This window comes from Schistocerca gregaria, chromosome X, assembly GCF_023897955.1.
Source record: "Schistocerca gregaria isolate iqSchGreg1 chromosome X, iqSchGreg1.2, whole genome shotgun sequence".
Lineage (NCBI taxonomy): Eukaryota > Metazoa > Arthropoda > Insecta > Orthoptera > Acrididae > Schistocerca > Schistocerca gregaria.
Window position 1 is genome coordinate 755,497,189 of NC_064931.1, and position 288,358 is coordinate 755,785,546.

The following is a 288,358-nucleotide window of genomic DNA, read 5'->3' on the forward strand; positions in this document are numbered from 1 at the left end:
ATGTGCTGTAGAGGAATAATACATATACTTTAGTAGCTAACTTTTAGTGGGATTTAGTGTGGTACTTACTAATCTGTAAATAGCCAGAATGCAGTGTGATAGAGGTGGTGTTGCGGATACCATTTACTAGGAAGGATGGTGGTCTCTTAACCTAAGATGGCTTGTGTAGGACGATGGGTCGCATAACACCAGCAACTCAGCGGTCTTAGAATTACAAGAGCTCTAATAACAAATACCTTTTATTCGGTGAGACGCTGGTACAGTGGTTGGCGGTGGGAATCTCTATGGCGCCAACGGATACCTGAGTGTAGCACAAGGCGGCATGATTGGCCGAGGCAGCACGTGGACTCCAAGAAGGCGAAGTGGCGGCATGAGTGAGCCGTCTTGCACACTCGAGACTGGTACCAGGTGCTCGACAGGCAGTGGTGGTATTCATGTTAAACACCGGCTGCTCCGGTTGTCAGTCAGATGCGTCGCACGCTGACGTGTAGACCGCGAACTCAAGAGGATATGGAGATGACCAGAGGCCGCATGAAGGCCCCCTGGAGGTGACCCCTCATGGTGGTTCCAGCTCGAGACCCTCAATATCAAGTCTATCAGCAGCTCCAAGACTGGCAACTGTCGGATGAAACAGCTAGACGTAGATTCAACTGATTGTCCCCCATGGCGTGGAGTACGTCTCGGCGTCAGTAGTAGTCGAAGACAAGATACTCTTATATCTGAGCGCCAGGTGTTTATTGGTGGCTCTGTGAAGCTTTGTTTCGATCGGGCTCTGGTTTTGGTCATATAAAGGACCAAAGCAGCGCAGTTTTGGGCCAGAGCATGAGGAAGTTCATCTTGCTACAGTGGTGGATGGGGCCTTGCAGCATGCTGCTTCAACAATATTCCAGCTCTGGAGCATGATTTGGTAGGTTGTGTAGTCTGCTGCAGCAGTGTTGCCGCAGCAGTGGTCTGGAGTTTTGTAGAAATGGCGAGACAAAGTCAAGATGTCTGTTCCCCTAAAGCTCACTGAACTTAAGTTGAAATGGTTCAAATGGCTCTAAGCACTATGGAACTTAACATCTGAGGTTATCAGTCCCCTAGAATTAGAACTACTTAAACCTAACTAACCTAAGGACATCATACACATCCATGCCCCAGGCAGGATTCGAACCTGCGACCGTAGCTGCAGCGCGGTTCCAGACTGAAGCGCCTAGAACCGCTCGGCCACAGCGGCCGGCCGAAATTAAGCCATTATTTATTGCAAGTGTGAACAGAAATGACGTTTGACAAAAACTGATTACACTTACCATTTTAAGAAGATGTCAGTGGATATCTAGAAGTATGTTTTCCGTATTATTCACTATTAGTTCTTGACAACGAATGAAACATTGCTGCCTGACGAGTTATACACGTTGAGGAAAGGATTAGAGTAAATATTACTGTTTAAGCAGTCTAAGACAGTCAGCAAATGTGTTTTAGTATTTCAGAAAAAACAGTAACACTTATTTTTGAAGAAGAGGTAGAACAAAGCATGTACGGTTTGCAACATGAAACGCATCCCATCCACGATATTTACCTGATCTGCAGACAACGCATCTGACCAATGGTTAATGCAGAGACTGCAACGTTGGCTTAAGTTTTGCTTTCATCCTGCGAGAACCGAAGTATATTAAATGCGATGTTTAATCGTTTAAATATGAGTGTTCCGACTATTTAGTGACACAACGTTCCTGGTGCAAAATTCTTTCAAATGATTAAAAAAGTGTTTCTGTCACGATAATAATAATAATAAAAACAGTTTTTAGTGATAATTATCTGTTTTTTATTTTTTTGTGGTACAATGAATTATTTGCATTATTCCATATCTTCGTTCTCCATAGCTTACTTGGTTTTTAACAAATTTTCTGGATAACTTTTTAGGAAAGAAAGTTTCAAATACTGACACAAATTTGCTATTGAATAAATTGAATTTCATTTTAGTATCTCTTTCTATATATACCTCATCACATACCACTTCTTTTAACTTACTTTTAAAACAATGTATGCTCTTCTCATTAATAATCCTCCCTGCTTAGTGTGAACCTGTCTCCGGGCTATAAAGGTGCTATATTGTTTATTTCCATTAATTCTGGGTCATTATCAGATAGTTTCTACTTCCTCTGAAGTTTTGTTTACTGATGGATGGCATGATCAGTGTGTTCAGATTACTTATTGTAAATCAGATGCAAAATTGCATACTATATGATCAATGAACCTGGAAAGAAGCATAAGATTTTTTTTCTTTTTAGTTACCGACCTTCTGACTAGTTTGATGCGGCGCACCACACATTCAGCCAAACAGTATAGTAACTCTATATACAAACATCAAAAAAAGTTTTGCATCACCTCGGTTACGAGAGTTCGGGAACCTGTACAGAAATGGAATAGAGGTCAACACAAACATAATTTCCGCCTATTTTATTGCTCATGAAGACCACGCATTGCATGTTGTACCACCATACACCGAGACCTTCAGAAGTGGTAGTCTACATTGTTGTACTCACCAATACCTCTAATACCCAGTATCACGTCCTCTTGCATTGACTCATGCCTGTATTCATCGTGGCGTAATATCCACAAGTTCATCAAGGCATTGTTGGTCCAGATTGTGCCACTCCTCAGAGAGGCCGGTGGATCACGTCGTCCACAAACAGCCCTTTTCTGTCTATCCCAGGCATGTTCAGTAGGGGAGAACATGCTGGTCACTCTAGCCGAGCGATGTCGTTATCCAGAAGCAAATCATTCACAAGATGTGCACGATAGGGGCGCGATTTGTCGTCCATGAAGGCGAATGCCTCACCAATATGCTGCCGATATGGTTGTACTATCAGTCGGAGAATGGCATTCATGTATCGTGCAGCCGTTACTGCGTCTTCCATGACCACCAGCGGCGTACGTCGGCCCCACATAATGCCACCCCAAAACAGCAGTGAATCTTCATCTTGCTGCACTCGCTGGACGGCGTGTCCAAGGCGTTCAGCGAGACCGCGTTACCTCGAAACACTTCTCCGCCGATTGTGTTACTGAAGGCATATGCGACACTCATCGGTGAAGAGAACGTGATGCCAAGAGCGGTCCATTCGGCATGTTGTTGGGTCCACCTGTAACGCGCTGCATGGTGTCGTGATTGCGAAGATGGACCTCGCCATGGACGTCGGGAGTGAAGTTGCATATCATGCACCCTATTGCACACAGTTTGAGACGTAAAATGACGCCCTGTGTCTGCACGAAAATCATTATTCAACATGGTGGCGTTGCTGCCAGTGTTCCTCCGAGCCATAATCCGTAGGTAGCGGTCATCCACTGCAGTAGTAGCGCTTGGGTGGCCTGAGCGAGGCATGTCATCGACAGTTCCTGTCTCTCTGTATCTCCTCCATGTCCGAACAACATTTCTTTGGTCACTCCAAGACGCCTGTATACTTCTCTAGTTGAGAGCCCTTCCTGGCACAAAGTAACAACTCGGGCGCGATCGAACCGCGGTATTGACTGACCAGGCACGGGTGAACTACCGACAACACGAACCGGGTACCTCCTTCCTGGCTGTCGGTACTTGACGGAAAGGGAAAGTGTTAGTCCGTGACCACATTAACCGGACGCTACCAAACTGATACTCCAGTATTTCCATGCCTGCAGGATACGCTGACTAAAATTTCATCCTTACGTGAGCTTAAGCTGGTACAGAAAAATATTTCCTTGAGATGTAGAATGGTGAAGCTAGCTGTTGGCTGAGTTTAAAATTAATGCAAATTTTCAGGTGAAGACTGCAATGCAGCATGCCAAGAGGAATTACACTTGCACCTTATCACCACCTTCCGGACTTCGTAATGATCTGTTAACTGAAATGACGGACATGAGAGTATCATACTCAGAAATCGCACAAACAGTTGGTTGCAGTACAATGACTCCAAAATCAGTGGTAACTAGATGGCCTGAAGATAATTCTGGCAGGAACAGTAGGCATTGGTCTCTCCAGAAGGTCTACAGCACGAGAAAATCGTAGAATTGTTCGACTTGCTGTGACGAACTGACAGGTGACAACTGCTTGAATTCGGGCAGACTGCTGGCACAGTTGCACCACGAACAGCCTGGGAAGAGATTACTGGAAGCTGGATTGAGTTCTACACTTAGGATTGCCATTTACTGCTGACAGCATACCATAGAGAACAGAGAATAACATAGTGTAGAGCCAGAGAAAGCAGGGAAACTGAGTGAATTACGTGGTGTTTAGTGATGGGTCTCACTTCTGTTTGTGGTGAGTAGATTGACGCCAATGGATAAGAAGACAACTTGCTGAAAGGTCACAGGAAGCACACCTCTCGAACTAACGGAATTATGGTGTGGGGAGCTACTCGATGTGACAGCAGGAGTCATTTGGTAATTGTGAAAGGATGTTGAATTGTCGTCAGTTTATGGCAAGAACGATAAACCTTGTAGTCGTACTCTTCACATGACCTGGGTGCCAAATGGCCTATTCCAGAATTAAAATGTACGATCCCCCCCAACTGCAGTTCACTCCATAAACTGCTTGAGGAATATGCAGATGGTTCACTGGCCTGTCCAATTCCCCAATTTGTCATCCATGGAGCGTGTGTGGAGTGCAACAGAAAGACGTCTACTTGCATATCAGCCTTCACCCAGCAATCTACATGAACCGACACACCGTCTGTTTCAGGTATGGTAAGATATTCCCGAAGCTAACAGTCAGAGGCTGTTTGCTTCTTTGCCACAATGAACAGAAGAGTGTAGTTATGTCCATAAGAGTCACATCTCATGTCGTTGGCGGTGATAGTCATCATTTCTGAACGGAATGAAAGTTTAATCATTAAGTGCCCGTTATATCGTCTGCCTTCACTCCTGAGCGGTCAGCGTGGCTGACTGCCATGTGGCGGACTCATGTTCGAATTCTGGCTCTGCCAGGAAAATTAGAAACCGAGAGCGGCATGTAGGCCACATTCCCTTCCATAGTAAATCCGATGACGCCATTGGCAAGGATGACACGGTGGTCGCTCAGCCCAAATAGACCTTTCTAAGGCTAGAACGCAGTACTTTACCTTTACCTTTACCTGATATATCATTAACATCTCTACGAAGTTTGACGTATATCGGACTGGTGCTTCGAGGTGTAACAGTCTCGATTTCTGTCGTGGAGAGAGCACATGGTCATAGTATTCCTTCAACGCCACACTCAACGCTCTCTTACGTCACACTACATATCGAAGTTTATGTAAGTGCAAGCAGGTAGTAGGGCAATGCTGGTATGAGCCCAAGAAATGTTGACATCAGCATCAGCGCTTTGTTACCTTTAGCAGCATATTACAGCTTAGACAACTGCACATGTTATATTTTGCTTAGAGCAGCATCAACATTTCCTTATTTCCAAGGACATTTGAGGAATCATGACAACCTGCCACTTGCCAAGGCAGAGGGTACTGTATATGACATCACTGTATGCGACATCACTGTATATGACAACTTCTGGTATGTTCCAGCTTTGAGGCAAGTGACCTGAAGTACACCTGTAACTAACCTGATAATGTACTTTTGATTACCACTCACAGACAAACACATTTGGGACACTGGAATATCTCAACTGGGTCCCACTGTGTCACCTCTGCAACTTACAGGATTTCATCACAGGAAAGAATCTGTTCTGACGAGCTGTCGTTTTTTAGTCCATCTCACTGATGAGTGTTGGCATTTGGTGACATATGAATAAAATATGGATCCGCTGCCTACGGCGTCCACGCATTGAGCCAGTGGTGATGAATATATGACAGGAATTCCTAGCTTTGGTCAGTGACCTCTTGTTTGGTACAATTGGAGCTAAATTTCCTGTACTGTTCTCCAGAGTTTCTTTTCTTTGCAACTTCCCATAATCAGTATCATCGAACAAGTTGTAACAAAAAGCTGTTGTTTTGCACTGGGTTTTAACACAGTCAATCTGTCACTGAATGTTTATTGATAACACACCAATGCATAAAAACTAAAGTAATATTTCTCTTTAGGTCGGTTAAGATATATTTGTTTATTACATATTTTGGCGTAGCTATCTTACTATAGAGAAGTAAAGATAGAATTAAGTGCAATAAATAAGTAAATTACTTTTATTAAAAACATAAGAAGTGTGTCCTCACCTACCAGAACACAGAAATTTCACAGTTCCAGAGTTTTTTTCTAGGTGCTGACAAAATCGATGACTATGTCACATAAAGTTGGTAGGATGTGTAGTTTTATGGAATCATTTCATGACATTGGATATGGTGGCAATTAAAAGTTGCTAGGGGACAGATGGTGGCATGTAAACAAATCAGCAGGAGAAGATTCTCAATGATGTGGAATACAGTAAAATCCTGGACTCACTTTTACAGGAGATAGAGAACAATTGAAAGTGTTCTGTGTGTTTTACAAGATGATACAGGATATGAGTTGAAGCAGATATTCATATGAGGAAGGCTAGGGAGAGTGCATGTCTTTCGAGTATTTCAAGGATGTCGTAAAAATTGGGAGGTGTAGAGGTCCATACAAAATCTGCAAAGGTTGGAATGGGACATATAAGGGTCTTGTATGCATAGATGCATGTCACAAAATACAGTTCCCGTGTTCAGCCAGTTAGTACTTCTAGTTAATTGTGGACTTTGTTTTGGATGGTTATTCAGGAGGTATTACGTGTTACACATTCCAGTCATATTAACATGACCACCGTCTACATTCGATGTCAACGTGCAACTACCACTCACAGAGGGCATTGGAGGGCATATAAATAGTGTCAGGAGGATTCCGCAAACAGAGAAGTCATTGACATAATGTGGAAACAGACCGATTAATCTGACGTCCAAAATGGCATGATCATTGGATTTCAGGCCAATTGTGGAAGCATTTCTGAAACAGCTAAGTTTTAAAACTGTTCAAATGCAACCAGGATTAAAAGTATACCATTTATGGTAAAATAGAGCTATCCAAAAACAGCACTGAGGCAACTGTGGTGCACTACGGGATATAGATGATAGCTATGAACAATGGCTGCAGAGATGTGTACGGGAAAATGCAACTGTTGAGCGACTAACATCCCAGAACGTTGTTGGGTATGGACCTCTGCAGGCACCCTTGGTGAGTGCTTTTCATTGGCGACCCAGTCAGATGACTATTGGCATGTACAGTGAGAAGTATCTGAATGAAAACACCATACAACAATCTTCAGAAGGGACATTGCTGGAGGCCATTCCTGGTTGATCTTGTCATTCTGGAAAACACAATGGATCAGCACTAGTATGCCTCTATCCTTGTAGACCATGTCCACCCCTACATGCAGTTCCTTTCTCGTCAACACAATGGCATCTACCAGCAGGGCAATGCAACTTGTCACACAGCTCATAGTATACGTGCATGGTTCAAAGAGCACTAGGATGCGTTTACCATACTCCCCTGACCATCAGACCCCCGGATTTAAATCTGTGGGACCACCTCAAGTGGGCTGTTGGCCCCATGGATCTTCAACCAAGAAACCTATCGCAGCTGGCCATGACACATGGCTCCACATCCCTACTGGTACCTTCCAGAACCTCACTTTCTTCCTGCACGTCTCGCAGTGGTCTGCTGTGGAAAAGGTGGTTGTTCAGGCTTTTGACAGGTAGTCACATTCATGTGACTGGACAGTGTATAATGATGTATAGCGCTGCCAGTGTGTAACTAAATCCAATGATCCAATGTGTATGTGCAGTTTCAGGACCCAATATGATGGAAACAACGTATTTTAGTATTGTGTTGATTGGGTGGTTGTTGATAGTTTTTTCTACAGTTATTTCCTATGTTTTTGTACAATAATAGAGAGTTACGACTGATTACACCAGTAGGTAAAATTAATGGCGTGTTGCAAGGGGGATCTTTTGGATGAATGGATAGGAAAGAATGTCTCGTCATCAGCATGTACTGGGAGGCATATTCTGAGAAGGCAGATATGTAGAAGATTCAAAAGATCATCGATGGGACTGATCCTGCGTAGCGCCTGTAGTTCGATGGGAAAATGGGATATAAGTGTTCGGACCTAACAATCTGTAACTACATATCATTGGAGTTTTTAATATGAAGCTGGAATGCCATTTGTGGTCTTCGAAATTGTCGATATCTGACAACAGGAAGAAGGAAGGATATACTCACGTTTACATTTATTCTATCAAAGGAACCCATCACTTTTTCTGGGGCACTTCTGAAGTTACTTGTAGATCTGTCGATGGTACTCCATTACGTCTCAGTTCAGAATATGTTCTAAGATTCAACAATAAATGCATCTCAAGGATACTGGACGGCAATTTTGTGGCTCAGTTGTCATACCCTTCTTGTTGACAGGTATGATCTGTGGTTTCTTAGAAATACTGGGCACATTTCTTTGGCCAATGGATTTACGATAAATAGTAGTTAAGAGGGGCTAACACAGCCGAAAATTCCTTACCTTACAGATACGCTGTAAGACAAAAAAAAACGTACCAAGAAGGAATTATCCAAATGAGACGGACGTCAGTGTCTGGAGACGTCCCGGACTATGGTGGAATACCACTCTGACTGTCACCAGCCATGCGGACCGACAGCAAGGAGCAGTGATGTGGAGTGCCATTTTATTTTATAGCAGGTCCCGTTTGGTTCTCATCTGCGGCACCCTTACAGTGCAGTATTACGTCGACGATATTATATGCCCAGTTTTATTGCCCTTCATGCCAAGCGTCACATTTTGGCACACGGCGAGGGTTTTTAACGCTTGTCTTCATGCTTGCCAAATCCAGCTTGGCCAGTAAGGTCACCGGATCTCTCCCCAGTTGAGAACCTTCGAAGCATTATGGGCAGCTCCCTCAAACCAACTCGGGTTTTGACGATCTAATGTACCAATTGGACACCATTTGGCCTGATATCCCTCAGGACATCCACAAACTCTATGAATCAATACCAAGCATAATAACTGTCTGAATAAAGGCCATATGTGGAACAACACATTATTAACTTGCTCAATTTGTGAAGCTATTTCTGTTCAAATAATCATCCAATTTTTCTGAAGTTGTAATAATTTGTTTGTCTGTACATGTAAATCACATCACATCCATCGCATATGGATAATTTTTTCACTTTAAAATTCTTTTAGATTGTATTCCACAGGATCCTGCAGCTTTGTTTAATTTCAAAGATTTCTGCTGCACATGAACGTTTATGATATGGGTCTGTAATTTAGTGGATTACTCCCGCTACCCTTCTTGAATACTGGTGTGACCAGTCGTAAGCTATGGATCTCTCGTCCACCGAACGTTTGTATATGGTAGTTAAGTATGGCACTGTTGTATCAGTATACTCTGAAAGGGACCTAACTGGTATATAGTCTAGACCAGAAGACTTGCTTTTGTTAAGTGATTGGTGTTGCTTCACTACTCCGAGGATATCTATTTCTACGTTACTCCTGTTTGCAGCTGTCCTTGATTCGAATTCTGGGATATTTACTTCGTCTTCTTTGGCGAAGGAATTTCGGAACGATGTTTTAGTAACACTGCTTTGGTAGCACAGACCTGTGAGGTAAGTGATTTGTGAAACGTATAGGTTAATTTAGTCAGGGCCATTCTCTTGTAGGGATTATTGAAAGTCAGATTGCATTGCGCTAAAAAATATTGTGTGTCAGTTTAACCACAGTCATGTATAATTTTTCTAAGGGGACGTTTCAACGTACGACCAAGAATCTCTTTGGATTTTCGGCAAGGTTTCAAGATAAAGTTTCGTTGTGAAGACTATTATAAGCATCTCGCATTGAAGCCTGTGCTACATTTTGAGCTTCTGTTAAAGATCACCAATCTTGGGGATTTTGCGTCCGTTTAAATTTGTCATACTTTTTCCGTTGTTTCTGCAAAGTGGTCTGACCCGTTTTGTGTATCAAGCTCCGTCGTTTGTTAATTTATTGCCGAACGGGATTAGCCGAGCGGTCTAAGGCTGTGCAGTCATGGACTGTGCAGCTGATCCCGGCTGAGGTTCGAGTTCTCCCTTGGGCATGTGTGTGCGTGTGTGTGTGTGTGTGTGTGTGTCCTTAGAATAGTTTAGGTTAAGTAGTGTGTAGCACTGAAAGACCTGAATCGAAAGAAGGCCCCGGGAGTGGACAACATTCCATTGGAACTACTGACGGCCTTGGGAGAGCCATTCCTACCATCTGGTGAGCAAGATGTATGAAACAAGCGAAATACCCTCAGACTTCAAGAAGAAAATAATAATTCCAATCCCAAAGAAAGCAGGTGTTGACAGATGTGAAAATTACCGAACAATCAGTTTAATAAGCCACAGCTGCAAAATACTAACACGAATTCTTTACAGACGAATGGAAAAACTAGTACAAGCCGATCTCGAGGAAGATCAGTTTGGATTCCGTAGAAACACTGGAACACGTGAGACAATACTGACCTTACGACTTATCTTAGAAGAAAGATTAAGGAAAGGCAAACCTACGTTTCTAGCATTTGTAGACTTAGAGAAAGCTTTTGACAATGTTGACTGGAATACTGTCTTTCAAATTCTAAAGGTGGCAGGGGTAAAATACACGGAGCGAAAGGCTATTTACAATTTGTACAGAAACCAGATGGCAGTTATAAGAGTCGAGGGACATGAAAGGGAGGCAGTGGTTGGGAAGGGAGTGAGACAGGGTTGTAACCTCTCCCCGATGTTATTCAATCTGTATATTGAGCAAGCAGTAAAGGAAACAAAAGAAAATTTCGGAGTAGGTATCAAAGTCCATGGAGAAGAAATAAAAACTTTGAGGTTCGCCGATGACATGGTAATTCTGTCAGAGACAGCAAAGGACTTGGAAGAGCAGTTGAATGGAATGGACAGTGTCTTGAAAGGAGGATATAAGATGAACATTAACAAAAGCAAAACGAGGATAATGGAATGTAGTCGTATTAAGTTGGGTGATGCTGAGGGAATTAGATTAGGAAATGAGACACTTAAAGTAGTAAAGGTGTTTTGCTATTTGGGGAGCAAAATAACTGATCATGGTCGAAGTAGAGAGGATATAAAATGTAGACTGGCAATCGCAAGGAAAGCTTTTCTAAAGAAGAGAAATTTGTTAACATCGAGTTTAGATTTAAGTGTCAGGAAGTCTTTTCTGAAAGTATTTGTATGGAGTGTAGCCATGTATGGAAGTGAAACATGGACGATAAATAGCTTAGACAAGAAGAGAATAGAAACTTTCGAAATGTGGTGCTACAGAAGAATGCTGAAGATTAGATGGGTAGATCACATAACTAATGAGGAGGTATTGAATAGGATTGGGAAGAAGAGGAGCTTGTGGCACAACTTGACCAGAAGAAGGGATCGGTTGGTAGGACATGTTCTGAGGCATCAAGGGATCACCAATTTAGCATTGGAGGGCAGTGTGGAGGGTAAAAATCGTAGAGGGAGACCAAGAGATGAATACACTAAGCGGATTCAGAAGGATGTAGGTTGCAGTAGGTACTGGGAGATGAAGAAGCTTGCACAGGATAGAGTAGCATGGTGATCTGCATCAAACCGGTCTCAGGACTGAAGACCACAACAACAACAACAACAAGTAGTGTGTAAGCTTAGGGACTGATGACCTTAGCAGTTAAGTGCCATAAGATTTCACACACATTTGAACATTATTTTGTTAATTTATTTGGTATATATCTCTCAACTGCTGCCGATACAATTTTTTGGAATCAAACCATATCTGGTCTAAACTTACATTTTTAATTTTGAAGTAGTGGAGAGTCTCTCTGGAAGCTGTCAAGTGAATTTTATCCGCTTTTTTGAATAGGTATACTTTTCGTTTATTTTTGGAGGACAACCCTGTGTTCACTAATCCCTGTATCAGTTTTGACGCTTGTTAACAGCTCAGGATTATTTGTTGCTAAGAGGCCAAGTGTGTTTTCACAACCGTTTACTATTCGCGCGAGCTCGTGTACTAACAGCTCGAAATAATTTTTAGAGAATGTATTTAGCACAATTTCGGACGATTCTTTATCCGTACCTCCGGATTTAAACATGTACTTTTGCCAACATGTCGATTGTAAATTAAAGTCACCACCAACTATAATTGTTTGAGTAGGAGTGCATCTTGGAAATTGAACTTAAGTTTTCTTTGATCCTTTCAGCAACTGTATCATCTGAATTGGGAGGTCGGCAAAAGGATCCAATTATTATTTTATTCCGGTTGACAAGAATAACGTCTGCCCATACTAAGTCACAGGAACTATCTACTTTCATTTCACTACGAGATAAACATCATGTCTAGCTTGAAACCTGTATTCTCTCAGCTGTTAGATCTTGCAATATGCTGATATGTATGTGTGCATGTATACGTTGTCCTCAAGTAGGAATGAACGTGGCACTGGAGACATTTTCAGACTATGTCCACAATAGTGGCCTCAATGTATCACTTAGCAAATCGGCCATCGTTACATTGTAATATTGTTATTCACAATCATACAAGCTACACACCAATGTCAATATAACTTGTGTCATCCGTTATATCTGTTCAGTCATCAACGATATTTCTAGGCCTTTATTTGGGTTTTCGACTGCCATTTGCACTACATGAAAGATCGTTGGCATGCTCTGAGCTAAGACCCATGACAGATGGCGAGTTGATCCGTCAGTATTACTAACTTTGTACAGAGATCTGATTTGCTCAGTCCAGTATTATGTCTGTATGGTATTCGGTAATACATCTTACATCTCAATTTGTTTTGACAGAGTTTGGCATTATACAATTCCGAGCAGTGTTTGAATTTAGGATCCATGCTCTTCACCCGAACCAGATATATTATAATACATCAAAAGTGATTTGCTAAGAAACCATCCCCTGATGTAATGAGCCACATGTTTCATAGAACAAATTATAAATAAAATTTCATGTCCTCGACTTTAACGTAACAAGTGGCATGTAGGGGCATAACAGTATTAGTGAAATTACATATTAACATATTCACTTATAGCGCACTATCCATCACCTTGAGACGAATTATGACACCGATCTATACCAGACAGTGCGAAATGACTGGAACATTCAGCAATTTACACTGACTGCACTTGAAGTGTCATTCGGGAAAATCTGTCCCACAACTATGAGCTACGTAAAAATCTCTGCCTCCATGGAAATCAATAATTGTTGTTGCGTGTTCAGTGAGAAGGCTGGTTTGATGCAGCTCTCCATGCTAATCTTCCATGTACAAGGCTCTTCATCTTCGTTTAAATATTACAGCTTACATCCTTCTCAATCTAATTACTGTGCCTTAATCTACATCTACTTCTTTTACCCCCACCCCCACCCTCGCTTCCCTCCATTACTAAAATGGTGATACCTTGATACCTCAGAACGTGTTCTATCAACCGATCCCTTCTTTTGGTCAAGTTGTAACACAAATTTCTTTTCTCCCCAATTCTGTCCATTACCTCTTCAATAGTTACTCGATCTACTCATCCAGTCTTCAACATTCTTCTGCTGCACCACGTTTTAAACGCTTCTAATCTCTTTTTGTCTAAACTATTTATCGTCCATGTTTCATACAGCGAGACCTTTAGAGGTGGTGGTCCAGAATGCTGTACACACCGGTACCTGTAATACCCAGTAGCACGCCCTCTTGCATTGATGCATGCCTGTATTCGTCGTGGCATACTATCCACAAGTTCATCAAGGCACTGTTGGTCCACATTGTCCCACTCCTCCAAGGCGATACGGCGTAGATCCCTCAGAGTGGTTGGTGGGTCACGTCGTCCATAAACAGCCCTTTTCAGTCTATCCCAGGCATGCCTGATAGGGTTCACGTCTGAAAAACATGCCGACCACTCTAGTCGAGCGATGACGTTATGCTGAAGGAAGTCATTCACAAGATGTGCGCGATGGGGGCGCGAATTGTTGCCCATGAAGACGAATGCCTCGCCAATATGCTACCGATATAGTTGCACTATCGGTCGGAGGATGGCATTCACGTATCGTACAGCCGTTGCGGTGCCTTCCATGACCACCAGCGGCGTACGTCTGCCTCTCATGATGCCACAGCAGGGAACCTCCACCTTGCTGCACTTACTGGACAGTGTGTCAAAGGCGTTCAGTCTGACCTGGTTGCCTCCAAACACGTCTCCGACGATTTTCTGGTTGAAGGCATATGCGACACTCATCGGTTAGGATAATGTCCTGAGCGGTCCATTCGGCATGTTGTTGGCCCCATCTGTACCGCGGTGCATGGTGTCGTGGTTGGAAAGATGGACCTCGCCATGGACGTCGGGAGTGAAGGTGCGCATCATGTAGCCTATTGGGCACATTTTGAGTCGTAACACAATGTCCTGTGGCAGCACGAAAGATATTATTCAACATGGTGGCGTCGCTGTCAGGATTCCTCCGATCCATAATCCGTAGGTAACGGTCATTCACTGCAGTAGTAGCGCTTGGGCGGCCTGAACGAGGCATGTCATCGACAGCTCATGTCTCTCTGTATCTCCTCAATGTCCGAACAACATCTCTTTGGTTCACTCCACACTTCCCTTGTTGCGAGCCCTTCCTGGCACAAAGTAACAATGCGCACGCAATCGAACAGCGGTACTGACCGTAAGGCATGGTTGAACTACAGACAACACGAGCCGTGTACCTCCTTCCTGGTGGAATGGCTGGAACTGATCGGCTGTCGGACCCCTCCGTCTAATAGGCGCTGCTCAGGCATGGTAGTTTACATCTTTGGGCGGGTTTAGTGACATCTGTGAACAGCCAAAGGGACTGTGTCTGAGATACAATATCCACAGCCAACGTCTGTCTTAGGAGTTCTGGGAACCGGAGGGGTGCAAAACTTTTTTTGATGTGAGTATATCCTCTCTTCTTTGGTCATCTTCAGTTATTTTGCTGCCCAAATAGTAAAACTCATCTACTACTTTAAGTGTCTCGTTTCCTAATCTAATTCCCTCAGCATCACGTGATTTAACTATACTCTATTCCATTATCCTATTTTGTGTGTTTTGATATTCATCTTATATCGTTCTTTCAAGTGCTCTTCCAAGTCCCTTGCTACCTCTGAGAGAACTACAACGTCAATTGCAAACCACAATGTTCTCCCTGAACTTTAATTCCTACTCCAAATTTTTCTTTGTTTCCTTTGCTGCTTGCTCAGTGTACTACAGATTGATTGGGATAGGCTACAACCCTGCATCACTCCCTTTTCAACCACTGCTTCCTTTTCATGTCCCTCGACCCTTATAACTACCGTCTGGTTTCTGTACAAATTGTAAATTGCCTCTCGCTAACTATATTTTACCCCTGCTCCCTTCAATAACAGTGCATCACAAAATTTTAGTGTAAAAAAATCTATGGATTATGACAAACCACACCCTGCCCAAATTGTTTTTTGACGAATTTGAGAAGTTCTTTGCGAAAGTGATAACTCGAGGCGTGTAGTCCACAAACGATCAGGTATACGAGAATTTATGTAGCTAATCGGTGGAGCAAAAGCAAGTGACAAAATGTGTGACCTAGTTAATGATTTTAGAGAGCATATGTGGAAAAACAGCGATATAAATTCGACAGTAATAAAATAATCAGTCTTCATCGCGAAAAGAGATGATGTTTTATTAAGTCGCGTCGTGTTACAGGCCCTGTCACCAGCTTTGGACAAAGATATGGCCTGCATGGTACTATCAGGACATGATAAAAATGTGGGCCGAGGTCCGTTAAGTTATCTAGAACGGAGTGAGCGCGAGAAAGTCTCCCTGCACGTTTAGCAGAGCTGATCTCGAAAGGGACAGGAGGAGTTAACGATTTCGTAGGAAGTGAGTAAGTGCGTAAACACTCAAGGATTCAATGTAAGAACAATTTATTTCCTAACAGTTCAACTTTTGCAGAGAGATGCCTTACATTCACTTTATATCTGTGAAATTCAATTAACACACCCTACCACACTATATGTTAGTTCTTTCCAACAACCCCCAGCTCCTGAGTTCTAATTTTTGCTAGCGAAGACGAGCGCTCTGTTTGCAACTCACTCCGACAATACATAATAAAATACTTCAACCACAATGGGAGACTAGTGCGAGACAGCACTTGTTCCTTTTAGATTCTGATACATACAAAATATCAACTATTAGTCATTGTTACTACTAGAGATAGATTCTACAGAGCTTGTTATTTTCTAATACGCAGAGGAATTAAGATAATATCTGTTCCTGGTTGCTTATTGGCAACTCAGTTGTTCTCCCTCTAACGTGTACATACTTCTCGTAGTTTTCATTGCATCTTCACAAAATGTCACTCTATAGTCACTGCTCCAGACGACTCTCCTGTTGTACTGCTTTTGGGTGCTCCCTGGTAATTACTCCATCTATGTCATGGTACTGAGCTCTGAGCACAAGCCGTATATAAACTGGTTTTTCAGGGTATTTTGTGCGAGTTTTCCCCGACGAGATGTTTTCCCCTGATTCTTCCGAAGATCTTCTTATAGATTCTTCGAAAACCTTCTAGGAGGTTCTCGAACGTTCTGGCAGTATGCCAGCTTCTGCTAGTCACCTTGGTACCTGAGGGCGTTGTCCTTGTCTAGCCATCCCAGCAGTGTTGTCTCCTCAGCAAGTCTGATTTCATACTGAGCGCTGGCCCCTTTTTGACGTCGGCCTGACATCACACCCTGTGTCCCTCTTAACAAAGATTATCTCCTTTCCTCGTGGTCATGCCAGTTCTTAGATTACTATAATTTTGAAAGAAATGACACTAAAATAGATTAACGCTCACATAGTCATACAACAAATTGAAATAGATGGAATAGGAGAACAGTGGACAAACCTAAGCATTCAGGCCGAAAAATCGAGAATTATTGGCTTCCTTACAAGCAATTTATACATCGTGTAAATTAAAGAGTTTATTCTGTCACTCAATGCTTAATCATTAGCTTTACACCATAGACAAAAAAGGATAGGCAATATATCACTATCCTGCAATCCATACTACATGCACTTAGGTTAAGGGAAAAGACCAAATCCATAAATAGAACATGAATGAGGTATAGTTGGTACGCCATACGTTTGCTATGATTTCTTCCATACTGTGATGAACACTAGCAAGAAGTTCTTGATCTGTACCCTACACTTCTCTAGTACTAATCTCCAAGATTGGCGATCTTTTACAGAAGCTCGAAACTTAGAGCGGACATCAATGCGAGATGCATGTAATAGTTTCCACAACGAAACTTTATTTTGAAACCTGGCAGAAAATCCAAAGAGATTCTGGTCGTATGTGAAGTATGTTAGCGGCAAGACACAATGAATCCCTCCACGACACGATAGTAATGGAGGTACTATCGAAGACAGTGCTGCCAAAGAGAAGTTACTAAACAGAGCGTTCCGAAACGCCTTCACCAAAGAAGACGAAGTGAATATTCCAGAATTCGAATCAAGAATAGCTGACAACATGAGTAACTTATAAGTAGAGATCCTCGGAGTAGTCAAGCAACTTCATTCACTTAAGAAAAGCAAATCATCCAGTCCAGACTGTATACCAGTTAGGTTCCTTTCGCAGTATACAATAGCTCCCTAATTAAGAATCATATACAACCGCTCTCTCCACGAGAGATCCTTACCCAAAGGCTGGAAAGTTGCACAAGTAGCACCAATATTCAAGAAAGATGATAGCAGTGGTCCACTAAATTACAGCACCATATCAGTAACGTCGATATGCAACAGCATTTTGTAACATATATTGTGTTCGAATATTACGAATTACCCCGAAGGGAACGGTCTATTGCCACACAATCAACACGGATTTAGAAAACACCGATCTTGTGAAACACAGCTACCTCTTTACACACACGAAGTGTTGCGTGCTGTTGACAAGGGATTTCAAATTGATTTTGTATTTCTAGATTTCCAAAAGGCATTTGACACCGCACCACACAAGCGGCTGGTAGTAAAATTACGTGCTTATGGAATATCGTCTCAGTTACGTTACTGGATTCGTGATTTCCTGTCAGAGAGTTCATAGTTCGTAGTAACTGACGGAAAGTCAGCGATTAAAACAGAAGTGATTTCTGGCGTTCCCCAAGGTAATGTTATAGGCTCTTTGCTGTTCCTTATCTATATCAACGATTTAGGAGACAATCTGAGCAACCGTCTTAGGTTGTTTGCAGATGACGCTGTCGTTTATCGACTTGTATAATCATCAGAAGATCAAAACAAATTGTAAAACTATTTTGAAAAGATACCTGCATGGTGCAAAAATTGGCGATTGACCCTAAATAACGAAAAGTGTTAAGCCGTACACATGAGTGGTAAAAGGAATCCGTTAAACTTCGATTACACGATAAATCAGTCAAATCTAAAGGCCTTAAATTCAACTAAATACCTAGGAATTAAAAATACGAACAACTAAAATTGGAAGGAACACGTAGAAAATGATGTTGTGAAGGCTAACCAAAGACTGCGATTTATTGGTAGGATACTTAGAAAATGTAACAGATCTACTAAAGAGATTGCCTGCATTGCGCTTGTCCGTCCTTTTTTAGAATAATGCTGCGTGGTGTGGGTTCCTTACCAGACAGAACTGACAGAGTAAATCGAGAAAGTTCAAAGAAGAGCAGCACGTTTTGTATCATCGCGAAATAGGGGAGAGATGTCACTGAACTGATACAGAATTTTGGGTGAGCATCATTAAAAGAAAAGGCATTTTTCGTTGCAGCGGAATCTTCTGACAATATTTCAGTCACCAACTTTCTCCTCCCAATGCGAAAATATCTTGCTACGCAGGGAGAAATACATTAAAATAAGGGAAATCGGAGCTCCCACGGAAAGATGTAGGTGTTCGTTTTCTCCACGCGGTGTTCGAGTGTGGAATAATATAGCATAATTGTGAAGGGGGTTCGATGAACCCTCTGCTAGGTAGTTAAGTGTGATTTTCAGAGAAATCATGTAGATGTAGATCTACTCTAAGTTCTCAGATCAACTAAAGAGCCATTCGATTTTTGATAGATGTCTGCCTATTACATATTACGACCCTCCTCAGGTGTCGGCAGTTTCTGTCAGTCAACAGACGAGGTCAGCCTGTACGCTTTTGTGCTGTACGTGTCCCTTCACGTTTCCACTTCACTGTCACATCGGAAACAGTGGACCTACGGATGTGAAGGACTGTGGAAATCTCGAGTACAGACGTATGTCATTAAGTGACACCAAATCACCTGACCACGTTCGAAGTCGGTGAGTTCCGCGGAGCGCCTCATTCTACTCTCGCACGATTTATAATGGCTACTGAGTTCGCTGATATGGAGTATCTGCCAGTAGGTGGCAGCACAATGCACAAAATATGAAAAACGCATGTTTTTGGGGGTGTCCGGATTCTTTCGATAAGATAGTGTAGCTCATTTTCTAACATACTCTTCAAAATACAGTAGGTCTCAAACACAGAGAAAAAAATTAAAAAACGCTAGATTAGCGGTTATAGTTCTGTCGACGGCGAAGTCATTGGAGACAGAGCACGTGCTTGGATTGGGGAACTACAGGAAGGGAAGCGAGCAGTGTCCTCCCGAAGCAATCGTCCTGTAATTTGCCTTGGGTAATTTATAGAAATGACAGGAAGCTTAATTCTCGATGGTCGGAAAGGCATTTGAATCGCCATCCTGCTGAATACACCACTTTGACATCTCTCCGGGTATACAATAAAATATTTATGAAAGAGGCAATGTTCAGTTCATTTCGAAAGCACATACATGGTGCCTCTCTAAGATTCATCATGCGCATTTTCTCTGGTGTTTCAGTACATATTTTCAATTTCGTTTTTGCACTGTGTACCTGGAGTCAGCCCACTGCGGTGTCAGATGATGTGAGAAGGGGACTTTTTTTGTTGTTCGTCTTTCAGTATCGACATCTCGTGGGTGTACGCGACTCGTTCCGTTCAGCTGCCCATCACATCTTTCGAGCGAAGCCTAGTGTCGAAGGAAAGCGCCGGTATATTTCCGGTTACAAACAAAATTATTTTTTAAGCGGAATTTTACGTGCCCACTCGATAGAGCGATCCCAGATTAGTCTAGTATAATATTCACTTTGTCGATATGTATTAACAGGGACTGCAAAACGCTAATGATAAGGACTACTCCAGCATCGACAGCACTGCCCAGGCCCGTAGTGAGCGCTACCACCAAGCATGCATCGTTACTGAGTCGCTGTTCAAGTATTGGTTATCCTTCGTGTTTTATTGTTCATCGAAATATGTACATATAAAATACATATTGCACTAGACTAACCTGGGACCGCTCTATCGAACGGGCACGAAAAATTACGCTTTGAAAATCATTTTGTTTCTAACGGTAGACGAACCGACGCTTTCCGTGTAGAGTGCGCATTGCTTGAAAGACGTGATAAGTCCTATTTGTTTGGGCTAACTCCAGCTACACAATGCAAAAACAAAATTCTCAACACCTGCTGAAACACCAGGGGAAATGCGGAAGACGACTATTGGGACAGACACTTTGTATAGTACTGTGTGTGCAGAAGTATTACGTAAAGACCATCTCCATGTTAAAATTTATTTGTTTGGATATATCATTATAGAATACGAAGACTTAGTCTTTAATTGCGTTCCATTATATACTAACGTCATGAATTTGTAGTAGTCAAGCTGCTAATTGCGATTTACAATGTACATTCAAGAGCAGTTGCACTAGAGACACTTAACTTCAAAAATGGTTCAAATGGCTCTAAGCACTATGGGACTTAGCATCTGAGGTCATCAGTCCCCTAGACTTAGAACTACTTAAACCTGACTAACCTAAGGACATCACACACATCCATGCCTGAGGCAGGATTCGAACCTGCGACCGTAGGAGCTGCGCGGTTCCGGACTGAAGCGTCTAGAACCACTCGGCCACAGCAGCCGGCGACACTTAACCCATAGCGTTTAGCCCCACCTCGATGACGGTAGCGACAGCTTTGGGGAGCCACAAATCACTTCGTATGGATGACTGTGGTGAGTGCTTCTTCAGGGTAATGTTGAGCTTGCTTTGTTATGAATGAAGGGAAACGAGAGGTTGAAACCCAGTGCCGACACACAACCTACTCGTTTCGAATAGCACCCAGGGAGCTGACGAGGTTAAGGACCTCATCCTACAGACGGATTACCATCAACAGTGTCTCAGGAGACACTGCAGAGAGGTTTGGAATTTAACGCTGGGCATTGGCGCAAAGACTGGTGGTCAATAAACTTACTTCACCACCGCTCCTCCATTTGCCGGCCAAATACTGGCAGTGAACATTTACCTCCACCATTCGAAACGGCTTACTTCCGAGTCAAGTAATACCCCACAGGCATACGTTAGCGACTTCCGCCACGGTGCTGGTTTTATATCTGTACTGCACTGCAAAAGACTGCCAAATTGTGTGCTGTGTGACTTGTTTTCAAATAAACATGTACGTTGATGAATCTGTTTATTGATGAAGAATTGGCCGACGTGCACCTCCTATACGAATTCACTGACTTTGATGAAATTGCACATTACAATTTTTTCAATATTATGAAGTGCTTTTACAGCAACAATCGTATTTGGGGTAACAAACTGAACAAATCGTAATTACGTCATTACCCTGTAACGACCCACTGGAGAGTAAAATACTTAGGGAATATTGCTGAACAATCTGCAAAATTCTGAGTTCACTTTCAGCTTGCACTCTCTTAGATATCTATGCCCAACAGTAGACGCTTTGAAGGGATCGGAAGCCTGGTCGTGGCGTTGATACTCGAGGTAAGGAGCTGCTGCGGGTGCTATAACACCCTTATATCCACGGTCCGTTACAATTATAGTGACATTTCCGTAGCTAGGTAACTAAAGCAACATTAGAAGCTATCACTGAGAGGAACTAACTATGTTAAATCAAACTTAAGTGACTAAACCTGAGGCTTATATGTTCAATTCCGGATACATGTTGTTCACAGTCAGCTTTACTTGAACTACATTGATAAAGTATTTTGTTTAAGATTGCTCGTAGCAGTGTGTTAATTTATTTCTACCTGACGAGGTCATTCCTTAACGGTGACTGTGTGGTTGGTTGGGTTCAAATGGTTAAAATGGCTCTGAGCACTATGGGACTTAACATCTATGGTCATCAGTCCCCTGTAACTTAGAACTACTTAAACCTAACTAACCTAAGGGCACAACACCCAGCCATCACGAGGCAGAGAAAATCCCTGACCCCGCCGGGAATCGAACCCAGGAACCCGGGCGTGGGAAGCGAGAACGCTACCGCACGACCACGAGATGCGGGCTGGTTGGGTGGGTGGGTGGGTGGGGGGATGTATGAAGGCTTATCAACGTATTTACGTACGCTGTTGTGTAACAGCACATGCATAAATGTAATTTTTTTCAAAACAAGAGCCTGTGAGCTATATCCAACGTTTACCAGTTCAGACCAAATGCCCTTTACGTCCTTTTAGTCCACTCATTCATCCATGGTACGACAAAGAAGTCAAGGAGCTCTCTGCGAAGAAGCTCCCACTTCTTTTAATTCATTCGTTACACTTCCATTTACTTCATTCATAGCATCATCCTCTATAGACGATTTATGTTATAACACAGTGTAATGCACAGGCGACCAAAATTAAAGCAATAAACGGAAATTTTTCAAGGTTGAGTTTATTTTGCCACAAAACAGTATAAACAGGTGATAGTAAAGTAGAAACAATGTAAATCATACAGAACGCTAACAACTACAACATGCATAACGGTAGACAAAAATGTTCTTGGTTTTTTTTTTTTTTTTTTTGCAACTTGACGGATTTGCACACATATTCCAACAACTGGTTAATGTGCACATTATGGAGTGTGACCAATTATGGCAGCAATACAGGCCTGACAACGATGGGGTATGCTTTGAATGATGTCATCTGTCTTATGTTGAGGCAATAACGCCTATTCTTCTTGCAAAGCTGCTCGCAAGCCTTGGAGTGTGGTTGGTGGATGCTGATGTGATGCAAGGCGTCACCAAGGTGCATTCCAGATATCCTCTATGGGATTCAAATGGGGAGAGCGAGCAGGAAACGCCATGATTGCAATATCATCCGCTTCCAAGAAAACATCAACCACCTGTGTTCTATGAGGTCGAACATTATCGTCCATCAGTAGGAAGTCTGGGCCCACAGCACCTCCCAACAACCGCCAATAAGATCCCAAGATTTCGTAACGATACCTGACAGCAGTTAAGCGTTGCCAATTCGCCCGTACAATTTCTTGAAGAGAGGTTCGAGTGGTCAACGTAATCCCTACCCACACTATTAGGGAACCTCCTCGATGTCGGTCTCTTTCCATAATGTTAGAATCCCGAAATCGGTTCAGCGTTCCCTCCAGATCCCAATCCATTGAGAATCAGTTCCCAGAGTAAATCGGGACTCATCTGTGAAAACGACATTGGCTAGGTGTCATGTTGACGACTCCACTCTAGACATTTCCTTCTGTGAAGATGCACAGGAGACAGACATACAGCAGGTCTCCGACAGTAAAGGCCACTCTGCCGAATCCTTCTGTACAGCGTTTGCCTCGATACAACACGTCCAGTGGATGCTGTAGTCAGAGTGCAGTACTAAGGCGATACTGGCGTTCCCTTAGAGCCAAATAACGGTCCTCTCGTCAGAAGTCGCAAGTGGTCGGGCCTGTCCTGGTCTTCTGGATACAGTTTCAGTCTCTATAAACTCTCACCACATCCGTGAAACAACAGAACGATTCACACTAGCCATCAGGCCATATCAGTTCCCTTTCCTCCCCCTTCTTAAACCAACCAGACAACCACATCAATTTGCGACTGGACTGCTTCCTTTATTTTTCTGGCCCTCCACCGCAGAGAGTCTGATAGGCATCTTCTCTGTGTCATATTACACGGCCTGTGACTGTGCAAACAGCGAATATAGATGTGGGCACTACCCGGTAAACACTACCTCGTCTCATAGGTGCCCTGACGTCATTGTTGGCATGGCTTCCCGCTGAGCGGAATGTCATCTTCCGCGCAGAACACGATCGCATATACATCTGGTTGACAGGTTGTGTGGTTATATCGTGAATTAGACACAGGACGGTGAAATAGAGGTTTGTTGCTTTAATTTTGTACACTAATGTACATAGTTAACGTAAGGTGAGCTATGCTCAGCGTTCACTGAATTCGAGAGTAAAATTCTGTCTGCCAATCTGACACAATATACAAAGAAGTATATACACGATATAAACGTCATGAACAGAAGTCAGTCTCGAACATATACTTAGTTATGTTGGCAACAAATACGTAAACATGCCCAAGAAGGGGAAACATGTAATGGAGTCGCAATATTTACTTTGTGAAAAGCAGTGTCCGGCGAAATAGTTGTATCGAGGGACAAAAGAACAATAGTACACCACAAAAAAAGGGTGGAAAACGTGGTGAACAGTGTGAGGAAGGCAAAAACAGAAAGTTGTGATTATATGGCAGTAATAAAAGTGGTAGCGCGACCTCGAGAACAGATTTGAGGAAACGCAGATCAGCAAATCGTAAGTAATTACTTTTTTACAAAAAAATCGCTACGTGAACTGTTTAATAATCTAAAACTAACGAAACTGCATCGTTGTAGGTCCCACTGATGATGCCTTAGAACAGGAAAAGGCAAAATGCGTACGGGATAAATAAATTAACTAGCAGCAAGGAAAGGTAGTTTTATTTACAAAACAACCACACTTGCTTGCTACGGAGGATTGCCACACAAACAAACTTGTTAAAGAAGTTTTGACCTGAAGTTTAATCAGTAAAAACTCCAAAGCTAGCTGTCCAGACACTATATGACCATAATGGCATCGAAGCAGACAGAGATCGTACTGCGATTCCTCTTTCCTATCTTTGGGCGTATATTGAAATGACAGGTACCAAAATAAGTGACCGTAGGATGGAAAACAACTAAATCGCTCAAGAGACGTAAGTTCACTGGATGTGATGAGATACCTACACGCTTTCACATGGAGTATGCGCAAGAATTCGATTCTCTTCTAGCAGCAGCGTTCCCAGTGACTGGAAAAATGCGCAGATCGTTCTCGTTTTCAAGAAAGGACATCGAACAGACACACAATTATTGTTTTATATCGCTGACACTAGCCTGTTGTAAAATTTTAGAACATTTTTACGCTCGTGTATTATAGCACTACTGCAGCCCGAAAAATTTCCTCTGTAGAAATCAATATTTATTCCCTAAACAGCGCTCGTGCGAACCCCAGTTTGCTCCGTTCATCCGCGAGATCCAGAAGGCAGCAGATACAGATGCCCAGGTTGAGGACGTGTTTTTTCCTCCCAGGAGATGTTTGATACAGTACCATAAAGTCGCCTAATGAACTAAACTCGATAGAAAGGACTATCAGACCAACTTTGTAATTGGTCTGAAGTGTACCTATCAAACAGAATACAGCATTTCTTCCTAACGGAGATAATTCTTCAGACTTAAAAATAACTTCGGACGTACGCCAAGGGACTGTTATAGGGTCACTACTATTAGCAACACACACAAATAACCTAGCATCTAAGGTTGGAATCTCCATCAAGGTGGTCATAGATGATGCTGTGGTAAATACAGAAGTTGTATCGCTGGAAAAAGTGTAGCGAAACGAAGGAAGACCAGCAAAGGATCGATGGTTGGTGCATGGATTGGTATTTGACCCTCAACGCAAACAAATCTAACGGGCTGCGCATACATAGGCGGATAAGACAATTATTGTAAAATTAAAAGACGGCGAAACAATCACTAGAAACAGTCACAACCATTAAACACATGGGATTATACGTATAGTGACATTTAAAGTCGAATGACGACATAAAACGAATGACAGGTACGACAGATGATAGGTGGAAATTCTTTGGAAGAATCCCGGGGAAGTGCACTCCATCGTCCAAGGAGGTAGCTTACAAAACCGTCGTTCGAACTTCAGTCTTGTTCGTTACTCTGGGACACATGCCGGACAGGACTGATAGAAGAAATAGAAAAAATCCAAAGAAGAGCAGGTCGTTTCGTAACAGGTTCAATTTGTTAGCTCGAAAGAGTCGTGGTAATGCTCAGCCAACTCTAGTAGCACACGCTGCAGGGGAGGCGTTGTGCATCGCGGTGTGGTTTGCTGTTAAAAGTCCGAGAGAGATTACGTTCGTAGAAGGGTCTACCAATATATTGCTTCCTGCCACGTATATCTTACGAGAAGGTTCAAATGGCTCTGAGCACTGTGGGACTTAACATCTGTGGTCATTAGTTCCCTAGAACTTAGAACTACTTAAACCTAACTAACCTAAGGACATCACACACATCCATGCCCGAGGCAGGATTCGAACCTGCGACTGTAGCAGTCACGCGGTTCCGGACTGAGCGCCTTAACCGCGAGACCACGGCGGCCGGCTCTTACGAGAAGACCATGAAAGAAAAATTAAAGGGATTCAACCGACACGGAAGCTTACTAACAATAGTTCTCAGCGCACAATTCGCACCTGGGACAGGAAAGGGGGCAAGTAACAGTGTTACACAAAATACACTCCACAACACAACGTAAGATAGCTTGCAGATTACACATTTAGATGTAGATGTGGAATTGATGGAGAAAAATTAGTAAATTCTATTATTTTTATGTAATTATCACTAGAAGAATGGAAGATTGTATTTTAAAGAAGATTTTAACCACAGTATATACAGTTTCATCGTATTTGAATTAGATATATTAGCTGCGTTAATACTGTGTATTGTAATGTTTTTTGTTACAATATTGATCGCAGAAACAAATAGCCCAGTGTAACGTGTGGTAAGCTGTAGAGGCAAGAACTAGATCCGTTTCCAAAGAGGAAATGTAGACGAATGAGTTGTCCTCTTAAACAATAGTTAAGAAACAAAGAGTCGTATCTCCCAACATCAACATATTAACCAACATCTCCAATAAGCCTTCTGATTCAATGAGTTTACATCAAGAAAATGAAAGGTTAACAGTAACTTAACTAAACCTTCTTATGAATTTATGTACGTAAGACAACTGAAACAACGAGAGTTTGGACGCTCAAATAAATGAACAGCAGACTAAAAGCTGCTTTATATTAGTCTGGAAAACTAAAACCCGTATTCAGAAGCTGTTTCCAATGCGAATGAAGTGGTAAGTCTATAGACAGTGTGCACGACCAGCTATAATTTACTTCGGTGAGAAATTTAACATAAATGAGTAATCCATCCAGATATTGAATTCCGCTGTTCGGGCAAGGGAGACGAACATATCGGTAATGAAAAAAAAAAAAAAATGACAGGAGAGTGGAAATTCGGAAAATTTGTGGCAAGTTCACATGGGACCAAACTGCTGAGGTCATCTTTCCCTAGGCTTACACACTACTTAATCTAACTTGAGGGGGGTAGGACGTCAAACGGGTCGGCTTGAAGCAAAAGAGGCCCCACAAGACATTTTAATTTCCACTGTGCATACTTTTACAAATAAATTCATGCAACTTTGTTAGCATGACCAGGAAGGATTCCGGATTGACGCTCATAGCAGTGGAAGTTCAAAAACACAACAGAATATTTTTTTTTCATTTTAAATTTCATCATTTTTTCACTTACTATTGGCTGCATTTGTTGCTATAAGTACGCATTTCTTCATAAATAAGAGAGATTCTTCAATGAATTTTGCAGAACATCCAAACCATACTTACAGGTGTATTGAACTCTAGAATTTATTTAATTTATGAAAAAATAAATGAACTGTTATATTTTAAACTTAATGTTTAGAAAAAAACTCAAATTTTATAGTTAATTATCTCTATTTTTACCACAGTTCTTAATAGATCTGGAAAATTCTAGAGTTTTACATTAAGGAGTTTGTGTTTGATAAGCATACCAAGTTTGAAAGTAATAGGATATTTATTTTGGACGTTACATGTACATCAGTACAGAAATTTGCGTTTTGCGGAAAGTGGCCGTTCAGGTTTCTGCTTGTGTTTGGCATCCTTTTAGAACTGTCCAGCAGCATAATCACGTTCTTTTTAATTTTCTAAATCAGTTTTATTCCTTTTCATATTAGTATGATGCACTCTCCTTAATTTTATCACCTCCAAAAACGATTTATCTGCTTTCACTACACGCTTTCTATCCATCGCGTACAAAGCTTTGATGCAGTTCACTCCGGGATTAACTATCATTTCTTCTAAAACATATTTCCTGCATTGCACACCATCATTAAAACATGAAACTGCATCACAAACACCAATAGTAAGGGCATTTCTTCCCACAAAAATGGTTTTTGGCAATTTTTCCCATACACATTGGTTAAAACTTTCATTTGCGTTTTGGGTACTGCCATGAAGACATTTTTTTCTACAAGTTTTCATTTGTTAGGTCCCTGAACGGCAGTTGGTAGAGAATTCCTGTGATGATATTCTTCACTTACGTATGACAGAACAATGTTGTGCAAAGGGGTGTGGCGCTCAATCTTGGTAAACTTAAGACCAGATAACGTGTCTGATAAACTCTCAAATATATACACTCCTGGAAATGGAAAAAAGAACACATTGACACCGGTGTGTCAGACCCACCATACTTGCTCCGGATACTGCGAGAGGGCTGTACAAGCAATGATCACACGCACGGCACAGCGGACACACCAGGAACCGCGGTGTTGGCCGTCGAATGGCGCTAGCTGCGCAGCATTTGTGCACCGCCGCCGTCAGTGTCAGCCAGTTTGCCGTGGCATACGGAGCTCCATCGCAGTCTTTAACACTGGTAGCATGCCGCGACAGCGTGGACGTGAACCGTATGTGCAGTTGACGGACTTTGAGCCAGGGCGTATAGTGGGCATGCGGGAGGCCGGGTGGACGTACCACCGAATTGCTCAACACGTGGGGCGTGAGGTCTCCACAGTACATCGATGTTGTCGCCAGTGGTCGGCGGAAGGTGCACGTGCCCGTCGACCTGAGACCGGACCGCAGCGACGCACGGATGCACGCCAAGACCGTAGGATCCTACGCAGTGCCGTAGGGGACCGCACCGCCACTTCCCAGCAAATTAGGGACACTGTTGCTCCTGGGGTATCGGCGAGGACCATTCGCAACCGCCTCCATGAATCTGGGCTACGGTCCCGCACACCGTTAGGCCGTCTTCCGCTCACGCCCCAACATCGTGCAGCCCGCCTCCAGTGGTGTCGCGACAGGCGTGAATGGAGGGACGAATGGAGACGTGTCGTCTTCAGCGATGAGAGTCGCTTCTGCCTTGGTGCCAATGATGGTCGTATGCGTGTTTGGCGCCGTGCAGGTGAGCGCCACAATCAGGACTGCATACGACCGAGGCACACAGGGCCAACACCCGGCATCATGGTGTGGGGAGCGATCTCCTACACTGGCCGTACACCTCTGGTGATCGTCGAGGGGACACTGAATAGTGCACTGTACATCCAAACCGTCATCGAACCCATCGTTCTACCATTCCTAGACCGGCAAGGGAACTTGCTGTTCCAACAGGACAATGCACGTCCGCATGTATCCCGTGCCACACAACGTGCTCTAGAAGGTGTAAGTCAACTACCCTGGCCAGCAAGATCTCCAGATCTGTCCCCCCATTGAGCATGTTTGGGACTGGATGAAGCGTCATCTCACGCGTTCTGCACGTCCAGCACGAACGCTGGTCCAACTGAGGCGCCAGGTGGAAATGGCATGGCAAGCCGTTCCACAGGACTACATCCAGCATCTCTACGATCGTCTCCATGGGAGAATGGCAGCCTGCATTGCTACGAAAGGTGGATATACACTGTACTAGTGCCGACATTGTGCATGCTCTGTTGCCTGTGTCTATGTGCCTGTGGTTCTGTCAGTGTGATCATGTGATGCATCTGACCCCAGGAATGTGTCAATAAAGTTTCCCCTTCCTGGGACAATGAATTCACGGTGTTCTTATTTCAATTTCCAGGAGTGTATGTTTTATACATCAAATTATTCAGATAGATGTATACTACAAAATAGGCATATTTTTGAAAAAATCGAATTCTTTAAAATTTTTTGACGTCCTATCCCTCTTAAATTAACTTACGCTAAGGATAACACACATACCCATGCCCGAGGGAGGACTCGAACGTCTGAGGAGGGGGGGGGGGGGGGGGGAGCCGCGCGAACCGTGCAAGGCGCCCAAGACCGCCTGGCTACCCCGCGCGGCGGAGAGTGAACAAATGAGTGATAGAAAAGTGGCATTTGAGAATGTGAGGTGATTAGTATGAAACTGAAGTGGATACTGACTGATCAAATGGCCGAGCAAATCGACAGAAGTGGGATTATTTGCTAGTTTCTTCGTGATAAGAAACGACTAAAAACAAGGCTAATGCAACAGCAGATGGCATCAGGAAATATGGTGGAGAAAAATGACCGTACAGAATACCGCATTAGTCGTCCTTAAAAAAACTCATTGGTTGCATTGGAGAGTTATGGAACCTAGACAGTCTTGTGACCCTCCACCGGTTACGTAATTCAAATCACTGAAATGAACTGTATGTGACAGTCGGTTGTATGGAATAAGTGTAGTAATATGGGTGGACCTGGAAACTTGAGAAGACGACACAAAGAAGCTTCGTGCTGAGATGTGCCTATAGCCGCCCCGTGACTAAAGTTGTTCGATTTGTTGGCGCATGAACGCGGACGGGTCAATGTGTTTACTAGGAATGGTGTACTACCGCAGTCATGTACTACGGCATAAAAACAAAGGTCGGAAAAATATCTTAACCTACAGGCACTGGACACGTGTGCCACGACTCTTCAGGGGAAATCGGTTTCAAATCCGACAGGAATTGCTACTGTTAGTCACTGAATGTCTATCTCAACCGGTTTGCGAGCGAACACAGCGTAGGGAACGTGTGCAATGAACAGGGAGTACGGTATCTCGCAGCAGGTCATTGCTCAGAGTGGCACACAGAGTACGTTTTTAAGAGGCCAAACAACGCAGAAACTGAGGCTACCTGGGTATTGGCGGGTAGTATGCTGCGACCGGTCGCGATTCTACTTCATTCAAATTACGCATAATGCCGAATGCACCGATCGGCCAATAACACGTTTAAATCGCAACGTGTGGACGGTGTAGTGCCGGCTGGAAGTGGCTCAGTGATATTTTTTGTTTGTTTTTCGGGCCAAGACATCAGCCTTCTCTTACAAGTTACAGTGCACACAAACCAGTATATTTATTTCAACAATTTTTTGTCCGGGGAGCGAACCAGTACGTGGAGAACCAGGGCCGGTCTGAGAACTTTTTCTACAAAGCGACAAGTCATTTGGCACCCCCATGCCTCCATTTTCCCCCGCACTCTTTCACCCGTGTCAGTTTTCGATACTAACCGTGATCTGCAGTCTATGCAAATCTCCCGGTTTGGTGCCCCAAGAGGCGGGTTGTGTCACTTGTGCCTCAGACAGACTCTGTGCAGAACTATACACTGCGAACGTACAAGAGTATGGATGAGGCCTTCATCTTGCAGTGTAAATGGCTGTTGACGACGGCAATGATCATGACAAACACGGAAATTTTTAAATATGAAAACTTACCTGAATTTCTGTTTTACTAAAAACAATAACGCAACACTTACATACTTCGCTCACTGAATTTTATGTCATTTCACGTTTTATGTGTTGCTGCGTGTTGAACTGTCTTCGGAACATTTTTGAGAGGTGATAATTTTCTCTCAATTGTATGTATTTGGATTTGCTTTGTCTGATTCTTGCTCTACTGTTTCAGGTGATGAAAAAAAGACGTCCGCTGATGACTATCGGCCCACCTATAACTGTTCAGCGAGCAGCGAACACCAGTACGCCCCCTCGCACACCTAGGCAGAGATGATGGAGCCAAGCACAGAGCTTGTTTAGATTTGGCACCTCAGGTGATACTCTTTAGACAAAAATAATACTCGATGTTCGCCTGTAAGATCGACTGCCCATCATTAACATATCATCAGAAGCTGTACGATGCGTTTGACAGATCGGCAACAACGCCTTCAGTGTTTTTATTTCAGTGTGGTGTGCGCGCTGGAACGGTGATAAGCCTACAAATAGATTGCACTTTTACATTCTAGATACAGTCTCATATCAGTTATTTTACGTACAGCTATATAACATGGGCACCCACACCCGCCGGCCGCGGTGGTCTCGCGGTTCTAGGCGCTCAGCCCGGAACCGCGGGGATGCTACTGTCGCAGGTTCGAATCCTGCCTCGAGCGTGGATGTGTGTGGTGTCCTTAAGTTAGTTAGGTTTAAGCAGTTGTAAGTTCTAGGGGACTGATGACCATAGATGTTAAGTCCCATAGTGCTCAGAGCTACTTACTTACACCCACACCCGATGAAACTAATGCTAAATTGAACTTGAATTAAACCGCAAACAACTGTTATTTGATGATTTATTCACACGACCGGTTTCGCTTCGTTGAAGCAGCATCTTCGGGTGATACTATATAGAAACGAAAGCATCTTTTCAATACATATAATTCAAAAATTAAGGACAGCTAATGAAAACAAACCTAAACGAAAGGTACATATAGCAATGTCACATAGACATGCTCCCAACGTTCATAGTCACAGATTCTAACACCATGAACAGGGGAAGGCACTATGGCAAAAAATACCGTAGTTAAATGCAATAAATATGATTAAAATGTAATACAAACAGCAAAAATTAGACACCATCAGGAGATCGTCTGTCTCAGAAACACAATCCATTAACCAGCCCCGTAATCCGTTACTAAAAAGACAAAAATCACCAGAAGGAAAAAATTATGCAAGATGACTGCGAAACTTGCGCACATCTCCGTGTGCTTATCTGTTGACACTACTGTAAATACTTTTCACGTAGGTTTATTTTTATTGGTTGGCCTTGATTTTTAGTTGCATAAATTACAAGAATGCTTTCCTTTCTATGCATAACCATTTGAAGAGGCTGCTTCAACGCTGCGAAACCGGTCGCGTGAATAAATCATCAATTTATTCAAATTCAGTTTACCAGTTTTTTATAGTACCACACCATTCGTCGGGAATGGTGCATTTTATATCATGTCATCCCGACATATAGAAGTGTATAACGTAATTTTGTGTGATATTGCTGGGTTATATCTTGGTGGGGAGGGGGGGGGGGGGCTGAAATAATACAACCACCAGAGAAATAGTATTTGTCTCAAATAAAAAACAGTCTCACGCAGGAAAATAAATTCTTTCAAGCTGTAGTCACTTAATCTCATGGATGGAGTGTTCTGGCCTTCGATGAAGTAGTAGGGACTTATCTAACTCTAGCAACGGCAACATGCACTGCATCTGTGAGACCGACTTGCTATGAGCTAGAAAGGAGTCTAATTTACTATCTTCCTCAAGAGACTGTTGAACTGTCTGATGATACCTTCCTTCCCTTCGAGTATCGCTCTTCGTCTGTGAGGGGAACCCACTTCCATTGATAGGTGAATGACATATGGACCCGATCAGAGACTGGCACAGTCAACACATCTATGGTGTTCACATAGATGATGGTGATGAGGTCCCATACTCCGAGGAGCGTAGGGAACGATGCGGGAGACCCGCACCACCGACTTGGTAAGGTCCTAGCGGAGGTAGTTTGCCATTGACCGTAATGGGGATGAATGATGATGAATACGACACAACAACACCCAGTCATCTCAAGGCAGGGAAAATCCCTGACCCCGCCGGGAATCGAGCCAGGGACCCCGTGCGCGGGAAGCGAGAACGCTACCGGACGTTCACATAGAAGGTGGCATCAAAAGGATCCAAAACATATCAATTAAAATTACGCTATTCTGCACCACCACCTTGAAATTAGACCTTTTGAGAGCGATTACACTTGGCCCAACGTTCCTAGTAATTGTTTAATTCATTCTGGTTCTCTCTTCGTTAGAGTGTTTAGTACCCTCTGCTGTTCCGCTTGCTTCCACTCAAGTGTATCAAATCTATTCCCCTTCAACTTGATTTGCATCTTGTGCAAGAGGAAGAAGTCACATGGAGCTAAGTGTGGTGAGCATAGCGTATGGGGAGCACCTTTCATCTTGGTTTAGTCAATAATTCCTGAATAATGTAGGCCGTATGCTGTCACGCATTGTCCTAGTGGTGCGTCCAGACATTCATACACCACCTCTGTGGACGTTTTCACCTCCTCTTTTCCCTCAAATGCCTTAGAAAGGCTTTACGAACAATCCTGTCAATATAAAAAAGGACAAAAAAATTGATCAACAAAGTAGTTCTTGTCGCTATCGACTTGTCCAGCGCTTTCTTTCGCCGAGATCGACAGTCGTCGGGGGTCAGACACATTCCATGCCGAGTTGTGAAGGTAGGCACATGTCTGTCTTAAGGAATCTTTAGTCACTTCACGATCTGCTAGAGTAACTCATCTTTGGATGAAGACTGTGAGTTTATGTCTCAACGAGTCGAATGAATTTGAGATGAGCTGCTTAAGCTTACAAGTCGTCTTTTATGCTACATGCATCAGTAAATTAATAATGTTTACATGAACATATTTTGTTTTATTTATTTTGCTTGATTATAATGTATATCCTCGGTCAACTATAAATCACGTTTCAAGTTTCAGGAATCATTTCTGTTAGGAATCTTGGAGATACAACAGCACTGAATCTGAGACCCTCTTAACTTCTTCCATTGGCTAGAAATCGTAATGCAGCTAACAACCTCTCCTCGTAGCTTACAGCCTCTCTCATGCTTGTTCATTTTTCGTTGAGAATAGTCTGAACATGTTCAGCAGCTCCGAAATGCATGATTCATCCATTCACAGGTAATAACGAAAATCATTGGCTCCCAGCTCTTTAAGTGAATTTCTTTGCTTCCATTACCCACTTCCTTAACACAGCTTTCTCTCGGCTTCTTTTCGCCTTGTTACCTCTAAAACAGCCAAGGCCACCCCCCGTTTTTTTGTTTCTGTGGGAAACCAAGCGGAGTCTCGTAGAACGCAAACTCTGTGAACTTAAGATAAACAAATCACAACAGGCTGGCGCTGTAATCACTGAGTGCAGTGGGTCGAAAAGTGTGTAGGCTATCACGAAATTTGTCCGTCGGACGGTCGGCCGACAAATTGGTGCGTGCGTAGAGGCCTTTAGGGTCGCCGCATGGCCAGTGGGTAAGGGGACACTCTCTTCTTCCGTCTGGTGCTGTGCCGACGTGTCGATTTGTTTATTACTGACGCTTTGTCTAGTGATAATAAAATGGACACACTGAACCCACTTATTACTTGATTATGTCGAGATGGTTGCGTTTTATTTATATGATGGTTTGTCATCTACGTTTTCAGATTGTGAAACGTGAGGTTCCTTTCCGCTGGAAACTTTGCAGTGGTTTTTACGTAAGCAACATAAGGTCTTTGTTCGATTTCACAACTTCGTTAGAACATGTAGGAATCAATATCCAATTTCTATTCAGTCATCCGAGCTTTCAGATTATTTCTCTCGCCGCTGTTCCATTCGTCATAATATTTTGGACCTTGATAGGATTATATGGGGATTTTCTCTATCTTTCATGTATGGATGGTTACGTAAAAATACATGAACTGTTCAATGAGATTTGTATATGAAATATTAGGTTTTGTTTTCAGTTTCTGAACAATAGATGAAGTGTTCATATAATTCGGTATTCTTACAAAATTACTTTTCACAGCCCTGTTCGACATTGGAATTTCTACATCTGTGTACTTAAGAACTACGTTCTCGATCGTATTACTTTCGCTTTAATTACATTTAAATTCGAGAGGAAATAACCTACCGTCAGCAGCGAGGAAATTTTTGTTGAAATAAAGTTTTCAGCTATTCAGTTAAGTTCGTGTTGCTGTTGAACTTCAACACTCGTGCTTGTGGAGACGGAGACTCCGCGATAAATTTCTGCACACTAGCTCAGACCTTTTACATTTACTTGGTGTTGTAGGATACAGAATACAAGCAAATCTGCGTAGCATGAATTACATCTATAAGGTGTAATTCATATATACTTACAGCGAGTAGCTGCAAGAGATCTGGTGTCAACACTATTCAGCCCGTTTAAAACCTGGATCATAGTCTCGTATTAATTCACAGTTCAAAGTATAAAGCAGGGCAACGCTGTCAAGGTGAAGGATTCTTCCATTGCGGTTATTACTACTTAGTTTAACGGTCATAGCCATAAACCCAACTTTGACGCAATATTTAACTTCGATGCAAACTTCACGAGATGTTTCAGCTTATTCCCTCGGAGACGTCTGCTACAAACTTCGCCACAATCCTCCTCATGTTCGATTCTTCTGTCAGAATATGTTCACATTTACTACAAATTATTCCCAAGGCGTTGCAGAGGTTTTCTATCATCTGTCTACGATGTTGCATAATCAAATCTCTCACTTTTGGTGTGATGCCAGCTGAAGGTCAGCTTCACCCGTTTCTAAAACGCTTGCACCACTAGTAAATCTGTTTCTGACCTTTCCGTTGTCTCCAAAAACTTGCTTCAACATTAGGTTAGTTTCTACAGCTGTTTCCCTAAATATAAAAGAAACTTTATAAGCCTACATGAACGCTGCTCTTTCATATCGGCCTTCGTAAAACCGCACACTAGAGGAAATGCGACAATGGAAATAAGCTCACCAACAACAAAACCATACAGCTCACAGTCACTTGCCACACAGATTCGAGAAGGATGGACGAGGATCATTCCAAAAGAAATGCACACTATTTTTTTAATCCATCTTTTATTCTACATGTTTGAAAGTTTTACAGTGTGTAGATACATCCTTCAGGAACAATAGTTTCATTTCTCCACATAATTTCCATCCCTCTCAACTGCCTTCGCCTTCTTGGAACCAGCGCCTGTATACCCGTACGGTAAAATTCTGAACCATCCTGTTGGAGCCACTGTTTGGCAGCGTGCACAAGGGAGTCATCATCTTCAAACCTTGTTCCACGAAGAGAGTCTTTCAGTTTTCCAAAGAGATGATAGTCACATGGAGCCAGGTCTGGACTGTAAGGCGGGTGTTTCAGTGTTGTCCATCCGAGTTTTGTGATCGCTTCCACGGTTTTTTGACTGACATGTGCCCGTGCATTGTCGTGCAACAGCAAAACATCCTGCTTTTGCCGATGTCGTCGAACACGACTCTGTCGGGCTTGAAGTTTCTTTAGTGTCGTCACATATTCATCAGAATTTATGGTGGTTCCACTTGGCATGATGTCCACAAGTAAGAGTCCTTCGGAATCGAAAAACAGCGTAGCCATAACTATTCCAGCAGAAGGTGTGGTTTTGAATTTTTTTTTCTTGGACGAATTTGCATGATGCCACTCCATTGATTGCCTCTTCGTCTGGTGAAAACTGATGGAGCCATGTTTCAATAACTGTCACAATTTAACTCCACCATTCTCGTACTGTTCCAAAAATTCGCTGCATACCGTTTTTCTTGTTCCTTTGTGAGCCACTGTCAACATCCTGGGAACCCGCCTGGCAACCTTTTTTTAACGCCAACACTTTCAGTATTCTGCAAACACTTCCTTCCCCTATCCCAACGTAGCGTGACAATTCGTTCACTGTGATGCGCCTCTCAGCAGTCACCAATTCGTTTACTCTCTGCACGTTGTCTGGAGTGTGTGCAGTACGAGGCCTGCCGCTGCGAGGACAATCCTCAATATTGCCGTGCCCGCTTTCATCGCGTAACCTGCTTGCCCACAGACTAACTGCACTGTGATCGACAACACCTTTTCCAACCTCTTGTGGATATTTCCCACTGTCTCGTTTTCTATGACAGCACGTTAGGTGTAGCAGCCATCTTGAAGACATGCTGTGACTGCGCCACTCTCGGGAACAGGTTGAACTAAGTTTGAAAACAAGCGAGAAGGATGTGTCTGGACACTAAAACTTTCACATATGCTGAATGAAAACAGTACATAAATAGTGTGCATTTGTTTTGGAGTAACCTTGGAAACGGAGACACCTAGCTGTGTGCGCGCAACGTTCGTATTTCGGGAACTTTTCGATGTCACGTCGTGCCGTGTCTGCTACTAACCTCAGGTGTACAGCAGTGCGTCGCACAGAGCGCGGTCGCTAGTGTGTGCGTTGTCCGAAGCGGCAGCGCGGCGCGAGACGCATTTGGCATGGAGTGAGTTGTTTCCAGAGCCCCACCGGAGCGCAGGGAGGGGGAATGAGACGTCGCCCCCACCCCTGGCCGCCCCGCCGCCGCCGCCAGAACACAAGCTGCGCGCAGCCGGCCCAGCTCCCGCTGCGAAACACCAGTAAATTTTATCAACGGCGTTTTACCTTTACAGGCGGGATTTATCAGGACTGCCGGCTGGATTTATGGGGGTGGCGAGGCCCATAACAAGGCGGGTGCGCGCGGCCGCGTGTTCGGGACTACCGGCCTACGTGGCGCTGCGCATTGTGAGCGCCGCTTTGAGCAATTAATCCGTGCGGCGCGGGCCCATTCATTATGGCCGACAGGCCACCTTCCGTCGCGCCAACCACTGCCCGCGACTAATTTCTGCGACAGCTCTCCCGGGCTACAGTCTTACGTTTGCCATGCCAATACTACATAATGGTTCCCGGGGCGGGATGACGCAAACGAACATCTAGGATACCTCTGCTAGTGCTGGAAATCAGAATGGAATTTTTGTCAATAATTTACCATCCAATGGGTCCGCAGCGTTGAAGACCAGTATCAGTTGCAAAGCGATTTAGAAAAGATTGCTGTATGGTGTGGCAGGTGGCAGTTGACGCTAAATAACGAAAAGTGTGAGGTGATCCACATGATTTCCAAAAGAAATCCGTTGGAATTCGATTGCTCGATAAATAGTACAATTCTCAAGGCTGTCAATTCAACTCAGTACCTGGGTGTAAAAATTACGAACAACTTCAGTTGAAAAGACCACATAGATAATCTTGTGGGGAAGGCTAGCCAAAGGTTGCGTTTCATTATGAGGATACTTAGAAGATGCAACGAGTCCACTAAAGAGACAGCTTACACTACACTCGTTCGTCCTCTGTTAGAATATTGTTGCGAGGTGTGGGATCCTTACCAGGTGGGATTGACGGAGGACGTCGAAAAGCTGCAAAAAAGGGCAGCTCGTTTTGTATTATCACGCAATAGGGTAGAGAGTGTGGCAGATATGATACGCGAGTTGGGATGGAAGTCACTGAAGCAAAGGCGTTTTTCGTCGCGGCGAGATCTATTTACGAAATTTCAGTCACCAACTTTCTCTTCCCAATGCGAAAATATTTTGTTGAGCCCAACCTACATAGTTAGGAATGATCATCAACATAAAATAAGAGAAATCAGAGCTCGAACAGAAAGGTTTAGGTGTTCGTTTTTCCCGCGCGCTGTTCTGGAGTGGAATGGTAGGGAAATAGTATGATTGTGGTTCGATGAACCCTCTGCCAAGCACTTAAATGTGAAATGCAGAGTAATCATGTAGATGTAGATGTAGATATTTCTTAGAGAAATTATGTAATTACTGCTATAAGAGTTAAGAGCTTTTATTGTGGTGGATCCATTTCGGCTAGACTGGCACCTTCAGACCATCTACGAAACTTACATAACATTTTTATTTTATTTTATCATAATGTTGGTGATTGTATTATCGGACACACAAATTTTGTGCTTACGTCCATATAACATTAGTGGTCGCTGTCACTCTGTACTCTATTTCAATATGAAACAACTGTAACGATATAGCAACTGTAACAGTATAGCATCTTTGGCCAACTATCACAATTGTCAGTCTGTCAAATCTGACAATAAAACGTGAAATTATAAAAATTATAAGAAAGAACGATTAAGAACAGCAGCAAGCCACAAAACAGCCTATAACATGAGAGTCCTAAATCTACATCACGTTGAAACAGAATACAGGGTGGTCCATTGATAGTTACCGGGCCAAATATCTCACGAAATAAGCACCAAACGAAAAAACTACAAAGAACGAAACTCGTCTAACTTGAAGGGGGAAACCAGATGGCGCTATGGTTGGTCCGCTAGATGGCGCTGCCATAGGTCAAACGGATATCAACAACGTTTTTGTTAAATAGCAACCACCATTTTTAATACATATTCGTGTAGTACATAAAAAATATGAATGTTCTAGTTGGACCACTTTTTTCGCTTTGTGATAGATGGCGCTGTAATAGTCACAAACGTACAAGTACGTGGTATCACGTAACATTCCGTCAGTGAGGACGGTATTTGCTTCGTGATACATTACCCGTGTTAAAATGGACCGTTTACCAATTGTGGAAAAAGGTCGATATCGTAATGATGTATGGCTATTGTGATCAAAATGCCCAACAGACGTGTGCTATGTATGCTGCTCGGAATCCTGGATGACATCATCCAAGTGTCCGGACCGTTCGCCGGATAGTTACGTTATTTAAGGAAACAGGCAGTGTTCAGCCACATGTGAAACGTCAACCACGACCTGCAACAAATGATGATGCCCAAGTAGGTGTTTTAGCTGCTGTCGCGACTAATCCACACATCAGTAGCAATCAAATTGCACGAGAATCGGGAATCTCAAAAACGTGGGTGCTGAGAATGCTACATCAACATCGATTGCACCCGTAGCATATTTCCATGCACCAGGAATTGCATGGCGACGACTTTGAACGTCGTGTACAGTTCTGCAACTGGGCACAAGAAAAATTACGGGACGATGACAGTTTTTTTGCACGCCTTCTATTTAGCGTCGAAGCGTCATTCACCAACAGCGGTAACGTAAACCGGCATAATATGCACTATTGGGCAACGGAAAATCCACGATGGCTGCAACAATGGGAACATCAGCGACCTTGTCGGGTTAATGTACGGTGCGGCATTATGGGAGGAAGGATAATTGGCCCCCATTTTATCGATGGCAATCTAAATGGTGCAATGTATGCTGATTTCCTACGTAATGTTCTACCGATGTTACTACAAGATGTTTCACTGCATGACATAATAGCGATGTACTTCCAACATGATGGATGTCCGGCACATGGCTCGCGTGTGCGGTATTGAATAGTATATTTTACGACAGGCGGATTGGTCATCGATGCACCGTACCATGGCCCGCACGTTCACCGGATCTGACGTCCCCGGATTTCTTTCTGTGGGGAAAGTTGAATGATATTTGCTATCGTGATCCACCGACAATGGCTGACAACATGCGACAGCGCATTGTCAATCCATGTGCGAACATTACGGAAGGCTGTTGAGAGGAATGTCGTTACACGTATTTCCAAATGCATTGATCTTGACGGACATCATTTTGAGCATTTATTGCCTCCACGATTTTTAGTTCACTGTTTGTGGTCGTCCTATCCATCTCACTCCTTCATTGAACTACCTTGGCCTCACCCTTGTCCATCACCTCACCTGGACTCCCCATCACGCAAAGCCCATAATAGACTCTGCCTCATGAAACTCCTGTTCAGCCAGACATTTAGGCTTCATCCTTCCACCATCCTTCCCACCTACAAATCCGTGATATGCTCCATCCTTTGTTATGCCAGCATTGATTTGATTTCTGCCCAGCCCAGATTCAATAAAGCCCTCCAAATCCTAGAACGCCTCACCTACACACATCCTCTATGACCCCATCCCCTTCCCCACACCTTCTTCTTGTCCTCAAACACATCTGCACCCTGTACATTGTCTGCCGAATCAATCCCCCCTCACCCCCTGGTGTCCCTTTTTCTCTCCACCCCCAGCCCATTGTCCCGCCCTCTCCCCATCTCCACACCCTCCACCTCCTTTCCCAACGCAACTCCTGGATGATGAGCTTCACCCTGACATCCACCTCTCCTACCAGCTCTAATACCACCTTCCCCCTATTCACTCTAAGGGCTCCCTGTCCCCTCCTGTTTGCTTTCCCTGAGTGGTTTTCCTCCCTCCTATGCCCCCCTTTCCTGTGCCCCCCTTCTATGTCTCTGTGCTCCCTCCTGCCCTGCCTTCACTCTTCATATCCCACCCCCTCTGTCTCCTGCTTCTTGGTGCACTCCCCCCCCCCTCGCTACTTTCTTTTCTCGCACCCACTCAAGGCCCCCTCCCCCTTCCACAGCACCTTACACTTCCCTCTTTTTCGCTCCTCTCAGGGCTCCCATCCCTCAGCAGGTCCCTACCAGCGGTTTTTATTCTTCACGTGTTCTCCATCACTTACAGTGGTTTTTCAAGTGTCTCTCGCTCTGTGTGATTTTATACTGTGGCTGACTTTTAACTTGTGTGTGTGACTTCAGTGTATTTTAAGTGCTTCACAAATCGCCAAATGTGTAATTTTAACTGTATGTCGACTTTTTTTAACTGTCCCTCAATGAACTTTCCCATATTAGTGTATTTTTTAACTTCCATTAACTTTATTTACTGAGTTTTTATATCCCCCTTTTTCCTCTCCTTTTTGTATATAAGTTTGCTCTTTTATTATTTTTATGACACTCGGCTGAAGAGCTGAGGATTGTGCCGCTGACAGCCCTCCCCTCGTGGTGTGGGGCAGGGCAATGCTTTACAATTAAGAAAAAAACAGTTCTGGCAGTCAGTAGTTTTATTACAGACGACGATGGGGAGCTAGCTATCGAAAGCACGAGAATTCTATTGGAATTGACACTGCTTGAAAACCGTGAAGATTTTGTCCAGCTTCTCAGATGTATTTTATTGGGTTCAGATCTGATGAATTTGGTAACCAAGACATCAAAATGAGCTATCTAGCACCTATAAACATTGTAGCACGTTTCTAGCCTTGTGACACTGCCAGTTATCTAGCAGGAAGATTCTATTGCTGTCAAGAAAGACTTAAAGCATGAAGGGATGCAGGTGATCAGCAACAGTTTTCACATAGTCCACAGATGTCATCATGGCTTCGATTACTACCACTCGTCTCATGGAAGTCCATGTGGAGTGTCCCTCACAGCATAATACTGACCTCATTGGCCTGTGTCCATGGGCCGGTACATATTTTGAGCAGCCTTTCTCCTCGATGACGACGTATCCGAACACGACCATCTACCTGGTGCAACAAGGAACGTGATTCATTCAGACGACACATTTTCACTGGTCAACCATTCAATCTCGACGATCCCGTGGCCACTGCAATAGGAACTGACGATGTCATTGATTCGGCATGGGTACACACAGGGGCCGTCTGCTGTGGATCTCCATGTTCAACATATGCTGCACAGTGTGCTCTGAAACACTTATGCCTGCAGCAAAACATTGTTCTCTGTCGTCAGATCTGCCACATATCGATGCCTATCCTACTTTACAGTGCGAGCAAGCTTGGCTCTGAGCACTATGGGACTTAACATCTGAGGTCGTCAGTCCCCTAGAACTTAGAACTACTTAAACCTAACTAACCTAAGGACATTACAAACATCCATGCCTGAGGCCGGATTCGAACCTGCGACCGTAGCGGTCCCGCGGTTCCAGACTGAAGAGACGAGAACCGCTCGGCCACCAGCGGCCGGCTTCGAGCAAGCCTCCGACCTCAATGTTATGTGATGTGTTGACATCCATCACATTGTCGCCTGCTCGCCCTAACAGTAGAACAGCTTCACCATTTCCGAGATGCTTGTTGCTTGTTCCCAGGCACTGGGCCATAACAATCTGCACTTTGTCAAAGTCGCTTATGTCATTTCCTTATTTGTAGTCCGAATTATTTTCCATTCGTCTGTGCTCAGCTTATATACTTCCCTTACCACGTCACATGTCCAGAACGCCATCAGGCGGCATTCTGTCTCTCGGTGTACATTGGTCATGATTTTTTTTTTGTCATCAGTCCACTGACTGGTTTGATGCGGCCCGCCACGAATTCCTTTCCTGGTCATGATACATGAAATATATTCACACTTCCGGATACGAACAATCATCAGCTGTATAAGGGAATGACGGCAATGAAAATTTGTGCAGGACCAGGACTTGAGCTCAGATTTCCCACTTCACGCGAGCGGTTATCTGGACACGCTTTCCGTCCGACACAACTTCTCACACACTATACATGTAACGCTCCATTATCCCCATTGCTCATAGCTTTATCTGGTACCCAGAAGAGTTCGGACATAGTGTGCATTAGCATCGAAATTATCATTAACGTCAAGGCATATGTATATTATTATATGTGTGGTGCCTGTTCTGTCAGGCATCTAATGGAGGAGGGGCTAAGGGAACATCCACGTCATCCTAACCACTACGCTCAGTCCAGTGATACGGAAGTTCGCGGTTAGGGTAGCGATAAACATCGATGCTCCAACGAGAGGGTGCCTTGTCTTGTTGCAAGATGAAATTCTCGGAATCAACTGACTGTTGCGGAAAGAACCACAATTACAACAGTCTTCTCACAGCAGAGAAACAGCCCATACAGGTTCGTCTGTCACACTTCACAGAAACCATTAACCTTCGGCGGAACTCGTTCATGCGCCATAGTTTCATAAGGATTTTAAGTAGCCCACACTCCCACATTGTGACGATTAAACTTTTCAGATAAATGGAATGCTGCTTAATTGGTAAATATAAGCTTCGACGCGAAATGTTCATCCTCAAGTACTGATGGAAAATAGGAGACACCAGCCATACTCTTTCGGTGCTAATTGTTACATGAGCCGCAAACGGTGTAGTCTGCAGTGTAACCACCATCGCGCTGAATCTTCCACACAGCTTGCCCCGCTATTCCAAGTTCGTAGTTTGTGCAGACCGTTCATTCTTTCCTGCTGCGCGCGAAACTTTCCCTCACCCTCTCCACTGTTGCATCTGGCACACTTGGTCAGACGGTGCTTTTCTGTTTACAGAGACAACCAGTGTTCCTAAATTGTTGATACCAACGCTTAATGCTCTATTTACATGACAATTTTTCCATGATTCCATCTTAGTGCGCGCTGCACTGTTGTAGCAGATACACATCTCGCACATTCCAACACACAAAAGCTCTTTTCTTGTTTGGCTCCATTTTGTCAAGGCATTTCGCTCATAGCGCCGACTGGTGGGCACAACGCAAACCCAGTAAGTTTATGGTTCTATTCATGCATCATATAATAATTTGGGAACTATAGAAGAATCAGCCATGTATAGTAGCCCTGAACTCTTTACGTTTTATTATTATGCACACCTACAGGCAACCAATTAACCATTAGGAAACAAACACCATTACTTGAAGGACGCCCGATAATACTAAACAAAATTAAGTCTAATTATGAAGTATTAAAAAACTTATTCATTGTACAGTTGCTATACCTCAGAACTATTCAGAGGGAAACAATTGTATACAGGGTGTTACAAAAGGTACGGCCAAACTTTCAGGAAACATTCCTCACACACAAATAAAGAAAAGATGTTATTTGGACATGTGTACGGAACCGCTTAATTTCCATGTTAAAGCTCATTTTAGTTTCGTCAGTATGTACTGTATTTCCTCGATTCACCGCCATGATTTCATACGGGACACTCTACCTGTGCTGCTAGAACATGTGCCTTTACAAGTACGACACAACATGTGGTTCATGCACGATGGAGCTCCTGCACATTTCAGTCGAAGTGTTCGTACCCTTCTCAACAAGAGATTCGGTGACCGATGGATTGGTAGAGGCGGACCAATTCCGTGGCCTCCACGCTCTCCTGACCTCAACCCTCTTGACTTTCATTTATGGGGGCATTTGAAAGCTCTTGTCTACGCAACCCCTGGTAGAGGCGGACCAATTCCGTGGCCTCCACGCTCTCCTGACCTCAACCCTCTTGACTTTCATTTATGGGGGCATTTGAAAGCTCTTGTCTACGCAACCCCGGTACCAAATGTAGAGACTCTTCGTGCTCGTATTCTGGAGGCTGTGATACAATACGCCTTTCTCCAGGGCTGCTCAGCGCATCAGGGATTCCATGATACGGAGGGTGGATATATGTATCCTCGCTAACGGAAGGCATTTTGAACATGTCCTGTAACAAAGTGTTTGACGTCACGCTGGTATGTTCTGTTGATCTGTGTTTCCATTCCATGATTAATGTGATTTGAAGAGAAGTGATAAAATGAGGTATAACATGGAAAGTAAGCGTTTCCGGACACATGTCCACATAACATATTTTCTTTCTTTGTGTGTGAAGAATGTTTCCTGAAAGTTTGGCCGTACCTTTTTGTAACACACTGTATAAGGCTTACAAAAAACCCCTTGAAAGCTAGGTTACAAGTTCAACCTTTAGTAAGGCTCATTTGAAAGCACAGTGTTAACAATTACGACAGGAAAAAATTAGCTGCTGATGACTCACCATGTGCATCAAGAGGGTGACAGAAAATGAGTGACCTGGACGTGCAGAGTTCAACCTTCTTTGTGATGAATGTATTATAATTCACAAAATGCACATCGTCAACATTCAAGAAACGTTAAAAACAAACTATTAAATTGTACCATCAACACCTAATGAAAAATGGTGCGCCACATTGATCAAAAGGCTAGAACCATCAGGATCGAAGGCGAACTGCTTGGGAGTTACGAACCGTGTAGGACGTTCAGCTAGGTAGCCACTCTTAAGTAATGCATATAGAATCATATTGATATAACGGGGTGATGAGAAATGATGGAATATGATGGCAAGCATTCGAATGCGAAACAGTCTAAAAATGGTTCAAATGGCTCTAAGCACTATGGGACTTAACATCTGAAGTCATCAGTCCGCTGGAACTTAGAACTACTTAAACCTAACTAACCTAAGGACATCACACACATCCATGCCCGAGGCAGGATTCGAACCGCTCGGCCACAACGACCGGCGAAACTGAGCTTATCGTGAAACTGACTATTGTTTAAGGGACAGTTGCAAATAGTGCGATAATGTATTTTATAGGGGCTCAAAAAACAAACATCTAGAGGCTGAATTTGTCCAGTGGTTCCATGTGATATGAACAGCAATGTCACACATTTTTCATGAGGGACAGTTTGCTCTAAAGGAGTATAATTGTTATACGTAGACCAGGAATCAAGCAAAATGAAGTTATTTGGCCGGCTGTTGTCTGAAAGCAGTGCTCATACCATAGTTGTAGGTCACTTGCGCCCACTTTCCCACTCTTGCTTGCTATGACGTAAATATTCCCTATTGTCCTTGCAAGATCATGTACACGATAAAGAATCGTAGGGGCAGAGCACTTCCAACTTCTCACACCACAAGACATATATTTGCAGCCAATGTACCTTCCAGATTAACAGTCGACCTAATTATATACAGGGTGTTTCAAAAATGACCGGTATATTTGAAACGGCAATACAAACTAAACGAGCAGTGATAGAAATACACCCTTTGTTGCAATATGCTTGTGACAACAGTACATTTTCAGGCAGACAAACTTTCGAAATTACAGTAGTTACAATTGTCAACAACAGATGGCACTGCGGTCTGGGAAACTCTATAGTACGATATTTTCCACATATCCACCATGCGTTTGGATGTACCGTGCACTATTCAGTGTCGCCTCGACGATCACCAGAGGCGTATGGCCAGTGTAGGAGATCGCTCCCCATACCATGATGCCGGGTGTTGGCCCTGTGTGCCTCGGTCGTATGCAGTCCTGATTGTGACGCTCACCTACACGGCGCCAAACACGCATACGACCATCATTGGCACCAAGGCAGAAGCGACTCTCATCACCGAAGACGACACGTCTCCATTCGTCCCTCCATTCACGCCTGTCGCGACACCACTGGAGGCGGGCTGCACGATGTTGGGGCGTGAGCGGAAGTCGGCCTAACGGTGTGCGGGACCGTAGCCCAGCTTCATGGAGACGGTTGCGAATGGTCCTCGCCGATACCCCAGGAGCAACAGTGTCCCTAATTTGCTGGGAAGTGGCTGTGCGGTCCCCTACGGCACTGCGTAGGATCCTACGGTCTTGGCGTGCATCCGTGCGTCGCTGCGGTCCGGTCCCAGGTCGACGGGCACGTGCACCTTCCGCCGACCACTGGCGACAACATCGATGTACTGTGGAGACCTCACGCCCCACGTGTTGAGCAATTCGGCGGTACGTCCACCCGGCCTCCCGCATGCCCACTATACGCCCTCGCTCAAAGTCCGTCAACTGCACATACGGTTCACGTCCACGCTGTCGCGGCATGCTACCAGTGTTAAAGACTGCGATGGAGCTCCGTATGCCACGGCAAACTGGTTGACACTGACGGCGGCGGTGCACAAATGCTGTGCAGCTAGCGCCATTCGACGGCCAACACCGCGGTTCCTGGTGTGTCCGCTGTGCCGTGCGTGTGATCATTGCTTGTACAGCCCTCTCGCAGTGTCCGGAGAAAGTATGGTTGGTCTGACACACCGGTGTCAATGTGTTCTTTTTTCCATTTCCAGGAGTGTATGTCGACCGTAATTTGATGTGAATAAAGTAGTAGGTCACTATCATGAACATCCTGTAAATAGTATCGAGCATTCTTGAAACTCGCAAACACCAGTCTTCGGAACAAGTGCGTCTTGTCCTCCATCGCATATCTGTAGTTTTTCTTATGCACTACATGGTTATATTGCTGCGAACTTATTCGAAGTCAATGCACAATTGTTTCTTTTATTATACTGCAGATGATCTTCCATGTACGTAATTATATTTAATACCCGCTCCTTGGTCAGCGACTGTCCTTTACTACGTTTCACTGGATACGGGATTTGTGGCTCCCTGTCCGACAAGGATGATGAACTAAATGGTTCGACACCTGTTTCAGTATGATTTTCACTCGTTAATTACGTATCGTAATCATTGTACTCCTCATATACATTGTCCACACACCCGAGCGTATACGACACCACTCATCTTGAAGCAACGCTTACAGAGGGTGTTAGAAAAAGGGAAGGCCAAACTTTCACGAAACATTCCTCACACACAAAGAAAGAAAATATGTTATGTGGACATGTGTCCGGAAACGCTTACTTTCCATGTTAGAGCTCATTTTATTACTTCTCTTCAAATCACATTAATCATGGAATGGAAACACACAGCAACAGAACGTACCAGCGTGACTTCAAACACTTTGTTACAGGAAATGTTCAAAATGTCCTCCGTTAGCGAGGATACATATATCCACTCTCCGTATCATGGAATCCCTGATGCGCTGATGCAGCCCTGGCGAATGGTGTATTGTATCACAGCCGTCCACAATACGAGCACGAAGAGTCTCTACATTTGGTACCGGGGTTGCGTAGACAAGAGCTTTCAAATGCCCCCATAAATGCAGGTCAAGAGGGTTGAGATCAGTAGAGCGTGGAGGCCATGGAATTGGTCCGCCTCTACCAATCCATCGGTCACCGAATCTGTTGTTGAGAAGCGTACGAACACTTCGACTGAAATGTGCAGGAGCTCCATCGTGCATGAACCACATGTTGTGTCGTACTTGTAAAGGCACATGTCCAGCAGCACAGGTAGAGTATCCCGTATGAAGTCATGATAACGTGCTCCACTGAGCGTATGTGGAAGAACATGGGGCCCAATCAAGACATCACCAACAAAGACTGCCCAAACGTTCACAGAAAATCTGTGTTGATGACGTGATTGCACAATTGCGTGCGGATTCTCCTCAGCTCACACATGTTGATTGTGAAAATTTACAATTTGATCACGTTGGAATGAAGCCTCATCCGTAAAGAGAACATTTGCACAGAAATGAGGATAGACACATTGTTGGATGAACCATTCGCAGAAGTGTACCCGTGGAGGCCAATCAGCTGCTGATAGTGCCTGCACACGCTGTACATGGTACGGAAACAACTGTTTCTCCCGTAGCACTCTCCATACAGTGACGTGGTCAACGTTACCTTGTACAGCAGCAACTTCTCTGACTCTGACATTAGGGTTATCGTCAATTGCCTCGTCCATTCCAGGTGTCCTCGTCGTTCTAGGTCTTCTCCAGTCGCGAGTCATAGGCTGGAATGTTCCGTGGTCGCTAAGACGCCGATCAATTGCTTCGAACGTCTTCCTGTCGGGACACCTTCGATCTGGAAATCTGTCTCGATACAAACGTACAGCGCCACGGCTATTGCCCCGTGCTAATACATACAGCAAATGGGCATCTGCCAACTCCGCATTTGTAAACATTGCACTGACTGCAAAACCACGTTCGTGATGAACACTAACCTGTTGAAGCTACGTATTGATGTGCTTGATGCTAGTATTGTAGAGCAATGAGTCGCATGTCAACACAAGCACCGAAGTCAACATTACCTCCCATCAATTGGGCCAACTGGTGGTGAATCGAGGAAGTACAGTACATACTGACGAAACTAAAATGAACTCTAACATGGAAATTAAGCGTTTCCGGACACATGTCTACATAACATCTTTTCTTTATTTGTGTGTGAGGAATGTTTCCTGAAAGTTTGGCCGTACCTTTTTGTAACACCCTGTATTTCATCTGCCACTTCTTTCTCATTCTGCCAAATTCCTTGTACTCCTTTCTGACGAAATGTCTAATTCGGCAACTGTTGTTGAAAATACAATACAATGTTCGCTTTGTTTATCGTTGCCATTGCTTTGCTTTGTTTATCGTTGCCATTGCTCTGATTTGTATCAACGCCACTACCACTGCAGTTCTGTTGCGAGTTACTCGTTGACTAAGCAGTTCAACTACGATCCGTAGACTCAGGTTGTGCTCACCATTGGATACCTCCGGTCGCGCCCCCTGTAGACATTAGCAGTCAGTAGCGTGGCTGCATGGTAGACAAGATGTGGGGCGTCGAATGCCTTAAAAATCATTGGGATTTTGCGACCTCACACTCAAGGGATTCCTTGTTAGGTGTAATTGGTACCACTATAATAATAACTGCGTACCCACGTGAGAATTATTATAACATGTACTTTGCAAGAATTATGAACCGAACAAATGTTCAGAGGGAGTATCACATGCACACGATTCCACTGTCACCCATACATGCAGCTCCGATACAGAAATAACTGAATGACTGGCGAAGTGGCGTCCCGTCGGTGTAGCTTTGTGGTATTTTGGGCTACAGATGAGTGTTCTGAACAATGTGGCACATTTAAAACGTTTACTGCACAATGTCTGTCCATAGTTTTTCAAAACGTGAAGTAAACCATTCCCACTACGCTGTTGTTGTTGTCGTTGTTATGTATGAAACAAGTAACATGAGCACCGCGATGTGAAACAGCTAATAAACAATATTAACATAAGATACATTTATGTACTAAAATTTCAGTGTAGTATGATGCATGGCTCTGTAATTAAAGCCCTGTTGTTGTTGTGGACTTCAGTCCAGAGACTGGTTTGATGCAGCTCTCGATGCTACTCTATCCTGTGGAAGCTTCTTCATCTCCCAGTACCTACTGCAGCCTACATCCTTCTGAATCTGCTTAGTCTATTCATCTCTTGGTCTCCCTCTACGATTTTTACCCTCCACGCTGCCCTCCAGTACTAAATTGGTGATCCCTTTATGCCTCAGAACATGTCCTACCAACCGATCCCTTCTTCTGGTCAAGTTGTGCCACAAATTTCTCTTCTCCCCAATCTTATTCAATACTTCCTCATTAGTTATGTGATCTACCCATCTAATCTTCAGCATTCTTCTGTAGCACCACAATTTGAAAGCTTGTATTCTCTTCTTGTCCAAACTATTTATCGTCCATGTTTCACTCCCATACATGGCTACACTCCATACAAATACTCTCAGAAACGCCTTCCTGACACTTAATCCTGTACTCGATGTTAACAAATTTCTCTTCTTCAGAAACGCTTTCCTTGCCATAGTCAGTCTATATTTTATATCCTCTCTACTTCGACCTTCATCAGTTATTATTCTCCCCAAATAGCAATACTCACCTACTACTTTGTCTCATTTCCTAATCTAATTCCCTCAGCATCGCCCGACTTAATTCGACTACGTTACATTATCCTCGTTTTGCTTTTGTTGATGTTAATCTTATATTCTCCTTTCAAGACAATGTCCAGTCCGTTCAACTGCTCTTCCAGGTCCTTTGCTGTCTCTGATAATATTACAAAGTCATCGGTGAACCTCAAAGTTTTTATTTCCTCCCCATGGATTTTAATTCCTGCTCCGAATGTTTCTTTTGTTTCCTTTACTACTTGTTGAATATACAGATTGAATAACATCGGGGAGAGGCTACAACCCTGTCTCACTCCCTTCCCAACCACTGCTTCCCTTTCATGCCCTTCGACTCTTAGAACTGCCATCTGGTTTCAGTACCAACTGTCAATAGCCTTTCGCGCCCTGTATTTTTCCCCTGCCACCTTCAGAATTTGAAAGGAAGTATTCCAGTCAACATTGTCAAAAGCTTTCTCTAAGTCTACAAATGCTAGAAACTTAGGTTTTCCTTTCCTTAATCTGACTACTAAGATAAGTCGTAAGGTTAGTACTGCCTCACGTGCTCCAACATTTCTACGGAATCCAAACTGATCTTCACCGAGGTCGGCTTCTACCAGTTTTTCCATTCGTCTGTAAAGAATTCGGGTTAGTATTTTGCAGCTGTGACATATTAAACTGATAGTTCGCTAGTTTTCACATCTGTCAATACCTGCTTTCTTTGAGATTGTAATTATTATATTCTTCTTGAAATCTGAGAGTATTTCGCCTGTGTCTCCCAAGGCTGTCAGTAGTTCTAATGGAATGTTGACTACTCCCGGGGCGTTGTTTCGACTTATGTCTTTCAGTGCTCTATCAAATTCTTCATGCACTATCACATCTCCCATTTCATCCTCATCTACATCCTCTTCCATTGCCATAATATTGTCCTCAAGTACAGCGCCCTTGTATAGACCGTCTATATACTCCTTCCATATTTCTGCTTTCTCTTCTTTGCTTAGAATTGGGTTTCCATCGGAGCTCTTGATATTATTTATGGAGACTTGCCACACTACTGCTGATTCCTCTGCTTATAAAAGCAGTTATGCCTCCAGTTTGAAAGAAAGGGGATGATGCTGACTTATTTTTTAAAATCTTGTATTTAGCATTACTATGTATTTTCCATGCAACGTACAGAGTCATAATGCCGAAAAGTAAGAGAATAATAGAATTATCAAACAGGTAATAACATAATACCACTACTTGTAGGCATTTAATACATGTGGGTAGTCTTCTACACGCTCCAAAACACCACTCATATACTTTTTTATTTCATGCAGAGTAATACTGGTAAGACATTTAGAGAAGTTAATTATTATCTGACGTGAAATATTCCAAACCCATATGAGTCAAAGCTAGCTGGTGTTGTGAAATAATACTACGCCATTTCGAAACCAATAAAAGCATATCCGAAAGAGATAACTTGGACACAGATCGCACTTATCTAATATCAGCAGTAAAAGGACTTGAGGTAACAGAGCAGAGGACGATTTGTTAGAATTTTGCTGTAAAATGGCGATGTATGGGCCAAAGTGTCATGTAGTCTTCACTGCGAGATAGCATAAATTAGCAGACAACGACAAACGTTTTGCACTGCTAGATAAATTTTTTATCTTATCATTTGGGGCATTATAATGTATGGCTCACTGTGCTATAGGTTTTAGCTGAACTACGAATGAGTATTTGACAAATACCACAGACAATTTAGGTAAGAGGGTAAGAGAACAACAATCTTTTGCTCTGATATAAAGACTGAACTATTCTCATTGACAATTGTAATTTAAGCTGTACGTTAGATCAACAGTAGTGCCACATGTGTTTTGCACTGTTATAGAAGAAATAATCAGGCATTTTGATACAGAATACAGACACTTTTATTTTTAACACAACATTAACTTTTTCGATCGTGATACATACCTTTACACATCAGTCTCGGATTTGAATGGTCTGTAAAACGCCGCATTGTTCATAGAAAAACCAACTGATAGAACAGCGGTGGAGTGCAGGCAATTTAGCGCATGTATACCTTTCAAGATGGTGATGGATTACTTTATAGGTATTCATGTGGCGAATTCCTACAAATGCAAAGCGAGAACTTATTAGGGTAAGAAGTGCAATAAATACTAATTCAGACACTCAAGGAGCTGCTTAAGAGAACGAGATTATCATAAAATGAAATATGCTCCATGTCTTTCTAGCATATGGGGGACACTTGAAGCTTTATAAGGTTCTGAATGCAATTATTCATCTACTAATAATTTTCCATTCGTGGGAGCTTTTTGAATATCCTCTACTGCTGACCACATCCCAGCAAACGTGGCCTGTTAAAAGATAGTGATTCATTATACTAGCATTTTAGACTGAAAGGAGGGGAAATCTGGAAAATGATTCTACCTTGTTCCACTATTGTAAATGAAATAATGCTGGGCTCTACCTAAACTCAGGGTTCTCGACAGACAATAACTTACACGTGGAGTGGAATCAAATGTTTACAGTCTACCATTCGATATATATATGCAAGGATTTGCTCACCCCACGGAAATTTAAGGAGCTGGCAGCAGTCATCATGATACATTGCTAAAAACAAAATTAGACAGTTGAATATGGTCCGCTGTGGTTCTGCGTGATCGTGTGATGAACTATTCACCACTCACAGAAATTATGCAATGATTTGTAAAACTGAACACGAGTCGGTCACATCTAAAGCATTTCACGATGGACCCTAAAAGTGTGAACATCGTTGTGGACATACAAGGTTTCTACGACGAAAGTGGATAGTTTGTGTCGAAATATCAACTTCATTCCATTCGCAAATCACAGATGTGTAATAACGCCATTCTCAGCAAATATACTATCATCAAAACTTCTCAAGGATATGATGTTTGCGAAAACACAGAAGACATTGCGTTATGGTTGTCACGTTTCCTCCACTGAATTCACTGGAATTAGTGGTGGTGGTGGTTAGTGTTTAACGTCCCGTCGACAACGAACTCATTAGAGACGGAGCGCAAGCTCGGGTTAGGGAAGGACTGGGAAGGAAATCGGCCGTGCCCTTTCAAAGGAACCATCCCGGCATTTGCCTGAAACGATTTAGGGAAATCACGGAAAACCTAAATCAGGATGGCTGGAGACGGGATTGAACCGTCGTCCTCCCGAATGCGAGTCCAGTGTGCTAACCACTGCGCCACCTCGCTCGGTCACTGGAATTATTCTAGCATGTCTTACGAAGATGGTGCGACATCGCTTCAAATTTTCGACCAGACAGACGTTATCGTATACTTGAAAGCCCTTGAGAAGATCACATGGATGCGCGGTATTCACAAGTATGCAAGTATTCTGGACCTGGAATCATACAGGTGTCCAGCCTTCCACCAGCTCAAGAAATAGTATGGAGATGAAAAAACTACTATCGTGTCTGCTTCAGGGAGTGTAAAATTACATTTAAGTTGGGTGTCAATTAAATTATTTTTTTTTATTCCCTTCGGCTCATCCTAATAGGGACTGTCCCCAGCTCCCGCCCACTTTGATACAGGTAATGTTATGAGGCTATACAGGTGAACACCGCACCCAAGCAATTTACATGAACACATAATGTGCAATAAACTCAGACACACGTACATACACAGCTATTTACTCTACGATAAATAAATCACACTGTTACACATGAACACATGAACACACACGTGCTACTTACAAATAAAAACATTCACCCTCTCTCTAACATTCACGTGAATATTGTAAGTACGAGAGGGTCTCAAACTGATTCTCTCGAATGGCCCACTTATCATCATGGCAGGACAGGGCAATTTTCAGCTATCATACAGTGTGCATAACATGGTCCCGAAATTGAATACTGACTTGTTGCATTAAGTGGAAAGGGGGCGGTGTAGCACCGCCAACACTATTGAGCAGGATGTCTGGGTAGTTTTCAATCTATATGCCAATGTAGCAAAATTAACCTGTAGAAAACAGACGTTTGTTACAATACTGTGCTAAGCAGACAAGGAAAGAAACAAACATGCAGTGTTAATTACTGTCAGCTAGGTGTAAAAATGTAATTAATTCCACTACATAATCTTACGCTTTGTGTAGGACACAGTTCAGCCTCAAATTAAATAATTTCACACCTACATTGTTCTATGACGCTTACCAAGTATTTCAGGGGTACGTAAAGGAGTTGTTATTTCAGTTGAGGAAATGGTAGTGGTGTTTCATAGAACGAATTGTCATCATATACTGTTTTTACAAGTTTTTCAGTAATGATTCACCTTAGCAAGCATCATTCTGTGGTGTGGAGGGGGGAGGGGGGGGGGGAGGGCGGGGATGAGGAAAATGCGGCACGTCATACACTAGAAAATGTAATCTGTGTTATTAACAGCTTAATACTGACTTTTATTTGCATTTGAATTAGGCATAGTACAGATTAATTACAAAATAATCCTTCAAGGAATGCTGTAAAATTTATCAATCGAAACAATGGTGCCAAGGTAATACAAAACGTTTACAGACTGTATTTCCGATAACTAACTACCAAATTAACTAAAATCTAATCAAAATACGCTATCCAAAAAGGAACGCTGATACTACACAGTCCAAAAGACAAATGAACTGGTGAAACACGATTTTAGAAACGAAGGAAGAGGGTGGTTTGAAGAGATTTTATTGTACTGTATTATTTCAGTTGCATATTTTCGTATTACTTAAGGATAGCGCCTGCAACGTTTATATTCATCCGAACATGACCAAATATGATGGTGCTGCTGGAAAAGTCCGAGATGAAACACAGCAAAAGACAAGGGTGCAACAAGACACAGATGGAATGTCGAAATCTCAAAAATAGAATCTCTGATGCCAAAATAAAATTATTTATCATTTATCGAGCAGAAAATATATGCAGGCTGCTCATCGTAATATGTAGGTATAATTCCAAATTCCTGATAGCTAACAAAAATTTAAACACTGCACCAAAATATTTTTTTGTTATTTCCAAAACTGTGCAGGATTTCGACCACAAACCATATATAGCACTACTGTCATAAATTAATTGTTTTATAAGATTAAAAGTAATAAACATGATTTGAATATCGACAATACTTTATAGATTAAGTAGCACTTGTTGATGACCCCAATTTGATTGCTGTAGCATACTTTGCAAGTATAAGGGTCATTCAAGTTAGACATTTTCACATCTAAATTATTGGTATTAGTTATTAAAATACACGTGGGTACACTGGCACTTCTGAAGTAAATTGTAGCTTAGTAGTTGAGTGTAGTTCTATCTCTGTACCTCAGACTAACTTCATGAAAATATATAAAAATGGATTTTATAAAATTGCAAAACACAAAGGAGCACTATTGCTGATGTAACATACAGCTTGAAGTGTATTTGTTGATGCGAATTGACGAATTAAACAATGTGATTCGCACAACGTTGATATTAGCAACATCCTATGGTCACAAAAAACAGTTTCATCTAATTCGCGATTCATTAATACATCTTCCAATGCATGGAATGTATTTAGAATAGCAATGTCATCAGAATGATTACCACAAGCAAGTGCATTTTATTGATATGTCAATGGGCGACTTCCAACGAAAACCTATGGGATAGTGAGGCTGTTGAAACATGCTTCCACAGTATCATCATTTTCTCTAGTCTTCGTTCAGTTGGCAACTTATTAATGATCCGTCTCAATGGAGCAGGTTCATCGTTATTTATCTAAACACTTCATTTCTCTAGGTAATGCTTAATTTTCTTATATGCAACTAAGCATTCTGCACTTGAGTCTTTCAATTTATTTTCCACAGCCATTGTTAAATTCAACCAATAATCGAAGCATCTCAAAGTTCATCTTTAGTAGATATTGTTACATTATTATATGAATTACTGCCTGTCAATTTCGAAACTAGCAAGAAAACTAATAGCTCTACCAATTCATTTGGATTATTCCAGTGGAGATAGTCGATATATGCTGGCAAATCAGTGGATACGATCTTCGAAACATGAACATCATCTTTCTCATTGTAACTACTCTTTTTTCCTACACGACCATCATCATCTTCATTTTCATCTTCTTGTTCTCCATTGGCATCATCCTCTTCTTTTTCTTCTTCTTCTCCTCCTCCAATACCTCCACCTTCTGCTATCATAAATATATTGTTTTCTTTGGCTTTAATGTCTTCATCTTCTTTTTCTTGGTCTGTGTTCTTCTTTTCCTTTTCCTTTTAGAATACCTGCCACAGTCTCTATAGCCATTGAGAAACGTGTTTAAATGCTTCTTCTAGCACAGGCTGAATTTCAGATTGGCTTTTTTTGCAGCAACCACAGTTTCTTGCAGACATTTCGCGAGATTTTAGCAAAAACAGAGGAACCTTAGGCGCAGTTGGATTTAGATCTGAAACTGAGACTAACACACTGACCAAAAATAAAATGACAACACCAATAAAGTGTTGCACGACATAAACGAAAGTTAGTACACGTGTTTCTACAGCTAAAAGATGATGCCTTTTGAGATTTCACGCCAGTCGCATAAGAGTGGCGCTAGTAACGCCGCTATGGTGATGATAATCAAGTTTGCTTTAAATACAGGCTTTAACGGCCGTGAGCGTTACTGACGTTTGAGATTGGACGTAGTGAGTTGATATTAATCAGGAATACCTTTAAGGCGACAAAGCGGCCATTATGAACAGCTCACTGAGTTTGAACGACATCGTGTAATACGGATACGAGAAGCTTGGTGTTCCTTCTACGATATTACATATAGACTTGAGAGGAATGTAGCGAATGTACATGACAGCTGGTAGCGGTGGTCACGATAATGTACGGTCACAAGAAGATCAGACTCCGGACGGCCACGTGGCACTACCGGGAGTAAAAATATCAAATGGTTCTGCGACTTGACATCTGAGGTCATCAGTCCCCTAGAACTTAGATCTACTTAAACCTAACTAACATAAGGATGGCACACACACATCCATGCCCGGGGCAGGATTCGTACCTGCGACCGTAGCAACAGCGCGGTTCCACACTGAAGCGCCTAGAATCGCTCGGCCGCACTGGCCGTCTACGAGAGGAAAGACCATCGTGTTTGGGGTATGGCTCTGGTGCTTCGTACTGCAACTGCAGCAGCAATTTCAGCAGCAGTTGGCTCCACAGTGACAACGATCTGTTACAAATCGGTGATTTCAAGGACAGCTCCGAACGAAACACCCTGTAGTGTGCACTCAACTGACCCCAAACCACCGCCATTTGCAACTTCAGTAGTGTCAAGCAAGACTTTATTGCTGGGCAGGGTGGAGGTGTCTTGTGTTCTCTGATGGAAATTTGTGGTAAGGTCTTATGGGACCAAACTGCTGTGGTCATCGGTCCCTAAGCTTACACACTACTTAATGCAACTTAAAATACCTAACGCTAAGGACGACACATACACCCATGCCCGAGGAAGGACTCGAACCTCCAACGGGGAGAGCCCCTCGGACCGTGACAAGACGCCTGAGATGGCGTTCTCTGATGAGAACTGGTTCTACATCTACATTTATACTCCGCAAGCCACCCAACGGTGTGTGGCGGAGGGCACTTTATGTGCCACCCTCATTACCTCCCTTTCCTGTTCCAGTCGCGTATGGTTCGCGGGAAGAACGACTGCCGGAAAGCCTCCGTGCGCGCTCGAATCTCTCTAACTTTACATTCGTGATCTCCTCGGGAGGTATAAGTAGGGGGAAGCAATATATTCGATACCTCATCCAGAAACGCACCCTCTCGAAACCTGGACAGCAAGCTACACCGCGATGCAGAGCGCCTCTCTTGCAGAGTCTGCCACTTGAGTTTGCTAAACATCTCCGTAATGCTATCACGCTTACCAAATAACCCTGTGACGAAACGCGCCGCTCTTCTTTGGATCTTCTCTATCTCCTCTGTCAATCCGACCTGGTACAGATCCCACACTGATGAGCAATACTCAAGTATAGATCGAACAAGTGTTTTGTCAGCCACCTCCTTTGTTGATGGACTACATTTTCTAAGGACTCTCCCAATGAATCTCAACCTGGCACCTGCCTTATCAACAATTAATTTTATATGATCATTCCACTTCAAATCGTTCCGTACGCATACTCCCAGATATTTTGCAGAAGTAACTGCTACCAGAGTTTGATCCGCTATCATATAATCATACAATAAAGGATGCTTCTAAATATGTATTCGCAATACATTACATATGTCTATGTTAATTTTGTTAAGGGTCAGTTGCCACTCCCTGCACCAAGTCACTATCCGCTGAAGATCTCCCTGCATTTCGCTGCAATTTTCTAATGCTGCAACTTCTCTGTATACTACAGCATCATCCGCGAAAAGCACTGTCTACACTATCTACTAGGTCATTTATATACACTCCTGGAAATGGAAAAAAGAACACATTGACACCGGTGTGTCAGACCCACCATACTTGCTCCGGACACTGCGAGAGGGCTGTACAAGCAATGATCACACGCACGGCACAGCGGACACACCAGGAACCGCGGTGTTGGCCGTCGAATGGCGCTAGCTGCGCAGCATTTGTGGACCGCCGCCGTCAGTGTCAGCCAGTTTGCCGTGGCATACGGAGCTCCATCGCAGTCTTTAACACTGGTAGCATGCCGCGACAGCGTGGACGTGAACCGTATGTGCAGTTGACGGACTTTGAACGAGGGCGTATAGTGGGCATGCGGGAGGCCTGGTGGACGTACCGCCGAATTGCTCAGCACGTGGGGCGTGAGGTCTCCATAGTACATCGATGTTATCGCCAGTGGTCTGCGGAAGGTGCACGTGCCCGTCGACCTGGGACCGGACCGCAACGACGCACGGATGCACGCCAAGACCGTAGGATCCTACGCAGTGCCGTAGGGGACCGCACCGCCACTTCCCAGCAAATTAGGGACACTGTTGCTCCTGGGCTATCGGCGAGGACCATTCGCAACCGTCTCCATGAAGCTGGGCTACGGTCCCGCACACCGTTAGGCCGTCTTCCGCTCACGCCCCAACATCGTTCAGCCCGCCTCCACTGGTGTCGCGACAGGCGTGAATGGAGGGACGAATGGAGACGTGTCGTCTTCAGCGATGAGAGTCGCTTCTGCCTTGGTGCCAATGATGGTCGTATGCGTGTTTGGCGCCGTGCAGGTGAGCGCCACAATCAGGACTGCATACGACCGAGGCACACAGGGCCAACACCCGGCATCATGGTGTGGGGAGCGATCTCCTACGCTGGCCGTACACCTCTGGTGATCGTCGAGGGAACACTGAATAGTGCACGGTACATCCAAACCGTCATCGAACCCATCGTTCTACCATTCCTAGACCGGCAAGGGAACTTGCTGTTTCAACAGGACAATGCACGTCCGCATGTATCCCGTGCCACCCAACGTGCTCTAGAAGGTGTAAGTCAACTACCCTGGCCAGCAAGATCTCCGGATCTGTCCCCCATTGAGCATGTTTGGGACTGGATGAAGCGTCGTCTCACGCGGTCTGCACGTCAAGCACGAACGCTGGTCCAACTGAGGCGCCAGGTGGAAATGGCATGGCAAGCCGTTCCACAGGACTACATCCAGCATCTCTACGATCGTCTCCATGCGAGAATAGCAGCCTGCATTGCTGCGAAAGGTGGATATACACTGTACTAGTGCCGACACTGTGCATGCTCTGTTGCCTGTGTCTATGTGCCTGTGGTTCTGTCAGTGTGATCATGTGATGTATCTGACCCCAGGAATGTATCAATAAGGTTTCCCCTTCCTGGGACAATGAATTCACGGTGTTCTTATTTCAATTTCCAGGAGTGTATATTGTGAAAAACAATGGTCCCATAATACTCCCCTGTGGTACGCCAGAGGTTACTTTAACGTCTGTAGGCGTCTCTGCAATGAGAACAACATGCTGTGTTCTGTTTGCTAAAAACTCTTCAATACAGCCACACAGCTGGTCTGATATTCCGTAGCCTCTTACTTTGCTTATCAGGCGACAGTGCGGAACTCTATCGAACGCCTTTCGGAAGTCAAGGAAAATGGCATCTACCTGGGAGCCTGTATATAATATTTTTTGGTCTCATGAACAAATAAAGCGAGCTGTTTCTGGAATCCATGTTGATTCCTACAGAGTAGATTCTGGGTTTCCAGAAATGACATGACACGCGAGCAAAAAACATGTTCTAAAATTCTACAACAGATCGATGTCAGAGATATAGGCCTATAGGTTTGCGCATCTGCTCGACGACCCTTCTTGAAAACTGGGACTACCTGTGCTCTTTTCCAATCATTTGGGACCTTCCGTTTCTCTAGAGACTTGAGGTACATGGCTGTTAGAAGGGGGGCAAGTTCTTTCGCGTACTCTGCGTAGAATCGTTCTGTCTCGTTCTGCCTCGGTGCCAATAGTGGCTGTGTGTTGGTTGGAAGGAGGCCAGTTGAGAGCTTGCAAACAACTTGTCTGCGTTCTAGAAACACCGGATCTACACTGGGAATTGCAGTCTGGGTTCGATTTCTGATGACAGCAAGAGCACTCTCGTGGTCATCCCATGCACCTGTATGTCACTCTTGTGACTCGACCTCTTATGCTGCCCTTTACGAAAAGCATTCCAGGGGGTGTTTTCCAACAGGATAACGCTCGCCCACATACCGCTTTTGCCACTCAGCCTGCTCTACAGTCGACATGTTGCCTTAGACTGCTCGATCACCAGATCAGTCTTCAATCTAGCACACGTGGGAGACTATCGGCCGACAATACTAGTGTCATCCTCAAATAGCATTAACCGTCCCTCTATTGACCGACCACGTGCGACAGGTATGGCCTACCATCCCACAAACTGACAACCTGAACCTGTTCAAAGTAGTGCATGCACGTTTGCATGGTTGCATTCAACATTCTGGCGGTTGTACCGGTTATTAATGTACCAGCGTTTCACATTTGCAATGGCTTATATCTCACGGTTACATTAATCTGTGATCTTGCTATGTTAATCATTTAAATATGTTTCCTAGACAAATGTGTTCTAGAAATTTTATTACTCTACATTAATTATTTTGTGGCTTTGCGATGTTTGTCGTCAATATATAATATCTCAATTAAATGATGGTAAGAGATCATATAAATATTGTATTTAACATTCTTTTACATGTTGATTAATTGTTTTTGCTGTAGCTGCTAGCAATAAATTTTAAACCGATTCATTTCAAGATATTCCCTCAGTTACTTTACATGAAAAAATGTTTTTTTTTTTTAGCTAATTAAACTGTAGAATGACTTGTAACTGTAAATGTTATAACCATCACAATCGGTTTTTTTTGGCAGAATCACTGTAGTCTCATGAAATTTATTCGCTTCTGCCTTCCTTTTGGATTTTCTAATGTTGGCTTCATATAGAAAATCAGGTTGTTAACACAATTAACTGTAACAAGTTGCCCCTACGTTATCACTTTGTATTCGGTTACAGAAAAGCTTTGCACCATATTTGGCAAAATATGACATGCTTGGAGATTTCATCGATGTGCATGTGCAGACATCAGCAACTCTTTTCGTGACATCAGCTAAGCAATTTGAGATTTGCTCTGGAAATTTTCGACTTGTTCCCACAAGCAAAACCAAATAGTCATCAAGTTGAGACTTATAAGTCAAAATCTCTTTCCACGGTGCTGTGCGTGTCAGCTACTGGGGATGTCAGTTACTGTGGAAATCTGCAGCCCTTTCATTCCCTCTGTAACATATCACTATGTTGTTTCCTCATTAAAGTACCCACTACCGAGAGATAGAAATGGAGAGAGAAAGAGAAAGAAGTGAAATTTGCTGTGGTGCATTAATCTGAAAGATGAAATATACTCATTATGATGATGATGAGGCAAATGTAAAATATTGTAAATCATTTTTTTATGTTTTGTGTACATGAGAACTATATCAACATGACCCACAACTACAACAGCTTACCTCATAGTTGTAACAACTTGTCCTGCAACTATAGCAACTTGCTCCCAACTGTAGCAACATGCTTCACAACTACAAAATGTTGCTCTACAACTGCTACAACGTACTCCCTTAAACTGTAACAACTTGCCTCAAAACTTACCCTTGTAACTATGGCAACTTGTCACGCAACTGTAAAACTGGTAATGATAGTAGAGAAGGCGAATGGTTGATTTCGATTTATTGAGAGAATTTTAAGAAAGTGTAGCTCATCTATAATCTACATACATATCACTATTGCAACCCATTCTGGAATACTGCTTGAGTGTTTCGGATCACCAGGGCAACTAGTTACGATTTCAGGGCAAGTTGTTATAGTTTTGGAAAGGGGGGGGGGGGGAGTCTTTACAGTTTGGCAGCACTAGTCGTTGCCTGAAAGGAAAGTTGTTACAGTTTTGGGGCAAGTTGATACAGTTGCTGGGGCAGGTTTACATAGTTTTGAAGCAAGCTGATACAGTTTAGAGGCAATTTGGTACAATTTTGCGGACATGTTGACAGAGCTTGGGACAAGCTGATACAATTTTCTGACAAGTTGATACAGTTTTGGGGGTAAGTTGTTACAATTGAAAGGCAGGTTCTCTATACTGTTGAAAACAGAAATGTTTGGCATGTTCTCATAACCGTGGAAAAAGCCAGATCACCAACATACCCAGATACATGAGTCTTGGAGTCTTGTAACCGTCTTTTCCATAAAAAGAAAAGACACTGCTTGACTAAAACAGTGAAGAACCCAGAAGGGGGGGGGGGGGAGGAAACAAAATGATACATTATGGCTTATGTGGGTGCCATATTATGCGGACTGTAAGACGCACTTTTTGCTTCCAAAAATTGACTCCAAGATTCAGGTGCGTCTTATACTCGAAATTAATACAAATATTTCCAGTGTTTAATTTAAAATTCCTACTAGTCTTAAAAACGGCCATATATTCGATGTCGCGGGAAACGTATCTCTATCCGGCAATACTGGATACAATTGGCAGCAACAGTACACCGATACGACGAACATGAGTTGTGGGGATTCACAAGCTTGCTAACACTGACTCTCCCAACCCCCCCCCCCCCCCCCAACCCCCTCACCCCGCCATCACAAACCCAGAACACTGTCTAGCCTATGATACGTCATTGCAGTCTACATTTCCAGTGAACATGAAATGAAAGTGCTTTGTGTTATCGGTAGTAGTGCTATATTTTTGTTAGTAGCTAGTTTCGCAAAAGGAGAAAAAATGAAAGGCATTCGTAAGACGCGGGCTGTAAATTGAATGTAATAGCAAATGCATAAGAACATGGAAACAGAGCAGCTGAGCGGTATCTCGGCCTCCACCAACAGAGAAAACCACTCGCGATTGGCGGACTAGTAAAGAAGTACTGGAAGAAGATGAGGAAAACTAAATGTCCAAATAAAGGATTGAATGAAAAATGGCCAAAACTAGGAGATGACGTATTGGAATGGATTCAAGAACACCGTAAAAATGGCATTGGAATGAATACAAAAATGAATGAAATACACGCTCCAAAGCTACCGTTACAGTGGAACTTAACATACTTTACGGGTGGAGTTGGCTGGTGCTACACGTTTGTGAAGGTCATGGACTTAGCATGCGAACCAAAACCAAAATGTATCAGAAAACGCCATAAGAGTATGAAGAGAAAATATTACCTTTCAATCGTTTTATTATTCAACATCGAAAGAAAACCAGAGTGGAACTAAGTCAAATAGCGAATATGGACGAAACTCCCCTGACATTTGATGTACCGGGTAACAGAACTGTTGCCATGAAAAGTGCTAAAACATTAAATATAAAAACAAGTGGACATAAAAAATGCACTACACTATTTTCCTTTCACGTTGTGCTGACGGTACTAAACTTAATCCAATGCTCATTTTCAAGCGTAAAACAATGCCAAAACCTTCTGACATACCGCCAGGTGTTGTCGTTCACGTTACGTCACAAGAGGTGGGTGCACGAGGCTGATATGGAATTATCGAGTCACAGAGTGTGCGAGAGAAGGAGATGTGTTTTATTGAAGAAGAGTTCTCATCTTGTACTAGATCACTTTAATAGTCATTTGAAAAATTCTGTGAAACAGAAATTGAGTCAGGGAAATACAAAGCTGGCTGTTATTCCGGGAAGACTGTTCACAATTGCAGCTTCTTGATGCCTCGATAAATAAACCATTTAATGTGTATATGAGAGAGGAATGGAACAAATGGATGAATTCACGCCGCAGGGAACTTTAAAATGACCAACAGTCAAACAAGTGTCTCAGTGGATAAAACAGACGTGGTCTGGAGTGAGAGAAGACATCATTGTTAAATCTTTCAAGAACTGCAACATCAGTAATGCTCTCAATGGCATTGAAGACCATTTATGTATGAAAGGGTCAACGATGATGACGACGAGGGAGTAGAAGAAGAAGAAGCAGAAGAAGAAGAAAGTTCAGATGACGATTTTCAGGGATTTTTAAAGGTCAGTTCGGATTTATAAACTAACAAATTTGTTTAGTCTGCCTTTGCAATCTAATAATAAAAATGGTAAAAATGTTATTTTTTTAAAAATGTTTAAAATTTAAGGCGCGTCTTATAGTCCCCTAGACTTAGAGCTACTTAAACCTAACTAACCTAAGGACACGATACACATCCATGCCCGAGGCAGCATTCGAACCTGCGACCGCAGTGGTTGCGCGGTTCCAGACTGAAGCACCTAGAACCGCTCGGCCACACCGGCCTGCCGAAGTGATCAATCCATGTTTCATGGTCTATGATGATGTTCGCCAAAAAATTTTTGCGATCAGCCTTGTAACGCGCAAGCAGCTAAACAACTGCGCACAGATTGTCCTTCATTGCTCTCCATGGTCTTTGTTGGGCGTCGATCAATCCAGTGGGCACTCACCTTTGACTACCCCAGATGGTGGACGAGTGTGTCAGCACTACCAACAGAGACGTCCAGTTTTGCACCGAGCTGTTTGATTGTATTCCGTCGATCACCTCGAATGAGAGTGTCCGCACGTTCCAACTTTGCAGGAGTCGCGGCTTGTATACAGCCGATGGAGATCGGACATGTTTGCGCGACGACAGACTTCTCGTCCAATGACTCAACCGTTTTGTTCATGGCCAGGTCTCCGTAGACTTTCTACAAGCGCCTGTAAATATCTGTGATGTTCTGGTTTTCCGCTAAAAGAAGCTCAGTGACAGCTCTCTGCTTGGAACGCATCTCCATTACAGACTCCGTTTTGATGGCTACGCATAGCACCGCCACCTATCGGAACTTCACAAAACTACGGGGGCTGAAGTGGGAATATTCCTTGATGTCGCACAACAAATTACACACTTTTTCAACCGAAATTGACTGAGAAAAATAATGAGTCGCATTACTTATCGAACACGCTCGTATATTGACAGGTTGCGAAGGATTTCGTAAGTTTCAGGTAAGTACAACAGGTGGGCCACAAAAAAGTTACTTAGCAATGTTTTCGAGAAAATAAACATTTTGTAAAGATTGGGTGGAAATATTGTCGCCTCTCAAACGTCGTTCGATGGAACTTGCGTCATATGAAATTCGGTTTCCCGCATTGCGACGAAAAACCAAACAAGCTGAATGGCTGTGCATTACGATGGGCGAACTGAATTCCAATGAAATGGGAGCGCCGTTAGGCTGCGTAATCTCACTTCGTAAATGTAGAAACCAAAGCATGAGAACGTTTTGTAACGTGGTTATCAAAATATGGTATCGAAATATTTTTAAGCAAGTCACTTCATTTTTAAATTTATACATTGGGTGAATACATAGCGAGCGCAAACACTAGATGATTTGTAAACAACTTTCAGATACAAACCGAGTGGAGTGGCGCAGTGGCCAGCACAAAGAACTTGCATTCAGGAGGACGACGTTTCAAATCCCTGTCCAGGCATCGAAATTTAGGTTTTCCCTGATTTCCCCAAAATAGTTTCAGGCAAATGTCGGTAAGGTTCTTTTGAGAGGGTATGGTCGATTACCTCCCTCATTCTTCCCTCTTTTGAGCTTACTCTCCGTTGTAATGGCTCACTGTCGATTGGACTTTGAACTATAGGGGGCAGCAGCGGGAATATTCCATGATGTCGCACCGATGTTCCACATATTTCCAATCCCAATTGGCTTTCTCCTTAGGATGCAAGGTCCAAGACACGGCAAATATTGCCCGGCCTACGTTATGCTTCTTTTCTGTAACTGCTTCACAATAAGGAAACAACGGTAAATTGTGAGGTAGTGTGGCTTCAGCACCAAAATGGATCGCTAGGTGCGAACATATCGGAGATGGTATGTTCATGATCCTTCCACCTCACTTTCATGACATCTACAATTCAGCCTTGTACCCAAAATACTGTGCCGATGATCTCTGAGCTCCGCCGGGAAGCCAGTGGTGGAGAGAAAGAGGTGTTCCGTTTTGAGCGCCCATGTTTTACGGTCGCTCAGTATCAGCTTTTGTTGGTACAGACCGACTTCCTGTCTTTGCTCTCAGGAGATTTTATAGTTAGAACGGTTAGGAACTGTACTGTTGCGAACTTATATGATTCTGGACTTCGCCTCTGGGTAGCGAGTCGTCGTTGAGTATGCAGCGTTCAGTGACTGAGAGCCACTCTTCTGTCTACACTCACGTAGAGACGTTATCTGAATTCTGTGCTTGTGGCTGGAAGTTCGCGTTTCTTGTCTGTTGAAAACAGAGAAGAGAAGACAGTATTAGAGTATATTAGTCAGAGCACCGCCTTCTGCCGTCCTAATGTTTGAAAGAATTTATTTTTGTGGCTGGAGATCTTCCATCGTCGAAGATGTGTACCAGAATCAGATGCAGTAGATACGGTGAAACTGTAATTGCTTCGGCTTATTAGGGCTATAAAGCTAAACAGCTGTGATCACGTAAATTTTATTTCCACTGAGGTTGCACACCACTGTACATCATCTTTGTAAGTAGTGCCTTCTAGTGTTTTGTACGTAGATTATGTCAATCACATCGCGTTATTTATATTAGACTGCGTAGCCATAAAATGGGGCAGATTTGGGCAATCATATTAGTTAGGAAATCCATTTGCATCTCTTTATGTCCATTGGACATTGATATATAAACATTTGTAATATATAACAGGGGTTTTCATCCACAATAAATGTATAAGTAGAAACAGAATTTATCATTTGTAGTTACTAGTTCCCTTAATTACTCATTTATGCTGATGTAGAAATTTGTATCTTAAAGAGCAAGAAGGAACAGATAATATCACCATTAAGAGATCCTAAGATCTGCTTCAGATGGTAGTCAGACAGGGCCAGATCTTCATTTCTGCGTTCAGTATTTTCCGCTGCGCATATTTTACACCCGCCTGGAGTAGCATCTTGAACTATTACTCCCATCATGGTGACTACCATTACCTCGCATACTACCTGGAGCCAATGATGGACAGTTGACATGGTGACTACCACTACACCAAATAGACGGGTTTGTTAAACAATTACGAAAAACAAAGTACTGATGGTGGGTATCAGCTAATGGGTCTCAAATGGTATTCTAACACCGGAAGCTGACAGCGTACGTGTTATAACCTGATTTAAATAAACCAAAAATTATATGTATTATTTACAAAATTTAGCCTCAATGAAATTTTAACATCTTAAAAAGTACATTTGCAGAGGTCAACTACTCTCAAGTCGTCTTAGAAAGTGCGCATTCATTTATGTAACCTCGATGAAATATGACGTGCTTGGAGATTGCATCAGTTCACACGCGCAAATGTCAGCAAGTCTAATCATGCTGTCACTTCCAGTTATGTCTCATAAATTTAGAGCAAGTCTTCACTTGTCTGAGAGGTTGCTGACTAAGCATACATACACATCTCAGCACAACCCTCCCCCCCCCCCCCCCTCCCGCGTCATACGCAGGGAAACTTCTGCAGCGTAGTCGAAACAGTCTTGGCGACATGTGGACCCACTCACATGTAGCGAAAGTTGTTTCTATTGTGTAGCAGATGCTTCGCTGGTGTCACCATTACGGCTCTCCAACCCCAGTTCTCGATACCAGTCATATCGTACTACTTTTCTGCGACGTAACAGACATATTTTTGTGACAATATTCACATTTGGTTTTATTAACGTATAGGTACTACGATGTATCGATATATTACAGTGATATGGTTCTCGTGTGTATTCATTTCTGTGAGACTGTCTTAATCTTTGACTTACTTGTAACCGTTTTGGCTCGAATGCGTACAGAGCACTCTTTGTTTCACTTTGCATAAGTTAAGTTGTTATTTCGCTTTGTAAAAGAACAGTGAAGTCTTGTGTTTGGTTAAAGTGGAAATTAAATGTATGAAGATTGATACAAAACTGTTTTCTTGATGATGTGATAATTAAGAAAAAGTATATGTGAATTTACAAGAAGTTTAATAAAAATGTGGATCGTTAACACCAAGTCAAAAACTATTTCTACCATACTATTGTTCTGATTTGGGATTGTTTGATCATTAAGAATTTCCTGAAAAGCGCATTTGTTAGGTCTTCAAATATTGCTAAAATACAGGTCTGGACCTTCTAGCAGTCAAAGTAGAATCACCCTAGAATCTACAAGATGAGCCATAACAACTTCGACGACATCTACGTGGGAGCCAAAATTAATGACATTTTTACAGTGACTTCATTATTTCCATTCTGACGATACCACCCACAGTCAATGATTTTGTTGTTGCCCTATAAAGCGAACATATGCTGAGTGAACAACATTATTAATCTGATTTCTAACTTACTTTGCAAGTGGTGGTATTGCTAGACTGGGAAGCCCTTATACATCCTCCACACAGTCTCGATCTCTCCTCATGTGATTTCCATATTTCTGGAATCCTGAAGAAAGACATCCGAGGTCGCCGATTTGGTTCAGACGAAGAGGTGCACGCTTGGATACAATCATGGTTCTGTAGGCAGTCGAAAATATTTTTCCATGAAGGCACTCACTGTCTTGTCTCATAGCGCGACAAATGAATTAACGGTTATGGCCATTACCTTTGAAATAATAAACAGTTCACTTACTTTTTTCCCATCGGTCTCGTTTTCATTTGACTTGCCCTTATACGCTGTCAACCACATTAGTGTGACCACCTGTCAAACGCCGGAATAACCATATTTTGCAGCGTGGACCGGCGCGACATGTGCAGGAAGAGACTCACTGAGGCTCTGGAAGGTACTGAAAGGGATGTAGCGCCATGCCGACTCCACTATCGTCACAAGCTTCACTAGCTTTCTCGGCTGAGGATCCAAGGCGCGAACAGTGTGAACAAGGTGGTCGCACAGATTCTCGATTGTGTTTACATCCAGCTACTTTGGTGGCCAGGAGAGTAAGGAAATCTCATCCTGATGCTCTTCGAAGGACGCACATACATCGCGAGCTGTGTGACACGTTGCATTGCGACTGGTAGATCTACATCTACATGGTTACTCTGCAATTCACGTTTAAGTGCTTGGCCGAGGGTTCATCGAACCATTCTCATACTACTTCTCCACCATTCTACTCTCGAATGGCGCTTGGGAAAAAGTAGCACCCTAATCTTTCCGTTCGATCTCTGATTTCTCTTATTTTATTATGACGATCATTTCTCGCTACGGAGGTGGTTATCAACAAAATATTTTCGCATTCGGAAGAGAAAGTTGGTGATTTAAATTTCGTAAATAGCTCTCGCCGCAAAGAAAACCGCCTTTGTTTCAGTGACTGCCACCCCAAATCGCGTATCATATCAGTTACACTCTCACCCCTATTGCGCGATAACACGAAAGGAGCTGCCCTTCTTTGGACTTTTTCGATGTCCTCCGTCAATCCTACCTGGTTTGGATCCCACACCGCGCAGTAATATTCCAGCAGAGAACGGACAAGTATAATGTAGGGCCGGCAGGAGTGGCCGTGCTGTTCTAGGCGCTACAGTTTGGAACCGAGCGGCCGCTACGGTCGCAGGTTCGAATCCTGCCTCGGGCATGGATGTGTGTGACGTCCTTAGGTTAGTTTGGTAAATTAGTTCTATGTTCTACGCAACTGATGACCTCAGAAGTCAAGACGCTAAGTGCTCAGAGCCATTTGAACCATTTTTGTAATGTAGGCTGTCTCTTTAGTGAGTTTGTCGCATCTTCTAAGTGTTCTGCCAACAAAGCGCAGTCTTTGTTTCGCCTTCCCCACAATATTATGTATGTGGTCTTTCCAATTTAAGTTGCTCGTAATTGTACTTCCTAGGTATTTAGTAGAGTTGACAGCACTTAGATTTGTGTAATTTGTCGTATACTCACACTCGAGAATCTGCAGAACCACCTTCTTCGCTTCATGGATCCTCAGCCGAGAAAGTTAGTGCAGCTTGTGACAGTACTGGAGTCGGCATGGTGCTACATCCCTCTCGGTACCTTTCAGAACCTCCGCCGTGACGAGGATAAACAAACTTCATGTAGGGTGGGCATGGCCCCGAGTACAGATGCATATTTGTGTTGATTCATTGTGTCTTCCTGAATGACGAGATTACCCATGGAATGTTACGATAACGTTCCCAGACCATAATCCTCCCTCCTCCTGTCCGAACCTTTTGCTTCCAGATGTTTCACAGTGCACACGCCAACAGCATCTGTCCGGAGGAGCATAAAACATGATTCATCTGAAAAGTCAACCTGTAGTCACTTATTGGATGTCCAGTCAGGCTGTTGGCGTTCAATCTCCAGCCTTCGTTGCTGATGAACCGCAGTCAGCACAGCTACAAGAACCAGGTACCTACTGTAGAGGCCCAAACGCACAAACTCACGCTAAACGGTTGCTGAGGTGACACTGTTGGTAGCCCTTTCGTTCATCTCGGTGGTCAGTTGCTCGACAATTGCATGTGCATTCGCCATACACATTTCCGCCATCGTCGTTGAACCTAGTAATCTATGGCGTAGGGTGCACAACAGTCGCCTCTGCACCAGTTTTGGATACCGCCATTTTGCCACGCACGGTATATTTTAACCACATAGGCATGTGAACACTTTACAAAATTAGCCGTTTTGCAAATGCTTCCATCCTTGGCCCGGAAGACAATGGTGATGCCGTTTTGGACGTCAGATATATCGATCGTCTCCGACAACGACTGCACTGTTCTACACGTCATCCCGACACACTTTATATACCCTCCACTGCCAATGCTGCCACCTACTGTGTGTGAGTAGTTATTGCACGTTGAAATCGAACATAGGCGGTGGGCATTTTAATGTGACTGGTCTGCATAAATCATTTGTTTGTGGAAGGAACTTCTTCCCGATTGAAGAACATTTTCTATAAATCTTATTTTATGATACTGTTTCACAATCACTGTACTTCTTCCATAGGCTTCAGTAGATTTATTTCGTATAGACGACAAGAACAAATACACTGACGAGACAAAGTAACTGGTAGACCTGCCTAATATCGTGTAGGGCCCCCGCGAGCACGCAGAAGTACCGCAACACGATGTGGCGTGGACTCGACTAATGTCTGAAGTAGTGCTGGAGGGAGATGACACCATCAGTCCTACAGGGTTGTCCATAAATCCGTAAGAGTACGAGGGGCTAGAGAACTCTTTTGAACAGCACGTTGCGAGGCATCTCAGATATGATCAGTAATGTTCATGTCTGGGGCGTTTGGTGCCAGTAGAAGTGTTTAGACTCAAAAGAGTGTTCCTGGAGCCACTCTGTAGCAATTCTGCACGTATGGGGTGTCGCATTGTCCTGCTGAAATTGCCCAAGCCCGTCGGAATGTACAATGGACATAAATAGATGCAAGTGATCAGACAGGATGCTTACGCGCGTGTCACCTGTCAGAGTCGTATCTAGACGTATCAGGGGTCCCATATCATTCCAGCTGCACACGCCCCACACCATTACAGAGGCTGAACAGCTTGAACAGTCCCCTGCTGACACACAGGGTCCATGGATTCATGAGGCTGTCTCCATACCCGTACACGTCCATCCGCTCGATACAATTTGAAACGAGACTTGTCCGGAGGCGTAAAGCTTTGCGTCGTGGAATCATCAAGGGTACACTAGTAGGCTTTCGGCTGCGAAAGCCCATATCGATGATGTTTCGTTGAATGGTTAGCACGCTGACACTTGTTGACAGCCCAGCAGTCAAATCTGCAGCAATTTGCGACAGAGTTGCAATTCTGTCACGTTGAACAATTCTCTTAAGTCGTCGTCGGTCCTGTTCTTGCAGAATCTTTTTTGGCCGCAGCGATGTCAGAGATCTGATGTTTTGCAGGATTGCTAATATTCACGGTACACTCGTGAAATGGTCGTACGGGAAAATGCCCACTTCATCGCTACCTCGGAGTTACTGTGCCCCTAGCTCGGGTGCCCACTATAACACCACGTTCAGACTCACTTAAACCCTGATAACTTGCCACTGTAACAGCAGTAGCCGATCTAACAACTGCGCCCGACACTTGTTGTCGTTTACAAGTGTTACCGACCGCAGCGTTGTATTCTGCCTGTGTACATGTTTCTGTATTTCAATACGTCTGCCTATAGCAGATTCTTTGGTGCTTCAGTGTAGTTCCATATCTTCCTTTAGTATTTACAAATTCACTGATTTACGGCGAATCTGCTTCTGTGACGCTGGCTGGCAGTTACTTTCAAGTCTTTCACTTGCGCACGGTATTTATCCAAAAGGAAACGCACTGGGTTCTCATACAGCAATATGTTTTTGACAGTGGTAAACATGTACTGCCGCTTTTATCAAAAGCACTGAGCTTGTTTCAAAACTTGAATACAAACAGAATTTTAAGACAAGACAAAATGAGAAAATGTCAGTCTGTATAAACATAAAATGATCGAAAACGAATATTTCTTTGGTGGAACATTTTAATGGTAAGAAATTCGAGAGGTTAAATTCAAATTTCCTTCCGTTTGTGCCTCGTGTACAACTGAATGTAGGTTAATATTTCCTCCATAATATAAAATGAACGGTGTTTCTGAACCATCACGAAAGTATTATAGAACTCCCACGCTTATGATATGCAATAACAACGGAGAAAAACAGGACTTGAAGGTTCACCATCTCATCGACAATGATGTCATTGCAGACGGAACATATGCTTGGGTAGAATATGGCTGGAGAAGGAAATAGGCCAAGGGACACTTTTGGGATTCATGTTGATGGAATTAGGTTCAAAAATGGTTAAAATGGCTCAGAGCACTATGCGACTTAACTTCTGACGTCATCAGTCGCCTAGAAATTGGAACTAATTAAACCTAACTAACATAAGAACATCACACACATCCATGCCCGAGGCAGGATTCGAACCTGCGACCGTAGCGGTCGCTCGGTTCCAGACTGTAGCACCTAGAACCACACGGCCACTCAGGCCGGCGATGGAATTAGGGAAAGCACGGAAAATTTAAATTACGATAAGCGGACTGAGATTTTAACACCTCTCTTCGCGATTGTTAGTCCATGGTAAACATAACACCATCTAAATTAGTGTGCTATTTTAGAACTGTCTAACTAGTGAGCCCTATCTAAGGATGCAGACACTGTTCTGGACGATGTTCGCACTCTGGATAAAATGTTATTCATGTTTCGCAAAAAAAGTTCACACTGCAATTTCTGTAGATGGCCAACTGCAATGAGTAAAGTTCCAGAAAATAGGCCAATCATATAATCAAAGTCCTCCTAGATCCTTACACGTTAGGGTCGTATAGTTTTCCACGGAAACTGACGCTTTTCGGTCACAAAGAGCTCATTGAATTTTCTGGCACGGTAAACAATATGGAATACAGTATGATCGTGTTATGTCAAAAGCTGCTGTTTTTCATAAAAGCATAAATTTTACTCTCGTAATATGAACGGTTGTATACCAGACGTTCTCCATTCTCGAAAATGGGAAATTACGGTCATAGCATCTACAAAAATGTAGTCGTCATTCACTTACTCTGTACTATTATTTGTGAAACTGAATATACAAATGTCGGAGAAAGCAGTGATAAACTGATTCCATGCCCAAAACGAGGCAAGAGTTCAGTATCCCCTCGTCCCAAAGTCATTAGAGACAGAGCAAAAATTAGAAAGTATGAGGAGGGATATCAAGTGCTTCGTTTCATAGGAACCGTACGGGCATTCGTCTCGTGTGATTTAACGAAACCGAAGTAAAACAAAATTTGAAAGGTTGAGAAATATTTGAACCCTGATCCTTCAAAATAAGTGAGGCAAACAGAGAAATCTTTGCTGGTATCCAAAAATCGCAGAATAAGTGAGGATTTACATGCTTGCTGAAACATATTTTTTCTTAGGAGTGCTAGTCCAGCAAGGAGAGAGATACTAGAAGAGTGCAGCTCGTCAAGACAGGCGATGAGACATACTTGAATAGCTCGGGGAGTAAGAACAGTGCCGTGAAAGAGAAAGATACGGGTTGAAGGTCCAGTCCAACTCCAAGTATTTTCTACCACGACATTACATGCATCGCGCACTTCACTGAACAATGAATGACTCGTTTTACTTGTTTTTCTTTACACAGCAAGGATATTTCACCAAAGAACATAGGACGTTTATACTGGTATTCAAGACTTTAAATTTCGTAAGCGAACGAATCCCAAACAAGTAAACACAAAATTAATAAGCCTAAAAATTTCATTGATGTTTCAGTCATTTCTGAATATTCCCACAACAAAACATCTGACTTACCTTGAACATCTGTTTGGAATAATTTTAGTTACTTGTTTGTTGGCTGCTTTTTATCTCCTCCAAAATAAAAATTTTATTTGGAAATGGGGAAATGTAACAATCCAGTGGGAGAATGTAAGTGTAACATCCAAACTCTTGTCTTCCCTATTGCTAAATTCTTCTTTGTTTTTTATCTGGTCCCAGTTTCTGCATTACGGGGAACAGAATAAATATTAGAAGTTTACCACTTATTGTAAGAGGTGGCACGGCGTATTCTTTAACGTCTGTTTCACCTACCACAAATGTCCTTGTTCTTAACGAATCAAATAAAGGGTTCACAATTAAATTTGTGCTTGTTTCTCTAATTTTTTAATGTTTGTTTTTCTTGCAAATTAATTCAGATAAGAGACTGAAATTAAGTCGACAACTGGGACCAACGAATTAAATATAACACTGAAACGAGTCTGCGCTTTGTCTCCATTTACGAGAAAACAACCATTATTGTACGAACTTGCACATTTTTAAGAGTAGATGTTGCACTGTATAATCTGTGCTCTTTGCAAGACACTGCACATACATGGTTGATGTTACTTCCAACCACTATTAACAGTTATCCCTTTTTTCATTTCGAGGGAGGACTTCCATCCTTATTGAAACTTCCTTTCTGTCGTAGATGTTAGTCCAGCTAAGTATGCAGGTGAGTTTTGCTCTTTGTGGATTGGGAGTATGCCTCCACATATTTCGTAATCTCCCTTATCTTGTGCTCATGGTCCATGCATGAAATATTCGATATAGACACTTGTAGCATTCCACGGGCTATCTGAAATACTTTATATCCAAACTTTATATTTCTTGAGGAACATTTCACATCTTCATTTACAATAACCGACTCATTAAAGCAACATAGAGCAGAATCACTTTGACCTCTTGTATCAGCCAATTTGGTGGAGACCGCAAATATTGATTCAGTACTTGAGAATGGTTCGCCCAAATATCTTAAATGTATTCTGCTTAGTAGATGTGCTTCACGTTCCCATAATTGTAGCAAGAAATCAAAGTGATCAATTAAACCTCGCTACATTCGATTTCCACGTGTCTATTTTACTTCATATGGTTTTCTAGCGATTAAATGCCCCAATGCCTTCAGTCGATGTGACTGAGTTCAGAGGATTGTTGCTAACGTTGTCATCAGACAGTATGGACTCCCCTTCTTAAAAAGGAAGGAAAATAACAGTTTAACGTCCAATCGGCGACTAAGTCATTACAGACAGAACACAAGCTCTGATTAGGAAAAGATGAAGATGGAAATCTACCGTTCCCTTTCAAAGGAACGATCCCGGCACTCCCCTTAAACGATTTAGGGAAATTACGGAAAACTTATATTTGGATTGTCCGATTAAGATTTGAACCATCGTTCTTCGAGTGTGCTAGCCACTTCGCCAGTTCGCTCTTTTGATTTTTTTTCTGTTTGTGAACCATCCGGTATGTGAACTGGAACTGATATTAATGGATTTTCTCGTGCTTCTTGTTAGAGCAGTTTCATACCTGCAATTTAAAATACAAACCGCGAATATTCCGCAGTAATTTATGTCTCTTTATAATCAGTTTTCGTCAGTAAATAACAGGCTAAGGCTCAAAAACAAAGAAATGTTTGTAAAAAAACAGTAGAGAAAATTTGGAAGCGGAAAAGCCTGTTGGAAATCTTCCTAAGTTATCTTTGATAGTGCAGCCTTGGAAGAGCAGGAAACGTTAAACTTTGGCAATGATGAAATTAAATAGAAGGGGGAGATGCCCAGATGTCATCAGCAAGATTATTGACTAAAATTTTGCTACGACTGAGTCGAAATTTATCGTTCAGGAAATATTTAGTGTAATGGAGAATGCGTTCTATTGCGCCATCGATCACGAGGGAGAGATGGGTAAGGAAATCGTCCGTATTCTATCCACAGCTATTACATTGGAAGTGACCTTAATCTATTTATGCGCGTTTGCTTGCATCGTCTGATTACTGACTCTCACTAGGAAGATGGATAAATGTGTGGCTATCTTCCAAATAAATTTCAATTTTATTATTATTCACTAACTACAAATTTATTTATAGAGCACTTATTTGCTCCAACTGTGAATACTGTGCAACTCTTCTACTGTTACTACAGATCTCGCCTTTACGAAGCTTGTTGCGGTAGTGGAACCAATGATTTGGCTGTGGCGTTCTCCCTTTCTGATGCACCGGTCCTGATCTGGCAAGATGGTCTACCAGTGTGCAGTGCTTACAGCAGGTGGGTTTCTGTAAGCCAAAGCTTTAATTGGATGAGTACTGTATAATAGCAAGAGGATAGAAACTGTTTTATCGTGTGAGATGCCCTCTAGTTAGGGAATGTGCGTGGTACGCATCTTAAGAATTTGTGTTGTGTCTCGGCTCCCACCTAATTTAATAGGTAAGCTATTTTAGTGTTATTCAATGTACCTGTCTCGTCCATGAATTTTATACGTGATCAACCAGCAAGATTTGTTTTAAATCATTATTTTAAGGCATTTCTTAACTAGATGTTTGTATTTAAACATGGCATTTTATGAAAGACACTATATTAATAATTTTAGAATTTATGTGCCTGAAAATGAATATGTGTGTGAATTTCAGGGAGATTGGGAGAGGCCGAGCTATGTTGACAAAAAAAATCATGCCGTTGATATTTGGGTACGTCTCCGACTGTATGAACAACATCAGTAACAACAGTTCTGATGAGCACACGGAACACATCAATCAATTTATCTGTGACACTCGAATTTCCCCTCTGCCAAGGACTACATTCGTACAGGGGGAAGAGGGGAAAGGGAGGAGGAACAGAGATCAGTCGTAAACCAATCATCTAGATTTACGTATTCCGTTGTTTTCTTAAAATTTTGAGCCGACTGTCTGGATGGTTTCTTTAGAAAGAACTCGTCCGATTTTCTGCCACACTTCCCATCCTGATGTTCCGTCTCTACTGACCTAGTCGGCGACGAAACACCAAATCCTAATCTTTCTCCTTTGCCATACATATATTTGAAAAAACGGTGATTCACAAAAAAGCAAAGAAACATCGTTCCGTAAGAGTAATTCAAATGTTGCTATTGTTATCAATCTGAAGTCTAGTTCTGTGGAACTCTCAATGCTAGTCTGCCTAATGTAATTAATTTCCTATATTTTTAACTACTGAATCCCACATAATTTTGAAGCAGCCTAATGCTTTCAGGTCTTATTCTCCCTCTACTACTTTTACCCCTCAAACTCACCTCAGTATTCGTTGATTATTTTCAGCAGGTCCTACCAACCGATCCCATTTTTTACTGTAGTGGTGCCATAAATTTCATTGCTCCCCGATCTAACGCAGTACCTTTTCATTAGTTACCAGATCTAGTTAACTAATCTTCAGTATTATTCTGTAGCACCATATTTCAGAAGCTTCTGTCCTGTTTCTGTGCCGGCCGGGGTGGCCGAGCGGTTCTAGGCGCTTCAGTCCGGAACCGCGTGACTGCTACGGTCGGAGGCTCGGATCCTGCCTCGGGCATGGATAAGTGTGATGCCCTTACGTTAGTTAGGTTTAAGTAGTTCTAGGTTCTAGGGGACTGTTGACCTCAGATGTTGAGTCCCATAGTGCACAGAGCCATTTTGAACCTCTTCCTGTCTTTACTGTCTATTGCTCACACCAGAGTTCCGTAAAATCCACAGTCCAGATAAATACTTTCAGAAAAGATATCTGTTTTAACCCTATACAGTGAGTGCAAATACAATGATGAGCCAATGAAACTGCTAGACCTGCCTAATATCGTGGAGGGCCCTCTCGAGCACGCAGATGTGCCGCAACACGGCGTGGCATGGACTCGACTAATGTCTGAAGTAGAGCTGGAGGGAACTGACACCACGAATCCTGCAGGGCTGTCCATAATCCCGTAAGAGTACGAGTGGGTGGAGATCTCTTCTGAACAGCACGTTGCATGGCATCACAGATATGCTTAATAATGTTCATGTCTGGGGAGATTGGTGGCCAGCGGAAGTGTTTAAACTCAGCTTGGTATTCCTGGAGCTACTCTGTAACAATTGTCGCATTGTCCTGGAATTGCCCAAGTCCGTCGGATTCCACAGTTGTCATGAATGGATGCAGGTGATCGATCAGGCAGGATGCTCACGCATTTGTCACCTGTCAGAGTCATATCTAGACATATCAGGAGTCCCATATCACTCTAACTGCACACACCCCACATCACTACAGAGCCTCCACCAGCTTGAATAGTCCCCTGCTGACATGCAAGTTCCACGGATTCATGAGGTTGTCTTCATACCCGTACACTTCCATCCGTTCTATACAATTTGAAACGAGACTCGTCCGACCAAACAACATGTTTCTAGTCATTGATAGTCCAATGTCGGTGTTGACGAGCCCAGGCAAGGCGTAAAACTTTGTGTTGTGCAGTCATCAAGGGTACACGGGTGGGCCTTCGGCCCCAGAAGCCCATTTCGATGTTGTTTCGTTGAATGATTCGCGCGCTGACCCTTTCTGATGACCCAGTATTGAAATCTGCAGCAATTTGCGGAACTGTTGCACTTCTGCCCTGTTGGATGATTCTCTTCAGCCGTCGTTGGTCCTGTTCTTGCAGGATGTTTTTCTGGCCGCAGTCATGTCGGAGACTTTATGTTTTCAAATGGTTCAAATGGCTCTGAGCAAAATGGTATTTAACATCTGAGGTTAACAGCCCCCTAGATTTAGAACTACTTAAACCTAACTAACCTAAGGACATCACACACATCCATGCCCGAAGCAGGATTCGAACGTGCGACCGTCGCAGTCTCACGGTTCCGGACTGAAGCGCATAGAACCGCTCGGCCACCGCGGCCGGCTTTGATGTTTTACCGGATTCCTGATATTCACGGTACACTCGTGAAATGGTCGTACGCGAAAATCCCCTCTTCATCGCTACCTCTGAGGTGCTGTGTCCCATAGCTCGTTCGCCGACTATAACACAATGTTCCGACATTTAAATCTTGATAACCTGCTATTGTAGAAGCAGTAACAACTGTGCCAGGCACTTGTTGTATTATGTAGGCGTTGACGACCGCAGCTCCGTATTCTGCCTGATTACATATCTCTGTATTTGAATACGCATGGCTTTACCAGTTTCTTTGGCGCTTAAGTGTGATTAAACATCGAACGCCTCCGCGACCTGCCTAAAGACGACGCGTCATATCGACGCAGCAAGCGCTACGCCGTGTGCAAATAGCTACGCCGGCGCGCTGGAACCTCGGTGCCTCTAATGTTTTCGTGACTATAGAACAATTCACTGTTAGACTGTGCATTAATGTAACACCTGATTTCCTGTGTTGTATTTGCTACAAGGTCATTCAGTGTGTCTGTATTTTATAATATCCGACAACTTAAATTTTTATTGGGTGGTCACAAATCCCTCTTTTCGAGGAAATTTTTCTTGTTGCTGGTAGTCTACTTTCTGTATCCTCTTTACTTCTGCCATCGTCATTTACTTTACCGCCCAAACAGCAAAACTCGTCTACTTTGTGGCCTCGTTTATTGGTTTAGTTCCCAAACCAGAAATGATTTAATTCGATCGTGCGGTAGCGTTCTCGCTTCCCACGCCCAGGTTCCCGGGTGCGATTCCCGGCGGGGTCAGGGATTTTCTCTGCCTCGTGATGGCTGGGTGTTGTGTGATATCCTTAGGTTAGTTAGGTTTAAGTAGTTCTAAGTTCTAGGGGACTGATGACCATAGATGTTAAGTCCCATAGTGCTCAGAGCCATTTGAACCATTTAATTCGAAAACACTTCATTATCCCCGGTTCTGCTTACCTTAGCATTGATCGTTAACGACTGGGAGGGCCGATGTGAGAGAATTTAAGTTTGGGGTCCGGAGAAATGTATGAATACACGAATCAGTTGATTGGATTGATTTGGGAGAAGAGGCCAAACAGCAAGGTCATCGGTGTCATTGGATTAGGGAAGGAAGTCGGCCGTGCCCTGTCAAAGGAACCATCCCGGAATTTACCTGAATCGATTTAGGGAAATCACTGAAAACTTGAATCAGGATGGCCGGACACGGGATTGAACCGTCGTCCTCCCGAATGGCAGTCCAGCGCCACCACACTCGGTAATGAGTCAGTATTGACTCTGCGACTTGCCGTAGAAGATAAGCTGAAGAGAGACAAATCAACATTTCTATCAGATGTAACATAAGATATAAACCTTTGACAATGCTGAAAAAAGATTCTGCAGTTATCGGGAATAAAATACAGGGATCAGAAAACTATTTACAGCTTGTACATAAACCAAACTACACTTGTATGACCGGCCGCTTTGGCCGAGCGGTTCTAGGCGCTTCAGTCCGGAACCGCACTGCTGCTACCATCGCAGGTTTGAGTCCTGCCTCGGGCGTGGATGTGTGTGGTATCCTTAAGTTAGTTAGGTTTAAGTAGTTCTAAGTCTAGGGGATTTATGACCTCAGATATTAAGTCCCATAGTGCTTAGAGCCATTTGAACCATTTGAACACTTGTATGAATCCAAGGACTTGAATGGGAAGTTGTGACTGAGAGGAGTGATAATACAGGGTTGCAGCCTGTCATCCATGCTATTAAATCTATAGGTAGAGCAAACTGTAAATGGAAGCAAGGAGAAATTTGGAAAAGAAATCAAAATGGAAGGAGAAGAAATAAAAACTTCGTATTCTGAGACAGAAAAGGACTGAGAAGCTCAGTTAAACGGAGTGAGTAATATCTTGAGAATTATTACACGATTATTGTCAGCAAATAGGAAGAAGAGTGATGGTTAGGTAAAGGCGATGTTCTGAGCTCTGGCCCTAGATGGGACTTTTGGGCCCTACCTATTGCCATGTCATCCTCTGCCAATGGCAAGATTGGTCTGCGATATGGACGGGCGTCTATTCAGCACACCGCTCTCACGGTCATTGTCGTTTTTCTTCTCCTTGCAGCCACCACTAATCAGTCGAAAAACTCAAGTGCCTTCACGAGGCCGAGTGCACCCCGTACTAGTCATCCCACAAAGAGAAAAGTCGCTGGTAGTACCGGGAGTCGAATCCGGGTCCCCCAGATGGCAGTCAGCTGCGGTGATCACTCACTTACGGAGGCGGGCAATGGTACTGGAGAGTTGTTGAGTTAAATACGGCGATGCTGAAGGAATTGTTGTGGGAAATGCGACACAAAAATTAGTAGATGCGTCTTTGTTGTTTGGGCAGCAAAATAACTGATGACGTGTGTGAATTCCCAAGGGACCAAACTGCTGAGGTCATCGGTCCCTAGACTTACACACTACATAAACTAACTTATTCTATGTACAACACAGGGACCCATCCCCGAGAGAGGACTCGAACTTCCGGCGGGAGGGGCCGCGCAATTCGTGACACGGCGCCTGTAACCGCGCGGCCACTTCGCGTAACTGGCGATGGTTGAAATAAATAGGACATAAAGTATAGTCAAGCAATAGCAAATAAAGGGTATCTGAAATTTGTTAGCGCCGATTGTAAAGATTAAACATCTTATAACTTTTTTATAGAAACTTTCCAATCTGTTAAACTGATTTTCCAAGTTCATCGCCGACTCGGACAGTTTTACGATGCCACTGCGAAGCCTTAAAGTTTTCATTCTTTCTCCCGAAGTTTAATTCCCTTAGGAAATTTCTCTTTCGTTTGATTTAGCGCTTGCTTAATGTACTGATCGAACATCATTTGGATAGGCTACGGTCCTGTCAAACGCTTAACATTAACGATTCGATTACATTATATAGAATCTGTGGAAATACGTACAACGTAAGTAACTCAGTAAGTATACTGACCTGGCCGGCCGGTGAGGCCGAGCGGTTCTCGGCGCTTCTGTCCGGAACCGCGCGACCGCTACGGTCGCAGGTTCGAATCCTGTCTCAGGCATGGATGTGTGTGATGTCCTTAGGTTAGTTAGGTTTAAGTAGTTCTAAGTTCTAGGGGACTGATGACCTCAGATGTTAAGTCCTATAGTGCTCAGAGCCATTTGAATAATACTAACCTGCTCGTACAGCGTAACACACAGAGCACAAGCTTGCAAGATAGGAAGCGGGCTCAGAAGCGACCGTGACATGTCCGCCGATTAGTCTGAGTGTGGTTTCTAGGCGGTTTCCCACGCTAGTTTACGCAAATGTTGGGCTGCTTCCTACTTTCCGCTTCAGAAAATACAGGGTGTTTAAAAAGTCTCTCCGCAGTGCCGTATGATCGTTAACCGCGCGTGCCGTATGATTGTTCGCCTGCCTGGGTTACTTCCCTTCAAGTGGACTCTCCCAACATTCCAGTGTTCCGTTTATCTCAGCCAGCGTCAGTAGTATAGTTGGTGTTTGTCGTTACGTGTTAACGTGAACGTTTAAGTTTAGTTCCTTTGTTCGTTTGTTTCGTTTTTGTCAATGTTAAAATGCTAATCACTGAAGAACGTGTATTTTGATCTGAACAAGTGTTCAAAGCTAGCTGTAAATACACAGTTTCAGTTCTTTAAACATTTAATTCAGTTTTTCCGGAGACAACGCTCCCACATCGCGATAATGTGCGAGATTTGATTTACAAATTCGAAATACGTGTTCAGTGCCAGATGCACCGAGAAGTGGTCGTCCTAGTGCTTTGTCTGAGGATATTTCCGATAAAATGTCCATGAGTCCCAACAAGTAATTAAGAAAACTCGCCCAGAAAATGCATGGCAGTGTCGGAACTGCCCACACAGCTGAACTTTTCCCATACAAAGTGACAGTCGTGCAAGAGCTGAAAAATACTGATCATGGCAGGAGACTGCATTATCGTCAATGGTTCAAAAATTTCGTTCAACAAAATGGAAGGGCTGTTCTTAATTAAACGTTTTTCACTGATGAGGCGTGGTTTCATTTATCCGGGTATATGAACTCGTAAAATTCTCATATGTGGAGTACTGCAAATCCATTGTGTATTCAAGAGGAACCACTTCATTCTGTGAAAATAGGAGCTTGGATTGCAATTTCTAGACGTCTGTTTGTGGGTCCCATATTTTTCAACGAAACAATAAACGCACAACGATACTGCAGTGATATTCTGTACCCATTCATAGGGGAACTTCTGTTAAGTGAAATACTGAACGGTTATTTTCAATAAGATGGTGCAATCGCGCATACTGCTCGCGTTTCAATGTCACTGCTTTCTGATGTTTTTGGTGATAGCATAATTTCACAGGGACTTTGGCCTCCGCGATCGCCTGACATAACACCACCTGACTTTTTCTTCTGGGCTGCAGCGAAAGCAACTGTCTATAAAAACCGTCCAAAATCCATCGATGAACTGAAATCTGCAATATCCACTTTCACTGCTTCTGTTACAGAAAAAATGTTACGGCTTGTGTTTGGAAACATGATTAGACGGACTGAATTGTGTATTCAACAACAGGGGGGACACTTTCAACATTAATTGTGAAAATTTGTAATTAAAAAGGAATAAATTAATAACTTGTATTTCACTGAGTATCATTTTAGTATATTCACTGCGGCATAAGGCACATGCGGCTAACAGTCATACGGCACTGCCGAGAGACTTTTTGAACACCCCATACAATACACAAACGGTTAAAACACCATCACACACAGAACAAAGCTTACATACAGTCACCGACAGATGGCGCGAACGCCTTCACTTCCTCTCACCGTAAAGTTAAATTAAAATAAACTTTCCGAAGTCAGCCGCCGTAGACTAGTGGTCAAAGTGACAGATTTTCATGCGGCCGAACCGGGTTCGATTCCCTTTGGCGCCGGTATTTTCCTTGGTAGCAGGGGTGCTACAGGCGCGAAATTTAACCGACAGGAAGAAGATGCTCTGATATGCAAATGATTAGCTTTACAGAGCATTCACACAAGGATGGCGCCGGTGTTGACACCTACAACGTGCTGACATGAGGGAAGTTTCCAACCGATTTCTCATACACAAACAGCTGACCGGCGTTGCCTGGTGAAACGTTGTTGTGATGCCTCGTGTAAGGAGGAGAAATGCGTACCATCACGTTTCCGTCTTTGATAAAGTTCGAATTGTAGCCAATAGCGATTGCGGCTTATTGTATGGCGACATGGTAGCTCGCGTTAGTCGAGATCCAAAGACTGTTAGCAGATATCGAATCGGTGGGTTCAGGAGGGTAGTACGGAACGCAGTGCTGGATCCCAACGGCCTCGTATCACTAGCAGTCGAGATGACAGGCATCTTATCTCCATGGCTGTAACGGATCGTGCAGTCACTTCTCGATCCCTGAGTCAACAGATGGGGACGTTTGCAAGACAACAACCACGAACAGTTCGACGACGTTTGCAGCAGCATGGACTATCAGTTCTGAGACCGGGCTGCGGTTACCCTTGACGCTGCATCACACACAGGAGCGCCTGCCATGGTGTACTCAACGACGAATATGGGTGCACGAATGGCAAAACGTCATTTTTTCGAATGAATTCAGGCTCTGTTCACAGCATCATGATGGTCACATCCGTGTTTGGCGACATTACGACGAACGCACTATGGAAGCGTGTATTCGTCATCGCCATACTGGCGTATCACCCGGCGTGATGATATGGGGTGCCATTGGTTACACGTCTCGGTCACCTCTTGTTCGCATTGACGCCACTTTGAACAGTGGACGTTACATTTCAGATGTGTTACGACCCGTAGCTCTACCCTTCATTCGATCTCTGGGAAACCCAACATTTCAGCAGGATAATGCACGACCGCATGTTGCAGGTCCTTTACAGGCCTTTCTGGGTACAACAAATGTTCGACTACTGCCCTGGCCAGCACATTCTCCATATCTCTAACCAATTCAAAACGTCTGGTCAATGGTGGCCGAACAACTGGCTCGTCACAATACGCCAGTCACTACTCTTGATGAACTGTGGTATCGTATGAAGCTGCATGGGCAGCTGTACCTGTACACGCCATCCAAGCTCTGTTTGACTCAATGCCCAGGCGTATCAAGGCCGCTATTACGGCCAAAGGTGGTTGTTCTGGGTGCTGATTTCTCAGGATCTATGCACCCAAACTACGTGCAAATATAATAACGTGTCAGTTCTAGTATAATATATTTGTCCAATGAATACCCGTTTATCATCTGCTTTTCTTCTTAGTGTAGCAATTTTAATGGTCAGTAGTGTATAGTAATTGGTAGCTTCTGCAGGTGATATTGCTGCTTGTTATGGTGCTCGGTCGTGGTACGTTACAACGTGTTCGGTGCGGGTGATGTCGGGAATCGGAGAAAACACCGGGAGGCGGATGGGGCAGCGAGGGCGCAATAAGAAATCGACGCGGTGAGTGAGTGGAGCAGGAGAGGCGAGCTGAGGAAATGCGTGTAATTTATGCGCACAAATGGAGATTGTTTGTTTTGTGTGGGATTCCAGAGGCGTCCCCCGGGGCGCAGCAGCGGCGGCAGGCAGCGTGCGCTGATGGACGAGGCGCGCCGGCGCAGCACGCCGCCGCCCGCGCTGGCCGCCTCGCCGCTGCCCGCGCCACGCTGCCTCGCTGCCCGCTCCGCCGAGATCACACGCCTCGCACCCCGCTCTGTCGCTCGCCTTTCCGACCGTAATCACAACGCTCCTACTACAAATACGCTGCGTCCGTCCCGTGCACTTTGTGAGTATTCTGTCTAGACGCGTCGCGAAGCGAATTAATTTTCAAAACATCTAATCGCCATAGACATGTGCACGCATCCGGATATACACTGAAGTGTCAAAAGTCGTGGGGTATCTACTAATATCATTTATGACCGCCTTTAGCCCGGCGTAGTGTAGAAACTCGACATGGCATAAACTCAACAAGTTGTCGAAAGTCCCCGGCAGAATTATGGAGCCATACGTCCTCTACTGTCGTCCATAATTGCGAGACTGTTGCCGGTGCAGGATTTTGAGGACGACCTCTAGACTTTCTTTTTCGTTTCTTTATTTTGCTGCTGCCCTTATCCCGCATTGTGTGGAGGGTCGGCAGGGTTAAATTCGGAAGTGGCACGCTTAATTGTAAGGCGTGGCCGGATGCCCTTCCGAAAGCTGTGACTTCTGCAACAATCTGTCGCCTTGAGTTCGCCGTCATCGGTCATCCTCCATACTGTCCCAACTTGGCCCCATTCCAATTTTCATATGTTTCCGTAACTTAAAGAACACCTTCGAGGACGGCCGTTGTGGCCGAGCGGTTCTAGGCGCTTCAGTCCGGAACCGCGGTGCTGTTACGGTCGCAGGTGCGAATCCTGCCTCGGGCATGGATGTGTGTGCTGTCCTTAGGTTAGTTAGGTTTAAATATATCTCAGTTCTAGGGGACTAATGACCTTAGGTGTTAAGTCCCATAGTACTCAGAGCCATTTGAACATCTTCGAGGACTTCACGTTGATAGATATCAGCAAACTGATCTCATCACCAGAGTGACCAAGTTGGGAAATAATGTGAACATGAAGAATAAGGGTATAGAATGTTAACAAAGCTTGTTTTATTTAAAAAGCTTGTTTTATTTAAAAGTTTTAAGTCGAAGAATTACTTTCCAGCACGCCTTCGTAGAATCCTCGTCTCCAAACTGTTCCTCTACTGTACGTAGTACACAATGGTGTAAAATGTCTTCATGCCCTTTGGCATAAAGTTTTTCTTAAGCGCAATAAGGGTATCACACCATAACCACGAATACAGCCCTATACTGTAATACCACCTCCTCCGTACTTCAGCCTTGGCAGTATACGTTCTCCTGGCATTCACCGAATCCAAACCTTTCGCATCACATTGCCGCAGGACTTAGCGTGATTCATCAGTCCAAAGCACTCGTTTCCAATCAATGTTTGCACCACCTCAAGCTTCACTTAGCATTGACTGGAGTGGCTTATGGAAGCTGTCCGACAGTTGAACTCCATTCTTTTTAACTTCCGATGCACAGTCATTGTGATAGCTAGACTGTTGGCATTACTCTGCAACTCCCGGGTGATTCCTTCCGCCGATTTCACGCGATTTTTACAACCACCCATCGCAATGCTCGGCGGCGCCCGACTGTTAGTAAATGCCGTCCGTCTGATCTCGGTTTAGCTGTGGTTGTTCCCTCGCGTTTACATTTCACCATCACATCACCAACAGTCGACCTGGGCAGCTTTAGAAGAGTTGAAATGCCCCTGATGCATTTGTTACTAAGCTGACATCCAATGACTGGGCCACGATCGAAGTCAGTCAGCTGTCCTGACCGGCCCAATCTGCTGTTACCTCTTCTGTACTGACAACTCAGCACTCCCTAGATCTGTTTATACTGGCGGGTTCTTCTCTCTTGACATCTCGTGTTCTATTCCGCATTACATAAGGGTGTCCAGATACTTTGGATCAGATAGCGTACAGTGACTTTCACCAAAGTTTCACTGCCGAAATATCACAAGAGCGTTGTCGATTACCTGGAGGGACCTCCTAAAAACGATGGAATATCATATACACCGGAAAAAAGTTCACGAATCACGTATGTGGATATATCCGCAATTCGGAAGTTACCAAGGTTAAAATTCAGGGAACAAAAGGCTCTCTACAGCTAGTACAGAGACCAGACAGCAGTTATAAGAGTTGGAGATCGCGGATTGAGGCAGAAAAAGAGGAGGAAATAGAGACAGTTTTGTATGTAGCCTACCCGGCATTTCATTAATTTTGCACACGGAACAAGCAGACATGAGAACTAAGGAGAAAATTGGAAAGGGAATCAAAATTGAGGAAGGAAAAATAAGAGCTTCTAGGTTTGCGGGTGTCATTCTTATTCTCTTAAAGATAGCATAGGACTTAGTAGATGCGCGGAACGTTACAGATATCTTGAAAAGAGATTATAAGAAGAATATCAAGAAAGGTAAACGAGGACAATGGAGTGTAGTACAGTTAAATTTGGTGATGCAGAGGGAATAATATCAGTTTATAAAGGTAGTCGACGAGTTTTGCTATTTGCGTGGTAAAATAACTAACGTTTGAAACGGGATGAAATTCAGACTGGTAAAAATAAACTTTGTTACAATCGAATACAAATGTGTTAGGAAGTCTTCTCGGAATGTTTTAGTCTTAAGTGGAGTCTTATGTGTCATTAACGAATAGATATGTTGGGAGTGGAGGAAAATAGGCATATAAGGGGGGAGGGGGGGAGGGGGGAAGGGGGGGGGAGGGTAAAAGAGATCAAGGCTTCTTAGTCTTGTGCCTTTGTCCCGCATTGGTGCAGGGTCGGAATGCTATGAACGGATTTGACATGGCTAATTCTAGGGGCGCCGGATACCGAACCTGTTGCCACCCCAATACCCCAGGGCGAAATATATGTATCCCAACCGTCTGTTTGCAGTATTAGTCATGCGAACGTGAGCGAAAGTTTTCCAAATGTTTGCTAACCGTGTAACTGAGACGGGGCTTGGGCAGCAGCCCGGTTTTCACCTAGTGGGATGTGGGAAACCGCCTAAAAACCACATTCAGTGTGGCCGGTACATCGACCCTCGTCTTTAATCCACCGGGCGGATGTCATCCAAAGCCGGCACTTCACCCCGTCTCGGAAGGGGCACTTTAACACGAACGCCTATCCGGGTGGATTGCAAGAGATGACAGCTCCAGTACAGTAAATGGGTTCAAGTGGCTTAGGTTGAAGTAGTTATACAAATATTAAGAGACTTACAGAAGATAGGCTAGCGAGGAGAGTTGGACTGAACAGGTTTTTGGACTGAATAGCAACACCATCTCCTGTGATAATTACTTTGCGAGCAGAGGCCTGCGTCGATGATGACATGTTGGAACAGTTGTGGATAACAGCAGCAATAATTGATTTGCTCTAAACGTTGCAGGACAGTGTCAATAACCCGCTTTTCGTCTATTTGTATTGCATGCTATCGGTGAACGCGATTTCTTGCAGCAGTGCCATACGTTGGTTGTAAACGTAGCTGAAAACTGGCGGTCTAAAGGTATTCGTGGAATGTTTGCAATGCCCAGGCTTATCAGAAGTTAGTTTGCAGTCTTATATTTTAGCTACAATCACTTTTTTTTACCTCCATTTATTTACTGCATAGATTTGGGGGCCAATTAAGATGCAGTGAGTACTAAGTAACTGCTGTTTAATGCAGTTAACCTTTCAACAAAGTTAAAGAAAACCACCTATCTTCTGCTGGTTGCTGTTTGGAGAGAAGTGGGCACTGTTTCCAGAGATGAAAGCGGACCACTAACAGCTGATCTATTAAGTAATTAATACTGTTAAATAGCTAACATGGGACTGAATGTACATCATATTAACAGTGGAGACGGAAACATGATGATCAAGTATTACGCGCAAAAGTAATCGGTACTGAGATTAAAACAATTGCACAAAATACTAAATGTGAGTTGACAAAGATAATAGGTTTCTTCTCTTAAGCATATTTCCGAGTACTCAACGCTTACTACACTGAAAAGTGAAGCACGTTAAGATGATTTAACATTATGGTGAATTAAAAGTACAGTTGACACTGAAACTGTGTGACAATTATTTAGCTGTATTCAAGACGTGATGAGAACTTGTAACACGTCTTCATTGACTTCCCAAAGGCGGAGAAATATTCCGCAGAAAAATTCACAAAATCCGTTCTGTAATTAGGACAGAAAGTTGTAACTTAGACTATATCAAGGTTATGACAGGCTGTGATGGATCAAAATGAGCTCCTGAGTGGCCTGTACGTTATAAGTCTATGCAATGTAAATTACGAGACCCAATGCACACAAAAATTCAGGCCAGGTGCGATCCTACCCTCAGTTTCGAAGTGCCTAAAAGGGTTAGGTGGATTACAATGACTTAAATTCCGCTGATACAGATTAGGTAAATGGCTTGCAGATTTGGAAAGCATTTCTCTTGTCCGCGTTCACCTCTGTCCATAGCAATATCTGGGAGCAGGGACGCTCTACCAGAAATTTTCTACTATAGGGTATCATGTTGGAATGCGTACACATTCACACAACGCGTCAGATACGTAAAGAAATCCCGTTATACAAGTATTGACAGCACGGTACACGGCTGAGAAACAATCGCAAAATGCACGTCTTCAAATATACTTAAGCTAGAAGTAACATTTAGTCACCTAGATTGTTCTCCATATTGGTATCAGAAAGGGTAAATGTAAAAACTCTCTATAAGATACAATCCGCGGCATGCAACCCCGAGTGCATCCAATAGAGTGGGAGAAGGTTCTTAAAGAGACACAGCGAGCATAAAGACACGACTCGAAACCTCCACATGAGAGGGTAACATTTGTTAATTGCGTACCATGTTTTCGGTCCAGGTGACAAACGTTGCTCAATGTGATGACCATCTCCATCCACGACAGCCTGAACCCGCACTAGAGATTCTTATGCACAATTGTTCGCAGCACTTTTCGAGCGGTGGACCACGAAATATTCAGCCGTAGTGACACAGTTCGTGCACTGCTTGAAGATCGCTCATTGCGTCCAGCCTTCTCAGCCATGGCAACAATAACTTCTTCAACAATCTGTGGTGCAGCTGCCCGTCTACCTCACCATGGGGCAATTCCCAAATCGGCAGTTAATTCGAACTTCCGAATCATCTTCTTGAACCCTGGTGCGGAAAGAGAACCTCCCCGTATTCCTTTAACGCGCTGATACTCGCGAAGGGCAGCAGCGGTTTTGCTGTCGCTTTGATGCAATAACTTTAAGATTAAAGTCCTGCTCACTTTGTCCAGACCGAAAAATGTTCAAATGTGTGTGAAATCATATGGGACTTAACTGCTAAGGTCATCAGTCCCTTAGCTTACACACAACTTAACCTAAATTATCCTATAGACAAACACACACACCCATGCCCGAGGGAGGACTCGAACCTCCGCCGGGACAATCCGCACAGTCCATGACTGCAGCGCCCCAGACCGCTCGGCTAATCCCGCGCGGCGTCCAGACCGATGTTGACTGTCTGCAACCGTACTGTTGTGTTTCAACCCTACGCCACCATATCAGCAATGGCAACTAACAGCAAATCTTGCAGCGCAAAGTCTGAACACCGTCCCTATATACACTACTGGCCATTAAAATTGCTACACCACGGAGATGACGTGCTACAAACGCGAAATTTAACCGACAGGAAGAAGATGCTGTGGTATGAGCATTCACACAAGGTTGGCGCCGGTGGCGACACCTACAACGTGATGACATGAGGAAAGTTTCCAACCGATTTCTCATACACAAACAGCTGACGGGCGATGCCTGGTGAAACGTTGTTGTGATGCCTCGTGTAAGGAGGAGAAATGTGTACCATCTAGTTTCCGAATTTGATAAAGGTCGGATTGCAGCCTATCACGATTGCGGTTTATCGTATCGCGACATTGCTACTCGCGTTGGTCGAGATCCAATGACTGTTAACAGAGTATGGAATCGGTGGGTTCAGGAGGATAATACGGAACGTCGTGCTGGATCCCAACGGCCTCGTATCACTAGCAGTCAAGGTAATAGGCATCTTATCCGCATGGCTGTAACGGATCGTGCAGCCTCGTCTCGATCCCTGAGTCAACAGATGGGGACGTTTGCAAGACAACAACCATCTGAACGAACAGTTCGACGACGTTTGCAGCAGCATGGACTATCAGTTCTGAGACCGTGGCTGCGGTTACCCCTGACGCTGCATCACAGATAGGAGCGCCTGCGATGGTGTACTCAACGACGAACCTGGGTGAACGAAATGCAAAACGTCATTTTTTCGAATGAATCCAGGTTCTGTTTACAGCATCATGATGGTCGCATCCGTGTTTGGCGACATCGCAGGGAACGCACATTGGAAGCGTGTATTCGTCATCGCCATACTGGCGTATCACCCGGCGTGATTGCATGCGGTGCCATTGGTTACACGTCTCAGTCACCTCTTATTCACGTTGAAGGTACTTTGAACAGTGGACGTTACATTTCAGATGTGTTACGACCCGTGGCTCTACCTTTCATTCAATCCCTGCGAAACCCTACATTTCAGCAGGATAATGCACGACCGCATTTTGCAGGTCCTGTACGTGCATTTCTGGATACAGAAAATGTTCGACTGCTGCCCTGGCCAGCACATTCTCCAGATCTCTCACCAACTGTCAACGTCTGCTCAATGGTGGCCGAGCAACTGGCTCGTCACAATACGCCAGTGACTACTCTTGATGAACTGTGGTATCGTGTTGAAGCTGCATAGGCAGCTCTGTTAGACTCAATGCCCAGGCGTATCAAGGCCGTTATTACGGCCAGCGGTGGTTGTTCTGGGTACTGATTTGGTTCAAATACCTCTGAGCACTATGGGACTTAACATCTATGGTCATCAGTCCCCTAGAACTTAGAACTACCTAAACCTAACTAACCTAAAGGCATCAGACAACACCCAGTCATCACGAGGCAGGGTACTGATTTCTCAGGATGTATGCACCCAAACTGCGTGAAAATGTAATCACATGTCAGTTCTAGTATCATATATTTGTCCAATGGATACCCGTTCATCATCTGCATTTCTTCTTGGTGTAGCAATTTTAAAGGCCAATAGTGTATAATTGGCTCTGAACAACAAAATACATCTGTTGATCGTGGAGAAGGCCATAGTAATCCATCTGGACCTAGCGATTTGTTTGTTTTCAACTCTTTCAGCTGTTTCTCTACTCCAGGGACCCCGACAGATGAAGCAGCTAATCGGAACAATTCTGCTATGGTTGCTCTCGAGTATGTAACCGAGGCGGCTGATACTAGAACACATAATAGGTAAAAGCGTAATTATTGGTAATAATTTGCTAGAAACTAGATGTAGCATTATTTTAATTTCAATTAAAAACGAAAAATGTAATTTACATGATGAAGTAGACTTATGTAACTAAATTGAAGCTGCACGGGCAGCTGTACCTGTACACGCCATCCAAGCTCTGTTTGACTCAATACCCAGGCGTATCAAGGCCGTTATTACGGCCAGAGTGGTTGTTCTGGGTATTCGTGAAAATGTAATCACATGTCAGTTCTAGTATAATACATTTGTCCAATGAATAACCGTTTATCATCTGCATTTCTTCCTGGTGTAGCAATTGTAATGTCCAGTAGTGTAGGTAAGTACCTGTGAGGTAAATACTAGTAGTTTTCTGTCTATACTGGCTCAAGTACAGAAAGTTTAATTATAACAACCCCGTACATGCATACAAGAGGACAATCTTCCAAGGAAATCGATTGAAATTGAACAATTTTACACATGGAAGATAAAGAATGTAAGCTGGCCTTGTTAGTGGAAGAAGAGGTCACGATCCAAAAAGGAACTTTGACTATGTTCTAAATGGCCAAATGATGAACAATGACAGCAGAAGGAAAGGAATAAATATAAGGATTTTACTTCCCGTTGACGAAGGGGTCGAAAGAGACGTATCACAAACTTGTAATGGGGAAGGAAATTGTTTTCTTTTCAATGGAAGCGTCCCGGCACTTACCTTAAAGGATTTCAGGAAATCACGGAACAACTAAATCAGGGTAACCGGGCTGGTATTCGTACTGCCGACCTCCCGATTGCGAGTGCAGCGTGTTCTCACTGCTCGTTGACTACTTGTGACATATCTCTGGACAGTCAGTTCAGGCATCGGGGCCAAATACCAAGCAACTTCGTTCTTGACGGGCAGTGGGCGGGAGAAGGCGTGTGTGCCTGGTGTGCAAGGGCGGCCACAAACGTAACTACATCCTTGACAAGGATATATACGCAAGCATGCACAAATTCTTCGCGCCTTCACACGGCTCAAGTATGCTTGAACAAACATCAGTTTATTTACCAGACAATGTCGAGCCCAGATGATGCTTTCTTATGTTACAAAAAAAATGACGAAACGTCGTACATTAAGTAAAAAGTTGTTAAAGATACGAAAATCATATTTAAATGTTTAATAATCGCCACTTCAAGACCGTTAAAATGGATAACATTAAAATTATATACTTTCACAACTATGAGACAGGAGTCTGGCAAATATTTTGTCCCCCCCCCCCTCTCTACCATTCCCCTGCTACCTACACCTCGTGTCAGAGTTTGTGAAGTACTGACGTTTTCGTTTCACCTTGTATTACATCATCTTTTCGAGTGCTCAGAGTCACCAGTACTCGCATGTGCTGATCAACCTTTTCGTCAGGCCGCACATAGACTCAATAAAAACAAATTGTTGGTGTCTGCTTACTTGACGCATCACTGCCAAGACTCTGCAAGTACCTACATTATCTGGAGTTATGAAATTCTGCAGTAGTCATGAGAAAACCAGCAGCAGAAAAATTAAATTTGAATAGAGGGATTTAAGAATACTGTAACTTGAGAACAGTGAGCCACTGTCACGCAAATGGCTGCTTACCTTTGTATGCATATAAAGAATGTGTTGTGAATAAAATGCGCAACAAAACGTTCTTGGCAGAACTCCTGTTGCCAAATCGCTTGTAAATCACACAGCAATACCGCTAAGGTCCGGCTGTTGCAGGGTCCTAGAGCATATTTTCAGTTCGAACATTGTAAAGTTCCTTGAGGAAAAAAAAGAATCAGCGCGCCTTGAACACACACCACTAGAGTGAAACACAACTTGCTTTATTTACACACGGTATGTTACAGTATTTATGTTACGGTATTTTCGAAAGTTAGACACTTCACAACGCTGTAGAATAATGGCCAAGATTCGATCATTTTCACAGTCGTATGATTAGGTATAAGAAGCTTTGATGCACAGAATCCGTTATATTACGTTGTTGGGCGATTGGCGAACAAAAACTAGGTGTGCCCAAGAAAGCGTAATAGGATAGCTGACTTTCGGAATTTACAGGACTGGTTTATCAGATAGAGTAAGCTACACTATGACACTGTCCGCTTCCATAGCTGAGTGGTCAGCATGACTGACTGCCACGCAGGGGACTATTGTTCGATTCTCGGTGCTGTCAGGGATTTTTCCTTGGTGGGAGGGCTGGCACAGAGTGTACTCACCCTCAGGAAGCCAGCCGAGGCGGAGGCCAACGATGAACAGCGATACAAGATCAAGAAACCCGACAACAAGCGGGTTGTCGTGCTGACCATATGCTCCCACGTACTGCGCAAGGGTTGACACGGTGATAGGTTGTGCCCAACAAGCCCTTCTATGACCAAAAAACGGAACTATACTTTTACTGCTCTTACACTATCACATTGTTTGCGGATGATATTTTTTTCTACAGATAAGTGTCGTCATTCGACAATCGTGAGTTATTTCAGGAAGACTTGGACAAAAATTGTTGTAATCAATGGCAGCTCTGTTTATATGTGGATTAATGTAAGATAATGCTATAACAAACAGATAAATGCGATAGCATTCGATAAGAAAATTAGTGGAGCCCCATCACCTCATTGAACGACTTGAAGGTTATAATTAAAGTTCAGTCACTTACAAAAGTCTGACCATACGGCAACAAAACAATCCGTTAATGCGGAACCGATTTGCACTGGAAAAAATTTAGTTCAAATTTTGGCCACCAGGTGCTTATCTGGCGCTGTGGAAGACGTATTGAAATGTCTCCATATGTAAATGATTAGGACCATAACGTGGGCAGAAAAGGTCAAACAATTGAGAAGGGCATAATACTGATATTAAGCACCACTTACACAGTTCGTTCCATATGAGCACAAGAGACGTTGATGAGAGGCTGTACAGCGCCAGATTTGCATCAAAACTGGAACTAATTTTTTCCAGAGTAAATCGGTTACGCATTAGCAGTCTACCACTTTTCACTGCCATGCAATAATTACAGCCCTCACTGGACCTCCGTCAGAAACTGCTCTTTAGCTGTAACCGCAAAACCCTTTTGTGTTAACACTAAGAAGGGATTTGAAATGGGGTGAACTAGCACAACCAGCAACAGGGAGGTAAATAGAAGAGTCCTGGCCAAGTGCAATGCAACTATAAATGGAATCGCATACAAGACGGTGGTTTGATGTATTCAGGAGTAGGCCTACTGATAATCATTTTTTCCTTGTTGAATAAATGAAGACGGTAGGACAGTCAATCGATGACACTGGCACAAAATATCCTCAGTCATGCTCCGTACAGTGGCTTGCGGAATGTATACGTAGATGGGTGTGAAGAAGAAGCATCGATGGTTCAAGGGTCATGAAAGTCTTTAACTATCGTCCAGTGCTAACACGTAATATTCCACCATTGCCAACCACAGAACGTGTGTACGCGTGGGGAACACCAGGAGAACCGAACAACACACACGGTCTTCTTCAGTTGTGAAGCATAGTGGAACCGGGCGAGGTGGCGCAGTGTTTTTAGACCATAGGCTCGCATTCTGGAGGAGTGAGGTTGAAATGGTTCAAATGGCTCTGAGCACTATGGGACTCAACATCTTAGGTCATAAGTGCCCTAGAACTTAGAACTACTTAAACTTAACTAACCTAAGGACATCACACACACCCATGCCCGAGGCTGGTGAGAATAAGAGAGCCTGCATGGTGGCGCCCTCATATGGTATTGCTGGTTACCATACGACTGCACATACAGCAGGTGATTACTGAAGCATAATGATAGATGACTGTGTCCCTCCAGCGATGGTGTCATTTTTCGTAGCTGGGGATTCAATCTTCCAAGAATGTAGTTCATCCACTAATGCAGTTTGAGATGGCCAAGATTAAATTAATGAGTGTGTGGATGGCAATAAGTCTTTCCTGGTCGCCGCGCTGGATTAGCCGAACGGCCGACTGGCGCTGCAGTCGTGGACTGTGCGGCTGGTCCCGGCGGAGGTTCGAGTCCTCCCTCGGGCATGGGTGTGTGTGTTTGTCCTTAGGATAATTTAGGTTAACTAGTGTGTAAGCTTAGGGACTGATGGCCTTAGCAGTTAAATCCCATAAGATTTCACGCACATTTGAACATTTTTTGAACTTTCCTGGTCTTCACAATAGCCGCATTTCAGTATTCAGTATTGTCTTAGAGAAAAGCTATGGGCCGTTATTCTTCTGAATCATTTCTCACAAATCTGGAATAACATCTTTGCAAGAAATAATATAAAGTCCGATCTACCATTATTTTGGACATACATGCAACAATTCTCAGGGGATTTCAGGCTCTTCTGAATGCCAGGTATGTCTCTGCTGAATATTAACTGGTTTTTCATATTATTTTGTCTAACTCTGCAATTATAAGACTTGTCAATTGTGTCAGATAATGCAATGTTGCATCTTAAGTGCGTTGAAAATGAATTGCGCGATTACCAGACACACAATAAACTCATCTCTCTCCGCCAAGTAGAATACTTTACGTTTGCCCCTTTCATCACAAAATACATTAACTTTCTCTAGATGAATATAGACAAATTCAGTACTGATGATAAAATCTTCTCGGGCTGACCTCGCCTGAAGATGGCAAGTAAGAAACTTGCTGAAACATTGCTGGAAAACAACACATTGACTCGGCTGTCAACCCGAGAAGATTTTATCATCGAGATTCGCCGAGAAAGCCTGCATTCTCAAATTCAGTATTTGAGACGCATTAATTCCCAAATAAAACGTGTTAACCCCACTAGTGGTACAGAAACATTAAATTTGGCCTATGTATAACTCGCACAAAGGAACGATTGGATATTAACGTCCCGTCGGCGCCAGCTTAGACGTCGATGCCATCAAAGAAGAAGCTTAAGCTCGGAGTCGGTGGAATGTTGGACGAAATCGCCCGAGAACTTTATGGAGCTATCTTGGAATTAGTCCCTAGTGATCGTGAGATTTCTTTTCTATTACCTACTGCAAGACCTCTCCAACCATATAAAAGTGTCTGCTCTTCATTCATACACATATCAGAGATAATTAAGCAGACAATTTTAAAAAAAATTAAAAGAAGAAAACTTACAAATCTAGTTAAAGCTGGTAATACTGATATGGCGATGAATGACTGCGCTGCAGAGGACGTTGCTGTTGGAGCTGCGGTAACTCTAATGGAGGTGGGGGCGGGGATATCTGCGGCTTGATAACCAGCTCAGGATAAGCACAAGAAGGAGATGGGAATGTGGGCCGGAAAGTGGAGATGTTATATAGGTGGGAAGCTGATGAGGTGGTGTGGGTTCGCGGATGGAACTGTCAGCTGAGCACTGTGAACTTTGGAGTATGGAAGCAGGGTAGATATTGCGTAGGCTACAGTAGGACTGCAGATTATGCGCAAGATGGGATAGGTGTGAGATGAACCAGAATATCTAGGTGAATAGAGAAGCCACGCAATATCGTAATGAGGATGGCCGCATGGGGGTTTGAAACCTGGAATTTTCGAAAATGATTACAGCTTCTTGATCATTGAGTCACGTCGCTCGGTTGTGAATTTGAGCCATAGTTGGAAGAAAAAGATAATATTCTCCATTCTGCCATTATCTACGCACGCCGATTCATTTCTTTTATAATATCCTTTAACGAGGCTCAAAAACGACTGAGCTACGCTGTGGCTTTAACACTCTATCGGTAGGTGCCACACGATTCGTCGCTTTCATGATATAAAATGGCTCTGAGCACTATGGGACTTAACATCTGAGGTCATCAGTCCCCTAGAACTTAGAACTACTTAAACCTAACTAACCTAAGGACATCACACACATCCATGCCCGAGGCAGGATTCGAACCTGTGACCGTAGCGGTCGCGCGGTTCCATACTGAAGCGCCTAGAACCGCTCGGCCACTCCGGCCGGCTTTTCATGATATAACTGATCGCGTACAGTGCATAACAGGGAATTAGCATTACCTAAACTAGCAGAACTTCAGCAACAAGAATTACGAGTAGTAACATTATGGAAGTTATCTTGGTAAAATTGCAAGCCTATCATCCACTACAGAAAGCGTACCACTCTTTTTTCTTCAGACTCACAAATTTTTTCCGTTGTCACGTTAGTTTAATTCAAATTAACAAATGTATTTGCGTAACTTCCTAGAAGACATGAACTCCTAAGTAAGTAGTAGCGATATACATCGGAACCATGCTTTATAAAAATTGTTATTCGCGTAAATTATTTGTGATATGAGGAAACTGCAGAATTTCGTTCCTTTCGGCAGAAAACAAAATGTATACTAGAATATAATGTACAGCGCTCCCGCTGTATAATTAAATTCAACAATCGAATGTCTATAATAATTTCAGCAGTAGTACTTACGGACTCAATATAACCATATTGATTTTTCAGGTCCCTTACGTAAACCGTGGATCAATACTCGGGCCGGTAAAACGTATCTCCAGTTTCTCAAGACATGAATGGCGACTTGACTTGTAAGTTATGTGTACTGTGTATTAAACCGGGAACATAGAAACGACGGAGAGGCTTCGTCCCGCCGTAGCCCTCAGTGGTTCACAACCCAACAGCGGTTCACCCAACCCACCGCCGCCCCACACTGAACCCAGGGTTATTGTGCGGTTCGGCCTCCAGTGGAGTCCTGTCTCCCTCCCCCTCTCCCCCCCCCCCCCCTCGCCGGGAACGTTTTCTACCAGACGAGTGTAACCCTAAATGTTTCTGTGATAGAGTAATTATGGTGTACGCGTACGTGGAGACAGTGTTTACACAGCAATCGGCGACACAGTCTAACTGAGGCGGAATAAGGGGAACCAGTCCGCATTCGCCGAGGTAGATGGAAAATCCGCGTTAAAAATCATCCACAGGCTGGCCGGCACACCGGACCTCGACATTAATACGCCGGGTGGAGTCATGCTGGGGACCGGCACGCCTTCCCGCTCGGGAAGCAGCGCTTTAGACCGCCCGGCTAGCCGGGCGGGCTTACTTATAAATTAGTACATAATGACAAAACGTCTTACACGAATTTATAATTCCTGACTAAATAGATCCCAGAAAAGCAGCAACTACAGTTTAGACTGTGTGGTTCCTCTGATCTCCTTAGCTTAGGGTGGTCGTATCTTGAGACAAAGCGTATTATAAATTAGTTTTACTAAACCATAATGATGACAGGTTCCGTTGTGAGACCAACTGAGGAGCTACTTGATTGAGAAGTAGCGACATCGGTCACGAAAACTGACAACGGCCGGGAGAGCGGTGTGCTGACCACATGCCTCTCCGTATCTGTATGCGGTGATGTCTATGGGCTGAGGATGACTCGGCGGTCGGTCGATACCGTTTGGCCTTCAAGACCTACTTGGACGATGTTTGATTGTTTGTATAAAGATAACAGGTGACGCGACAATTATTCCACTACCGTCTGCCTATTCCCCTCTGCATTGCCCAGATTTCTTTATATTTGACTGGCAACCGCGTGATGCATTGTCGAGAATACCTATACTAATTGTTTGTCCACATTTTAATCCGTCCACAGACAATGCGCTGCTCCATGTGCCCAATTTCTATAATTTCATCATGGGACGCCTTGAGTGGCGTTTTTGTAATGGAATATTACATTTCTATATTCATTTGTGAGGACAGTTCTCGGAATTTGAAGATTAGCCATTCACGTCCTACACAACCTTTCTCATCCAGTGCCTCAGAGTGATGAATGTCATTCTGACCACTCATAAGTTATGAGCAGTTGCATCGTCCACATTAGTCACCAATGAAGGTTGCTAAAACACTCTTCTATTGTTTGAAACAAGGATGGTTAAATTCCAGACTAACCACTGACACTGAGATTTCTCATGTTTTCTGTAAATCACTCCATTCTACAGCTGTGATGAATAAGTGTTAACTGATTTTCATACCTATCATTGTTCACCTGAAGTCATATTCCGTCGCTAACAACCAAACCGTAGACAAGACTTTAACTAACCTCCATTCCACTCTTTCCGCCATCAGTGCATTTTTGCGTGCATTTTATAAAATGACAAATGAATGTTTCTTTATGTCGGTAGCAGCATCTGTTATGATATTGATCTACCCTGTCACGTGTCTGCACTTAAGTGATAAAGTCAGCTCACAAGCCAATCGCACAAACAAATCTAAGTGCGTGAGATCTAGCAATTCGTCAGGCCACGGAGGAGCTGTGAGCGGTGAGTCTAGTAAAACTATCATTTACAAGCAGAAAATGCAGCATGGGTAGGTGTTTCGCTCTAAGTAACCTGTGTCTGTAACTTAATTATGGCTGACGTAGCATTGCCATTACAGCAGCCAGACAAGAAAGCATACTCTTCGCAGTACGTAGGAAAACCATTCACAGAGTATATCGCAAAGTCCAGTAGCAGCACACAAAAGTCCTAACTATCGCACTGTCTTATATCCTACGGCACACTTCTTAGTGTGTTTCCTTCACCAATGCGCTAAGGCATAGTTTCTGATATTCTGATAACAGTTAAGTAGAGAAGAAATTGTGCAGGTAGCAAGATTACGATATGAATGATACCATCACGAAAGAAGACGAAGTAAATGTTCCATAATTCGAATCCAGAGCAGCTGTTAGCATGAGTGACATAAAAGTAGTTATCTCAGGTGTTGCGAAAAACTCAAATCACGTAAGAAAGGCAAGTCTTCCGGCCCAGATGGTATACCAATCAGGTTCCTTTCAGAGTATGCAGACACAATAGCGCCTTTACTTAGCAATCATATACAGCCGCCACCTTGACGAAATGTCTGTTCCTAAAGACTGGAAATTAGCACAGGTCACACTAATATTCAAGAAAGGAAATTGGAGTAACCCAATGAATTACAGACCCATATCACTGACCTCAATTTGCTGTAGGATTTTGGAGCATATACTGCACTCGAAAATTATGAATCACCTTGAAGAAAACGACTTATTGATACATAAGCAACATGGATTCAGAAAATATCGTTCTTGTGCAACGCACCTAGCTCTTTATTCCTATGAAGCTATGAGTACTGTCGACAAGGCATCTCAGATCGATTCCATATTTCTAGATTTCCAGAAGGATTTTGATACCGTTCCTCACAAGCGAATATTAATCAAATTGCGTGCATATGGAGTATCGTCTCAGTTGTGTGAATGGATTCCTGATTTCCTCTTAGAGTGGTCACAGTTCATAGTGATAGACGCGAAATCATCGAGTAGAACAGAAGTGATATCTGGCGTTCCGCAAGGTAGTGTCATAGGCCCTCTGCTGTTCCTGATTTACATAAATGATCTACGTTATAACCTGAGCAGCCCCCTTAGATTGTTTTTCAGATGACGCTGTAATTTACCGTCTAGTAAAATCATCAGACGATCAGTTCCAATTATAAAATGATCTAGAGAGAATTTCTCTATGGTGCGAAAAGTGGCAATGGGCACTAAACAAAGAAAAGTGCTAGGTCATCTACATGGGTACTTAACGAAATCCGATAAATTTTGTGTATACGATAAATGGCACAAATCTAAGGCCTTTCAGTTCTGCTAAATACCTAGGAATTACAATTACGAGCAACTTAAATTGGAAAGACCACGAAGATAATATTGTGGGGAAGGTGAAACGAAGATTGCTCTTTGTTGGCAGAACGCTTAGAAGATGCGACAAACCTGCTAAAGAGACAGCCTACATTACACTTGTCCGTCCTCTACTGGAATATTGCTGCGCGGTGTGGGATCCTTGCCAGGTAGGATTGACGAAGGACATGGGAAAAGTGCATAGAAGGGCAGCTCGTTTCGCGTTATAGGGCAATAGGGGTGAGAGTGTCACTGATATAATACACGAGTTGGGGTGGCAGTCACTGAAACAAAGGCGGTTTTCTTTGCGACGAGATCTATTTACGAAATTTCAGTCACCAACTTTCTCTTCAGGATGCGAAAATATTTTGTTGACTCCAACCTATGTAAGGACAAATGATCATCATAATAAAATAAGAGAAATCAGAGCTCGAACAGGAAGATTTAGGTGTTCCTTTTTCCCACGCGCTATTCGAGTGTGGAATGGTAGAGAAGTCGTATGAAAATGGTTCGATGAACCCTCTGCCAGGCACTTAAGCGTGAATTGCAGAGTAACCATGTAGACGTAGAATTGTAGTAATGAAAGTGATGAAGGCAGCGTTGCGAAGGGAGGGGAATGGGGGTGGCTGGAGCGGAAGAGTGGGGGAGTGAGTGGAAGGGGACAGTGTGGGTGGCCCCACCACACACGACAACAGCCAGTACTTGTGCAGCTTATCACCTGGTGTCCGCAGATCTTTTACAGTAGCTTTCATTCTCATTTAATATCGTGGAAATAAGATCTGTCTCAGTCGCAGGATGGCAGTCACATGTAAACAGAAGGCAATAAAATTTTAAAAAGTAGAACATGCGTGACATATATTGCAATAAACATTCTTGAGAAGAAGAGGCAAACGAACTAGAGCAGACACGATACACAAATTCAATTTTAGAGCAACAACAAAAACCTGCACTAAAGAGCTGTCTGTATGAACGAGAACAATTAGAATGTTACATCCTGTCTACAGCGAGTTCATTAGATGCCTCGCCCAATCTCGAACGAGGCTTGAATGGGTTAGGAAATATCCTTTTGTCTTTGATAAGAGACTATTCCAATATTAATGTTAAGTCAACCAAGGAAACCGTGAAGGCACTTATTCGAGACAGTGGGAAGGTAGTTCTCGTGTCTTTGTCAGTGTACCATTTCGTTCAGTAGCTGTCTCATGCAGTGATCCATGGCTAATAAAGGTAATGGAGCAAAGAAGAATCCAGGATATGTAAATGGAGAAGTACAAGAAGAGAAGAAATAATAACCTTGGACACACGACAGTTGAACACTGGAGCTTAAATAAATTAAATAATATAAAGCCAGTAAATAGGACATCGAATGGAAGAATATGTCAAGGGATGTTCCATTACCATCTAGAAGAAAGAAGAAATATAGACAGGATAAATGGAAGATGTATGCAACAAATGCAAAAATTAAATTGTAGCAGTCCTTACGGTCTACTACTTGAAGGAAAAAAAAGAAATGATTGAAGGTGCAGAGAAGCAAAACAACTATTAAAAATTCACAAAATCTGTAGCTGAGGGAGTCATCCAGTGTAGCAACACATCCTACGCCTGTTTGCATCTAATCCAACAGACATTGAAATGACCCTAACGAACGGGATTTCAAATTCTTTGTTTACTTACAGCGTACTGACTACCAGCAAAGCATCACTAGTTGGTGGCAGAGCGAAAGAAATGCAACAGTATTCAACGAGTCACTCATCAGGATGGACAGTAGCAGAACTTTAACTGCGCTCCTGCGCTGCCGTCGCGTTTCACCGACCACAGACGATACACAGCTTCAACAATCCTCTGCAGGGCGCATCACACGTACTTTAGAAGACATTCACGGGAAAATTCATCAGGGGAAAATTTATCGCGTCAGTATCAATAAAGCATTCAAATAAATGGATATTTTGAAATGGACTCATGAACTGGTCACATCACAGATTGTTGCATCCATTCCAATTCCCCCTCCCCAATACATTGTCGAGAGCTTTCTATGGTTTTCATGGTACATTAATAAAACGTCTTACGGATCCACCACATAATCTATTTTTTTTAGTGTAGCCACAGATAAAAATTCCAAAGAAAAATATTCAACGTGCAGGACATGGAAATCTTCCCTACCCGCCTAGAATAATTGTAGACATCGATCGGTGCAGCTCAAACAAAGTAACGATCATGTACTGGAACCACATCTCGCATAAATCACATGTTTGCTGTTATTATCTATGGCACGTTTTGCAGAATGATTGCAAGACTTCATCATCAGTGACTTTCATCTGTACCATCACATGAAACGTTGCTTCAATAATAACTTTAAAACGAATAACATCTAAGCAGGTGTTTACTTAACATTTTTCCTTGTCTTGGTAAGAGAAATCCACTCCGAAAGTATATTCAAGTAGTTAGACACATCTTGTATACACAGGAAAACGTTTAAGTCTGTATCTGCGTGGAGAATTACAAGTAAGAATGTTTACATACAAAGTCTTTAATTTGTAGTGGGGATGTGGATACAACTGCTTTAATGTGAGGCGCGGATTTCAGAAACGCTCGGAATTCTTAAATCAATGGCTAGCACTCGCGACAGCGATGTGTAAATCAAACGATACTGCAGTTTATGAGCGACCAGTTGGCTCAGTGTACTAATATATGTGTGCCAAACAATTACACACATCTTTGCACGTGCAGATTATGGTGAGACGGTGTTTGTTTATGGGATTTGTAGTGAAAATTCTCTTGCTACTTTTGAAAGTTTCGTAGGATAAGAGTTTTGGGTACCTGACTGTTTACTCTAATTGACAACAAACATCGTGAGATGTAGATAAAATACATCGCACTCATCGGTCAATGGAATGTAGTCCAAAGACAGGGACACCAAGAAATTCAGCGTTTATCTGTATTCCGCCTAGAAAATAATGTGAACGTCAGGTGAAAATTATTTCAATGTGTTTCATCATCAGCAAGAGAGACACCTTCATGCAGGCTGTGAAGTCGGTTAGTTGAAATTTTATAGATTGGCAGTTGTTGGTCATTGATATATTCTACTAGTACTATTAGTTTATAAAGCAACTTTCACTTTTTCGCTGTTAACACTATCAAAAATATTCGTTACCCATATCTGCCGTGCAACAAAATGCACGGAGAACAATGGAGAAATGCATTAGCTGTAACCGTGAACCGTGTGAAGGTCGAATATCTGTCACTGTATTTTAGCCTACATGTTTGCTGTATTTTACTGCATCACGTTTCGGTTTATCGGAATGGCTGAAAAGAAAATCTATAAAAATGTTATCACACTAGGAATTACTCCCTCACATCATAAATGTACACTGAGAATCTCTCAAAAGAGCTACACGTAATACTACAAAAATGCTTTGAATCTGATAACGGATACTTGAAAATTCAGTAATAGACAGTACTAATTTGTGTGGTTTTTCATCATTAAATTGTTTTAATAAGTTATTTATGCGTTCTTGATCATTTTTATGAAGTTTATTTTATGAATAACATTCATTCATTTAGTCTAATTTGTCTGTTTTTGGCCTTTCTGGAATACTTACCGTTTTAGCTTATACGTTCAGTATAAAACTGATGTAGGCTTTCAGATGTACCGTTTTGTAGGTGAACACATTGCAGCTGTGCAATTTTAATCATTGTTTGAATGACCTACAAATTTCATATAGTTCACACAAGTTTCATTTATGTTGTTGGCACACAAATAGTTTATTAGCGTTCTCACTTCCCTGAATCAGTAAGGCAGTTGCCTGAATGGCCCTGTACGTGCTCAGGATGAAAACGAAACTCTTAGAAACAATCCCTGAAGCATTTCTGTATTGAGCTAATACAAATTTCATTTAATTCGTGCGTAGATGTTGAGTAACATCTTGGGCTGTTTCTGAGTGCGTTCAGCGTAAGCGTGACCGATTTTGAAACAAATGCTGTAACTAGTTTCAGCCAATGAAATATAACTTCCACATCCCACCTATTATTTGTTATTATAAAGAAATTTATCGAAGATTTTAGTGAACCAGTTTTATCGCAAGAAAGAAGTACATATTAGTAAGAAATTTTCGAAACTAGTTACTCCAAAAATTTATTTAAAATTTGACAGTATTACAAAATTTCTATTTAATTAAATATTTTTAAAAACGTAATCTTTTTGAACATATGAATATTTAAAAATAGACGTTTGTATTTATTTGTAGTACAATAGCTCGTAAAGTCTAGAAAATCTAGATTTTCAAAGGACGTTGTTTCATAGACTGACACCTGACACGCTACAATAGTTACAGAAAAGTCTTAATGTGCTTACAGTCCCTATAGTACGTCTATTTTATATGTTGAAAATTACGTTTAGTATCGCAGTAGTTCTATTTGTGTTTAAGAGTAACTAACTGTTTTATCATGAGTCCCAGAGCATCTGATCTTTGAGTAACACCGAAGAAATTTTCAATTTTGTTTTAAGTTCAGATATGATGTGTGTGTGTGTGTGTGTGTGTGTGTGTCTTGAAAAAAATATTTCAAACGTATTTGTCTCGGTGGCTATTTTTTAATTAGATCTTGTTTTCTGCACTGCGATGGACTTTAAATTACACGGGAGCTTAGGCTGGTGGCTATTCTACGCATTTGTTAATTTGGCTCTGCTTTCGACACCAAATCGCATCGCCAATGACACGGCTTTCAATGAATCGTAAGACACCCTTCCGCATTTACATCTGCGTATCATTTTTTTTTAAAGTTCTAACGCACGAGCTTGTCAATTACGGAGCAATTGGCACAATGAACTACGTGTAAAAATAAAAGTAATATTGTATATCCGCGGAAATGACGGGTCCAATGAATCAGTTCACGGCCGCCGTTGTGGATGTATACAATTTTTCTGTGGCACAAGGCAGAGGCGCCCCAGGCGGGAGCTGCTCTACAAATAAATTGGATTCAGGTAGCAGGTGCTAGGTGTAGCTAATTGCGAAGAAACGTCGCTCAGAACTGGTCTGACTTCCTCCCGGAGAACTGGTTTAGTTAGCTGTTAACTTTTCCACACATGTCGCGCTCCCCAGTAACGGCCCGCCGGGCTCTGCCGGCGTTTGGGCGTCTTGTGGCACGCGTTGCCCGCACTTGTGAGTCGTCTCCCGCGACCGGAATACCAATCACTTCCCGGAGATCAAGCTGTGCTCGCAGTTACCGGGCGATGCTGCCATCCCGCTTCACTTGTGCATTTAGTTCCAAACACGCACGAACAAGCATTTTTTCTTTTTTAATCGGAAAGTGAAAGCCTAAAATTTTGCCCACATACACACCCACACACCCGTCTACCTCCCCCCCCCCCCCCTCCCGCCCACAGTCACAAAACCATTCATTACGAAATATCCAGAAGGGCCAGAATAACGCCACGTAGTCTCACTAATATTAGTTACGAAGTCAATTTATCAGTTTTTTTCGAATTCTTGATGCCTCCCTTCTCTGAAATATTTAAATTCTGATATTTCTTATTACAGTCTATTGTGACATTAGTCCTTGCAATAATTACCAATTTCGTTCTAATTCTTAACAGCTTCAGATCTGTTAAATACGACATTGTAAGTTTGATCTCACATAACTAATCGGAAATGCAAAAGTGCTAAATATATTGGTATGTAAGGCTGTACTGAGGGCGTAGTGAGGTAGCCCCCCGCCAAGGGCGCAGGCTCAGAGGGGAGGCAAAAACTGACCAGAAAACAACAAAAACGAAAAACGGGTTAACATTTAACCAGGAGTGATATTTGAGTTTCCTACCCTTTGTTACGACCTCCTACTGCCTAGAAGCCTTGCACTGCGACTGTAAATGCAATTTGTTGTCATTGTGTCATTTCGTCCATATAAACTACTAATCTAGGACAATTGTCTATCGTTAACATGGTTTATATGGCAACTTGGTTCACACAGTTGCCTCCTACACAGCTCGATCACATTCAAAGATCGAGTACTCGATACTACTTCGTAAGCTTGGTGAGCAAGTGCTGAAGAACATATGCTATTTGACCAAAGACACGATTTTTATATATTTCTGCCGTCTGAGGACTGGAGCGAGGCTGTTAGTGATAGGGAGAATCGGAAGTATTTGATAAACGAAATGTGAAATGGGAAACAGGTCTCATATTATCAACTCATTTAATTTGACTTTAATTGCTGGTCAGAATTCGCATTAATTGATAGCTTTGTATCTTTTCTTGAAAATGTGCAGCGGAGCTAGTCAACGAAACAGCTGCAGTCAGTTCCAGATGGAAGAGCCATTTCCGATATGGACATTTTGCAGTTTATTTTAAAGTGTGGGTCAAGAAATGCTTGTTCAACCATCGAAACGGTTTTGACTGTATTTATGAAATTGTCAGTGCCTTGTTTACGCAGTATCACCAAATTAAAGTCGAGTATGGCCGTAAGCAAACTGTCAAAATTTATTGTCTTGTAGATACAATACGTCACAGCTGCTAACTTGGACTTCAATGGCATAGTCAATGAGTTTTCGTCGATGAAAGAAATGAAATTCAAAGGAAAATTATAATAACAATAAAATTACTGGAAAGGGATATTTTCTCAATTCTTTATTGCAGCACTTTTTCCTCTATTTATAATCAGTAATTTATGCACTACTAATAGTTTATGAGGAACAAACGAAATTTGTTCTTCATCAAAGATCATACCAAAACTAATGTACAGTGGCTGCCATATGCAATAAGTTATAGCTTTTGCTTTATTTTCAATTTTTATAAAGTTTATAAACATGTAATTTATTAGCTACGATTAAGGGAAGCAGTGGTTGGGAAAGGAGTGAGACAGGGTTGTAGCCTCTCCCCGATGTTATTCAATCTGTATATTGAGCAAGCAGTGAAGGAAACAAAAGAAAAATTTGGAGTAGGTATTAAAATTCATGGAGAAGAAATAAAAACTTTGAGGTTCGCCAATGACATGTAATTCTGTCAGAGACAGCAAAGGACTTGGAAGAGCAGTTGAACGGAATGGACAGTGTCTTGAAAGGAGGATATAAGATGAACATCAACAAAAGCAAAACGAGGATAATGGAATGTAGTCAAATTAAATCGGGTGATGCTGAGGGAATTAGATTAGGAAATGAGACACTTAAAGTAGTAAAGGAGTTTTGCTATTTAGGAAGTAAAATAACTGATGATGGTCGAAGTAGAGAGGATATAAAATGTAGACTGGCAATGGCAAGGAAAGCATTTCTCAAGAAGAGAAATTTGTTAACATCGAATATAGATTTATGTATCAGGAAGTCGTTTATGAAAGTATTTGTTTGGAGTGTAGCCATGTATGGAAGTGAAACATGGACGATAACTAGTTTGGACAAGAAGAGAATAGAGGCTTTCGAAATGTGGTGCTACAGAAGAATGCTGAAGATTAGATGGGTAGATCACGTAACTAATGAGGAGGTATTGAATAGGATTGGGGAGAAGAGAAGTTTGTGGCACAACTTGACTAGAAGAAGGGATCGGTTGGTAGGACATGTTTTGAGGCATCAAGGGATCACAAATTTAGCATTGGAGGGCAGCGTGGAGGGTAAAAATCGTAGAGGGAGACCAAGAGATGAATACACTAAGCAGATTCAGAAGGATGTAGGTTGCAGTACGTACTGGGAGATGAAGCAGATTGCACAGGATAGAGTAGCATGGAGAGCTGCATCAAACCAGTCTCAGGTCTGAAGACAACAACAACAACATAGTTTTAATTTTCTGTAGGCAACATTTTATACCATTATTCTTGTTCACTTAAGTGTTTGTTGTTCAACAATGCTTCATTTTTGTTAAACGTCCGTACGGTACAAAATTATAAAATTTGCTACACTTGCTAGAAAAAATTGCTAAGCGGGTAGTGGCGGTGAGGGGGGAGGAGGGAGGGGCGCAGCCTTACCAGTTCTGCCAAAGACACAGGATCACCTCAGTGCGGCTGTGATGGTATGAACGACACCCATTGTAGTGGCTGCGCAACCCGTGCTCTGTGCACGCTTCATAAGTTACTAACTTATATAAATTACGTCAAGAATCATAAAGGAGAGTGGGCAAGCATGTTAGTAGGTTCAGAAATGAATATTTCACTATGAGCGATATTAAACTTCCTAGCAGACTGAAACTGTGTGCCAGACCGGGACTCGAACACGGGACCTTGTACGCAAATGGAAAAAGTGCCAGGTTTGTGTCCCGATCCGGTACACAGTTTTAATCCGTCAGGAAGTTTCATAATAGTGTGTGTCGCCCTCTATATGTAGTATGTAAAGCTGACAGACATTATGTTAAATGAAAACAGTTACAAAGACAATATAAAATTATGGGCAACGCATAAAAATAAAGCTAGAATGGAACAACATTTATGTACTACATATCGAGGATAAAACCTTCTAGTATTCTTGCTCACACTCCTTTATAATTATTGACATTATAAATCATGTACATCAGTTGCTTATGGACACTGCACACAGCACATAGAGCTGACAGGTTGCTCTGCAACTACAATAGATATCATATAGATTTCTATAATTATCATAATAATGTGCATTTCACATTAGTTATGTAAGATCAGACTTATTCTGTCTTTTATTTGTTTCGACAGATCTGTTTATGTTCAGAATATGAAAGCAAGCGGCAACCGCTGTAAAGAGAAATGTCATGATAGACTGTACCAAAAAATATTAGAACGTTAATTCAGTTGTCGTTGATTCATTTCCACATGACATCGTGTCAACTTTTCAAACACTTAAATGTTTTCAGGGGGTGAATTCAGGTGTATAAAGAACTGGACATCTGTTGACTTTATTCATTTATTAGGTATGATCAACCGGTCATCCATCTGCAACACTTTTTTGTATTTATATTTTCGTTTTATAAGATTTATTGCTGTATATTTTTACACTGTACAGAACTTGCTCGCAGCAGTTCAGAGGCTTTCATTGAATCGCACCGCACGAACCTGCAGACTGACTTGACCTCTAGTATCTTTTCCACACAGAAAAAATGTTGTTGGTCTGTTTTCATATAGACGAATAGTCCGAAGACGCTCATAAAATAATGACTAGCATGTGTTTTCGTAATTCTGTCAATCACTAAGACAAGGACATCTTGTTGTTACAAATTGACCTACACTATGATATTTTTGGCTCCATTACAGGAATTGTCGAAGTATAAATGCTCTCGAAATTGATATTTTAGGTTATTGTTGTGGCGGGTTGAATGTCCGTCGGAGTGTATGAATGAAATATAGTGGAACCAGTTTCTACGTATACACAACTTGTTTCGAAATACACCAGAATTATTTACCTTACGTTCTTCGTAAAATAATTATTACACGCAGTTTTCTGATGTCTGCACGCCAGTGAAAATACAACTGAAATATTTCGGCTCTCCTTTTCCTTACACTTACCACATTCCCGACTACTATTGTCAAATGTTTCATTGTCTTCAGTTCTCTCTCTGCTGTTCTCCTTTAATGAGCTACCGAATTTTACCCAAGTACATTATTTTATTTATTCTGTTACTGAGAAAATAGTTGCTTCAAGATCTCAGCAGATATAAAAGTCCCTTCGCGTGTTAGCATGTGCCAGAAACCTTGTTCCATGTGCTTGAACGGTTTATTAAATGTTTGGGGTTCGCACGTTATACGAACACCCTACATATGTGGTGAGTCATTATGTGACCAATTAGTTCTCGCTTCCCTTCGACATGGAGGTCGTTAGAGGCGGGGCACAAACTCGGATATAAGGAAACCATCCAGGCAGTTGCCTGAAGCGATTTAGGGGAATCACGGAAAACTCGCTGACGTGGTCGCACCGAGCATGATAAAATAAATAAATAAAAGATCGTTGATCATTGAAAGGGTTATTATATAATTCCACACAGATTCACATCGGTAACCATCCCGATGCAACAGGGTGAAGGATATTTTAATGCAAACATGTATGCAGTTTCCAGAACGAATTTACACTCTGCAGCGGAATGTGTGCTTTCTGGACACATTATCCCATGTATGCAGTTCTTTGCTAGATATTACATTATTTTTGTATGCTTTACCCTTTAATACGACGAACATTGAGCAATATATCCAGTCTCGGATTTTATTTTTTTCTGTGAAAACAATCTTCATGAGAGAATATATACAGCGCATCCCACGTTGGGTGAACTCCATAAGCAGAATAACAAACTGAAGGAAATGAAGGGAGAAAGACGACGGTTTAAAGTGAAGTCGACGACGTGATCATTTGAGACACAGCACAAGTTAGAATGGAGAGGGATGTGAGAAGGAATCGGCCATGTAGTTTTCAAATGAAGTATTCGCTATAACAGGTGTAGGGAAATCTCCGCCTGTTCCTTAGAAAAGATGACTATCATAATATGATAACAACTGTCATCGCTTCACAATAATCGTCATGTAATACAGTTATTGTGGGTATAACGCTGTTATTTTCACTTCTGTTGACTAGAAACTGTAACTGAGATGAAATTACACTGTAGTGGTTGATGTCGACGTCAGTATTCTTCTATCTAGCTGTTGTGAAATGTTTATTGCGAACATCATTGCGGTAGCATAACATCGTTCTTTTCAGGAGCTGGTGGATGCCACCAAACAAAGTTCTAAAAATTACACCTGTCCTCAACCAGGAAGCTGGCATGAACATCACAGTGCCGACTGTGAACTGAATCGCCCATAAAGAATGTACGTCATTTCTTAAATAAGAACTTCTGCATCTCATTGGCTGATAGAGACTGTGTGTGTGATCACTATAAGGCATCTCAGTTGCGACTAAATCAGCCGCAGGTTTGTATGGTACTCATGTCCATCGAAAAGAAAGCGAATGTCTCCTAAGTGTGTAGGTGATGACCCATTTGTCAATCGCTCAGGACGAATTTCTTTATTCAGACATTGAAGAACGTAACAAAAATATTGCTCTCGGCTATCTTCGTCACAGATCTTTAGTGTGAAGATGTGTAGCTAAAAGCAGCACTGCAAAAGTCAAAACTAAACTGAATCTTCATTTTTGTCTCATCTTCCTCCGAGTGCCCGTACTGGCCCCCAACGAAAACAAGATATTTTTGAGTGTAGTACACCATAGTACACCAATCACAGATGTAAATGCAGTTTTATTCCACATAAAGGCGTCCCTACTGACGAACACCCCGCAACCGAAGAACGCAAGGGTATCAGTATCACTTACATGTAAGCTATGGTCCAGAAAATTCTCCACACATAAAGTAAAGAAAGAATTTCTGTTGAGAATTTGATAGAAGGAGCTGATTCTCAGAGGGTATGCAAGTAAGCCACGAAAACACCTATGCCTTGCTTCTCTAGCCGTATAAACGTGGTTATAACCTACAGGGTGGTCAGAAACTGTCTGGAAAGTTTGTAAGGGTGTAGGAGGGGAATTTGTACTCAGAAGTAATTGTTAAAAGAAATTTGAATCGTGCGCCCTTTCTGAGTTAATTGGCATTGAAGTTAGGCAATCAGTCTGTCACGCGTGCAAATTACAGCGGTTCTTCAGATACAAGTAGTGTCAACTGTTTTCATTGTGTAGATGGTAGTGCACAAAACTGCTCAGGCTTTGGCTATGGGTTCTATTCTTACTACCGTCGCACGTCCAATTTCTGTATCGCTCTCTCGTTCGGTTTTACGAAATCAAACAAAAACACTTCTGGCGACACCGGCTCTGCCAGCCCTTTTGAATCTGCGCAAGTAACGTCCTTATTGGCTAACTTTAATGCCAGTTTTCTCGAAAATGACACAACCTATGAATAAAATAATTATTTCTCAGCATAACGTAGCCTGCAACACCCTTAAAGGCTTTGCAGATAGTTTCTGAACATCCTGTATATACAGGGCCTCACCTGGAATAATGTTCAGCCGGTCTTCAATCGACATTTCTGCGGACAGGTTGCTTCTTAGACGATCGAGGAACACGAATAATGCAGTAGCCTTCTGCTACATTTCTCAGTAGCAATATGCCGCTGACAGCTTCGACGTCACTTAGCAGGCTAATATTTTTTCTTCTTCTTTGAATACTGCTGCACTTGCACCATGAAGCATGCATCAATATTCTCAGCAAATAGACGCACTAGATAATAGGTGCGTGTTGTCACAAATCAGTCAGTATGTGATAAAGTTGGTAATAAAAACATCCCGAAACATTTGAAAAATCATTTTACATATATTGCTTCGTGTTTACGAAGCCAAAAGCGTCAGATCTGTAAATGGTTCTTAGTCTAATGAATTGACAATATCTGACATCACAGTGACAAGTAAAATAGATCAATGCTATAGTTTCAGCATAGATTTTCATGTGCCATACCATTTGGCTTTTTATTTTTGTAAGATATTGACATAAAATGGCTTTCAAAGCTACAGTAATTATGTGAAATAAGAATTACGTAGTGACTGAAAATTCTTAATCCTAGCCAATTTCCTGTCTACATGTCCTATGAACTCCGTTTTTAAAATCAGTCATTGTCCACGAAGGACGTTCCAAAATGTTTTTATTATTATACTAGGTAATACTATGAACGTACTTGACGTTTTCATTAAGTAAGCTAGTTCACAGTTTATGACTTCTAACTATTTCTTTAATTTTCCGTCTTACTTGCACCCTACACATTTGAGTCAATGATAATTATTTTCGAACCTAATTTTTCATTTTCAAACCATTTATGAATAGTTCTCCATAAAGTAATGAAATAACTTCGTAGCGTAACATTGATACCTTTCGAACTGACCTCAACAGTTTACATTTAAACATGTTCTGTCCTTGATATTGCTAACACACGTTAAGTAATTTGTTAGCGAACAGATGATTCAGTGTGTAGTAGTTAGTAGCTTCAAGGACACAGAATGTTCAAATATGAACTCTTGAGATCAGCTCGGAATTTATAAACTTCAGACTCCTACGTTATTTCATTAGTCAATTGAGAACGACTCGGTTAGTGGTTCAAATATGAACAAATACGTTCGAAAGTAGTCACCATTGATTCAACGGTGAACGCAACTCAGACAGAAAATTAAAGAACATGTAAGATTAAGGAATGTAGCTCGTTCTTCTGCCAACGAAATGTTGGAATTCCACATACTTTAATTCGGCTCTCTCTGTCTTTCTCCTGTGTCTTAGTCGTTTTGTTGTGTGTCTATGCATAAATACATTCTCTAATAACATACAATGCAATACATATTTGAACGATCTATTCGCCATAATATCCGATACAGCTACACAATCGGAACAGAGTAAAAATTCACTGAGATATCCGTTATAAACACGAGCTTCCCACAATTAAAACGAAAAATCTTACAACATTGTGCTACTAGTTGGTTTAAATTGCCTTTCCTTCACGTCTTACACGCAACACAATATTAATTACGTGAATCGATATGTAGTTGTAATAGACCTATTAGAAACCTTCTACAGCCACAAAGATAAATTCTACTCGTTTCTAATGGTCTTAAGAAGCTGGTTTTGTGAGTCGTAAATGAATACGACTGATTCAGTGTGTAACGCTTCCTGCCCGATGCCAGTACTAAAATAACGGGAATGAAATCGTTTCACGAACTTTCCATCAGTTAATTACGAGAAATGACTTATATTCTCCGTAGTAGTTTCCATGATGGATGTTTTTTTTTTTTTCTTAAACTTCTGTCCAGCTGACCCCGCGAGCTATGTGTAATGAGTTCTAAAAAACGCTGCCGCTATGCAAATACACCACGCAACACTCTTTAGTGTCCGACGTGCATAATTTTCAAATTGCGGGCTGCCCACATAGTTTGTTTCATATTGATGGATGATACTACATTTGCATCTTATCTATGTCACTGCGAGAAACAGCAGTGTAATACCCAAGACGAAATTTCATTTAAAAGTTTTACTGCCGTAGACATCACAACAGCTTTGATAAAAATATTCTAGCACTATCTCTAGAAAAAAAAGAAATTAAAATGAAAGAATTTCCTTTAAATATTAATCACAGTCTCGCACTGAAAAAGGAAGGGAAAGGATATCGACCACGTCTTTTTAAAGGAACTAACCCGGCATTCACTGTAACGTTTTCGAAAAATTGCGAAAAATCTCAATTTTGGTAGCCAGGCTGAGATTTGGATTCCGTTCCTCGTGAAAATGAATCCAGTGTCTTAACCTGTGCGCCCAACCATTCGATACGTTCTCTTCCTTCATTACAAACCCACACGGTAGTGTAGAAAAGTCGCATATTATTACCAACAAAATCTTCTCATATTGACTGAGTTTAAAATGAGCTCTTTTTGGTGGAGTCACTTATGTCGATTATGTTTCTGCATACTTAAGTTGACACCTAAAGAGAGCTCCATATCCTGAGTAATCAGACCCTATGAAATTCGTGTAAAGAATGTATTGAAAGAAAAGTGTTTATGATGCAGTGTAAATAAGACTGTAAGGGAGGAAGTAGATTTTTTTTCTATATATCTGATTTGTTATTAGTTATTACATTGTGTCTCGCTTTATGTTTGTACCAGTGGGAATAATACTGCAACCACTCACGTCTTCACTGAACTAACATGTTTATTTATTTTTCCAAAATTAGTTTCAGGCCTGATCACCATCTTCATGACAGTAAAAAGAATACTCTCCCTTAACGCGACAGTGTACAATGGCCTTGCAATAAACATAACACTGTTTTTGCACTATTAAACAAATATATTCTCTTACCTGCTGAGATCCAACGTGAAATTTGCTCACGAATTGTACGACTGTATACAAAGATTGGCTTAAAAACAGAAGTGCTGATGGAAATGGAAATCGTTCGTTAACCGGAACTTTCAGGTTTCAGTGTTTTCTTCATTGACACAAAAATTTATTTATTACATTAATGACGGAACGTGTCATTACATATCAAGAGCTTGTTCACAGAGAGAATAATAAATACAGCGACGTTGATCATAGATGATCAGAAATGAAGATAACAATGACAGTAATAACAATAATAAACATTCGTCGTAACTATTTATTAGATTTTACAAAGTTTGATAAAGGACACGGAACAAGGTAGACGTCTATCTTCCTATCGTTAAAACGCATTGTGGAATTTATCTGCAATGATTATCAGAAAACTATACAAGAAAATCAACTAAACCAGATAAAGAATCCTAAACTCAATCTCTACTAAGCAGTACCAACAAAATTCCTTGTTAATTTTTAAACAAAATCATTTTGTCTAAATATGCACTCAGCTAGAAGAAAATTTACGAAAGAGAGTCCTATATATAACACAATTGTAGCACCATATGGGTTCTGAAAGATAACTCGACTTCTACAGTAGATTTTACAATTGTATCCAATGCTTCAGCTAAAGTCAGTTTCCGCAGGTATTACAAGACACAAGGCAAAAATTTACCATCGCACGTATAACACAGAAGTAATTTAACAAAAATATTAAACCCATCGAGTGTCCTACAGATATCTATATCTATTTCAAGAAGTTAATAAATTCCAATCGAATTGTATCAGGCAGATGAAGATCCTTGTCAGAACACTTCACGTCTTCTGCAATGCTTCTTATCGATACATGATTTCCTTCTTGTTTGTTTGGATGGCCATCTACCACAGTAGCTATTATCTTTAAATTATTATTCGTTTTTTTTCTGTCTTAAGCCTGCTGAATTTATGAGAGTGTCATACCAGAAGCCTTTGGCCTTCATTTACAAAGCATCATCTGTAAATATAGCACACATAATACGTTTCTGTACTTTAATACTTGTAGATTAAAAACTGTTTTTGCCTATTAAGGTGGTGTTCACTTCACTTACGGCGCGCATTATCCCTTTCTTATGTTTTCAAGTCGACAGGTTATCCCACATTAGCAGAGGCTGTGACCAAAGAAACTTAGCTATTTTTATGCTTTTAAGAACCTCTTTTTTCAAAATGTAGAAACAAATTATGTAAGCTATATTTACAGAACCACCACTGATGCTGCTTTGTAAATAAAAGCTGAACGATTTTTGTGTAACACACTCGTAAATTCCACTAAGCCTAAGACAAAAAACAAATAACAGTTGATGAAAGTTTTAGCCCAGCTTTGTCCGTAAAATAACTATTGTCATCAGCGAGGAAGCTTTTCGTATGTGATAATATGTATCAATGAAAGGGATTTACGTCCAAGTTTCCTGCGATATTGTAACCTATCTTAGGCAGTCGTCGATATCTTTTTTCCTCACTAACTTTTAGTTTCGTTTCTATTTTACAGAACAGTTCTCAGTCTTTGGAAATACTGATTGCAGATACAAATGTTCGTCTGGCTGGTTAGAAAATCTGTCATTCTGAGGCAGTCATTTAAAAAAAATTCTAGGTTTACATCTTGGTAGGGACATGGTCGGACGACTCTTTGGCACCATAATTTGTTTTTGTCTAAAAATAGTCCCACCGAGGCACTAAACAAAGTATTACGGGTAATAGGAACTATATATTCATTATATAGTTACATTTAGACTGCTTTTGAGCCTGTTCTAGTAGAAAAGAAGATATTCAGCAGTGCATAATCAGAGAAAACATTTTGTCAGCTCGGACGCTGGATTGTTGATGGGATGGTAACCCTGTCCGCATGTATGAATTATTTACGTTCCTCGCTGGTGTGTTAGACGTGGATTTGCTGGAAGTGAAGACAAAGAACAGGAATTTGTATAGAGCGCGTGGGAAATGCGAGGGAACGACTAGAAAGTGGCCACTGCGAAGGAACGCAGAAACGGTCGGAATTTTTGGGCGCGCGCGACGTGAAAGCGTAGCAATTATGAACAGGTCTGGCCGCGTTTCCGGCTTGTGACGCGGTCGCCCAACGTGTAATTCCAAACAATTTACCTGCCTGCGAATCGCACCGGATCCGCGCGCTGACGTTGTTGCCTTGGGAACCTTATCGAACTCTGGGAATACCTCCGTGGCAGCGTTTCTATGTTTAGCTTGCCGTCTTGCTATCTAACAACCCCCTTCGCATGTTCCTTGTAGTTTGCCCTACAGATTGAACGCGTCGAGAGCAATGCAATGCAGACAGAGTAGACTGTACAATTAAGTCTCAGTATGCTAATAGTTTATCTGAGTTACCGTTATTTTCATTGTGTTCCCCACCGGCCCTGATACGGTGAAATCAAACAGAACAGATTATCCTGTTATGTGTAGTATAGTAGCTTACTCTGATCTGTAAATGAAGCAATCAGTATTAAGGCACGTGACTCTTCAAGCTTATTAAGAGTACCTGAATACTTTTGCAAAATGTCTGGCAGAATAGCCCTCTGAAAATGTACGTAAAAATAGTTGAAGGTCCTTTTGACGCCAAATGTGTCTAGGTCTTCACATAACTGTCTCCTTGTTCACGGCAACCATCTCCTTTACTCACGAGGAAAAAAAAAAATTGAACGTCCCGAATCCAGGAGAAAATAAATGGTTCAAATGGCTCTGAGCACTATGGGACTTAACAGCTGAGGTCATCAGTCCCCTAGAACTTAGAACTAATGAAACCTAACTAACCTAAGGACATCACACACATCCATGCCCGAGGCAGGATTCGAACCTGCGACCATAGCGGTCGCGTGGTTCCAGACTGAAGCGCGTTATATCATTCTATAAAGAGGTGATGTTCCCGAAATTATGAAAATAGTTCCTTCTTTTTGAAAATAGATGTTGTATTTGCATCTGACATACTGATTTGCAATGTCCTTTCATTTAAATTTTTTCCAAATAGTAAATCAAATCTGTTGTACTAATGTTAAACGATCCACTTGTGCGAAAGTGAATTAGTAATAACGATCTAAAAATATAATCAGTTCTGGAAGACATTCGTCTTTCATTTGTATGTGCCTGAAGTGTGTGATTTCGACTAATACAGAAAGTATTAGACTCAACTATTTCATCAAGATCAAAGGCACAGCAGATGCGCATAATCTGCAACGAAACGGTATTATTAGCGCATTAGAAATTGCACGTAGGACGATGAAGATGCATTTAATACTGTTGCAATATCCCATGTTCATGAACACACACACTTATTACGAGGTGCCATTTTCTTTAGTATAACGTAATAAATGCTTTGTATTTACATTTAAATCTGATTAAATCTGATGCGTACAGTGACATACAGAAATGTTTTAATTCGGTATATCGACAATTTTTATGTCAAAATATCACATTAAATAAATTAAAATGCACAAAAATGTTATTCGGTTGTTAGAATTTACTGATGGGAACTACAAGTCAAATAAATAAACACAGGAAGAATAACAGAAATGTGGCAATTTGTTGGTTTTTGATTAACACGCTCAGTAGAAAGGACGAAAAATAACACGGAAAACTTGCGTTAAGGTAACTTAACAGGATATTCAATTATTATCCCTCCGAAATTATGCACTTTTCAGCCATACTGTATCATACATGTGTGTGGACACATCTGAACACAGTCAGGCGATTTGCAGTCATGATTTAGTTAATAAGTTAGTTACCTGTTCCACAGATCATTTGAATGAATCTTTTATCGAAATGATGAGGAACGAGTCAGTTTACAGGATACGTATACATGCTCAGTGGTAACATTAATGAACACATTTCTTTAATCATACTCATGCAACTACACTTAAGTAGTAGAGTTTTTATGTTAATCTAAATTTCTGCCGTCATGTGATGCAAGCCGTGTCTCTGACAAAACTGACCAGAGTAAAACAATACTTTTGTTTGACTCAAAATACCACAGAAGTTAACTAATGGAAACATATTTATATGGACTGACTCGAGATTTTATTCACAGACACGAAGTGTCACACTTGACTAGACGAAAAGTTATCAGTAGACGCACATGTAATTTGGATTAGGCCTCAGGGGAGCGCATTACGTTCATCTCTTTTGTTTATGACGTGACAGATAATGTCAGACTTTCATCAGATGTTGCGGTAATACTGTAGGAAGAAATTTGTACAAGTAGTCATCTCCCGGGGATCACCCCTGAATGGGGCAAAGGACGTCACTTAGTGTATCATATAATACTATGACATCAGTTGTGTAATATGGAGATATTTGCATTAATCTTCTGTTTAAGACCGACTTCCGTTCTATACGAGGGATCATATTGCTATTAACATTATATTTATTTATGGACTGTATAGTTTTCACTAATACTACAGTCTCTATCACCGAAATGCGCGAATGAAATCTGACGCTTCTGAGATCCCGAAATAATCATAACCACTCTTATTTGGTAAGGATATTGATTTACAGAGATCACATTAGAAGTAAATCATTTCTTCTATGTATTGCCATTTGTGCTACAAGGAGAGGTTTAGGAATAAATTTCGCAAAGCGTAAGCATTGTATTCTGCACTAATAGATCATAGTTAACTCAGTTTATCAGTATAGAAAAAGATAGTTTTAAGAGGCAGTGGCGATCGATTTAGGGAATTAAATGAAGCACAAGTTTATTATAAATATAAAGGTTTTGGTTTGGAGCCACACTCAGTTCAAATGGTTCAAAAGGCTCTGAGCACTATGGGACTTAACATCTGTGGTCATCAGTCCCCTAGAACTTAGAACTACTTAAACCTAACTAACCTAAGGACATCACATACATCCATGCCCGAGGCAGGATGCGAACCTGCGACCGTAGCAGTCGCGCGGCTCCGGACTGAGCGCCTAGAACCGTGAGACCACCGCGGCCGGCGCCACACTTTGTCCTAGGATCGTGACTTTTACACTGAAAACCATTGGTATTTGTGTAAAGTACAGCAAATGCACCGTGGTCCGAAGTCCCCATAAAACTGTTAGGGTAAGCCGGTTGTCAAGTCAAAGGAAACAAAGGACATACCGTCTGCACTTGGTTCGTACTTAGTAAAACCAGCCTCCGTTCCGATGAACATGCTAGAACGGGCAGTGTTGAAGCACGAGATTTGTAGTCACTATAACGACGATTCAAATCCACGTCAGGCTATCCAAAAATTAGGTTTTCTGTAATGTTACTAAATCGTTAAAAAAAGATACCTAGGTGTTTCCTTTGAAAAGGCATGGCCGATTTTCTTCTCCAATCCGAACTGTCTCTAATGCCCTGGGCGTCCACGGGACATTACAACCTAATGTACACTTCCTTACATTGATCGTACCGGCCGGAGTGGTCGTGCGGTTCTGGACGCTACAGTCTGGAACCGCGTGACCGCTACGGTCGCAGGTTCAAATCCTGCCTCGGGCATTTATATGTGTCATGTCCTTAGGTTGGTTAGGTTTAAGTAGTTCTACGTTCTAGGGGACCGATGACCACAGCAGTTAAGTCCTATAGATCTCAGAGCCATTTTTTCTAAACGTGTTTCTCTCGAAACCATGTTTATCAAGTTCGCGGGAAACATAACTTGAGAACGCTACATACGATTTTGATCGGAATTTGATGCCGGCATTCTAAACTGAATCCTCTATCAGCATACATAGTTGTTTTTCGATATCTTCAAAAGTCTGTATCTGGTGTACGCTTTTTTCTCGAATTTCTGGGCGAAGAAAATGACTTTTTTTGAACATATTAACATTTTCTCAGAATTTAATATTTTTCAATTATCTTATGTATTGAAAATTATCATGGAAAGTTGTTTTGTTATAGGTCCAGTAAGAGGGCTCGGGGAATTCCCGTCGATAATCCATGTTCAGGCTGCAAGAGGAAGGATTCCCCCCCCCCGGTCCAACTGTTACAGGGAGTGTCCGATGAAAAATGATTTCTGAAGGACAAAAGTGTAAAGAATTAAAGTACATCATCGGATTTGGCATTACTTTTTATTTGCTGGAAAAAATATCAGTAAAATTACCAATTTTTCAGTAGTAGGCTGTGTAACAGATACATAAGTGAAACTAACAGATAATTTACAAGCTTCAGTCTTTTTTATACAAACGCATCCTAGTCATAGATATTCCCAAGAATCTTCGTACCAGATTAGATTAATTTTAAGTCAGTTGTCTTAGCTGTGGCTACATCCCTTAAATACATCACAAAACATCTAATATTTTCGTACTTTCGGAGTATTGATCTAATGACAATTTGATATGGAAAGAAGATGTATAGTCTTCCAAAGATTTTCCCGTCGACGGATGGCGCCTGAGCCATCTGTTTTTGTCGTCTCTAGATACATCACAACCTTACCAGTTGGTAAAAGTAGAGGGAGCTCCATTTTTCGTGCCTTTATGTGTGCAGAGTAAGTTTGTCGTGCTTTGCATAGCATATTCGAAAGAACGCGGCTTGTCATTTACTTCAAACGAAGTTTAAATGGGCCTCATACAAAGTTGCATCTCCCCCACACACAAAGTGAACTTTTATGAACTTGATGACCACATTCGTAATCTTATTAAATTCCATTACTCTCTATGTTTCTAAATACAAACAGTAGCATAGGAGACAGATAAAGATGTAGAGGTATTAGGGTTGAAATACAGCGTTTCGAATGGGCAGAATCAGTACCACATACGCATCGTGGACCCACGTTAGACTGAATACAAGTATCAAGTTGAAAAACGTAAATGTTTTCATTCCTAGTGTTCAAAATTAACCGTTATTCTCCTTCAAGAATTAATGTATGTTACGTGACCAAAAAAATAAATAGAACTGAGCAGTGCTCGCATTGGTTGCTACCGGTTAGCCACCTCTTCTCCATATTAAACGTTGCATTATCGAACGAGGACGTAAATTTCAAGGCAGACTCATTGCCCTGTGGCGACTATAAACTTAATGAAGAAATGGCTCCACTGAAGTAGTGAAAGGAGACGGCAGGTGGCGGTGTAATTTTATTAGCACTGGTCATATTAAAAGAGCGTCTATCAAACGTAAACAAGATTATCAAACCTTTAACTAGTTACGAATCGCAGTTCTTGAGTGTTGTTAAGCCACTGACCTTACACGAATAACAATACATTTCGTGTCCGGTTTCTATAATTTTTTACACTGCGTCATTAACATATGTATAAGTATAACACATAATTACAATGGGTTGAACTTACTAAATATAAGTCGAAATCACAAAACTGACCTGCCAGGTTGGCAAAAACAAAGATTTTCTTGGCTGATTGCTCATTATGCTTTAATTGTTCTCAATCTTAATAAGACCCATAAAATCTAAACACTATAACAGAATTTACAGTCAAATATGATGCTCAGAATGAATTCAGTTCTTAATACTTAGCACAAATGCCAAAGTATGTCAGTTGCTTACTGAAAATAGGTGATTTCATGTAATGTTATTGTTCCACAAAATAATTATTTTTTTCTTTGATATACAACGATGGACACCCCACAACTTTCTTGTGCACTGATATTAGTTTTCCTCGAGGAGGTATTTCAAGTTTTCGATTTAATTGAACAAATCCAGTTTTTAATTTGAGATGAACAGAACAGACAAAAAAGCGAACAAGAACGGATAAATCCCATACGTAATTCAAAATGTTGTCTACTTGTCTTCAGGAGTACCGCTAAAATCGCACATTTAGCCTATTGTGGATTTTGTCATAGTTTGATGTTGTAACCAGAAACAAGTGAATAACAAACTATAAAGTTTTTATTTCCCGTAATAACGCCACTGACTTTTTTTTTACTTGTAAATATAAGCTTGATAATTCAGTCATACTCGTTTTTTGCAATTAAATGATTTTCTGTTGATCCTTAACAATTTTGTAATTGGTGCAAGGTGCTTCGGGCTGTCCGCTCACTATTTGATATGTATCCAAAACACTCTGTTTGTAATAGTACATTTCGTGTACAGATATACTTACAATTAACTGAAATTAATGATTCGAGACTAAAAATTTCACTTTTTCAGACTTATCGATAGCACTGCAGATTTCAAGATATGCACTGAAGAGCCAATTGATACACCTTCCTAATATCCTGTAGGTCCCCCGCGAGTACGCAGAAGTGCCGCAACACGACGTGGCATGGACTCGACTAATGTATGAAGTAGTGCTGGACAGAACTGACAACGTGAATCCTGTAGGGCTGCTCATAAATCCGTTAAGAGTACGAGTGAGTGGAGATCTGCAGAGCACGTTGCAAGGGATCGCATAGATGCTCAATAATGTTCATGTCTGGGGAGTTTGGTGGCCAGCGGAAGTGTTTGAACTTATAAGAGTGTTCCTGGAGTCACTATGTCACAATTCTGGGCGTGTGGGGTGTCCCATTGTCCTGCTGGAATTGCCAAAATCAGTCGGAATGCACAGTGGACATGAATGGATGCAGGTAATCAGACAGGACTCTTACGTACGTGTCACCTGTAGAGTCGAATCTAGACGTTTCAGGTGTCCCATTTCACTCCATCTGCACACGCACCACACCATTACAGAGCGTCCACCAACTTGAACGGTCCCCTGCTGACATGCAGGGTCCATGGATTCATGAGGTTGTCTCCATGCCCGTACACGTTCATCCGGTCAACACAATTTAAAACGAGACTCGTCCGACCACGCAATATGTTACCAGTCATCAACAGTCCAAAGACGGTGTTGACGGGCCCAAGCGAGAAATAAACCTTTGTGTAGTGTAGTTATCAAGGGTACACGAATGGGATTTCGGCTACCAAAGCCCATATCGATGATGTTTCGTTGACACTTGTTGATGGCCCAGCATTGAAATCTACAGCAATTTGCGGAGGGGTTGCACTTCTATCATGTTGAACGATTCTCTTCAGTCGTCGTTGGTGCCGTTCTTGCAGGATTTTTTTTCGGCTTTAGCAATGTCGGAGATTCCTGATATTCACGGTACGCTCGTGAAATGGTTGTACGGGAAAATCCCACTTCATCTTGCATCTTCACAACCTGTCATTGTAGCAGCAGTAACCGATCTAACGACTGCGCCAGACACTTGTTGTCTTGTATAGGCGGTGCCGACCGCATCGGCGTATTCTGCACGTTACTGTATTTGAAGCCGGCCGGAGTGGCCGTGCGGTTCTAGGCGCTAGAGTCTCGAACCGCACGACCGCTACGGTCGCAGGTTCGAATCCTGCCTCGGGCATGGATGTGTGTGATGTCCTTAGGTTATTTAGGTTTAGTTAGTTCTAAGTTCTAGGAGACTAATGAGCTCAGAAGTGGAGTCCCATAGTGCTCAGAGCCATTTGAACCATTTTTTCTGTATTTTAATACGGATGTCTATGCCAGTTTCTTTGGCGCTCAAGTGTATATTTATGATCTCGAATGCAATGATACTGTAGTTATAAATATTCCTTCGTTGAACTTCACAAAATATTATGTTTTTTAAGGCTATCGTGATATGAAATCTGTTATTCGTAATGTGTATGGATAATAAAACCTAAAGCAGTAGTAATAACCGCAATAGTATTTCCAGAAAATAGTGAAATTTTATTTTCTTATTCACATGTTTATCTTAACGACCGGAATAAATCCTAGTATGTGTAGACAAATGAAAGCTACGCATGTGACGTGAGCATGAAAAGTTTGTGGTGGGCTTACCACAAGCCATTACAAGCGTGGTTTCTTGCTGCGAGATCTGCACCCGCGAACGGTTGGCTTGTGTCTTCATTATGCATGCCTTCATTAATTCCCTCCTGCTTTGAAATCAAGATGTAAGTGTATACTGCGCCAGCATACCGTCTGCTGACGTTTACGGTCAAGTGCCACCAGCAATTAATTATTGCTTTTTTTTAGGTAGAATTTTTGCATTTCAAGTTACCAGCGGTAGGTTCACAAATTCCACAGACAAGACATCAGTCCCACGAAATTTCACCAACAGCGGAAATTGTAAATAATATTTTGAAAAGAATTACTGGCTAGTTTTCTGAAAATGTTCTCTCCCTAAATTAAACAAAACTTAAAATCCTGCTCATCGAAGGCTAAAACACCAGTCATACATTTAAATTGTCGGGAAGAGTTATTTTGGAATGAGAATATTGAAAACTTTTGTTGTACATGTTGATGTGGTCTTCTGTTTTTAGCTGAAGTAGTATGAGTTAGACCTGCAGATAGCAAATCTGAGCTCTGTGCCTCGTTCAGGAATTTTCTCTGGTAGAGTGTCGGCCTAAAGATTACAACCACAAGGCGTAGATTGCAACTTTTGCGGAGCCTATGCCCCATTCTGAGGTACTGCAGTGTGAAAGCTCTAAACTACATTCTAAATAGTTTCCTACGGGAAGTACTTTGCCACTACCGTTCTGTACATTTCATGGATAATTACAATTTGATGCTAAAACTGCAATTCAGTCTCTTCCATCTGGCTTTTATATTTGATCTTCAATTTCTGGAACAATCTCAGAAGCGTGACAATGTCCAGCACACAAGGTTACAGAATACGACACATCCTCAGGGTAGTTCACTACTCGTGCACTGTTACATATTGAGTATAATGGACCTGTTGATATATTAGTCTATAACAAAAGCACCATCTTAGTCACAGATACATGTTTATTCCCAATGTGAACCACATTTCTCCGTGATAATCTGCTAATAAGACACTGTAAACCAATACAAGAGGATACGCAAGGATTTATTTAACGTTCTAAGAACAAGTATCTTCCAGGTTCGTCATGGTATCTCGCAGATCGTAACAAAACGATCTTTTTCTGTGAAAAGAAAAAGAGGTTTTAATTTCCAGCTGGCAACAGAAAGGGCTACCAGTATATTTTACCTGTACCCTCACACACTGGTTATTTCTTATGTCTTCAGTAATCAGCAGGCACTGCAATTAAAAAGCTCTGATTTGTGTGTGGGAAGAGCGAGAGCCGGCCGGTGTGGCCGAGCGGTTCTAGGCGCTTTAGTCTGCAACCGCGCGACTGCTACGGTCGCAGGTTTGAATCCTGCCTCGGGCATGGATGCGTGTGATGTCCTTAGGTTAGTTAGGTTTAAGTAGTTCTAAGTTCTAGGGGACTGATGACCTCAGATGTTAAGTCCCATAGTTCTCAGAGCCATTTGAGCCATTTGGAAGAGCGAAGTATCGGTCCGTTCATTCGGATTAAAGATGTCATAATTTCCTTAATCACATTAATAACATGCCGGTTTCTGTGACAAAATGACACGTTTCTATATTAGAATATAAGTGATTGAGGTCCGCCATTGTCTTGTGTTATTTACGACAATACACGCGTGTTCTTCAGCGATCACTTTTCTTTTTCGTAATAAAAGTATTACACAAAGAAAAATGTATGGTTTTGTAAAAGAGCAAAAATGATTCCATTCATCATTTTGACACTTTTTTTATTCAGTTCTATAAACCTTAACCCAGTGGGCTGGAGCAGTGATCACCGCTCTCGATTCGCAATGTGGAGATGTGGGCTTCAAGTTTCGTCCAGCCACTCAGGCTTAAGTTATCATATTTTCCGTAAAGCATTTAAGGCTAATGCCGAAGTAGTTGTTATGGAAAGGTCGGTGCCGACTTTCTGCCCTATCTTTGTGTTAGGCGAACTTATGCCCTGTTTCAAAAACCACCCGGTCTTCACTGCAGGAACTCTGCTTCCGATTAGGTGCTAAAAATTAATACCCAAAAATTATCACATGACGACATTTTACGGAACTCCTAGAGACTAGGCCACTATTTCAAAAGACAATACCAGTATGGGCTACTTATTAAACTTATGCGAATTATTAAGAAATTTGTATGATAATATTATTCCAACAAGACTGTGAAATTACCGATAAGAGTTTGTTTGTATCACACTACGGGTCAATTTCGATGACAAAAGTATTTTAAGCATCGCCGCAGTTGCACAATTCAAAATGTACGCTTTAAACATTCAAAGGTAGGGAAGTCCTGACCACAGATAAATAAGACTTTCAAAAGTAAGATTGTCTCGACCACACAGAACTAGTCGCACTTTTGCTCCTACAATTGACATGCATACGGTAAATGTGATAAAAGCCAAAATTCCATGAAACATAACGCAGACGTAGTTTCACTCGTATTTATTCACGGAGTAACCACATGAAAATGGCTCTGTCGACGTAATTGGCCAACGTTTGATATAAATAAATGTTGTTATCAATAAGTGTGCAGTCTTGGTGTAAACATTGTTTGTCATCAAAAAGATATACGAGAGGCGAGGAGACAGTGACAGGGTAGGCTGTGTACAACAGAGGACAGATATTACCTGCAGTGGGCTTCGTTAATACCTTTTTTTTTTCCTTGTGACTGACCAGTCAACAAAATTTTCTGGGCTATGCCACTCTTAAATATAGTTGGGTCTACAAAATGAACATGTGTAAAAATAATATTATAAATAGCATACTATCTTGCTTCTGTCGCGTTTTATAACAAACTTCTTAGTTAGATACGACGCACTTCCTGAACATCATTAGGTGCCCAGCTATTAATTATATATTTAAACTTCCTGGCAGATTAAAACTGTGTGCCGGACCGAGACTCGAACTCGGGACCTTTGCCTTTCACGGGCAAGTGCGGACGGGGCCTGAGTCGTGCTTGGGTAGCTCAGTCGGTAGAGCACTTGCCCGCGAAAGGCAAAGGTCCCGAGTTCGAGTCTCGGTCCGGCACACAGTTTTAATCTGCCAGGAAGTTTCATATCAGAGCACACTGCGTTGCAGAGTGAAAATATCATCCTGGTAATTATATATTATCTTTAAAATTTCAATTTCAAAGAAGGCAGTTGCTCACAGTTGTGTATACTACTGAAACATCAGTTTAATAAGTCATGCTTGCAAAATACTGAAACGAATTATTTACAGAGGAAAGGAAAGAATGGTAAATCCGACCTCGGGGAAGATCAATTTGGGTTCCTGAGAATTGCACGAACACTTGAGGCAATATTTGCCCTAGGACTTAGAAGATAGGCAGTCCTACATTTACAGCACTTGTGGACTTAAAAAAAAAACTTTGACAATGTTGACTGGAATACACTCTCCGAAATTCTGCAGGTAGCAGGATAAAATTCAGGGAGCGCAAGGTCGTATACAGGTTATACAGAGATCAGACTGCTGTTATAAGAGCCGAAGGACACGAAAGAAAATCAGCCGTTGAGAAAGGGGTGAGATAGTGTTGTATCCTATCTCCAATGTTATTCATTCTGTACAATGAGCAAGCTGTGAATGAAATCAATGAGAAATTTGGAAACGCAATTAAAGTTGAGGGAGAATAATTAAAATCATTGAGGTTTTCCGATGGCATTGAAATTCTGCCAGAGATACCGAAGTACTTGGAAGAGTACCGAACGGAATGGAATTTATCAGAAGAACATCGACAAAACTAATGGCGTAATGAGATACAGTCGAATTAAATCAGGAGTTGCTGAAGAATTTACATCAGGAAATGAGAGACGAAAAGCTGGACTTTAGTTTAGCTTTGAAGAGCAAAATAACTGACAAAGGACATAAAATCCAGATTAGCTATAGTAAGAAAAAATATACTGCAAAAGAGGGATTTCTTAGCACTGAATATAACCTCAAGTGTTAAGACGTCTTTCGGAATCTATTTGCCTGGAATGTAGTCTTGGATGGAAGTGAAGTCTGGACGGAAATTAGTTCAGACGAGAAGAGAGTAAAAAAATTGGGAGTGTGTTGATAATGAAGAATACTGACGATTAGAGACGTAGATCGAGCAGTTAATGAAGAGGTACTAAATCGGATTGGGGAAGGAGGAAACTTGACTAAAATACGGCGTACGATGATAGGATACATGGTAAGCCATCAAGCAGTTGTCAATTTGATAATGGGGGGATGTGTGGGTGGTAAACATTGTTGAGTCAGACAAGGTCATACACAACAGTAAACAGGTTTAAGTGGGATGTAAGTTGCAGTAGTTATGCAATGATGAAGAGGCTTGCACAGGATATACTAGCGTGTAGGGGTGTATCAGTCTTCTGATGAAGATCACTACAAAAACATAACACTTGCCATATATGCGATCTTTTTGTTGTGTGTGTGAGAGTAAATGTGTGTGTGTGTGTGTGTGTGTGTGTGTGTGTGTGTGTGCCCGCGCCTTTAAAGGTGTATGACGAAGTTTCGTTGGTTCTGCCAAACTATTTACATTGAGTGACAGTGCGAAGATTTGTGCTTACATACACTGAGGTGAAAAAGTCATGCGATAGCTTCTAATATCGTATCTTACCTCCTTCTCCCCGCGTAGTGCAATGGGACTCAACAAGTCGCTCGAAGTCGCCTATAGAAATACTGAGCCATGCTGCCTATGCAGCCATCCGCAATAGCAAAAATGTTGCCGGTGCAGGATTCTGTGCACGAGCTGCCCTCTCAATTATGTCCTTCAAATGATCGATGAGATTAATGTTGGGATATCTGGTGGCCAAATCATTCACTAGACTTCTCCAGAATGTTCTTCAAACTAAACGCGAGCAATTGTGGCCCGGTAACATGGCTCAAGATCACCCACAAACATGCGAACATGAAATCCATGAATGACTGCAAATTGTCTCCAAGGAGCCGAATTTCAGTTGACCAGGGGACCCAATACATTTCATCTAAACACAGCCCACGCCATTATGGAGCCACTACCAGCTTGCACAGTGCTGTGTTAACAACTTGGGTCCATGGTTTCGTGGGGTCCACACCACACTTGAGAACCCTATCATCAGCTCTTTGCAAGTGAAATCGCGACTCATCTGACAATACCACGGCCTTCCAGTAGTCTGGGATCCAACGTATATGGTCACGAGCCCAGAAGAGGCGGTGCAGACGATTTCGTGCTGTTACCAAAGGCATTCGAGTCGGGCGTCTGCTGCCATAACACATTAATTTTATTTCGCTTACTGTCCTAACGGATACGTTCGTCATACGTCCCACATTAATTTTACTCGTCTGTTAGCACTGACAACTTTACACAAACGCCGTAGCTCTCGGTCGTGAAGTGAAGCACGTCGGCCACTGCGTTGTCCGTGCTGAGAGGTAACGCCTGAAATTTAGTATTCTCTGCACACACTTGGCATTGTGGATCTCGGAATACTGAAATCACTAACAATTTCCAAAATGGAATATCCCATACATCTAGATCAAACAATCTATCCACTTTCAGAGTCTGGTAATTCCCGTCATGTGGCCATAATCACGTCGGAAACCTTTTCACATGTAACACCTCTGTACAAATGGCAGTTCCGCCAATGCACTGCCCTTCTACACCTCGTGTACTAGACTCTAGAGCCATTTGCAAACTATGTGATCAAAAGTATCCTGACACCCCCAGAACATATCTTCTTCATATTAGGTACAGCGTACAGGCCAACCTCGTCTGTTAACTGACAAAGACCGCCGACATTTGAAGAGGGTCGTAATGTGTAATAGGCAGATATCTATCCAGACCATCACACAGGAATTCCAAACTGCATCGGGACCCACTGCAAGTACTATGACAGTTAGGCAGGAGGTGAGAAAGTTTGAATTTCATGGTCGAGCGGCTGCTCATAAGCCATACATCACGCCGGTAAATGCCAAACGACGCCTCGTTTGGTGTAAGGAGCGTAAACACTGGACGACTGAACAGTGGAAAAACGTTCTGTGGAGTGACTAATCACGGTTCACAGTGTGGCGATCCGATGGCAGTGTGTGGGTATGGCGAATGTCCGGTGAAAGTCATCTGCCAACAGTTAAATTAGGGGGGCAGTGGTGTGATGGTGTGGTCGTGTTTCTCATGGAGGGGGCTTGCAACCATTGATGTTTTAAGCACCTTCTTGCTTCCCACTGTTGGAGAGCAATTCGGGGATGGCGATTGCATCTTTCAACACGATCGAGCACCTGTTCATAACGCACTGCCAGTGGTGGGGTGGTTACACGACAATAACATCCCTGTAACGGACTGGCCTGCACAGAATGCTGGCCTGAATCCTGTTGAACACCTTTGGGATGTTTTGGAACGGCGACTTCGTGCTAGGCCCCACCGACCGACATCGATACCTCTTCTCAGTGCAGCCCTCCGTGAAGAATGGGCTGCCATTCTCCAAGAAATCTTCCAGCACCTGATTGAATGTATGCCTACGAGAGTGGAAGCTGTCATCAAGGCTCAGGGTGGGCCAACAAAATGTTGAATTCCAGCATTACCAATGGAGGGTGCCACGCGCTTGTAAATCATTTTCAGCCAAATGTCCGGATATTTTTGATCACATAGTGTATCTGTGCATATCGCTGTCGCATTACTTTTGTCACCTCAGTGTATTATGTGTCGTAGTTACGGAATAAATAGTCACATGAAGTAACATATAAACATATTTGTTAACTAGTTTCATACAGCGTATACATAAGCAATGAAAGAGTGTCACTTTAAGAATCTCGATTCTTAGTGTAGCAATTACTTGTACGATAATGATAAGGTATGGCTCAAGCGACACAGAAATATAGCACATAATCAAAACGTTATACTTGACAACTAAACACCATGAAAATCTGTCGATTATAGTAACTGACACGAATATTATTTTACAGAGAAGGAGGTTCACAATGAGGTAGCATTCGTACTCATTTTCTTAATAGTTGCAATAGCTAATGAAATTACATTTATTTTAGTATCTGTTACTGTCAACAATTTCTGCTGGATAGGAATAATATTTTCATTCCAATTTTTTTGAATTTACGAGTAAATGAGTATGTCCTCTGGACTTATTGATAGTTTAGTTGTTTGTTTCATTGTACGTAGAGCTTTTCTGATCACAATTACTTCATGCTATCTTGAAATGCTGGCTGGCTCTTGCTCTCGGCGCTCTCATAAAGGCACGATCATTATCAACCAAGTATACAGTATCCCAGTACAAGCGTGCTTAGAAACCATTCGCTTCTGCTTCTGAGTTGAGCAATTTTCATTAGACTTCACACAGCTAGCGATACAGTTTAAGAAAGAAAAACAGCTGTGCACTAATACGACAAGATAAATAACTCTGTGTCTTGGCAGTATTTAACCCTTTTTTGTCGAAAATTGATCTGATGAGACTGTGGCTGTGTGAAAATACTGGTAAATTCTTACAATAATATAAAAACAGCAACCAGCCACCGTTAACTATACTTTCATTATGAAGAAATGGCACTGTTACTGGTTTCGAATTGAAAGGTTGACCTTCAGATGGTTGTTCACAATTAAAATTACATTATGTTGCACATGTGATGTTTGCCTCCGGATTCCTATTTCTCAGATTGCTGCCACATACACTGAGTGCCAAAGAAACTGATACACCAGCCTAATATCGCGTAGGGCCCGGGCGAGCACGCAGAAGAGCCGCAACACGACGTGCAATGGACTCGATTTATGTCTGAAGTAGTGCTGGAAGGAACTGACTCCATGGATCCTGCAGCGGTGTCCATAAATGCGTAAGAGTACCAGGCGGTGGAGATCGCTTCTGAACAGCGGAAGTATTTAAACTCAGAAGAGTTTTTCTGGAGCCACTCTGTAGCAATTCTGGACGTGCGGGGTGTCGCATAATCCTGTTGGAATTGACCAAGTTCGTCGGAATGCACAACGGACATAAATGGAAGCAGGTAATCATACAGAATGCTTATGTACATCTCACCTGTCAGAGTCGTATATAGACGTATCAGGGGTCGTATATCACTCCAACTGCACACGCCCCACACCATTACAGAGCCTCCACCTGTTTGAACAATCCCCTGCTGATATGCAGGGTCCAAGGATTCATGAGGTTTTCTCCATACGCGTACACGTCCATCCGCTCGATACAATTTTAAACAGACTCGTCCGACCAGGCAGCGTGTTTCCAGTCATTCCAGTATCGGTGTTGACACTTCCAAGGCGAGGCGTAGAGCTTTGCATCGTGTAATCATCAAGGGTACACGAGTGGGCCTTGGTCTCCGAAAGCCCATATCCGTGATGTTTCGTTGAATGTTACGCACGCTGTCACTTGTTGATGGCCCTGCATTGAAATCTTCAGCAATTTGCGCATGGATTGCACTTCTGTCACGTTAAACAATTCCCTCCAGTGGTCGTTGATCCCGTACTTGCAGGATCTTTTTCCGGCCGCGGCGATGTAGGAGATTTGATGTTTTACCGGATTCCTGATATATACAGTACACTCGTGAAATGGTCGTACGGGAAAATCGCCTCTTCATAGTCACCTCGGAGATGCCGACTATAACACCACCTTCAAACTCACTTAAATATTGATAACCTGCCATTGTAGCAGCAGTAACCGATCTAACAGCTGCGTCAGACACTTGTTGTCTTATATAGGCGTTACCGACCGCAGCCACTTATTCCGCCTGTTCACGTATCTCTGTATTTGAATACGCATGTCTATACCGTTTTTTTTTTTGCGCTTTAGTGTAAGTATTGATGTACAGGGTATCCCAGGAGGAATGGTAAATATTCAGGGATATGACAAGAATGATCATTCGAAGCAACGAAGTCTAGTAAACATGGCCTGTAAAATGCATATCCTAAGAGCTATGACCACTTCTTCATCTTCGATACTGAGAACCAAATCTCTTCTACTGAAAGCTCGTTGTTTCCATAACTTTGGAGGAGGCAGTATGGACCTAAAAAACAAAAAGTTGTTTAGTAAACATGGGCTCTAAAATGCTTACGCTAAGAGCTATGTTCAGTAGAAGAGAGGTATTTCACAACAGCGAAGATGAATAATTGCTCATAGCCCTGAAGATATGCTCTTGAATGGCCATGTTTACCGGACATTTTGTTCTTGTTTTGGTCGATACTATCAACTCTCATAATGTGGAAAACAAAGAGAGCTTGCAGTGGAAGAGATTCGTTACACACACACACCCACACATATTCAGGGATACGACAAGAATGATCATTCGAAGCAACGAAGTCTAGTAAACATGGGCTCTAAAATGCATATCCTAAGAGCTATGACCACTTCTTCATCTTCGATACTGAGAACCAAATCTCTTCTACTGAAAGCTCGTTGCTTTCCATAACTTTGGAGGAGGCAGTATGGACCTAAAAAAAACAAAAAGTAACGCCTATATAAGACAACAAGTGTGTGGCGCAGCTGTTAGATCGGTAACTGCTGCTACAATGGCAGGTTATCAATATTTAAGTGAGTTTGAAGTTTATGTCATAGTCGGCGCACGAGCGATGAGACTCGCCATCTCCGAGGTAACTATAAAGAATTTTTCGCTTCGAATGATCATTCCTGTGATATCCCAGAATATTTATCATTCCTCCAGGAACACTAATATTTACACTTATATACATTTTGTCCCCACTACTACACTCACAGTTTTGCATGGTTATTTACTTCGTTTACACTTCCCTTGCTGTCTCACTAGCATTTGGCACACACACTGAGTTTACGCTTCATGATTAGCTCTGTCCTTTGTCAGTCTGTTCTTTGTGGGCATCTTTTGGCTCCACTACGTGGACGAAGGCAGGTATTAGCGAGGCTTCCCGACAGTACCGTCTGAATTGTCTTAACTACTCTTCTTTACATGTTTAATTTAATAACCTTCTACCTAACATTTACTGCTATCACGTAGAATATATGTACTGTGGGCTAAGCCCTTCATTAACCTATGGGCAACAAAACTGACCGACGTTAACTGAATGGTATGGCACTGTCCTGTTGTTTGGCGTTTAGTGGCCTGCGTGAACGTTGTGGTTTATGAACAGTATTTAATACCTTAGAAACTAGGAAAAACTTATTCGCAACAGTGGGAAATCCTTGGTAACCTTGTCTAAGTTGTGTTTTCAAGACTTAGGAATCAGGGAATCATTCTAACGTCTGTAAACTATTACCACTTTTTATTAAGTCTTCATTAATTTCTAATGCTCTGAGAGATTTATTCAGTGCGCCCACTTCAAGAGCTCTCTGATACCATTGTCCCAACTGCAGGTGTTATACAAGCCCCAAGTGCGCTATGCAATGGCCTACAATGCTCCCAACTACAAGCACTATACCAGCTCCATACCTGCCGTCCTATAATTCTGTTTTTTTTCCCACAGATCCAAGGGTCCGAAAGTGCCGACCAACCACCGTATCATCCTTAGCCAGGCGGCATAATTGGATGTGGTATGGATGGGCTGGGGTTCTGTACAATGCTCTCCCAGCCATGATCTTGTCCGTTTTCATAATCTGGACCCACTGATACATAGTATAGTAGCTCCTGAAATGACATCACGAGCCTGAGTGCACCCTGTTCGAGTCCTCGAACCCTGGAATCGAACCCGTGTCCCCCACGTAGCAACTAGCCACACTGAACACTTAGTTACGAAGGTGGACCAATAATTCTATAATTTTCCTCCATTGTTCCCCAGTTACAGGCTTCTACACCAGCTGCAAATGTTTCATATGTAAAAACATCCCCTTAATTCCTTTGCTTCCACGTATCTTCTTGACACCTGATAGACTTTCACTCTTTCGCTTGGCCTGCTATTGTGCGAGGATTTACCGTTATCATGAGCATTGCTTCTGAAGGGACCTGGAGTGGGTTAATGGCGATGTCATGGCCATGGCTAGCGTCGCGTCCTCGAATTATCTCGGCAGTTTTTCTGTTTTGAGACTGTGCCACATGACGTGAAGACAGTAAAACCTAACCGGTCAACACCTTTGCGACTCCTCATTCTTGTTTTAATTCATCGGCGCTCTACCATGACCTAAGCTAGTCGTATCCAACTACGTAATATACCTGTATAACTATTGCATTCGACGCTAATTTTGAACCTGCTTACTATTTTCCCTGGTGATCACACTTTTCCAGATTACAGCTCCTAGTATTCTTTAGACTTAATAGCCATGACCTTAAATCCTAAGTGATACCTGTTTATAATTACTGATATACTAAACTAAACTCCTCCCGCACAGGCCACGAAGTTCCAAAGGTACCGACTGGCCGCCGTGTCATCCTCAGCCCACAGGCGTCGCTGGATGCGGATACAGAGGGGCGTGTGGTCAGCACACAGCTCTCCCGGCCGTATGTCAGTGTCCGAGACCGGAGCCGCTCCTTCTCGATCAATTAGCTCTTCAGTTTGCCTCACAAGGGCTGGGTGCACCCCCCCCTTGCCAACAGAGCTCGGCAGACCAGATGGTCACCCATCCAAGTGCTAGCCCAGCCCGACAGCGCTAAACTTCGGTGATCTGGCGGGAACCGTAGTTACCACTGCAGCAAGACCGTTAGCCCATTACTGATATACACTGCCAGAAAAAAAAATGTGTACTTTTTTAGAGGTTTCCAGTTCACTCAAGATTTATTTTTGCAACAGAGTATATGGAGAAGATGAAATGATTTCATTTGCAGATCAGTACCTCAATCTGTCCTGTTGCACCTGGTATCGACCCATGCAGAAACAGAAACACCTATATTAGTAAGTGGTGTAGCCTCCACGGGAGGCAATGCTCGCTGATTCTGGTATCCAGTGGATTGTGCAGATGGCGAATACTGTCCTGGATTACATTTTATTTATATCTACATAAATGATCTTTTGGATAGGGTGGATAGCAATGTGCGGCTGTTTGCTGATGATGCTATGGTGTACGGGAAGGTGTCGTCGTTGAGTGACTGTAGGAGGATACAAGATGACTTGGACAGGATTTGTGATTGGTGTAAAGAATGGTAGCTAATTCTAAATATAGATAAATGTAATGCAGATGAATAGGAAAAATAATCCTGTAATGTTTGAATACTCCATTAGTAGTGTAGCGCTTGACACAGTCACGTCGATTAAATATTTGGGCGTAACATTGCAGAGCAATATGAAGTGGGACAACCAAGTAATGGCAGTTGTGGGGAAGACGGATAGTCGTCTTCGGTTCATTGGTAGAATTTTGGGAAGATGTGGTTCATCTGTAAAGGAGACTGCTTATAAAACACTAATACGACGTATTCTTGAGTATTGCTCTAGCGTTTGGGATCCCTATCAGGTCCGATTGAGGGAGGACATAGAAGCAATCCAGAGGAGGGCTGCTAGATTTGTTACTGGTAGGTTTGATCATCACGCGAGTGTTACGGAAATCCTTCAGGAACTCGGGTGGGAGTCTCTAGAGGAAAGGAGGCGGTCTTAATGAGGAAATTTAGAGAACCAGCATTTGAGACTGACTGCAATACAATTTTACTGCCGCCAACTTACATTTCGCGGAAAGACCACAAAGATAAGATAAGAGAGATTAGGGCTCGTACAGAGGCATATAGGCAGTCATTTTTCCCTCGTTCAGTTTGGGAGTGGAACAGGGAGAGAAGATGCTAGTTGTGGTACAAGGTACTCTCCGCCATGCACCGTATGGTGGACTGCGGAGTATTTATGTAGATGTAGATGTAGATACATTATGCCAGGCCTGCTCGACCTGACTACGTAGTTCTGTAAGAGCTGTTGGTTGACGAGTCGCTCGAGTCACTTCTCGTTCCATCATATCTTACTTGTGCTCGACTGGAGACAAGTCCGGAGATCGTGTTGACCAGGGAAGTTACTACAAGTCTTGCAGAGCACGATGAGTTTCACGGGAAGTGTGTGGGCGCACATTATCCTGTAGGAACAGTGCATTAGCCTCCTGTCGCAAGAACGGCAAAAGGACACATCTAACAACATTCTACACTGGACAGCGTCACTTTCAGAAACACCAAAGCTGAACGAGGGTTTTAGCTTGTCACACCCCAGACCATAAGGTCTGGGGTAGGGCCAGAGTATCCTTGACAACTGTACTCTATCAGACAACGTTAACCTGGTCTACGTCGTATGTGCAAACGACCATCACTTGAGTGCAGGTTGAATCGGATCTCATCACTGAAGACATCGCTGTTGTGGCGTGAGTGGAAGATGGGCAAGAGGTGTGCGTGACCGTAGTCTCACTGGTAATGACTGGTTCGCAGCAGATTGTGTTGACACCTCTGGACTCACAAGCCCTCTTATGTGTGCTGTGGTAGCTGTAAGATCTACCACTGCTGCCTCTACAATACGACGATCCAGTGGACGTCCAGAATCTTGAAACTTCCTGGCAGATTAAAACTGTGTGCCGGACTGAGACTCGAACTCGGGACCTTTGCCTTTCACGGGCAAGTGCTCTACCAACTGAGCCACCCAAGCACGACTCACGACCCGTCCTCACAGCTTTACTTCTGCCAGTACCTCGTCTCCTACCTTCCATACTTTACAGAAGCTCTCCTGCGAACCTTGCAGAACTAGCACTCCTGCAAAAAGGATACTGCGGAGACATGCCTTAGCCACAGCCTGGGGGATGTTTCCAGAATGAGATTTTCACTCTGCAGCGGAGTGTGCGCTGATATGAAACTTCCTGGCAGATTAAAACCGTGTGCCGGACCGAGACTCGAACTCGGGAGCTTTACAGGAGAGCTTCTGTAAAGTTTGGAAGGTAGGAGAAGAGGTACTGGCAGAAGTAAAGCTGTGAGGACGGGTCGTGATTCGTGCTTGGGTAGCTCAGTTGGTAGAGCACTTGCCCGCGAAAGACAAAGGTCCCGATTTCGAGTATCGGTCCGGCACACAGTTTTAATATGCCAGGAAGTTTCATATCAGCGAACACTCCGCTGCAGAGTGAAAATCTCATTCTGGAAACATCCCCCAGGCTGTGGCTAAGGCATGTCTCCGCAGTATCCTTTTTGCAGGAGTGCTAGTTCTGCAAGGTTCGCAGGAGAGCTTCTGTAAAGTATGGAAGGTAGGAGACGAGGTACTGGCAGAAGTAAAGCTGTGAGGACGGGTCGTGAGTCGTGCTTGGGTGGCGCAGTTGGTAGAGCACTTGCCCGTGAAAGGCAAAGGTCCCGAGTTCGAGTCTCGGCCCGGCACACAGTTTTAATCTGCTAGGAAGTTTCATATCAGCGCACACTCCGCTGCAGAGTGAAAATATCATTCTGGGTCCAGAATTCTGTCTACGCATGTGAGGATATTTACGCGACCACTGATACCAGCATAGTTGCCCGACTGACGCAGCACGTCCAAGTTGGCAATTCTCAAATGGATTAACTATCCTGCCACTCGGAAGGCTACAATTTGACCGCTTTCAACTCGCTCAGTTGGCTGTAGGAAGAACGAGTGCGTCTCTGTGTTATGATTGCCTGCTTGCTTCACACGTTTGCACCACAATGAACCTTGTGTCTATGAATATTCCCTATTAAATGGTGACACAGATGGCGCCCTGATAGTTATGTCACTAGGCTATCTCTTGATGGACGGCGTTCAAACCGTTCTCAGTACATCTACTATCCCCTGGGTGGCATATACCACCATCAGAACAAAATCGACGTCGTCTTTCCAAATGTACTACTCTTTTTTTTCTTTTTTTCAGCAGTGTACATGGTACTCCAAGTGTCGTTAGTCATCCTAAAACACATACTCCATAAAATTCCTGTTTCCAATAAAAATCTTATAGCTATTCTGGCCTATCCTTAAAAATTACGAAAGTTTTCGGGGCATGAGCCTAGTACACTCTATACACTGGCTGGCGTAATGCCCTCTTTGGCGTCATACACAGCTAACTACAAGATGTGAATCAGTGCACAGAGTGAAGTTCATAGGTAAATTACACTCGGTGCGTACCACAGGTGTTAATGGTTCAGCCCTGAAGCCTTTACCGAATACTACATATGTGTCTAAAAACAACTTTATCTGAGAAGCAGGGAGAGAACAACCCCAGTGATATACAGGGTGGTCGGAAATTCCCGTTACAGACTTCTAGGACTTGTAGAGAGTAGTGAGTACATCGTATTTTGAATAGGAACCCATGTCCGGAAACGTCATCCAACGAGACTACAGAGCCTCAAAGTTACAGGCGTGGGCGTCGGTAAATGTACGTATACACGGGATGATTTCGTGATGATGTTACAGACCTTCTAGGATGATGGAGAACGATAAATGTATTAATTTGAAGAAAGGATCCCTATACAGGAAACGAATGAGTCGAAAGTTATAAACGAAAACCGTTCTGATACCTCTGCCAGTTAACTACATGTACCGGTTCTTATGTTGTGAAGACTGTAGGGCTGGTAACTTTTAGTGGTGGTAGTGTGGACAAAAACGAGAAAAAATGTCCAATAAACTTGGGCTCTAAATTGCATACCTGAGGAGCTATGACCATTCGCTCATATTCGCTAATGTGAAACGTATCTCCTCTACTGAGCAAGTGTTCATAGCCGTTAAGGTACACGCTTCAGATCCCACGTTTACTGGACATTTTTTCTCGTTTTTGTCCTCACTACCACCACTGAAAGTTAATTTTTTTTTTGTTTTAGTTTTCTAGCGAGTACCGCAGCCATGAGGAACTCTTCATTGTGTAGTTCAAGAATGAACAGTGTATGTAACACAACATCACACTCTGCTAGTAACGTAGTATATAGATCAGTCGTTTTGTCTGCCGAGAATGGAGCTGAAATGGTCTTCAGTCTGAGGAGGCTATCCAGCCGGTCTTTATAAGAGTAAACGTAGCAGTTCCGGTACGAATATTAGCGTTTGCGTTGTGCGAGCAATTTTTGTAGGTAGAGGTGCTCATCAGATATGGTGGGCCGGCGGTTGCCACGGCGACGCCGTTGTGTTGGTGGCGCGGCTGATGCCTCGATAGTCGCCGCTCGCTGCTCGCCTCCGTACACCGCTCTCTGGCCTGCGCTGAAATTTTAATGAAATCTGATTGAAGATACGCTCGGCGAGCTTTTGTGGAAAATTGTGCACTTCTCTTACATTTTATCGTGGCAGAAAGGGCACCACGTTGTAGGGAAATAGCATTTTTAAAGCAATTTGGACGCTGGAAAGGAAAATCCGAAGTCGCTATAGTGTGGTCTTTATCACAGGTTTGGGTCTACCACGCCGACAATTGCTCACGGCACGATAAGTCCTTACTATTTTAGTAGTGGCAGTACAAAATTTTGCATTGCACTCTGTTGCTTCTTTCTTTTCTGTATTCATGTTGACAGTGCAAGTTGGGTTAACCTACAATAATAAAGGAAAATAGTAACTACACATCTACATCTACATGCTTACTCTGCAATTCACACTTAAGTGCCTGGCAGAGGGTTCATCGAACCATTTTCATACTACATCTCTACCATTCCACTCTCAAATGGCGCGTGGGGAAATGAAACACCTAAATCTTTTCTTTCGAGCTCTGATTTCTCTTATTTTATTATGATGATCATTTGTCCCTACATAGGTAGGTGTCAACAAAATATTTTCGCATTCTGAAGAGAAAGTTGGTGAGTGAAATTTCGTAAATAGATCTCGTCGTAAAGTAAACCGCTTTTGTTTCTGTGACTGCCTCCCCAACTCGGTATCATATCAGTGACACTCTCACCCCTACTGCGCAATAACACGAAACGAGCTGCCCTTCTTTGAACTTTTTCGATGTCCTCCGTCAATCCTACCTGATAAGGATACCACACCGCGCAGCAATATTCCAGCAGAGGACGGACAAACGCAATGTAGGCTGTCGCTTTAGTGGGTTTGGCTCTGAGCACTATGGAATTTAACATCTGAGGTCATCAGTCCCCTTGACTTAGAACTAGTTAAACTTAACAAACCTAAGGACATCACACACATCCATGCCCAAGGCAGGATTCGAACCTGCGACCGTAACAGCAGCGCGGTTCCGGACTGAAGCGCCTAGAACCGCTCGACTGCGACGGCCGGCTTTAGTGGGTTTGTCGCATCTTGTAAGTGTTCTGCCAACAAAGCGCATTTTTGTTTCCGCTTCCCCAAAATATTATCTATGTGTCTTTCCAATTTAAGTTGCTCGTAATTGTAATTCCTAGGTATTTAGTGGAATTGACAGCCCTTAGATTCGTGCGATTTATCGTATACCCAAGATTTATCAAATGTTCAAATGTGTGTGAAATTTTATGGGACTTAACTGCTAAGGTCATCAGTCCCTAAGCTTACACACTACTTAACCTAAAGTATCATAAGGACAAACACACACACCCATGCCCGAGGGAGGATTCGAACCTCCGCCGGGACCAGCCGTACAGTCCATGACTGCAGCGCCTGACACCGCTCGGCTAATCCCGCGCGGCCAAGATTTATCGGATTTGCCAGGTAGTTGTGCAAACTTGGTGTTCTGTTTCTCCGTGGATTTCCGGTGGGTCCAGTCTGCCTGGGCCCAGGTAACACCGTCCACCCATTCCCAGGAGTGATCTTGGAGTACGGAGGATAATCGTGGGTGAAAATGCCGCAGCTCCTTGGCGTTCATGCCGAGTTGTAGACGGGTGTAGCTAATCCTCTCCCTGACCAGGCCCAGACTGGCTCTTCGCTTAACACGATTCGCTGCAGGCGTGCATATGTGATGCATCATTTTGGCGAAAGTAGGTATGGTGTTTTCATCCCTACACCTAAGTAAAAAGGCGAGAGGACTCAGCACACGTCCTTTCTGGTTCCGAAGCTTATCCAGTTTCTTCATCAGCTGGTACATATCCTCCCCGTAGGGTTTGGTAATATGTGAACTGAGGCTTTTCCGGCGAATGTGCTGTATCCAAGGTTCTCGAGTGTCCAGCTGGATGCGATCGTCGAAGTTCCACGATATTTCGGCGGATAATCGTTCCGCCATCATCAGGTGGTGCTGCTGGAATGATCTGTCTGCGCTGTGTCCGTGGTATTTATGTCCGAGGGGTCCCGAGTCTTAACGCGGAACGGACAGCCGGCGCGGCGCCGCGTGGGGGAGGGATGGGGGTAGCCACGCCCAGTGATAGGCGCAGTTCATCTCCTACCTAGGAGTGAGACTAGACCAGCGGCTCACCTGGGCCCCACACATTCAGTGGATACGAAACAAGGCGATAGGGCGGCTTCGTGCACTCTATCCCTTGTTAAACCCGGAGTCCACATTGCCCTCGCGCCACGGCATCACGCTGTATCTGACACTGGGACGCCCAGTGTTAGAGTACGCGGCCGTGGTGTGGGGCAATGCCGCCGACTCCTCCATATGATCGCTACAACGCGTACAAAACAAGGCGCTGCGCCTTCCCAAGCTATACCCCACCACCTTTCTCCACGAAGACACTGGTATCCTGTCGTTGTGGGACCGATTCCGAGTCCTAGCACGTCAGTTTTATCAAAAAGCGGGTCAATCCCGCAATCGGCTCATTCAGGGCTTGGGCCAGCAGCAACACCACCGACCAACTACACGTTGGCCGGACCTGTTGCGGGAATAACCCTCCCCCAACGACACCAGGGCACACGAGATAAAAACCGAGAAGACCCCAACAACGGTTAGGATGTCTTTTCAAAACACTTATTTCAGGTTTTGCAGGCACAGCACACAAGTGCTTACCCTGCCCACACACGTGCCTCAGGTAGGCACGACAGTATCGGCGTCGTCCGACGTGGCCGAAGGATCTCGCGTCCTCTCGCGCCGTTGCTCTTTGATGGTGTTTAATAATGGTTTCCAGGCCTTGCCCGGTGTCCCTTTTGATGAGGTTATCTGTTATGCGAATTTCGCACCGACACCTGCATCTCTGCCGTTGAATGAAATAATCTCTTCAGTAGAACAGAACACGCAGTCCGTGGCTTACCAGATGACAAAGCAGAAGATATCAGAAGGGAAACTTGCCGGATAGTTTCAAGGGCAACACCGGCCAGAAGCAACATCTCGGGAGCAGAAAGAGCAGCACTACGAGCCCTCAAAGACAATAAGGAGATAGTCGTTCTTCTAACCGACAAAGGAAATGCCCCAGTCATCCTTGAGAGACGCGACTACGAACAGAAGATGCTGCAATTACTAGACGATCCAGCATATCGGAAAATCAACACAGACCCGACCAAGGAGATATAACAAAGCACCGCCACCTTGCTGAAAAATGGCGCGTCGAGGACAAGGACATCAAAAGACTCGCCAACGTTCGGAGGATATATGGTCTCCCAAAATGCACAAAGAAGCGATGTGACCCATAGTCAGCAACATAGGGGCACCGACGTATCTTTTGGCGCAGCACTCAGCGGGCATACTAAGACATGTGGGGAAATGTGCGCACCATATCCGGAACTCGTCAGTCTTTATTGGCCGCCTGAAGGAGATGACAGTGCAAGAATCCGACATCATGGTCAGCTTCGATGCCGTCTCTTTATTCATACGTGTCCCGCTGGAAGATTCTCTCCACTTAATCCGTGAGAAATTCGGGCCTGAACTGACACAACTGTTCAGGCACGTGTTAACATCTACGTACTTTGCCTTCAATGGTCAATACTACGAGCAGACCGACGGAGTAGCCATGGGGAGCCCGCTCTCCCCAGTGGTGGCCAACCTGTTCATGGAGAGTTTCGAAGAGGAAGCACTGGAAGCCGCCGAACTGAAACCTGTATGCTTCTTTCGCAACGTGGACGACACGTTCGTCATCTGGCCACGTGGACAGGAACAGCTACAGATTTTTCTACATCTAAATTAGGTCCACAGTCACATTCGGTTCACCATGCAGACTGAGAAAGATGGAAAACTACCCCTTCTTGATGTCCTAGTGGAACGTAGGTCTGATGGCTTACTGGTTCACAGTGTGTACCGCAAGCCTACACACACTGACCTGTACCTACATGCCTCCAGCTGCCGCCATCCGGCGCAGCTTAATGGAATGCTCAACACCTTGGTACATAGAGCACACTCGATCCCTGATGAACAGAACTTGCCAACGGATCTCAAACACCTGGAGACCGTGTTCCGCAAGAATGGGTATGGCAAACGCCAAATCCAAAGGGCCTTCCGACAACAGAAGTGCAACAAGAACCGAGATTAAGAACAACCCGAAGAAGAGAAGCTAGCTCTGGTCTTTCTGCCGTTTGCTGGCAACGTGTCGTCAAAAATAGGGAGACTGTTGAGGCGACACAAGATTGACACAGTCTTCCGACCACCAGCAAAGATTCGTGACCTTCTAGGAACGGCAAAAGATGACGCAGGCCTTAGGAAACGAGCGTATACAAAATCCCGTGCGGCTGTGGCAAATCCTACATCGGCCGAACAGTTCGCGCGGTCGAGGACCGATGCAAGGAATACGAACGTCACACCCGCTTGCGCCAACCCAGCCATTTGGCCCTAGCAGAACACTGCATTAAAACCGGACACACAGCGAAATTCGAAGAGACAAAAATCGTGACGGCCACAAATGCCTACTGGGACAGTACCTACAAGGAGGCCATAGAATTTCGCTTAACAGATAACCTCATCAACAGGGACACCGGGTTTCAACTTAGCAAGGCCTGGAAACTATTATTAAACACCAACAAAGAACAACGGCGCGAGCGGACGCGAGATCCTTCCGCCACGGCGGACGGAGATGAACTGCGCCTCCCCCCCCCCCCCCCCCCCACCAAACGGCGCCCCGCGGGCCGTCCTCGCCGGGCCACGACTCGAGACCCCTCGGACATAAATACCACGGACACAGCGCAGACAGATCATTCCAGCAGCACCACCTGATGATGGCGGAACGGTTATTCGCCGAAATATCGTGGAACTTGGAGGATCGGATCCGGCTGGACACTCGAGAACCTTGGATGCAGCACATTCGCCGGGAAAGCCTCAGATCCATTATGAGGGTGTAGTCCAACATTGGCTAAGTGGAGTAATATTTATTTGAAGAGCTAAATTAAACAGTAGCAAAAAAGTAAGCAAAATTCATACTTCCGCATTTCCAATACTTCACTGTTTCATTGCCTGAATAGGCTGGCAACCATTAGTACATGTTTTAAACCACTAAGTGAACTTTGAATTGAGTTGTCCTAGCTTCAGTATAGTATTATTCATACTGCGTTTCTAGTCAACTGCTGGGTAAGATCTTAGGAAAAAGAAGTGAATAGTCTGATTTACTTATCCATTAGACACAATACAAGGTCAAATCCTGTAAAATGGGCAACTCTATTGATTAGCTTTTCCTATAAACAGGACTACCATCCCATAGTGTACTTTATTTGGAAACTAAACTAAATTTCAGTAAGAGGTTTGTCTATAGCAACACAGAGACAGGGTTTCTGTTATTTAGGTAAAAGCATACTAAATTACAATAGTAGTGGTAGGGTTACAAGATGTTTGCCTCTTCTACGTTTTTTAAAGTTTTCTCAGCCTTGTCAGGTTGCTTTCAACTGCCATTGACATCTCTTTCACCTTTTCGTCAACGGATTTAATTCTATCATCAACTTCTGCGCACAACACCGCCATCCGTTCATTAAACAATTTTCTGTCTATTTCCGCCATTTCTCTGTATGCTTCTGCCTTCTGTATCTCTTTCCTCTGCCTTTTTCTGTCTGCTTCCGCTATATCTAACATCTGCTTTTCCCATAGGGGAATATTCCTCATTTTTTCCAAATTCATGCTGCCCTGTGCCACTGACGACTCTGTCTCGCGAATTTCATTACTTTGTCTAAACTCAACTATCGCTTCAGTATCCTAATTTTCAGGCAACGCGGATGTTGCAGCCTGTTCTGATTCCTCAGAATCCTGTTGCCCTTAAAACTTTTCTCACCTTTCTCGACCGTGCCCGACGGGCCCTGTCCCTTTATACAAAAATGGTTCAAATGGCCCTAAGCACTATAGGACTTAACATCTGAGGTCATCAGTCGCCTAGACTTAGAACTACTTAAACCTAACTAACCTAAGGACATTACACACATCCTTGCCCGAGGCAGGATTCGAACCTGCGACCGTAGTGGTCGCGCGGTTCCAGACTGAAGCGCCTAGAACCGTTCGGCCACAGCTGCCGGCCCTGTATACAAGATTTGAAATAATAATAAAAACACTATCTCATAAAATTCAATACGTCAACCTGCATCCAAAGGAAATGTCTTCACACGCACTGCAATGAGTCATCACGTGAACCCACAAATAAAAAATCACTTCACAAATTAATACTATATACAAAATCTCAAAATACGAGTACATACGACAATAATTTCCACAAGACAAAACGTGTAATCGCAGTGTGAGCATGTTTTGTGGCGTCAAGCTGTTGCTTACTCACACACATGATGGGATACAATGCTCTCTACAAATATGTATACCCCGAGAGGTACTTCGATGTGCCCTTCTGACTGCTAGTTTCTAAAAGAAACCAGAAACATGAACTTGGAACAGGGACAACATGAATGGATTGTCTTAAATTAAAGTCTCTGCCTACGTGGCAGAAAGTGTGTGCTCATGCTACTTCTACTGCAGCAAGTGAAGCATCAAGTCTAAATGTTTAATCTGGCCACTCTACGCAACGGACGACACCGACACCGTGAATGACACCTTGATAGTATACGAGGTTATCTTAATTCTATGTAAAGCTGAGGAGTGGTGTAAGACAAATTAAGGATCATGTAATGGAAGTCAGATCTGATTTTAATAACATTTTTATTTAGTCAGAAGCTGAACAAGATGAGTAAAAGTTATTTGCCTTTAACAGAACTTTTTTTGCTTTAAACGGAACTGAGTTACATCACAGTCTGCATGTAGCAGAATCATATAAGATGAAAATGAACGTATAAAACGTAAACAGCGAAATAAAGTCAATCTGACTTCGAATGAAGTTCAAAAATTCGTTGAGATTAACACTGTGAGAGGAACCCTATAGAAGAAAGCCTGTGTGGAAGCTATAGCACCACGATATCCTTACCTGTGCAACTCACTGATATTAAATTAAAATTCCATCGGAACAGTTCTCGGAAGGCCCAGTGGTAGTGACCGACCACCAAGCCATCCTCAACAGATAAGCGTCACTGGATGCGGACGTGGAGGGACAAGTGATAACACACCGCTCTTCCGGACGTTGTCAGTTTTCTTGACCGGAGCCGCTACTTCTCACAAGCGAAGGCCACGACGTCGAGATCACATACTTCAAACTTTGTACACCTTCAGTAGGCAGTTAAAGCAACGTAATGTGCAAGTAGTAAGATGCACTAATCTGGCAACTCCGAGAAAATCGCAAGAGAAGTTTTACGTGTCTATTATGTGGCTTATGTATCTGTGCGTAAGTGCCGCTTCTTAGAGTTCATGGTGGCCAAGTGATTAGCGTTCGAGCTTCGTAAGACGAGTGTGTTGGGCACAACGGTTCGACTCCAACTCGAACTTAATATTAATCTATTTTTTGCACCACTGATCGTATTATTTAATTTTTATGGTGCTTGAGAGGTAATATAATGAAAAAACATGGTATATTTGCAAAACGTTTCAATTTATGTTTTCCCTGTCTGTATAACTAATACTATCCTGCAACGTGTTATGTCGAAAGCACATCTGACGAGTAATTGTATATTACTCTTGTGGTCTGGCACATTGTGGTTTTCTGTATTACTGACTGTGAATAACGTCATTCGCATCGTTATTTATCAAGGTTTGACTTGGACTTTCCATGCCTGTTCCTCGTTCTTGAAAGTTTATTTACAATTAGTAAGTCAAATAACATATGAAATTCACTAAAACTTCATGAAATAGCACGTGGGTTTTTTCCATTATATTACCTCTAAAATGTCATGTAAATTAAATAATGCGACCAGTGAAGAAAAAAATGCAGATTAAGAAGTAAATGTCAACGGGATTCAAACCGTCGCCCCGTTCACAACGCTCTTGAAAATCGCTAACGCTAACCACTTGCCCACAATGACTTCTTACAGCTGGTTCCTCTTTCTTCCTTTTGCTACTACCTTTATCATGCACTGCGCGCAGGGTCGGCAGGGTTAAGGACGGATTTGTCATGGTGAATTCTAAGGGGTGGCTGGATGCCCTTCCTGCCGCTACTCCATAACCCCCGGGACGGAATTAGTGTTCCCCAGCTGTCTGCTTCTACTGTAAATCGTGAAATAGTGTGAATGTGTTTCAAATGTCTGCGAGTCGTGTAACTGAGGCGGGACGTGGGGACCAGTCCGGTATTCACCTAGGACGATGCGGAAAACCGCCTAAAAACCACATCCAGGCTGGCCAGCACACAGCCCGTCGTCGTTAATCTGCCGGGCGGATTTGATGCGGGGCCTGCGCCCCTACCCGAGTCCAGGAAGAAGCGCGTTAGCGCTCTCGGCTATCCTGGCGTGTCGACTTCTCACAGCTGGTACCCTCGCATAAATACATAAGGTACATAATGGACGAGTAGAACTTCTCTTGCTCTTTTCTCGGAATTGCCAGAGTAATGCACCTTACTTCTTGCACATCATGTTGTTTTAGTGCCCTTCTAAAGATGTACGAAGTTAGAAGTAAATCCGTGATCGCAATGTCGTGGCCTCCCTTTGTCAGTCAAGCCTCTTCAGTTGGTCTCACAAGGGCTGAGCGCACCCCGTTTGATTGCAACGCTTGGTAAACCCCATACAAGTGTCCGCTCACCCCGACAGCGCTTAAGATGCACGATTAAATAACCTAAATTGAAATTGGAGTCAAGTTAGCAACTTTGGTTCCACGTCCAGAATATATGAGAAGTGAACTACTCAAATTGTAAATCGCACTACCACGGACTGCGAAAACTTACCTCTGCTTCAAGTCATGAGACCTTTGCAAAACAGCCACACGTGGTCGCCAGTTCTTCCTCCTGCCCAACTTCCAGCTTCTTAAAAATCATAGGTGGAGGAGCTGAATTTCTACCATTGCCTACGATATGGTTAACAAAAGCCACAACATTTTCGAAAACTCGGGAGAAAGACAGAAAATTTTCCCTTTTCTGGGTACGCCAGGCACTATTTCTTTCACGAAGTTGCTACTAGATTGAAACGGCGTTATTTTCGATTGGTTTGTTTGTCCATGCCCTAAGGTAGGCCGGCCGTTATGGCCGTTTGGTTCAAGGCGCTTCAGTCCGGAACCGCACTGCTGCTACGGTCGCAGGTTCGAATCCTGCCTCGGGCAAGGATGTGTGTGATGTCCTGAGGTTAGTTAGGTTTAAGTATTTCTAAGTGTAGGGGACTGATGACCTCAGATATTAAGTCCCATAGTTCTCAGAACCATTTGAATCTAAGATAAGTGAACTGAGGCAATCTCATGGGATGGGTGAGGATTTTGGAACGAAAAACAGAGGCGCCACTCCAGCGGTTCTACTGACGCGGCGGCGTCGGTTCCCAAGCCACAAGCACAGAGAAGCCTGATTATTGTACCCTATTATATCCATGGTGTGGCGAGTCCAACGCGACGTCGCCTTCCACCGTGCCATCGCTCGCCGACACACAGAAGGCGATAGCGCTAGAGTCGTTCAGACTTGCGCCTAGTTTCGGCCTCCCACGACAGGGGCGTGGTTGACGCAATGAGATTTACCGACGGCTTTCCGTCACTACAACAGGCCATGCCAGCCCGATTTGGAGTTTTTTCCTACAGCACACTGTAAGTGGGCTGTTTAGGATTTATGTTGGTGACGCCACGTAGCGCTCTGTATGATAATCACTGACTATGCTGTGTGCATTCTGTGGCTGGTTGGACTCATTGTGGGAATATTCGCTTGTGTAGTGTTGGGCAGTTGGATGTGAACAGCGCATAGCGTTGTGCAGTTGGAGGTGAGCCACCAGCAGTGGTGGATGTGGAGAGAGAGATGCCAGAGTTTTGAGAGGACGATCTGGACGTGCGTCTGCCAGAAAAAGGAAGTTTGTAAAGACAGATGTCACGAATTGATAGATAGATATATATATGATGACATTTGAACATTATTAAGGTAAATACATTGTTTGTTCCCTATCAAAATCTTTCATTTGCTATCTATGTCTATCAGGAGTTAGTGCCTTCAGTAGTTGGAATCTCTTATTTAGCTGGCAGTATTGGCGCTTGCTGTATTGCAGTAGTTCGAGTAACGAAGATTTTTGTGAGGTAAGTGATTCATGAAAGGTGTAGGTTATTGCTAGTCAGGGCCATTCTTTTGCAGGGATTATTGAAAGTCAGATTGCGTTGCGCTAAAAGTATTGTGTGTCAGTTTAGTGACGGTTAGAATAAGTAAAGAGAGAAATGTCTGAGTACGTTCAGTTCTGCTCAGCTGTTTGAAAATCAAATAACGTAAGAGGTTTTCCAGCACTGTCGTTCATAAATTTTTCTAAGGGGATGTTTCAACACACAGCCCAACGGACCATCACTGTAAAAATTGAAACATATGCTGGCCCTAAAACGAATAATGTGACAGTACTGTCACGATTTTTAAAAATAGTTTTATTTTGGTACAGAAACTGTATTTTAAAGCTATCGACCTTACATCTGTCTTGTTCCATCATTTTACTTGATCACATTCCATCTCTATCCTGTTCACCATTACCTTTCGCCATGTCTAAATTTCGTATTCGATGTTAATGAACTTACGAGGGTCAGTCAAAAAGTAATGCCTCCTATTTTTTTTACTACGTTTAATTGTCAGGAAATTTAAATGCAATTACATAGGTTGAAAACCACAACATTGAGGATCATTTTGTCATTTTTCAATGTAATCTCCGCCCATCTCTACAGTTTTGGTCCATCTTTGAACAAGGGCATGTATCCCAGCACGGTAAAAATCACAGCTCTGCTTCCTAAGCCATTGACGCACGGATGTTTTGACGGCCTCCTCATCTTCAAAATGAATCCCACGATGAGCTTCTTTTAGTGGCCCGAACAGATGGAAGTCTGATGGTGCCAGGTCAGGGCTGTATGGGGGATGAGGCAAAACTTCCCATCCAATTTTGACAATCTCGTCAGAGGTGTGACGACTGGTGTGTGGTCTTGCATTGTCATGCAAAAGAAGAACATCTGCCATTGATTTTGTTGGGCGAACTCGCTGAAGACGTGCTTTAAGTTTTTTGAGGGTTGTGACGTATTGAACAGAATTTATTGTGCATCCCTGCTCCAGAAAATCAACCAGAATCACACTCTCTGTATCCCAGAAAACTGTTGCCATAACTTTCCCTGCCGATCGCACAGTTTTGAATTTTTTCTTCCTCGGCGAGCTTGTGTGACGCCACTCCATTGACTGCCTCTTTGATTCGGGTTCAAAAAAATGCACCCATGTTTCGTCCCCGGTCACAATTTTTTTCAGAAACTCATCTCCCTCCAAACGGAAGCGCTGCAAGTGTTGGGAGGCTATTGTTTTCCTTGCCTCTTTATTCTGATCGGTTAACATTCTTGGAACCCACCGTGCACAAACTTTTGAGTACCCCAATTGTTTAATAATCGTGATCACACTGCCTTTACTAAGAGAAATAATGCGACACACTTCATCTGCAGTCACCCGACGGTCACCACGAATGATGTCATCAACTTGCTGAATGTTGTGTGGAGTCACTGCACTCACCGGCCTGCCGCTCCGCTTTTCGTCAGTCAACGGTGTTTGCCCTTCAGCTTCCTTACAACGACGAACCCATCGTCTAACAGTGCTGACATCCACTGTCACAACACCATACACCTTCTTCAGTCTTTCATGAATGCGTATGGGCGTTTCACCTTCTGCATTCAAGAATTCAATCACACAACGCTGTCTCAAACGAACATCGATGTCAGCCATCTTACAAACTTCTGCTGTGCTGCCACCTGTTGACACAGAAAGTTACTACTGCAGTGGATTGCAGAAGAAGGTTTGAGGAATTGCGCCAAATTCAAATTTTTCACTTAACTTAATTTTTTTAAGTAGAAAAAAAATGGGAGGCATTACTTTTTGACCGACCCTCGTATATTTGCATCTTACAAAAATATGTACACTGCTCAAAAGAATCATGTGAACGAGCCTTTGAGCGACTGCTATACTCCATTGAACAATAACTGAGGACTGGATATCTTACCAAATTATACCTTTATCTTTCACAAATTAAGTACACAAGAAAACATCATTAGATCCTCATTCATTTACATAAGAAGAACTCAAATGTCCAACAGATGTCGAAAACAAAGTGTAAACAATAATTCATCTCGTCAGTCTGGGTTTTTTTCATTTTACTTTCAGAGCTTCAATAACGTATATGCCCTCCGTCAGCGTTCATCAACGCCTGCCACCTACGTGGAATACTCCGTACAGCACTGCAGAGGTCACCTAGTGGTAACCGTTCCCTTTCTTCAATGAGAGCCCTTGAGAGATTTTGGAGGGTCTGTGGTGGAACAGGACGACCACGAACGCGTCTCATGTGCATGTCCTATACATGCCCGATGGGGTTTAGGTCACGACTCGCCGCTGGCCAGTCGATTACTAGTCCAGGTTTCCCTACATGTCGCTGCTGACACCCGCCACATGGGCCCTGGCATTACATGACAAGGAATTCAGACCCAACAACGTGTGCAGCAGGCACCACATAGTCCAACAAGATCTGATCGATATACTGCCTAGCGCTAAGGCGACCACGGAGAACGACGAGATCAGCACTGTCAGCACTGATGCCTCCCCACCCACCATCACAGAACCTTACCGAATATGTCTATTTCCTGGATATGATTTCTCAGATACCGCACACCACGGCGTCTCCACGTACGAGCACAGCCATAAGCTTACATCAGAGGTAATCTGGGCTCGCCTGTCAATAGCACGTTTCACCAGTGATGAAGTTCCGAGTTGACATGGGAAAGCAGAAGTGAAGGCAAGCTGTAGGATGCTGCCGTTTGAAGCGGGGTACTCGAACAGGACGTATGGTTCATAAGATCCTTTCTCGCAACTTGTTCCTTACAGTGCGATCCGACACAGCGTCTCCAGTGTCCCTACTGAGATCGTCTTGCAGTGCTCTGGCGGTTGCCGTACGACGCCGCGAAGCACAGATGGCCAATATCGGTCTTCACGTCGGGTTGTAATGCATCGGAGACCTACTAGCCTTGTGTGACACCTTTCTCCCTACAGCTTGTTCACAGTCTGTGCATGACAGATGGAGAGGCACTGGCATTGCAGCAACACGATTTAAAGTCCGTCCTTCTTGGGTCAAAATGACTGCCCTTGCAACTTGCAAAACATTAAGATGTCGCACTGCATGTACTTGGTTGAATACAACATCCAAAAATGGCAACTTCCGTCTGTGCACCTCGCCAGAAAACCCTGGGACGCCGGTACTCGCTTTCTTCTGTAATTCGCAACACAGCTGACAGGTGGCGACCGCGCTGCTTCTACGGTCGCAGGTTTGAATCCTGCCTCGGGCATGGATGTGTGTGACGTTCTTAGGTTAGTTAGGTTTCAGTAGTTCTAAGTTCTAGGGGACTGATGACCTCAGATGTTAAGTCTCAAAGTGCTCAGAGCCATTTGAACAGATGGCGAATGGTTTTTCATTGTTGCATACATTGAAAGCAAAAATATCAGGCTATGCAGTAAGAGCCCAGGTACCACCTGTATCAAAATAGATTTCACAAACCGGACGTTGATACACGTATTCCCCTAATTCTTTTGAGAAGTGTAGTTCAAGTGATACACGACGATAAAGATCTGATCAAAACACCTTCTTCCCATCTTAAAATGTGGCTTGGTCAGTTCGTTTGCCTTTGACTATTTTATATCTTTCAATAACTATATTGGGGGTCTCAGTATTATTTAGTAGTTGAGTATGGGAATAAAGTCTGTAAACGTTTTGTACAGCCTTGCCGCCATAGCTCCTATTTGCATAAGTTGCAGCCTTCCTCAAATGTTTGTTTTTGGACAATACATAGAGTTGACCTAGATCGAAAATAATAAAAAGTAACGTTAGTCAGACAGTATCATCAATTATGATATCTATCTTCTTTCCCCTGAAAATGATGTTTGGTATACTGAGGTAATGCATTACTGGAACGCTTGTAAAAATGTTAGGTAATAATAGTTCAGTCTTTGAACCATGAGTAACATAGCGGCAGGTAGAAACGCCAACACTCTTTGTTTTTTGACAGATATTATAGGCTTGGGTACTTTTATAGCACTCCACATAAGCACTGGGTGTTGCTGATGCATTTTTTAACACAATATGAAATAACATTAACATAAACATTGTGTTGGCGATGAATTTTATGTATGTTCGCTGACGTTTTAGATGTTGGACATCCATTGTGACACTTGACAAGTATTATGTGTTTTGCAGAACAATTTTGATTCATAAATATTTAACTTGAGGGTCCATTGTACCTTACACCAAGTATAGGAAAAATATAAAATGTGAACTACCTGCTTAGGATGTCATTTTTTAGACACACACAGTTTATGAAAACTTGAAAACTTATACATGGATGTAGCATAAGGGAACTTAAAATTTTAGCGCCCGCAGTTGTGTAGTAGCTATCAAGTTTGATGGATATGCCTACGTGTGTATGTGTGTGTGTGTGTGTGTGTGTGTGTGTGTGTGTGTGTGTGTGTGTGTGTGTTTGTTAGTGAGAGAGAGAGAGAGAGAGAGAGAGAGAGAGAGAGAGAGAGAGAGAGAGAGAGAGAGAGAAGGGTAGAGCGAGTATTTCGAAATAACATTGTGAAATTTGACATAAACATTGCATTATACCAAGTATGGCACAGAGAAGAACTACAGCTGTTCACAAGTGCTGCAGAATCTGTAAGTTTATGACTTAAACAGTGTGTGTGTGTGTGTGTGTGTGTGATGAATTACACAATTCAGGTGAAGCTTGTATATTTCTCAATATGGGAGTACTATCGTATTTGCAATAGGTCTTTTTAGCATGGCGCCATGTTATACAAGTCAGTTGAAGATTACATAATTTTTTATGCTGTGTGCGTAGATGATAGGTACTAAATTTGACATAAACACTTTTGCGAAATAATAGAACGGTAGAAATACTAAATTGTCGCATATTTTTGAAGTTGGCGAAAAAAATTGATATACCTGTGAACATGACAGCTACACTGTGACTGGCTGTTTCATTTTAATGGCCACTAAAATGCTAGGGTGTGACTGACTGTTTCGTTTTCAGGACAGGGAAAGGGAAGGGAGAAAAAGCGAGGGGATGATGGAGGGTTGGGAGGACAGCATTTTGGCATGATTACGTAATGCGCTCAAATTTCAAAATTATGTAAAAATCTGCCAACCGATTGCATAGGTTTTCTATACACTTTGACCAGGTTTCGTCACCTCTAAGGGTGACTTCATCAGAAGGTAAGGTAATTACATGAAGACCATTACTTTGTAATTACATTACCTTCTGATGAAGTCACCCTTAGAGGTGACGAAACCAGGTCAAGGTATATAGAAAACCTATGCAACCGGATGGCGGATTTTTACATATTTTTCAAATTTGTGTATACGGTTGCTGAAAACGTCAGCCATCTTCAAAGTTTTAATGCTTTCAAGGTAATTGCCCCTGAATCTGACTTTTTTAGGTGTGATAATTAAACTTTTTCACTAGGTGCGCCAGAAGCCCCATGGCTGTACTACTGTAGAAAGCTCGTTTCTCTTTCTTTGTATTAACGTGCAATATTCCCAGGGTGTCGACAATGAAAACATCCAGCGTGTTGATGTCCGTCCTCCATATGTCCACCCTAATATGGCGCCTTATACTTAGCGGAGGCATACGTTGCGCCAGCTATGGTCAGATACTGTGTTGTCATTTGACGATTTTGGCATCAGCCCTACTGCCTGAGGCCATTCTTCATGACATGTTCGACAGGTGACGGAGACTGGTACTCAATACCGATACACACCTGCAACATTCTGTATTATCTCCTGACGCATGGGGTAAACATCCTTGACTCCTACCTCTCGTGAACTCGGTCCGACATTTTTGGTTGCAATGCACTGTATCTCTTCTCCTACTACCTGGGCGTGCGAGGAAGGCGAGGTCATTGTGGTCTTCAATAACTGTCATAGGGACCACAAACAGGAGTCGGTCATACCTTTTTCGTCCGACACTTTTTCTGTTGTACCCCTCGATGCGCTGGCACCGCTGGTTGAATTTCTCTGTTGTGATATCCTGTACCAAAAGAGTCTGGTGTAAGCTAAGGTGATGAAAGTCATGGGATACCTCCTAATAACGTGTCGAACCTCCTTTCGCCAGACGTAGTGCAGCAGCTCGACGCGGCATGGACTCAACAAGTCGTTGGTAGTCCCCTGCTGAAATACTGAGCCACGTTGCCTCTATTGCCGTTCATAATTGCGGAACTGTTGCCGGTGCAGGAGTTTGTGCGCAAACTGACCTCTCGGTTATGTTCCACAAATGTTCGATGGCATTCATGTGAGGTGATCTGGGTGGCCAAATCATTCGCTCGACCTGTCCAGAATGTTCTTCGAACCAATCGCGAACAATTGTGGCCCGGTGATAATTTCACCGTTGTTTGGGAACAAGAAGCCCATGAGTGGTTGTAGATGGTCTCCAGGTAGCCGAACATAACCATTTCCAGTCAATGATACGTTCAGATGGATCAGAGGACCCAGTCCAATCCATGTAAACAGCCCGCGCGATTATGGAGCCACCACCAACTTGCAGAGTGCCTTGTTGACAACTTTGATCCATGGTTTCGTGGGATCTGCGCCACACTCGAACTCTACCATCAGCTCTTACCAGCCACCTCCGTGTTTGTCATCTGTGACTCCTTTCATCAAGTGCGACACTTCAAGATTGTGTCATAGTCGGAGTCACGCTGTGACACAGAGCCAAAACATTTCATAAGTAAGACAGTGTCGTTTCTCCATGACGCTCGACCCCGTTCTTCACTTGTTGGCTACTGATTGACACCAAATATTGTCTTGAGTTGAGCCTAGACTCTGTCCTAGCTACCGATCTCTTCTTCGTTGTCCTTGAACTACTGCTGGTTGTGCCGCCCAAGTAACGACGCTCGTCTGCCAAACTTATCGTTTCATCTCACTTGTATTTGGCGACTCGGTCGAATTCTTTCAGTCATTTCGTCTGGTCCTCGCCGGCGTTACCGGATGCCTGAAGTGCAGTTTAGTTATTGCTGATTTGGAATCCAATGCTCTGCTGAATATATTGACCTTGGGAAAGATGTACTGCTTGTAATCCGGTGCCTCTCCACGTAGGCGACATTTTTACATTGCTTAATTGAAGCCACGGTGATATAGTTGTTTTAAAGTACCCAGCGGCTCCGCCAAGCAATTTCACGTCGTAATCACAATCAAATCCAAATCCAAATGCGGGGTCGTCGATAAAGTACGACGTTTGGGTCAGAAAGCACGTTTGTTATTTATACATATATCAAACATTCCAGAATATGCAAGAATTACAAACATAAGAAATTTCGAGAACCTTTTAGAAATCCCTCGGGAATGAGTGTGTGTGATGTACAGTACATAGCGTAAGTCAGTTTAAGTTAGATTAAGTGGTGTTTAGGCTTAGCGACCGATGACCTCAGTAGTTTTGTCCCATAAGACCTTACCACAAATTTCCTTCCAGAAATGAGTAATACTAAATAATAAATATTTGTTGGTGATCGAATTTGAATTGGCGAGCCGCTGCACATCAGCTAACGACGCAAACTGCTACTGATCACTGTAGCACTGCTCACTGTGGTATAGTAAACGGGTGTTGTAGTATGTTTCTCCCTGTTTTGCGACGCACGCTACACCCTCATCTACATTACTATTGCATTCTTGACATCAAAGTCAAAACAATTAGTAGATTTCAATGTTATCTGTGGTGGTTACGAACATTGTATTTGATATATGAATGAGGAACGTCTACTCACTTTGTGCTTGCCCTCACTGCCAGTGAAAGTACGTTGCTGAAAAAAGGTAGGGTACTGCTTAGCATCAAAAAAGGTTCAAATGGCTCTGAGCACTATGGGACTTAACATCTGAGATCATCAGTCCCCTAGAACTTAGAACTACTTAAACCTAACTAACCTAAGGACGACACACACATTCATGCCCGAGGCAGGATTCGAACCTGCGAACGTAGCGGTCGTGCGGTTCCAGACAGAAGCGCCTAGAACGGAGCGGCTATTCCGGCCGGCACTGCTTAGCGTCGAATCGGCTATTATGCCTTAGAAACGGAGAATAGCGTCTAATATTAATTATTGCGAAATAAAACTTAAATATGGACTTGTACTCTGTAATATCACATAGCTAATTTATTTCCCTCTTTGTAATGCAAAGACTACTTTCACGTAACCGACCATCTTGGATTCCAGAACGAGTCTTGGCGTCATTTTTTTGTATCCTGCGTATTTTACCAAATAGGGTTAATTACAGTCTCATCTTAAAAAAATTATTAGATGTAACGTTTACCTCTTCAGCTTTACATTAAAATAATTATTGTAATATTGCAAATATAAAGATTTGCCTCTTATGCCGCATAGGCACTTTATTTCCTGTGAACTTCCTTCGATTTATTACGATTCTTCGCGCACCTGGCGTTACCCATTAATGCAGAATTAACGTCGAAGGATTGATATCTGTAATCGGAAAAAACGTGACAGGTTGTACCGGAAGCGTATTTGTAGCAGAAGGTTGCCCACTCCCACGAAATTAGAGTGCACCTTTCATAATTAGTACTTTACACGTTCATTAACTTCCAGTGAAACTTGATGGGACAGAAATTAATACAGATATTAAATTAAAGACTTCTCATTTTCATCTTCCATGCGCTAAACCAGTACTAGGTTGTCTGCGTCTACCTCAGCTGAGGTAAAAGTTTATGTCAAATATCAACATGAGAGTCAGTACATAGACAGCTGTAACTAAGTTTTACGGACCCTAGAACGTCCCATAAAACAATTTTAACTGCTCTGGTTTGCCAAGTCATTACTCGATAAAGCGCAACTGAAACAACGTCTTACTAAGTGTGATATAAGCTCAGTACCAACCTGAAACTTTAGTACAAGCTAGATGTGTCTCTGTACGTCACATTTTAGCTTTCGAATACTATTAGTAACGCCCGTGTGTATAAACACAATCCCCTTATGGTAGGTGATTTTGTGCATTTCAAGGTTTCTTGCAGTTGTGCTTATTCTAAAGCATGGGTGTCCAACCGAGGACCGCATGCGGCCAAAAGCACGTATCAGAGTGGTCCCAAAAATGAGCAACTATCACACGATCGGTTAAAAAAATGCATAAATCATGTTTAATTAAAGTTATGATAAATTGAATATTTTCAACGTGAAACTCCCATCACATGGTGCTATTCTCTCATTAGTCCATCCCCGTTTTTCTCATCTGTTATTGTTAGTGTTAAGTATATTATGCAGTCAAAAATAATCGTCTTCTTCCAGCGTGGCCCAGGAAAGCTAAAAGGTTGGTGACTCCTGTTCTAAAATATTAGTAACAGTAGCAAGTTGACGACTTGTTTCATCTTTTGTTGATATATACGCTGCAACGGACGTACATACAGGTACAACTGAAGTTCTTTGCCAAGCCCGACCCCTAGCACGTGTTTGAGTTTCGAGGGTAGGTACATCGATTGTGCTATCCGAACACGGCTGCTCAGTTAACTTCTTTGAGACTGTTACGTCGGACAATCTGCTCTATTCTTTCGCTTGTGAGTTTTATATCGTCGTGAGAGTGTTTTCATGTTGTTTGAAAGGTAAGGAAAGAAAGAAAAGCAAGAAGGAAGATAAGGGTTCAACATCCAGCCGATGATGAAGCTATTAGGAAGGGAGTGCAAGCTCAGATTTTACAAGAATGGGGACGGAGACGGGATGGGGCTTTTGCAAAGGAGCCATCCTGCTAGTTGCCTAGAACGACTTAGTTAAAGCATGAAAAGTTAAATCTGGATGACTGGTCAGGGATGTGGACTTTTCTCCACTCGAATGCGACTTCAGCGTCTTAATATCAGGACCACGCTCACTGAATGATGTGAAGAGAGAGATCAGTGACAAGATAGAGCTTTGAGTCACTTCATGATGCATGCTCTGATAGCGCAGTGGGTAACGTACTATCTGCGGTATCTTGGTTAGAATCCTGGTCCAGCAGAAAGCTTTAACTTGTCACAACAGTCGTAACGATGTATGGACTCCGTGATACCGGGACTAAGTTGAATGACCCAATTGTAAGGAAAAAATGTAATACGTTACTTGTGAGTAAGGGAAGATTTTTCACAAATTTTTAGCATGTAAGGTAACATCCACTGAAAAAAAATGTTAGGTTTGGTGGTACAACTGATCAGTGAACTGAAGAGCTGCAGTTAGCAGACTGGAGCACCCACATATGCTGAAAAACAATGTTCAGATAATAGCAAATTCACTGTTTTCGTGTCTCTGCGTTTACCTAAAGCGATTTAGGTAAATCACGGATCACCTAAATGAGGTTTGCCGAACTCGAGTTGTGCGTATTTGACTGGAAGCCTTTCGGTGTATGTCTGGAAGTAACATTTGGTTTGTTTACGAGATGTATGTTGCTAGTTATGAAGAGAAATATTAGCCATAATTCGAATTTCTTAAACGCTGATAGGCGGCCGTTGTAGCGAGCGTCCTACATACATCACGGGACCACTCCACGCTCGGCGTTAAGTCACATGTTGATTCATAGACAGAGTTGCCTCTTTCTGCGGGACCGACTTATTTTTGGCAAAACAAGGAAGTGCTGGTTTATCGTACCGCGAGGCCAGAGATTTGATCGGAGATGGCGGATCAGAACCCTAGACGCGCAGAGTTCTCTTCAGTTCCATCATGCTTTGAAACACGAACGCACTACTGTCTCTACTCTCGTCTCATCCTCCATCACGGCCAGCAAGCACCAGGAAGCAGTACTTCAGATATCTCTCTTGTCTTTGTGATTCGACCAGCGATTAGATTGCAACAAGCATTTCAGCTCGACTGATATGATTAATATGATAGTAATATACTAGTAGTAGTTGCTGTAGTTGTTCTTTTATCCATTCGTGGTCCTCTTTAAAAGAGATCCTTGACATGTCTTAGTATTACAATTTAATAACAACAGAAATAAAGTAATTCACATACAGAACGAGGCATGAGGAAAGGTACCTGTTTCTACATCTACATCTACATACAGGGTGTTTCAAACATGACCGGTATATTTGAAACGGCAATAAAAACTAAACGAGCAGCGATAGAAATACACCGTTTGTTGCAATATGCTTGGGACAACAGTACATTTTCAGGTGGACAAACTTTAGGAATTACAGTAGTTACAATTTTCAACAACAGATGGCGCTGCAAGTGATGTGAAAGATATAGAAGACAACGCAGTCTGTGGGTGCGCCATTCTGTACGTCGTCTTTCTGCTGAAAGCGTGTGCTGTTCACAACGTGCAAGTGTGCTGTGGACAACATGGTTTATTCCTTAGAACAGAGGATTTTTCTGGTGTTGGAATTCCACCGCCTAGAACACAGTGTTGTTGCAACAAGACGAAGTTTTCAACGAAGGTTTAATGTAACCAAAGCACCGAAAAGCGATACAATAAAGGATCTGTTTGAAAAATTTCAACGGACTGGGAACGTGACGGATGAACGTGCTGGAATGGTAGGGCGACCATGTACGGCAACCACAGAGGGCAACGCGCAGCTAGTGCAGCAGGTGATCCAACAGCGGCCTCGGGTTTCCGTTCGCCGTGATGCAGCTGCGGTCCAAATGACGCCAACGTCCACGTATCGTTTCATGCGCCAGAGTTTACACCTCTATCCATACAAAATTCAAACGCGGCAACCCCTCAGCGCCGCTACCATTGCTGCATGAGAGACATTCGCAAACGATATAGTGCACAGGATTGATGACGGCGATATGCATGTGGGCAGCATTTGGTTTACAGACAAAGCTTATTTTTACCTGGACGGCTTCGTCAATAAACAGAACTGTCGCATATGGGAACCGAAAATCCCCATGTTGCAGTCCCATCGTCCCTGCATCCTCAAAAAGTAGTGGTCTGGGCCGCCATTTCTTCCAAAGTAATCATTGGCCCATTTTTCAGATCCGAAACGATTACTGCATCACGCTATCTGGACATTCTTCGTGAATTTGTGGCGGTACAAACTGCCTTAGACGACACTGCGAACACCTCGTGGTGGCAAGATCGTGCCCGGCCACATCGCACGGCCGACGTCTTTAATTTCCTGAATGAATATTTCGATGATCGTGTGATTGCTTTGGGCTATCCGAAACATACAGGAGGCGGCGTGGATTGGCCTCCCTATTCGCCAGACATGAACCCCTGTGACTTCTTTCTGTGGGGACACTTGAAAGACCAGGTGTACCGCCAGAATCCAGAAACAATTGAACAGCTGAAGCAGTACATCTCATCTGCATGTGAAGCCATTCCGCCAGACACGTTGTCAAAGGTTTCGGGTAATTTCATTCAGAGACTACGCCATATTATTGCTACGCATGGTGGATATGTGGAAAATATCGTACTATAGTGTTTCCCAGACCGCAGCGCCATCTGTTGTTGACAATTGTAACTACTGTAATTTCGAAAGTTTGTCTGCCTGAAAGTGTACTGTTGTCCCAAGGATATTGCAACAAACGGTGTATTTCTATCGCTGCTCGTTTAGTTTTTATTGCCGTTTCAAATATATCGGCCATTTTTGAAACACCCTGTAGATACTCTACAAGCCACAGTACGTTACGTGGCGGAGGGTACCCTGTGCGATTACTGGTCCTTTCCGTTCCTGTTCCAGTCGCAAACAGTGCAAAGGAAAAACAACTCTCCATATGCCTCCGTAATAGCCATAATTTCACGTATCTTGTCTTTGTTGTCCTTACACGCGGTATATGTTGGCTGCAGTAGAATCGTTCGGCAGTTAGCTTCAAATGCCGGTCCTCTAAATTTTCTCAATAGTGTGCCTTGAAAAGAACGTCGCCTTCCCTCCAGGGATTCCCATTTTAGTTGCCGAAGCATCTCCGTCACACTTACGTTTTGTTCGAACCTACCAGAAACAAATCTGGCAGCCCACCTCTTAATAGCTTCGATGTCTTCCTTCAATTCAGTCTGGTACGGATCTGAAACTCTATAGGAGAACTCAAGAATAGGTCGCACCAGCGTCCTATATGAGGTCTCCTTTACAAGTGTACCGTTCTTTCCTAAAATTCCCCCAATAAACTGAAGTCGACCATTCGCCTTCCCTACCACAGTTCTCACATGCTCATTCCACCCCATATCGCTTTTCAACGTTACGCCCAGATACTTAAACGAATTGACTGCGTCTAGAAGGACAGTAGTAATACTGTATCCGAACATTACAGGTTGCTCTTCCTACTCATCCTTATTAAATCACATTTTTCCACATTTAGAGCTAGCTGCCATTCATCACACCAATTGGAAAATACCATCTTGTATCTTACTACAGTCATTCAACTTAAACGCCTTGTACACGGGCACCATGTTGCGCCACCGGACACGATAATAACGTCGCCTAGGCATTGCAGAGTTACGTTAAGGGGGGGGGGGGGGGGGGGGGGGTAGGACGTCAAACGGGCCGACTTGGAGCAGGAGAGGCACCACAGGGCATTTTAATTTCCACTGTCTATACTTTTACAAATAAATTCATAAAACTTTGTCAGCATCACCAGGAAGCATTCAGGATTCATACTCATAGCAGTGGAAGCTCAGAAACGTAACAAAACACTCTTTTTTACATGTGAAATTACATCATTTTTTCACTTACTACTGGCTGCATTTGTTGCTATAGGTACACTTTTGTTCCTAAGTGAGAGAGATTCTTCGATGACTTTTGCACCGCATACAAACCATAGCTACAGGTGTATGAAACTCTAGAACTTATTTATTTTATGAAAAAATGAATGAACTGTTACATTTTAAGCTTCATGTTTAGAAAAAAACTCAAGTTTTATAGATAATTATCTCAATTTTTTTCCACAGTTTTTTAATAGATTTGGAAAATTCTTTCATACACCCGTAACTATGGTTTGCATGCTGTGCGAAAGTCATCGAAGAATCTCTCTCACTTAGGAAGAAAAGTGTACCTATAGCAACAAATGCACCAGTAATAAGTGAAAAAATGATGAAATTTCACATGTAAAAAAAAGGTATTTTGATACGTTTTTGAACTTCCACTGCGATGAATGGGAGTCCTCAATCCTTCCTGGTCATGGTGACAAAGTTCTATGAATTTATTTGTAAAATTATAGACAGTAGAAATTAAAATGTCCTGTGGTGACTCTCCTGCTCCAAGTCGGCCCGTTTGATGTCCTACCCCCCGTAACACAAGCCCCTGTGTAAAAGGCTTTGAAAGCCACAGACATTAACCTTGCTGGGCAGTTCAATTAGCAGCAGCTTATTGGAGGGCCAAATGTGTTTCGAGGACTGAGACTGCAGTTCACGTGTGAAGTTGCTACTGTGTTTGGAGATAGTACTCTCGCTATTGTTTGGGGTAACCATGCAGACCACGGTGGCCTTGAAGCTATCCCTGGTGCAAAGATTCTTGCGTGGAAGACATGGAGCATAACAGAGACTTCAGGCATACTTGCTAAGGTGCCGTATGGTACTTTTGTGTCAGATAGGCCCTATGTACTGTCAACAAGAAGGAAGGAAAAGTAATTGCTGATGAGTACTTGTTTATTTGGGCCAAAGTAGGCAATGGAAAGTCTAAAATAAAAGTAGTTGGTGACTGTATGTTGTATTATATCAATAAATGTAAATTCCTTATCTCCTTTTCCTAATACCTTATCTCTAAAAAAATTAAAAAAAGAAACATTGGTCCCTCACGCTGGAGGATCAAATGTGCTCAGAGGACAGATTGCAGTTCACATGTGAAGATTCTGCTGTGTGTATAGGTAGTACATGGTTGACTCTCGCTGTTGTTTGGGGTAACCATGCAAACTGTGGTGGCCTTGAAGCTTTTCCTGATGCAAATATCCTTGCGTGGAATACATGAAGTATGACAGAGGCTACAGGCATACTTGCTAAAGTGCCATATGGTACTTTGGTTCCAGATAAGCCCTTTGTACTGATAACAAAAAGGAAGAAGTAGTTGAATGCTGATGAGTACTTGCTTATTTGGGCCAAAGTTGGCAATAGAAATAGTAAAATAAAAGTAGTTGGTAGCTTTATGTTCTATTATAACAAAAAATCTAAATTCCTTATTTCCTTTTCCTAATTCCTTACCTCTAAGAAATAAAAAGCATTGATCCACTCATCTAGCCTCTTAGAGCGTGCGCAGCCTTACATTACGGCATCATCAGCAAACAACCGCAGATTGCTGCCCAGCTCTTATGTTTTCATCACTTTTTTGGGAGTGATTATCACATCCACAAGAAAACCTAAATCAGGCAAGGTAGAAGAATCTTTTTACCCATTCGCCAAGTGTACAAGTTAGGTGGGTCGACAACATATTCCTGTCATGTGTCGCACATGCCGTCACCACTGTCGTATAGAATATATCAGACGTGTTTTCCTGTGGAGGAATCGGTTGACCTATGACCTTGCGATCAAATGTTTTCGGTTCCCATTGGAGAGGCCCGTCCTTTCGTCTACTAATCGCACGGTTTTGCCGTGCGGTCGCAAACACAGACACTAAACTTATTACAGTGAACAGAGACGTCAATGAACGAACGGACAGATCATAACTTTGCGACAATAAAGAAAGTAAACTTTTCACTCAAGGGAAAACTTGTACCAAGGACCTCTTGTTTCGCGGTTGCTCACGCTAACCACGGGACCACGGCGCTCCTGACCTCAGATCATCCTTGATGTTGCCTATCTTGCCCATGGACTACTCAGTTTGTATAGTTTGCTTATTTTTTTCATAGTTCCACACGACTTCTTCCTGTTTTCTCGATTGACCTGTGTTCAGTTTTTCAAGGCCTATCCACTGTGCCAACTTATAACTAAATCTGAGGTGGGGGAGGGGGGGGGGTGCGATGGAGAGGTTCCCTTGTAAGTAACTTTCATTCCCCCCCTCCCTCACCCCGCCCTTATCGTTGCGCTTCTTGAGCTTCTCCGTCTGCTGTTGCTATTCAAAAGGCAGATCGCATCATCGATGGGTCATATTCATTGTGTGGGGGTATATTTCAGGCCGTAGACTATGTTAGAAATTTGTGTAAACACTGCTGTGTACTTTCAAAAGGAGAGCCACTTACAGCATAGCAGCTAAGAATGCAAAGAACGCTGCTGATCACTGCCTGATGGACTTAAATGTCCGGAGAGTTCCGCTGTAGAGCAATATTTTTAATTGTCCGCGAGACACAAGGCGGAGCAGGACAGCAACCAGTAGGGCGCCTCATCGATCTGTTACACCTGGTCGCGCAGCTGAGAGGCACCCCCCCCCCCCCCCCTTTCCCCCAAACCGCCCGGAATAAATCAGCTAGCCGGCGGCAAATATGCACCTCGGCCGGCGTACAGGAAATTAATCCACAGCCCTCCGAATGTGACTCAAGTGTGCTGCGTTTGCGCCTTCCCTTCTGTTGCTCCCCTCTCCCGTGTTTAAGCGAACATTATCTGATACATCAAATGTGGAGTACTTTCCCTTTCTGTTTATGCATGAAGAGACAAAAAGTTTCGTGTCCACCCAGGGAGCGGAAATAAACGGGAGAGCACGGTTAATAAGACCAAATATTACTTTCCAAAACTGCAGTAAGGCGGTAGATATTTACCTCGCAGAAACGTCTGCCATTCTTTCCCTTTTCTCTGGGACAGTGAAAGTCGAAATACAGATTTTGAATACCTTAATATACAGATTGTTACAAAAAGATACGTCCAAACTTTCACGAAACATTCCTCACACACAAAGAAAGAAAATATGTTATGTGGACATGTGTCCGGAAATGCTTACTTTCCATGTTAGAGCTCATTTTTTTTACTTCTCTTCAAATTACATTAACCATGGAATGGAAACACACAGCAACAGAACATACCAGCATGCCTTCAAACACTTTGTTGCAGGAAATGTTCAAAATGTCCTCCGTTAGCGAGGATACATGCATCCACCCTCCGTCGCATGGAATTCCTGATGTTCTGATACAGTCCTGGAGAATGGCGTATTGTATCACAGCCGTCCACAATACGAGCACGAAGAGTCTCTACATTTGGTACCGGGGTTGCGTAGACAAGAGCTTTCAAATGCCCCCATAAATGGAAGTCAAGAGGGTTGAGGTCAGGAGAGCGTGGAGGCCATGGAATTGGTCCGCCTCTACCAATCCATCGGTCACCGAATCTGTTGTTGAGAAGCGTAAGAACGCTTCGACTGAAATGTGCAGGAGCTCCATCGTGCATGAACCACATGTTGTGTCGTACTTGTAAAGGCACATGTTCTAGCAGCACAGATACAGTATCCCGTATGAAATCATGGTAACGTGCTCCATTGAGCGTAGATGGAAGAACATGGGGTCCAATCAAGACATCACCAACAATGCCTGCCCAAACGTTCACAGAAAATCTGTGTTGATGACGTGATTGCACAATTGCGTGCGGATTCTCGTCAGCCCACACATGTTGATTGTTAAAATTTACAATTTCATCACGTTATACAGTACATACTGACGAAACTAAAATGAGCTCTAACATGGAAATTAAGCGTTTCCGGACACATGTCCACATAACATCTTTTCTTTATTTGTGTGTGAGGAATGTTTCCTGAAAGTTTGGCCGTACCTTTTTGTTACACCCTGTATGTCTGGCATTTCATTTTTCAGTACTCGAGTAACGAATAAAACGATCTGACTTAGCAGCGTTCTTGGAATCATAATTACATAATATCCTTAAAAGACGTATACAACGCAGCGGGTCCAAAGGACTACAAATTTAACGAGGAGTTCAGCAGGCAAAGACGGACAATTGCAATCACCAAATTTTTCCTCCGAATACCGAAATATTTTGTTCAGCCCCACCTACATATGGAGAAATGCTCATCGTAAAGAAATAAGAGAAATCGCATGAAAAGATTTAGACGTTGATTTTTCCAATGTGCTGTTCGAGTGTGGAACAGTGGAGAAATAGTATGAAAGTCGTTGTATCCACTTCTACCAAACAACTAAGTGTGATTTGCCGAGTAATCATGAGGATGTAGCATGAAAACCATTCAGCTATTGTAGTAATTGACTGGAGAAACCTACAGTCAGCTGGTTGATGATGCTTGCGCATCTAACATCGTTGTCACAGGTTGTCTTAGAAAACCAGTTCATAGATGTTGGATATTGATGACTGGAGCATCAGTAAAGGCCTGGAAACAGTGTAGTGGAGCACCGAAAATGGTAGCCATATAATACATAACATCGTAAAGACGGCTGTAGGTGTTCCATTTTGTTACATACACGGACGACCGAAGTCCCTCAAACCTCTTATCAGAAGGGTAAACAAAACAAAAACATTCAGCTACTGTCCATCGCAAACCATACGGCTTACAGAGTTAATATAAGTAAATAAAATGTTCCTGTATACTGGCATGTAGTTTTAATAAATTCATTCGGATTCCGATATTTGTAGATCCTTGTAGCTTGGTTCTCAAATCAGCAGTACAATCATTGTGTCTTTTATTATGCCTTAGGCTTTTTACTTAGTTACATGGACATGCAAAGCACATATAAAAAGAGAAAATGAAACACTTGTGCGAGAACTTTATCTATATGGTACACAAGTATTTCTGAGTCACCTGACCAGAATCCCCTTGATTATTTCCTATGGGGATATCTAAAGTCATTTCTGTACGAGATCCCAGCGGATACGGAGATGTAATTGTCGCCAGAATTGTAGCAGCCTGTGATGTGATTCGGAACACACAACGGATATTTTTCAGTGTTCGTCAGATTCTTGTTCGCCTAGTTTCAGCACGCTTTGTAAGGTATAGTGTGTCGATAATGGTATTTGCAATTAACTGTAACTAATGTATATAAAAAAGTACACATTAATGTGATTTTATTCCTATTATCTCCTTTTTCCGGCCCAGGTTCCACTATCTCTAACTGTTCCTGTTCTGCGTCCTGTTAAATTTTTGCACGCTCTTACGGAAACACCCTGTATAAATCTTACAAACTTTTGTTTTACATTTTCATACTCATTCTTTACGCTACTGTTTGTGAAAAATGCAGAACACCTAGAATTAATAATAATAATAATAAGTAGCGTATGGCATTGGTGGCCGGGAGAACCCTCACGGGGCGGTTCGGCCACCGCTCCACAAGTTCTTTAACGCCACTACGGCGACTTGTCAGTGAATGAGGATGAAATAATGATGAATGGCACACAACACCCAGTCATCTTGAGGCAGAGAAAACCCCTGACTCCGCCGGGAATCGAACCCGGGGCCTCGAGCGCGGGAAGCGAGAACGCTACCGCAAGACCACGGGCCACTTAAATTCCATGACCATGATTGCGACATTGCAGATTGGGGTAGGTGGAGAAATCGGCCGTGGCAGAGCACGCGCCGAGTGAGACCGACCATGTAATAAAATTCGCCGACACGGAATTTTTGGCTGTACAGAACCACTATCACGCCCGCTTGTTGTAGAAATACACAAACACGGGAACAGCTTCAACAAGAAAGAGGAAAGCCTTAAGGTAAACGTACTCTGGCTTCCCGTGCTGCAGCGAGCGACCGTCGCAGGTAGCAAGAGGAGAACCGCAGTGGAAATGATATCGGAGAAGCCCTCGGACGTTGGCGCGCCAGGTACATATAGTGTGCGGCCGCGAGCTCGGCTCCAGTTCACCACCGGCAATGGAGGGTGAAGCTATGACAGTGCCAGCCACTCGTGCTGTCGAAACGTTAGTAAAAGCATCAGACGAACGTCGGCCGAAGAACCAGAGACAGAAGTAAATAGGTTGTTTGTCAACAAGTGGCCACGAAAGCCTTAACAAATTTGTAGATTGTTCTTTCTTCTATCAACTTCGATGCCAACCACTATTTGCTCATTTCTGTGAAATCAGGTGCACTAAATCAATGCAGAATTCAATAACCTATTTTTTTTTTTTTTGTATGGAATCGTTCCTCAAAGCGATTTCTCTGTAAGTTGCTAGCAAGTCGGGGACGTTTTGAATTTCTTACGGTGAACCTTTTAACCACCTGTAAAGATGAGCATCACAGAGTTGGCTTGGTATAGGACATCTGCGTGGGATAATTTTTACGGACAATGAGAAATTCAGCCTTCCGTTCCAAGGTAATTTTTTTTTAGTTTACCTAGGTTTCGATGCCAATAATGGTATCTTCTTCAGAACAAAAATTAAACTTTGCTTGTTGCTTACGTGTGACCCTTATTCCTGGATCGGCGTAGCTCCGTCTAAGTTTTTCTTATTGTTTTTAGTATTGACAGACATAATCTGATGATTATGCGCCTTTATTCTGTATTAGTTTTATTCTGTGACATGGCCAACGTTTGGCCCTCAAAACGATTTAATTTTTGTTCTGAAGAAGATACCATTATTGGCATCGAAACCTAGGTAAACTAAAAAAAAAAAATTACCTTGCAACTGAAGGCTGAATTTATTATTGTCTGAACAATTCCGGTTGGTGAAGCGCTGCATTATGCTAAAGAGTTGATACTTTTTACTGTGCAGCTGTATACTTTTCTTTCATCTACAACGATATTAGCCTAAAGTGTTTTATCAGTCTCCACTCTCCACGAATTAACAATGTAAAGAAATTTTTCTTCTCTCACGGGCAGAAGAATGACAGATTTTAAAAATTCTTCCTGCATTATATTCGTGAACTTCCCTCATCTCCTGCAGGTCAAAACTAAACAAACGAACGAACGAACACCGTCCGAACAGGTCTTGAAGGCTCAACGGGTACCGACCGGTCGCCGTGTCATCCTCAGCACTTAGGCGACACCAGATGCGAATACGGAGAGGTCACAATTACAGTTCTTAATTTATGAATCAAGTCTTCAACTCTTTTTTGAGCAGCCCGAATAAATTTTTCGGGTGGTTCTTCTATACGTAAGAAAACGTAAGGGAATATCCCTCCTGAAGGAGTTATAGTACAGGTGTCGTGATGGAATGACTGATCTTGTTCACGTCGTTTTGCTGCACAGGGACGATTTTCGCTCCTTATTCCACACTGGAAAAGAAAAAGAAAACACATGCTGGATTTAAAATCGTCCCACCATCGTATCAGAGATGGGCCTTACCCATTACGATACGCTCCGTTGGCCGAACTAGGCGCTTCAGTCCGGAACCGCGCTGCTCCTACGGTCGCAGGTTCGAATCCTGCCTCGGGCATGGATGTCTGTGATGTTCTTCGGTTAGTTGGGTTTAAGTAGTTTTAAGTCTAGGAGACTGATGACCTCAGATGTTAAGTCCCATAGTGCTTAGAGCCATTTGAACCATTTTTTGGTTGGCCGAAACAGGACTAACTTTACAGGTATAGGCCGTACACATAAAACTTCAACATCCATTTCCTCGAAGAATAGGGGCCGTTGCATGAAAAGCCGTTAGCCAGGTAATCAGGACAGGTCCCTTTACAAATTAAGGAAAACTCACAAAAAGTTGTGATTAACAGGTCTGACCGACCCCTTGTAAGCCTCAAATCGAAGCGGAAGTTGGCACACAGAAGGCCGAAATAATCAACTCGGCTGTCCGAATTTGTTTTCAATGCTGAAGATCCTAATATACTTCCTCCTTTTAATCATCGCAGAAACGCAGAAATGACATACGTTACGGTAAATGATCGTTGGATAGAATGGTTCAAATGGCTCTGAGCACTATGGGACTCAACTTCTGAGGTCATCAGTCCCCTATAACTTAGAACTACTTAAACCTAACTAACCTAAGGACATCACATACATCCATGCCCGAGGCAGGATTCGAATCTGCGACCGTAGCGGTCGCGCGGTTCCAGACTGTAGCGCCTAGAACCGCTCGGTCACCACGGACGGCGACCATTGGATACAAAATCAATTAATATGACTGCCCGAAGAAAAGGTAGGTGATAGAACACCTGCGCGATTCGATATAAAGTATTCGAAATAAATTGCTCCCCTTTCAACAGCAGTTTCTGGAGCAACCAATCCGTTCCAAGCGACTGGAAATAGAAACATATTGGTCCCATTTTCAACAGGGATTCTCGAGCACATACAGGGGATAGGCAAAATATGTGAACACATTTACGTACTTGCGAATGGTTTATTAATAAGTGGATGGACCCTCTGTGGCCGAGAGGTTCTAGGCGCTTCAGTCCGGAACCGCCCTGCTGTTACGGTCGCAGGTTCGAATCCTGCCTCGGGCATGGATGTGTGTGCTGTCCTTAGATTAGTTAAGTTTAGGTAGTTCTACGTCTAGTGGACTGATGACTTCAGATGTTAAGTCCCATAGTGCTTAGAGCCACTTGAACCATTTGAACCGTATTTGCCCGTAATACAGCTGCGATTGTTCTTGGAATACTGGCATATAAGGATAGTACAGTCTCCAGTGGAATGTTTTGCCACTCTTCGATAAGAACCCCTTCTAACTCCTGTTGTAACGAGAGAAGCGGAAATCGACTCAGGAGTCTGCCCTCCATTACCGCCCACAAGGGTTCGATAATGTTCAAGTCCGGGGACTGTGCTGGCCAGGGAAGACGCTGCAGTTCAGTTGCATGCTCCTCATACCACGATTGTACTGTCCTGGCTGTGCGAATGGGTGTATTATCGTCCTGAAATATGGCATCATTGTTGGGGAACAACATTTGAATCATCGGTTGCACCTGACTACCTAAAATATTCACATCGTTGTTGGCTGTAACACGGCCTTTGAGAGTAATTATGAGAGCAGCAGAATATCATGAGATGGCTCACCACACCATCACACTTCCACCTCCATGCTTAACCACTGGAATGAAGCAATCAGTATAGTAGGCTTGTTTTGGCGTTCACCAGACGTAAACACGGCCCGATGTTGGAAATAACGAAAACGTTGAGTTGTCGGACCATATGACGTGTTTCAACTGATGAGCCGTCCAGGATTTATGCTCCTGACACCATGTTTTACGCCTCCTTGCGTTGGTTATCGTCATTAATGGTTTCGGTATAGCAGCCCGTCCATAAATATTCGCTTTATGGAGTTCTCGGCGGACAGTGTCGATAGATACGGGGTCTCGATGATAGCTATTCAGCTCCGCAGTCACTGTAGCCGCCGTAGTTTTGTGTTGTTTTGACACAATTGGTGTTAGCGTCCGAAGATTTCTGTCTTTTAGTTTTGATTTGCGCCAATATTACGCTTACACGATGATGTCTTTCCATGTTTTGTGTAGGTTGTCATGACTTATGAAACAGTTGCTCTTGAAACATTCAATAATTTGGCTGGTTTGGTTACTGATGCTCCTGCTAATCGGGCCCCCACAATCTGCCCTCTTTGGAACTCAGGTCTTTCATTGCACGTCGACCTCGGCCTTTGAATGCAAAGAGAAAGTGTGCACTGCTCGTAAACGATCTGCACTGATGCCTAGTCGGTACTGAACACGCTCACTCCAGCGCGACACTTGCCTCACCTGCGTTGTTGACCATCAAACACAACCACCACATTACTGCCTCTGTTCACATTATTTTTCCTATCCCCTGTACACTTAATTATAGGACTACAATGATCAATTCAGTTGATTATAATATTGCTATGCAGGAATCGACATGGACTAAAGAAGCAGCTGTCTTGGAGAACTCAAATCTCTATGTCCATCCATGAGATCCAGAAGGCTGTAGATATTGGTGCCCAGGTTGACGAAGTTTTCTTTAACTTTGAGAGGCGTTCGATAAACTGCACGTCGAAAAAAAAGTATTCAATACTTTTGAGAGCTGGTGGTAATAAAAACAGGACAAAAATGTCCAGTAAACATGGGCTCTAAAATGCATAACTTTAAAGCGATGAGCACTTGTTCACCGCCGGCCGATGTGACCGAGCGGTTCTAGGCGCTTCAGTCTGGAACCGCGCGACCGCTACGTTCGCAGGTTCGAATCCTGCCTCGGGCATGGATGTATGTGATGTCCTTAGGTTAGTTAGGTTTCAGTAGTTCTAAGTTCTAGGGGACTAATGACCACAGATGTTAAGTCCCATAGTGCTCAGAGCCATTTGAACCAACTTGTTCACCCTCGCTACTGTGAAACACATCTCTTCAACTTCAAGCTCTTTGCTGTTACAAACGATCTACAGAATGAAATAAATAAATGGACACGTTCCTCTGTTATTGTATATGAATACAGCACATAGTCAACATCTATTAGTGTTTTTACTGTAAACCATAGTAAGAAAATGATTCAAATGGCTGTAATCACTATGGGACTTTACATCTGAGGTCATCAGTCCCTTAGACTTAGAACTACTTAAACCTAACTAACCTAAGGACATCACACACATCCATGACCGAGGCAGGATTTGAACCTGCGACCGTAGCGGCCGCGTGGTTCCAGACTGAAGCGTCTAGAACAGCTCGACCACAGCGCCCGGCATAGCCAGAGTTCTGGGTAAGGGCAGCGTATACTTTAGCTCTGATGGAACTGTTTTCGTTTTGGTAAATTTTTGAAATACTTTTACATTGTAGTCTCCTTTGTCTTTGCACGTAACAGCATAATGGAAGCCTATAATTCCACAAGGGAAATGGCAGGCATGATCTGTTAAAGTCTGGCAAATGGAAGCAACCCTCCAACTCGTGTCTTGTATGCTGAAAAATATCCAGAACGCAGGGTACCATCTGCACAACTATTCGGCCGTATTTTTCAGTAAATACCATATTCCGAATCGGCATATCCAACGATGGAGGATCGTGGGAGATCTCGCATCATTCGTAACCCTATTGTCGAGGAGCGGGCATTGCAAACAGTGGAAGAAGATCCTGGTACTAGTGTACGAAGAATTTCAGCATCTATTGGGGTCAGTTGGTATGATGAATGGCAGCTAGCTCTAAATGTGGAAAAATGTAAGTTAATGAGGATGAGTAGGAAGAACAAACCTGTAATGTTCGAATACAGTATTACTAATTTCCTGCTGTACACAGTCAACTCATTTAAATATCTTCTTGTTACGTTGCAACGTGAAATGGAATCGCACGAGCGTGTGAGAACTGTGGTAGGGAAGACGAATGGTCGACTTTGGTTTATTGGGAGAATTTTAGAAAAGAGTGGTTCACTTGTAAAGGAGACCTCATACAGGACGCTGGTGCTACCTATTTTTGAGTACTGCTCCAGTGTTAGGGATCCTTACCAGTTCGGACTGAAGGAATACATCGAAGCAATTCAGAGTCGGGCTGCTAGATTTGTTACCGGTATGTTCGAACAACACGTGTTACGGAGATGCTGCGGGAACTCAAATGGGAATACCTGGAGGGAAGGCGACGTTCTTTTCGCGAAACACTACTGAGAAAATTTGGGGAACCGACATTTGAAGCTAGCTGCCGAACGATTCTACTGCCGCCAAATCACATTGCGCGTAAGAACCACGAAGATAAGATATGAGAAACTAGGGTACATACGGAGACATATAGACAGTCATTTTTCCCTCGCTCTATTTGTGAGTGGAACAGGAAAGGAGATGACAAGTAGTGGTACAGTGTACCCTCCGCCACGCACCGTACGGTGGCTTACGGGATATATATGTAGATTTAGATGTAGTCATCTTCTACTCTGGGTGATATTTTATGAACAGTTGCTATACCCTTATGTCCAGAGCGTCCGAACCCCTAGGTTACAAATGAGCCTGTCAGAATGCAGCTGTGCCAATGGCAATTGCAAAGGTGTGGTGGAGATCCAATTTTCACAACAAAGATACTGTTCAGAGAAGAGGCTGGCTACTCGCGAGATGATTTTTTTTAAATTTTCTTAACCAACATGTGTGAGCTCATGCAAATCCATACGCAGCTCAGGAAGGAAGGCATCAGCGTCGATTTCCAATTAATCCATAGACAGGAAATATTGGTAATAGACAAGTGGGACCTCAAATATTATCAACCAGGTTGACTGATGCAAGGTACCTTATGTTCCATTCAAACGGCTTGCCTGTCCTGCTACATGAGGTACCATTCTAACAACGACTGGAGATGTGGTTCATGCTTTGTGGAGCACAAGATCATTACCTCCGAAATGTTCGAGAACATCTCACACAGACATTTAGTGGGCAATGGATTGGTCGGGGAGATCCAGCACGTTTTCTAACCCGTTCCCCCAATCTTAATCCCTTGGAGTTTTGGTTATGGGGTCACTTGAAACCTTTGGTGTATGCAAGACCCACTGATGATGTACAAACACTATAGGCCTGTCAGGTGGCTCACAAGTAGATCATATGTAACAGTAAGCAAATTACATTAGAAGCTCAGCTATTTCACAGCAACAAAGTAATGTGTTCTAATTTGTTTACTGCATTCTGTAGGTCTTTCGTAATAGCACAGAGCTTGCAGTACAAGAGAAGTGTTTCACAATAGCGATGATTAACACGAACTCATAGCTGTAACAGTATGTATTCTACAGCTCATGTTTGTTAGACATTTCTTCTCATCCTGGTCGATATTACCACCTCTTATAATATGGAACAGAAAAAAAACGAGCTTACTGAATATCAGACCAACTTTTCGACTGAATGTAAGACTTCACAGCAGATAGGACTCAGTACATCCTTCTTAATGGGGCGAAATAGTCTAATGTAAGGGGACCATCAGGTGTTTTCCAAACAAGTATTCTAGGATGTTACTACTCACAGCATGTAAAAATGATCTGTGGGCAGCGTGAGGTTTTTCTAAGATCGTGGCCGACAACGCACCACCTCTAAATCAGGAATCAACTATGGAAGCGTACAGAGGGTAAGGTAATTTATAAACTTGTTGCAGTTATTCAAGAGATTTGAGAAAACGAAAGACTTTCAAGTGCACGGACCTCTGCCGTAATTGCTCCACTAATAATAAAGGGAACAGAATAGACGTAGACAACTTCCATGGCATCTCTCTTCTGCTAACAACTTAAAACAGTCCTCTCAAAAACTGTACAGAATAGCGCGAAACAATAAATCGATCCATAATTGGGGAATAACAAGGGGTTTCAGGATGGGACGATGAAATACTGAGCAGATTATTAACCAGAATTCTGTCTTTTCATATCAAATTCAGGAACAGGGAAGTCGTGGTGACCTTCGTCGATTTCAGGCAAGCATACTACTGAAATGATCGAGCCACCTTATTTCAAATCCTTGAAGAGTTTGAATTAGACACCAAGACAAAAGAGATTATCCAGCAAACCCTGTCCAACACCACTTCCAAAGTGAAGTTCAGAGCAGAAACGTCTGATGCCTTCGAAATCAGGACAGGAGGGCACTTCAAATATGTTTTTAGAAAGGCTCGTTAGAAAACGGTGGGAAAAAGTTCACAATTCTAACATAGAAAATATGGTATGACTGGGCTACAAGTATATGAAACTTACAGTCGACTATCTGGCCTTTGTAGACGATCTAGTGATATTTTCAGGCTCCACAAATACGGCAGCAAAACAGCTTAACCAACTAAAGGCACAGGTACCGAAATCTGGGCTTCCAATCTCCTTTGAGAAGGCGCATTTTATAACAAACATAGAATCAGAACCAAGAGAACAGGAGGCCGGGCTAGAAAACATTAAGCAGGCAAGAGAGTTTGAACACCTAGGTGAAAGAACAGACCCTAACCTATCAGGGAAATAAACCTTCGTGTTACGTTTCAGCAAAATGGAAATACTGATGAAGGTTTCTCGCGTCTCCAGCCGAGTGGTAGCGTTGATCGATATCATTAAACGCCAAAGTTAGATACTACTCCGCTGTTATTCGACAGAAGCTCTGTATGCGGTAGAGACTCTTACAGTGAACAACAAAGGTCTAATGGAGAAACATGTGGTCAAAGGAAGAAACAATCTTATAGAAATTCTGGGTCCCATCAAAGAAATAGCGACTACAGAAGGCGTCTCGACCATGTATCATATAACTACGCGTAGAAGATAAATGACACGATTCAGAAAAGAAGCAGCTCCTTTACAGGTACGTGACACGAATGAACCCCGGCAGGATACTGAAAAGGCTATTAGGCAACTTTTGAGATAAGAACCGAAAGGGCATGGTTCACGAAAGTTGAAAAAGAGGTACGAGAACTGTAAGTCTCTCCTAAAGATATACAGAAGTGTGATTCGCTTACGGAAACGCTACAAACACACGGAGGTTTCCAGAAAAAGTCGAAGATGAAGCCAGGGAGGGTGTGGACGCAAGAGAGAAAAGAACAACACCGAAAACTAATGCAGGAGCATTGGGCGGCTCTGGAAAAGAGATATTCAATTGAGGTGATGAGTAGTTGGCCCAAAGGTAGAACGAAGAAGAAATAAACAATACAGAAGCGACATCGAAATATATACATATGGAAATGGGAAATGTAACAAAATGAATCACCAATACGATATTTATCAAACCTTGTGGAGGTGTTCACATAATTATACTATAGTATACTATTAAATCTTGATTCCATTGGGAACCTACGCCCATCATAAACATCAATAAGAGATGTGACCCTCACGGACACGAATATAAGACATGGAAGCAAACACCATCTCATTGCTATTTTGAGGAATTTCTTGCCATGAGTGTAACACACGCTGTGTCCGTTTATAAAGATTTCTGTCTGGAGGCTCAGATGAAAGTATACGTCTTCCTATATATCCCAGACATGCTCGATGGGTGACAAATCAAGGGAATTGGACAGGCCAGTCAAGGATCCGTACATATCCCCAGGCGGTTGTGGTGGGAAATGCAGAGTGGGACATTGCATTATCGTGCTGGAATACGCCATTTGGTAGGCTGCTCATGAAGAGTACAACAGGGTTTGCCATTTTGGTCACATACTGGCGAACAATCAGCCTCCCTTTAACAATTGTCATATCAGTCCCGTAGTCACATCTAATAGCTCCCCAGACCATGATTCCAGCAACTGGAGAGGTATGACTCTCGAGATTCCTGCTTCTAGTCAACTTTCACCAGGTCACTTTGGCGTCGATTTGACCGCCGCAGACAGAAGCGACCCTCTTCACTGAACATCACAGAATGGAATTTAATGTCCCAGTTGACCCTGGCTTCGTATCATACCAGTGGTGGTGGTGGTGGTGGTTAGTGTTTAACGTCCCGTCGACAACGAGGTCATTAGAGACGGAGCGCAAGCTCGGGTTAGGGAAGGATTGGGAAGGAAATCGGCAGTGCCCTGTCAAAGGAACCATCCCGGCTCCATACCAGTGTCCATTGTCTGTGGTATGGAGTCAGTGGTAACGACGCATTGTAACTCTAGATGAGGACCCAACTTTCAGTTGTCTGTTCACGACTGTTCGTGGTGACACTCTGAAGGTAATCTCTTCCCATATTTTAGCTGTTGTCATCCGTCTTCTCGTCAAAGCCAGTCGAGCAATCCTTCAATCTTCTCGGTGTGTAGTTCTTCTGGAAGGACCCGCGCCTGCTCTGCTTGAGCATTGTTGTCTTGAGACTATCTCAATACTACCCCTTCTGCAAACATTGTGCTACAGCCAACTGTCAGTGCGACTTGTCACTATGCTACTCCCATGCCCCTCATGCCAATCATTCGATGTTCCTCAAAATTCAAAAGATGGCAATGAGATGTACATGCACGTCCTGTGGACGTGTTGTATTGCGATCTCTAGATGAAATGTTATGTAACGTTAGACACATCCAATAGCCATCATGTAATCACATCATTCTTCATCTGTATTTATTTTATTTATGTACTTGTTTAATCTGATCTGATTAGGGGCATCGGGCTGTCTGTTACATCAGACCAAGCTTTCACGCATAAAGTATCTATTTACATCATAGTTGCCTAAGGAAATTACAATTTTAATATGGTAACTAATATTAAAATGATTCGAGTGTCAGAAGTGGCGGTGTGAGTAAATTATACTTACTATGATTGGCAGATTAAATAAAGGCATCAGCTGTTCAGCTGTTTTCTGATACAGCGAGTTGTGGGAAAAAGAAATTTAAAGAGAGTACATCGGTTAATAATACAGGGAAAGTAGGAAGATCAGGCTGGAAAGAGGGACGTACAAGAGTAACGAGTGGATACAAGGACGACGGTAATGTTATTGTTTCTTTAGTAGATATGTCATTGCCTGTCTTCTGAAGCTGGAGATGTTATTTAGCTCTCTAATATAATGCGGGAGGTTGTTTCAGAGTTGTGTTTGTGCTACTAAGAAAGACTATGAGAAGGTGGATGAACGATGGAATGGATCAGAGAGGATTTTGCCCTAATGGGAACGGGTTTTTCTGCGTTGAGGTCTAGGAGAGATATTGAGTGACAGTGTTCATTGGTAAGACAGTAAAAAAGACATAGTGTGTGGAAATCTGTGCGCTTGTTTTCACTCAACCAGCATAGCTGTGCATGTGGTGGTGAAATGTGATCAAAGGGTCTAACATCACAGATATAACGAGTACAGGCATTCATAAATATTTCTAGGTGCCATGAGCTTTCCTGAGAAAGGACTTTCGGTATAACATCGCCGTCATCAATGACTGGAAGTATAAATATTTGTACAAGTTTCTTTTTCAGATCGAGGAGGAAAAGCATTTTCTATTTTTGTAGTGTATGGAGAGATGCTGATGTCGTCTTGCGCATTATAGTTACGTGCTCAGTTCAATTTAGATTTTCATCTATTATTATTCCTAGACTTTTTGCCAAAGGAGAGAAGTTGATATTTGTCTCATTTAGGGTGAAAGATAGTAGGGATTCCCGATATTTTGGACTAATGAACCTAGAATGACCAACCAATACCGCTTGTGTTTTGGATTGGTTGAGCTTTAACGCCATATCCTGCGCCCATATTGATAGTGCACATAGGTGAATACTGAGATTCTCAACACCTGTCTTCAAGTTTATAAGTTTTGAACTTAGACACAACTGCAGGTAATCAGCGTATATGTGGTACTATCAATAGTAAAAGACTGATAACACATCATTTAAATACAACTAAAAGAGAATAGGACCTAATATTGAACCCTGGGCGACGCCTGATACTACCTGCCTTCATTGTGACTTTATGCCGCCGGACAGGACGCATGGTTGGCGAGACGTCAGGTGTGAGCGAAACCATTGCACTTCACTGGGCGAGAAATGTAGGCTGTACAACCGGCTTTTGCCGCTCTGAAAATAAGCTCTCGTAAAGATGAGAGTTTGATATACCACAGACATGGAAACACTAAAGTACGTTTGGTACCGTTCGGTCAGGATGTTCACGTTGTTAACATTTAGTATTTGTAGTTGTCAACATCTGGATAAGAGAAACATTCACTGCAAACGAGTAAACCTGTGGCAGTTGAATAACATGTTTGGTTAGTTACTTAGTTAGTTACATGCTCCATAGACATCATGAACAATTCTTTTATCCAAATGGTGTGGAACGAGTGAGTTTACAGAATATTTATATGTGTTAACATGAATGAACACATTATTATGTTTAGTTTATTTTTATGTTTAATTTATTTTTGCTTATTTTCTTTACTGGCTACAAAATTATAATTAAAAACTGATCAATAGAAGTGAAGGAATTTTCCAAGAGAAATTATTGTAAATTAAATTTAAACCGTGCTTCGCTACCTTTCAGACAGTTTATGGTATTGGGCACAAGATCAAAAGTTTTTGTTGCTGCGTACTGAAGTCCTTTTTGAGCAATTCAGAGCTTTAACAATGGGGAATATAGGTCATTTTTCTCTCTGTTGTTATAGGCAAGTACATGACTGATCTTCTTAAATTGCGACTTATTATTTATGAGGAATCTCATTAGCGAATATATGTACCGTGCGCGCGCAGTTAAAGTTTTTAGCTCCTTGAAGACGTACTCCGCCTTACTTCTCCTTCTTACTTCTCGTTTTTGTGGAATCAATACTTGCCTTATAAGTTAGCCCAGAAAATTATTCCCTACGACATTACTGAGTGGAAGTAGGCAGAATATATCAGGAGGCTGATACGTTTATTTCCAATTAGAAATTGTACTAAGAGCAAAAGTAGCTGAACTTAATCGTTTGAGAAGTTCAGTAGTATGCTTCTTCCAGTTCAAGTTTTGGTTGATGGGCAAAAGGTATTCTGCGTTAGGGAATCAGTCACATTAAGCAACATCTACATCTACATCCATACTCCGCAAGCCACCAGACGGTGTGTGGCGGAGGATAGTTTCAGTACCTCTATCGGTTCTCTCTTCTATTCCAGTCTCGTATTGTTCGTGGAAAGAAAGATTGTCGGTAAGCCTCTGTGTGGGCTCTAATCTCTGTGATTTTATCCTCATGGTCTCTTCGCGAGATATACGTAGGAGGGAGCAATATACTGCTTGACGCCTCGGTGAAGGTATGTTCTCGAAACTTCAAGAAAAGCCCGTACCAAGCTACTGAGCGTATCTCTTGCAGTCTTCCACTGGAGTTTATCTATCATCTCCGTAACGCTTTCACGATTACTAAATGATCCTGCAACGAAGCGCGCTGCTCTCCGTTGGATCTTCTCTATCTCTGCTATCAACCCTATCTGGTGCGGATCCCAAACCGGTGAGTAGTATTCAAGCAGTGGGCGAACAAGTGTACTGTAACCTACTTCCTTTGTTTTCGGATTGCATTTTCCAAGGATCCTTCCAATGAATCTCAGTCTGGCATCTGCTTTACCGACTATTATTTTTATATGGTCATTCCATTTTAAATCACTCCTGATGCCTACTCCAAGATAATTTATGGAATTAACTGCTTCCAGTTGCTGACGTGCTATATTTTAGCTAAATGATAAAGGATCTTTCTTACTATGTATTCGCAGCACATTACACTTGTCTACATTGAGATTCAATTGCCATTCCCTGCACCATGCGTCAATTCGTTGCAGATCCTCCTGCATTTCAGTACAATTTTCCACTGTTACAACCTCTCATCCGCAAAAAGCATCAGTGAACTTCGATGTTATCCACAAGGTCATTTATTTATATCGTGAATAGCAACGGTCCTACGACACTCCCCTGCGGCACATCTGAAATCACTCTTACTTCGGAAGACTTCTCTCCATTGATAATGACATGCTGCGTTCTGTTATCTAGAAACTCTTCAATACAATCACACAATTGGTCTGATAGTCCATATGCTCTTACTTTGCTCATTAAACGACTGTGGGGAACTGTATCAAACGCCTTTCGGAAGTCAAGAAACACGGTATCTACCTGGGAACCCGTGTCTATGGCCCTCTGTGTCTCGTGGACGAATAGAACGACCTGGGTTTCACGCGATCGTCTTTTTCGAAATCCATGCTGATTCCTACAGAGTAGATTTCTAGTCTCGAGAAAAGTCATTATGCTCGAACATAATACGTGTTCCAAAATTCTACAACTGCTCGACGTTAGAGATATACAGGGGGTTATAAAAAGGTACGTCCAAACTTTCACGAAACATTCCTCACACACAAAGGAAGAAAATATGTTATGTGGACATGTATCCGGAAACGCTCACTTTCCGTGTTAGAGCTCATTTTATTACTTCTCTTGAAATCACATTAATCATGGAGCGGAAACACACAGCAAACAGAACGTACCAGCGTGACTTCAAACACTTGGTTACAGGAAATGTTCAAAATGTCCTCCGATGGCGAGGATACATGCATCCACCCTCCGTCGCATGGAATCCCTGATGCGCTGATGCAGCCCTGGAGAATGGCGTATTGTATCACAGCCGACCACATTACGGGCACGAAGAGTCTCTACATTTGGTACCGGGGTTGGGTAGACAAGAGCTTTCAAATGCCCCCATAAATGAAAGGCAAGAGGGTTGAGGTCAGGAGAGCGTGGAGGCCATGGAATTGGTCCACCTCTACCAATCCATCGGTCACCGAATCTGTTGTTGAGAAGCGTACGAAAACTTCGACTGTAATGTGCAGAAGCTCCATCGTGCATGAACCACATGTTGTGTCGTACTTGTAAAGGCACATGTTCTAGCAGCACTGGTAGAGTATCCCGTATGAAATCATATACATAGTGACGAAACTAAAATGAGCTCTAACATGAAAATTAAGCGTTTCCGGACACATGTCTACGTAACATCTTTTCTTTATTTGTGTGTGAGGAGTGTTTCCTGAAAGTTTGGCCGTACATTTTTGTAACACCCTGTAGGTCTATAGTTCCGCACATCTGTTCTACGTCCCTTGTTGAAAACGGTGAACTGTTTCGTGTGAGGATCGAACGGTTTTGAACAGAAAGCAGGGACAGATCCGCTAAGGTTATGAGAGTGGCAGCGGGCAGCGGGTAGCGGGGACTAACCCCAGGCAGGCAAATGAGGGGACGTGCCAGAGATTGGCGGCGGCGCCGGCTTGATGGCAATAAATTGCCGGCTACGGCGCTCTGAGTCACACTCATTTATCCGGCTTCCGCGCTTATCAGATGCCGCTGCCGCCGGCGATGTGACGCGGCAGCGCGCGCTACGCCCATTTCTCGAAATAAACAAACGCCCTTCGCCATTACAGGTACCAGGTACCCAGCCGCCTCTCAATGATTACTGGCTGTAAATTACTGTCTTAACGCGGTTGCCTCGGAATCATTTTATTGACGATAGTGATGATATTAGGGGCACGACAACGTTCTAATTTACGTCCTGTTGTATTTTTAGCTCAGTTGCTACGAAATCTGTGTCAACAACCTCGAGAAACAAGGCATCGAATCACCCTACGTTAGTGTACTGTAGAATGTAAACGCCGATGCCAAAGCTTTTTTAACCCCGCCTCAGTAGCTGCGAGTCAGCGCGGGAGATTGCTATCTCTAAGGGTCTAGGTACGATTCCCGGCTGGGTCGAAAATTTTCTCTGCTCGGGGACTGGGTGTTGTATTTTTGTAATCTGCTTATTGTCTTAACTGACACTCAATTCGCCTGCATGGCTTCACATAACAAGTCTAACCCTATGTAACTTGGTACCAGGGTACGGCTTGACACCAATGAATAATCTGAATTGTTGTGTACATAGTTCCGCGTAGTCAGCGCGTACACAACTTTCCCACTAGAGCGCGCCCCGCTAAGCAGAACAGCGCATGCGCAGCGCTCGTCCGTCTCTGCACTATGAGATAGCGCTGTCTTAGGGACAGACCAAATTCTGCTTCCGCCGATCCGCGTATTCATATGTAATGCAGCCAATAACATTGCTGCTAAAGTAGAACCTTTTCTCCTCGCGGATCATACTCGCCAGTGATACCTGAACGCGCGAGGTATTATAACGAGTGTACAGACCCCCGATTAGTCAGTCTGCATTAGTCTGCATTTGTCTGTACCAGTCTATAGTCAAGTTTCAGTCTGCGCCTAATAAGATTACCATATTCCTGTACATAGCCATGAAAAGAAATGTATAGACTCTTTGTCAAGTATCAGAGATATGCGAAAATAAGATTAACGTGCCAAAACCGCAGGGACTTCTGATTGTCAATTGTAAATAGCATCCAGAATCAAGTTAAGAAAAGTTTATGATTGTTATTATTTTAATAAATGTGTGTGAAAATTAATCAAGTTCTGTTTAAAGTCGGTCACCGTCAATCTGCTACTCTAAGCGTGCCAGTGGCATTTCTATCGTCTGACGTAACGGCAGAAGACACACACGCCACGATAAGACCACGAGACATATTGCTGACACTCGCCTACTTCGTTAGAGCGGCAAGTCAAATAATCTGATGTTGTGTGTACCGAAGGTCCTACAGTACCCGCACCAAATGAATTATGGAAAAAAATCATTGCGCTTAATCAGGATAGTGAGAAATTCGGATTTGAAGGCAACGAAATTCCATATCATCATAAATCTTTTCAGATGTTATAGAGAACTTTTTCAAACCTTTTCAATGGAACGCGAAGATCCACCTATGTGTTAAAGACGATATAGTATCGTTTGCCCGTAGGGCCCATAAAGTGGTGTAGTGCACATCTGCGGTGCGCCTGACGGGACTTATCATAGACAGGAAGTCCCGACGTTAGAATGTGCCGTAGTGCGCGAACAATGGAATTTGTGGCGGAACGGCATCACTAAACCACCAAAAGCTGTTGTAATATGTGTCTATTTATCGACAACATATTAGGTTTGGGGACCATCTTCAAGTCACCTACATATTAACAGAAATACATAAGAAATAGTTTACGGTGAATTCTTGTGCATAGCACATGCTCACGTAGACTATTAAATCGGGTTAAAGAAAGTTTCCTTGGAGACAAGTGCATTAATATTATTAGCTGCTGAATCTAAATGAAATAGTCAGAAATAAGAAATTTAAAAGTTAAATTTTAAACACAGTCTACATATCAACTCCGGCAACAAAAGTGACGCAACTCAAAAATGCAGTGCTTCGGAAAATTCGACTTAACGAATTAATTCTATTAAACTTATACTGAAATAGTATAAGCTGCCCTTAAACTTCTCGTAAATGTCGATGGCAGTAATTTTAATTACATATTTCTTGCACGTTGGAGCACTTCACACGTATTTTCAAGTGACATAAACTAATTTTCGACTTGTCACTTTTCTTGCTAGGGTACGATAAGTACACTACTGGCCATTAAAATTGCTACACCACGAAGATGACGTGCTACCGACGCAAAACGTAACCGACAGGAAGGAGACGCTGAGGTATGCAAACGATTAGCTTTTCAGAGCACTCACACAAGGTTGGCGCGGGTGGCGACACCTACAACGTGCTGACATGAGGAAAGTTTCCAACCGATTTCTCATACACAAACAGCAGTTGACCGGCGTTGCCTGTTGAAACGTTGTTGTGATGCCTCGTGTAAGGACGAGAAGTGCGTACCATCACGTTTCCGACTTTGATAAAGTTCGAATTGTAGCCAGTAGCGATTGCGGCTTATTGTATGGCGACATGATAGCTCGCGTTAGTCGAGATCCAAAGACTGTTAGCAGAATATGGAATCGGTGGGTTCAGGAGGGTAATGCGGAACGCGGTGCTGGATCCCAACGGCCTCGTATTACTAGCAGTCGAGATGACAGGCATCTTATCCGCATGGCTGTAACGGATCGTGCAGTCACTTCTCGATCCCTGAGTCAACAGATGGTGACGTTTGCAAGACAACAACCATCTGCACGAACAGTTCGACGACGTTTGCAGCAGCATGGACTATCAACTCGGAGACCGTGGCTGCGGTTACCTTTGACGCTGCATCACAGACAGGAGCGCCTGCGATGGTGTATTCAACGACGAACGTGGGTGCGTGAATGGCAAAACGTCATTTTTTCGGATGAATCCAGGTTCTGTTTACGGCATCATGAAGGTCGCATCCGTGTTTGGTGACATCGCGGTGAACGCACATTGGAAGCGTGTATTCGTCATCGCCAAACTGGCGTGTCACCCGGCGTGATGGTATGGGGCGCCACACGTATCGGTCACCTTTTGTTCGCATTGATGGCACTTCGAACAGTGAACGCTACATTTCAGATGTTTTACGACCCGTGGCTCTACCCTTCATTCGATCCCTGCGAAACCCTACATTTCAGCAGGATAATGCACGACCGCATGTTGCAGGTCCTGTACGGGCCATTCTGGATACAGAAAATGTTCGACTGCTGCCCTGGCCAGCACATTCTCCAGATCTCTCACCAATTAGAAACGTCTGGTCAATGGTGGCCGAGCAACTGGCTCGTCACAATACGCCAGTCACTAGTCTTGATGGACTGTCGTATCGTGTTGAAGCTACATGGGCAGCTGTAACTTGTTCACGCCATTTAAGCTCTGTTTGACTCAATGCCCAGGCGTGTCAAGCCCGTTATTACGGCCAGAGGTGGTTGTTCTGGGTGCTGATTTCTCAGGATCTATGCACCCAAATTGCGTGAAAATGTAATCACAATTCTAGTATAATATATTCGTCCAAAGAATACCCGTTTATCATCTGCATTTCTTCAATTTTAATGTCCAGTAGTGTATGTTAATTCACCTGGTGCGGCCACAATCACGTCGGAAATCTTTTCGTGTGAATCACATCGGTACAAATGACAGCTTCTCCAGCACCGCGCCATTTATTACTTTGTGTACGCGATACTGTCGCCATCTGTATATGTTCGTATCTACACTCCTGGAAATGGAAAAAAGAACACATTGACACCGGTGTGTCAGACCCACCATACTTGCTCCGGACACTGCGAGAGGGCTGTACATGCAATGATCACACGCACGGCACAGCGGACACACCAGGAACCGCGGTGTTGGCTTCGAATGGCGCTAGCTGCGCAGCATTTGTGCACCGCCGCCGTCAGTGTCAGCCAGTTTGCCGTGGCATACGGAGCTCCATCGCAGTCTTTAACACTGGAAGCATGACGCGACAGCGTGGACGTGAACCGTATGTGCAGTTGACGGACTTTGAGCGAGGGCGTATAGTGGGCATGCGGGAGGCCGGGTGGACGTACCGCCGAATTGCTCAACACGTGGGGCGTGAGGTCTCCACAGTACATCGATGTTGTCGCCAGTGGTCGGCGGAAGGTGCACGTGCCCGTCGACCTGGGACCGGACCGCAACAACGCACGGATGCACACCAAGACTGTAGGATCCTACGCAGTGCCGTAGGGGACCGCACCGCCACTTCCCAGCATATTAGGGACACTGTTGCTCCTGGGGTATCGGCGAGGACCATTCGCAACCGTTTCCATGAAGCTGGTCTACGGTCCCGCACACCGTTAGGCCGTCTTCCGCTCACGCCCCAACATCGTGCAGCCCGCCCCCAGTGGTGTCGCGACAGGCGTGAATGGAGGGACGAATGGAGACGTGTCGTCTTCAGCGATGAGAGTTGCTTCTACCTTGGTGCCAATGATGGTCGTATGCGTGTTTGGGGCCGTGCAGGTGAGCGCCACAATCAGGACTGCATACGACCGAGGCACACAGGGCCAACACCCAGCATCATGGTGTGGGGAGCTATCTCCTACACTGGCCGTACACCTCTGGTGATCGTCGAGGGGACACTGAATAGTGCGCGGTACATCCAAACCGTCATCGAACCCATCGTTCTACCATTCCTAGACCGGCAAGGGAACTTGCTGTTCCAACAGGATAATGCACGTCCACATGTATCCCGTTCCACCCAACGTGCTCTAGAAGGTGTAAGTCAACTACCCTGGCCAGCAAGATTTCCGGATCTGTCCCCCATTGAGCATGTTTGGGACTGGATGAAGCTCTCACGCGGTCTGCACGTCCAGCACGAGCGCTGGCCCAACTGAGGCGCCAGGTGGAAATGGCATGGCAAGCCGTTCCACAGGACTACATCCGGCATCTCTACGATCGTCTCCATGGGAGAATAGCAGCCTGCATTGCTGCGAAAGGTGGATATACACTGTACTAGTGCCGACATTGTGTATGCTCTGTTGCCTGTGTCTATGTGCCTGTGGTTCTGTCAGTCTGATCATGTGATGTATCTGACCCCAGGAATGTGTCAATAAAGTTTCCCCTTCCTGGGACAATGAATTCACGGTGTTCTTATTTCAATTTCCAGGAGTGTATATCCTACCTCTTTTGTCACCTTAGTGTACATCAGTCTATAAAGCAAATGTTCTATAATCAATGAATAGGCTAAGAAAACTTCTTACGTTTTGGCAACTTAGTTAAAGACATTTCGATTTTGTATTATTTCACAAAAAAGTATTTTATGTCTAAAACAGTCCACCTTCACTGCAATCGCATTATAAAACTTAGTTGTCTTTGCGGATATTTTAGAAAACCAGTCTTAAAGATTATGTTAGTATGTATAACAATCACTTTACATAGTACAACTCAGCTATGACATATGTCACATTATTAACTGACCCGTTTAGTAGCGTTCGGGTACATTCCACTATTTCGCAAAATTTTCTGAACATTTCATTTATTATGAAAACTTAAGTAAAATGTATAATGTCTAAAGCAATATATCTACATTGAAATACATAAAATACTTAGGACTTAGGGGGCTTCTGGCAACTAAATGTAGGCTAACGGGAAGACCTTGACAGAGCGCGTTTGAAAGTAGTCTTGTATAATAAATTATGCTCCGCTGAGGCCACCACGTGCTACTTATTAGGCAGCGTAGGTAATGGTACCACGAGGAACAGGAATACCCAAACACTTACCAAGTAATTGTCACCAATTTATTCCCAATTATAGGTTAGAATTACACGCACGCTACGCCAATCCGCCATCACTGTGTCTATTGCCCTTGCCCGAATAGTTACAGACTTATTGAGACTCGCCAGTGTGAGTCCTCTGATGGCTAAACACTTTTTCCTCTTACAGTTTACCGGGTGCAGGTGACCAGCAGCGCAGGGTGTGGAGGCGTTCCGAGGAAGGGTCCACCTGTAGCCTGCTCACGCAAGTAGCCGGTCAGCGTTCCCGGCATTGTGCCAGCAACGAGCGACAGCACGAGTAGCTGAGTGCATGCATTTACCCCTTAGGCATGGAATTTAGTTATCATGAGGCACCCAGCATATCAAAAATAAAATAACCTGCCTGAAAAAAAAGTGAAGGACGCAGAAGGGAAGGAGAAAACGAAATGAAACTACACTAATTGAGAGGATACGTGATGTACACTACTGGCCATTAAAATTGCTACACCACGAAGATGACGTGCTACAGACGCGAAATTTAACCGACAGGAAGAAGATGATGTGATACGCAAATGATTAGCTTTTCAGAGCATTCACCCACGGTTGGCGCCGGTTGCGACACCTACAACGTGCTGACACGAGGAAAGTTTCCAACCGATTTCTCATACACAAACAGCAGTTGACCACGTTGCCTGATGAAACGTTGTTGTGATGCCTCGTGTAAGTAGGAGAAAAGCGTACTTTCCGTTTCTGACTTTGATAAAGGTCGGATTGTAGCCGATCGCTATTGCGGTTTATGGTATCGCGACATTGCTGCTCGCGTTGGTCGAGATCAGTTGATTGTTAGCAGAATGTGGAATCGGTGGGTTCAGGAGGGTAATATGGAACGCCGTGCTGGATCCCAACGGCCTCGCATCACTAGCAGTCGAGATGACAGGCATCTTATCCGCATGGCAGTAACGGATCGTGCAGCCACGTCTCGATCCCTGAGTCAACAAACGGGGCCTTTTGCAAGACAAAAACCATCTGCACGAACAGTTCGACGACGTTTTCAACAGCATGGACTATCAGTTCGGAGACCATGGATGCGGTTACTCTTGACGCTGCATCACAGACAGCAGCGCCTGCAATGGTGTACTCAACGAGGAACTTGGGTGCACTAATGGCAAAACGTCTTTCATTCTGTTTACAGCATCGTGATGGTCGCATCCGTGTTTGGTGCCATCGCGGTGAACGCACATTGGAAGCGTGTATTCGTCATCGCCATACTGGCGTATCACCCGGCGTGATGGTATGGGATGCCACTGGCTACACGTCTCGGTCACCTCTTGTTCGCATTGATGCCACTTTGAACAGTGGATGTTACATTTCAGATATGTTACGATCAGTGGCTCTACCCTTTATTCGATCTCTCCGGAACCCTGCATTTCAGCAGGATAATGCACGACCGCATTTTGCATGTCCTGTACGGGTCTTTCTGGATACAGAAAATGTTCGACTGCTCCCCTGGCCAGCACATTCTCCAGATCTCACACCAACTGAAAACGTCTGGTCAATGGCGGCCGAGCAACTGGCTCGTTACAATACGCCAGTCACTACTCTTGATGAACTGTGGTATCGTGTTGAAGCTGCATGGACAGCTGTACCTGTACACGCCATCCAAAGTCTGTTTGACTCAATGTCCTGGCGTATCAATGCCGTTATTACGGCCAGAGGTGGTTATTCTGGATACTGATTTCTAAGGATCTGTGCACCCAAATTGTGTGAAAATGTAATCAAATGTCAGTTCTAGTATAATATATTTGTCCAATGAATACCCGTTTATCATCTGCATTTCTTCTTGGTGTAGCAATTTTAATTGCCAGTAGTGTATAATTGCAGTGATTACAAAATCCAGTCAAATTTGCAAAGAAATTGACGAAGTGAGCCCACTTATCAGATCGACGCTGCACAACCACTGGCCTGGATGCATGCACTGATTCAACTGGCGTCAGAAAGCCTTTCTATCCGCTGATGAGGCAAGCTGGCCCACAACAGTTGGAACAAGTCCTTGATATCCAGAAGGTTGGCACTGGGATGAGGTTGACGTCCGAGCTCGTCCAACACAAGTGCAACTGGGGAAATATCTGGGGATTTTGCTGGCCACAGCGGTACCTCGACATCTCCCAGACAGTCCATACAAACATTTGCAATGTGCAGACTAACGCTGTATCCGAAATTATGAGTTTGTTTTTGCTACTCATCCGTATTAGCTTACAATTTTCTTCATTTAGAGTTAGGTGGCATTCATCACACCAAATAGAAGTGTTATGTAAGTCATCTTTTATCCTTCTACAGTCATTCGACTTCGACACCTACCTGTACACCACAGCATCATCCGTAAATACCCACAGATTGCTGCCCACCCTGTTCACCACATCATTTACGTATGCAGAAAGTAACAGCGGTCCTATCTCACTTCCCTGGGGCACTCCAGACGATACCCTTGTCTCTGGCGAACACTCGTGGTCTAGGACAACATACTGGGTTCTCTTACATAAAAAGTCTTCGAGCCACTCCCATATCCGCGAACCTATTCCGTATGTTCATACCTTCTATAACAGTCTGCAGTCTGTGAAGGTAGCAACATGTCTGTGAAGGCCGCGTTAACTCATCAGCAGTTTGAGTGTTTCTATGCCAGTTGCATGTGACTCACTTCGGGTCATTTTAAGACGTCCAGAGATTGCTGCCCACAACCAAGCTAAAACGGCAGTCTAGTGTATTCCAAATATTGAAATTTTGCATTCTATCATGACCTATCATTTTCATTACAGATGTATATATACCCCCCCCCCCCTCCCCCAAGCAATAGTTCGGGGGCTACTACCGTTTTAACGATATTTAGTTGTAACTGAGATCCGATAGACGATCAAAGCTACGAACACGAAATCAGGAATGGGGATTTAATTATACATGGTATTGATGGGCTCAGTGTGATATTGAGTAGCTTCTGAGGTAATTATGTCCAACAGTAAAGCTAGAACGTTCCACTGAAATATGACATGCATGGATATTCCTTGAATGTACATGTACAGACATCGACAAGTCTCAACTTGCTGAGCAGACAAAACCAATGGCTTTGCTTGTAGCAACAAACTTTAACTTGCTGACTGAGCAGGAATGTAGATAATGGGAGCAAGGCAGGTGGGAGTTGTAAGTTATTGATGTTTTTGCTGGTGCTACTTTGACATCATAGTCATCTTCACCGTTTTCTTTGGGCAAGTGCACACATATACACACAACTCTCCAAAATGTAAGTCTGATGTATATTATGTATCACTTTTACAGTCTGACATCTTTCTCCTACTGGTTACTTGCTGTAACTCGAGATAGCAGGGATGTTTCTCATTCAGTGCTGCAGCATGAAGTAGCTGGGAGGTGGAGGAAACACTAAACGTACACAACGGCTGTAGTCCCTAGAACTGGTCAAAAAATACTTGATTGTGATTGCGAGACGGACAATGACGAAATTCGGACGATGGGTCTTCGTCTATCTGAATGACCGTAAAATATATCACTCAGCACGATTACTGTTCTCACTATACACCAACTTTAGTTTTTGATTTGTGGAAAAGTCCTCAAGATATATTGCAGTAAGCAGAACAACATGGACATCGTCGAGTTTGAGACTGTTTCATAAACACTAATCTAAGTTTTCTTGTTCTAGTCTAAATGTTAATATATTTTAGCTAAAATTATAGCATTAAAAAGTCCATTCCAATGGGCAAAGTGTCACAGAATGGTAATATTAAAGAAATCAAATGTGCAAAGTGTCACAGAATGGTAATATTAAAGAAATTAGAGCCATTGGAACCATTTTTTGTAATCTTACCCTCCCACACATGACTATTACATTCATTTTCTTAGTATCTTCACTATTTTCAAAAGCTTCGAGAGATGTAAGGTATAAAAAATAATAACTTTTACTTATCTTCATTATGTCGTTATTGTTGTCGATGGCTCAAAGTCTTGTCTAGGGGTACATTCTTTCAGCTGAAATTTCGATTTCTTATGTTCTTGATGATTAAATAACTGATGAAGATTTGTCTGTATTATTCTTGAATTTTATTGCTTGTCATGTCTTTCAATCTAACGCCGTTTTTTACATTTTCCACGTTCAAAAAACAAATAAGTACATATTTGGTAACAAACTTAGAAAACATCTACTTCCATCAGAGGCATGCCCACCACTACTAACTTTCTGCAGTACTCACAGTTTCCAAAGAGTTTACAAAGCATAAGAGTTTGCAAACTTTCTCTACAGGACAACAATCTTTACCAAATTATATGATTATTTCATAAATAAATCCAGAAACAAATTTAATAATTATCATTAGATTGTGCAATTAATAATATGTATTTTATGTACGCCAGAAATTTTGTAATCTCAATTATTCTTAAAAGAAATGTACTTTAACTGTTAGCACATATTGATAGTAACACTTTAATTTCTTTTTTATACATTTTAGCCTGAAATATAATACATCGTATACAAATTCATATGAATCCTTTTAAGGGGACATTGTATGTAAACTCGTTGAAATTTGACATTTTCTGTTTCCTACTCCATAATGTACTTTGGACTTTCCTGAACATTTTGGTATATGATACATTAAAATCAGACAATTGTGAGACCTTCAACTGATATTTTGAATGTTGATGTGTGACAGTCAAATTTCGCAGCTATGCATGGACTGCCACAGTTGAGCAGACATTTCTTGGGAACTACATAGTCGAGAAGGCTGTGAATTGCTTTGTTTTGTGCCTACTGCTGCGTCTCAGAAGTTGACATCCTGAGCTACTAAAGGAGTGTTCACATGGGAAGAACCAGAATGTGAATGAGTCCTTGAATAATGTTGTGTGGTGCCATGTGCCTAAAAATGTATTTGTTGGCCTTATGCCTCTGAAGTTAGCATTGTCTGATGCTGTAATAAATGGTTAAAATGGCTGAGCACTATGGGACAACTTCTGAGGTCATCAGTCCCCTAGAACTTAGAACTACTTAAACCTAACTAACTTAAGGACATCACACACGTCCATGCCCGAGGCAGGATTCGAACCTGTGACTGTAGCGGTCGCGCAGTTCCAGACTGTAGCGCCTAGAACCGCTCGGCCACCCTGGCCGGCATGCAGTATAAACTTCTAATAGTGGGAACTATGAAAGACTTAAGGTTCTGTATAAGTTAGGGATAAGATTTGGAGAGAACACAGCTAAAGGGCTGCGGGAACTGGATGAGCTTCGTGTACAGAGTTAGCTACTCAGCAAATGACAAAAGAAGCAAGAAGGAAAAGGAGGTGGCTAGCACTGACCTGTTGTGACACTGAAGAAGACACAGACTATGGCCCAGGGCAATTCTACTGCATAAAAGACGCAGAAATGCAAGTCTGTATAAGAATTTGTAACAAAAAATCTTTAAACCTCAGTATCTCTGAACTACATTTTTTGCAATAAATGATGCGTTTTCTAAAAAAGTACTGATTTTAGTAATAATTCTAGTTCAATAATTATAGAAAATTGTAAGTTGGTGTCTTACGAAGTTTCCAAGGTAATGGGTTACAAACTTCGATAATTTAACATTGGTGGCATAGCACATACAATGTCCCCTTAATGAAACAGCTGAGACAATGTTCAACTATACAAGAATCGATAGTATACTCGGTATCAGTTATTTCTATTAAAAAAATGTTATGTTAGAGGAGACTGACTCATTATAAATTCTAACTGATTTGTGTTTTGTAAATTGGCATGCACATGACATGTCTAAATATCGCCTATAAGCTTTCTTAACATACCATTTCCTACCAAACTGAAACATGTACACATATTCAAAGAGCAGAAAGAAAGTGTCTCTGTTAGTATGCATGGTATCCAGTCGTCTGATTATGAGTGGGAAGTCGTTGAAGACAAGGAGGATGAAAAAGAATTTCGAGTTGTACCGCTACATGTTACAAAATATCATAACGAAAAACATGTAAGTCTATTTATTAATGTTGAAGGTTGGTAACACAGACCTATTGCATAGAAAACTTCTGAGGCTAGCATGTTGTAGCAGTACTGCTTATAAGCATTCAATTGAAGTATGTGGACGTTGTCGATGTTATTTTCATTTAGAAGAAGACTCAGATGCCCACTTCGTTGAATGTGCACAGTTTTAAGCCAGTCAACAGCATCATGACTAATGGCAGGTATGAGCATATAAAATTTACCAATTTAGCAGCACTCTTTTTTAAGCTGTCCTTTACAATTTACTCTGATATGGAATACATGCTAGGACCAGGCGCTACAAGCAGTTATAGTAGTAACTCTGGTTCACGTTCTGATCAAGCATATTTACATACACCATTCTGTGCAGCCTATTGCATAAACTATACCTGTGACAATGAATATTCACAATGAATGTTCAGAGGCGGCGGGTGCGTGAAATGGTATACTAAACAGTTGTATGTAGCTACTGAGACTGCGAATAGGTTTTTATTGCAAAACAGGAAGATGGACAAGATTGTCAAAGAACATTTAGCATTTCACTCAGCAGAGTCTACCATACATGCAAGAACACTTTAAGAGAGAAGGTGTTCAACACATAGATCACTATCATTTTGCTGATGCGTATTTGGATGCTCCACATGCCAGCTGAAATTCGAACTATAGACCTCGCTTTACAGTCCCACTCATATTTCACAACTTGAGCAATTATGATGGTCATTCCTTGACCAGAAACATATGTGAACAAATGATGACAGATGGAGATGAAGAATGTTTCTCTTCTGTCGCCTAATATGATATAGTGTAAATCGTTTTGTAAAGTATAGCAGTATTGCACCACGAGAGGAGATGCAATATAAATTTCCTATTTATAGATCCGTTTAAGTTTTTGACATGGAAAGTCTGTAACGCACTTGAAATCAGAAGACAAGAAAATGAAGAAGCATTTTCCATATCATCGCAAGTTTAATGTAGTCAGTCATAAAGAAATATTTCTTGATGAGTACAGGCGTAACGAATCGTTTTTGTTAGAACATCATTTACCGCCAGCTGAGAAATTTAACACCCTATTAACAGGCAAAACTGTAACATATGGTGACTACCACAGGGCATGCAGTGTATAGCATTTATTTAAGTGTAATACACTAGGGGAGTATTTCGACATGTAACTGAAAACTAATGCTTTAAGGCCTGCTAATGTGTTCAAAAACTTTTGTAACTTTTGTCTTAAAATGTACGACTTGAATCCTGCACATTTCGTTACTTCACCTGGCTTCGTATGAGATGCTCTTTTGAAAATTACTAGAGCAGAATTACAGCTTGACAATGACAATGAACAGTTCCAGTTTATTGAAGCAGGCAAAAGAGAAAGGAAATACTGTTGAAAACAATAGCTTCACGGCTAGTTATGATGATAGAACTGATGAATCTCACATCATACAACCTTTTTGAGAATAACTTTTTGGGCTGTGTTACTATTTTCAGTGCCCAGTTTTGTGTGGCTTTCTTCAGGAAGTGTTGAAACTTTTGATGTGAAAAAATCCCAGATGATTCTGACATAGGATTCATTTTATAAGTAGGCCTTTAATATATTGAGAGTCTTAATGATTTTCATTCAGATATATCTCTGTGTCCTGAAAAAATTGCATCACCATCTAAAAGCAACAAACCAAAGAAATTAATTTCTACTTTGTATGATAAGAAAAACTGTGTTATTAACAACAGAAATCTAAAACAATATTTACATTACAAATTAGTATTAAAAAAGATTCAGAGAATTTTATCATTTAGAGAAGCCTCCTGTATGAAACCATAGATTGGTACTTAATGCATACATACACATATTAATACTTGTTCCACAGATCACGAATATGACATTTTGTAATGATGTGGAATGTTTCACTTTAACGTAAGTTTTCTCTACACAAAATAATTAATTTTTTACAGTTATTACTTCAATCTTATACTTATTAATATATTATTAATACACAGATGTGTATGGGTGAAAGCAATGATTTTGAAAACATCTTTTTCAAACTTATCAATCACAATGTTTTAGTAAAACTATGCAAAATGTATGAATGATGAGGGACATGAAACTAATGACATTCTGAACAGATAGATACACAGCAGCTGCATTGACTACAAAACCTAAATGTCAAAGGAACATTATTTTTAAATCAAATTTAGTTGATATTGAATTAAATGGACTTAATGAAGTGTTTGATAAGCAAAATATTTAAAAGACCCATCTTGTGGACTTTAATTACAAATACAAACTAAAAAAGTAACAAGCAGAGCTTGTAAAACTGATATTCATAGCTTAATTTATCATATAAAAACTTCAGATTATAGTAGAAGGGGTGAGGGACCTCTATGGTGGAAGGTGAAGCTGGCTGTAATAGGTCAGGAACCATGGCAATTCAACTCCCAGGGTGACACTGCAATGGAGTAGCAGTGAGTGTCTGATGGTGATGCGTTGCTTAATTAGTGCTTTATTCATAACAATTACAGTAATGGTGACAGAGATGGAGTGGCAGTCAGTGTCCTCCATCACGTAGGCAGCTTATTTTTTACAGTTAAACAGCACAAGCTAGGTATAACAGCACAACATGATAAACGTTTGATACTACCATATAAAGTGAATATCTTACCTTAGGATTGCTATCACCTGAAAAATGATAACTGATTTTCCTGTATGTAAAAAAACGATTTGAAACTGATTTAAGTGCATGTGCGTAAATGTAAAGCACAACATTAAATGAGTTTTGTAACTTGTTTATTGTGTGAAAATAATAATACATATATAATATATTAAATTTATTTATTTTACCTGGTAGCTCCTTTCTGCAGTTCTGTTTAGTAAGAAAAGGAGCATTATTATGTCTGTAACAATGTTCATACTTATAGGCTCGCTATCTTATAGCACTGACAGTAGTGAATACGGATATTTGCAACACTCATTTTAGCAGATTAATGTAAAATCATAAGCTAAATCACTACCTATTGTTTTCCACTTTGGAAGCTTCAGGTCTGGAGAAATTCAACAGAGCACTTAAAGGTAAGATTCCTAAACGACCCACTGCTTACAAATGGGTTGATATGGGGAGATCTAGCAAGTCAGTACAATTCATACTGGCAGTGAGGATTTCAGCACACTTTGTTTATATTTGTGACAAAGTCAAGCCCACTTCATCTATGATGTCATCGCCATCATTACGTGACAAGTCCCTTCCCCTTTCCCCTTCCCCTCCCCACCCTTCCCCTCCCTGCGCCTTTCTCTAAGCAGCGTACATAAGATACCGTCGATCACCATTAAAATGAAACAGTCAGTCACAACCTACCCAGCTTGGCTGTGCTCATAATATCCAAACGCTCTCAATTTTTGCGACACATTCAAAGTACGTAGACCAGCACTTGTGTATGTGCCAAATTAGAACGGAGCCTCAAATTATTTACTTTCTGTACTTTCTTGATGTGACATCCAACTGGTGTAAAATAACACACATGTCAATCAGGCATTTGGCAAAGGTGAATTCCCAGACAGAGTTTTGCTTGTTCCAACAAGTCTCACCTGGCTGCGACACCCATTCGGCATAATATGACATGAATTTCACATTGAGAAGCATGCATTCTGATCTAAGTTGCAGCTACAAGTGCAGTTGTCGACGAGAATAAATAATGTCATTCCCATTACAAAAAATCGTCTGATATCAAACGCTATAGTCACCCCCTAAATTAGTTTCCTCATCTAAAATGTGTGCAAAAATATGTCAGTCAAGCAAAAAACATTCTTTATATCAAATTTATGTCCAAAATATGACTGCAAACCCTAAAGTAACTACCCTAGTGCTAATTTCGTGCCTAAACGCATCTAGCCTGCTAAACAGAGAGGGGCATACTTTTTATGGAATATGACAACTTTTATGAAACACACTTTTGAGAAATAGTTAAAAACCAACATTCATTTATGCATTTGTTGAAGCATTGTAAACTACTCAACATGTGGGGGCAGCTTTCGCCCTCCCCCTACCCTCCACCCCGCTGAGAACAGCATGTTGACTTGGAGAATAAATAATTTGAGGCTTCATCCGAACTTTGCACGTATGCAAGTGCTGTATGTAATATTTGGTAAGTACTTTTGAACATGATGCATTTGAGAACAGCCAAAAATACTGTGATATACTCCCTGCACGTAAATTTCTGGATAAATACGATGCAAAAAATCCATATAATTCAGATACTTTTGAGCAGAGACACGATGGCTACATTTTGATTGGCTGTTTCATTTAAGTGGCCTGTAAAGTACCAATATGTGACTGCCTGACTGATTTTAATAGTACATTGGTCAAAGGGAAAGGGGGAGGGAAGTGGAGGAAAAGGGGTGGGAACAGGAGCAGAGGGAGAGAAGGAGGGGAGGAGATGGGAGGAGAGAAGACAGGTAGGGGGAGGAAAAGTGAGGGGAGGAGAGGACATGAATAGGAAAAAAGGAGGGGAAGGGGAGAGGGGTGGGGAGGGGATGGGGACAGGCGAGGGGAGGGGACGAGAGAAGAGGACAGGGGGAGGAGGGGAACGAAGGGGGGGGAGTGATAAATTGTGCCTTATTGGCTCAATTTGTGCAAGACAAATTTACTTCTAGTTTGTGAGCTACACTACCTAATAACCTGAAAACCTACGAACTTGTGTCGTGGCAGACGCAATTTTCGATAATTCTGTCTCCGCCTCCGCATGTCTCGAACAACTGCATTTACGCCACAGTACCTCAAGTGTTGTAAAGTTCTTACAGAAGATAACTGCAAGTGCTGGTAATGTATACATCGTAGCTCCTGAACAATTTGTAATTTAAGTGAGTGGAGCATATTTTATAAAGCATATCTTAAGTATTCACATATGGAAACGTAGCGATATTCGTGAACAAAGGATGAGATGTAAGATAATAACCTCGTGAAGAACGTTTCGAGTCCGCATCTCGTGTCTCGTGGTCGTGCGGTGGCATTCTCGCTTCCCACGCCCGAGTTCCCGGGTTCGATTCCCGGCGGGGTCAGGGATTTTCTCTGCCTCGTGATGACTGGGTGTTGTGTGCTGTCCTTAGGTTAGTTAGGTTCAAGTAGTTCTAAGTTCTAGGGGACTGATGACCATAGCTGTTAAGTCCCATAGTGCTCAGAGCCAAGAACGTTTCAATAGGAAAATTACATTATGTCACTCGTCATGGATAAATACATGTACTGGATTAAATCAATTTAACATTATCTTTGAGCACCGTAGCACAAGATTACTCAAAATTAAAGTTACTCGTCTCTGAAACATGATCTTCAGAGTGAGAGAATCTGTTTGTTAGTCGCTTGAATTTACGGATGGTTAACTCAGAATCGGCTGTCGCCACGTGTCCTGATGAGACCGAAAGTGAGAAAAGGGCATATCTGCACTGCAAATTAGAATACATAATTCCATGTAAAACAGGCACAATTCTACAGCATTAATACACTCCTAGAAATGGAAAAAAGAACACATTGACACCGGTGTGTCAGACCCACCATACTTGCTCCGGACACTGCGAGAGGGCTGTACAAGCAATGATCACACGCACGGCACAGCGGACACACCAGGAACCGCGGTGTTGGCCGTCGAATGGCGCTAGCTGCGCAGCATTTGTGCACCGCCGCCGTCAGTGTCAGCCAGTTTGCCATGGCATACGGAGCTCCATCGCAGTCTTCAACACTGGTAACATGCCGCGACAGCGTGGACGTTAACCGTATGTGCAGTTGACGGACTTTGAGCGAGGGCATATAGTGGGCATGCGGGAGGCCGGGTGGACGTACCGCCGAATTGCTCAACACGTGGGGCGTGAGGTCTCCACAGTACATAGATGTTGTCGCCAGTGGTGGGCGGAAGGTGCACGTGCCCGTTGACCTGGGACCTGACCGCAGCGACGCACGGATGCACGCCAAGACCGTAGGATCCTACGCAGTGCCGTAGGGGACCGCACCGCCACTTCCCAGCAAATTAGGGACACTGTTGCTCCTGGGGTATCGGCTAGGACCATTTACAACCGTCTCCATGAAGCTGGGCTACGGTCCCGCACACCGTTAGGCCGTCTTCCACTCACGCCCCAAATCGTGCAGCCCGCCTCCAGTTGTGTTGCGACAGGCGTGAATGGAGGGACGAATGGAGACGTGTCGGCTTCAGCGATGAGAGTCGCTTCTACCTTGGTGTCAATGATGGTCGTATGCGTGTTTGGCGCCGTGCAGGTGAGCGCCACAATCAGGACTGCATACGACCGAGGCACACAGGGCCAACACCCGGCATCATGGTATGGGGAGTAATCTCCTACACTGGCCGTACACCTCTGGTAATCGTCGAGGGGACACTGAATAGTGCACGGTACATCCAAACCGTCATCGAACCCATCGTTCTACCATTCCTAGACCGGCAAGGGAACTTGCTGTTGCAACAGGACAATGCACGTCCGCATGTATCCCGTGCCACCCAACGCGCTCTAGAAGCTGTAAGTCAACTACCCTGGCCAGCAAGATCTCCGGATCTGTCCCCCATTGAGCATGTTTGGGACTGGATGAAGCGTCGTCTCACGTGGTCTGCACGTCCAGCACGAACGCTGGTCCAACTGAGACGCCAGGTGGAAATGGCATGGCAAGCCGTTCTACAGGACTACATCCAGCATCTTTACGATCGTCTCCATGGGAGAATAGCAGCCTGCATTGCTGCGAAAGGTGGATATACACTGTACTAGTGCCGAGATTGTGTATGCTCTGTTGCCTGTGTCTATGTGCCTGTGGTTCTGCCAGTGTGATCATGTGATGTATCTGACCCCAGGAATGTGACAATAAAATTTCCTCTTCCTGGGACAATGAATTCACGGTGTTCTTATTTCAATTTCCAGGAGTGTATAACCGAAACGCTCGGCGCTTACTGCAGTCTCACCTTATTGCTGAAAATTGACGATTAAATGTGCCCATCTCGAAAGCACGAGGCAAGTGTCTAAATCTCGTATGCTATACGGGCTCCCCGGAAATAGAGTGCTTTTTGTTCAAAGAACACAAAGCATCCAAATGAAAAGTATTTTCTGTAAGAGATACCTGCCCAATTCCTTTGCAAAGATGCACCGCTCCACGACACAGACACGGTTTGCGCTAGGATGAGATCGTATTTGAGCTGACAAGTTACTCACGTGTGGCGCGCAAGTACACGATTATGAATGACGCTCGCGCTAGAGCGATCGCTTGTCACAGTGTCAAAACTGTTATTGCTTTTCTTGTAGCGCTCAGTCCAATAGAAAAGAGTAGTTTTAGCATAACTACATTACTGGATATTATATTACAAAATCAATACTAAAGATAAGAGAAAGGATGCACAGCTACATTTACCCCTGTACCTCACAAGTAAAGTGCAATAGCATCACTCTCTCCACCATCAACGCACCCGCGCATGGTGCGCGGGAATTGTCAGTACAACTCTTATTTTATCGTCATGGTAATTTCTCGAAATATATGTCGCAGAATGTAATGTGTTTTCTGATTCAATTACGAACTTCCGCCCTTGGAGGTTCTCAAGTATGGTGGTTCAAATGGTTCTGAGCACTGTGGGACTTAACTTCTGAGGTCATCAGTCTCCTAGAACTTAGAACTACGTAAACCTAACTAACCTAAGGACATCACATACATCCATGCCCGAGACAGGATTCGAACCTGTGGCCGTAGCGGTCGCGCAGTTCCAGACTGTAGCGCCTAGAGCCGCTCGGCCACCACGGTCGGCTCTCCAGTAAGACTTTACAACTTGCACGATGTCTTTCGTGTAGTTATTTCCACTTCCACAATTTCAGTGATGCTACTGTGGAAACACAGTTGCTACGAATCTTGTAGATTTTTTTCTGTTTCTGTCTCTTCTCTATCCCTCGCTCTCTCCGTCTCTTACTTTTTCTCTGATCCAAATTGGTAATGCTACCCCAATTCGCGATCGGAGCTCTAAAATTGACCCACCGATAGTTCTGCTAGCTAATTCGTTCGGTATGAATAACACATTATTACTATTACGTGAATGCTGGGGACAGCTGTAATGTCTTTAGGACAGTGAATCAGAAGATTGGGATTTTTAATCCTTACAACATTTATGTAAATGTCACACTTTTAATCATTCTGAACCCTTGACTAATCAACGATAACACGATGCAATAGTATCTGGCGTATTCACCTATATATACTCATTGCATATCGTTTATGCCAGGCTCAGCTGATAGTTTTGGCAAGAGATATAAATGGCATGTCTTCACTCGCTCCGCAGCTATTTTCAAATGACGCAGTTTTCATGTATACAAATAGATCTTCTGCTCCAGAGAGTTAGTGACATTACCTACAAGGAATGTAGTGCGTTTTAACGGTCTTGTCAGACTTACCTCAGGTACACCCGACGTTAGTTTCAGTTCTGAGGATGTCTTCCCATTAACAAGATCGTAGTGATTTCTGTCCCCTAAGACATCTTCAGTTTGACGGTATATTAGGTCTGATGTTCCGTAAGCCATAATTTTTTTATTATCTGGCAGTAGAAATTGTATCAATAGCTACACGAAACAAGTGCCTTCTGGCTCTCAAGAATAAACGGAGCGGCTGGGTTTCGCACATCTGGTATTTGCGGAACCTAAGCACACGGGACAAAAAATTAGTCGCCCTCGAGATATGTCACGCTAATACCGTGTAACACCGTCTCTAGCTTTGACAATGGGCTCAGCTCGGCGATGAAGGCAGTCAGTAGTTCCTTCAAGTATGCTATATCAGGCTGAAGCGATTCACCGATGACTAGACCCCATAAGGCTAAGTTTCACCCCCTGTTCCAATATTTCCTATTGAATTAAGACAGAGTGATCTACCGGACCATTCAGTGTACGATAATGTGCCATAGTGCTCATCAAACCAGGAATGTATGTTTGCTGTCCCTTGAACACGGGTCTTGTCATCTTGGAAGACGGCGGTAGTGTTCATGGCATGCTCATCGTGAAAATCTTTTGAGTGTAAATAGCTGCAATAGATGTGTGTATAATGTGGTGTTACGTAACCAGCACGGATTCAAAAAATGCTTGTGAAACATAACTGCCTCTGAGTTCCATCGACAGGGGACCTTAAGTTGATCCCATATTTCTAGACTTCCAGAAAGTTTCTCACGAGTGGCTTGTAATTAAACCGTGTGCCTGTGGAGTTTCGTTTCAGTTGCGACTGAATTCGTGATTTCCTTTCAGAAATGTCACAGCCGTAGCAACCGACGGGAAATCCTCCAGTGAATTCCAAGTGATATCTGGGGTTCCCCAAGTAAATGTTTCAGACTCTCTGATGTTCTTAATCTATATAAACGATTTAGGAGACAATCCGAGTAGCCCTCTTAGGGTGTTTGGAGACTATGCTGTCGTTTACCGACTAGTAAAGTCATCAGAAGCACAAAACTAAATGCAAAATTACACTGCTGGAAATTGAAATAAGAACACCGTGAATTCATTGTCCCAGGAAGGGGAAACTTTATTGACACATTCCTGGGGTCAGATACATCACATGATCACACTGACAGAACCACAGGCACATAGACACAGGCAACAGAGCATGCACAATGTCGGCACTAGTACAGTGTATATCCACCTTTCGCAGCAATGCAGGCTGCTATTCACCCATGGAGACGATCGTAGAGATGCTTGATGTAGTCCTGTGGAACGGCTTGCCATGCCATTTCCACCTGGCGCCTCAGTTGGACCAGCGTTCGGGCTGGATGTGCATACCGCGTGAGACGACGCTTCATCCAGTCCCAAACATGCTCAATAGGGGACAGATCCGGAGATCTTGCTGGCCAGGGTAGTTGACTTACACCTTCTAGAGCACGTTGGGTGGCACGGGATACATGCGGACGTGTATTGTCCTGTTGGAACAGCAAGTTCCCTTGCCGGTCTAGGAATGGTAGAACGATGGGTTCGATGACGGTTTGGATGTACCGTGCACTATTCAGTGTCCCCTCGACAATCACCAGAGGTGTACGGCCAGTGTAGGAGATTACTCCCCATACCATGATGCCGGGTGTTGGCCCTGTGTGCCTCTGTCGTATGCAGTCCTGATTGTGGCGCTCACCTGCACGGTGCCAAACACGCATACGACCATCATTGGCACCAAGCCACAAGCGACTCTCATCGCTGAAGACGACACGTCTCCATTCGTCCCTCCATTCACGCCTGTCGCGACACCACTGGAGGCGGGCTGCACGATGTTGGGGCGTGAGCGGAAGACGGCCTAACGGTGTGCGGAACCGTAGCCCAGCTTCATGGAGACGGTTGCGAATGGTCCTCGCCGATACCCCAGGAGCAACAGTGTCCCTAATTTGCTGGGAAGTGACGGTGCGGTCCCTACGGCACTGCGTAGGATCCTACGGTCTTAGAGTACATCCGTGCGTTGCTGCGGTCCGGTCCCAGGTCGACGGGCACGTGCACCTTCCGCCGACCACTGGCGACAACATCGATGTACTGTGGTGACCTCACGCCCCACGTGTTGAGCAATTCGGCGGTACGTCCACCCGGCCTCCCGCATGCCCACTATACGCCCTCGCTCAAAGTCCGTCAACTGCACATACGGTTCACGTCCACGCTGTCGCGGCATGCTACCAGTGTTAAAGACTGCGATGGAGCTCCGTATGCCACGGCAAACTGGCTGACACGGACGGCGGAGGTGCACAAATGCTGCGCAGCTAGCGCCATTCGACGGCCAACACCGCGGTTCCTGGTGTGTCCGCTGTGCCGTGCGTGTGATCATTGCTTGTACAGCCCTCTCGCAGTGTCCGGAGCAAGTATGGTGGGTCTGACACACCGGTGTCAATGTGTTCTTTTTTCCATTTCCAGGAGTGTATTTAGACCAGACAATTGGATCGTGCGAAAAGTGGCAATTATGCCCAAACCATCCCTATGAGTACTAAATAAATTCCGTTAAATTTCGGTTACAAGTTTAAATACCTACGAATAGCAGTTATGAACAACTTAATTTGGAATCATCTCACTGAAAACTCTTTAGGGGTAGCGAATCAAAGAGTGTATTTTATTTGCAGAATACTTGGAAGATGCAACAAATCTGCTAATGAAATTGCCTACACCATGATTATCAGTCCTGTTCTGCAGTATTCTACGTGGTGTGGGAAGCTTACCAGATAGGATTAACTGAGGACATCTGAGGACATCGGAAAAGTTCAGTTAAGGACATCTTATTTTGTATTGTGGCGAAATAGGGCAGAGGGTGTTATGGATATGATAAGTGAGTTTTTCTTTGCGGGCGATATCTTTTCGCGGAATTGCAACCATCAATTTTCTTGAAACTTTGTGGCAGATTAAAACTGTGTTCCGGACCGAGGCTCGAACTCTGGACCTTTGCCTTTCGCGGTAAGTGCTTTACGGACTGTGCTACCCAAGCGGGTATTACATGCTTTCACAGCTTTACTTCCACCAGCTCCTCATCTTCCACTTTCCCCTTCCAAACGGGGTCAGGGATTTTCTCTGCCTCGTGATGGCTGGGTGTTGTGTGCTGTCCTTAGGTTAGTTAGGTTTAAGTAGTTCTAAGTTCTAGGGGACTGATGACCATAGATGTTAAGTCCCATAGTGCTCAGAGCCATTTGAACCATTTGAACCCCTTCCAAACTTTACAGAACTTCTCCTGCGAAACTTGAGAGACTAGCGCCCCTGGAAGAAAGGATATTGCGGAGACACGGGTTAGCCTCAACCAAGGGAATGTTTCCAGAATGAATTTTCACTCTGCACTGTGCGCTGATATGGAACTTCCTGGCAGATTAAAACTGTATGCTGAACCTGGACTCGAACTCGAGACCTTTGCCATTCTCTCAGGGGTTCTAGTCCCTCAAGTTTCAGAGGACAACTTCTGTGAAGTTTGGAAGGTAGGAGATGAGGAAGCAAAGCTTTGAAGAGGTGTAATGAGACGTGCTTGGACAGCACAGCTGATAAATCAATTGCCCGTGAAAGGGAAAGGTCTCCAGTTCGAGTCTCGGACTGGAACACAGTTTTAATCTTCCAACAAAGTGGCAAATGATTGTGCAACTAGTTTTTTTCTCTAAATGTAAAATAGTTTGTTGACTCCCAATTAAATAGGGAGCCATGACCAACGTAGGAAAATAGCAGAATTCATTCTCTAGCTGAAAGACTTGAGTGTTCATTTTTCCCACGTGCTGTTTGAGAGTGGAACGGTCGAGAAATAGTCTGAATGTGGTTCTATGAACCCACTGTCAGAAATTTATTTGAAAACTGTAGAATGTCACATGCTGTTATTTATGAAACAACTCAGAGATGTTTAGAATTTAATATAGGACATTGGTGCAAAGTCTCGTTATCAGTAACTGTATCTTTCGAAGATGGAGAAGAGACTGAAATTATGTGCGATGAGATTCAGATGTTTGAGGGACGAATACTTAATTGTGATAGGTGAATGGAATTCGACACTATAAAGAAGAACAGGAGAAAGAGTACAAGAACAACATGGAATAAAGAAATGAGTGAAGGGAAAGCAGTCTGACAGAATTTTGCACAGAGCACATTTAATCATTGCTATCATTTGGTTTCAGATTCGTGAAAGACGGTTGAATACGTGGAAGATACCAGGACACACGCGAAGGTTTCATATAGGTTACATGATGGTGAGACAGAGATTTAGAGACCAGATTTTAAAATGCGTAACATTTCCAGGACAAATGTGGACTTTGGTCATATTTGTTGGTTATGAACAACAGGTAATCTGAAGAAACTGCAGAAAAGTAGGAAATTAAGAAAGCAGGGGGGGGGGGGCGGAAATTAAGTAGGTGGGGCCTGCATACATTGATAGAACTAGAAGTTGTTGAGAGTTTCAATAGTACCACTAGGCAACGACTAAGCGAACCAGAGGAAAGGAATACAACAGAAGACGGCTGCGTGGTTTTCAGAGATGAAATTTTAACGACAGTAGTGCAATTAGGGTTGGTTGGGTTAGGAGACCAGACAGCGAGGTCATCGGTCTCATCGGATTAGGGAAGACGGGGAAGGAAGTCGGCCGTGCCCTTTGAAAGGAACCATCCCGGCATTTGCCTGGAGCGATTTAGGGAAATCAGGAAAAACCTCAATCAGGATGGCAGGACGCGGGATTGAACCGTCGTCCTCCCGAATGTGAGTCCAGTGTCTAACCACTGCGCCACCTCGCTCGGTCTGCAATTAGGTAAAATAATTTAGTGATGGAAGAAGAAAATATAAACATGCAGCAAATTATATAGCAGCAATGACTACATATTAAACACAAAGCTGTACAACCATGCGTAACTTTGGGAAAGGTATGTGGTGCTTTTCAGAAAAATTAAAAGCCTTTGCAGGAGTGGGGAAGCATGGACTTAAAGAGCCCTCGTGGAAAGCAACAGTAAACCAAGAAGAGTATGCTGAACTGTGGAAGACATATAAAGGAAAGAAGCTTGAAGTCAGTGTTGTGTAAAGGGAAAAAGAAATGGACGATGATGACAATGGTGATGCTGGGCTGCGAGATGAATTTGACAGAGCACTGGAAGATTTAACAGGAAACAAGGAACCTGGCGTAGACAGTATTATCTCAGAACGATTAAGATCCTTGAGAGAGCAAAATTAATCCACCTGATATGCAAGATAAATGAGACAGGCAAAAAACCCTCAAAAGGTCAAGCACAAAATTACTGTTCCAGATAAGACCGGTACTGACATGGGTGAAGGTCACGCAACCATCAGTTTAATATTGACACGATTTGTTTACGAAAGAACGAAAAGAGTCGAAGGGCATGAAAGTGAAGAAGTAGCTAAGAAGGGAGTGAGACAGGATTGTAGCCTATCCTCGATATAAATCAGCAAGCTGTAAATCTGGAAAGGGAATTAAAATGCAGAGAGAAGAAACAAAAACTTTTAGGTTTGCCGATGACATTGTAATTTTGTCAGAAGCGGAAAAGGTTGTGGATGATCAGTTGAATGCAATGATTCGTGCCTTGACAAGAGGTTAAAGGCGAATAAAAACTAAATGGAAACACAGCGGCCAGCAGGCGATAACTACACTACTGGCCATTAAAATTGCTACAGTATGAAGATGACGTGCTACAGACGAGAAATTTAACCGACAGGAAGAAGATGCTGTGATATGCAAATGATTAGCTTTACAGAGCATTCACACAAGGTTGGCGCCAGTGCCGAAACCTACAACCCGCTGACATGAGTAAAGTTTCCAACCGATTTCTCATACACAAACAGAAGTTGACCGGCGTTGCTTGGTGAAACGTTGTTGTGATGCCTCGTGTAAGGAGGAGAAATGCGTACCATCACGTTTCCGACTTTGATGAAGGTCGGATTGTAGCCTATCGCTATTGCGGTTTATGGTATTGCGACATTGCTGCTCGCGTTCGTCGAAATCCAGTGACTGTTAGCAGAATATGGAATCGGTGGGTTCAGTCGAGATAACAGGCATCTCATCCGCATGGCTGTAGCGGATCGTGCAGCCACGTCTCGATCCCATGGGAATGTTTGCAAGACAACAACCATCTGCACGAACAGTTCGACGACGTTGGCAGCAACATGGACTATCAGCTCCGAGACCATGGCTGCGGTTACCCTTGACGCTGCATCACAGACAAGAATGCTTGCGATGGTGTACTCAATGACGAACCTGGGTGCAGGATTGGCAAAACGTCATTTTTTCGGATGAATCCAGGTTCTGTTTACAGCATCATGATGGTCGCATACGTGTTTGGCGTCATCGCGGTGAACGCACATTGGAAGCGTGTATTCGTCATCGCCATACTGGCGAATCACCCGGCGTGATGGTATGGGGCGCCACACGTATCGGTCACCTTTTGTTCGCATTGATGGCACTTTAAACAGTGAACGCTACATTTCAGATGTTTTACGACCCGTGGCTCTACCCTTCATTCGATCCCTGCGAAACCCTACATTTCAGCAGGATATTGCACGGCCGCATGTTGCAGGTCCTGTACGATCCTTTCTGGATACAGAAAATGTCCGACTGCTACCCTGGCCAGCACATTCTCCAGATCTCTGAAAACGTCTGGTGAATGGTGGCCGAGCAACTGGCTCGTCACAATACTGCAGTCACTACTCTCGATGAACTGTGGTATCGTGTTGAAGCTGCATGGGCAGCTGTACCTGTACACGCCATCCAAGCTCTGTTTGACTCAATGCCCAGGCGTATCAAGGCCGTTATTACGGCCAGCGGTGGTTGTTCTGGGTACTGATTTCTCAGGATGTATGCACCCAAATTGCGTGAAAATGTAATCACACGTCAGTTCTAGTATAATTTGTCCAATGAATACCCGTTCATCAGCTGCATTTCTTCCTGGTGTAGCAATTTTAAAGGCCAGTAGTGTAGTTCAGAGCATAAGAGAAGAGGAGCTTCTGTAATATGGTACTACAGACGTATGAAGAAAATTAGATGCGTAGATCGGGTAGTGGTGAATCGAACTGGGGAGAAAAAGAAAGTCATAGCACAACTGGACTAAACGTATGGAGAGGTTGGTAGAACACATCCTAAGGCACCAATCAATGATAGGACTGGTAATAGACGGAAGGGTAGAGGGCAAAAATTGTAGACTAGAACCGAGGCTCGTAAACAGTAAGTAGATTCAAATAGATCTAGAATGCAGTATTAATGCCGAGATGAAGTGGATGGAATAACTTAGGGAGCTGCATCAGATCTGTCTTAGAACTGAAGGGCACCACAACAACAACAACAACAACAACTTTTTCCTCACTTGAGTTTAACTTCCTACAAACAGACCAGAATTGTAATTTGTAGCAATGCTTAGAAACTGAGACGAACTGGTGGTGGGCATCTGGGCGCAGCGGGAAGGCGCGCGTAGCTGTGTGTCTGCGGTGGCCCCTGGGCACTGGGCCCTGGCTGTGAGCAGGTGCACAGCCGGCGCTTCCGCTGCCGACGCCACTTCCGGCTCGGCCGCTCCTCCGCCAGACCACTCTCGCTGCGTATTTCCGTCATCCTAACATTATCAGCTCGAGACCACTGTCAGCGTAATGAGGAGGGAGCCACGTGTCCTCACTGCTTCCAGTCGTACAGGCGGCCTTCGATACAGCTAGTTTGGTCGCCTGTTTAAGAACACACTTTCGCGTAATGGACACTGACGAACCAAAACAATACGACCACTGTCCACCAGATTGAATGCCCCATACTGTTGTTGCGGACAAGGGACGCGATAAGGAAAGTACACTGAGCCTCCAAAGAAACTGCTATAGGCACGAGTATTCAAATACAGGGATAGACTACTGGCCATTAAAATTGCTACGCCAAGAAGAAATGTAGATGATAAACGGGTATTCATTGGACAAATATATGATACTAGAACTGACATGTGATTACACTTTCACGCAATTTGGGTGCATAGATACTGAGAAATCAGTACCCAAAACAACCACCTCTGGCCGTAATAACGGCCTTGATACGCCTGTGCATTGGGTCAAACAGAGCTTGGATGGCGTGTACAGGTACAGCTGCCCATGCAGCTTCAACACGATACCACAGTTCATCATGAGTAGTGACTGGCGTATTGTGACGAGCCAGTTGCTCGGCCACCATTGACCAGACGTTTTCAATTGGTGAGAGATCTGGAGAATGTGCTGGCCAGGGCAGCACTCGAACATTTTTTGTATCCAGAAAGGCCCGTACAGGACCTGCAACATACGGTCGTGTATTATCCTGCTGAAATGTAGGGTTTCGCAGGAATCGAATGAAGGGTAGAGCCACGGGCCGTAACACATCTGAAACGTAACGTCCACTGTTCAAAGTGCCGTCAATGCGAACAAGAGTTGACTGAGACGTGTAACCAATGGCACCCCAGACCATCACACCTGGTGATACGAAATTATGGCGATGACGAATACACGCTTCCAATGTGCATTCACCGCCATGTCGCCAAACACGGATGCGACCATCATTATGCTGTAAACAGAACCTGGATTCATCCGAAAAAATGACGTTTCGCCATTCGTGCACCCAGGTTCGTCGTTGAGTACACCATCGCAGGCGCTCCTGTCTGTGATTCAGCGTCTAGGGTAACCGCAGCCATGGTCTCGGAGCTAATAGTCCATGTTGTGCAAACGTCGTCGAACTGTTCGTGCAGATGGTTGTTGTCGTGCAAACTTCCCCATCTGTTGACTCAGGGATCGAGACACGGCTGCACGATCCGCTGCAGCCATGCGGATAAGATGCCTGTTATCTCGACTGAACCCACCGATTCCATATTCTGCTAACAGTCATTGGATTTCGACGAACGCGAGGAGCCATGTCGCCATACTATAAACCGCAATCGCGATAGGCTACAATCCAACCGTTATCAAAGTCAGAAACGTGATTATACGCATTTCTCCTCCTTACACGAGGCATCACAACAACGTTTCACCAGGCAACGCCGATCACCTTCTGTTTGCGTATGAGAAATCGGTTGGAAACTTTCCTCATGTCAGCGGGTTGTAGGTTTCGGCACCGGCGCCAACCTTGTGTGAATGCTCTGAAAAGCTAATCATTTGCATATCACATCATCTTCTTGTCTCGGTTACATTTCGTGTCTGTTGCACGTCATCTACATGGTGTAGCAATTTTAATGGCCAGTAGTGTATATAAACAGGCAGAATACGGCGTTGCGGTCGGCAACGCCTATATAAGACAACAAGTGTCTGGCGCAGTTGTTAGATCGGTCACTGCTGCTACAGTGGCAGGTTATCAAGATTTAATGAGTTTGAACGTGGTGTTATAGTTCTCCACGAGCGATGGGACACAGCATGTCCGAGGTAGCGATAAAGTGGGAATTTTCCCGTACGACCATTTCACGAGTGTACCGTGAATATTAGAAATCTGGTAAAACATCAAATCCCCGACATCGCTGCGGCCGGGAAAATGTCCTGCAAGAACTGGACCAACGACGACTGACCAGAATCGTTCAACGTGACAAAAGTGCAAAAAATGGTTCAAAGGGCTCTGAGCACTATGGGACTTAACATCTAAGGTCATCAGTCCCCTAGACTTCGAACTACTTAAACCTAACTAACCTAAGGACATCACACACATCCATGACCGAGGCAGGATTCGAACCTGCGACCGTAGCAGCAGCGCGATTCCAGACTGAAGCGCCTAGAACCGTTCGGCCACGACGGCCGGCCGACAGAAGTGCAACCCTTCCGCAAATTCCTGCAGATTTCAATACTGGGCCATGAACAAATGTCAGCGTGCGAAGCATTCAACGAAACATCATTTATATGAGCTTTGAGTGCCGAAGGCTCGCTCATGTACCCTTGATGACTGCACGAAACAAAGCAATTCGCCTCGTCAGGGCCCGTCAACACTGACATTGGATTGTTGATGACTGGAAACATGTTACCTGGACGGACGAGTCTCGTTTCAAATTGTATCGAGCGGATGGACGTATACATGTATGGAGATAACCTTCCCATCTGTGGACCATGCATGTCAGCAGGGGACTCTTCTGGCTGGTGGAGGCTCTGTAATGGTGTGGGGCACAGCGCGGGATTAGCCGAGCGGTCTGAGGCGCTGCAGTCATGGACTGTGCGGCTGATCCCAGGGGTTCTAGGCCTCCCTCGGGCATAGGTGTGTGTGTTGCCCTTAGGATAATTTAGGTGAATTAGTGTGTAGGCTTAGGGACTGGTGACCTTAGCAGTTAAGTCCCATAAGATTTCACACACATTTGAACTTTTTTTGTGTGGGGCGTGTGCAGTATGAACTGATATGAGACCCCAGATACATGTAGATACGACTCTGACAGGTACGTAAGCATCCTGCATCCATTCATGTGCACTGTATATTCCGACAGACTTGGGCCATTCCAGCAAGACAGTACGATATCTCACACGTCCAGAATTGCTATCTAATGGCTCCAGGAACACTCTTCTGAATTCAAACACTTGCGCTGGCCACCAAACTACCCAGACATGAACATTATTGAGCGTATCTGGGATGTCTTGTAACGTGCTATTCAGAAGAGATCTCCACGCCGCCGTACTCTTACGGATTTATGGGCAGCCCTGTAGGATTCATGGTGTGAGTTCCCTCCAGCAGTACTTCACACATTAGTCGAGTCCATGCCAGGGCGTGTTGCGACACTTCTGCGCGCTTGCAGGGAGCTACACGAAAGGAGGCAGGTGTACCAATTTCTTTGGCTCTTCAGTGTATATAAGTGGAGCACAGACGAATGGGTAAGAAATCTAGCGACGATGCGAGCCGCAAATGGGGTGAGATGTAAAGTCGTATGGCATTGTCGGTCGGAGCAGTCTAAGTCGTAGATTCAGCCGCGTAACCAAAATGTTTTTTTTACGCAGCGTACACTGGGCTCTTTCCTTGTGGATACGTAAGAGTTGTGTCTTATGTGTACTTCTAGAATGTAGGTGAGTGTAATGGATGCGTTTTTGAAGTGATGTTTATGTTTTTCTTGTATGGTGATGACGAGAGACAGATGAGGGTGAAACTCGGTACCTGCACATAGGCTACAGGTCTAGAATAGCACCAAGGGGGGCGCCGGACTTAACGTCCCCAGCTGACGGATGCATCAACAGTGCCACATATCCTCACTTCATGAGAAACTGTGGAGAGATTTGGAATTTAAGTCAGGATTCTGGCACCAAGTCTGGTGATCAGAAATTTTACCACACCACCTCTTCCCTCCTTGCCGGACTAAAACCGACAGTGAAAATTTCATATACCACCAGGGTTCGAACTAGTTTACCAACCTGCTTACTTCCGAGTCTAGCCCCACCGCACAGGCTACCAAGGCGGGTCGCGAATGGGGAAATCCAGAGACATAATCGACTTTGACAAATGGCTGATCATTATTACCGGGTACATGAGAACGAGACTCTCGGCAATGGCGCAGGTGGTCGGCTTGTCGTTTACTAGATGTCTACTGCAGGATGGTCAAACCACGGGTAGGCAATAAGGCGCTGTTGCACAGTCACGTCTCATGGCTGGACATGGAGTCGGAGGCTTGTCCGCTATTTAAGCAAAGTAGGAGGTGATCCGTGGCAGATCTGACGACAGAGTACAATGCTCGTACTAACACTAGTGTTTCGCAGCACACTATTCAGCGCGCATTGTTGAACATGAAGCTTCGCACCAGATGAACCCTACGTGTTACCACGTTGACTCAACGGCATCGTCAGTTAAGATTGCAGTGGGCACAGTATCATCGAGAGTGGATCTTGGGTCGATAGAAACGTGTCTTATGGTCAGATGAATGATGCTGGTATCAGACCAAGGCAATGAGTATGTTACTCCAGGCGAACGACTGTTCGAAACATGCTCTGCGCCTCGAGCACAGGCTGGTAAGGGCAATGTTATACTATGGGCGACATTCTCCTGATCTTCCGTGGGACCCATGGTTGTACTTGAAGGTACCGTGAAAGCTTTGGATTACGTGAACTTTATTGTGGATCACGTGCATCCCTTCACGCTTGATGTCCTCCCGACAGCGATGGTATCAAGATAACTGTTCGTATTACAAAGTCAGAATCGTACTACACTGAAGAACACGATAGTGACCTTAACTTAATCTCTTAAGCAGCAAACTCGCCTTCTCTGCACCCAGTGGATCACATCTGGGGCACTGTAAGGCGCCTACATCGCACCCACAAACCTTCGACCTGTAATTCACTGGAATTGCATGACCTGTTCCTAGATATCTGGTGCCACATGCCTCCGGAAATCTACCAACGACTTATCTGATTCATGCGACACGGAAGTGGTCTTGTATTGCTTTGAAAAGATGGATGAAGATGATACTAAACATGTAGTCAAATGGTTCAAATGGCTCTGAGCACTATGGGACTTAACATCTATGGTCATCAGTCCCCTAGAGTTCGAACTACTTAAACCGCTCGGCCACACCGGCCGGCAGCAACGAAATCAACAAGTATTACAATCAAAATTGCAATAGAAGAAAATGGATAAAAAAATGCTAAATTTGTCGAAATTAAGGGACCCGAGCTTAGAAAATGGTTTGGGCTTGTTATCCTTAGGGGAATTGTAAGAAACGCAAGGATCGATGACTACTGGTCAACGAATCCGTTGATACACACACCGATACGATGACCTAAAACCAATTCAAACAAATATCATTTTTTTTTACATTTTTCCGACAGTAACAATAAACCAGAGAATGCCGACCGGCTTTCCAAAGTGCAATTCGTAATTGATTATTTTTCCAAAAAGTTTAAAGAAACGTTTAATCTAAGACAAAACATCTCAATTGATGAAGGAATGATACCGTGGCGTGGAAAGTTAAATTTCAGACTTTACAAAATGGTTCAAATGGCTCTGAGCACTGTGGGACTTAACATCTGTGGTCATCAGTCCCCTAGAACTTAGAACTACTTAAACCTAACAAACCTAAGGACGTCACACAACACCCAGTCATCACAAGGCAAACATGTAGTCATAAATGCGAACATTTTAGGCTAGGCTTTACTGTGACTGTTATTGACACTAAATGAAACAACAACTTTACTGTTACGAGTCACTGTTTATTTATCTCCACGATATCCTCATAGAAAATGTGACAGTATACACGTGATGTGTTACGATAGTGAAAGGAACCTATGAGCACTGGAGACGTGAGGTAATGTGCGAGTTGTGGTGCCCTGGAAATATTGCAAGTTCGGAGCTGATATGGCCGCACGGGCTTCTCGGCAAGCTGGGGCCCGGCAGGGAACACGTGGTGCCGAACGTTAGCCGGCGTCCAGCAACTGTGTGGCTGGGAACTCCTCGGTGACGCTGTGTCGATGAAAGATACTTGTATGACGAGATTGCCAAAGATGGCGTACTTTGTGAAACCATCATAGCAGACATTTCACAGTTCGTATTGGAATTAATAGTAGCCAGATGAATCATGATACCTCCAAAAGAAACATGTACATTACTATTATTTGCACGACGATTCTGATGGTGTAATCAGATTTTCTATATCTTTATTAGTTTAAAGTTTAGTATCTGACGGTAAATTATACAAGTAACACCCAGCAACGATTTTCCAAAATCCAAATGCTTCATCCGATTTCGTCGATCGACGTGTCTTTAGAGAGCTTTTAGTATAAATCTAAATTGGTATAAATTACAGGTATGTTACTTGAATAGTATATGAGTTATTGGAGGTCAAAGTGGCCGATTACTACTAATCGCAACATGCCATAAGTACTCCACAGTAACACGAAAAAACGGTAGCAGCATGCTTATAAATATATTTATTCATCTATGTCTTTTTTTATATCCGATATAAACTATTCATGAAGAACTTGGTTAAATATTTACTGCGTTTTAGAAAACACAGAGACATTAGGCTACTGGCCTACCTTTTGTTCTATTCCTTTGATATATGTTTATTTAATTTGTTTATGTATCTAATAAAGTGTGCTGGGTCTTTATGGTCCAGCTGTAGGAATATTCAAGTTATTTAAATGTAAATCCAGTATTTCGTTTGTGTTTCAATATATATGTGAGGGTACGTTGGCTTGGAGACATTTAGGGAGCGCTCTGGCCAATCACAGCGCTCGTTACTAAGAGAGGCTTATGGAGGTTGGGGAGGAGCATCGTTCCCGGAGAGGACACGCGGGAGTCCGGGACAGGACGGCGCGAGGGACTCACGGTGGCGAGAGAGACTTGGAGTGTGGAGCGGTTTGCGCATGGTCGCGAGAGAGAGAAATACTTCGGAGTGCGGACTTGTGAGATTCCCGAGGTTTCTAGAGTGAAGACGTAGTATGTGTTTAGAAGTGAATATCTCGCGAACTACGTTGTCGTTCATAACTACACTCCTGGAAATTGAAATAAGAACACCGTGAATTCATTGTCCCAGGAAGGGGAAACTTTATTGACACATTCCTGGGGTCAGATACATCACATGATCACACTAACAGAACCACAGGCACATAGACACAGGCAACAGAGCATGCACAATGTCGGCACTAGTACAGTGTATATCCACCTTTCGCAGCAATGCAGGCTGCTATTCTTCCATGGAGACGATCGTAGAGATGCTGGATGTAGTCCTCTGGAACGGCTTGCCATGCCATTTCCACCTGGCGCCTCAGTTGGACCAGCGTTCGTGCTGGACGTGCAGACCGCGTGAGACGATGCTTCATCCAGTCCCAAACATGCTCAATGGGGGACAGATCCGGAGATCTTGCTGGCCAGGGTAGTTGACTTACACCTTCTAGAGCACGTTGGGTGGCACGGGATACATACGGACGTGCATTGTCCTGTTGGAACAGCAAGTTCCCTTGCCAGTCTAGGAATGGTAGAACGATGGGTTCGATGACGGTTTGGATGTACTGTGCACTATTCAGTGTCCCCTCGACGATCACCAGAGGTGTACGGCCAGTGTAGGAGATCGCTCCCCACACCACGATGCCGGGTGTTGGCCCTGTGTGCCTCGGTCGTTTGCAGTCCTGATTGTGGCGCTCACCTGCACGGCGCCAAACACGCATACGACCATCATTGGCACCAAGGCAGAAGCGACTCTCATCGCTGAAGACGAGATGTCTCCATTCGTCCCTCCATTCACGCCTGTCGCGACACCACTGGAGGCGGGCTGCACGATGTTGGGGCGTGAGTGGAAGACGGCCTAACGGTGTGCGGGACCGTAGCCCAGCTTCATGAAGACGGTTGCGAATGGTCCTCGCCGATACCCCAGGAACAACAGTGTCCCTAATTTGCTGGGAAGTGGCGGTGCGGTCCCCTACGGCACTGCGTAGCATCCTACGGTCTTGGCGTGCATCCGTGCGTCGCTGCGGTCCGGTCCCAGGTCGACGGGCACGTGCACCTTCCGCCGACCACTGGCGACAACATCGATGTACTGTGGAGACCTCACGCCCCACGTGTTGAGCAATTCGGCGGTACGTCCACCCGGCCTCCCGCATGCCCACTATACACCCTCGCTCAAAGTCCGTCAACTGCACATACGGTTCACGTCCACGCTGTCGCGGCATGCTACCAGTGTTAAAGACTGCGATGGAGCTCCGTATGCCACGGCAAACTGGCTGACACTGACGGCGGCGGTGCACAAATGCTGCGCAGCTAGCGCCATTCGACGGCCAACACCGCGGTTCCTGGTGTGTCCGCTGTGCCTTGCGTGTGATCATTGCTTGTACAGCCCTCTCGCAGTGTCCGGAGCAAGTATAATGGGTCTGACACACCGGTGTCAATGTGTTCTTTATTCCATTTCCAGGAGTGTAATTACGTGCAGTAGGAATTTATTGATTCCCTGTTATTCAACTTATATTTTATTTAATTGCTGGACCATCGACACCAATAAGTGTTTTGAAGAAATATACTACATTCTCAAAAGTACTTCTACTATCGTACTCATCATTTAAAGTGGTTAAGATAGTACCTGCAGATTTTATTTAATTACAATCTTTCATTTACAAATTTATATCTTACATTCATAATTCGCAATTGCTGAGTGATAGGAGCCTTCGACCATTCGATTCATATGTGTACTCATATTGTATACTGTAGACTCAGCAGTATTTGGCTTGTAATGCGGCAACTACGTATCCCAACCCCTAGACAAAGAAACCGGGCAAAACTTTTAATATTTCAACTCTGAGTCGGAGGGTACGTTGTTGAGGGCCACTCATTTCATCATTTCTGATTTGAAAGCCCACAAGACAGTGCCATACGTTCCTCCAAAAACACAACACTCACTCACACACACACACACACACACACACACGCACACACACACACACACATGTCGTATTAGCAAGCGTAAATCCACCTGATGATGGAGGTTTAAACCTTTGAAACGCGTCGTGGAGATAAATCAACAGTGACTGGTAACACTAACCTTGTTGTTTCATGCTCGAAATGCAGTCATAATGTGTTGCGAAGTATATTTTGCCAGGTCTGAGACTGAGTGGACAGCGGGCAAAACGTTACCTGCAATGGAAAGTAAACCGAAGCTTGTAGTTCCAGGTATGGCACTCACAAGTAATTTACGTACATTATTGTATTTTTCATACGCTCCTGTGCAGAAACAGTCCGACTGTTCTCAGAAGCCATACGATTTTTATTGAATATAAAATAAAAGAAGTAAGACGATAATCTAGTTTGGCCACCAAACTAGAACTCCAAAAATGATATAGACCCAAACTGTGCATTAGTTGGAATTATGGCACCTTCATCTATAACGGTTGTAGATTTAGAGAAAGCTCTTGACATAGTTGACTGGAATACGTACTTTGAAATTCTGTGTTCGTCTCTTAACGCCCAACGCCGGCATAAGACCTGACGACATTCTAGTCATTTGGCACGTCAGTCTGTTCCATCCAAGATGACGACAGCAGCGCTGTCTCCCAGCCACAGGAAGTACCTCAGAATCATTTAATTACTGACTGGCAGTGAAGGACCAGTATCACATGGGACTAACCGTAGTCGTCGGACGTATATGAGAAGTTGTAGCGCGATTCTCAGAGACTTGTCCCTGAAATACTGAAATGTCTCAGTTTTGCTGATCCTAGTGCCATCTAAAAACCTACTTGGAAAATACGAACAACAGATTTTCAGGATTTTCAGGTCGAATCCACTAATACTGCTGAACCACCATGGATCGCGGTCGTAGAGGCTGTGGAGATAAAATTAGACTAATAACAGCTCACACAGAGGCTCATGAGCAACAAATCTTCCAACAGTGTAACATATGGCACGACCAAAAATACCGCCCACGCACTTTGCAGTGTTGTGTAGGATACCGAAACAGATGCAGTTTAATACACTCCATGATGTAATCATCACTGTGCTGAAGAGCTCCTTTCTTTGTGCATCTGTTTAGAGCAAAGAGTTCTCTACGTGATTCGTCCTTCTTCCCGTACTTCAGTTCTTGCTTACAATCATTGCCATTCACTTTCAGTAATATATTTCGCAAGATTTTTCTGCACACGACAACACCATCCGCTTAATTGGGCCGGATTCTAAGCGTATACGGATGTTTACACGATAATACTGTGTCAGGTTATGAAACCTGTTTTGATTTCTTCAGCAGGTGGCGTAAACTACTTACCATATATTGAGAAGCTGTATTTAACTGCTAGTACTCATTTGTAAGTCATGTCTCAACCATTATTAGCTCGACTCTTCGGTTTACTGAGAAACTTCATTAGCATCATAATTATTTGTAAATGATTACACTCTTTCAGAGCACGTTGTTGGTCTTTTCTTCAACTTTCTTGTTATAGACGATGCCCTTGATACAGCCACAGGTAAATAAATACATGAGGAGGGGGGGGGGGGGGGGGGGGAGGACTGGAGGCAATGTCTGTGGATTGGAAGAAGAACTCGTCTCACCCAGTCGAAATATCTGGAAACTTATCATCAGAATCTCTAATGTTCACCGCCTGGTTTGGTGGCAGCGTTTCACTGGGAGACCCGTGCGGGATAGCCGCGCTGTCTTACGCGTCTTGTCACGGTTCGTGCGGCTCCCCCCCCCCCCCTCCCCATCCCACCCCGTCGAAGATTCGAGTCCTCCCTTGGGCATGGGTGTGTGTGTTGTCCTTAGCGTAAGTTAGTTTAAGTTAGTGTGTAAGCTTAGGGACCGATGACCTAAGCAGTTAGGTCCCATAAGACCTTACCACAATTTTTTGCAATTGGGATAGGAAAGCTTACAAACATTACGGAAAACTATGGGGTTTGACTATCTCCCCACTGAAAAAACTGGATCGAATCACATGATAACAAATGAGAATCCATCAGATACTTAACTTTGCGGTTGCACCTGACACTTTCTCAAACAATATAAGGATTATAAGAACCTCCAATTTCGATATTCACAATACCAGACAAAATATAGTCACTTATGCTCTAAGAACAAGACGTCGAAGAAAATATTCTTCATCCTCCGCGGTTACAATCTATGCTGGAAACGCAACATATTTTGATCTATTATACAGTTCCATTTCCTGTAAGATTAGAATATTTTGAACATATAATTTTTACATTTCTTCATAACATACTGAACTCCTGACTTCGGAATAGGCTGTCACCCAACGCATATTTTTATGGGTTTCGGGCGAATATCTCCCGTGTGCCTTCCATTACGGCAGCTATAACAGTGGATCTAACCGCCTCCCCTATAGATGACATTGTTCTTGGCGTAGTTACAGTCAACGTTTAGGGACCGATCTGTAGGGCTGTCATTATGAAACTTTGTTCTGTATGCGTTGACATTGCCTTCCCTCGGACCGTCGCAATTTTTACTGTCTTGTTGCAGTAATTGGAGGTACGCATTGGTGCTACTTGCACTAGAAAAACGTACTGTAAGGTAGCTTGTAACTGAAGATCTTCTATTTTAGTAAAATTATAATCCACTTACAAACACTAGCAATTTATGAAACTTCCTGGCAGATTAAAACTGTGTGCCCGACCGAGACTCGAACTCGGGACCTTTGCATTTCGCGGGCAAGTGCTCTACCAACTGAGCTACCGAAGCACGACTCAGGCCGGGTACTCACAGCTTTACTTCTGCCAGTATCTGGTCTCCTACCTTCCAAACTTTACAGAAGCTCTCCTGCGAACCTAGCAGAACTAGCACTCCTAAAAGAAAGGATATAGCGGAGACATGGCTTAGCCACAGCCTGGGGGATGTTTCCAGAATGAAATTTTCACTCTGCAGCGGAGTGTGCGCTGATATGAAACTTCCTGGCAGATGAAAACTGTGTGCCCAACCGAGACTCGAACTCGGGACCGTTGCCTTTCGCGGGCAAGTGCTCTACCAACTGAGCTACCGAAGTACGACTTACGCCCGGTACTCACAGCTTTACTTCTGCCAGTATCTCGTCTCCTACCTTCCAAACTTAACAGAAGCTCTCCTGCGAACCTAGCAGAACTAGCACTCCTGAAAGAAAGGATATAGCGGAAACATGACTTAGCCACAGCCTGGGGGATGTTTTCAGAATGAAATTTTCACTCTGCAGCAGAGTGTGCGCTGATATGAAACTTCCGTTCTTCGGTAGCACAGTTGGTAGAACACTTGCCCGCGAAATGCAAAGGTCCCGAGTTCAAGTCTCGGTCGGGCACACAGATTTAATCTGCCAGGAAGTTTCATATCAGCGCACACTCCGCTGCAGAGTGAAAATTTCATTCTGGCACTAGCTATTTAAATTTTGTGACCAAAGTCTACATATATACATTCCGCAAACTATTGTGCTGTTCATAAAAGAGAGGGCTTTGCATCGCTGTTCTGATAGATAACGTAGCCCCGGAGAAGTAACTATCACTCAGTAGATGTAGCACAGTCGCTTTAGAATATTTTTTAAATACTGGTCCAAAACTGCGTAGCTGAAACCGCGTCGTCTTCCTTCGAGCGATTGCCCTTCTTAGTACATACGTCTAACAGTATAGCTTTAAATTCTTTAGATCTCTTCTTTTCACATATCTGGTGATGATACTTTCAGTCAAGTTATACTCTACAACAGTAACTGTGCACTTGAACGAGATGCGCTTAGCAGTTGTGGTTCACGCAGAATCTATTAATAAATCGTATTGATAGTTTCGTCCCTCTTTCCATTGATTATATGTTCGTCCAGTACGGTATATAATTTAGTTGTTAAGTGTAGACTTCACCGACACAAATGATTAGGCTTTATGAACTTTACAATATTTCTGACTTTGAGAAGTCTGTATGATGCAAAGCTCCCACATACTTGAATCGGAGCCTCTAAAGTTTGTTGAATGGACTATATTCCTGAAGAATCTATCTCCACGCAATTTGTATGCGACTTCACGAAGCATCGACAGTAACTGCTTATGGGCTGTGATGATAAGTGGCCCACCAACCGTATTCGAGACGTGTTCGATGGACAGCTGGGAGATTGCTGTGCGGCACCCCTGCCCCTCTGTTCTGAATCCAGATGAAGCCAACTGGGAGAGAATGACAAAACTCACACTTCCCATTTAGCTACGTGGATCATGAGGATAGACAGAAGCACAGCCTGCTCGAAGTGAGTTGCTACATCACAGAGTTTGCTGTGCTGCCGTTAATCCAGTCACGATGCGCAAAACACTGATAATGTGACCATCTAAGGATTCAATGACTTACACGTTTTCCCTCTTAACACTGAACTACTTCGTTACTCCTTGCTCATGGCTAAAGAATTATTTCCACTACACAGATTTATTCTAGCTCTCACATTACCAAATTTTTAATCGATGGGAATACGCACAACGTTACTTTTTTGGTCATGTTTTATAAACCAGCCACTTGAGATAAAATAGTGTCAGGTATTCCAAAATCAATTACGCTATATCACGAATCAAGTAGATTCCGCGAAAATACTTCAGTCTGTTTTAAAAAGTTTTCAATCAGTTGAAAAATAGACATTCTGGAATGCGATAACTGCCTGCACCAAAAAAGTCTTCAGAAACGAGTATGGGGAAAGAAATAATATTTTCTAGGAGCAAACAGGGAAAGAAAAATGTGACATCATCTTCCTCTGCGTGTGATGGCTTATTGCCCAACGGGCTAGCTAGTTGTTCGTCCGCGAGAACTCTGACGACTACTAAGAAGTCAACTGAGTTTTGGACAGATAGACACTGTTCTACTATTAAGTGGTTAATTTATAGAACTAGATGTAAAACTTAAATGTGTTCCATTTTCCTTCGAATCAAATTTGGTAATTTGAGAGCTATAATAGATCTGCGTACAAAAATAATTGTACAAACATGAAAAGCTTAGTCAGAACGCTAAAGTCAGCGTGTTCTTAAACCAACACAACAGCGTTCTTTAGCGAATATTCGATGGATTAAAGGCACGATATCGAACTCTGAAATATAGCGACTCGCTTCCAGGAGTCGTCGTAATCTCGTTCTTCACCCATCAATCATTCTAGATATTATTATTCTATACTATGCACTAGTGAGCCGAAACATTATGATCACTTGCTTAATAGCGTTTTGGTCCGCCTTTGGAACGCAGTACGACAGCGATCCTGCTTGGCATAGATTGGACAAGTTGGGTTGGGGTTGTTTGCGGTAGGAGACCAGACAGCGAGGTCATCGGTCTCATCGGATTAGGGAAGGACGGGAAGGCAGTCGGCCGTGCCCTTTCAAGGGAGCCATCCAGGCATTTCCCTAGAGCGATGTAAGGAAATCACGGAAAACCTAAATCAGAATGTCCGGACGCGGGATTGTACCGTCGTCCTCCCGAATGCGATTCCAGTGTGCTAGCCACTGCGCCACCTCGCTCGGTCATTGGACAAGTCCTTCGTAGGCTCCGAAAGTATGTGGTACTAGATGTCAACGCACAGGTTACGCAATTCCCGTAAATTAAGGGGCAGTGGATCGAGGGCGCAGAGCTGACACCTTATAGTGTCCACTGTGTGTTCAAATGGTTCAAATGGCCCTAAGCACTATGGGACTCAACATCTGAGGTCATCAGTCCCCTAGACTTAGAACTACGTAAGCTAACCTGAGGACATCACACACATCCATGCCCGAGGCAGGATTCGAACCTGCGACCGTAGCAGCCAAGTGGTTCCGGACTGAAGCGCCTAGAACCACTCGGCCACACAGGCTGGCCACGTGTGTTCCATCACGTTCAGACTGGCGAGTTTGGTGGCCGAGACATCAACGTGGGTACATTATAACGCTCCTCAAAGCACTGTAGCACGATTCCGGCCTTGCGACACGGACAGTTATCCTGTTGGGAGATGCCATCGCCGTCGGGAAAGACAACAAACAGGTAGGGGTGCAGCTGGTCCGCAGTAGTGTTCAAGTAGTCCATAGCTATCATGGAGCTCTTGATCACTATTACAGGTTCTATGGAAAACCAGATGAATGCGCGTCATAACATAAGACTGCCCCCGTCGGTCTGCGACCGGGGCGCGGTGCATGTTTCGGGCAGCTGTTCAGTTGGATCACGGCGGGTCCAGACACGACAATCGACCTGATGACTAAATGAGTGCTTTATTTCGGCGTATATTGTAAACGTAGTTTTTAATTATAAGTTTTAGTTAATTCCTGTTATGGTGTTAGCCACATGGCTCGTGCTCGCACGATGTGTGGAACAGCGGGTACACTTACGAGGGCTATTCGGAAAGTAAGGTCCGATCGATAGCGAAATGGAAACAACAGCGTAAAATCAAAAACGTTTTATTTGCAACAGTTACCTACACCTTCCAGCTACACTACTGGCCATAAAATTGCTACAACAAGAATAAATGCAGATGATAAACGAGTATTCATTGGACAAATATATTAGACTGAAATGTGATTACATTTTCACACAATTTGGGTGCATAGATCCTGAGAAATCAGTTCCCAGAACAACTACCTCTGGCCGTAATAGCGGCCTTGATACGCCTGGGCATTGAGTCGAACAGAGCTTGGATGGTGTACAGGTACAGCAGCCCATGCAGCTTCAACACGATGCCACAGTTCATCAAGAGTAGTGACTGGCGTATTGTGTCGAGCCAGTTGCTCGGCCACCACTAACCAAACGTTTTCAATTAGCGAGAGATCTGGAGAACGTGCTGGCCAGGGCAACAGTCGAACATGTTCTGTATCCAGAAAGGCCCGCACAGGACCTGAAACATGCGATCGTTCATTATCTTGCTGAAATGTAGGGTTTCGCAGGGATCGAATGAAGGGTAGAGTCACGGGTGGTAACACATCTGAAATGTATCGTCCACTGTTCAAAGTGCCGTCAATGCGAACAAGAGTTGACCGAGACGTGTAACCAATGGCACCCCAGACCATCACACCTGGTGATACGAAATTATGGCGATGACGAATACACGCTTGCAATGTGCATTCACCGCCATGTCGCCAAACACGGATGCGACCATCATTATGCTGTAAACAGAACCTGGATTTATCCGAAATAATGACGTTTTGCCATTCGTGCACCCAGGTTCGTCGGTGAGTAAACCACCGCAAGCGCTCCTGTCTGTGATGCAGCGTCAAGGGTAACCGCAGCCGTGGTCTCCCAGCTGATAGTCCATGCTGCTGGAAACGTCATCGAACTGTTCGTGCAGATGGTTGTTGTCTTGCAAACGTCCCCATCTGTTGACTCAGGGATCGAGACGTGGCTGCACCATCCGTAACAGCCATGCGGATAGGATGCCTGTCATCTCGGCTGCTAGTGATACGAGGCCGTTGGGATCCAGCACGGTGTTACATATTACCCTCCTGAACCCACCGATTCCATATTCTGCTAACAGTCATTGGATCTGGACCAACGCGAGCAGCAATGTTGCGATACGATAAACCGCAATCGCGATAGGCTATAATCCGACCTATATCAAAGTCGGAAACGTGATGGTACGCATTTCTCCTCCTTACACGAGGCATCACAACAACGTTTCACCAGGCAAAGCCGGTCAACTGCTGTTTGTGTATGAGAAATCGGTTGGAAACTTTCCTCATGTCAGCCACCGGCGCTAACCTTGTGTGAATGCTCTGAAAAGCTAATCATTTGCATATCACAGCATCTTCTTCCTGTCGGTTAAATTTCGCGTCTGTAGTACGTCATCTTCGTGTTGTAGCAATTTTAATGGCCAGTAGTGTACTTCTCTACGTAGGCGCCGCTATGGCTCAGACATTTGTCGTAGCGTTGTACCAACTTTCCAATAGCACCGACATAGAAGGCAGCCGGCAGTGCTTTCTGCCAATTCTCTACGCTGATCTGCAGCTTGTTGTCTGTGCCAAAACTCTGTCTTCTTGGCCAGCGGTTCATGTGAGCAGAGATGGAAATCAGAGGGAGCTAAATCTGGGTAGTATGGTGCATGATCAAACACTTGCCTTCGAAATGCTGCGGGCGCGTCGTCATTGCCCCTGCAGTGTGCGGCCGAGAATTGTCACGAAGAAGAAAAAAATGGCTCTGAGCACTATGGGACTTAACGTCTGAGGTCATCAGTCCCCTAGAACTTAGAAATACTTAAACCTAAGTAACCTAAAGACATCACACACATCCATGCCCGAGGCAGGTTTCGAACCTGCGACCGTAGCAGTCGCGTGGTTCCGGACTGAAGAGCCTATAACCTCTCGCCCACAGCCACCACCCACGAAGAAGAAAATGCATGCTAGTTACGTTGTGGCTCTCACAGGCACCCATATTTGGTGAGAGACATTATTTTCCATGCATCATTACGTACTCAATTTGCGCTCAGAACTAAAAAGAGTGTTGTGATGCGATTGATGGGCGTACTAGAGACACTGCCCAACATATCTATTGTACAAAGCTTCATCGGATTTTCACTGTGTTTTCCATTTCACGATCGATCTGACCTTACTTTCTGAATAGCCCTCGTATATTACCACACGTATTTGGTTTCAGACTGCTGCGAGCTATGTTCCAGCTTGTTAGCGTTATCATTGTAGAGTGGGTTTTAACATCAAACATAAGTATGTTTATGACTTCAGTTTTTAAGATCTGTTGCTTTATTTTTAACTCCATTATATTTTATATGGTAACTCTTTTCTTTCATAGTGCTCGACAATGACAAAATGTTGAAATTCGAACCGCAAGAAATATTTTCAACAGCCATATGCGGAACTTCATTCAGATGTGCAATTTAGCAGATATCCTTTTTGGACTGGCTCATTATATTATGGTAATGGCACAGAAAGTAGATTCTTTCCAGAGTATTTACGTCACTATTTAAAAAATATTGTAAAAGAAAAATATATATTTAGCTGTAGATAATCCTCACGAACTTCAAGGAACTGAGAACAGAAAGAGCACTTTGAACTCATGTTTCACTGAAGTCAGCCATCAGTTACACATATATTGCATTTCAATACCTTGTTCAACACTACAATTAAGATCGTCAGTTAACAATCTTTAGTACCATCGTAGTTCATAACATTCGTAATCAAACTATCTGGTTTTTCAGAGTCTGTAATCTCTTTTCTTATTTTTCACTTATTGCCTGTCTTCCTATTTCCAAATTGTCTGGAGATAGCAGATGTTTTTGCTCCTTTGCTCTTTTCAAAAAATAAGACAATTCTCTAAGACATTTTCGGATTTACAAATTTCATAGGGTTTTATTTTAACAGAGGAATGCATTTTCCTCTTTTAAAGTACCGACAAATAAGTATTTTTATTGCGTGAATCCCACCCAACATCTTGTAAAATATCTCCAAATACTATCATCTTCAAGAATCCAGTTTCCTCACAATATACGTAATTTACCAAATTTCTTAAAAACGGCAATAATATAATTTATGTTTAGTTGCAACTTTGCGTAAGTAACTCACGTGCACTCAACGTCTGATGGCGATCAATACATAACGGAAACCTGTTGTAATTCAAACAAGTCAGCACTATTAAAGATCGATGGAGGTAAAATGAAAAGATAAATAGCGTATTTCCGCAGTGCCATGTTTATTTGCTCAGTCAGTATAGTCGTAATCAGTTCTGTTCATTATTAATCCCATCACTCCAGCGCTATACTCTATTTCTTCTTATCCCTTTCGAAGACATTAATTGGTATGGCACTGACAAATAAAGACATTAAAACTTATCTGAAGGGAAATCCCTCGTGGGCTAAAAATAGCAAACAGTCTTGACACGTTTTCAGCAAGTCTTCAGCTAGCCACCAAGAGAAAGAACCTGCCAGGAACGCGGAAACATTGCACATTTAACGCGCAGCTCAACATCGCTGGTAAATTTGTCTTCGAATAGTTCCATTTAGGGGCATTCAGCATTTGCGTGACGTTCCAGCGTCGAGCAAACAGAGCGGTCACGAAGCGCGCCGTCCCTTGAACCCGTTCGATCTCTCGTGCCAAACTGACCTCTCACGGATGGCCAGCTCGATGAACTACGTAGCACTGTGGACCCAGACAGCTTACCGCCACATCCTTATTGCGAATAACGTCATGATCTGAGCAGATCGGAGAGTACCCACGAGGTAAATCAAATATCATGAGCACATTTGCCCAGAAGCGGTTTGTCGACGTAGCATATGCTACGGTCTTCGTGTTGCAGAGAGACCTCCAGTCACAATAACATTTTGTCGGGAGGAGTGTGGGGGGAGGGAGGAATTAGTAATTTTGAATAATTATACTGTTTAGGATCGTGTACGCACGACTGCGCAGTTTTTTTGAAGTACTGAAACTAATAGATAGACTATTCTATCCTGTGCAAGTTGCACCATCTCTGCACAGCTGCTGCAGCCAACATCCATATCAACATGCTTACTGTATCCGAGCTTTTGTCTTCCTCTACAACTTTTCCTTTTTACGACCTGCCTCCCCCCAGACACACACAGTTTCACCATTACCAAAGTGACGAGTCCTGGATGCCCTAGGATGCATTATATCAACTGATCCCTTGAAACTTCCTAGACGATTAAAACTGAGTGCCGGATCGAGACTCGTACTCGGGACCTTTGCCTTTCGCGGGCAAGTGCTCTACCAACTGAGCTACCCAAGCGCGACTCACGCCCCGTTCTTACAGCTTTACATCTGCCAGTATCTCGTCTCCTACCTTCCAAACTTTACAGAAGCTCTCCTGCGAACCCTGCATAACTAGCACTCCTTTCTCTCAGGAGAGCTTCTGTAAAGTTTGCAAGGTAGGAGACGAGATACTGGCAGATGTAAAGCTGTAAGAAATGGGCGTGAGTCGCACTTGGGTAGCTCAGTTGGTAGAGCACTTGCCCGCGAAAGGCAAAGGTCCCGAGTTCGAGTCTCGATCCGGCACACAGTTTTAATCTGCCAGGAAGTTTCATATCAGCGCACACTCCGCTGCAGAGTGAAAATTTCATTCTGGGAACTGATCCCTTATTTCAGGTTGTACCATTATTTTCTTTTTCCCCATTATCTATTCGATCTACCTATCTAATCTTCAGCATTCTTCTGTAGCGCCACATTTCAAAAGTTTCTACGCACTTCTTACTTGGTTTGTTTACTGTTCGCGATTCACTTTCGTAAAAAAAAATTGTTCAAATGGCTCTGAGCACTATGAGACTTAACTTCTGAGATCATCAGTCCCCTAGAACTTAGAACTACTTAAACCTAACTAATCTAAGGACATCACACATATCCATGCCCGAGGCAGGATTCGTACCTACAACCGTAGCGGTCGCGCGGTTCCAGACTGTAGCGCCTAGAACCGCTCGGCCACCCCGACCGGCTCACTTTTGTATATGAGTTCCAATTACATGTTTCGCTCCACTATGGTCCGAGCTACTTTTTTGCAAACTTGCACCAAAATATTGTCCACAAAACGTCTTTTTTATGTTTTATCTCAAAACAGCTAGCCTAGAAGTCGTTTTCTGATACACCTAACGACAGAAGCCGCTAATCGAAACAGACGGAGAAGCAGAATACTTCAAAATATTTCAGCTATTCGTCTGAATTAATGTTTAGTGACGATCTAGCTCACTTTGTGCTGTTTCTGAGAGCTGTTTTTCGTTCCTTTCACTAAGCTTTAAGGTCTCTACGGCATGTTTGTATAAAATGTTTCAACGCATTTTTGTAAAGTTTTCATGCATTCATTTATGTTTAACCTATCCAGATACGCCATTATGCTCATTGCTAAGCCCAACATAGATAAGGTTTTCGGGTATGTAGTGACGTTTTACTGTGTGTCACAAAAATTTTGTTCTATACTGAAACTAAACTTTATAAGGAAGTGACTAATTCTTTACGAGAGCAAATTGGGAACATGGAGAACCTGACATATACATATTTTTTGTCTGTATAAATGTTCATCTGTGCATGTCTTGCCTTAAGAGAACGATTAATCATTAAATCTAGACGTAGATTTTGTAGTATTGAAATCTGCCTACGAACGGTATTAGTGTCGTAATACAGACTTATTATTTCCATTAGTACAACGCGTGAGCGTTTATCCACATCACTAGTGCCTATGGATGGTGGGTAACAACCTGAAAGCCACGTTGAGGTTAACCAGCAGAACCGACTCGGAACGAAATGGGAGTAGGAGAGCAGTGAGCATACAAGCCCAAACTGATGATATCAGCATTACTGCATCCGGACAAGTGTAACAAGGACATGACATTATAAATTTCACTCCCGCCCCAGGCCCCCAAGTTCCCCTATACACTCAATTATATAGCCAGTTTATCGGGATATGGCGTCCTACAAAACCGCCAATTATACTAATTTCCGTGTTGGCGTCCTACCAATTTGCCAGTTGTACCATAAATATTACCGATTTCCTACCAATTGAAAAACGTGATATAGCTGACACTTACAAGACTCTGCTGCTGCAAGATCAGCTGCTAGAAAAGATACGGTTAAGGGTTGGAAAATAACAGGGTGTCCCTCCTAAGAGTCATCAGGCGCATTTTCTCTGGTGTTTTGGTACTTATTTACATTTTTTGTTTTTGCAACATCTACCTGAAATCAACTCAAATAAATGCTGCCCTTCACGACTCTCACGTGACGCCCAGTGTCGATGGAAAGCGTTTGCTTGTTCCCCACTTCAAACAAAATAATTTTCTAAGTGGAATTTGACGTGCCCATTCTACAGAGCGGTCCCAAATTACGTTAGTGCCATATTCGTTTTACAGATATGTATTAACAGGGACAATAAAACACGAGGAACAACGAGTACTGCAGCAGCGACAGCACCGCCGTGTTCCCAATGTACAGTCATGCTCATAAATTAAGGATATTTGCAGAATGTGGTGCCACACAACGTTGCACTACACAAAATTGGCCCTAATAGCATAGTCACCTGGGGAACACACACGACACAGATCTATAAGTCAACGCTACTGGTGATAAGTTGAGAAAACCGTCCCAAAACACGTGTGCTACAAAACGCCACTGTTTCCTGCGCATGTACCCCGACATCAGTGTGGGATATGATCACCATGCACACGTACTCAGACTGCACAACAGCTTGGCATACTCTGGATCGCCGGCCGCGGTGGTCTCGCGGTTAAGGCGCTCAGTCCGTAACCGCGTGACTACTACGGTCGCAGGTTCGAATCCTGCCTCGGGCATGGATGTGTGTGATGTCCTTAGGTTAGTTAGGTTTAAGTAGTTCTAAGTTCTAGGGGACTGATGACCCCAGACGTTTAGTCCCATAGTGCTCAGAGCCATACTCTGGATCAGGTGGTCGAGCAGCGGCTGGGGTATAGCCTCCCATTCTTGCACCAATGCCTGTCGGAGCTCCTAAAGTGTCGTATGGGTTTGAAGACGTGCAGCGATACGTCGACCGAGAGCATCCCAGACATGCTCGATGGGGTTTAGGTCTGGAGAACAGGCAGTCCACTCCAATCGCCTGATATATTCTGTTTCAAGGTACTCCTCCACAATGGTAGTTCGGCGGGACCCACTACACCCCTGAAAAGGCGGACATTCTGGTGTAAAATTACGTCCCGATACACCTGACCTGTTACAGTTCCTCTGTCAAAGACGCAGGGATATACGTGCACCAATCATAATCCCACCCCAAACCATCAAACCACGATCTCCATACAGGCCCCTTTCAAGGACATTCAGGGGTTGGTATCTGGTTCCTGGTTCACTCCAGATGAGAATCTGGCGAGAATCACTGTTCAGATTATACCTGGACTTGTCTGTGAACATAACCTGGGACCACTGTTCCAATGGCCATGTACTGTGTTCTTGACACCAGGCTTTACGGGCTCTCCTGTGGCCTGGGGTCAGTGGAATGCACCATGTGTGATCAGTCGTCTGAAGACTGTGTGCCTGGAGACAATTGTTCTAGTGGCTGCGGTAAGGTCCCGAGCAAGGCTACCTGCAGTACTCCGTGGCCGCCTGCGGGCACTGATGGTGAGATATCGGTTTTCTTGTGGTGTTGTACACTGTGGACATCCCGTACTGTAGCCCCTGGCCACGTTTCCTGTCTGCTGGAATGGTTGCCGTAATCTTGAGATCACACTTTGTGGCACACGGAGGCCCCATGCTACGACCTGCTGTGTTTGACCAGCTTCCAGTCGCCCTAGAATTCTACCCCTCATAACGTCATCAATATGTGTTCTTTGAGCCATTTTCAACACTCAGTCACCATTAGCACGTCTGAAAACGTCTGCACACTTACTCGCTGGACCGTACTCTGACATGCACCAACGCACCTCTGCGTATGTGGACTGCTACCAGCGCCACAGTGTGGCAAGTCAAATGCTCCACATAGTCATACCCCGAGGTGATTTAAACCCACAAACCGCCCACCAGAGCGTTGTTTCACCATGTATCAGCATTATCCTTAATTTATGAGCATGAGTGTAGAAGCGCGCTGCTCAGTCGCTGCTAGAGTAGTGATTATTTTCCGTGTTTTACTGTTCCTGTTAATACGTATCGGTAAAACTAGATTAACCTGGTTGTGCACTGTCGAATGGACTCGTAGAATCCGATTTAAAAATCATTGTGTATGAAACGGGAAATATTCGGACCCATTCCGGCGACGCTGGGCGTCGTATGAAGGACGTGATGAGCAGGATCTGTGTGGGCTGACACCAGCTGCACATTTCAAAAACTAACCTGCAAATATCTGCTGAAACATCAAAGAAGATGCGGCGGACGATCCATAGGAGACACATCCATATATAGAGGGTTCATTTTAACTGGAGACATTGAAATATCCCAAAAACTACACATCGAATCAAAAAACGTTATAATTCCAACTTGTTCGGTTCGGAGGAGGACATCTAGTGATACCACACTCGAGCCCCTACCCACCCCACCCCCGCCATGACTGGGTGATTTGGGGGGGGGGGGGGGCAACTTTGAAATCTTCAACGGGAACCCCCGTTTTCTATTGCAAATTATGATTCAAAAAATGGTTCAAATGGCTTTGAGCACAATGGGACTTAACATCTGTGGTCATCAGTCCACTAGAACTTAGAACTACTTAAACCTAACTAACATAAGGACGTCACACACATCCATGCCCGAGGCAGGATTCGAACCTGCGACAGTAGCGGTCACGCGGTTCCAGACTGAAGCACCTATAACCGCACGGCCACACCGACCGGCTGCAAATTACGACTCTGGTGTAAAATCTATATACATTTGTCTGAAGCATTTTCATCGTTTCGCCACAGATGGCTCTGTAATGGGATGGATAGAAATGGGTACACAATCGTAATTTACGACATGCTACTCAATAGCCCTTTAATATCCAGTGGCACGTGGGACCCCATCTCCATGCCGCGAGGGTAGCACAGGTCAGTATTACATAACTTTTAATTGGAAACCCCATTCACAACGTTGTATTCCTCCTACATGTCGATCAGGGGCTACTCGACGCGACACCGTTGCCATGTATCTAACTATGACACAACATAACAGGCAGTACACTGCGACCGGAGCTCGCGTATCGTACAGACGTAGAACAAATAGCAGCTCTACACATTACAATATTTACACAGTGTTTACTGCTGCACGCCTATCTATCATTTGGAGAACAGACGTGCAAGTGGAGGATGAATGTTGCAACAGCAGAAGAAAAAATTGAAATGGTACTGGTTTATGAAGAAAGTAGGAAAATGTGGAAGGTCCTGTTGCCTTGTATACTGGGCGTTTTCCAGAGAAAGCTCGCTTTGTTCCTTCTTCTACAAGGCTGTGAACACCTTTATGTCTGATGGCAGCGTACAGAGGAAACGAAGCAAACGTGTTACAGTAGAAGCTAATGAAATAGTTGTACCAGCGTCAGTGCAACACAAATCACGGCTGTGCGCCCGACAATGACACCGCGATACCGGTATATCCGTAGGTAGTATTGTCACAATACTGCATCGTCATAAGTATCATCCACAACACGTGTCACTGGATCAATAACGTCATTGCGATTTCCACAAGCGGGTAGTCTTTTGTGAATGAGCATGTCAAAAAATGCAAAAAAACGACGTTCTTTGCCGAGGTACTATTTTCCGATGAGTCTAAATTCTCAAACTATGGTAGCGTTAATCGGCATTACTGGAGTGTAGACAATCCCCATTGGTTACGGCAAGTAGACCATCAACATCCTTGGTCGGTTAACGTATGGTGTGGCATCATGGGGAACAAACTCACTGCTCCGTATTGCTCGACTGTACATTGAATGCACTCAAATATCAAATGTTTCTGGAACAGGAACTACCAGTACCACCACAGGATATTGTCCTGGACGTTCGAGAACGTATTTGGTTTCAGCATGACGGTTGCCCAGCATATGACGCAATTGAAGCACGGGAGGTGGCCCTCTAGATCGCCGGATTTCTCGTGGCCGGATTTCTTTCTCTAGGGATGTTTAGAAGATAAGGTGTACCAGCAAGTGCCAACAGGTCATGAAGACATAGTCCACCGCATCAGAAACGCCTGTGCTGACACTCCCACAGGTATGCGTACAGTCATTTGAAAAGCGGATTACTAAGTTTATTGAAGTTAGCGGTGCTACGTTTGCACACTTAAAACACTAATTGGAAAACTAGAGTAGCGTTCGCCTCGAGCCACGGCCACAATGGCTCGTCGAGTAGTTCCCTGTACGATATGGAGGAGGAATACAACTTGCGAATGGGATTCCCAATTATAAATTACGAAATACTGGTCTGTCCTACCCATGTAGCACGGAGGTGGCGTCCAACGTGCCACTGGATATTCAAGGGTCATTGAGTAGCATGTTGTAAGTTACGATTGTGTACCTATTTCTATTCATCCGATTAGAACGCCATCTGCTGCAAAACGAAGAAAATGCTTGAGGCAAAACGTATGTAGATTTTTGCCGTATAATCGTAATCTTCAATAAAAATCGAGTGTGGTATCATTGGATGTCCCCCTCCGATAGAAAAAAATTGGAAATATAACTTTTCTTGATCCGATGTAAACTTTTCAATATATATAAGACACACAGTATATGCATAGGGTAGTCAGATACTGTCTGAACAGCTTGTAAGGGTGTTGTATGGTATGTTGTACTGAGAAATAATTGTTAAGAAAAAATTCGATACGTTGGGCTGTTTCTGAGTTAATTAACATAGAAGTTAGTCAATCAGGCCGTTGAGTGTGCAAAGTCCAGCCGCCCAACACAAACACTGTCGCCAAACGTGTTCTTTGTTTCGTTTCCTCAAGCCGAAAATGAGAGCGATATAAAACTGGATATGGGGCGGTAGTAAGGATCGAATTCGAGCCAAATGCTGAGCAGTCTCGTGCACTATTATCTACGCTATGGTAACAACAACTAATACTGATTATATCTGGCGGGCAGCTCGAATCTGCGAGCGCAACTGTTTGATTGGCTAAATTTAATGCTAATTAACTCGGAAAAATTGCAACGTATTGCATTTTTTTCTGAAGAATAATTTCTCAGCACAACACCCCCTGCAAAGCCTTTAGAAGCTTTTCAGGCCGTTTCTGACCACCCTGAATATATACTATTGATAGTTGCAGTGGTAATGAGCGTTTGGCGTCATTGGCCGGGATGCCCCTAGCGGGGCAGATCCGACCGCCTTGGTGCAGGTCTTATTACATTCGACGCCACATTGGGCAACCTGTGCGCCGGATGGGGATGAAATGATGATGAAGACAACACAACACCCAGTTCCTGAGCGGAGAAAATCCCCGACCCAGCCGGGAATCGAATCCAGGCCCGTAGGACGGCAATCCGTCACGCTGACCACTTAGCTATCGAGACGGAGATAGTTACAATAATAGCCACTCACTGTCATTCTATATTGCTCCTGACTGCTTGACAGCCCAAACAAACAGTCATGTAGAAGGCTGCTGGTGCACCTCGGACAACAGATCGTCGAACGCCACAGTGTCCTGATCCAGCAGCTCTGCCAGCGTTGGATTAGGGGTTTGTTGGGCTGCGGACAATCGCTGCTGCAGGTGTGCCACTGCATATCGAACGACTATAGGTCCGATACGATACTGCTGAGGCAGTAGCGTGTCGCAGAACACATCCATGTCCTTGTCCAGCACCAGATCAGTGTCTGTAACAATAACAACAAAAAACCTAAGTATGAGCACATCAATTAAGAGAATGTCATAACGTAATTAATTTTTTAAAAAAAGAGAAATACTTAGTGTGAGACTTATTCTTCATAGCTCATTGCTGCTGCCGTTGGCTGCTGACGGCGCTTCATACTGGAAAAGTTACAGACAGCAAATGACTCCAGTTATAAAAATTACTATTGCTCAATTTTGGGGGGGGGGGGGGGGGAGGTCGAGCAGCATGCCACTGGCCGACAAAACGATGACGTCGATGAGCGGGAGGTGGCCTTCATGATGATATCATGGCGTTGGTGCAATTGTTCAGATACGATGATGTCAGAATTCCAGGAATGCTGATGGTGATATCGAGCACAACCGCCTGAGGACCGGGTGGCGGCGAGGGGAGGGATGCTGGTGCTCAAATCATTTATCGGAGCGCATATACCTATTGCCCTCCTACTCATGGGGTAGAATAGAGTCAGCAATTGCAGCCACGACTTGAGACTTACTGTGGAGCTACCTCAGAGGGCTGACAATTTTACTTTTCGGAATGAACGCAAAAATTTAACACGCTATGTAAATGGACCTAATAAAAGTCAACTGTAACTGGCAGTTTTAGTGTCTTTTAACATTTATTAAGTTGATTAGATAGCGGTTAAAAACGGCTAATGTTCATTGTATCAGTCAGACCCAGGTTCAAAGACCAATGTGCTTAGTCTCTGTTAGCGATTGTATTAGGTAAATAAAATTTTAATATACGTTTCTTCACGTACTATGCAAGTAAAATAAATCGCTTTGCAAAACTTTAGGACCAGCTAGATGAAGTAACATAACATATTAACTTCTCGGTGAAAAATGAATGGAAGTGAAAGAGTACGTTATCACAGATTTCCCAATCGTGCACAGAAAGTTGAACGTCATATGGCGTGGGGGCAGCGTTCCCATAGCGCCTTACAGGGCCGGCCTCAAAACGAGGTCATTGAGGGAACGGGAAAAAGACAGTATGTGTCAATCAACGAGCAGTATGGTGCACTATGGTGGTGTGCTTCATTGTAACGTGACCCGTAGGCAACATTGGGATGACTTCTCACGAGGTAGAGTCTGGGGAAGGTAGAAGAAGGAAGAGGTGTGACGGTGTAGCCCAGGAGTTTGGTGTTGCTCATAGCGTTTCCCATTCACGTGGAGCTTTCCAAACCACAGACATTCTACATCTACATCTACATCGATACTTTGCAAATCACATTTAAGTGCCTGGCAGAGGGTTCATCGAACCTCCTTCACAATTCTCTATTATTCCAGTCTAGTATAGCGCGCGGGAAGAATGAACACTTTTATCTTTCCGTACGAGCTCTGATTTCCCTTATTTTATCGTGGTGGTCGTTCCTCCCTATGTGGGTCGGTGTCAACAAAATATTTTCGCATTCGGAGGAGAGCAGATGGTCGACCACGGTCAACTACAGCAGCAGATAACCGCTACGTTGTGCAACAGGCAAGAAGAGACACACATGCAACAGGGGGTCCAGTTGCAACCACATTTAACAGGACTGCAAAGCATACGAGGTGCGACAATAAAGTAATGAGACTGATGTGAAAGAACATGTTGCTTACCGTTTTAGTCAAGTTTAGTGTTGTCTCCTTCAAAGTAGTTCCCTTCTGATTGCACACACTTTTTCCAGCGCTTCTGCCATTGATGGTAACATTTCTGGAACTCATCTTCTGTAATATCCTCCAAGACCCTCGTCAAAGCCTTTTGGACATCTTGTGTTGTTTGAAAATGGTGCCCCTTGACCGCCGTTTTGACTCTTGGAAATAGAAAAAAATAGCACGGAGTGATATGTGATGAATAAGGTGCCTGTGGTAGTTCTGAAATTTGTTTTGAGGTTAAAAATGGCTGTACTGACAGAGCAGCAATCTTGGCACGGACACGAAGAACTCTTTTACGAAGTCTTTGTAAAATTTCTTTGTAGTAATATTGGTTAACTGTTTGTCCAAGAGGCACCCACTCTTTACGAACAATTCCCTTGTAATCAAAGAAGCACACAAGCATGCATTTCACTTTTGACTTTGACATGAGAGCTTCTTTCTGTCTAGGTGATCCCTTTGAGCACCATTGCGAACTTTGGAGTTTTGTCTCTGGATAGTACTGAAAAACCAACTTCCATCACCTGTGATAACACGGATCAACAATTCTGGATTGATTTCCGTTGCTCTAACAGATCGGCTACCACATTTTTCCATGTTTCTCGCTCTTGTGGTGTGAGATTTTTTGGGGACCATTTTTGCAGAAATCTTTCTCATACCAAGATTTTCAGTTACTATTATACGAACCGTTTCTCGATTGAAGTTCAGTTCATCTGCAATCATTTTCACGGATAATATTCGATCAGATCGTACGAGTTCACACACCCTGGCCAAGTTGACAACCGTCCGTGAGATTGATGGTCGTCCACTGCGGTCTTCAGCTTCAACATTCGTTCTGCCTTCACTAAACATTTAATGCCAACGAAAAACCTGAGCTCTTGACATAACCTCCTCTCCAAAAGCCTTCTGAAGCTTACCGTAAGTTGTCGTCGCGTTTTCACCCAATTTAACGCAAAAAGAAATGGCATACCGTTTCGCAATATTATGTGGTTCCAATTCCGTGACGACAGACGCAAACACATGTTAACTTATTACAGCACCACTCACGACTGAGCAGCTGCATCGATGTGCCGCTTGGACTAGAAGCAGCTAATACACTACTGGCCATTAAAATTGCTACACCAAGAAGAAATGCAGATGATAAACGGGTATTCGTTGGACAAATATATTATACTAGAACTGACATGTGATTAATTCTCACGCAATTTGGGTGCAGAACAACCACCTCCGGGCGTAATAACGGCCTTGATACGCCTGGGCATTGAGTCAAACAGAGCTTGGATGATGTGTACAGGTACAGCTGCCCATGCAGCTTCAACACGATACCACAGCTCATCAAGAGTAGTAATTGGCGTATTGTGACGAGCCATCACACCGGGTGATACGCCAGTATGGCGATGACGAATACATGCTTTCAATGTGCGTTCACCGCGATGTGACCAAACACGGATGCGACCTTCATGATGCCGTAAACAGAACCTGGATTCATCCGAAAAAATGACGTTTTGCCATTCACGCACCCACGTTCGTCGTTGAATACACCATCGCAGGCGCTCCTGTCTGTGATGCAGCGTCAAAGGTAACCGCAGCCACGGTCTCCGAGCTGATAGTCCATGCTGTTGAAAACGTCGTCGAACTGTTCGTGCAGATGGTTGTTGTCTTGCAAACGTCCCCATCTGTTGACTCAGGGATCGAGACGTGGCTGCACGATCCGTTACAGCCATGCGGATAAGATGCCTGTCATCTCGACTGCTAGTGATACGCTGCCGTCGGGATCCAGCACGGCGTTCCGTATTACCCTCCTGAACCCACCGATTCCGTATTCTGCTAACAGTCATTGGATCTGTACCAACGCGAGCAGTAATGTCGCGATACGATAAACCGCAATCGCGATAGGCTACAATCCGACCTTTATCAGAGTCGGAAACTTGATGGTGCACATTTCTCCTCCTTACACGAGGCATCACAACAATGTTTCACCAGGCAACGCCGGTCAACTGCTGTTTGTGTATGAGAAATCGGTTGGAAACTTTCCTCATGTCAGCACGTTGTAGGTGTCGCCACCGGCGCTAACCTTGTGTGAATGCTCTGAAAAACTAATCATTTGCATATCAAAGAATGTTCTTCCTGTGGGTCAAATTTCGCGTCTGTAGCACGTCATCTTCTTGGTGCAGCAATTGTAATGGCCGGTAGTGTAGAACCAAGGTCAAAGATATTGTGCCTACACAAGCCTGCAGGGTTGTCACATTCTGCAAAGAAAATCAATCTCATTACTTTAGAGTCGCGCCTCGTACAACCTCACGTTCTACAGTGGCACGGTGGCTGGTCTCTTTCCCCGACGACCTGGTCGTTGTGTTCCGTTGGCACCAGTACTATTGACGATGGTGCCAAGAGCATAGGGTCTGGACCAATGAGGAATGGGGTAGCGAGCTCTCCTAGAATGAGAGCAGATTCATTCTAAATAATCATTCTGGACGTACCCTCATATGGCAAGATGTGGGAACGCGTAATGCTCCCAGGAATATTTTCGGAGACGATCGTGTTGGTGGTCCAGGTACGGTAAGCTCACCGGCCAACATTACTGTGACGCTGTACACTTTCCCATGAGCGTTATTTCTGGGGTGCATTCCTGCCTGAGTTCATGTTTATGGATGACAATGCGCCACCGTATGGAACAGTGAAGGTGAAGGAGCTCTTGCAACGAGAGCATATTCGAGGAATGGACTGGACTACCCAGTCCCGCAACTTAAAGCACGTCGAGCGCGTGTTGGCTGCATTGTGGAGACCTATCTCAATACGTCCAAAAGCTACAACGACAACCCAGTAGCTGTAAAGCACCCTGATGATGGAATGGAACGCCTTACAACAAGAACTCAAAAAATGGTTCAAATGGCTCTGGGCACTATGGGACTTAACATCTTGTAACCTCCCAACAGTAAAAAATAATATGTGTAGCATTCACATTCAGTGTAACTTCCCGATAGTTTATTATTCCGTAACCTCGCAACAATAACGTGACTAATCTCTCAATAAAATTGTGGCTCACTTACAACCTTTCAGTAAATTACTGTGAATTTAAACTGGTAAATTTTGGACGTCAGAAGTGCTGCGTCATGGCCCTGAAATATCATTCTGAATAAACTGAAAATTCTTACCTCAATGAAGTTGCCGGATTACGCTTATATATCTGCTCCTATAAGAAATTTTTCTGGCACAGCCCAGTGCAATGCTGGCCGCTATATTTGTCATCTATAAAAGGAAACGACTTATTTTTCTTTACGATAATCGGGATGACTATGGATTGCAGAAATTAATAAATTCTTTAAATTCATATGACTGATTGTCAAAAAGTCAGTTTTATAAAAAGGATTATTACTAAAAGATTTTTTGAAACATTTATATGGGACTTGATATGACAACAGTACAAATTTTCTTGTAACAAACTACATATGCGCGCGGATGCTTTTACCTTATATTACATCGCTCAGGCACCACCATCGCTCCCACGACCGGCCCAGCCAGCTCCATACACACGACTGCTAGCTACTACCATTACTAAAAATGGCTCTGAGCACTATGGGACTTAACATCTATGGTCATCAGTCCCCTAAAACTACTTAAACCTAACTAACCTAAGGACATCACACGACACCTAGTCATCACGAGGCAGAGAAAATCCCTGACCCCGCCGGGAATCGAACCCGGGAACACGGGCGTGGGAAACAAAAATGCTACCGCACTGACCACCATGTTATAGTTTTCGGTGGAGATTTTAATTTGCCGGAGATAGACTGGGAGACTCAAACGTTCATAACGGGTGGCAGGGACAAAGAATCCAGTGAAATATTTTTAAGTGCTTTATCTGAAAACTACCTTGAGCAGTTAAACAGAGAACCGACTCGTGGCGATAACATATTAGACCTTCTGGTGACAAACAGACCCGAACTATTTGAATCAGTTAATGCAGAACAGGGAATCAGCGATCATAAAGCGGTTACTGCATCGATGATTTCAGCCGTAAATAGAAATATTAAAAAAGGTAGGAAGATTTTTCTGTTTAGCAAAAGTGACAAAGAGCAGATTACAGAGTACCTCACGGCTCAACACAAAAGTTTTGTCTCAAGTACAGATAGTGTTGAGGATCAGTGGACAAAGTTCAAAACCATCGTACAATATGCGTTAGATGAGTATGTGCCAAGCAAGATCGTAAGAGATGGGAAAGAGCCACCGTGGTACAACAACCGAGTTAGAAAACTGCTGCGGAATCAAAGGTAACTTCACAGCAAACATAAACATAGCCAAAGCCTTGCAGACAAACAAAAATTACGCGAAGCGAAATGTAGTGTGAGGAGGGCTATGCGAGAGGCTTTCAATGAATTCGAAAGTAAAGTTCTATGTACTGACTTGGCAGAAAATTCTAAGAAATTTTGGTCCTATGTCACAGCGGTAGGTCGATCAAAACAAAATATCCAGACACTCTGTGACCAAAATGGTATTGAAACAGAGGATGACAAACTAAAGGCCGAAATACTAAATGTCTTCTTCCAAAGCTGTTTCACAGAGGAAGACTGCACTGTGCTTCCTTCTCTAGATTGTCGCACAGTTGACAAAATGGTAGATATCGAAATAGATGACAGAGGGATAGAGAAACAATTAAAATCGCTCAAAAGAGGAAAGGCCGCTGGTCCTGATGGGATACCAGTTCGATTTTACACGGAGTACGCGAAGGAACTTGCCCCCCTTCTTGCAGCGGTTTACCGTAGGGCTCTAGAAAAAAATCTCTCTGAGCACTATGGGACTCAACAGCATAGGTCATAAGTCCCCTATAACTTAGAACTACTTAAACCTAACTAACATAAGGACATCACACACACCCATGCCCGAGGCAGGATTCGAACCTGCGACCGTAGCAGTCCCGCGGTTCAGGACTGCAGCGCCAGAACCGCACAGCCACCGCAGCCGGCGGTCTCTAGAAGAGCGAAGCGTTCCAAAGGATTGGAAAAGGGCACAGGTCATCCCCGTTTTCAAGAAGGGACGTCGAACAGATGTGCAGAACTATAGACCTATATCTCTAACGTCGATCAGTTGTAGAATTTTGGAACGCGTATTATGTTCGAGTATAATGTCTTTTCTGGAGACTAGAAATCTACTCTGTAGGAATCAGCATGGGTTTCGAAAAAGGCGGTCGTGTGAAACCCAGCTCGCGCTATTCGTCCACGAGACTCAGAGGGCCTTAGACACGGGTTCACAGGTAGATGCCGTGTTTCTTGACTTCCGCAAGGCGTTTGACACAGTTCCCCACAGTCGTTTAATGAACAAAGTAAGAGCATACGGACTATCAGATCAATTGTGTGATTGGATTGAGGAGTTCCTAGATAACAGAACGCAGCATTTCATTCTCAATGGAGAGAAGTCTTCCGAAGTAAGAGTGATTTCAGGTGTGCCGCAGGGGAGTGTCATAGGACCGTTGCTATTCACAATATACATAAATGACCTTGTGGATGACATCGGAAATTCACTGAGGCTTTTTGCAGATGATGCTGTGGTGTATCGAGAGGTTGCAACAATGGAAAATTGTACTGAAATGCAGGAGGATCTGCAGCGAATTGACGCATGGTGCACGGAATGGCAATTGAATCTTAATATAGACAAGTGTAATGTGATGCGAATACGTAGAAAGATAGGTCCCTTATCATTTATCTACAAAATAGCAGGTCAGCAACTGGAAGCAGTTAATTCCATAAATTATCTGGGAGTACGCATTAGGAGTGATTTAAAATGGAATGATCATATAAAAATAATAGTCGGTAAAGCAGATGCCAGACTGAGATTCATTGGAAGGATCCTAAGGAAATGCAATCCGACAACAAAGGAAGTAGGTTACAGTACGCTTGTTCGCCCACTGCTTGAATACTGCTCAGCAGTGTGGGATCCGCACCAGATAGAGTTGATAGAAGACAGAGAGAAGATCCAACAGAGAGCAGCGCGCTTCGTTACAGGATCATTTAGTAATCGCGAAAGTGTTACGGAGATGATAGATAAACTCCAGTGGAAGACTTTGCAGGAGAGACGCTCAGTAGCTCGGTAAGGGCTTTTGTTAAAGTTTCGAGAACATACCTTCACCGAAGAGTCAAGCAGTATATTGCTCCCTCCTACGTATATCTCGCGAAGAGACCATGAGGATAAAATCAGAGAGATTAGAGCCCACACAGAAGCATACCGACAATCCTTCTTTCCACGTACAATACGAGACTGGAATAGAAGGGAGAACCGATAGAGGTACTCAGGGTACCCTCCGCCACACACCGTCAGGTGGCTTGCGGAGTATGGATGTAGATGTAGATGTAGACACTGCTCTTACTGCAGCCAACACTGCTCTCTGGTCAGAGATTCTCTTATAGCTTACATATCGCAGGCAGCGCGTGAGCAATCGATCGAAATTACATCTGCTTGAGTGCACTTGCAATAAATTCCTTAGTCATGGAGCTCTTACAATCTGAGCTCATCAGTAACCTAGAACTTCTTAAACCTAACTAACCTAAGGACATCACACACATCCACGCCCGAGGCAGGATTCGAACCTGCGACCGTAGCAGTCACTCAGTTCCGGACTGAAGCGCCTAGAACCGCTGGTCCACCATGGCCGGCTAACAAGAACTCCTTACCAACCTTGTGGTGAGCATGGGAGCACGTTTCAGAGCGTGCATTGCCGTTCATCACACCCTATTAAGAACTATATGCCGCCTTACTAAATGTCCAGGGGACCATCATGAATCGCGGTGACTTCATTGTAGTTAAATGCCTTTAAATAAGTGTCGTTTCTGTTTATCTCACTGCGTATTACTTTCTGTTACCTCCTGTACTATACCGCAATAGTTATTCCTATGTATGGTTCAACTTCCATCGATTTGTGTTACCTGGCAATGACACACTGTGTAAAACTTACTTTCGTCCTAAAATTTTGAATGTCAGTGTAATTTGTTCAAAAATGTGAGTGCATAATGCTCAATTCTGTTGCTTGTGAAATATGTTTTATGCATTACGAATTTTTCGAAGATCGAAATTCTCCGCTACAAAAATCAACATAGATTCCGCCAGTAGTGTTTTGTGAAACACAGCTCGCTCTCTTCGTCCATGAGATCCATAGCGCCGTACCAAAGGCACCCAAGTTGTTTGCCGTGTTGCTTAACTTTCGGGAGGAATTTGATACAGTTTCACACCGTCATTTAGTGAACAAAATACGAGCTTACTTAGTATACAACCACAACTGTGATCGATTATAGCACTTCATTGTAGACAGAACTCAACCTGCTGTTCTTATCGGAACAAAGTCGACTGATGTAATGTTAATTTCGGGAGTACCCCGAGGGAGTGTTTTCATTTTATGTTTATGATAAAGTGGATAATATCGGAGTCTTCGTGATGCGATTCGCGGACAATGGTATTGTGTATAGGAACGTTGCAACGTAGGAAAGTCCGCAGAGGATCTAAGACTGGTGCAGGCACGGAAAGTTTACTGAACGATACCGCATATAGGATGCTGGTGCGACCCATTCTTCAGTACTGCTCGAATGTCTCGGCTGCTACGGTCGCAGGTTCGAATCATGCTTCGGGCATGGACGTGTGCGATGTCCTTACGTTAGTTAGATTTAAGTAGTTCTAAGTCTAGGGGACTGATGACCTTAGATGTTACGTCCTATAGTGCTTAGAGCCATTTTCTGTCATCGCTGACCAGCCGAAAGATAGACACAGTTGGCCTCCCCTTCAGAACAAACAAACAAACAAATAAAAGCCGGCCGGAGTGGCATTGCGATTCTAGGCGCTACGGTCGCATGTTCGAATCATGCTTCGGGCATGGATGTGTGCGATGTTCTTAGGTTAGTTAGGTTTAAGTAGTTCTAAGTTCTAGGGGACTGATGACCATCGATGTTAAGTCCAATGGTGCTCAGAGCCATTTGAACCATTTTTATTAGGGGTCATCTACTGGGCGTTTACACCATTGGTCGACTGCTGGTGTAAACGCCCGAAAGAAGACATCTACGTCGGTTCGAAACCGGCTGGTGGTATAATAATAATAATAAATGCGATTAAGACTGTTTTTGAATTATTGCTTTGGGCGAAAATTGGTAACTGCACATTGGCCACCATTTCCTGTGCGGACTCTACCTCTATGGACTCTACTCTGACTCTAGGTGCTGGGCCCGTATTGCGACAAGCAATGTAATCTAGAAACACTCCCCCCCCCTCTCCCACCTGGTGTCTTCACACACGAATACATCCATCGTGATGCTGTAGCCTACGCGAAACCGGGACTCGTGTGAAATCACGAGATGGTATCACTCTTGCGTCTGTTGTGGTCGTTAGGCACACCGCTGTCTTCGTGCCTGTCGCTGCGGGGGCACGGATGAGCTGACAACATATCTGTCCTCTTTTAGACGCTAGTTACATGGGACAGTTGAGATCATGTCTGAAGTTCAGTATAGCCCTCGTAAAACAATAATTTCCATATTCGCATCTCAGCTGTGGCATGCCAACCAGCATGGGCAGCAATATCGCGGAACGATAAACTGCTGTTTCGATAGGTCAGCATCTTCTCACAAAAGCCGGTCAAAGTGGCCGAGTGGTTCTAGGCGCTTCAGTCTCGAACCGCGAGACCGCTATGGGTGCAGGTTCGAATCCTGCCTCGGGCATGGATGTGTGTGATGTCCTTAGGTTAGTTAGGTTTAAGTAGTTCTAAGTTCTAGGGGACTGATGACCTCCGACGTTAAGTCCCATAGTGCTCAGAGCCATTCGAACCATTTTTTTCTCACAAAAAAACAAGAAAGCAAATTCGATTAATTTTTATCATATAGGTAATAAAAATTCCATCTTTTGGAACTGGATTTATTTGTTTGTGCCAAACAGGTTTTGCTTATACATGCTAGGCATCCTCAGTGCCCTACAACGACAAGATAATTACATAATTATACATGTTTTGATACGAAATTTGTAGTGATTCATTTGCAGTTTGTTCAGCTCTAGCTATTTTTATTTACAACAGTATGATTTTGTTTTATACTCATATCATTTTTCTCCTATTACGTATCTCTTTGTTGCTTTATACGTGCAAATTCACATGTTACACGTTTCTTCCAGCAAATACTTTCTATGGGCTTGAGCAAGCGTTATGTAAGAGCATCTATTCCCAGACAGTATTATTAAAAATAATTTATGTTAGAAACTGAGGAAAATTGTTGCAAATATTAACAGTATTCAAATGCAATTTTTGAAAGAGAAACCAGTCAGTGTTGCCGTATCCACAGAATGTACACGTTTCGTTCAATAAATAACGCCCCCATTTTTTGAGCCGTTAACTTATATAGAAAAAGTACTTTTGGGTTGGTTGGTTGATTTGGCACAGGGGACCAAACAGCGAAGTCGTCAGTCCCATCGGATTAGAGAAGGATGGAGAAGGATTTCGGCCGTACCCTTTCAAAGGAACCATCCCGGCATTTGCCTCAAGCGATTTATGGAAATCATGGAAAACCTAAACCAGGATGGCTGGACGCGGGTTTGAACCGTCGTCCTCCCGAATGCGAGTCCAGTGCCCTAACAACTGCCCCACCTGGCTCGGTTCTTTTAGGTGTTTCCAATTTGACTTTTTCTCTTCAGGTGTGCGAAGTTTCTAACAGTTTCTAAAGATGGCAGAGCCGCACTAAACCATCAAAACGATGCCTACATAAGACACTCGTTAAAAGCAACGTGCTGTAATTGAATTCTTCGTTGCGGAAATAGACAAGGGTGAACATCCATAAACGTTTGGGTGCCGTGTACAGTACTGCCACATTAGATAGTACTGCTGAGCGATGGACAAAGAGCTTTAAATCGTAAGGAAATTCAGAGGTCCATGATCGGCCACGTTATGGACGTCGTGTCAAGCCACTACTCCCGTCAAGTTATATCACATGCATGCCATTATTCGTACAGACTGGCGCATCGAAAGTCGACAGTTGGCTCTACAGATATCGGTGTGCATTCGTAGCGCGTTCATAATGACAGATTCTTGGGTGTTCATAGTTTTTCTCCAAGAATGCTCAAGACAGACTACAAGATTCAAAGAAAAGCCATTTCATCTCAACTGTTGGAGCACTTTGAGACCAATGGAGATGCCTTTCTGTCGCAGATCAGAGGCCTTTCTGCCGTGGATCGTTATTGTCGACGAAGCCTGGAGCCATCACATTGAGCCGGAAGCAAAAAGTCAGTCAATGGAGTGGCACCAACCGCCATCACCTAAAAAGAAGAAATTCGAGGAAGCTTCCTCGGCTGACAAAGTCATAATGATAGTTTTTTTTGTAGTACTGGTGTCATTCACATGGATTTGTTGCCAAAAGGATCGACCATTAATTTAGAGGCATATGTGAAGACTGTGAACAAATTCAAGTACTACTTCCGACATGTTTGGTCTCAGAAATACTCAAAACAATACTTGTCTACACATAAGTCTCGGAACCTGAGACCATATCGTGAAATTGGCTTGGACATCATTTTGTCGACCACCTATATTCCAGACACGGCGCCATCGAACTTCCATCCATTTGTCTACTTAAGGATTCTCTACGTCAGAAACAAACTTTAAAGATTCCTGTAGCGAAAAAATGGCTGTTAGATCAGAACAAAAGCTTTTACCAAAATGGTGTTCATTGAGGTTAACAATAATCACATATACATAGTTGTATCATCTTACTCGTTCCACATCATTTCGATAAAAGAATCGTTAAAATGGTCTATGGGAAATGTAACTAACTAATTAACTGACCTTCTCTTGCACAACTCTGGCGTAAGGCCATAGATAGCTACGGAAACTACACAGAAAAATATCACACTTAAAAGCAATGTTAACTAATACTGTCACCAAATTGTAACTCTTGAGAATAAATACGTGCTGAGTAAAAACTTGTGGAGCGTTATTTACTGAACGGCCCTCGTAGACGTAGTTCTGCCTACTTTGTGTGGTTGACCTGAAACGCTAATCATATGCATATTCAAGTATGTAGTACACTTCATGACAATTTGACGTCTGTTGCATGCCGCCTTCATAGCGTTGCAGTTTTAATGACTAGCGGTGTATTTACACGACTTCAGTTTGTGGCTGACTTGAATTTTACTATATTTTCCTCCCAACACTGGATAAGTCGTCAAAGACTTACGCTGAGCAGCCAGAACATAAAAAACCTCAGAAACTGCACGAATTGTGGGGTGTACGAGGACTTCTGTGTTGAGTGTCTTCAACACGTGACGAAACCCAGGTGAAACCACGTCCAGACGTCGTGGGGTCGGGAGACCACCCCTCATTACAGTCATTACAGATGTCTGACGTCGTAGGCTGGGCAGACTCGTAAAACAGGACAGGCAGCGAACCGTGGCAGGACTAACATCAGATTTTAATGCTGGGCGGAGAAAAAGTGTGTGGTTCAAATGGCCCTGAGCACTGTGGGACGTTACTTCTGAGGTCATCAGTCCCCTATAACTTAGAACTACTTAAACCTAACTAACCTAAGGACATCACACACATCCATGCCCAAGACAAGATTCGAACGTGCGACCGTGGCAGTCGCGCGGCTCCAGACTGTAGCGCCTAGAACCGCTTGGCCACTCCGACCGGCCTACAAGTGTGACTGAACACACAGAGTGCATTCAACATTCCTAACGATGGGCCTCCGCAGCCGACGACCCACGGATGTGCCAATGTTAACACAACGATGTCGGCCACTACGACTGAAATGGGCACGTGACCATCGGTACTGGACGTTGCCACGGTGGCAGAGCGTTGCACGGTCTGATGAATAACGATAACTTCTTCATTATGCCAATGGGAGGGCGCGAACCTGTCGTTTTCCAAGGGAACACCTCCTTGACAGTTGTACTGCGGGTCGGAGACAAGCTATTGGCAGCTCTGGAGAACATTCACATGGGCATCCATGGGTCCAGTGGAGCTCGTGCAAGGCACCATGACGGCCAAGGAGTATCGTACTCTGGTTGCAGACCACGTGCACCCCTACATGACGATCATGTTTCCCGACGGCGGTGGCGGTTTTCAACAAGATAACGCGATATGTCACAAGGCCAGGTGTGTGATGGAATGGTTCGAGGAACACATTGGCGAGTTCCAGTTGATGTGCTGGTCCCCCAACTCACCAGATCTGAACGCTATCGAACATATCTGGGCTGTGATTGAACGTGGCGTCAGAGTTCATCTCCTCCCTCCAAGGAATTTTCGGGAATTGGGTGACTTGTGTGTGCAGATGCGGTGCCAGCTCCCTCCAGCGACCCACCAAGGCCTCGCTGCTTCCATGCCACGACGTGTCGCCGCTGTTATCCGTACCAGAGGTGGACATACCGCCTATCAGGTAGGTGGGCGTAATGGTGTGGCTTATCAGTGTTTATGGCGAAATACCTCACTGCCTTATTTGCCACACTAAGGTTGACTGAAGAATAGAGTAAGCCATCTCTCTTTTAATATCAAGTTTAGGAGTGTTGCTGTTATTTTAGAGCTTCATAAAGGACTCGGCCTCATAAAAATACAAATTCTTGGATTTTACGGATATGAAGTACGATCTTCTCCGCTGAGCTTTTAGATTCATGCTACCAACAGCGGTAGCCAGTTTTAGATGACTAACACTGTGTCGTCTTTGGACCCAGCATCGTCCCTGTAGTCGGAAATGTGTGAACTACCTTGCTGCGACTAAATACAAATAGCACTGTTCTGTCTTCTAGTTATTGTAGTGGTACTTAAAACGTGTCGTTTTTGTAGTAATCTTGTTTTGTACCAATCGTGTCATTCACTGCAATTTTTAGAGTTGATCGTTAAGACGATAAGTTTCTGTTGATCCATCATAGACAGGGGACATCATCTGGTTAAGTAATTGTCAATATCAATGAAATTCTCCAACAACCGTGCAGCTAAGATGTTATTTTATGTTACTTTGACGACAGCTAGTTTCGGTATTCCACTATGCCATCTTCAGGCCCCATATTCAGTTCTCAAAATAAACGATAATGCTATATGGTGTCACATTTCTCTGGATATCGTGAATTCAAACCGTTTCACAAGTGCTTCATTCGAAGACTTGGTAGAGCCTGAAGATAGCATAGTGGAATGCCGAAACTGTTGACGTCAAAATAAAATAAAACAACATCTTAGTTGCACGGCTGTTGGAGAATTTCAATGATACTGACAACTAAGACGTTAAGCGTACACCTTTGGGAGTGGCCGCGAACCCACGCGCAAGTGATGTAGGGACAAGTCACGGAACATGCTACTGTTACACAGCCGCAAGAATTGGTGTTCGTTAGTTAATTAGGTACGTGTTCCATTGAACAATCTCACGATAACCGTTATGATGTGGAACGTTTTAAGTGCATAAGGAATGCACACATGAATCAAGGGTTTTTTTAAAGCTTAAAACTTCGTTACCTACACCATTCCCTTAAATGGCACAAAATGCATATATTATATCTATAGATTTATTTACACCTGTTCAAGAATCCATTATGGTATAGACGGAGTTGTCAAACTATTACTATTACTGCTGTCTGTCAGAAATTTTATTTCGTCTGGTAATTTATCGAAAAGTTTTTCAGCAGGATATTTTACCCCTTTCTGTGCCAAAGATAGGTTTAGTAGAGGATAGTGTAAGTCTTTCTTTCTTCTGGTATTATAATCATGAATGTCACTGCTGTTTTTAAACTGGTCCATGTTGTTGAGAACAAATTTTGTTACTGAGTAAATGTATTGTGAGGCTGTTGTAAGAACTGCTAACCTTTTAAACAGATGCCTACAAGATGTCCGGCTTTGAGCCCCACACATTATTCTAAGCACTTTCTTTTGAGCAGTGAATACTTTTTGCCTAAGTGTTGAGTTACCCCAAAATATGAATCTGTATGACATCAGAGAGTGAAAGTATGCAAAGTATGCTAGCTTGCTAATTTCTATATCCTCAAAATTAGCAATTATTCTGATTGTAAAAGTTGCTGAACCTAGTCGCTTTAGGACATCAAAAATGCGAATTTCCAAATTAAGATTCTCATGTATATGTACACCAAAAGGTTAGTATGCTCTACCCTGGCTACTGACTTCTGTTGATGTGTTACATTTATTGAAGGAACTGCACTCCTCAGTAGAAAATTGGATGTACTGTATTTTTTTTCAATGTTCAGATAAAGTCCATTCGCAGAAAACCAATCAATAACTTTTCCAAAGACATTATTTGTATCATTTTCTATTGGAGTTTCTTGTACTGGATTAATAATGGTGTTTTTATCACTATCAAAGAGTCAGTTTAACTTCTTGTTTCAAATAAGAAGGGAGGTCTTTCGCATATCTCGAGAACAGAAGGGAACCAATGATGGAACCTTGTGGAATACCTAATGTAATCTCACCCCAGTTTGACGAAGTGGGAAACTTCCTTAAATCATTAAACCATATAAAGAAACGTTTTGCTTCCTGTTCTGTAGATATTGCTTAAATCACTCATATGCTGTTCCATTCATACCATAGAATTGTAATTTCTGGAACATAATGTCATGGTTCACACAATCAAACGCTTTGGATAAGTCACAGAAAATTCCTATTGGTAACATTTTACTATTATGTTGTCAGTGACATTGTATATTGCTGTCTCAGTGGCACAGCATTTTTTAAATCTAAGCTCTTGAGTAGATTACTTTTTTGAGATTTTTGAAAATGCTGTAAGAAAGGACACTGGCCAGTAATTATTGACATCTGTGGTGTCCCCTTTCTTGTAGAGAGGCTTGACAATGGCATATTTTAACATATCTGGGAAAATATCTTGAGTTAGTGATGCATTACAGATGTGACTCAGAACATCAGCTCTAACTGCTCCACAGTGTTTTAATATCTTGCTAGAGATGTCATCTACTCCAACAGAGCATTTATTTTTCAAAGATTTAATTATTCTCCTTGTCTCACAAAAGGTTGTTAGATGAAAATTAATCTGACTGGGATTTCTCAAAACTGACTCTTCCATGTACTGCTTGACTTTTTCTTTTGAACTATTATCAAGGATTTTTTCACCTACACTTAAAAAATGATTGTTAAATACATTAGCTACTTGTGTACTGTTGGTTAAGATGGTTTCATTCTCTTTAATAGTAATACTACCAACCCCAGTGCTTACTTTTCTTGTCTCTCTTCTAACAACATTTCATACTGATTTGATTTTATTGCCCGAGTTGTTGATTTCATCTGTAATATACATATTTTTTTATTTTCTGACAACGTCTCTCAGTATGTTACAATAATTTTTATAGTTTAAAATTACTACTGGGTCTTTGCTAATTCTTACTACCTCATACAATTTTCTTTTACTTTCTGAAGACTCTTTAATACCTGCAGTGTTGTTCCAGTTGATGATATTGGTAGGTGGGGATACACTACACGTGATCTGCACCTAAATAGGAAGGGGAAAGATAAGTTAGCTTATATATCAGCAGATACTGTAAGGGGTTCACAGTCACACAAAGGATGATCCCTGTGGTTAATGGGACCAGGCAGACGCGTTTTTTAAGTTAAAGCCAAAGTCCAGACAGACAACAATCAAGAAAAATAGAATCAAAGAAGCTTCACGTACAGTAAATAAGGATAAAGCTAAGGGTAGTATCAGTTTACTCCATCAAGCTGTCAGTGGAATAAAAAATAAAGTATATGAGTTGTTAGCGTGTTCATATGATCTCAAAAATAAGAATGAGACTGATATTCTTTGTCCGCCTGAACACTATGTAACTGTGGGATGGAAAATGTCAGTATAAATGGGTATAATTTAGCATATTACACTTGCGTATCTAGCAAGGATAAAGGAGGAGTTGCCATTTGCACAATACAAGAGTATAAATACAAAACTGTAGAAGTAAGCAAATTCTATGTCGATCAGCACTTTGAAATTTGTGTATGTGAACTACAGCTAGTATTGATGTTCGTAACAGTGTAAGGGCCCCCATTAGGTTTTGGTAGCTATTCATAAAAAGGTTGACTCCCTATTCTGCTGTTTGCGAGACAAAAAGAAGAAGTTATTAATCAGTGATGATTTCAATGTAAGCTTTCTAAACAATTCTGACAGGTAAAAGTGAACTAGAAGTGTTATTAATGACATATAACTTAGAATCAGTGATCGATTTCCATATACGTATAGCTCAAGGTAGTAGCACTGTAATAGACAATGTATTTTTACAGCAAGATGATGTAAAACTAACACATGCTTTTCCTGTGATGCATGGATTGTCGGACGACGATACACAGCTGATTAACTTACAAAACCTAGCAGGGTGTACAGCTCAGAAACCATTAAGTGTCGATTTATCCAGTCTATTATCCCATTTAGGTGACATCTTGAATGATTCGTAGTTTAAGCGCTGCATACGCAGTTGTTTCACTAAATGATTGCAATACTTTCCTCACTAATCATTTTTTACTAATAAGTAAACTAGAAACGAAGAAATAACATGAGCAAGGAACAGAATCTAAAGAAAATAAAATTGAAACCACAATAAGCGACAGCTTGCTGTCCTCAGATATCTAAAACTAATCAGTAGTAATAATGCTGTGGTGGATGTGAAAAATAAATGACTAACTTTAAGACACCAAGTAGACACAAGAAATACATAGGAGGTAGCTGAAACTTCGACAGCTAGGTAAATATAGCAAATAGCATGTGCTGGGAAGATATCTATATGAAAGTAAATAATTGTAATGGTAATACAGGAGCGAATAAAGCTTGGAAAGTAATTAAAAGGCTTAGGACTAAGAATAAGAACACAGCAATAGTAAATGCAACTATTTTTAATAACTGAAAATTTATTTAATTCTTTTATTTTATTTTGCAGCCTCATGTCAAACAAACAGTGTCATTTCCAGTTACGACCTCTTAGAAACTTATTAACAGACGATATGAATACGTTACTTAGTAACTCGTCAGCTTGAGTTACTATGTAGACGAATTAATACATAACGTATTCAAATCATTTGATGATGACTACCAATAAGTCAAAACTGGAAATTAAATTATTGACTGTAAAAGACAGTAAATAATTTTACGACGATCACTGTGTTCCAAGTCTTATGACTGAGAATAGATCAGAATTCCAGAAGAAAACACGCTAGATGAACCAGAAGAACGCAAAGAAGGAATGATAACACTATTAGAAATAAGACAAAGCGTTAAAATTCAAAAACCGAAATCGCCTGATGCTGGCCATCTGCTAAATGTAAGACAAGATTTCTTATTCACTGCACTTAATTTTAATTAAATGTACAAATGGTGACAATCTGACACTTGAATGGAAGAAGGCAGTTAATATCATTTGTGTTTCACGATGGAACAAATAGGATTCTAGAAATTATAAAGGTATGTATGTAATGTATTCAGTGGCTGGTGTTAAAAAAAAGAATTAAGAAACATTTTACAGAATCAGGAATTTAAAAAGGGTGAAGGACTGTTCAGTCGGGTTTAGAACGTAATTTTATATTTAAATATCTAACACAAAAATGTACCGAGAGGAGGAGAACAGTCTATCACTTTGACCCAGAGCAGACAAACGAGAAAGTGTCATTGAATAAGGTATGGCTGATACAATAGTGTCTTAATACCTTACAAAAGTGAGCTTAGAGGCTTATATCGTCGATGCACTGGTTCTGTTCCGAGTGGGTAATGTGTTATCAGAGGAATTCTAAGGTAGCAAAGGGGTTGTTCGAGGTGGTTCACTGGCACCTCTTGTGTTTAAAATGTATCTGGAAGAAGTATTAAAGACATAGGGAAACAAAAGTAGGCCTATGGGAATGTCAGTTGACTATGGAAAACTAGACACTTTCCCGAAACTAACTGGTAGATTAAAACTGTGTGCCAGACAGTGTTCTAACTCCAAATGTTTGCCTTCAGTGAGCGTTTACTCTACCGACTGAGCTATCCAGCCATGTCTCATAAATCGCCCTCTCAGTTTTGTGTCCGCCAATATCTTACTCTCCAAACTTAAAAATGCCTGCATACCTTGCAGGACTAGTAGCCTCAGAAGAAAGATAATGTGGTGTAATGACTTATCCACAGTCTAGGGGACTGTTTTTGAATGTTTATTTTGAGCAACTAATCGTAGACCCAGAAGTATGTAGGATGGATAAAAAAGGAGAGCTGACAGCACGAACCAAAGGCTGACTATACCCAAAAGAAGGTTAAAGAAATCTAGTCGTTAATGAGGCAACACAAGATGAAAATTACAAAGAGGGGGGAGATGTGAAATTTTAGAAATGGAGCAGTTCTAGATGGAGAAAAATCGCCGCAGGAAGAGGATGAGATGGAGAGAGCAGGGAAGGGTAAATTCTTCAGGCGTTCACCATCCGTCGTTGCATTGTCTGGGGAGCACATTTAGTATCGGAAAGAAAACTATAAAAATTTATGTAATAAAATTGAATACCTACACCCGTTCTTTCGATGTTATTTATTATATGGCTACCAGTTTCGATGATTCAGTACACCACCATCAGTCCATAACTGACGCTGAGAGGGTTAACTCCAATCGTATACACGATTCCATTAGTGGCTAACATCTATGAACTGGTTTCCGTAGACTGTACCAACGACGTTGTGTCTCCAACCAACTAGTTGATAGTTGGAGACACAACACCTTTATTACAGCATACTAAAACCAGTTCACAGATATTGGCCACTAAGGAACCGGGAATACGATTGGGGTTAACGCCCCCAGCGTCAGTTAAGGGAAGGAAACAATAAATAACTTCGAAATGATGGCTGTATGTGTTCCATTTTATTACAGTAGTTAACAACCGAAGTCCCTCAAACCTTCAATCAGACGGATGAATATGTAAAAATATATGTCTAACAGGTCTGGTTTCGCAACAGAAATCATCCGCAAACATCAATGACTCGCACAAAGCTTCGTGCAGATTGTGCTCGATGTAATGGCTTCATGGGACCACCACTACTGTTAACTAAGGCAACAGACACTTTTAGCGTATGCATACTAATTTCTTATCCTTATATTTACTTTATACACTCCTGGAAATTGAAATAAGAACACCGTGAATTCATTGTCCCAGGAAGGGGAAACTTTATTGACACATTCCTGGGGTCAGATACATCACATGATCACACTGACAGAACCACAGGCACATAGACACAGGCAACAGAGCATGCACAATGTCGGCACTAGTACAGTGTATATCCACCTTTCGCAGCAATGCAGGCTGTTATTCTCCCATGGAGACGATCGTAGAGATGCTGGATGTAGTCCTGTGGAACGGCTTGCCATGCCATTTCCACCTGGCGCCTCAGTTGGACCAGCGTTCGTGCTGGACGTGCAGACCGCGTGAGACGACGCTTCATCCAGTCCCAAACATGCTCAATGGGGGACAGATCCGGAAATCTTGCTGGCCAGGGTAGTTGACTTACACCTTCTAGAGCACGTTGGGTGGCACGGGATACATGCGGACGTGCATTGTCCTGTTGGAACAGCAAGTTCCCTTGCCGGTCTAGGAATGGTAGAACGATGGGTTCGATGACGGTCCACCCGGCCTCCCGCATGCCCACTATACGCCCTCGCTCAAAGTCCGTCCACTGCACATACGGTTCACGTCCACGCTGTCGCGGCATCCGGCAATTTGGGTGCACAGATCCTGAGAAATCAATGCCCAGAACAACCATCTCTGGCCGGAATAACGACCTTGACTGGTCATTGAGTCAAACAGAGCTTGGATGGCGTGGACAGGTACAGATGCGCATGCAGCTTCGGCATGCTACCAGTGTTAAAGACTGGGATGGAGCTCCGTATGCCACGGCAAACTGGCTGACACTGACGGCGGCGGTGCACAAATGCTGCGCAGCTAGCGCCATTTGAAGGCCAACACCGCGGTTCCTGGTGTGTCCGCTGTGCCGTGCGTGTGATCATTGCTTGTACAGCCCTCTCGCAGTGCCCGGAGCAAGTATGGTGGGTCTGACACACCGGTGTCAATGTGTTCTTTTTTCCATTTCTAGGAGTGTAGTTCATTAGATCATCTTTTAAATGGCAATAACAACTGAATTTTTTTAATTGAAACACATATAAAAAGTAGCACTGTCTGCATATGCACTGATTTTTGTATATCCGTCCCATAACTACAACCATGATTTTACTTAAACTGGAGGGATAGCAGGTCCACCATCTGCCTGTGGATTAGGAGCTTTTCGATATAGTATTTATTATGTGAGACAGGCGTTGAAACCAGTCTACATTTGTTTTGCGAATGAAACAAACAATTTAAGGACTGCCATCAGATTGATCAGTAAGCCACAAACTAAATGTCAAGATATCCTTGAAACAATTTCGATTGCTGATTTTCTCACAGCCACTACGTTTACTTCTTTGAGGAGAACATGTTCCGCTAGCCACTCACAGAAACCCGACGTCTCCGCTACCTTCCCTTACAGTGGATCATAATCTCGAAACCTACTTAGTTGTGCTTTATCTCTCCCTTGTAGGCTCCCTGTTTTGTGATACGTGGTATCATTAGAAAATCCATTTACCGACTAACAAAACATGAAGTTATCACAGTAATATATGGCCTCACTTTACGCTCTCCATCTATTAGTGTCGCTCCGATGACTCTCTTGTAATCCACATCAGATAAACAGAAATACGACGTGGCTCCTTTCTGCTCATTAAAATGTGTGACAGGATCATAATTTTACTTGCTATAAAGGTTCGCTTCTTCGTCTTGGTAACGGGAAGAGATCCTGCAGCAAAAAAGAAGCGGAACTTTAGATGCACTATTGGCAAACATTATATAACAATATCTATAAAGAAATGCGAAAACCGCAGAAAACACATAAATTTTGAGAGGTTTACAGATGTGGTCATATTTTGCGTTCAAATACTGTTGGACTATAAAACTTTTTTTAGTTCTTAAGGATTAAAGGAGGATATTTCCGAAAAACGGCTCGTTATTCGGAATAAACCACTCCACGTCTGACAGTTTCACAATGAGTGCATTCTAAGCCTAAGTACAATGATAAGAAACAGACGTTTATAACAAATTCAGTAATTCGCTAACCAGGAAGAAAAGTTTCGTTTCTTTAAAATCAGGGCTACCAACAGTGTGTATTATAGAAATCTCGCTCTTCCAGCATCATAAAAACGTATATTCATTATTGATAAAGTTACAGAGGTTGGATAACAATATGATAACACCGCGAGAAATCCATGTATGCAAATGCTAGCCAAACTTGCAGATTGCGCTGCTGTATTTGATTACGATCGGCACCTGTACAGTGTCCTCAATGCGGTGTATATGTGAGTGCATTATGTCGGAGCTAAATACATGGGCAGATTGTTGGTGCTCGTATATTGGGTGCTTCCGAAACAAAAAAGCCAAAGTGTTTGGTTTTACAAGGGGCACCGTATCAAAAAAAATGGCTCTGAGCACTATGGAACTTAACATCTGTGGACATCAGTCCCCTAGAACTTAGAACTACTTAAACCTAACTAACCTAAGGACATCACACACATCCAAGCCCGAGGCAGGATTCGAACCTGCGACCGTAGCAGTCGCGCGGTTCCGGACTGAGCGCCTTAACCGCGAGACCACCGCGGCCGGCTGGCACCGTATCGAAGGTTTAGACCGCATACAGGGAAAGCTGAGAAATAGCGTGCGCTAAGTCACCACACGGATAAAACTGTGTGCCAGTTGATTGTGGCAGATGGCTATGGAAGCGTATTGTGAAGAAAAATAAAGATGACGACAGCCGTAAGTGTCACTGCAAAACTGAATGTCGCACTCGAGAAACGTGTCAGCACCGCAAGAACACGAAGGAACTCCATAAGCAGGGAATTGCAGGGCAATCTGAGATTCCAAAGTCACTCATCAGTGATTCAAATACGCATAACAGGAAAACGTGGTGCCGAAGCCATAAAACCTGGAAATTGGAGCAATGGAAGTTGCTGGTAAACCTTTCAGGATGTGAGGTCGTTGTCCATTTTGTTGCCTGAGTCTTGTTTCCCACTACTTCCAAATTCGGGCCCAGTTTATGTCGCAAGAGCGAAACGTGGCTGTGGTTAGATGATGATTGGGTAGCCATGCCGTGGTATTCCATGAGCCCCATGGTCATTCCAGGGTCGCATCACTGCCAAGGATTATGTGATCATTTTGGCTGACAGGTCCATGCCTTGGTACACTGTCTGTTCCCCAGTGGTGATGTCGTGTTCTTGGACCCCTGTTCAGGCAGCTCGCATCGTCCAAGATTCCCTTTTTGAGCACGAGGATCAAATGTCGTATCTCCCCTGGTCACCACTGGCCTACACTGGAAAGAAGGCTGCAGGATGGCTATCCACCTCCATCATCTTTACCTGAACCAGCCACTATTTTGCAGGAAGAATTGTGTAAGATTACCTTAAAAAAATACAGAACCTGCATTCATCGATTCGTAAACGACTGAATGCTGTTCTGAATGCTAACAGTTTTCCCACAACGGATTACGTATGATAATAAGTTGTGTTTTCAATGTTTTCATACTTTTGTCCCTCTCCTGAAGATTTACTGTTTGTCTTAACATTTACATATTTCAGTACAAGGTATCATATGAACAGGTTTTGCTGACTTTTATATCGAGCCATGTTTTAAGTAACCTTAATCTACGTTTTTGTATTCACGAAAGGCTTTTACAACTTGCCTTGTTGCATCATAATTAATTGTGACTGTGCTGGCTACGTTTAGGAGCAGTGAGTGTGTGGAATAATTATTTCTATTTTTGTACCACCAGTCACACTTATTTATTTTAAGTTTAAAGTAACACGTTGCAACACATTTCAGGCATGTTTTGTTTATCATCAGGCGTCTATGCATATAGATATTACTTAAACGTAAAATGTTTTAGTCTACATTAACCTATAACTGTTTTGTTCATTTCTTCTGTTGCTGCAGTGGCTAGTGGTGTATGAGGGGGAGGGGGCAGGCAGTGGATGTCCATAAACAGATGTCCAGCGTTAGTTCGTTACATGTTCCATAGATCATTTAAAGATTCTGATATCGAAATACGTGTAATGAGTTGGTTTACAGGATTTGTATACCTGACTAGAACTAACATTAATGAATACATAATCATTTTAGTACTACTCATGCAACTCCACTTGAAAACAAGTTTTTTTCTGGCTGCCAGTTTTAAGTAGAAATTCATCAGTGGAATATAAGAAGATGTCCATACTGCCCCTTGCCCATCATCCTTATTACTTGCTGCATTTCGCCGATTCCCATAAGTATTCGGACATGGTGTGCATCTGCACTGAAGAGATCGTTGTGTATGTGTGTGTGGTGTCTGTTCTTTCGGACATGTCCAGGAAAAGACACACCACGTATATAAATGATCAAAAAATTTCACTGATCTTCTGACATTGTGATGGATTATTTATAACGAATTTCACTAGCGGGTATATGTACTGTAAGTGTGGTGCCACCGCCAGACACCACACTTGCTATATGGTAGCCTTTCAATCGACCGCGGTCCGTTAGGATACGTCGGGCCCGCGTGTCGCCACTATCTGTGATTGCAGACTGAGCGCCACTACACGGCAGGTCTAGTCTAGAGAGACTCCCTAGCACTCGCCCCAGTTGTACAGCCGACTTTGCTAGCGATGTTTCACTCATACGCTCTCATTTGCAGAGACGACAGTTTAGAATAGCCTTCAGCTACGTCATTTGCTACGACTTAGCAAGGCGCCATGTTCAGTTACTATAAGAAATATCTCCAAGAATGTATTCTGAACAGATAATATTGTGAATTATGTACCTTCAAGAGCGACGTTCATCATTAATGGATTAAAGTTAGGTATCAAACTAATTACGTTCACTTTCTGAATTCTCATTCCTTGTCATGTTTCAGACCTCACGCCAGTATAGGTCTTCCCTCCTCACGCTAGCCTGCTCGAGCTAAAACGTGTGCACTTTGGCATCCACTCGTAACACGGTGTTAGCTCTTCTGCTAACACAAAAGTAACAGCGCAGTTAAAGAATAGGAATGTGCATGACGTCCGTGGGCGAACACCATATATTATTCTTATTGCTCGCTTTTGAGTTATCAGTATTTTCTTTCAAAGTAATGAGTTGCCCCAGAAAATTATTCTATAAGACATTATTGAGTGGGGGTATGAACATTTTTTAGGAGGCTCATTCGTTTGTTTCCAGGATTAGGAATTTTACGAACAGCAAAAGTAGCTGATCTCAACTGTCTGAGAAGCTCAGTAATACGCTCCTTCCACAACAGGTTTTTATCAATATGTACACCTAAAAGTTTAGAGAATTCTATCCCATTTACTGACTCCTGCTCACGTGCTACATCAGTTGTTCGTATGATCCTAATTGTAGTACAGAACTTAATGTAGGGCGTTTTTCAAAATTTAGGGATAGTCCATTTTCAGGGAAGCACTTAATAATTCTTTGGCAAATATTATTTACCGACTCTTCTGTTGCTTTTTAATAGGATTTTTATAACTTTAGTACTATTTAAAAAAGCGTCAATACTGTTTGTTGAACGTTAAGTGGAAGGTCACTCACATATATAACGAACAGGGACAAAAACTGAACTCTGTGGAACTCTCTTTGTGATTTCTCCCCAGTTACTAAACTTTTATGTCCGTACAACACTGTCTGAATTATTCAGCACAACTTGTTGCATTCAGTTTGTTAAGCATGATTAAGACCAGCTGTGCATAAAGCCACCATTTCCATGACGCTTGAGTTTTTCTAAGTGAGTAAATGGTCTAAACACTCAAACGCCTTGCAAAGGTCACAAAAAGACTATATTTCATTTTTGAAGCCTATACTATTTAATGAGTGAATAAGTTTATGTATAAATAGCATTCTCAGTCAAGCAACTTTTCTGGATTCCAAACTGCGATATGTTAAGTAAACTGTTTCCACTTCAGTGTGAGACAACTCTAGAGAACATTAATTTTTCGAATATGTTGAAAAAAGATGTCAGTTAGGAAACTGAACAATAGTTGTTTAAGCTGTGTGATTTCATCTGCTGGTGTGGATCTGTGCCTCATTATTGTGATTGATACCACAGGCTGTGTGGGATGCACATAATTCTGCATCAGTTGTTATTGTGTGATAATCGTGTAACATAACTTTTATGTATCGGTTCTTCACTTAACATTTTAACATTCCAAAGCTTCATCTGCATCGTTGATACACTATCATCAATTTCATTCATCATTACATATTCGTGCATACAGAAACATCAGATTACAGTTACTTACAACATGTCTTGATATTAAATTCGGCAAACCCCATCAACATCAAAACTTATTACTGAAATATGTAAATAGTAGGACAAACAGCAAATCTACCTCAGCCCCACTTGCCAAAGCTAGGGGTGAGACTTCTGGCTAAGATATGCAGTGAGACGACAATTTGAAAAGAAAGTACACCTTAATCGATTAACTTACTGATCTGACCAGGAATTAATGATAGTAGCAAATCCAGTACAGATCCCATTACTCCATGAGAGCCTTGAAAATACAATAAAAAGCACTTATAACAAGAAATATAACAATCTTCAAAGGCAGCTTGATAATTTGAGAAAAAAAGCAAGTTACTGAAGCTACACAAATAAGAACAATAGCATAAAAAATTTCTCGTAGCACTTTTAAGTATAAATGAAAGCTAATTTATTCAGAATGAAATATCATTGCTAAATAAGAACATGATGCATAATCTAAATCTGAATAATAACTGCAAAAACACAAAAAGGCACCACATGCTCACTAAAGATAGCTGCAGATTTTGCAAAACTTAACAACATTGAACAAATAATAACAGCCCACAAGACTAATAAAATTACAAAGAAACACAGCCATTAAAGCAACATAAACAAATATTGTTGAAATAAATGTATTTAAATCCACAAAAAGCTACAAAGACATCATGGTCTAGTAGTAAGAGCTGATAAAAGTTTCACAACAGTTATTATGTTTAAAGGTGATTGTATACTAAAAATACTTAAATTCTTTGCAAACAGCTACATACAAGACATATAAGAAGCTCAAGTTGACCCCACACCAAAATTCTGAGCTAAAACAAGAAAATGACTCAACAACAGTAATTTCTTTTTCACTGTGAATGAAGTACAGTCCCTAAACTTAGAGCATACCCACAAATTCATAATACAAACATACTGATCAGGCCTGTTGTAAACTCATTTATTAGCCCAGCCTACAAATTCAGAGAACTATATGGCTTACTATTTGAAAAATACACATTCAAAAAATCTTATCCATACAGAATAACTATGAAATTATTAACAGTGTGAATGACCTTACTGTTCTACCTAAAACTATATTTTTATTCTTAGCCAATGTAAAACTATACAGCACTATACTTGTAGTTGAAACAGTTGAGATACTAAGGATGAATGTAATGTTTGGTACTAGAAAGTCCAGCGGTATGTGCATTATGTCTAAGATTATCACATCTGATCATAAAATTAAAACAATTTGGAATATTGTTAAAAGGGAAAAAGAACAATTGAGAGCAGAGGAAGACTGTAGTTCTATCAAACTCAATGAAAAGTTTGGTAACAAGAAGTCAGAAGCAGAAAACACTTTTAACAATCATTTTTAAGTGTTGTAGAGAAAATAGGATCCAGCTATTCATTTGAAAACGCAAGATGCAATACCCATGAAATCTGATAAAACTGAAATTCAACCCTCCTCTCCAACTGAAATTAGGAAAACAATAAATTCACTCAAAATGAAAGCCCACATATAATTGATGGCATTTCCAGCAGAGTACTAAAAGCTTGTTCCCTGCAGGTGAGTAGGATTCTCAGCCACATATGTAGTATCTCACTGAAACAGGGCATTTTTCCAGACAGACTGAAATATGTTTGTGTCCAACCATTGCATAAAAAAGGGGATCGGTCTGATGCTAACAACTACTGCACAATCTCACTTCTGACAACTTTATCCAAAATTCTTGAACATGTAATGTATTCAAGAGTAGGATCACTTTTTTTTTTCAAATGAAGTACTAACAAAATGTCAATATGGTTTTCAGAAAGGCTTTTCAACAGAAAATAATATATCTGCTTTCACTGATCAAATGTTAAATGCATTGGATAACTGAACATCAAAAATTTGGATGTTTTATGACCTCTCAAAGGCTTTTGATTGAGTCAGTTCATTAAATTCTTCTAGATAAGCTTAAGTATTGTGGTGTGAGTGGGACAGTGCACAAATGACTTAATTCATATTTAACTAGAAGAATGCAGAAGGTTGAAATTAACATTACAGATAGTCTGCAAAAACCAGCAGAGTCCTATAAATGGGGAAGTATCAAGAGTAGCGTCCCACAAGGTTCAGCCTTGGGTCCCTTATTGTTCTCAACATATATTAATGACTTGCCACTCTTTATTCATGAATATGCAAAGCTTTTTTTGCTGATGATACAAGTATAGAAATCACACTCAGCAAACAAGAATCAGCTCAGGAAATTGTAAATAATGTATTTCAGAAAATCACTAAATTTTGAGAAAACACAGTATACACAATTCTGTACAGTAAATGGCATAACATTACTGATAAATATAGAATCCGATCAGAAGTCTGTTGCTAAGCCAGAATATTTCAAATTTCTGAGTGTGTGCATCGATGAGAAATTGAATTGGAAGAAACATATTGATGATCTGCTGAAATGGTTAGATTCAGCTACTTATGCTATTAGAGTTATTGCAAATTTTGGAGATAAACATATCAGTAAATTAGGCTAATATGTCTATTTTCAGTCACTGCTTTCATACGGCTTTATATTTTGGAGTAATTCATCATCAAAAGCGTGTTATCAGAATAGTAGCTGGAGCCCAACCAAGATCACCTTGCAGATGTAACGCTTCAACCGACTACCCTGAATGGCAATGGATGCTAACGTTATAACTCTGTGCGGAATTTTTGAAAGCTGCGACCGTGAGATAACCAAATGAAAACAGATCAATCAAACTGAGATTTGTTTCCGAAATACTCCAGCAGAGTATAAACAATAGTGTACGGTGAGTCTGGAACAGACATTCTCCCAGCACAAAAGCAAGTTCACCATTACCTATTAAAACAGGTCGCCAGCCTAACGAGGTATTCTTGTTTCAAGCAAAATGATAAAGCAGAAGGCAGTGCTAAGGCTAACCTAACCTTCCTTAACACACACACTAAACTCCTTCCTTATATCTATTCACACTACATCACAGTGACCTAACCTTACAGATAAATGTGCTACTAACTAGTAAGTCAGATAAGCAAATGGCCAATGAGATGGTAAACAACAACATATGCCTCTCAACAACACGTACCTTAAATGAACTAGGTGCAACAGTTTATAAAACCAAATACCGATACACATGAAACTAGTAACAATACTGAACAAGGAAAAGCTTGAAATGATTTTGAATTTGGATCAGAGGGTCTACTAATGAGCATAATCTGTAACTTCATTGCCTGATACAGAGTCTCTATGCTTGTGCATTAACCAACTTGCATTGGAATAGATAACATAGTAAACAGTTCCTTCTTAAAATCAGTTTGAAAAAACTAAACACAATGCAAATCTAACTACACTGGCTCTGAAGGAGCCTTTGCATTGCTTCATTAATTAACTATGCTAGTACATGAGGACCCTTAGACTTTCATGGTTTGAAGAACTATGGTCATTAACAACCGTACCAGTATGGATGAGGAAAGTTAAGTCTTCATATCACAAATTATTAGTTAAGTAAAGCAGAACAAACTATAACTCTTTAAGAAACAAGTGTGCTTTCATAAGCAGTCTTATGACCTACTTAAATGTATAACTGGCTGTGCAAATGACAACACAGCGTTATTTTCAAGTTCAGACACTTTCTCATAATAAATTACGACACTCGGAATTAAATTCAATAGGATAGGAATCCTGTCCAATTTTGTGATTTGGGATAATCACGGGTGTAAGATAGATTATTATTGCAATCAAGCAAATGTCACAAATACCTGGTCTATTTACAGAGTCCCAAATAAAAAACAATTTAGTGGAAGGCTGGTGGCACTGGTGGCGTAGTTTGCAGTGGCTGTTAACCCGGCGGTGATGCAATCATGGCAGTACTGTTGACCCCGTCCTATTGCTGACCTTCTTGGCTTCGAAATAATATTTTTATAGGGCCAAAAGCCATGCCGTGATAATAGTATCACCAAATTCAGCAGCCGAGGCCCATAAATACTGCACTTAAGTTCTTCAGGCCTCAAAACTCCAGGAATATGAGCCACTATGATCCGCTGCTACTAGCGAGGTGTTAATCACAGCACTGCTCAGCCCAGACTCCTTACTCGTCACAAAGGACGAGTTGCCACTAGCGCGCCAACCACAAGTTTTCCACTCCACCAGGCTACTTCTGTAGCTGCGGGGCTTCACCGCATCTTATACGTTTAACCCTACGTTACCTAATTCTTGACCAAGTTATTTATAGTACATTACATGACGATCGCTTCAGTAACTATCTAAATTCACAGACATAATTTAAACAACATCGTTCAAAAATTCACATAACTGAATCCTGTATATATAGTCAAAGAATTTCCAAGACAGATACAACGTTATACATAAGCAGTACTACAAATCGACATAGAAATATACATACTGACACAAAATAGGTTAAAAATAGGTGTTACACAGACATTTACTTAAGGAACTCGGGATATTCACAGTACCTTCGCGATAGATATACTTATTTATGAAATTTGTTATTAACAACTCATCCCAATTCAAAAATAATAGCGAAGTGCATAGCTACAATACTAGAAGAAAGGATGATCTTCAGTCCTCTGGGTTAAATCTGATTCTGGCACAAAAAGGAGTATTATGCTGCCACAATAATCTTTCGTCATTTGCGAAATAGAATTAAAAGTCTGACGGATAGCCAACCAACACTTAAAAACAAAGTAAAATAATTTCTGAATGACAATTCCTTCTACACAATACATGATTTTTTTAGATATGAAGTAGTAACTGTAAACAAATTATTATTTTTCGTAAAGAAAATTTGTGTTAAAGTGATATGTTCCACACCATTACGAAATGTCGTATTCATGGTCTATGTAACAAGTATTAAAGTATGTATGTATGTATGTATACATGTAAAACAGGACAATGCGTGTAGACCACTGCTACACAGAGCCCACAAATATACACTTGAACGTATAGAACTCAAACAAGAAATTGAAATCATAAAATGTACTGCAATATGCAATGGATATGATCTTTCACTCGTTAATAAAATGTCATGCCACATTAAAAAACAAACTAAGCAAACAACAACAAACTGCACTCAAACCTGGAAGTACCTAGCAGTAAATACGTAAAAATGCCGTATCATGGTATAATGCCTAGATTATTCAAAAAACACAGATGAAAAAGTCAGATTCAGCACCAACAACAACCTAAGTAGGAAACGTATTCACAATACAAAACCTCCAGATATATACACTCCTGGAAATGGAAAAAAGAACACATTGACACCGGTGTGTCAGACCCACCATACTTGCTCCGGACACTGCGTGAGGGCTGTACAAGCAATGATCACACGCACGCGGTCGGCACGTCCAGCACGAACGCTGGTCCAACTGAGGCGCCAGGTGGAAATGGCATGGCAAGCCGTTCCACAGGACTACATCCAGCAACTCTACGATCGTCTCCATGGGAGAATAGCAGCCTGCATTGCTGCGAAAGGTGGATATACACTGTACTTGTGCCGACATTGTGCATGCTCTGTTGCCTGTGTCTATGTGCCTGTGGTTCTGTCAGTGTGATCATGTGATGTATCTGACGCCAGGAATGTGTCAATAAATTTTCCCCTTCCTTTGACAATGAATTCACGGTGTTCTTATTTCAATTTCCAGGAGTGTATCTTGACGCAACTGGCGTTTACAAAATTACGTGCAGCCACTGCAACAAATATTTTACAGGACAAGCAGGTAAAAATTTCAGACCTCGATTTAAAGAACGTATAGAATGCTACAGATTAGAGAAATATAACGTATCAGCAAAAGCAACACTCATTAATGACACAGGCCAACCTTTGAAAATCGAAGACAATCTTGAAATTTTGTACAAAATTTTGAAAAAGTAAAATAATGGATATCATAGAAGAAATCGAAATTTGCAGTTATAATAGGTCAAATTGTGATAATATACTTAATGTGATAACTGGATTCAAAATAGTTTTAAATCATTACTAATTCATTGTGAAACAAATGACTACCAGACTGTCAATAATACGACTATAGCTGAAAGAAATGATAGTTGATACTGATCCACAGGCTGCAAGAGCACTATATCGTATTTGAGGTACACAGTGTACGTCTATGGAGAAACGTTTGTCCTTTGAAAGTACGGCAAAAATAGTGTTACAAGCTGATTCAGGAGAAGGAGACTCAACGCCAATTGAACAGGATAACTCATATATGATATCTCACCAATGTCGTGCATCACTATTCAATCCTGTCGATGACGAATGTGTCTCTGCACTCTTCCGTAACGAGTAATTCTTAACAACTTTTGATGAAGTGGAAACTTCACTGTAAATACACCAGAGAGAATGCGTGTTGTAGTTCAACGTAGCGCCACCAACGTCGCTGAGGGAGGAAGCTGTTTATTGTTAAACATATTCAGTTTACCAATACCTTCTTCCTATAAACGCCCATTCAGGTCCGAGCGAGGTGGCGCAGTGGTGAGTACTCTGGACTTGCATCGGGAGGACAATCGTTCAAATCCTTCTCGGGCCATCCTGGTTTAAGTTTTCAGCGATTTCCCTGAATGATTCCTTTAATGTGATACTGCCGGTTTCCTTCTCCATCCTTTAAACAATCTGAGTTTGTGCTGTGTCTCTAATGATCCCCATGTCGAGGGGATGTTAAACCATAACCTTCCTAACTTCCTTCCTTCTTTATTTTAGTATTCCCTGAAATATTCATTTACGACTGTTGGTTATTCATCTCGAAATATTCAGTTTATATTTCCCTACAATCTGCCTGTCTATGATCCTAAAAGCTTGGAACACACTGTATATTTACGCGTAATATTACATAGCAATATACCGAGCAAGGAGGCTCAGTGGTAAGACGCCAGACTAGTCTAGTTATGATCAATAATACACTTCCACTACCAAAAAAATTTTAGTTCGATCGATTTTGAAAATCGATGAGATGGGACACGGAGAAGTCTGTATTTTCATGTGAAACTACAACCTTGTAGAATATTCAAAGCGAAAAATTTTTGTTTCTAGGAGTGATTTTATCAGGATGGCAAACATGGAAAAAATTATAACAAACCTGCACCATAACACATTTATTCTCGTAACAATTAAAAAATGAAATACCCCAAATAAATTTTCAACATAAAATTTCAAGATCGCTTAAGTAGATCTGTTGCATCTTCTAAGTGTTCTGTCAATAAAACCCAGTCTTTAGTTCGCCTTCCCCACAACATTTTCTGTGTGTTCTTTCCAATTTAAGTTGTTCGTAATTGTAACTATAATTTAACGGATTCCTTTTAGCGTTCATGTGGATGACCTCACACTTTACATAATTTTGGGTCAGTTGCTAATTTTCGCAGCATAAGGATATCTTTTCTAAGTCGTTTTGCAAATTTTTTATCTTCTGATGACTTTACTAGACGATAAACGACAGCGTCATCTGCAAAAAACCTAAGACTGCTGCTCAGTTTGTCTCCCAAATCATTTATGTAGATAAGGAACAGCAGAGGGCCTATAACACTGCCTTTAAGAACGCCAGAAATCACTTCTTTTTTGCTCCGATGACTTTCCGTCAATTACTACGCACTGCGACCTCTCTGACAGGAGATCAGGAATCCAGTCGCATAACTGAGACGATATTTCATTTCCGTTCGGTTTCTTGCCCCATTTAGCTTTGTACCTGTATTGCTTTGTATCTTTATTCTTCCATACACTCACGGTATTAGCCGACAAAAAAATTATTACAACTGGATGTGAGGAGGCTTCGGTCATCTTACGGTGAGTTTGACACACGACGCCATTTGATAGTATATGCACAACTGTCTGAAAATCATTCACAATTCGACATGTTATCTTCTGTCACCGCTGTACTTGTTTACTATAACTTCCCCACGTGTTACCGATAACGTCCACAGGAGGCCAAGTACAATAATATCGTGGTCGGTTAATGCTGTTGACAACAATAACGCCCAGTTTGCTCTTCGCCCTCAAGCTTGCATTCAGTTCAAAAATGGTTCAAATGGCTCTGAGCACTATGGGACTCAACTTCTGTGGTCATCAGTCCCCTAGAACTTAGAACTACTTAAACCTAACTAACCTAAGGACATCACACACATCCATGCCCGAGGCAGGATTCGAACCTGCGACCGTAGCGGCCTCGCGGTTCCAGACTGTAGCGCCTAGAAACGCACGGCCACTGCGGCCGGCCTTGCATTCAGTCCTACAGCGTTACGACTCGGGTTTTGTTTTCCTGCATTGTTACTTGTTAACAGTTATATGCAGCAGTACAGACAGGTTTACTGATGAGAGTTCACGATATGCACGTGGTGTATGGTTTCACTGAACGTAGTGGATGGGTGGCACGACGCAGCCTATGCTAAGCTGTTCCGGCAGTGACGTCAACCACACCATAGTCTTTTTTGCATTTGAACGCAGACATCTGCAAGAAACCAGGTGTGGTGTACATTTTGGTAACTGCACATTACAGTCTTTTTGATATTTGTGACAGCATTTTCCACGGAAATGAAGGTAGTTGGGGTAATCAGCTGAATAGTCATAATTACACTTGTAGTGTGTCGTTTGCTTCTGGAGAAAGTCGGGCGTATACTACAACACACACAAAATAGTATATCATTTTATTAAAATCAAAACATTTCAAAATTCTTAACGTCCGGACAACCAACGTCCACAGCTATGCCATTATGTACAGGGTGGCAATTATTGAACTATATGAAATAAAAACATCATAACTTCTGAACGGTTTGCGTTAGGACGTTCAAATTGCACGGTTGGCCGCGGAGCATGATGGGAATTAGCATGTGCTGTATTGTTTGATTTAGCGACGAAGCCAACTTGTACAAGGCTGGATTCGTCAATGAGCAAAATTGGTGCACCAGGTAGACTGAGAATCCACATATCGAGATCGAGGAATCTGTTCACCCTCAATGGGTGGCTGTGTGGTGTGCAATGTTTGTTCACGGAATAATAGGTGCGATATTCCTTGATGGTACGCTGACTACCGAACGGTACGTGAAGATTTAGGAAGATGACTTCATCCCATTATCCAGGTGATCCTGGTTTAGACAAGACGTGGTTCATGCAAGACGGAGCTCGACCCCATCGAAGCAGGAGAGTGTTTGATGTCATGGAGGAGCACTTTGGGGACCGCATTCTCGCTTCTGATTACGCAGAGGCCACTGGCATGGACCTCTAGTGGCCGCCATATTCTATGGATCTGAACACATGCTACTGCTTTTTGTGGGGCTATATTAAAGACAAGGTGTACAACAATAACCCCAAAATCATTGTTGAGCTGGAAAGAGCATCGACAGCATCGATGTTCCGACATTTCAGCGAGTCATGCATAATTTCGCTATTCGTCTCCTCCACATCATCCCCAGTGATGGCAGGCATATCGAGCATGTCATAAGCTAAATCCGAATATCTGTAGTGATGTTTACATGTTGAATAAAGTGTGTGCACGCCGTAGTTTGTAACTAATTTACATTTTTTTCATACATTTCAGTAATTGTTGCTCTCTACTTGTTACCGTCGCTGAACTCTATAACTATTATCATTTGATACAAAGCGAAATGACAGTTCAAATGTTCAAATGTGTGTGAATTCCTAAGGGACCAAACTACTGAGGCCATCGGTCCCTAGACTTACACACGACATTAACTAACTTATGCTAAGCGCAACACACACACCCATGCCCGACGGAAGACTCAAACCTCCGCCGGGAGGGGCCACGCAGTGCGTGACATGGCGCCTCAAACTCTGCGCGGCCAGAATAATAGTCTGTTCTCAATCTGAAATTGGCTCTAACCTTTGATACACAGCTCTGATAGGTCGCAGCAGGATCTGACGAGCTAAAATAATGCTGTCGTTGTAGGCGATGATTACAATGTGGAGCTGAACGGCGTTGTAAACTGACGTAAATAAGCTGGTGGCAGCGTCGACGGATGGAACTTCTAGACGTCTCTCATTCGTTACTGCGTGTGGCAACGACTGCCCTAACTTATGTATACGTCGTGAGGTACCAACTTTGACGTGGAACCTCGTTCTTCGGACGACATCACATTACTAATGTGTAACGGGCTGCTGATTCGGTGGGCCCCTTAGACGAAATTACTCGGAAGGTATCCCTGAACAAAGTCAGTAAGTTTGTCAGTGGAGCTGTGGTTCGCCCTGTACAGGCGAGATAATCCGGAGTAGTCCGATTCTAGGCTTATAGGCAAAGGGATTGCCAGATGCAGCGCCCCTGCCGAAGGAGGGCCAGTCAACGTTCTGAAGGCCAGGGCAGCAGTAGAAAACGCTAGAACCAAGAGCAGGTGCCAGATCACTATGAAGCAACCATGCACAAACTACCAAGATCAACGTCGATGGCCAAACAGCAACTTACAGATGAAGACAAAAACAAGGACAGAAGGCAGTACGAGAGACCACACGAGAGCTGGACCGCATAAGACGTATATGGAAATGAGTCGCTGGCAGAAGCAGCACAGAAACAATAATGGACAAAAACAAGGAGGATCCAAGTAACGAGGCGACAACTCATGATGACACAGGCACAGAAACACAAATCGATCGTAGTAATGATTACGTAAGAGTCAAATATAAAAAGGGCGTTAAAGCAACTCACAGCAAACATAGAGCAAGGAGAGGAAAGAAGAAGAGTCACCCATGAAACGAGAAATCAGTTCAAGGTCCTGGCGCTCGGAAAAGATCCGTAAGCCAATAACGAACGTGAATCGACACAGCAATCACACCACAAACAAATAATGACTCCACAAGTAATCTATTACAGTAAGAACTGCATAAACCCAAATAGCGCGATAAAGGGAGTGATAACGAAGGGACAACGTAGGGTCTATCTATTTATTTATTTATATACTATAGTCCACTTTCAGAATGAAAAAAATGGACCGTTGCATACAGAATTACTACTCGGGAAGACAACGGTTCAAACCGGGGTCCGCCCATCCTGCTTAAGGTTTTCCTTAATTTCCCTAGCACGCTTCAGGCAGATGTCGGGATGGTTCCTTTGACAGGACCCTGCCGGTTGCCTTCCCCATCCTTCCCTACATCAAGCTTGTGCTCCGTCTCTAATGACCTCGTTGTCATCGGGACGTTAAATAGTAATCTCCTCCTCCTCCAGAATTACTTTTACGTGGATCTCCATGATAAAGTTTTTTTTTTCTTTTTTACTATTCTGAACATCGAATTAAGTTTACAGCATCGCATCAGAATTCCTCGTCATACTTCTCTCACTGCAGCGGCAGGTCTGACAAGTCTTAATTGGTGCTCTCAAACACTGCCATCATAGCCCACAATTGCAGTTAATGCAAACTCGTGTTAGAGTATGATTATTCAGGGCCTAACGAAACCTCCTGTCCCATATTAATTATTTTATTCATTATGCATCTCCATTTCCTTCTTACATATTTTATGTGTGCACTGAATGCCCAGTGGTCGTCCAGGAACATACCTGTTGATGGTATGCCTTAGAATTATCGCCTGATTTATTTCAATCCTTGGATGCCTAATAAATCTTTTTTATGTAACTTGTATGTCGATTTTTCTGGTGCTACATAGAGTGCATCTGCAAGCACCGCTCATGCACGATTCCAAGAAGTCTGTCACAATAATTTCTTGCACATTTCGACTGTTCGTATGCACTAAAAGTAATAAGTTACCAGTAAACGTTACAACTTCTAACAGTTCCTGACTGTTTCGTAATCAATCCAGAAAAGGTTGTAAGTTAGCATCCGAGAATTCGGGACCGCAAACAGAGCCCTGTGGCCATCATCTTTTAACCGTCTCGAAACTGTTGATTTGGGATTAGGCAGCGTCGCGAGTGGGTCTCTGCAGTAATCTAACAGATAACAGTGTAGCACTCTTGGACCGCCCGTTTCCCTTCATCCAGTTAAAGAATGAAATTACGAAATGCCCCAGGTACGACTATCATTATGTCTATTTTATATTTTGTGTCTGCGGAGCATACTAATTTTCCCACGTCATTAACTGCATTCTCAATACATTTTACCCTCCGTTAATAATCGTTGCAGTTCTCCTTATTTCCTTGCTAGCTAAGAAAAATTGGAGAAGAATTCCGCCTTATGCAAATCACCGGTTTGTACTTTTGTTGAAAACAGAATTTCTACAAAACGATGTCATCCATAAAGCGGAGTGTCTTGCATAAGGCAGACTTTCTCTCCAATTTCTCCATGGATACATACCGAGTATTATTCAATCCCGATAGAATCCTGAGGTATTTTATTAATGTATTAATTAACACTTTTACCAAAATCTATCCCAGTACGCTTGTTAGAGATGCAGGTATGATTTGGAGAGTGTCGGTCTTTATCTTCTCCCTTTTTTAATAAGTATTTCTTCCGCTGGTTCATGCATTCATTAAATAATCTGCTTATGTAAAAAATTATGGAAAGGTTCTTATCAATGGGGCACCTAAAGAAAATGTTAAATAAAATCTTCATATATTGTAATAAATATTTCATTTTCATTGTAAATTGAACATTGCCTTTTGCACTTCACTATAGGAGACATAGAAGCCATAAATAATCACTGTTAAAAGAAATACTTCTTTTCAAAGAAAAAAATACTCGGTGTCATCCTTTACGTCGTAAACCGGAAGAAGAACTTGAACGAGAGCTTTAGGGGAGTCCTTCGAATGTGTTGTCGTCCGGCCTTCAATGTGGACTGTGAATAGAACAGCGGGGGATATTATTTTCTAGGTTATAATTTTATAGAGCGCGTCCTGCGAAGCGCCAACCGAACTAAAAACCTCATGTGTGGGAAGATCGCGCATTGGTGCATTAAAAATGAAATCAGTGCCGTAGGAACACCATATAGAATTCTCTAGAAACGACATCAGCAGTAAGCCGGCTGATTGAAGAATATTTTCAAAGAGTTCTTGATGGGAGAGCAGACAGCACCTACTAAATCACACCATTGGCCAAGGTTTGGAGTACCTTTCTCATTGGGTGATTGTGTTTGTAGCACGGACTCTGCTCCGAGCGGGGACAGGAGATGCAGTTTCAGACAGGACTCTAGGTGGAGACACGGAGCAGTACACACGCGATGCTAAGACAGGAGACTTCAGACTGCCAGGACAGGATGCAGCAGAGAATGGAATTTTGCTCTCATAGGCTGCCTGTGCGTTGTCTGACGAAAAAAAATGGCAACCACCTGCACTGTATGCTGCTGCGATTTGTACGCAACGATTATAGTGAAATTATCTGACGGTATCGGTTGGTTAGGAAAAAGTGAAGTTAAACGTTTTTCTTCACTTCTTTAATTTATCAGGGCTCATGCATGACCACTCTGTACCCTAAGGTAAGAATCGAAAACTATGTACAAAGGGGCGCATTACCACAATAAAAATATTCCAGCGGCACAAACACACAAGTAACTACCGTTCTTTACAATCACGGTCTGTTAACACTTTGCCGTCCGGCGACACCACAGTGGTGTCGTGAGCATAAAGTATCGCGCAGTGGCCGGTGACAGCACTTCAATATTTTTTCATTCTGTTGGTGTTTTGTTTAGGTAACAATAAGTTACACACGTCAACAAGTTTTTTCTTTTGTTTTTGTAAGTACTTGTGCACTTTCATCATTGCAACGAAAGAGACGAAACAGTGAATGCTCGGACGTCCTGTCTGACGTTCCGGACGACTTGGCCAGTTGGGAAGAAGACACTGGATATCAAAAAATGAAAGAGAAGCAGAATCGTCCGAAGATAATGAAATACGTTCAAGAAGAATCCGGCGAACGCTACGGTTGCCAACTGATTCGGATGAATCAGACGAAGAAGACGGACTATGTTTTACTGGGGAACAATAATAAATTCGGAGTATCTCCTGGTCCACATATATTTCCCAAAAATACACAGAGCGTCGTGGATATCGTAGAATTATATAATGGGAACGACCTATTTGCATATATTAGCAACGAAATCAAAAATGGTTCAAATGGCTCTGAGCACTATGGGACTTAACTTCTGAGGTCATCAGTCCGCTAGAACTTAGAACTACTTAAACCTAACTAACCTAAGGACATCACACACATCCATGCGCGAGGCAGGATTCGAACCTGCGACCGTAGCGGTCGCGCGGTTCCAGACTGTAGCGCCTAGAGCCGCTCGGCCACACCGGCCGGCAGCAACGAAATCAACAAGTACTACAATCAAAATTCCAATAGAAGGAAACTGGATAAAAAAATGCTAAATTTGTCGAAATCAAGGGACCCAAACTTAGAAAATGGTTTGAGCCTGTTATCCATAGGGGAATAGTAAAAAACTCAAGGATCGATGATTACTGGTCAACGAATCCGTTGATACACACACCGATACGATGACCCGCAACCAATTCAAACAAATATCTTTTTTTTTATATTTTTCCGACAGTAACAATAAACCAGACCGCCTTTCCAAAGTGCAATGCGTAATTGATTATTTTTCCAAAAAGTTTAAAGAAACGTATAATCTAAGACAAAACATCTCAATTGATGAAGGAATGATACCGTGGCGTGGAAAGTTAAATTTCAGACTTTACAAAATGGTTCAAATGGCTCTGAGCACTATGGGACATAACATCTGTGGTCATCAGTCCCCTAGAACTTAGAACTACTTAAACCTAACTAATCTAAGGACAATACACACTTCCATGCCCGAGGCAGGATTCGAACCTGCGACCGTAGCGGTCAGGCGGTTCCAGACTGTAGCGCTTAGAACCGCTCGTCCACCCAGGCCGGCCAGACTTAACAATCCGCTGAAAATACGAAATATGGCATACTCATTCGGATACTGTGTGATTCGAGTACGGGATTCATTTCCTCATTCAAGATATAACCCGGGGCTGGACAACTTTAAGCAAAAAATGGAACTATTCACACCTTCTTATGGAAAGTGGCCCACCCCTACATTGATAATTATTATGACAGTGTAGAACTTGCAAAGAAGTTACTTGAAAAGAAAATTCGAGTTTGTGGAACGATACGGCAAAATAGAGGATTCACGGAAAAATTAAAGCGCGTAAAGGCAATGTGTTTGAAGCTTGTCATCAACGGAAAGGTGACAAGCAGCCGGCGACAAGCCAAGTAATCCGACATAGCAATGCCGGCGCCAAGCAAATAAATTTGTACGAGACGTGCGGACGGCAAAGTGTTAACAGTGCAGACACCCACTGAACACAAAAATGTAAACTAAGAAAAGACCAACCCGCAAGATATACCAAATGTAAAAAGACAGAACATCACTGTGCCTCCAAGTTTGCGAAGAATGTTTGAAAGTATTAAATCCGTACATGCCTCTAGCGAACGTCGCCTCTACAGAGGCAGGACAGAGAAATATTATAATGAAAACACAGAACGAGACTCACGACTGGAAAAAGAAATGAGAAAATAGGTGTAACATCCATAGGGCCCTAACGAGGACGAATTTCACTAGAGATCGCAATAAACATGACGGAGAGGAAGACTATACTGTGATGTACTGAAAAATAAAGAAGAAAGGAGACAGTGTCATTCTGACACAAAATCAGACAACACGAAGACGAGAGGAGAGATCAGTGAAATCGCTAATCTGATCCACACACACACACACACACACACACACACACACACAATGCACAGACACCTGTGAAAGATTCAGAACAACCGCGCGGAACACCTTCAACTGTTCCACTGTCAGCCATCTTGTTTTTACACCTTCAGCTGTTCCACTGTCCGCCATGTTTGTTTTTACAGCTGGTAAAAAGTAAAACAGTGAGAGTGGCAGTGACAGCTCAACATACAGGGTGTTACAAAAAGGCACGGCCAAACTTTCAGGAAACATTCCTCACACATAAATAAAGAAAAGATGTTATGTGGACATGGTTCCGGAAACGCTTAATTTCCATGTTAGAGATCATTTTACCTTCTCCAGTATGTACTGTACCTCCTCGATTTACCGCCAGTTGGCCCAATTGAAGGCAGATAATGTTGACTTCAGTGCTTGTGTTCACATGCGACTCATTGCTCTACAGTACTAGCATCGAGCACATCAGTACTTAGCATCAACAGGTTAGTGTTCATCACGAACGTGGTTTTGCAGTCGGTGCAATGTTTACAAATGCGGAGTTGGCAGATGCCCATTTGATGTATGGATCAGCACGGGGCAATAGCCGTAGCGCAGTAGGTTTGTATCGAGACAGATTTCCAGAACGAAGGTGTCCCGACAGGAAGACATTCGAAGCAATTGATCGGCGTCTTAGGGAGCACAGAACATTCCAGCCTATGACTAGCAACTGGGGAAGACCCAGAACGACGAGGACACCTACAACGGACGAGGCAATTCTTCGTGCAGTTGACGATAACCCTAATGTCAGCGTCAGAGAAGTTGCTGCTGTACAAGGTAACGTTGACCACGTCACTGTATGGAGAGTGCTACGGGAGAAACAGTTGTCTCCGTAGCATGTACAGCGTGTGCAGGCACTATCAGCAGCTGATTGGCCTCCACGGGTACACTTCTGCGAATGGTTCATCCAACAATGTGTCAATCCTCATTTCAGTGCAAATGTTCTCTTTACAGATGAGGCTTCATTCCAACGTGATCACATTGTAAATTTTCACAATCAACATGTGTGGGCTGACGAGAATCCTCACGCAATTCTGCAATCATGTCATCAACACAGATTTTCTGTGAACGTTTGGGCAGTCTTTGTTGGTGATGTCTTGATTGGGCCCCATGATCTTCCACTTACGCTCAATGGAGCACGTTATCATGATTTCATACGGGATACTCTACGTGTGCTGCGCTAGAACATGTGCCTTTACAAGTGCGACGCAACATATGGTTCATGCAGGATGCAGCTACTGCACATTTCAGTCGAAGTGTTCGTACGCTTCTCAACAACAGATTCGGTGACCGATGGATTGGTAGAGGCGGACCAATTCCATGGCCTCCACGCTCTACTGATCTCAACCCTCTTGACTTTCATTTATGGGGGCATTTGAAAGCTCTTGTCTACACAACCCCGGTACCAAATGTAGAGACTCTTCGTGCTCATATTGTGGACGGCTGTGATGCAATACGCCATTCTCCAGGGCTGCATCAGCGCATCAGGGATTCCATGCGACGGAGGGTGGATGCATGTATCCTCGCTAACGGAGGACATTTTGAACATTTCCTGTAACAAAGTGTTTGAAGTCACGCTGGTACGTTCTGTTGCTGTATGTT

The 288,358-nt window shown here is 43.0% G+C and overlaps 1 protein-coding gene across 1 annotated transcript; it reads right to left on the minus strand.

The window, feature by feature from the left end:
* Positions 1–37,975: 37,975 nt before the first annotated feature.
* LOC126298305 (uncharacterized) lies at positions 37,976–217,256 on the minus strand. The gene is made up of 3 exons (XM_049989602.1): positions 217,083–217,256; positions 57,776–58,006; positions 37,976–38,215 (listed from the first exon to the last, which is right to left on the minus strand). The coding sequence occupies exons 1-3, from the start codon at positions 217,254–217,256 to the stop codon at positions 37,976–37,978; spliced, it is 645 nt and encodes a 214-aa protein (XP_049845559.1).
* Positions 217,257–288,358: the final 71,102 nt, after the last annotated feature.

Excerpts from the sequence above, each read along its gene's own strand:
- LOC126298305 (XM_049989602.1), bottom strand. The coding sequence starts at position 217,256 with ATGACGGAAATACGCAGCGAGAGTGGTCTGGCGGAGGAGCGGCCGAGC. Across the intron at positions 58,007-217,082 it reads CGCCCAGATGCCCACCACCA|GAAAAGGAAAAGAAGAACAC; the intron begins GTTCGTCTCAGT and ends GTATTCTAAAAG. Across the intron at positions 38,216-57,775 it reads ATGTTCATGTTTCGAAGATC|CGGGAGCTGGGCCGGCTGCG; the intron begins GTATCCACTGAT and ends GGTGTTTCGCAG.